The sequence below is a fragment of the Dendropsophus ebraccatus genome, chromosome 13 (assembly GCF_027789765.1).
Source record: "Dendropsophus ebraccatus isolate aDenEbr1 chromosome 13, aDenEbr1.pat, whole genome shotgun sequence".
NCBI lineage: Eukaryota > Metazoa > Chordata > Amphibia > Anura > Hylidae > Dendropsophus > Dendropsophus ebraccatus.
In genome coordinates this window covers 921,083-1,199,047 of record NC_091466.1, presented here as the reverse complement: position 1 = coordinate 1,199,047, position 277,965 = coordinate 921,083, and the positions used below count along the sequence as shown (strand labels likewise).

Below are 277,965 nucleotides of genomic sequence, written 5' to 3'. Positions count from 1 at the left end.
CCGCCCCCTGCCCAGTGATGTTGCCCCGCCCCCTGCCCAGTGATGTTGCCCCGCCCCCTGCCCAGTGATGTTGCCCTGCCCCCTGCCCAGTGATGTTGCCCTGCCCCCTGCCCAGTGATGTTGCCCTGCCCCCTGCCCAGTGATGTTGCCCCGCCCCCTGCCCAGTGATGTTGCCCCGCCCCCTGCCCAGTGATGTTGCCCCGCCCCCTGCCCAGTGATGTTGCCCCGCCCCCTGCCCAGTGATGTCATCTTTCTCTCTCTTGCAGCTCGTGACCTTCTCCTGATCCCCATGATTGGTGGCTTTGCCAGTGCTCTGGTGGTGGGCATCACCATCCTCTCTACAGTCACCTGCTGCTACATCCGACACCTGCGCAGCCGGAAGAGGTGAAGGGCTCCAGGACAATGGCCACAGGGCACTTATTACATAGAGCACAATGGACGCTGCACTGGCTGCTGGGCCCGCCATCTTTTAACTCTTTGTGTTTGTTGACTCCTTTAGCTCTTTGATTTGTTTGAGTCCCTACGAGGGGCGGGCAGGAGCACCATCCACATGACAGCCCACAGCCCTGCACTGATTGCATCGGATAAAGCCCCGCCTCCCCCTTCTTCCTGAACTCTGGGGCGGTGCTTATTTATTATCCCCTCCTTTCTGCTGCTTGTGATTGGTGGCAGTAAGTGTGGGGCGGAGCTCTGGGGACGGCTGTGATGTCATTGCTGTGGATCATCTACCACAACATCCAATAAAATGTGAATTGTCCAGTCTTCTCAGGACATTACATGTCAGAAAATGGGAGGAGTTATAGGTAGTAGTGGGAGGGGTCATTAACCACCAGTGCAGGGAGTCTAAAAATAACAAAGAGCGAACAGGAGCTGAAATCACGTATGTCACATGGAATATGGTCTGCTACACTCCAGACCCAAATTATACCCATGTATATATATATACTACCATTCAAAAGTGTGGGGTCACCCAAACAATTTAGTGTTTTCCATGTAGTCGCACTTCTTCACCCCCGGACGTTGTGAAATGGATAGAAAATAGAGACAAGACACTGACAAGGTTAGAAATACTGATTTGTAGGTGAAATAACATTGTTCTTCCATCACACTTTGCTTCCGTCCCAGAATCCTCCTCTTGCACCAATTCCAGCATTGCCCACCTTTGGCATTCTAGCTATTAATCTGTTGGGGTAAGCTGGAGAAATTGCCCCCCACGCTTCTAGAAGCAGCTCCCACAAGTTGGATTGGTTGGATGGGCACTTCTGGCGTACCATACGGTCCAGCTGCTCCCACAATGGGGTGGTGATCTGGTGACTGCGCTGGCCACTCCATTACCTATGATAGAATACCAGCTGCCGCTTCTGCTGGAAATAGTTCTTGCACAATTTGGAGGTGTTTAGGGTCATTGTCCTGTTGTAGGATGAAATTGGCTCCAACCAAGCGCTGCCCACTGGGTATGGCATGGCGGTGCAGAGTGATGGCCTTCCTTATTCACAATCCCTTTTACCCTGTACAAATCTCCCACCTTACCAGCACCAACCCCAGACCATCACATGACCTCCACCATGTATAACAGATGGCGTCAGGCATTCTTCCAGCATCTTCTCATTTCTTCTGCGTCTCACAAACGTTCTTCTTTGTCATCCAAACACCTCAAACTTGGATTCATCCATCGTCCACAACACTTTTTTCCAGTCTTCCTCTGTCCAATCTCTGTGTTCTTTTGCCCATCTTAATCTTTTTCTTTTATTGGCCAGTCTCAGATATGGCTTTTTCTTTGCCACTCTGCCCTGAAGGCCAGAATCCGGCAGCCGCCTCTTCACTGTAGATGGTGACACTGGTGTTTTGCGGGGACTATGTAATGAAGATGCCAGTTGGGGACCTGTGAGGCGTCTGTTTCTCAAACTAGAGACTCTAATGTGCTGATCTTCTTGCTTAGTTGTGCAACGCGGCCTCCCACTTCTTTTTCTACTCTGGTTAGAGCCTGTTTGTGCTGTCCTCTGAAGGGAGTAGTACACACTGTTGTAGGAAATCCTCAATTTCTTAGAAATGAAGGCTATTCCATGCCAGAAATTGCTAAGAACAAGAATAGACTGTCGAGTTTCAGATGAAAGTTCTCTTTTTCTGGCCATTTTGAGCGTTTAATTGACCCCACAAATGTGATGCTCCAGAAACACAAGCTGCTCAAAGGAAGGTCAGTTTTGTAGCTTCTGTAACCAGCTAGACTCTTTTCAGATGTGTGAACATGATTGCACAAGGGTTTTCTAATCATCAATTATCCTTCTGAGCCAATGAGCAAACACCTTGTACCATTAGAAGACTGGAGTGATAGCTGCTGGAAATGGGCCTCTATACACCTATGTAGATATTGCACCAAACACCAGACATTTGCAGCTAGAATAGTCACTTACCACATTAGCAATGTATAGAGGGGATTGGTTTAACGTTAGGACAAGTTTAAAGTTATCTTCATTGAAAAGTACAGTACTTTTCCTTCAAAAATAAGGAGATTTCAATGTGACCCCAAACTTTTGAACGGTAGTGTATATATATGGCTAACATGTAGTATGTGGTGTCCTCTCCCAATCTGAGCCTTGTGCTGCTGTCAGACAAGGGGAAGACACATTTACATGCTAAATGTTAGTGTCCCTGTTATTATAACTTTCAAAATATAAATCAGCAGTAGATGTATTTAAGCAAGTTGGCAATTTATATTCATTATTTTGTTTTTATGCTGTAAAACAAAGCTGAGCTTACCAGAAATCCAGGTCCAGTCTTCTGAAGGCAGCTTTATAACAGTTATACTTACCGTATCCAGGTCCAGTCTCCTTAAAGCCAGCTATTTAACAGCTATACTTACTGTATCCAGGTCCAGTCTCCAGCTATATAACAGCTATACTTACTGTGTCCAGGTCCAGTCTCCTGAAGGCAGCTATATAACAGCTATACTTACTGTATTCAGGTCCAGTCTCCTGAAGGCAGCTATATACCAGCTATACTTACTGTATTCAGGTCCAGTCTCCTGAAGGCTTCTATATAACAGCTATACTTACTGTATTCAGGTCCAGTCTCCTGAAGGCAGCTATATAACAGCTATACTTACTGTATTCAGGTCCAGTCTCCTGAAGGCTGCTATATAACAGCTTGTAACGCCTGGAGTCGTGGATCCACTGAACCTTCACTAGCGATGGCACAAACCTCACCAGGGAGCGGAGTCTAAGGGGCCGCTGGTTTTCACCAGAGCCCGCCGCAAGGCGGGATGGACTTGCTGCGGCAGGCGACCCCCAGGTCGCTACCCCTGGCTTGGTTGCTAGTGACAGCAGGCGTGGCAGGAGCAGTAGGCAGGAGATGGTGCAGGCAGAGGTCTGTAGGCGTAATCGCAGTTGGCAGACAGTACTCAGGAACAATTGCAAGGCAGCGGACAGGGACTAGGGACCGGGTCAGCGGACAGGAACAAGGACTGAGGTCAGGAACAACAGGGAGCTGGGCCAAACGCTATGGGAAGCATGTAGAGGCTCCAAAACGAGGGACAGAGCATGCGGGGATTTATAGGGAGTGATTCAGTGTAACTTCCAATTAGGGGCGGACTGGCCCTTTAAATCTCAGACAGCCGGCACGCGCGTGCCGGCCGGCACAGCGGGGGGCAGGAGGAAGGTGAGGCGCCCTTGAAAGTACCCCCCCGCCCCCCCCCCCCCGGCCTCCCTGTCTTTCTTGCCTGCAGGAATCTCTTGATAAGATCTTGGTCCAGGATGTTGGTCTCGGGTTCCCAGGATCTCTCCTTAGGACCAAAACCTCTCCAGTCCACTAGAAAAAAATCATTTTCTTCTGACCGTCTTCATAGCCAGGATATCTTTAACAACATAGGTTTCTTGGTAGAAGACGGCACTCTGTAACGGCGATGGTGCGCGTGGTAGGAGTTATCCCAAAGATAAGTAGAAGAGTTAATCCCGGCACACATCAGGTAGAATTCTGCTTACTTTATTGGCATAACAAGTGCCGTATGTACAGGAGGACACGTTTCGGCAATGTTGCCTGGGGAGACAGTCTTAGAGAAGAACCCACAGGTTCTGGTCTTGCATGAGAGAGGACGGCTCCAGTGCCCACAGAAGATGCGTCGACCTCAAGTGAAAACGGATTGGTGGCATCCGGGCGGACTAGAGCAGGAGCAGAGGCAAAGGCAGACTTTAAGCTCGTGAAGGCTTGCTCGGCCTCAGGTGGCCAATGCCTGGGATCCGCCTTCTTCTTAGTGAGAGCCACGATGGGTGCGACCAGGGTAGAGAAATGTGGTATGAACTGCCGATAGTAGTTGGCAAATCCTAGGAGGCGTTGGATAGCCCTGAGTCCCACGGGACGTGGCCACTGGAGAACAGCTGAGAGTTTGGCTGGATACATCTGTAGACCTCGATCGGAGACAATATACCCAAGAAACGGAAGGCTGCGCTGATGGAAAACGCATTTCTCCAGCTTGGCGTACAAATGATTGGCCCGTAGTCTTCGTAGGACCTGACGTACTTGGGTCACGTGAGTCTGCTGGTCAGGGGAGAAGACCAGAATGTCGTCGAGATAGACGATGACACAGACATAGAGGAGGTTACGGAATATGTCTTTGACGAATTTCTGGAAGACCTCTGGGGCATTGCATAGGCCGAATGGCATGACCAGGTATTCGTAGTGTCCATCTCTGGTGTTAAAAGCAGTCTTCCATTCGTCTCCTTCACGAATACGGATTAAATTGTACGCTCCCCTGAGATCCAGTTTGGAGAAAATCCTGGCTCCACGGAGGCGGTCGAATAGTTCGGGGATAAGCGGAAGAGGATATCGGTTCTTGACTGTCACCTTATTTAGGCCCCGGTAGTCTATGCATGGGTGGAGAGAAACGTCCTTCTTCTGCACAAAGAAGAATCCTGCGCCAGCAGGGGACGTGGATTTACAGATGAAACCCTTCTGTAAGTTTTCCCGGATGTAGGAGGACATGGCCTCAGTCTCGGGTACGGAGAGAGGGTACACCCGACCTCGTGGAGGAGAAGTTCCAGGAAGGAAGTCTATGGGACAATCGTACGTCCGGGTAGGGGGTAGAGAGTCCGCCTCCTTGGCAGAGAAGACATCAGCCAAATCTTGGTATTCTGCCGGTAGGCCGGGTAGAGGGTTGACGAAGTCAGGTGACGTCATAGAGCACTTGGGCTGAGGAGGCTTCAGACACCGGTTTGGACAGTCAAGGCCCCAACTGAGAACCTCCCTGGTTCTCCAGTCTAGCTTAGGGGCATGTAATTGCAGCCAAGGAAGGCCCAGGAGGATGTCGGAAGAGGACTGGCGCAAGACGTAGAAGGAGATCTCCTGATGTAAAGCGCCCACCTGGAGGACTAGAGGTGCAGTCTGGTAGTGTACAGCTTCGGTGAGAGTCTCGCCCGTGACCGAGGAGATAGACAGGGATCGGGCTAGCTGGTTCACGGGTAGCCGCCATCTTTGGACCAAAGTGGCTGCAATGAAACTGCCCGCAGACCCAGAGTCAATGAAGGCAGTAGTTTGTCCCGAGGGTGTCTGGATGGAAACGGGCATAGACAACCTTGGAGAGGTGGCATTCACACCTAGGGAGGCCTCTCCCACCGTAGGTGCGAGCGTTTCGAGGACGTTGGGGACATCTCTGACGGAAGTGATCAGAGCCACCGCAATAGAGGCAGAGATTCAGCTCCAGTCGGCGAGATCTCTCATCAGAGGTCAGGCGAGCTCGTTCTACCTGCATAGGAACTTCAGGAGTTAACTGGGGTACTGGCGTGACTGGATTCTGGAAAACCGGTGCCAGCCGTTGATGGCGGTAGGGCAAACTTAGTCGCCGTTCTTGCCGGACCTCCTCCTCTCTCTCGGAAAACCGATTGTCGACTGGTAGCCAGTAGAACGAGACCGTTCAAGGAGGTAGGAAGGTCTCGGGCAGAGAGCACGTCTTTCACCCGACAGGACAGGCCCTTCTTGAAGGTTGCTATTAGAGCGGCCTCATTCCAGTCTAATTCTGCAGCCAGGGTGCGGAACTGGATGGCGCAGTCGCCAACAGAGGAACTCCCTTGAGAGAGATTGAGAAGAGCAGTCTCAGCCGAATATGCACAGGCAGGTTCCTCAAAGACGGAGCGAAACTTGGCCAGGAAGGTTCTTAGATTGGCAGCAACAGGATCATCTCGGTCCCACAGCGGCGTGGCCCAAGCCAGAGCTCTACCCTCCAATAGGCTGATGATGAAAGCCACTTTAGAGCGCTCTGTGGGAAACTGACTACTTAAAAGTTCAATGTGCATGGTGCATTGAGTCAGGAATCCTCTGCACAACTTGGGATCGCCTCTGTATTTACACGGGAGAGCCAGTCAAAGACTCGAAGAGGTTGCAGGAGGTGATGAGCGCTGGGCTGAAGTATGCTGCTGTAAGGCGGCCGTCAGTTGCTGGATCTGCTGCGACTGTTGTTGGATTTGTTGAGCCTGTTGGGCGACCACTCTGGCTACGTCACGGATGTCAGGCACCTTGCCGGGATCCATGGTTGGAGCCTACTGGAACGCTTGGAGTCGTGGATCCACTGAACCGTTACTAGCGATGGCACTAACCTCACCAGGGAGCGGAGTCTAAGGGGCCGCTGGTTTTCACCAGAGCCCGCCGCAAGGCGGGATGGACTTGCTGTGGCAGGCGACCCCCAGGTTGCTACCCCTGGCTTGGTTGCTAGTGACGGCAGGGGAGGCGTGGCAGGAGCAGTAGGCAGGAGAGGTCTGTAGGCGTAATCGCAGTTGGCAGACAGTACTCAGGAACAATAGGAAGGCAGCGGACAGGAACAAGGACTGAGGTCAGGAACAACAGGGAGCTGGGCCAAACGCTATGGGAAGCATGTAGAGGCTCCAACACGAGGGACAGGGCATGCTGGGATTTATAGGGAGTGATTCAGTGTAACTTCCAATTAGGGACGGACTGGCCCTTTAAATCTGAGACTGCACAGCGGGAGACAGGAGCGGAGGAAGGTGAGGCGCCCCCAGGGGCCGAACCAGCAGCAGCTCCGGGTCCCGGTACTGGGACACCGGCGGCTGCCCGCGGGGGGGAAGAATTGCGGCGGCGGCCCGGTGCGCGGGACGCCGCCGCAGCCGTGACATAGCTATACTTACTGTATCCAGGTCCAGTCTCCTGAAGGCAGCTATATAACATCTATACTTACTGTATCCAGGTCCAGTCTCCTGATGGCAGATTTTCTGACTTGTGCTAGTCAAAAAAAAACAGACTAAACAGGAACTCCAGCCATAACAGAGAGCCAAGGCTCAATATGTCTGTCAATAACATGACTGCCTTCTTTCTGTAAGTGCCCAGATGACCTGGGAAACGCAGGACTTCCTGATTTCTGAGAAAAAAACAAGAAATGATTTATGAATGTAAATTGCAAACTTATAACTTTATATCACATCTACTGCTGATTTAGATTTGGAAAGTTAAAACGACAGTGACACGTTAACATTGCCCCACGTCCTCTGGGAGCTCAATGATGGGGAGTTAGCAAGCAGAAACCCCTTACTGGGATGGGCCCTCAAGCTTAGCAGAGTTTAATATGGACTTTGGTAAAGCCGTACTCGAAGCCAGGAAGGAGTCTACCCTATAGTGCTTAAAGGAAGTGGTCGGTGTGGACCAAGGGGCAGACTGGCATATGTGCCCCAACGGCATGCAACATTTTTCCGCCCAGGAGGTGGCCACTGAGCGGGTGGAGTGCGCCCTAGTAAATTTTGGAGACAGTCACAGGTCTATCGGGCGATGGAAGGTTCAGAAGCCTTGCATCCTTTCCTGGCACCAGAAAAAAGAATTAGTCGACTCTCCTTCCTGAAGGTAAGAGTCCTGGACAGGTAAACTCTGAGACACTGGGAGACATCTAGAAGACTGAAGTCTGTTTCGTCCTTTTCTGAAGGTTTAGGAAGGCAGACATGGAGGAGATCTGCACCTTTATGGAATTTGGGCTTAGCCCCTTCACCTATCCGTCCTGAAGGAACTTTAGCACTTGTGGAGTAGTAGGAGCACTGGGATCAATCTCTCTTGCTCATCACCAAGACTGAAAGGTCTTCTTTACTCTAGCATATGATTTGTTGGTTATTTCACTCTTTTTCGGCCAAAATGGAATGATTGCTATCATTGTGGCCTTATCCTGCTTGACCTGCATCAAATACCTGCATCAATACCACTGGACTGTAATGGCATCTATGGCCCAAGGCCTGTCTACTTGATAAAGGGAACAAAACCTACTTGTTCCTTGTTGCCACTAGATATATCTCTGACATCCCCCACATGGATGTTATATGTCTAAAGATCCCCCGGTTAAGGGACCACTTCCCCGAGATGGTCCTGTTGCAATTCAATCAATCTGCCAGGATATTGAGATATCCCCTTACGTGCGCTGCTGATAACCTGGGTATCCTTGTCTGGGCCCAACTGAAGATCTTCCTGATAGGAAGGTCTCTCATTTTGTGCCATCCTGCTTGTTGATGTAATACACACAAGCTAGGTTGTCTGTCTGGACTCGGATCGCCTTTCCCAAAAGTTGAGGGGTGAAGTGGCGGAGGGCCAGAAAAATGGCCCGAAGCTCCCTCTGAAAACTCTGTATGAGACAATATCCCAGCTACACTGAGGTCTCTAAGATGGGCACCCCGACTGGTGCCTGAAGCGTCCATCGTTAGGATGGTCCAACTGGGTTCCACCAAAGAGGCTCTATCTCTGATTACCTTTCACCACTTTAGAGATAGTCTGGCAATGCCATAGAGTGTGTGTTGAGAGTCCGAAAGATGACTGTTCCAAATCCTGAGGATCTCTGACTAAATGATCCTCTTTCTCCAAAGCAGATGTTGTGTTCTAGGAAATTCATTAGTGTTCTTATAGCTATGGGCCACAGAACTGTGAGAAATTTGTATATCTACCTTTCTTGCCTGAGGATTAATCTCATCACTTTATGATGAAGCCTAAAAACTTCTTGGTGGACTCTGGGGTCAGGCTCTGGGCTTCTCCCAATTGACTATCCAGCCTAAGGAATGGAGCAGTGTAAGGGTGGCATCCACATGTTGCCCAAGAAAAACTTGTTATTGTGCTAGAATGAGCCAATTTTCCAGGTACGGAATTATCCTGATCCCCCTGGACCCTGAAAACCACAGCCACTGCAGACACAATCAATCGCTGTTTCAGTTCCTCCCCTATGCAGACAGCAAACCTGAGAAAATTTCTGTCTCTCTAAGCAATGGGAACATGGACATCACTCAGGTTGAGAGATGCCATGTAATCTTCCTGAATGAGGATGGACTTGACCGATCTGATGGTCTCTATAAGAAATCTCTTCTTCAGAATAAAGTGGTCCAGGTATCTGAGGTCTATGATAAGCCTCCTATTGCCTGAGGGTTTGGGAACCAAAAACACAGGGGAATAAACTTCCTGCCCTATTTCCACTTGGGGAACAGGTTAGACAGCAGAAAGGTTGATGAGCTCCGATAGTGCAGCCTCCATGGTGGCTCTTTTTTGCTGGTAAGGGTCTGGATGAAGTCAGATACCTTCTTTATGGCTCTTCTCTTAAGGGTATAGAGTAACCCTCCCTGATTACCCTCAGAACTAGAGATGAGAGAGTAGGTATTCCATCAAGTAGTACACTATTTGAAATACTCGTTTTCGATTGTGTATTTGATAAAAAAAAAAAAAAAGCAGTAAAAATTCGATTTCCCTCTCACCTTCCCTTAAAGATAAGGTGTCCTTTTTTATTCCGATGGAGGAGAGGAGCAATCGATTGCAGGAATACCATAAAGAAATCTTGCAGAACATGATGGAAATATTCCCACCTACCATCACTGGTGGCAAAGAGGAGACTTCCTCTCAGAGCCTGACAACATCCATCAGGTCCACAGCCACCAGGGGAACAATCTCCAAGGTGTGGGACATGTTCATGGCACCCACCTCGCAGAACTTCCTTAACTGCGGGGCCTGTCGTGAGTAGGAGGGAGAAGTAACTCTGTCCTCCCCGATCCCTTGGTGCCCTACACTTACTGGGTCTCTAAGTTTGACACATGGCTCGGATTGTCCCTGTTCGCCTTGGAGGTGCTGGCCTGCCCTGCGGCATCATCATAGGTAAGCGCAGCCGCCTGTCAACTGACCGGCTGACGTTGATAAAAATGAACAGCCACTGGATTGACCCAGACTTCTCCGGTGGAAAACAGCCAAAGTGAAGTGCCATGTGTCTGCTCCAGCTCATTTCCTCCTCAACCACCGTAGAAATGGGCCATTTAAAAAAAACAGCATTGAGGCTCACCTGAAGGGCCATGCTCATAATTTTTTCGGGGGCTCTTTCAAGGGCCTCCATATAATTTTTTCAAGGTCTATGTATGAGGACGGGGAGGTAGGGACAAGATGAGACAGTGGGCCCTGAGCCTGAACCCACCCACTGTCCCTACCCACTTACCTCAATCTGCCCTAAGCAGCCACAGACAACTACAAAGGCGTTTCCTATACCGAATATGTGTGACACAGAACAAGACAGACAAACACAAAAAAGGGAAGTCAACAAGCCGTGTCATAACCAATCGGGCAATGCAGTACAAAATTGGGAGATCAAACGGATAATCAAAGGTCAGGCGGGAGGTCAGATAAGTCAAGCAAGCGGAGGAATTAGGAACGGGGATCGCAGGAGTAGACGGGGAGCTGGCATCGGGGTATTAACCTTAATAGCCAGCAATGAGAGACTGGCCACTACTTTCATTTATGAGGATCAAGAGCCCAGTCCAGATCCCCATTGAACCGGCACTCTGATCCTCAAGGTTCTGGACAGGCAGAAGCATGCGTCAATCAAACAGCACTGCTCAGCTGCAGTGATCAAGGCTAGCAGTGAGCAGGGTAACTCCTGCATTGCCAGGAGGCTGAAAGGCAAGCGGGTGTGTCAGACAAAAAGTAAAAACTGACCCAGTTCACACTATGCTCATAATTTTTTCAGGGGCTCTTTCAAGGGCCTCCATATCATTTTTTAGAGGGCTCACTTCAAGGGCCATCCATACAATTTTTCTGAGGGCTTGGGAAGGTGGCCATAAAGGTCATGTTACTTTTGGTAAAAACATTGTAATCCTTAAAATGGCTTTAGCTGGCAGCATGCCTAGGAGGAGAGCACCATGAACCTACATCGCAGCCACAATACAGACACAAGAACGAGACACTTTTATATAAACAATATATGGTAAACAAGATGTTGTGCCAGCTTGACTGCGCAGGACAGGATATTACTGACCATTTATGGACTGACCTATTAGAGTGTGATATCTATGTGTCCTGTGACTTGAAATCTCACATGTATTGAAAGTTAATATATTTCATGTGAAACCAAATAAAGCATTGAGTGCGCACTACTAACTCAAGCTGAGAGAGAAGGTTATACCGTCTTTTTGCCTGGTGTCATGTCCTCGTCGCTAGTGCTCAGCTTAATTAACTTGGACAGGGATAGTCACTTGGGAATAAGGCAGATAAAAAGCAAATCTTGCCTTATCAGGCTCACCTCAAGGGCTTAAAGCTAATTTTTGGAGGGCTTACCTCCGCTCAATTCCGCTTTAATAAGGCTCAACTCAAGGGCCTTGTGAGAAGGTACAAGGTGTCATAGTATATGACATATGTGTCACAGAGGTGCCGGACCTCGGTGAAGTAAATCGGTAGCTTTTGTCAGTAACCCTAGGTTACTGACACTTAAAAAATAATAATAATAATAATAATATGGCTGTTTGCACAGCTGGTCTGGTCTTTCACTGGAGCAGTCTTAGTGCTGGGTGGGATGACTGCTTCCACGAATTCCAGGCTGGATTTGCATTGCCTTATGAAATATTTGGCTAAACTGCATATGGAGAGAGACTTTTCTATTGCCATTTGAAATAATCCCCACACCTCTAACTCCGCTTTTAAAAGGCTCACCTCAAGTGCCTCAAGCTATTTTTTGAAGGGCTCACCTCAAGTGCCTGAAGCAAATTTTTCAGAGGTATCATCTCAAGGGCCATGTATAGAATTTTTTGGGGGGCAGCAACTGGGCGACAGTCCCTAGCTTAACTAGGGATACAGGGAGATAACAGAACACACAGACAGGAATATACAAACCGGTCAGGCAGTCCGAGTTGGCAACAGGAGGTAACGTCAAAATCCAAATCAGCAAACAAAGGGTTAACAGAGTCCAGTCCAAGGTCAAGCACAAGAGGTAACGCAGTACAGAGGATGAGGCAGAGGCGAAGTCCAAATCTAAATGTCAAATAGCAAGCAGAACAATAAAATATGGTGGTGTAGCTGGAGACCAAACATACACTGGCAACTACAGGGTGTAAATCACCAGCTTAAATGCTACAAGAGCTCCCGCCCCGGCCCCTGATAGGAGCAAGGAGTCTGACAGCAGTGATGGAGACCAATAGCAGCCAGGGAGCCCTCTCCTGTACTCAGAAAGTTCAAACAACCGGCACTCCGTTAACTTCTGCGACGCGGTGCTCGTGGCAATAAAGTCACAGAGTAATGGAATAAATCCCGGCACTCGCTAGTGTAAATTGCTTCAGTGGATGTTTATTACATCAACGCTGCACGCGTATCTACGTGTCTGTACTCAGACAGGAGCAAGCCTCAGGAGAATGCAACATCTGAAGGCTTAACCCACGAGCACCAGAGAGGAGTCAGGAGAAAGGCATGAGACTGGGTGTCGGCTCCCTGGCAGCAGAGCAAGAAGTGTGAATAGGTCAGAAAGAAATCGGGCGTTGGCTGATTCTTCCAGCCGAGTTCACACACACAGACTGAACTCTAACAGTACCCCCCTCCTATGGGGGTACACCGGACCCCTAAGGCTAGGAGCCGGTTTGTGAGGAAAGGCCCTGTGGAATAAACGGACTAAACGAGGAGCGTGAACATCCCTGGCAGGCGCCCACGTTCTCTCCTCAGGGCCAAACCCACGCCAATGTACCAGATACTGCAGCGAGCGTCTGACTCGCTTAGAGTCAACAATTTTCTGAATTTCATATTCAAGTTCCCCCTGCACCAACACAGGAGAGGGCGGGTCATGGGTGGGCAATACCGGAGCATATTTCTTGAGCAAACCTTTCTGAAACACATTATGAACTTATATGCAACTGGATTGATAACCTGTAAAACAGTAAACGGACCAACATACCGAGGAGCAAGTTTTAAACAAGGAACTTTTAATTTCAGATTTTTTGAGGAAAGTAAAACCTGATCCCCAACAACAAATGGTGCAGAGATGGTGCGTCTCTTATTGGTGTTCTGTATGAGCCTTTCCTTGGTATCCTGAAGGTTCTTCAGAACCCGGGCCCACACTGTGCACAGTTCATCAGTGGAAACGTTAGCCTGAGGTGTGTCAGATGCAGATGAAGAAAATGAAAACCGAGGGTGAAAACTATTTGCAAAAGAAAGGTGAGGTTTGAGAGGAGGAATTAACATGATTATTAATGGCAAATTCAGCGAGAGGCAAGTAAGTGGACCATTGGGATTGGTTATCAGAAACAAAAAGACGGAGATATTGAATTACTTCTTGATTCATACGCTCTGTTTGCCCATTAGACTCTGGGTGAAATGCGGAAGAAAATGATAAATTGACATTCAGATTTTTGCAAAAAGCTCGCCAAAAACGAGCTACGAATTGTACACCCCTATCAGATACAATATCTTCTGGAATACCATGTAATCAAACAATTTCCTTAATAAAAATTTCATACAACAACTTAGCATTTGGTAACTTACTCAACGGAACAAAAAGCCATCTTCGAAAACCTGTCTACTATAACCCAGATGATTGTGTTGCCATGAGACAGTGGCAAATCGGTTATAAAATCCATAGACAGGTGTGTCCAGGGTCTAGATGGAATGGGCAAGGGGAGAAGAGGACCTTCAGGACGTCTCCTGGGGTTTTTTCCCCTAGCACAGACCGGGCAGGCAGAAACAAATAATCTTACATCTCTGGCCATGCGTAGCCACCAATACACCCTGGACAGGAGCTCCTGAGTACCCCTAATACCTGGATGACCAGCTAGAACCGAGCAATGTGTCTCCTCCAAAACTTTCAACCTGAGAGACAGAGGTACAAAGTGTTTGCCTTCCGGAAGGGCTTTAGGAGCAGACTCTTGGGCTGCTTCAATAAGTGGAGAAAGATCGGAGGAGACAGCTGCTAGAAATACTCCTGGGGAGAGGATGTTCTCAGGTTCAGTATTCACTGGTTCAGGGGAGCCAAAACTTCTAGATAACATGTCAGCTTTGACATTCTTTGTACCAGGCCTGTAAGTGACCACAAAATTGAAACAAGAAAAAAATAATGCCCAACGGGCATGACGAGAGTTTAACCTTTTGGCAGAGTCTAAATAAAGAGATTCTTATGGTCGGTAATAACTGTAATCTGGTGAACTGCACCTTCCAAAAAATGCCTCCATTCCTCAAATGCCCACTTGATAACAAGTAACTCCCGATTTCCAATGTCATAATTGCGTTCAGTTTCTGAGAACTTTCTAGAGAAGAAGGCGCAGGGTCTGAGATGGGTCAGAGTGGATGGACCTTGTGACAATACTGCCCCCACTCCAAACTCGGAAGCATCAACTTCTACAATAAAAGGATGAGTCAGATCAGGCTGAATGAGGACCGGTGCAGAGGAAAATGAGGCCTTCAGAGTAGCAAATGCCGTTAGGGCAGATGTGGTCCAGGCACTGACATCTGCCCCCTTCCTGGTTAAATCCGTTAAGGGTTTTGCGATTACTGAAATTTTTTAGTTAATAATTAGAAAAACCAAGGAATCGTTTTAAGGCCTGTCACGAACACGCGCGCCAACCTGCGCCGGCCCTGACAAGGGGGAGGGGAATCCTAACCACACCAGGCGGAAAGGATCTAAAACAAGGACCAAAAGGGGGGGGAGAAGGACAAGACAAGGGAACCAAAGGAACTTGGGGCTCTGGACTCCCCTGGGTTGCTCTAGCCCTACAGGTCGATTCACCTCACGCACTCACGCTTTACGCCCTGCTCCCGGGCCGTAACTCGAGCATAAATCGCCACCTGCCACCTTCCGCACACCCCGACACCAGACACCCACTTGGCCACGAACACTGCCTGCTCGTTAGCCAACACAAACACGACACTTCACTGTATCTGGACTCACCAGTCGCTGTCATACACGTGACCCACTGACCGCAGCCAGACACACATCCACGAAGCACGCACACAGAACTTTGCTATGTTGGGACCCACCGGCTGTCGTCATACACGTAACCTTCCAGCCGCTGCCAGACACCCAGACACAACATACATACACAACTTTGCTGCCACCACCCTATCTATTACGTTACTGGGGAGACAGGGAACCCCAAGAGTGTTCCACCCGCAAGCAGACACACCCACACGGTAGAGTAAGCCACCCGGTCATACACTATACGGTCACACACCGCACTTGCACTCTTCCTGGAGCTAACTAGGTTCGTTTAGGCTACAAGACAAACCATCAAACTTTTAGGTTTAATGCATTAAAATGGACAGTACTTGGTTACAAAAAGATGGTTACAAAAAGACATACAGACACTGCAAACAATGAAAACAAAAGGGATAAAATAAGAAAGTTCTAATACTTAGAACAGGATGCGTCGTATAGGTTCTTCCTTCCCAGGGGATTTGGGCTTAGAAAGTGGTGCACAAACCAATTCGATTGGATCCCCAACTTTGTGACCATTACATGTTCCCTAGGTCTCACTTTTATGTAAGACCTGAAAGGGTTCTCATATGCAATGATCTTCCCGGCCAGACTGCGGGTAGTTGATGGACAGACCACCAGATTCTTCAACAACCCTGATGATGCTCTTGCTTGGGCACGGGCCGCAAGAGGGGGAAGAGTCGGGAGTCCGAGGCCTCTGAATCCGTGACCGTTACATGGGGCATAAATAATGCTATAACGAAATGTGCCTTTCTGTGTAGCTAGGGGTAAAGCTAGACTTAATAGTTAGGAGCTGTAGGAGCTAAGTATAAGTATATGTTTAGTTCAATATCTCCTTTTCATGTTAGCTGGTTGTGTTAGCTGACTCACTCTACTCTAGAGTTGTTGGGTATAGGTCTACACGAGTTGGGATTAGTGCTAGACAGGGTTCAGGATACCCCGTGGTATTCTATAGTTAGGAATGTTGTTGTTGTTTTGTGTTCCTCTATTAACGGTTGTTTTTTTCCTTTTCCTTTTTATACATGCATAGGTGGAAGTCCTTGTCTGTGTGTGACTGGTGTGTGTTTGGTCTGCGACCTCCTGCTCCTCCTCCCGGCTCCAGGTATTTTGGGGTGGCGCCGGTGGTGCTGCCTCCCTCCTTTGGACGTGTATCCTGATGGCGGTCATTAAGGTATTGGCCTGGAATGTCCGTGGCCTTAATTCCAAATTCAAGAGAGCCGCTGTGATGGATTTCGTGAAGAAGTACAGCCCCCATGTGGTCTGTCTTCAGGAGACCCATCTCACTGGACAGAAAGTGTTAGCCCTGAGGAGGGCATGGATAGCGCATGGCTACCATGCCTCCTATTCTAATTACTCCCGTGGGGTTTCGATCCTGGTGGCCAAGTCGCTCCCGTTTACCGCTTGTAGGGTGGAATGTGACCATTATGGCCGCTATGTGATACTGCACGGGACGGCGGCTGGCTTTACGTTCACGTTGGTAGCTGTGTACGTCCCTCCCCCATTCCAAATCTCACTCCTTGAATCTGTCACTTCTATAATCTCCACGTTCCCTTCAGCCCCCACACTAGTGATCGGGGATTTTAATGCAGTGCCCAATCCCTCCCTGGATCGTATGTCTGGATGTGATCCTGCTAGTGGGTCGTTGACTTCCTGGTGTGATTCATTCGGCCTACACGATATATGGAGGTTAAAAAATCCTTCTGCTAGAGTCTACTCCTGTTACTCGGCCTCACACAAATCTTTATCCAGGATTGATTTGGCTATGGGGTCTCCAGATCTCCTTCCGCTGGTCTCTGATATTATGTATACTCCGAGAGGTATATCTGACCATTCAGCTATAGTTGTGGTCCTTCGGACTCAGCCTGCACCTCAGTCTAGACTGTGGCGTCTCCATCCGGCCTGGCTGCAGACTCCAGAGGTGACTGACGCAGTTCAGAGGGCCCATACTAATTACTGGGAGATCAATTCCTCTCACCCTAACCCTCATGTTAGATGGGATGCGTATAAAGCGGTGATCCGGGGGGCGTTCACATTGGGAATTGCTACTTTCCGGAAAAGACTACGCGCCCGGGAGGAAAAATTGGAGGGGAGACTGGAGGAGGCCGAAACTCGGTTCACCTCGGATCCAACGGAGTCTCACAGACGCGCATGGCTCCAACTACAGAGGGAGCATGTTCTTTTGCAAACTGACAAAACCAAGCGTCGTGTATTGTCCACTCAGGCCTCTGTGTTTGCCTTTGGGGACAGGAATGGTAAGCTCCTGGCTTATTTAGCCCATGCTGAGAGCCCATGCGCGTCTGTGCCCTGTATCTCCACGGGGGCTGGTTCTTTAATCTCTCATCCAGTCGCGGTGAATACTATCTTTAGAGATTACTATGCTGACTTATATGATACTCGTCTCCATTCTGATGGGGAGCATATTAAGACCTTCTTGGACTCTCTCCCCCTGTGGAGGCTGTCCGTGGAACAGGCGGCCGCCTTGGAGGCCCCCATCTCTCTGGAGGAGGTGGCCTCAGCTATCGCCTCCCTCCCTCCGGGTAAGACCCCGGGGTTGGATGGACTGGTAAATGATTGGTATGGAAGCCAAATAGAACTTCTAAGTCCGCATCTCCTCTCACTATTCACCGAGGCTTTGGAGATGGGTTCTCTCCCTGCTAGTATGAGAGAGGCCTTAATTGTAGTACTCCTCAAACCGGGGAAAGATCCCTTACTCCCTGACTCATACCGCCCCATATCTCTTCTCAACACTGACATTAAGGTCCTTGCCAAGATACTCTCCAATAGGCTGCGTGGAGTCATCTCCTCCTTAGTACACCCTGACCAATCCGGTTTTATGCCCGGTAAGGCTACGGACATTAATGTCAGAAGGTTATTTCTTAACATAGATGCCTGTAGACTGGGGCGTCAGTCGGGGTTCGTTCTCTCACTGGACACAAAAAAGGCATTCGATTCAGTCGAATGGCCTTATCTTTGGGAGGTGTTGAGAAGGTGCAATGTGGGCCCGGTTTTCCTGTCCTATATCCAGTTATTATATTCTGACCCCATAGCCCGCGTTAGGACAAATCTGGATGTCTCTGCCCCCTTCCCCCTACGTAGGGGCACAAGGCAGGGCTGCCCGTTGTCCCCATTCCTGTTCGCACTGGCCATAGAGCCCCTGGCTGTAGCAGTTAGACAACTAGTCTCTATCAGAGGGATCCCTCGTGGCTCCTTGGTGGAGAAAATCTCCTTGTATGCGGACGATGTCCTCCTCTATCTGGCGGATGATGGTCCGTCCCTCACTGCATTGTTGTCTCTATTGCAGCAGTTCGGGGCTTGCTCTGGGTTGTGTGTGAACTGGGATAAATCGCTCCTCTTCCCCCTTCCAGGTTCAGTGTCGTCGCCTCGGGCTTACCCTGTCCCCATCACTGTTGTCCAACAATTTAAGTATTTGGGAGTGGTAGTCTCCCAAGACGTCTCGGATTATAAAAAGTTGAATTTAGATCCCCTGCTAGCCCATACCGAGACTAAGCTGAAGCTGTGGGCGCCTCTCCCCCTCTCGCTTCTCGGGCGAATCAATATTGTTAAAATGATCTACCTCCCTAAATTCACCTATCTATTTCATAATTGCCCCACCCCCCTGTTGCTCTCTTACTTCAAACAACTGGATAGTGTCTTGCGGGCCTTCTACTGGCAGGGACAGTCCCCCCGCTTCAGCCTCCTTACCCTACAGGCACCCAAGGAGTGCGGTGGACTGGCCGCTCCTAATTTCTATGCTTATTATCTTGCCTCCCAGTTGGTTTATGCCCATTGGTGGCTGGACTTGGACTATAGCAACGCAGCCACGTCACTGTATGGGGCTCTAGCGGGTTCATATGAAGGACTGGCGAATTCGCTGTACAGATATAAAAAGCTGGGTGATGCTCCCCTGCTTCCGGTGAGGGCGGTGGTGGTGGCGTGGGCTCAGTCCCAGAGGAAATTGACTGATGCTACCTCTTGGTTGTCACAAAAAACTCCTCTGTGGTTGAATCCCCATTTGCCGCGCTTTGCCGGACACCCGGCGATGAGATATTGGACAGATAGGGGATTAAAATATCTGGGACAACTATTCTCTGGGTCGTCTGGGCTCCTGTCGGCTCGGGATCTGCAAACATCGCTGAACTGCCCTTCAATCCATCCATTTAGATACTTGCAGTTGGGACAGTTGGTGCGGGCTGAGTTTGGGACAAGTACTGTCTCCCTAGCGGAGTCTACTCTGGAGACCTTGTTGCGAACGGAGGATCTGGATAAACCCCTGACTAATATCTACGCCCTTCTTCAGTCTGTGAGCCAGAAACCATATGATAAAGCATATACTAAATGGCTAGCGGATATCCCTGAACTCACGGCTGATGACTGGGAGGATGTTACGGATTACTTTTTGTCCTCTGTTGTGAGTGCCCGAGATATTCTGATACAGTTCAGATTTTTGCACCGGGTCTATTACACCCCGGCCCGCTTGAAACTGTTGGGAATGGCATCTGATGACAACTGTTTCCGTTGCCGGAGTGACACGGGAACTTTCTTACACTCTGTGTTTTCGTGCCCTAAGGTGCTACCTTTCTGGTCCTCGGTACTATTGTTTTTACACCAACATTTTGAGTTTCCTAGGATTCTATCTCCCCAGGTATGTTTACTGGGTGTTATAGATACCGTGGTTTTTGGTACGTACCGGCGTCTTTTTTTCCGGATTTTATTATTTTGTGCCAGGAAGGTGGTGATTATGGCATGGAAGTCTCCTGAAACCCCGTCGCTCTCGCAATGGAAAACGCTAGTGAATTCCTATGTTCCCTTATATAGGGTGCTGTATCAAAAGAGGAACTGCCCAAAAAAATTCGATAAGGTCTGGTTGCAGTGGCTGGCGGTACCTGATACTGCTTCCCCGGTGCAGGTTTGATTGGAGGGACCAGTTCCCCCGCGGGGGTTGGGATGGGGGGGGCGGGTAGGTTGCAGTGTGTGGATGATGAATGAATGTGTTTGTGAGGTGTGGTTTGTTCTGTTAGTAGTGAGGCTTAGGAGTTGGGTCGCTCCATTCCTGCTAAACTCAGCTGATTGGGCTGCTACGAAGGACAGAACTTAGTCCTGGCCTTGAATATCCTGTTATACATACGGACTGTCGGCTAACAGGTTACGTTTTCTCTTTCAATCTCGTACATACCATCTGTGCAAAGCTGTAATGCCTACATGTACAATGTGCGACCCCGGGTCTATGGACAGCCTCTAGTTGGTTGTGTGAAACGTGCTATGCTATTGGATTGTTATTCCTTAAAATTGTAAAAATAAAACCTTTTAAAAAAAAAAGACCTGAAAGGGTTGGGCTGAGGGCGTCACCTGACATCTGTAACTCCGCCCCTTTGGGCAGAGCTTCAGCTGCCCCCCTCAGCCCTCAAGGGAACACACTTGGACATATCAAAAAAGATACTTTCCCAGGCACCATATCAATGGTACGGGCCCCAACCCATCTTCATAATTCATATCTCGCCGTTCTGATTCCTGGCATATCAAACATCATATGCCTCGGACACTCAGAAGGTGAGATACCCCTTATGGCATGATGAGGACAGGTAGACCGGCCATGTTTGGACTCCCCGCGATGTCCTCATCATAACCGACGCTAGGAAATTGGTTCTGTGGCTCTATGTTTTATTTGAAGAAAGTTATGGGAGATTTCATATTCCTATTCCTTTCCTCAAAGAGAGTCCACCCCCTGCTGGCATGGAGTCAGTGAGCCCGCCTCAGAGGTGCTGGCATGGAGTCAGTGATCCCGCCTCAGAGGTGCCGGCATGGAGTCAGTGATCCCGCCTCAGAGGTGCCGGCATGGAGTCAGTGATCCCGCCTCAGAGGTGCCGGCATGGAGTCAGTGATCCCACCTCAGAGGTGCCGGCATGGAGTCAGTGATCCCGCCTCAGAGGTGCCGGCATGGAGTCAGTGATCCCGCCTCAGAGGTGCTGGCATGGAGTCAGTGATCCCGCCTCAGAGGTGCTGGCATGGAGTCAGTGATCCCGATTCAGAGGTGCCGGCATGGAGTCAGTGATTGCACCTCAGAGGTGCCGGCATGGAGTCAGTGATCCTGCCTCAGAGGTGCCGGCATGGAGTCAGTGATCCCGCCTCAGAGGTACTGGCATGGAGTCAGTGAGCCCGCCTCAGAGGTGCTGGCATGGAGTCAGTGATCCCGCCTCAGAGGTGCCGGCATGGAGTCAGTGATCCCGCCTCAGAGGTGCTGGCATGGAGTCAGTGAGCCCACCTCAGAGGTGCGAAGTCAACACTCTAGTCACAATCTACTCCACCATCTCCTTTGCAGCTCCATGCTTATTCCCCCATGCAGAGAGACTTTTGGTCTTTTACACAGGGTAGTCAGATGGCCTGACTCCAAGCTAATCAATAAGTCCATATGATTAACTTGCATCAGCTATGGGCTATTGCTATATGACTAAATCTATAAAATATCAATCACAATCTATAAAATATCCACTGCATGAATACATATAAACCACACCACACCTAAAACCACTTTACATATTCATGAATAAGGACAGGGCTGTCCATATTCCTTACAAGGCCTTTAAAGTGGTAGGTTGTGCCCATTTAGTAATCGCTTTCACCTTAGCTGGATCCATTTGCATAACCTGAGGTGTAATGATATACCCAAGAAAAGAAATTTTTTGTACCCCAAACAAACACTTTTCAAATTTTGCGAACAATTTATTAGCTCTGAGACGATATAATACTATACATAAATGAGAACAGTATGACTCCCAGTCAGGTGAAAAAACGAGAATATCATCAAGATATATAACCATACATGTACCAATTATATCCTGAAAGATCGAATTCATAAAGCCCTGAAACACTGCAGGGGCGTTACAGAGTCCAAAAGGCATCACCAGGTATTCAAAGTGACCGAGAGGTGTATTAAAAGCAGTCTTCCACTCATCCCCTTCCCGGATGCGAATAAGATTATATGCCCCCCGGAGATCCAGCTTGGAAAACCATTGGGCCCCTGCAACCTGGTTAAGAAGGTCAGGGATGAGAGGAAGTGCATACTGGTTCCTTACCGTAATTTTATTAAGCTCTCAGTAGTCTATGCAAGGTCTGAGTCCACCATCTTTCTTTTCCACGAAAAAGAACCCTGCCCCTGTAGGTGACTCAGATGGTCTAATATGCCCCTTCGCTAGACTATGGTGTATGTATTCTTTTAAAGACTCTCTCTCAGGTACCGTGAGGTTATAGATTCGCCCTTTTGGTAACTTAGCGTTGGGTAACAAATCAATCTTACAATCCCATTCACGATGTGGAGGTAAAATCTCAGATAACTGCTTAGAAAACACATCAGAGAAATCCGCAATGTATTCAGGTAATTGATCATTAACACAAACAGAGGTATTCAAACTAAGCTGTTTTATGTGACCGGCACACTGAGGACTCCACCTGACCAGGTCTAACGTCTCCCAATCAATAACAAGGTTGTGTTCCCTCATGGTAGGCCTAGTATTATGTCCACTGACAAATTCTTCATTACCAAGAACAAACAGGTTTCTGAGGGCAAAGCTCCGACCGTGAGGTGCAATTTCGGAGTAGCAAACATCACCTGACCTGCATGCAGAGGGTGGAGTCAACCCCAGAGAGCTGGATAGAAGGAGAAAGCGGTACAAAACAATTGACAATCTTAGTGGCAAAATCAAAATTTATGAAATTGACTGCAGCGCCAGAATCCACAAATGCCAGCCCTGCACAGGAGAGCGAGAGATACTCTAAAGCTAATAAGTTGTTGCTGCCCTGTAATTTAGAGACTACTTGAGCTTCCAGACTGTCTATGAGTTGGAGTCTCCCTGCTGTGGTACCTTTATTATTTGCAGGAAGCCGGGAACAGGTAGCAACCCAGTGATCTGAACCACCACAATACAGGCATAGTCTGTATCTAAAAGGGAAATCCCTCCGCTCCTGAGGAGTCATAGTATCCAGCTCCATGGGTTCAGCAGAAGGCTGAAACACAGTGCTGGCTAATGACGACGGAGGGGAGTGGACGGGACTAGACCTGTTGGAATACCTGGCCCTCAGGTGCCGATCCGCACGGATTGCCAAGGACATGGCCTCTTCAAGGGTTCTTGGCTCAGGATGGGCTATAAGTAAGTCTTTCAACGAGTCAGAGAGGCCAGCCAGAAACAGATCCTTTAGGGCCCGATCGTTCCACCCAGACTCAGTACAGTACTGACGAAACTGTGTGCAGTAGTCTTCTCCCAAGCTCTGGCCTTGTCGAAGTGACATCAATTGGGACACGGCATAAGCTGTAAGGTCTAGTTCATCATATGGCAGACCTAGGGCAGAAAAGAAAGCGTTCAAAGTCTGTCGGGTGGGGGAGTTAGAGGGTAGAGAAAACGCCCAGTTCTGGGGATCTCCTCTTAGTCTGGAAATGACAATCCCCACTCTCTGAGGCTCAGAGCCAGAAGAGTGGGGACGAAGGTCAAAGTATAATTTGCAACCTTCACGAAAAGCAAAAAACTGTCTCCTGTCTCCCGAAAAAAAATCAGCTAAGGTGGCATGTGGTTCAGAGACCATAACCGGGGGAACCTGAGACTGGGCGGATGCCACCCTCTGCTCCTGATGCTGTAAGCGAGCAGACAAGTCCTGCACCAGGGAGGTAAGGGTCTCTACCTGACCTGCCATAGCAGACATATTCTCCATAGGGAAAAAACAAAAGAACTAGCTGATCTTAATATATGTCTGAACTTTTTTTTTTGGGCCAGTGTATCTATCAGGGAATCCTGGGGCCCGGGAAGATGGCAGTCCCTTCTCTCGACCCGCAACCCCTGTCCCTACCTGCTTGCCCCCCTAGGCTAAACCCTAGGGCAGCAACTGGGCGACAGTCCCTAGCCTAACTAGGGATACAGGGAGGTAACAGAACACACGGACAGGTATATACAAACCGGTCAGGCAGTCCGAGTCGGCAACAGGAGGTCACGTCAAAGTCCAAATCAGCAAACAAAGGTTTAACAGAGTCCGGTCCAAGGTCGAGCACAGGAGGTAACGCAGTACAGAGGATGAGGCAGAGGCGAAGTCCAAGTCCAAATGTCAAATAGCAAGCAGAACAATAAGACACGCTGGTGTAGCTGGAGACCAAACATACACTGGCAACTACAAGGTGTAATTCACCAGCTTAAATGCTACCAGAGCTCCCCGCCCCGACCCCTGATAGGAGCAAGGAGTCTGACAGCAGTGATGGAGACCAATAGCAGCCAGGGAGCCGCCCCTGATAGGAGCAAGGAGTCTGACAGCAGTGATGGAGACCAATAGCAGCCAGGGAGCCGCCCCTGATAGGAGCAAGGAGTCTGACAGCAGTGATGGAGACCAATAGCAGCCAGGGAGCCGCCCCTGATAGGAGCAAGGAGTCTGACAGCAGCATGGAGACCAATAGCAGCCAGGGAGCCGCCCCTGATAGGAGCAAGGAGTCTGACAGCATGGAGACCAATAGCAGCCAGGGAGCCGCCCCTGATAGGAGGAAGGAGTCTGACAGCATGGAGACCAATAGCAGCCAGGGAGCCGCCCCTGATAGGAGCAAGGAGTCTGACAGCAGTGATGGAGACCAATAGCAGCCAGGGAGCCGCCCCTGATAGGAGCAAGGAGTCTGACAGCAGTGATGGAGACCAATAGCAGCCAGGGAGCCGCCCCTGATAGGAGCAAGGAGTCTGACAGCAGTGATGGAGACCAATAGCAGCCAGGGAGCCGCCCCTGATAGGAGCAAGGAGTCTGACAGCAGTGATGGAGACCAATAGCAGCCAGGGAGCCGCCCCTGATAGGAGCAAGGAGTCTGACAGCATGGATACCAATAGCAGCCAGGGAGCCGCCCCTGATAGGAACAAGGAGTCTGACAGCAGTGATGGAGACCAATAGCAGCCAGGGAGCCGCCCCTGATAGGAGCAAGGAGTCTGACAGCAGTGATGGAGACCAATAGCAGCCAGGGAGCCGCCCCTAAGAAGAGCAAGGAGTCTGACAGCAGTGATGGAGACCAATAGCAGCCAGGGAGCCGCCCCTGATAGGAGCAAGGAGTCTGACAGCATTGATGGAGACCAATAGCAGCCAGGGAGCCGCCCCTGATAGGAGCAAGGAGTCTGACAGCATGGAGACCAATAGCAGCCAGGGAGCCGCCCCTGATAGGAGCAAGGAGTCTGACAGCAGTGATGGAGACCAATAGCAGCCAGGGAGCTGCCCCTGATAGGAGCAAGGAGTCTGACAGCATGGAGACCAATAGCAGCCAGGGAGCCGCCCCTGATAGGAGCAAGGAGTCTGACAGCAGTGATGGAGACCAATAGCAGCCAGGGAGCCGCCCCTGATAGGAGCAAGGAGTCTGACAGCATGGAGACCAATAGCAGCCAGGGAGCCGCCCCTGATAGGAGCAAGGAGTCTGACAGCAGTGATGGAGACCAATAGCAGCCGGGGAGCCGCCCCTGATAGGAGCAAGGAGTCTGACAGCATGGAGACCAATAGCAGCCAGGGAGCCGCCCCTGATAGGAGCAAGGAGTCTGACAGCATGGAGACCAATAGCAGCCAGGGAGCCGCCCCTGATAGGAGCAAGGAGTCTGACAGCAGTGATGGAGACCAATAGCAGCCAGGGAGCCGCCCCTGATAGGAGCAAGGAGTCTGACAGCATGGAGACCAATAGCAGCCAGGGAGCCGTCCCTGATAGGAGCAAGGAGTCTGACAGCATGGAGACCAATAACAGCCAGGGAGCCGCCCCTGATAGGAGCAAGGAGTCTGACAGCAGTGATGGAGACCAATAGCAGCCAGGGAGCCGCCCCTGATAGGAGCAAGGAGTCTGACAGCAGCATGGAGACCAATAGCAGCCAGGGAGCCGTCCCTGATAGGAGCAAGGAGTCTGACAGCATGGAGACCAATAGCAGCCAGGGAGCCGCCCCTGATAGGAGCAAGGAGTCTGACAGCATGGAGACCAATAGCAGCCAGGGAGCCGCCCCTGATAGGAGCAAGGAGTCTGACAGCAGTGATGGAGACCAATAGCAGCCAGGGAGCCGCCCCTGATAGGAGCAAGGAGTCTGACAGCATGGAGACCAATAGCAGCCAGGGAGCCGTCCCTGATAGGAGCAAGGAGTCTGACAGCATGGAGACCAATAACAGCCAGGGAGCCGCCCCTGATAGGAGCAAGGAGTCTGACAGCAGTGATGGAGACCAATAGCAGCCAGGGAGCCGCCCCTGATAGGAGCAAGGAGTCTGACAGCAGCATGGAGACCAATAGCAGCCAGGGAGCCGCCCCTGATAGGAGCAAGGAGTCTGACAGCATGGAGACCAATAGCAGCCAGGGAGCCGCCCCTGATAGGAGCAAGGAGTCTGACAGCATGGAGACCAATAGCAGCCAGGGAACCGCCCCTGATAGGAGCAAGGAGTCTGACAGCAGTGATGGAGACCAATAGCAGCCAGGGAGCCGCCCCTGATAGGAGCAAGGAGTCTGACAGCATGGAGACCAATAGCAGCCAGGGAGCCGCCCCTGATAGGAGCAAGGAGTCTGACAGCATGGAGACCAATAGCAGCCAGGGAGCCGCCGCTGATAGGAGCAAGGAGTCTGACAGCATGGAGACCAATAGCAGCCAGGGAGCCGCCCCTGATAGGAGCAAGGAGTCTGACAGCATGGAGACCAATAGCAGCCGGGGAGCCGCCCTTGTACTCAGACAGGAGCAAGCCTCAGGAGAATGCAATACCTGAAGGCTTAACCCCACGAGCACCAGAGAGGAGTCAGGAGAAGCATGAAGCCGGGTGTCGGCTCCCTGGCAGCAGAGCAAGAAGTGTGAACAGGTCAGAAAGAAATCGAGCGTCGGCTGATTCTTCCAGCCGAGTTCACACACACAGACTGAACTCTAACACTAACTTGTCTTACTCCATTTTTGGAGGTCTCACCTCAAGGGCATCAAAATAACTTTATTAAAGGGCTCATCTCTAAGGCATCAAAATCTTTGAATTTTTTGAAAGTTTAACCCTTAGAGGACTGGGGCAATTTACATTTTTGCGTTTTTTCCTCCTTGTGTATATAAGGCCATAGCACTTGCATTTGTACTTTGCAGTGACGGCTGAATTTTTTCATAAAGGACACTGCAAAAGCAGAAAAAAGTTAAATGTGTGGTGAAATAAAAAAAAAACAAAGGGAGTGTTTTCGTTTTTACGCCGTTCGCCCTAGGGTACATCTGTATTTTTATTTATGTTCCTCACGTTGTTACGATTACAACGATATGTAACATGTATAACTTTTATTGTTTCTGATGGCTTTTAAAAAATTCAAACCATTGTTAACAAATATACGTTCCTTACAATCGCTCCATTCCCGGCTTATAGCGCTTTTATCCTTTGGTCTATGCGGCTGTGTGAGGTGTCAGTTTTTGCGCCATGATGTGTTCTTTCTATCGGTACCTTGATTGCGCATATACGACTTTTTGATCGCTTTTTATTACAATTTTTCTGAATTTGATGCGACCAAAAATGCGCAATTTAGCACTTTGGAATATTTTTGCGTTTACACCGTTTACCGTGCGAGATCAGGAATGTGATACATTAATATTTTGGACAATTACGCACGCGGCGATAGCAAACATGTTTATTTATTATTTAAGTATAAAATGGGAAAAGGGGGGTTATTCAAACTTTTATTAGGGGAGGGTTTTTATTATTAATAACACTTTTTTTTTTTTTTTTTTTTTTTTTTACACTAAGGCTGCATTCCCACGTTCCATGATCCTGACGAATCACATACATGGAATGCATGTACCGGAGTCCCCCCGCGCCCGGACAGCATCTGTAGTTAGATGCTGGGAGCGGGGGAGACTGTATTCATAAGCGCCGCGCTGTAATGAATCACTCGCGCCGTGCTGTTACTACAGCGCAGCGCTTATGAATACAGTCTCCCCCGAGATTTACGCTACTTGCAGCCGGCTACGTACTGACCGCGAACTTACGCCCGAAGTCTACTTACGCTTCCCGAGCGCCCTACGTAGCGATCTGACAGCGGTCTTTTACTTGGAAATCTTCGCCAAGCCCCGGACACCCCACAGAACCTTTTGGATCGGCACAAAAAGCTGCAAAAATGAAGAAAACTACGTACGGGACCGCATGTAACGCTACGGGCGTAAGTTACGGCATTTTCGTCCGCAAACAATGGTCTGGTTAATTTTTTACGCTGCCGCGTACGATCCGGGCGTAAGTTCATACGTAGTGTGAACTGTGCAGCCGTACTTCGTATACTTTCCATTATCTGCAAACTACGTAAGTCTCCGGCCGCTTATTCACGGAACGCGCTACGGCCGGAAACTTATGTAGTGTGAACATAGCCTTAGGCTGCGTTCACACTACATATATTTCAGTCAGTATTGCAACCAAAACCAGGAGTGGATTAAAAACACAGAAAGGCTCTGTTCATACAATGTTGTAATTGAGTGGATGGCCGTCATATAATGGGAAATATTTGTTGTTATTTTAGAACAACGGCTGTTATATTGAAATAATGGCCGTTATTTACTGTTATATGGCAGCCATCCACTCAATTTCACCAGTGTGTGAACAGATCCTTTCTGTGTTTTTAATCCACTCCTGGTTTTGGTTGCAATACTGACTGAAATATACGTAGTGTGAACGCAGCCTTATACTAGAAGTCCCCCTGAGGTTAGGGTTATTTCCCCTCCCCCCTGGGGTTAGGGTTATTTCCCCCCCCCCTGGGGTTAGGGTTATTTCCCCCCGCTGGGGTTCACTTTGATTATTCTTTCATATGTTCATTTTTGCAAAGATAAATAACTTTACAACTTTTCAGTATAAATCCCCCGTGCGCTTCCATTAGACTCGGACTTGGCGTCCTGCTTTGGGCGCTGCTGAAGTCCTCATCTCAGCGGTGCGGCAGAGACCCCCACGATGGGAAGGAGGCCAAGCAGTAGCGTCTTCACATAATCACGCCACGTTTCCCAGTAGTAATCTCCTTTCTCAAGCGTATCAAGTTCAGTGAAACCCTCCGCCATAAATAGTCCATATGACGTCATCAGTATTTCAAGGTAAATCAAATTCTCGACTAAAATATATTAAAATCAGGTTTCATTTAAGCTAGCACTTCATTTCCTATATTACATTATACATTTCTTTATAATACAATACACATTTCCTTATGGTGCATCTTATCCATTACTGCATATCGAAGTGTCTAAACATAACATGGCCACTAGATGGCACACTAGCATGCACTACCTTATAGGACAGCCTGGCATGTTTCATTTAACCCCGCGAGCATGCAGATCCAGAAAGTCTCATTTTGCAATAAGTTCTTTTTCATCTTATTTGATCCTTACACCGCACTTCCTCAAGGATGATCCATCTTAAATCACTTACTTTGTGTTTCCTTTCAGCAAAATGTTTGGCTAGCCCTGTTTCTCCAGAACTTTTCCTTTCTTCCCCCACACCTGTGTTTTCCTTCTGTAACAATCTCCTGATTGCCGACCTGTGCTCATTTAGCCTTACTGACCGCTCTACTTGTTTGTCCCTCGTATACACCCCGCATGGGCATCTAACCAGATATATTGCACGTATGCATTCCCCGCACTGGTATCTGGCGGCCCTTTCTGGGATATGCTGCCACCTTTTATTATACTAGAGCAATTCTGATATTGTAGGCATGGGAACGTCCCAACTTTCTCAGAGGCCAGAAGGGTTTGTCTAGATTCTTCACCATCTCTAATCCCTGCTCTCACCAGACTATTAGAGATGGATTTAGCCTTCCGATATATACATTTAGGTCTATCCTATCTGCCAAATTTGCCATCATGTGTAAGGATGGAGCAATGTTTCAGAATAGTATTTATAATCAAGCCTGCGTGTGAGTCGTATCTCCAAATAACCCTATTGTCTCATCTCTTTTTCCTTCCTCATAGCTCTTCTCTTCTCTCTCCTACCTCCTTTGCTGCCTTCTCCACTATTCCTCTCTTGTAGCCTCGACCTACAAACGTCTCCACCATCATTTTGCTGTGTTTAGTGTAGTCGTCCTCCCTACTGCAGATTCTTTTTACCCTCATTAGTTGTCCCTTAGGGATGCCTAGTGTTCAGAGCATGGAAACTGTTTCTGTGTAATAGATTGTTTCTATCCGTCGTCTTAGAAAAAAGTCTAGTAATAATGTCATGATGTATTTTTTCTAAGATGACGGATAGAAACAATCTATTACACAGAAACAGTTTCCATGCTCTGAACACTAGGCATCCCTAAGGGACAACTAATGAGGGTAAAAAGAATCTGCAGTAGGGAGGACGACTACACTAAAGAGAGCAAAATGATGGTGGAGAAGTTTGTAGGTCGAGGCTACAAGAGAGGAATAGTGGAGAAGGCAGCAAAGGAGGTAGGAGAGATCCCAAGAGAAGAGCTATGAGGAAGGAAAAAGAGATGAGACAATAGGGTTATTTGGAGATACGACTCACACGCAGGCTTGATTATAAATACTATTCTGAAACATTGCTCCATCCTTACACATGATGGCAAATTTGGCAGATAGGATAGACCTAAATGTATATATCGGAAGGCTAAATCCATCTCTAATAGTCTGGTGAGAGCAGGGATTAGAGATGGTGAAGAATCTAGACAAACCCTTCTGGCCTCTGAGAAAGTTGGGACGTTCCCATGCCTACAATGTCAGAATTGCTCTAGTATAATAAAAGGTGGCAGCATATCCCATCCCAGAAAGGGCCGCCAGATACCAGTGCGGGGAATGCATACGTGCAATATATCTGGTTAGATGCCCATGCGGGGTGTATACGAGGGACAAACAAGTAGAGCGGTCAGTAAGGCTAAATGAGCACAGGTCGGCAATCAGGAGATTGTTACAGAAGGAAAACACAGGTGTGGGGGAAGAAAGGAAAAGTTCTGGAGAAACAGGGCTAGCCAAACATTTTGCTGAAAGGAAACACAAAGTAAGTGATTTAAGATGGATCATCCTTGAGGAAGTGCGGTGTAAGGATCAAATAAGATGAAAAAGAACTTATTGCAAAAAGAGACTTTCTGGATCTGCATGCTCGCGGGGTTAAATGAAACATGCCAGGCTGTCCTATAAGGTAGTGCATGCTAGTGTGCCATCTAGTGGCCATGTTATGTTTAGACACTTCGATATGCAGTAATGGATAAGATGCACCATAAGGAAATGTGTATTGTATTATAAAGAAATGTATAATGTAATATAGGAAATGAAGTGCTAGCTTAAATGAAACCTGATTTTAATATATTTTAGTTGAGAATTTGATTTACCTTGAAATACTGATGACGTCATATGGACTATTTATGGCGGAGGGTTTCACTGAACTTGATACGCTTGAGAAAGGAGATTACTACTGGGAAACGTGGCGTGATTATGTGAAGACGCTACTTCTTGGCCTCCTTCCCATCGTGGGGGTCTCTGCCGCACCGCTGAGATGAGGACTTCAGCAGCGCCCAAAGCAGGACGCCAAGACCGAGTCTAATGGAAGCGCACGGGGGATTTATACTGAAAAGTTGTAAAGTTATTTATCTTTGCAAAAATGAACATATGAAAGAATAAGCAAAGTGAATGTGTCAGTATCGTTTCTTCTTATGGGTATGTAGGGGATGTAGGGGATGAAGACGACCCTTGAGTCTGACACAACTCACCCAGTGTGAATTAAGGTGTAAATTATCTATTTAGGGTTATTCCCCCTGGGGAACTTCTAGTATAAGTACACTGATCTCTCATTGAGATCTATGCAGTATAGTTATACTGCATAGATCAATGAGATTGGCACTCGCTTGTTTTCGGCTGCTGCAGCCAAAAGCATTCGAGTGCCGAGCCGGGATCAGAGCCATTACGGAGTAGACCCCGGCCGGGTGAGGACACGGGGATCGCTCCTCCGCAACTACGTCGCGGGTTGGTGATTCCCCTACTAGACACCAGGGAACAGGCAGCAAGTAGTATTCAGATGCAGCTGTCATCTGGTTACATAATTAGCGGGCACAGCAATCGGACCGTGCCTGCTAATAGCCGCGGTCCCGGGCTACATATAGCACACGCGACCCCGCTCTGAACTCCCCTAGGTGGCCCAGGACGTACCTGTACACCCAGGGTCAGCTAGGGGTTAATTATAACTTGTCTAACTCCATTTTTGGAGGGCTCAACTTATTTTTTACAATTGCATCAGGCTGTGGGGCAAAAACCTGGCATTTCAACTTTCAATCACAATCTTGTTATTTTAGTAGGATCCTTGTGTTGTCCATCCCATATGATTTTATGTCTGGGGGTGTCCTCTGCCTTTCTTTCATTTTGTAGCTGTTTCAAAGGCAGAAGCCAGCAGGTTGGTAAAGGACACTTTATCAGCTGTTTTTTTTCATCTTCAATTTCAAATGAACTTTCATTTAACTTTTTTTTTTTTTATTAAATCGAATGGAATGGGAATGTTGGAGGTCTCACCTCAAGAGCCACAAAATCAATTTTTGGAGGGCTTACTTCAAGGGTCTCCTAATTTTCTTTCTATAAGTTTTTAGGTGGAAGAAGTCACTGTTTAGCAGGCAGGATAAGGTTGGTAGAGGCCGTAGTAGTGGGTGGTTTTTCCATCAAACTCAATTTATATTTGACTTCGCTTAGATACTTTTTAAAGGATTTAAAGTGTGAACATTCAACTTCCAGGGTCTCTTTAAGAAGACTGTATTGTTATCAGTTCTCCTGTAAGTCCCAGGATTTTTTGGAGGGCTCACCTCACCGAAGGGCCTTAATTTCAGTTTTTACTTGGTTTCCATAAAAACCACACCCCTTTATGTGCGTGTGATGTGGTCAGACATTTTCTACACATAGCACCCACCGCTAACTGTCATTGTGTGTTTGTTTGATTTCCCCATTTCCTATGCCATCTGTGGTTGTCATAGACAACAGTATTTAAAGGGGTGCATGAAAATTTTTCTTTGGCTTACAATATGGCTTTCTGTCCATTGTCCATGATAATGTAGAGGAAAGAAGGTTTCTTGTCCAGGATCCATGATGGTCCCACAATGCAAGTCTAATGGGGTGGTGTCTCACGTAGACACAGAGCAGGTGGAGGTCAATGCTTACATTGTGCGGCAATCATGGATCCTGGAGACAACGTGGTAAGCATTGACCTCCACCTGCTCTGTGTCTACGTGAGACACCACCCTATTAGACTTACATTGTGCGGCCATCATGGATCGTTGAGACAAGGTGGTAAGTGTGGACCTCACCCCACTCTGTGTCTACATGAGACAGCCCCATGGACATACATTATGCGGATCTTGGAGACAAGGCGGTAAGCATTGACCTCCACCTGCTCTGTGTCTACGTGAGACACCACCCTATTAGACTTGCATTGTGCGACCATCATGGATCCTGGAGCCAACGTTGTATGTGTGGACCTCTCCCCACTCTGTGTCTACATGAGACAGCCCCATTGACATACCACCTTTCTCCAGGATCCATCATGGCAGCACAATGTATGTCCATGGGGCTGTCTCACGTAGACACAGAGTGAGGAGAGGTCCGCACATACAACGTTGGCTCCAGGATCCATGATGGTCACACAATGCAAGTCTAATAGGGTGGTGTCTCACGTAGACACAGAGCAGGTGGAGGTCAATGCTTACCACGTTGTCTCCAGGATCCATCATGGCCGCACAATGTATGTCCATGGGCTGTCTCACATAGAAGAAGAACGGGGAGAGCTCCACGATGGCCACACAATGTAAATGTGGACCTCCCCCCCGCTCTGTGTCTATGTGAGACAGCCCCATAGACTTACATTGTGCGGCCATCATGGATCGTTGAGACAAGGTGGTAAGTGTGGACCTCAACCCACTCTGTGTCTACATGAGACAGCCCCATGGACATACATTATGCGGATCTTGGAGACAAGGCGGTAAGTATGGACCTCCACCTGCTTGATCTTCACTCGGACCCAAAATGATGAAGATTTCTAATATGTCTCTGAAATGGGTGACAGTGCCGATCTACCAACCTATATGGGTGACCTGGGTTTCATACCTTTCCTGTGGTTGTGGGATTACTCTTTACCCTTCCTTCTCAGTGTGAGCGGGCACTAGAGGGGGCGCCTCTGGAGGGGGAGGATGTTAGTGGTGGTTCTCTTAACATTTCCTTTTGGTGTAAGAGATGCAGAATATACAAGATCTTGTTCCCGGCTCTGCCTGTAGCTCTGAACGTGGCTGACACTATATCCAGGGCAGCGGGTGGAGTCATCTTCTACCCCTCCCCAACCACACCACCAAGAATTACAGGTAGGACGCCATGCTGGTGAGCCCTCTCCAGCCTCCCGCTCAGTGTGAGGGGGCACAGGGTGCCAGTTATGGGACACATAGAAAGGAGTTAGTCTCTTTATTACACAGGAACAAGCAGAGAACGGTGACATTGTCTAAAGCAGCTCCGGAACCCGCCGCTCTGGATTCCTTGTGCTTCGTTCTGATTATGTCTGCTGTGGACGGGGTTAATGTGTGGTGGACAGGTGGGGCTCACAGGTGGCAATGTGCTGGGGGACTTTACAGGACTGAGAAGGGAGGATGGCGGGAAGGCTGGTTGGCACCTGTGTTGGGCACTGTGGAAATGGGGCAGATTGTGAGGTACAGCCGGCTGCACAACAATCACGGTCTCATGTGGAGGATTGGGAGGAGATCTGTTTCTATCGGGGTGCTCAGTACCTAACCTCACAAGTTATGGGGGGAAACAATCTCTGAGCTCCAGAGAAGGGACAAAGGAGCCAAGGCAATGAGTGAAACATGGGGGGAGAGTTGTTAATGGTCCCCCCCTGGGGTATGCTATGGAGAAGACTTGGCCTCCTCCTGGGACTGACCAATCAAGATCTACACCTGCTCCAGAACAGGTGTGTCAGTGCCGGCCAGCTGTACTAAAAGGTGTGCGCCTCTTAGTGACTCCGTCCAGGAAAAGGGGGCGGGGCTTTATCAAAGACTGGCGGGTATGGTGCTTAGATACTGAATGAGAGTTGTAGTATTAGGATGGTAGTGATCAGTGATATGGGTGACAGGTGTGTTGGGTGGGGACAGTGACAGGTGTAGGGTTGGGATAGGGACAGGTGTAGTGTTGGGTGGGGATTGGCAGTGACAGGTGCTGTATTTCAGTTGTGATGGTGGGTGACAGGTGTAATGATGGGTGGGGATTGTAACAGGTGTAATGATGGGTGGGGAAAGTGACAGGTGAGGTGTTGGGTAGGCATAGTCAGTGGCAGGTATAGTGTTAGATGGGGATTGTCAGTGACAGGTGCTGTATTTGGGTTGTGATGTGGGTGACAAGTGTAGTGATGGGTAGGGATAGTGACAGGTGTAGTGATGGGTGTGGATGGTCAGTTGCAGGTGTAGTGTTGGGTGGGAATAGTGACAAGTGTAATAATTATATTGTGATATGAGTGACAGATGTAGTGTTGGGTGGGGATAGTCAGTGACAGGTGTAGTGTTGAGTGGGGATAGTCAGTGACAGGTGTAGTGTTGAGTGGGGATAGTCAGTGACAGGTGTAGTATTTGGGTTTTGATAGGGGTTACAGGTGTTATGATGGGTGGGGATAGTGATAGGTGTAGTGTTGGGTGGGGAAAGGTACAGGTGTAGTGTTTGGGTTGTGATGTGGGTGACAGGTGTAATGATGGGTGGAGATAGTCACAGGTGTAGTGTTAGATGGGAATTGTCATAGACAGGTGATTGGGTTGTGACAGTGGGTGACAGCTGTAGTGCATGGATAGCAATGGTGGGTGACGGATCAAACAGGGCCCAGGACCTCCTGTAACGTGGAATGGCTGTGTGTTTACTCCACCAGAACTTGCTCACTCTCAGGGCTGCTCACACTGCCATTCCTCTGCTTGTCCATGTTTTCTTTTTCTGTGCCTTCTTCCACTTTCTCATCCAGCTGGCTGGGGATAGACCAGTAGAGATGGGCGTCCATTCTGGCAGCATTCTCAGCAAGCTCCCGGGCGCTGCAGGAAGGTGTAGACACCTCAAACGTTTGGTGAAATGTGTTGTAGTCCACCTCATAAAAGCCATCCTCCAGACTAAGTACTGACATGAAGCGGTGGCCCCACAGAACCTCGTCTACAAGGTAAGAGCTCCTCGCCTGGCATGTCATTCCTGCAAAAAGAAAGGCATTTACTACACCATCCATTTCAGAGACAAGCAAGAGCCCACCTCTACTCCAACCAATCCACAGGCCCGCAAGAGCCCACCCATATTCCAACCATCCAAAGACCAGCAAGAGCTCACCCCTACTCCAACCAATTCACATACCAGCAAGAGCCCACCACTACTTTCAACGAATCCAGACACCAGCAAGAGCCCACCCCTATTCCAACCAATTCACATACCAGCAACAGCCAACCCCTATTCCAACCATCCAAAGTCAACAGCCAACCCCTACTCCAACCAATTCACATACCAGCAAGAGCCCACCCCTACTCCAACAAATCTGGAGCCCAGAAAGCGCCTACCCTTACTCCAACAAATTCACATACCAGCAAAAGAACACTACTACTCCAACCAATCCAGAGACCAGCAAGAGCCCACAACTACAACCAATTCACATAACAGCAAGAGCCCACAACTACAACCAATTCACATAACAGCAAGAGCCCACCCCTACTCCAACAAATTTACATAACAGCAAGAGCCCACCACTACTCCAACCATCCAAAGACCAGCAAGAGCCCACCCCTACTCAAAGCAATCCACATACCAACAAGAGCCCACCCCTACTCCAACCAATCCATATACCAAGAGCCCACCCCTACTCCAACCAATCCACATACCAAGAGCCCACCCTGATGCCCCTATTCCACGAGTCGTTTGGAGGAGCAAACGAGCGCTATTAGCGCTCGTTTGCTCCTCATTCCCCGCTCGCTGCCGCCGCTATTCAACGCGGCGGCAGCGAGCGAGTGAGTGCGGGAGGGGGCGGCGGGGAGCTGCGGGGGGGCTGCCCGGGGGATCGCTGATCGTCTGGGCAGCCCATAGGATATAGCAGCATCTGCTGCCGATGCTCCTATTCAATGGAGCGACGGCAGCAGATCGCTGCTATATCAGTCGCTTGTTTTTCAACAAGCAACGATGCCGACATGAATGATGTCGGCTGATCGCTGCACTCTATTCCACGGGACGAATATCGTTCGTAGCGGCCGATATCGGCCGAATACGAACGATATTGCTCCTCTAAACGACCCGTGGAATAGGGCCTTTACCCTAACCAATCCAGAGACCAACAAGAGCCCACACCTACTCCAACTAATTCACATACCAGCAAGAGCCCACCACTACTTCAACCAATCCACATAACAGCAAGAGCCCTCCCCCAAATACATACGCCAGGCATTCAAGCACTTAGACCTGTAGCATGCAGGCATTGGCTGGTGACAGGTTCACCCCCCCTTACCTGCACTGTCTTATTTATAAAGATGGCCGGACCATAAGAACAATGAAGCACTTTGCCCCTCTGCCATTTTGTCTCGCCCCCCCTCCTGATAGTATGTAAGCTCATGCATGTGAGCAGGGACCTCACTCCTCGTGTATGGCTGATAATTATATGTACAGCTCTGTATTGTCTATTTTTGTCTATGTATGTACCCCAGAATTGTAAAGTGCTGCGGAATCTGTTGGCGCTATATAAATAAAAATTATTATTATTATTATTATTATTATTACTTCAGCCATCCAGAAGCCAGCAAGAGCCCACCCTTACTCCAACCAATCCATATACCAGCAAGAGCCCACCCCTACTCCAACCAATCCATATACCAGCAAGAGCTCACCCCTACTCCAACCAATCCATATACCAGCAAGAGCCCACCCCTACTCCAACCAATCCATATACCAGCAAGAGCCCACCCTTACTCCAACCAATCCATATACCAGCAAGAGCCCACCCTTACTCCAACCAATCCATATACCAGCAAGAGCCCACCCCTACTCCAACCAATCCATATACCAGCAAGAGCCCACCCCTACTCCAACCAATCCATATACTGTACCAGCAAGAGCCCACCCCTACTCCAACCAATCCATATACCAGCAAGAGCCCACCCCTACTCCAACCAATCCATATACCAGCAAGAGCCCACCCCTACTCCAACCAATCCATATACCAGCAAGATCCCACCCCTACTCCAACCAATCCATATACCAGCAAGAGCCCACCCCTACTCCAACCAATCCATATACCAGCAAGAGCCCACCCCTACTCCAACCAATCCATATACCAGCAAGAGCCCACCCCTACTCCAACCAATCCATATACCAGCAAGAGCCCACCCCTACTCCAACCAATCCATATACCAGCAAGAGCCCACCCCTACTCCAACCAATCCATATACTAGCAAAAGCCCACCCTTACTCCAACCAATCTATATACCAGCAAGAGCCCACCCCTACTCCAACCAATCCATATACCAGCAAGAGCCCACCCCTACTCCAACCAATCCATATACCAGCAAGAGCCCACCCCTACTCCAACCAATCCATATACCAGCAAGAGCCCACCCCTACTCCAACCAATCCATATACCAGCAAGAGCCCACCCCTACTCCAACCAATCCATATACCAGCAAGAGCCCACCCTTACTCCAACCAATCCATATACCAGCAAGAGCCCACCCCTACTCCAACCAATCCATATACCAGCAAGAGCCCACCCCTACTCCAACCAATCCATATACCAGCAAGAGCCCACCCCTACTCCAACCAATCCATATACCAGCAAAAGCCCACCTTTACTCCAACCAATCCATATACCAGCAAGAGCCCACCCCTACTCCAACCAATCCATATACCAGCAAGAGCCCACCCCTACTCCAACCAATCTATATACCAGCAAGAGCCCACCCCTACTCCAACCAATCCATATACCAGAAAGATCCCACCCCTACTCCAACCAATCCATATACCAGCAAGAGCCCACCCTTACTCCAACCAATCCATATACTGTACCAGCAAGAGCCCACCCCTACTCCAACCAATCCATATACCAGCAAGAGCCCACCCGTACTCCAACCAATCCATATACCAGCAAGAGCCCACCCCTACTCCAACCAATCCATATACCAGCAAGAGCCCACTCCTACTCCAACCAATCCATATACCAGCAAGAGCCCACCCCTACTCCAACCAATCCATATACCAGCAAGAGCCCACCCCTACTCCAACCAATCCATATACTGTACCAGCAAGAGCCCACCCCTACTCCAACCAATCCATATACCAGCAAGAGCTCACCCCTACTCCAACCAATCCATATACCAGCAAGAGCCCACCCCTACTCCAACCAATCCATATACCAGCAAGAGCCCACCCCTACTCCAACCAATCCATATACCAGCAAGAGCCCACCCTTACTCCAACCAATCCATATACCAGCAAGAGCCCATCCCTACTCCAACCAATCCATATACTGTACCAGCAAGAGCCCACCCCTACGCCAACCAATCCATATACTGTACCAGCAAGAGCCCACCCCTACTCCAACCAATCCATATACTGTACCAGCAAGAGCCCACCCCTACTCCAACCAATCCATATACCAGCAAGAGCCCACCCCTACTCCAACCAATCCATATACCAGCAAGAGCCCACCCCTACTCCAACCAATCAATATACTGTACCAGCAAGAGCCCACTCCTACTCCAACCAATCCATATACCAGCAAGAGCCCACCCCTACTCCAACCAATCCATATACCAGCAAGAGCCCACCCCTACTCCAACCAATCCATATACCAGCAAGAGCCCACCCCTACTCCAACCAATCCATATACCAGCAAAAGCCCACCCTTACTCCAACCAATCCATATACCAGCAAGAGCCCACCCCTACTCCAACCAATCCATATACCAGCAAGAGCCCACCCCTACTCCAACCAATCCATATACCAGCAAGAGCCCACCCCTACTCCAACCAATCCATATACCAGCAAGAGCCCACCCCTACTCCAACCAATCCATATACCAGCAAGAGCCCACCCTTACTCCAACCAATCCATATACCAGCAAGAGCCCATCCCTACTCCAACCAATCCATATACTGTACCAGCAAGAGCCCACCCCTACGCCAACCAATCCATATACTGTACCAGCAAGAGCCCACCCCTACTCCAACCAATCCATATACTGTACCAGCAAGAGCCCACCCCTACTCCAACCAATCCATATACCAGCAAGAGCCCACCCCTACTCCAACCAATCCATATACCAGCAAGAGCCCACCCCTACTCCAACCAATCAATATACTGTACCAGCAAGAGCCCACTCCTACTCCAACCAATCCATATACCAGCAAGAGCCCACCCCTACTCCAACCAATCCATATACCAGCAAGAGCCCACCCCTACTCCAACCAATCCATATACCAGCAAGAGCCCACCCCTACTCCAACCAATCCATATACCAGCAAAAGCCCACCCTTACTCCAACCAATCCATATACCAGCAAGAGCCCACCCCTACTCCAACCAATCCATATACCAGCAAGAGCCCACCCCTACTCCAACCAATCCATATACCAGCAAGAGCCCACCCCTACTCCAACCAATCCATATACCAGCAAGAGCCCACCCCTACTCCAACCAATCCATATACCAGCAAGAGCCCACCCTTACTCCAACCAATCCATATACCAGCAAGAGCCCATCCCTACTCCAACCAATCCATATACTGTACCAGCAAGAGCCCACCCCTACGCCAACCAATCCATATACTGTACCAGCAAGAGCCCACCCCTACTCCAACCAATCCATATACTGTACCAGCAAGAGCCCACCCCTACTCCAACCAATCCATATACCAGCAAGAGCCCACCCCTACTCCAACCAATCCATATACCAGCAAGAGCCCACCCCTACTCCAACCAATCAATATACTGTACCAGCAAGAGCCCACCCCTACTCCAACCAATCCATATACCAGCAAGAGCCCACCCCTACTCCAACCAATCCATATACCAGCAAGAGCCCACCCCTACTCCAACCAATCCATATACCAGCAAGAGCCCACCCCTACTCCAACCAATCCATATACCAGCAAGAGCCCACCCCTACTCCAACCAATCCATATACCAGCAAGAGCTCCAAGAACCCAACACTGTGCACACCAATTTACAACCCAACAAGAGCCCAACACTGCCCACATCTAGAGCTCCCCTGTATATTCCATCAGCTATAGTGCTCCCCTATATATTGTCAGCTATAGAGCTCCCCTATATATACTACTGGCTATAGAGCTCCCCTTTATATATACTGGCTCCCCTAGAGCTTCTCTCTATATACTTTCACCCCTAGAGCTCCCCTATATAGTGTCAGCTGTGGAGCCCCCCTATATATACTGTCAACTCTAGACATCGCTTATTTATACTGTCAGTGATAGAGCTCCCCTAAATATAGTCAGATATAGACAGGACCACACTGCCTGATCTGCACTGAGGTCGATGTCAGTCTATTGTAACCCATGAGGTCAGTGCGTCACTCTAGTGCAGTGTTTCTCAACTCCAGTCCTCAAGACCCACCAACCAGGCCCGCTTCTGCCATGAGGATGAATGAGCCTTCCGCCTTAAGTATCACTTAACAAAAATGACAGCGGCCACTCACCTGTCCAGTCGCCCGCGCTCTCCACATCCCGTCGGGTCCCGCAACGTCACCCTGCAGCTGTCACAGACCTCAAGGCTGTGGTGAGTGCCCGGAGTCGGTGGGCCCCGCACGACCCGATCACCCCACTCACTCACCACAGCCTGGAGGTCCGTGACAGCTGCAGGGTGACGTTGCGGGACCTGACGGGATGTGAAGACAGCGGAGAGCGCGGGCCAGCTGCGGCGTGGGACAGGTGAGCGGCTGGCTGGGGTGTGTGTGTGGAGGGGGGCGATGCCGGCCATCACTCGGGACGGCCGCCTGAGGTTTGGCTCAGGCGGCAGAGACCCCAGAATCGGCTCTGCCACCAACAGGTCATGTTTTGCGGATATCCCATTCAAGGAACAGCTGTGGCAATTACTGGTGCACTGACTATAATTCTATCACCTGTGAAATCCTCAGAACATGACCTGTTGGTGGGTCTTGAGGACTGGAGTTGAGAAACACTGCTCTAGTGTGACCCTGAGGTCGGTGCGTTAGCCAAGTGTAACCCTGAGGTCGGTGTGTCACTCTAGTGTAACCCTGAGGTCGGTGCGTTAGCCAAGTGTAACCCTGAGGTCGGTGCGTCAGTCTAGTGCGACCCTGAGGTCGGTGTGTCACTCTAGTGTAACCCTGAGGTCGGTGCGTCACTCTAGTGTAACCCTGAGGTCGGTGTGTCAGTCTAGTGCGACCCTGAGGTCGGTGTGTCACTCTAGTGTAACCCTGAGGTCGATGCGTCAGCCTAGTGCGACCCTGAGGTCGGTGCGTCACTCTAGTGTAACCCTGAGGTCGGTGAGTCACTCTAGTGTAACCCTGAGGTCGGTGCGTCACTCTAGTGTAACCCTGAGGTCGGTGAGTCACTCTAGTGTAACCCTGAGGTCGGTGAGTCACTCTAGTGTAACCCTGAGGTCGGTGAGTCACTCTAGTGTAACCCTGAGGTCGGTGAGTCACTCTAGTGTAACCCTGAGGTCGGTGAGTCACTCTTGTGTAACCCTGAGGTCGGTGAGTCACTCTAGTGTAACCCTGAGGTCGGTGTGTCACTCTAGTGTAACCCTGAGGTCGATGCGTCAGCCTAGTGCGACCCTGAGGTCGGTGCGTCACTCTAGTGTAACCCTGAGGTCGGTGAGTCACTCTAGTGTAACCCTGAGGTCGGTGCGTCACTCTAGTGTAACCCTGAGGTCGGTGCGTCACTCTAGTGTAACCCTGAGGTCGGTGCGTCACTCTAGTGTAACCCTGAGGTCGGTGAGTCACTCTAGTGTAACCCTGAGGTCGGTGCGTCAGCCTAGTGTAACCCTGAGGTCAGTGTGTCAGTCTAGTGCGACCCTGAGGTCGGTGCGTCAGTCTAGTGTAACCTCGAGGTCGGTGCGTCAGCCTAGTGTGACCCTGAGGTCGGTGCGTCAGTCTAGTGTGACCCTGAGGTCGGTGTGTCAGTCTAGTGTAACCTCGAGGTCGGTGCGTCAGCCTAGTGTAACCTCGAGGTCGGTGCGTCAGCCTAGTGTGACCCTGAGGTCGGTGTTCCTCCCAGGCTCCCCTCTGCCTCCCCTCCTCATAGGCCACTTACCGTCCTATGAATCTTGTGACTGCTGCTTGCGGTCACAAGATTGATAGAACAGTATGCCTATGGCTGATGCGCGCTCCCTGGGGATTCCCCAGCAGAGCACGCATCATTGACCTCAGCGGCAGCCGGCGGCCTTGTACTTCCGACACAGGGAGGAAGTACCAACCCCGGCGCACTGAGGTCACTGATGCGTGCGGTGGCGGGGACATGCCCAGAGAGCGCACATCGGCCGGGGCGATGCAGAAGACGAGAGCCGCGGCGCGGGAGCGAGATGTCGGGTGAGTTATGTGTTTGCTTTTTTTTTCAATCTGCACAAAGGGGGGCCAATCTATAAGGGGCAGACTATAAGGGGTCAGACAACATAAGGGGGGCAATCTGTAAAGGGGGGGACAGTACAAGGGGGCTATCTATAAGATGGGGCAATCTATAAGGGGGGCAACATAAGGGGGCCATCTGTAAGGGTGACAATACGGGGGCCAACTATGAGGAAATGGACAACATGGGGGCCATTTATAAGGGGGACAACCCAGGGGGGCCATTTGTGAGAGGGGCAGAAGAGACAACATGGTCGGCATCTGTAAGGGGGACAACAAAGAGGGGGCCATCTGTATGGGAATAGACAACATAGGGGCTATATACATATGGCTGTGTCCTATAGAATAATGGTACCATGTCACCTGTACTGTATATACATATGGCTGTGTCCTATAGAATAATGGTATAATGTCACCTGTACCGTATACACATATGGCTGTGTCCTATAGAATAATGGTATATCACCTGTACTGTATATACATATGGCTGTGTCCTATAGAATAATGGTATCATGTCACCTGTACCGTATATACATATGGCTGTGTCCTATAGAATAATGGTATCACCTGTACTGTATATACATATGGCTGTGTCCTATAGAATAATGGTACCATGTCACCTGTACTGTATATACATATGGCTGTGTCCTATAGAATAATGGTATATCACCTGTACCGTATATACATATGGCTGTGTCCTATAGAATAATGGTATATCACCTGTACCGTATATACATATGGCTGTGTCCTATAGAATAATGGTATATCACCTGTACCGTATATACATATGGCTGTGTCCTATAGAATAATGGTATATCACCTGTACCGTATATACATATGGCTGTGTCCTATAGTATAATGGTACCATGTCACCTATACCGTATATACATATGGCTGTGTCCTATAGAATAATGGTACCATGTCACCTGTACCGTATATACATATGGCTGTGTCCTATAGAATAATGGTATAATGTCACCTGTACTGTATATACATATGGCTGTGTCCTATAGAATAATGGTACCATGTCACCTGTACTGTATATACATATGGCTGTGTCCTATAGAATAATGGTACCATGTCACCTGTACTGTATATACATATGGCTGTGTCCTATAGAATAATGGTATATCACCTGTACCGTATATACATATGGCTGTGTCCTATAGAATAATGGTATATCACCTGTACTGTATATACATATGGCTGTGTCCTATAGAATAATGGTACCATGTCACCTGTACCGTATATACATATGGCTGTGTCCTATAGAATAATGGTATATCACCTGTACCGTATAGTGTATATGGCTGTGTCCTATAGAATAATGGTACCATGTCACCTGTACTGTATATACATATGGCTGTGTCCTATAGAATAATGGTATCACCTGTACCGTATATACATATGGCTGTGTCCTATAGAATAATGGCACCATGTCACCTGTACTGTATATACATATGGCTGTGTCCTATAGAATAATGGTATATCACCTGTACCGTATATACATATGGCTGTGTCCTATAGAATAATGGTATATCACCTGTACTGTATATACATATGGCGGTGTCCTATAGAATAATGGTATCATGTCACTTGTACCGTATATACATATGGCTGTGTCCTATAGAATAATGGTATCACCTGTACCGTATATACATATGGCTGTGTCCTATAGAATAATGGTATATCACCTGTACTGTATATACATATGTCTGTGTCCTATATAATAATGGTATCATGTCACCTGTACTGTATATACATATGGCTGTGTCCTATAGAATAATGGTATATCACCTGTACCGTATATACATATGGCTGTGTCCTATAGAATAATGGTACCATGTCACCTGTACTGTATATACATATGGCTGTGTCCTATAGAATAATGGTACCATGTCACCTGTACCGTATATACATATGGCTGTGTCCTATAGAATAATGGTACCATGTCACATGTACTGTAGATACATATGGCTGTGTCCTATAGAATAATGGTACCATGTCACATGTACTGTATATACATATGGCTGTGTCCTATAGAATAATGGTACCATGTCACATGTACTGTATATACATATGGCTGTGTCCTATAGAATAATGGTACCATGTCACCTGTACCGTATATACATATGGCTGTGTCCTATAGAATAATGGTATCACCTGTACCGTATATACATATGGCTGTGTCCTATAGAATAATGGTATCACCTGTACCGTATATACATATGGCTGTGTCCTATAGAATAATGGTATCACCTGTACCGTATATACATATGGCTGTGTCCTATAGAATAATGGTATCATGTCACCTGTACCGTATATACATATGGCTGTGTCCTATAGAATAATGGTATCACCTGTACCGTATATACATATGGCTGTGTCCTATAGAATAATGGTATCATATCACCTGTACTGTATATACATATGGCTGTGTCCTATAGAATAATGGTATATCACCTGTACCGTATATACATATGGCTGTGTCCTATAGAATAATGGTACCATGTCACCTGTACCGTATATACATATGGCTGTGTCCTATAGAATAATGGTACCATGTCACCTGTACCGTATATACATATGGCTGTGTCCTATAGAATAATGGTATCATGTCACCTGTACTGTATATACATATGGCTGTGTCCTATAGAATAATGGTATATCACCTGTACCGTATATACATATGGCTGTGTCCTATAGAATAATGGTACCATGTCACCTGTACTGTATATACATATGGCTGTGTCCTATAGAATAATGGTACCATGTCACCTGTACCGTATATACATATGGCTGTGTCCTATAGAATAATGGTATATCACCTGTACCGTATATACATATGGCTGTGTCCTATAGAATAATGGTATCATTTCACCTGTACCGTATATACATATGGCTGTGTCCTATAGAATAATGGTATCACCTGTACTGTATATACATATGGCTGTGTCCTATAGAATAATGGTACCATGTCACCTGTACTGTATATACATATGGCTGTGTCCTATAGAATAATGGTACCATGTCACCTGTACTGTATATACATATGGCTGTGTCCTATAGAATAATGGTACCATGTCACCTGTACTGTATAGTGTATATGGCTGTGTCCTATAGAATAATGGTATCATGTCACCTGTACTGTATATACATATGGCTGTGTCCTATAGAATAATGGTATCACCTGTACTGTATATACATATGGCTGTGTCCTATAGAATAATGGTACCATGTCACCTGTACCGTATATACATATGGCTGTATCCTATAGAATAATGGTATCATGTCACCTGTACTGTATATACATATGGCTGTGTCCTATAGAATAATGGTATCATGTCACCGGTACCGTATATACATATGGCTGTGTCCTATAGAATAATGGTACCATGTCACCTGTACCGTATATACATATGGCTGTGTCCTATAGAATAATGGTATCACCTGTACCGTATATACATATGGCTGTGTCCTATAGAATAATGGTACCATGTCACCTGTACCGTATATACATATGGCTTTGTCCTATAGAATAATGGTACCATGTCACCTGTACTGTATATACATATGGCTGTGTCCTATAGAATAATGGTATATCACCTGTACCGTATATACATATGGCTGTGTCCTATAGAATAATGGTATATCACCGGTACCGTATATACATATGGCTGTGTCCTATAGAATAATGGTACCATGTCACCTGTACCGTATATACATATGGCTGTGTCCTATAGAATAATGGTACCATGTCACCTGTACCGTATATACATATGGCTGTGTCCTATAGAATAATGGTATATCACCTGTACCGTATATACATATGGCTGTGTCCTATAGAATAATGGTACCATGTCACCTGTACCGTATAGTGTATATGGCTGTGTCCTATAGAATAATGGTATCACCTGTACTGTATATACATATGGCTGTGTCCTATAGAATAATGGTATCACCTGTACTGTATATACATATGGCTGTGTCCTATAGAATAATGGTATCACCTGTACTGTATATACATATGGCTGTGTCCTATAGAATAATGGTACCATGTCACCTGTACTGTATATACATATGGCTGTGTCCTATAGAATAATGGTATCATGTCACCTGTACCGTATATACATATGGCTGTGTCCTATAGAATAATGGTATCACCTGTACTGTATATACATATGGCTGTGTCCTATAGCATAATGGTATATCACCTGTACTGTATATACATATGGCTGTGTCCTATAGAATAATGGTACCATGTCACCTGTACTGTATATACATATGGCTGTGTCCTATAGAATAATGGTATATCACCTGTACTGTATATACATATGGCTGTGTCCTATAGAATAATGGTATCATGTCACCTGTACTGTATATACATATGGCTGTGTCCTATAGAATAATCGTACCATGTCACCTGTACTGTATATACATATGGCTGTGTCCTATAGAATAATGGTACCATGTCACCTGTACAGTATATACATATGGCTGTGTCCTATAGAATAATGGTACCATGTCACCTGCACCGTATATACATATGGCTGTGTCCTATAGAATAATGGTATCACCTGTACCGTATATACATATGGCTGTGTCCTATAGAATAATGCTATCACCTGTACCGTATATACATATGGCTGTGTCCTATAGAATAATGGTATGTCACCTGTACAGTATATACATATGGCTGTGTCCTATAGAATAATGGTACCATGTCACCTGTACTGTATATACATATGGCTGTGTCCTATAGAATAATGGTATCATGTCACCTGTACTGTATATACATATGGCTGTGTCCTATAGAATAATGGTACCATGTCACCTGTACAGTATATACATATGGCTGTGTCCTATAGAATAATGGTATCATGTCACCTGTACCGTATAGTGTATATGGCTGTGTCCTATAGAATAATGGTATATCACCTGTACCGTATATACATATGGCTGTGTCCTATAGAATAATGGTATATCACCTGTACTGTATATACATATGGCTGTGTCCTATAGAATAATGGTATCATGTCACCTGTACTGTATATACATATGGCTGTGTCCTATAGAATAATGGTACCATGTCACCTGTACTGTATATACATATGGCTGTGTCCTATAGAATAATGGTACCATGTCAGCTGTACTGTATATACATATGGCTGTGTCCTATAGAATAATGGTACCATGTCACCTGTACCGTATATACATATGGCTGTGTCCTATAGAATAATGGTACCATGTCACCTGTACCGTATATACATATGGCTGTGTCCTATAGAATAATGGTACCATGTCACCTGTACAGTATATACATATGGCTGTGTCCTATAGAATAATGGTATATCACCTGTACTGTATATACATATGGCTGTGTCCTATAGAATAATGGTACCATGTCACCTGTACCGTATATACATATGGCTGTGTCCTATAGAATAATGGTATCACCTGTACCGTATATACATATGGCTGTGTCCTATAGAATAATGGTATATCACCTGTACCGTATATACATATGGCTGTGTCCTATAGAATAATGGTATCACCTGTACTGTATATACATATGGCTGTGTCCTATAGAATAATGGTACCATGTCACCTGTACCGTATATACATATGGCTGTGTCCTATAGAATAATGGTACCATGTCACCTGTACCGTATATACATATGGCTGTGTCCTATAGAATAATGGTACCATGTCACCTGTACTGTATATACATATGGCTGTGTCCTATAGAATAATGGTATCATGTCACCTGTACCGTATATACATATGGCTGTGTCCTATAGAATAATGGTACCATGTCACCTGTACCGTATATACATATGACTGTGTCCTATAGAATAATGGTATCACCTGTACTGTATATACATATGGCTGTGTCCTATAGAATAATGGTACCATGTCACCTGTACCGTATATACATATGGCTGTGTCCTATAGAATAATGGTACCATGTCACCTGTACTGTATATACATATGGCTGTGTCCTATAGAATAATGGTACCATGTCACCTGTACCGTATATACATATGGCTGTGTCCTATAGAATAATGGTACCATGTCACCTGTACTGTATATACATATGGCTGTGTCCTATAGAATAATGGTACCATGTCACCTGTACAGTATATACATATGGCTGTGTCCTATAGAATAATGGTATATCACCTGTACTGTATATACATATGGCTGTGTCCTATAGAATAATGGTATCACCTGTACCGTATATACATATGGCTGTGTCCTATAGAATAATGGTATCATGTCACCTGTACTGTATATACATATGGCTGTGTCCTATAGAATAATGGTACCATGTCACCTGTACTGTATATACATATGGCTGTGTCCTATAGAATAATGGTATCATGTCACCTGTACTGTATATACATATGGCTGTGTCCTATAGAATAATGGTATCACCTGTACTGTATATACATATGGCTGTGTCCTATAGAATAATGGTACCATGTCACCTGTACTGTATATACATATGGCTGTGTCCTATAGAATAATGGTACCATGTCACCTGTACTGTATATACATATGGCTGTGTCCTATAGAATAATGGTACCATGTCAGCTGTACCGTATATACATATGGCTGTGTCCTATAGAATAATGGTACCATGTCACCTGTACCGTATATACATATGGCTGTGTCCTATAGAATAATGGTACCATGTCACCTGTACAGTATATACATATGGCTGTGTCCTATAGAATAATGGTACCATGTCACCTGTACCGTATATACATATGGCTGTGTCCTATAGAATAATGGTACCATGTCACCTGTACTGTATATACATATGGCTGTGTCCTATAGAATAATGGTACCATGTCAGCTGTACCGTATATACATATGGCTGTGTCCTATAGAATAATGGTACCATGTCACCTGTACCGTATATACATATGGCTGTGTCCTATAGAATAATGGTACCATGTCACCTGTACCGTATATACATATGTCTGTGTCCTATAGAATAATGGTACCATGTCACCTGTACCGTATATACATATGGCTGTGTCCTATAGAATAATGGTACCATGTCACCTGTACCGTATATACATATGGCTGTGTCCTATAGAATAATGGTACCATGTCACCTGTACCGTATATACATATGGCTGTGTCCTATAGAATAATGGTATCACCTGTACCGTATATACATATGGCTGTGTCCTATAGAATAATGGTATATCACCTGTACCGTATATATATATGGCTGTGTCCTATAGAATAATGGTATCACCTGTACTGTATATACATATGGCTGTGTCCTATAGAATAATGGTACCATGTCACCTGTACTGTATATACATATGGCTGTGTCCTATAGAATAATGGTACCATGTCACCTGTACCGTATATACATATGGCTGTGTCCTATAGAATAATGGTATCACCTGTACTGTATATACATATGGCTGTGTCCTATAGAATAATGGTACCATGTCACCTGTACCGTATATACATATGGCTGTGTCCTATAGAATAATGGTACCATGTCACCTGTACTGTATATACATATGGCTGTGTCCTATAGAATAATGGTACCATGTCACCTGTACCGTATATACATATGGCTGTGTCCTATAGAATAATGGTACCATGTCACCTGTACTGTATATACATATGGCTGTGTCCTATAGAATAATGGTATCATGTCACCTGTACAGTATATACATATGGCTGTGTCCTATAGAATAATGGTACCATGTCACCTGTACTGTATATACATATGGCTGTGTCCTATAGAATAATGGTACCATGTCACCTGTACTGTATATACATATGGCTGTGTCCTATAGAATAATGGTACCATGTCACCTGTACTGTATATACATATGGCTGTGTCCTATAGAATAATGGTATCATGTCACCTGTACTGTATATACATATGGCTGTGTCCTATAGAATAATGGTACCATGTCACCTGTACCGTATATACATATGGCTGTGTCCTATAGAATAATGGTATCACCTGTACTGTATATACATATGGCTGTGTCCTATAGAATAATGGTACCATGTCACCTGTACCGTATATACATATGGCTGTGTCCTATAGAATAATGGTACCATGTCACCTGTACTGTATATACATATGGCTGTGTCCTATAGAATAATGGTACCATGTCACCTGTACCGTATATACATATGGCTGTGTCCTATAGAATAATGGTACCATGTCACCTGTACTGTATATACATATGGCTGTGTCCTATAGAATAATGGTATCATGTCACCTGTACAGTATATACATATGGCTGTGTCCTATAGAATAATGGTACCATGTCACCTGTACCGTATATACATATGGCTCTGTCCTATAGAATAATGGTATCACCTGTACCGTATATACATATGGCTGTGTCCTATAGAATAATGGTACCATGTCACCTGTACTGTATAGTGTATATGGCTGTGTCCTATAGAATAATGGTACCATGTCACCTGTACTGTATATACATATGGCTGTGTCCTATAGAATAATGGTACCATGTCACCTGTACTGTATATACATATGGCTGTGTCTTATAGAATAATGGTATATCACCTGTACCGTATATACATATGGCTGTGTCCTATAGAATAATGGTATCATGTCACCTGTACCGTATATACATATGGCTGTGTCCTATAGAATAATGGTATAACCTGTACCGTATAGTGTATATACATATGGCTCTGTCCTATAGAATAATGGTACCATGTCACCTGTACTGTATATACATATGGCTGTGTCCTATAGAATAATGGTACCATGTCACCTGTACTGTATATACATATGGCTGTGTCCTATAGAATAATGGTATATCACCTGTACTGTATATACATATGGCTGTGTCCTATAGAATAATGGTACCATGTCACCTGTACCGTATATACATATGGCTGTGTCCTATAGAATAATGGTATCATGTCACCTGTACTGTATATACATATGGCTGTGTCCTATAGAATAATGGTACCATGTCACCTGTACCGTATATACATATGGCTGTGTCCTATAGAATAATGGTACCATGTCAGCTGTACTGTATATACATATGGCTGTGTCCTATAGAATAATGGTATCATGTCACCTGTACTGTATATACATATGGCTGTGTCCTATAGAATAATGGTATATCACCTGTACCGTATATATATATGGCTGTGTCCTATAGAATAATGGTATATCACCTGTACCGTATATACATATGGCTGTGTCCTATAGAATAATGGTATCATGTCACCTGTACTGTATATACATATGGCTGTGTCCTATAGAATAATGGTATCACCTGTACCGTATATACATATGGCTGTGTCCTATAGAATAATGGTATCATGTCACCTGTACCGTATATACATATGGCTGTGTCCTATAGAATAATGGTATATCACCTGTACTGTATATACATATGGCTGTGTCCTATAGAATAATGGTATCACCTGTACTGTATATACATATGGCTGTGTCCTATAGAATAATGGTACCATGTCACCTGTACCGTATATACATATGGCTGTGTACTATAGAATAATGGTATCACCTGTACCGTATATACATATGGCTGTGTCCTATAGAATAATGGTATATCACCTGTACCGTATATACATATGGCTGTGTCCTATAGAATAATGGTATATCACCTGTACCGTATATACATATGGCTGTGTCCTATAGAATAATGGTACCATGTCACCTGTACCGTATATACATATGGCTGTGTCCTATAGAATAATAGTACCATGTCACCTGTACTGTATATACATATGGCTGTGTCCTATAGAATAATGGTATCATGTCACCTGTACCGTATACACATATGGCTGTGTCCTATAGAATAATGGTATCACCTGTACTGTATATACATATGGCTGTGTCCTATAGAATAATGGTACCATGTCACCTGTACTGTATATACATATGGCTGTGTCCTATAGAATAATGGTATCACCTGTACTGTATATACATATGGCTGTGTCCTATAGAATAATGGTATCACCTGTACCGTATATACATATGGCTGTGTCCTATAGAATAATGGTATCACCTGTACCGTATATACATATGGCTGTGTCCTATAGAATAATGGTATCACCTGTACCGTATATACATATGGCTGTGTCCTATAGAATAATGGTACCATGTCACCTGTACTGTATATACATATGGCTGTGTCCTATAGAATAATGGTATATCACCTGTACTGTATATACATATGGCTGTGTCCTATAGAATAATGGTATCACCTGTACTGTATATACATATGGCTGTGTCCTATAGAATAATGGTATATCACCTGTACTGTATATACATATGGCTGTGTCCTATAGAATAATGGTATATCACCTGTACTGTATATACATATGGCTGTGTCCTATACAATAATGGTATCATGTCACCTGTACCGTATAGTGTATATGGCTGTGTCCTATAGAATAATGGTATATCACCTGTACTGTATATACATATGGCTGTGTCCTATAGAATAATGGTATCACCTGTACTGTATATACATATGGCTGTGTCCTATAGAATAATGGTACCATGTCACCTGTACCGTATATACATATGGCTGTGTACTATAGAATAATGGTATCACCTGTACCGTATATACATATGGCTGTGTCCTATAGAATAATGGTATATCACCTGTACCGTATATACATATGGCTGTGTCCTATAGAATAATGGTACCATGTCAGCTGTACCGTATATACATATGGCTGTGTCCTATAGAATAATAGTACCATGTCACCTGTACTGTATATACATATGGCTGTGTCCTATAGAATAATGGTATCACCTGTACTGTATATACATATGGCTGTGTCCTATAGAATAATGGTACCATGTCACCTGTACTGTATATACATATGGCTGTGTCCTATAGAATAATGGTATCACCTGTACTGTATATACATATGGCTGTGTCCTATAGAATAATGGTATCACCTGTACCGTATATACATATGGCTGTGTCCTATAGAATAATGGTATCACCTGTACCGTATATACATATGGCTGTGTCCTATAGAATAATGGTATCACCTGTACCGTATATACATATGGCTGTGTCCTATAGAATAATGGTACCATGTCACCTGTACTGTATATACATATGGCTGTGTCCTATAGAATAATGGTATATCACCTGTACTGTATATACATATGGCTGTGTCCTATAGAATAATGGTATCACCTGTACTGTATATACATATGGCTGTGTCCTATAGAATAATGGTATATCACCTGTACTGTATATACATATGGCTGTGTCCTATAGAATAATGGTATATCACCTGTACTGTATATACATATGGCTGTGTCCTATAGAATAATGGTATCATGTCACCTGTACCGTATAGTGTATATGGCTGTGTCCTATAGAATAATGGTATATCACCTGTACTGTATATACATATGGCTGTGTCCTATAGAATAATGGTATCACCTGTACTGTATATACATATGGCTGTGTCCTATAGAATAATGGTACCATGTCACCTGTACCGTATATACATATGGCTGTGTACTATAGAATAATGGTATCACCTGTACCGTATATACATATGGCTGTGTCCTATAGAATAATGGTATATCACCTGTACCGTATATACATATGGCTGTGTCCTATAGAATAATGGTACCATGTCAGCTGTACCGTATATACATATGGCTGTGTCCTATAGAATAATAGTACCATGTCACCTGTACTGTATATACATATGGCTGTGTCCTATAGAATAATGGTATCATGTCACCTGTACCGTATACACATATGGCTGTGTCCTATAGAATAATGGTATCACCTGTACTGTATATACATATGGCTGTGTCCTATAGAATAATGGTATCACCTGTACCGTATATACATATGGCTGTGTCCTATAGAATAATGGTATCACCTGTACCGTATATACATATGGCTGTGTCCTATAGAATAATGGTATCACCTGTACCGTATATACATATGGCTGTGTCCTATAGAATAATGGTACCATGTCACCTGTACTGTATATACATATGGCTGTGTCCTATAGAATAATGGTATATCACCTGTACTGTATATACATATGGCTGTGTCCTATAGAATAATGGTATATCACCTGTACCGTATATACATATGGCTGTGTCCTATAGAATAATGGTATCATGTCACCTGTACCGTATATACATATGGCTGTGTCCTATAGAATAATGGTATATCACCTGTACTGTATATACATATGGCTGTGTCCTATAGAATAATGGTATATCACCTGTACTGTATATACATATGGCTGTGTCCTATAGAATAATGGTACCATGTCACCTGTACCGTATATACATATGGCTGTGTCCTATAGAATAATGGTATCATGTCACCTGTACTGTATATACATATGGCTGTGTCCTATAGAATAATGGTATCATGTCACCTGTACTGTATATACATATGGCTGTGTCCTATAGAATAATGGTACCATGTAACCTGTACTGTATATACATATGGCTGTGTCCTATAGAATAATGGTACCATGTCACCTGTACCGTATATACATATGGCTGTGTCCTATAGAATAATGGTATATCACCTGTACCGTATATACATATGGCTGTGTCCTATAGAATAATGGTATATCACCTGTACCGTATATACATATGGCTGTGTCCTATAGAATAATGGTACCATGTCACCTGTACTGTATATACATATGGCTGTGTCCTATAGAATAATGGTATCATGTCACCTGTACTGTATATATATATGGCTGTGTCCTATAGAATAATGGTACCATGTCACCTGTACTGTATATACATATGGCTGTGTCCTATAGAATAATGGTATCACCTGTACCGTATATACATATGGCTGTGTCCTATAGAATAATGGTATATCACCTGTACCGTATAGTGTATATGGCTGTGTCCTATAGAATAATGGTATATCACCTGTACCGTATAGTGTATATGGCTGTGTCCTATAGAATAATGGTACCATGTCACCTGTACTGTATATACATATGGCTGTGTCCTGTAGAATAATGGTACCATGTCACCTGTACCGTATATACATATGGCTGTGTCCTATAGAATAATGGTACCATGTCACCTGTACCGTATATACATATGGCTGTGTCCTATAGAATAATGGTACCATGTCACCTGTACCGTATATACATATGGCTGTGTCCTATAGAATAATGGTACCATGTCACCTGTACCGTATATACATATGGCTGTGTCCTATAGAATAATGGTATATCACCTGTACCGTATATACATATGGCTGTGTCCTATAGAATAATGGTATATCACCTGTACCGTATATACATATGGCTGTGTCCTATAGAATAATGGTACCATGTCACCTGTACCGTATATACATATGGCTGTGTCCTATAGAATAATGGTATATCACCTGTACCGTATATACATATGGCTGTGTCCTATAGAATAATGGTATATCACCTGTACCGTATATACATATGGCTGTGTCCTATAGAATAATGGTACCATGTCACCTGTACTGTATATACATATGGCTGTGTCCTATAGAATAATGGTATATCACCTGTACTGTATATACATATGGCTGTGTCCTATAGAATAATGGTATATCACCTGTACCGTATATACATATGGCTGTGTCCTATAGAATAATGGTATATCACCTGTACCGTATATACATATGGCTGTGTCCTATAGAATAATGGTATATCACCTGTACCGTATATACATATGGCTGTGTCCTATAGAATAATGGTACCATGTCACCTGTACTGTATATACATATGGCTGTATCCTATAGAATAATGGTATATCACCTGTACCGTATATACATATGGCTGTGTCCTATAGAATAATGGAATCATGTCACCTGTACTGTATATACATATGGCTGTGTCCTATAGAATAATGGTACCATGTCACCTGTACCGTATATACATATGGCTGTGTCCTATAGAATAATGGTACCATGTCACCTGTACCGTATAGTGTATATGGCTGTGTCCTATAGAATAATGGTACCATGTCACCTGTACTGTATATACATATGGCTGTGTCCTATAGAATAATGGTATCACCTGTACCGTATATACATATGGCTGTATCCTATAGAATAATGGTACCATGTCACCTGTACTGTATATACATATGGCTGTGTCCTATAGAATAATGGTATCACCTGTACCGTATATACATATGTCTGTGTCCTATAGAATAATGGTACCATGTCACCGGTACCGTATATACATATGGCTGTGTCCTATAGAATAATGGTACCATGTCACCTGTACTGTATATACATATGGCTGTGTCCTATAGAATAATGGTATCATGTCACCTGTACTGTATATATATATGGCTGTGTCCTATAGAATAATGGTATATCACCTGTACTGTATATACATATGGCTGTGTCCTATATATTAATGGTATATCACCTGTACCGTATATACATATGGCTGTGTCCTATAGAATAATGGTATATCACCTGTACCGTATAGTGTATATGGCTGTGTCCTATAGAATAATGGTATATCACCTGTACCGTATAGTGTATATGGCTGTGTCCTATAGAATAATGGTACCATGTCACCTGTACTGTATATACATATGGCTGTGTCCTGTAGAATAATGGTACCATGTCACCTGTACCGTATATACATATGGCTGTGTCCTATAGAATAATGGTACCATGTCACCTGTACCGTATATACATATGGCTGTGTCCTATAGAATAATGGTACCATGTCACCTGTACCGTATATACATATGGCTGTGTCCTATAGAATAATGGTACCATGTCACCTGTACCGTATATACATATGGCTGTGTCCTATAGAATAATGGTATATCACCTGTACCGTATATACATATGGCTGTGTCCTATAGAATAATGGTATATCACCTGTACCGTATATACATATGGCTGTGTCCTATAGAATAATGGTACCATGTCACCTGTACCGTATATACATATGGCTGTGTCCTATAGAATAATGGTATATCACCTGTACCGTATATACATATGGCTGTGTCCTATAGAATAATGGTATATCACCTGTACCGTATATACATATGGCTGTGTCCTATAGAATAATGGTACCATGTCACCTGTACTGTATATACATATGGCTGTGTCCTATAGAATAATGGTATATCACCTGTACTGTATATACATATGGCTGTGTCCTATAGAATAATGGTATATCACCTGTACCGTATATACATATGGCTGTGTCCTATAGAATAATGGTATATCACCTGTACCGTATATACATATGGCTGTGTCCTATAGAATAATGGTATATCACCTGTACCGTATATACATATGGCTGTGTCCTATAGAATAATGGTACCATGTCACCTGTACTGTATATACATATGGCTGTATCCTATAGAATAATGGTATATCACCTGTACCGTATATACATATGGCTGTGTCCTATAGAATAATGGTACCATGTCACCTGTACTGTATATACATATGGCTGTGTCCTATAGAATAATGGTACCATGTCACCTGTACCGTATATACATATGGCTGTGTCCTATAGAATAATGGTACCATGTCACCTGTACCGTATAGTGTATATGGCTGTGTCCTATAGAATAATGGTACCATGTCACCTGTACTGTATATACATATGGCTGTGTCCTATAGAATAATGGTATCACCTGTACCGTATATACATATGGCTGTATCCTATAGAATAATGGTACCATGTCACCTGTACTGTATATACATATGGCTGTGTCCTATAGAATAATGGTATCACCTGTACCGTATATACATATGTCTGTGTCCTATAGAATAATGGTACCATGTCACCGGTACCGTATATACATATGGCTGTGTCCTATAGAATAATGGTATCATGTCACCTGTACTGTATATACATATGGCTGTGTCCTATAGAATAATGGTACCATGTCACCTGTACCGTATATACATATGGCTGTGTCCTATAGAATAATGGTATCATGTCACCTGTACCGTATATACATATGGCTGTGTCCTATAGAATAATGGTACCATGTCACCTGTACCGTATATACATATGGCTGTGTCCTATAGAATAATGGTATCACCTGTACTGTATATACATATGGCTGTGTCCTATAGAATAATGGTACCATGTCACCTGTACCGTATATACATATGGCTGTGTCCTATAGAATAATGGTATCACCTGTACCGTATATACATATGGCTGTGTCCTATAGAATAATGGTACCATGTCACCTGTACAGTATATACATATGGCTGTGTCCTATAGAATAATGGTATCATGTCACCTGTACCGTATATACATATGGCTGTGTCCTATAGAATAATGGTATCACCTGTACCGTATATACATATGGCTGTGTCCTATAGAATAATGGTACCATGTCACCTGTACTGTATATACATATGGCTGTGTCCTATAGAATAATGGTAACATGTCACCTGTACCGTATATACATATGGCTGTGTCCTATAGAATAATGGTATATCACCTGTACTGTATATACATATGGCTGTGTCCTATAGAATAATGGTACCATGTCACCTGTACCGTATATACATATGGCTGTGTCCTATAGAATAATGGTACCATGTCAACTGTACTGTATATACATATGGCTGTGTCCTATAGAATAATGGTACCATGTCACCTGTACTGTATATACATATGGCTGTGTCCTATAGAATAATGGTACCATGTCACCTGTACTGTATATACATATGGCTGTATCCTATAGAATAATGGTATATCACCTGTACTGTATATACATATGGCTGTGTCCTATAGAATAATGGTACCATGTCACCTGTACCGTATAGTGTATATGGCTGTGTCCTATAGAATAATGGTATCACCTGTACCGTATATACATATGGCTGTGTCCTATAGAATAATGGTACCATGTCACCTGTACCGTATATACATATGGCTGTGTCCTATAGAATAATGGTACCATGTCACCTGTACCGTATATACATATGGCTGTGTCCTATAGAATAATGGTATCACCTGTACTGTATATACATATGGCTGTGTCCTATAGAATAATGGTATATCACCTGTACTGTATAGTGTATATGGCTGTGTCCTATAGAATAATGGTACCATGTCACCTGTACCGTATAGTGTATATGGCTGTGTCCTATAGAATAATGGTACCATGTCACCTGTACTGTATATACATATGGCTGTGTCCTATAGAATAATGGTACCATGTCACCTGTACCGTATATACATATGGCTGTGTCCTATAGAATAATGGTACCATGTCACCTGTACCGTATATACATATGGCTATGTCCTATAGAATAATGGTATCATGTCACCTGTAACGTATATACATATGGCTGTGTCCTATAGAATAATGGTACCATGTCACCTGTACTGTATATACATATGGCTGTGTCCTATAGAATAATGGTACCATGTCACCTGTACCGTATATACATATGGCTGTGTCCTATAGAATAATGGTATCACCTGTACTGTATATACATATGGCTGTGTCCTATAGAATAATGGTATATCACCTGTACTGTATAGTGTATATGGCTGTGTCCTATAGAATAATGGTACCATGTCACCTGTACTGTATATACATATGGCTCTGTCCTATAGAATAATGGTATATCACCTGTACCGTATATACATATGGCTGTGTCCTATAGAATAATGGTATCACCTGTACCGTATAGTGTATATGGCTGTGTCCTATAGAATAATGGTATATCACCTGTACTGTATATACATATGGCTGTGTCCTATAGAATAATGGTATCATGTCACCTGTACCGTATATACATATGGCTGTGTCCTATAGAATAATGGTATATCACCTGTACCGTATATACATATGGCTGTGTCCTATAGAATAATGGTATCACCTGTACCGTATAGTGTATATGGCTGTGTCCTATAGAATAATGGTACCATGTCACCTGTACTGTATATACATATGGCTGTGTCCTATAGAATAATGGTATCACCTGTACCGTATATACATATGGCTGTGTCCTATAGAATAATGGTATCATGTCACCTGTACCGTATATACATATGGCTGTGTCCTATAGAATAATGGTATCACCTGTACAGTATATACATATGGCTGTGTCCTATAGAATAATGGTACCATGTCACCTGTACTGTATATACATATGGCTGTGTCCTATAGAATAATGGTACCATGTCACCTGTACTGTATATACATATGGCTGTGTCCTATAGAATAATGGTACCATGTCACCTGTACTGTATATACATATGGCTGTGTCCTATAGAATAATGGTACCATGTCACCTGTACCGTATATACATATGGCTGTGTCCTATAGAATAATGGTATATCACCTGTACTGTATATACATATGGCTGTGTCCTATAGAATAATGGTATCATGTCACCTGTACTGTATATACATATGGCTGTGTCCTATAGAATAATGGTATCACCTGTACTGTATATACATATGGCTGTGTCCTATAGAATAATGGTACCATGTCACCTGTACTGTATATACATATGGCTGTGTCCTATAGAATAATGGTACCATGTCACCTGTACCGTATATACATATGGCTGTGTCCTATAGAATAATGGTATATCACCTGTACTGTATATACATATGGCTGTGTCCTATAGAATAATGGTATATCACCTGTACTGTATATACATATGGCTGTGTCCTATAGAATAATGGTACCATGTCACCTGTACCGTATAGTGTATATGGCTGTGTCCTATAGAATAATGGTATATCACCTGTACTGTATATACATGTGGCTGTGTCCTATAGAATAATGGGATCATGTCACCTGTACTGTATATACATATGGCTGTGTCCTATAGAATAATGGTACCATGTCACCTGTACTGTATATACATATGGCTGTGTCCTATAGAATAATGGTATCACCTGTACCGTATATACATATGGCTGTGTCCTATAGAATAATGGTACCATGTCACCTGTACTGTATATACATATGGCTGTGTCCTATAGAATAATGGTATCACCTGTACCGTATATACATATGGCTGTGTCCTATAGAATAATGGTATCATGTCACCTGTACTGTATATACATATGGCTGTGTCCTATAGAATAATGGTACCATGTCACCTGTACCGTATATACATATGGCTGTGTCCTATAGAATAATGGTATCACCTGTACCGTATATACATATGGCTGTGTCCTATAGAATAATGGTATCACCTGTACCGTATATACATATGGCTGTGTCCTATAGAATAATGGTACCACCTGTACCGTATATACATATGGCTGTGTCCTATAGAATAATGGTATCATGTCACCTGTACTGTATATACATATGGCTGTGTCCTATAGAATAATGGTACCATGTCACCTGTACAGTATATACATATGGCTGTGTCCTATAGAATAATGGTACCATGTCACCTGCACCGTATATACATATGGCTGTGTCCTATAGAATAATGGTATCACCTGTACCGTATATACATATGGCTGTGTCCTATAGAATAATGCTATCACCTGTACCGTATATACATATGGCTGTGTCCTATAGAATAATGGTATGTCACCTGTACAGTATATACATATGGCTGTGTCCTATAGAATAATGGTACCATGTCACCTGTACTGTATATACATATGGCTGTGTCCTATAGAATAATGGTATCATGTCACCTGTACTGTATATACATATGGCTGTGTCCTATAGAATAATGGTACCATGTCACCTGTACAGTATATACATATGGCTGTGTCCTATAGAATAATGGTATATCACCTGTACTGTATATACATATGGCTGTGTCCTATAGAATAATGGTATATCACCTGTACTGTATATACATATGGCTGTGTCCTATAGAATAATGGTATATCACCTGTACTGTATATACATATGGCTGTGTCCTATAGAATAATGGTACCATGTCACCTGTACTGTATATACATATGGCTGTGTCCTATAGAATAATGGTACCATGTCAGCTGTACCGTATATACATATGGCTGTGTCCTATAGAATAATGGTACCATGTCACCTGTACCGTATATACATATGGCTGTGTCCTATAGAATAATGGTACCATGTCACCTGTACAGTATATACATATGGCTGTGTCCTATAGAATAATGGTACCATGTCACCTGTACCGTATAGTGTATATGGCTGTGTCCTATAGAATAATGGTATCATGTCACCTGTACCGTATATACATATGGCTGTGTCCTATAGAATAATGGTACCATATCACCTGTACCGTATATACATATGGCTGTGTCCTATAGTATAATGGTATCATGTCACCTGTACTGTATATACATATGGCTGTGTCCTATAGAATAATGGTATCATGTCACCTGTACTGTATATACATATGGCTGTGTCCTATAGAATAATGGTACCATGTCACCTGTACTGTATATACATATGGCTGTGTCCTATAGAATAATGGTACCATGTCAGCTGTACCGTATATACATATGGCTGTGTCCTATAGAATAATGGTACCATGTCACCTGTACCGTATATACATATGGCTGTGTCCTATAGAATAATGGTACCATGTCACCTGTACAGTATATACATATGGCTGTGTCCTATAGAATAATGGTACCATGTCACCTGTACCGTATATACATATGGCTGTGTCCTATAGAATAATGGTACCATGTCACCTGTACCGTATATACATATGGCTGTGTCCTATAGAATAATGGTATCACCTGTACCGTATATACATATGGCTGTGTCCTATAGAATAATGGTATATCACCTGTACCGTATATACATATGGCTGTGTCCTATAGAATAATGGTATCACCTGTACTGTATATACATATGGCTGTGTCCTATAGAATAATGGTTCCATGTCACCTGTACCGTATATACATATGGCTGTGTCCTATAGAATAATGGTACCATGTCACCTGTACCGTATATACATATGGCTGTGTCCTATAGAATAATGGTATATCACCTGTACTGTATATATATATGGCTGTGTCCTATAGAATAATGGTATCATGTCACCTGTACTGTATATACATATGGCTGTGTTCTATAGAATAATGGTATCACCTGTACTGTATATACATATGGCTGTGTCCTATAGAATAATGGTACCATGTCACCTGTACCGTATATACATATGGCTGTGTCCTATAGAATAATGGTATATCACCTGTACCGTATATACATATGGCTGTGTCCTATAGAATAATGGTACCATGTCACCTGTACCGTATATACATATGGCTGTGTCCTATAGAATAATGGTACCATGTCACCTGTACCGTATATACATATGGCTGTGTTCTATAGAATAATGGTATCACCTGTACTGTATATACATATGGCTGTGTCCTATAGAATAATGGTACCATGTCACCTGTACCGTATATACATATGGCTGTGTCCTATAGAATAATGGTATCACCTGTACTGTATATACATATGGCTGTGTTCTATAGAATAATGGTATCACCTGTACTGTATATACATATGGCTGTGTCCTATAGAATAATGGTATCATGTCACCTGTACTGTATATACATATGGCTGTGTCCTATAGAATAATGGTACCATGTCACCTGTACTGTATATACATATGGCTGTGTCCTATAGAATAATGGTACCATGTCACCTGTACTGTATATACATATGGCTGTGTCCTATAGAATAATAGTACCATGTCACCTGTACCGTATATACATATGGCTGTGTCCTATAGAATAATGGTACCATGTCACCTGTACCGTATATACATATGGCTGTGTTCTATAGAATAATGGTATCACCTGTACTGTATATACATATGGCTGTGTCCTATAGAATAATGGTACCATGTCACCTGTACCGTATATACATATGGCTGTGTCCTATAGAATAATGGTATCACCTGTACTGTATATACATATGGCTGTGTTCTATAGAATAATGGTATCACCTGTACTGTATATACATATGGCTGTGTCCTATAGAATAATGGTATCATGTCACCTGTACTGTATATACATATGGCTGTGTCCTATAGAATAATGGTACCATGTCACCTGTACTGTATATACATATGGCTGTGTCCTATAGAATAATGGTACCATGTCACCTGTACTGTATATACATATGGCTGTGTCCTATAGAATAATGGTATATCACCTGTACCGTATATACATATGGCTGTGTCCTATAGAATAATGGTACCATGTCACCTGTACTGTATATACATATGGCTGTGTCCTATAGAATAATGGTATCACCTGTACTGTATATACATATGGCTGTGTCCTATAGAATAATGGTACCATGTCACCTGTACAGTATATACATATGGCTGTGTCCTATAGAATAATGGTATATCACCTGTACTGTATATACATATGGCTGTGTCCTATAGAATAATGGTATCACCTGTACCGTATATACATATGGCTGTGTCCTATAGAATAATGGTATCATGTCACCTGTACTGTATATACATATGGCTGTGTCCTATAGAATAATGGTACCATGTCACCTGTACAGTATATACATATGGCTGTGTCCTATAGAATAATGGTACCATGTCACCTGCACCGTATATACATATGGCTGTGTCCTATAGAATAATGGTATCACCTGTACCGTATATACATATGGCTGTGTCCTATAGAATAATGCTATCACCTGTACCGTATATACATATGGCTGTGTCCTATAGAATAATGGTACCATGTCACCTGTACTGTATATACATATGGCTGTGTCCTATAGAATAATGGTATCATGTCACCTGTACTGTATATACAGATAGCTGTGTCCTATAGAATAATGGTACCATGTCACCTGTACTGTATATACATATGGCTGTGTCCTATAGAATAATGGTATCATGTCACCTGTACTGTATATACATATGGCTGTGTCCTATAGAATAATGGTACCATGTCACCTGTACCGTATATACATATGGCTGTGTCCTATAGAATAATGGTACCATGTCACCTGTACCGTATAGTGTATATGGCTGTGTCCTATAGAATAATGGTACCATGTCACCTGTACTGTATATACATATGGCTGTGTCCTATAGAATAATGGTACCATGTCAGCTGTACCGTATATACATATGGCTGTGTCCTATAGAATAATGGTACCATGTCACCTGTACAGTATATACATATGGCTGTGTCCTATAGAATAATGGTACCATGTCACCTGTACCGTATATACATATGGCTGTGTCCTATAGAATAATGGTACCATGTCACCTGTACTGTATATACATATGGCTGTGTCCTATAGAATAATGGTACCATGTCAGCTGTACCGTATATACATATGACTGTGTCCTATAGAATAATGGTACCATGTCACCTGTACCGTATATACATATGGCTGTGTCCTATAGAATAATGGTACCATGTCACCTGTACCGTATATACATATGTCTGTGTCCTATAGAATAATGGTACCATGTCACCTGTACCGTATATACATATGGCTGTGTCCTATAGAATAATGGTACCATGTCACCTGTACCGTATATACATATGGCTGTGTCCTATAGAATAATGGTACCATGTCACCTGTACCGTATATACATATGGCTGTGTCCTATAGAATAATGGTATCACCTGTACCGTATATACATATGGCTGTGTCCTATAGAATAATGGTATATCACCTGTACCGTATATACATATGGCTGTGTCCTATAGAATAATGGTATCACCTGTACTGTATATACATATGGCTGTGTCCTATAGAATAATGGTACCATGTCACCTGTACCGTATATACATATGGCTGTGTCCTATAGAATAATGGTACCATGTCACCTGTACCGTATATACATATGGCTGTGTCCTATAGAATAATGGTACCATGTCACCTTTACTGTATATACATATGGCTGTGTACTATAGAATAATGGTATCACCTGTACCGTATATACATATGGCTGTGTCCTATAGAATAATGGTATCACCTGTACTGTATATACATATGGCTGTGTCCTATAGAATAATGGTACCATGTCACCTGTACCGTATATACATATGGCTGTGTCCTATAGAATAATGGTACCATGTCACCTGTACTGTATATACATATGGCTGTGTCCTATAGAATAATGGTACCATGTCACCTGTACCGTATATACATATGGCTGTGTCCTATAGAATAATGGTATCACCTGTACTGTATATACATATGGCTGTGTCCTATAGAATAATGGTACCATGTCACCTGTACCGTATATACATATGGCTGTGTCCTATAGAATAATGGTACCATGTCACCTGTACTGTATATACATATGGCTGTGTCCTATAGAATAATGGTACCATGTCACCTGTACCGTATATACATATGGCTGTGTCCTATAGAATAATGGTACCATGTCACCTGTACTGTATATACATATGGCTGTGTCCTATAGAATAATGGTACCATGTCACCTGTACCGTATATACATATGGCTCTGTCCTATAGAATAATGGTATCACCTGTACCGTATATACATATGGCTGTGTCCTATAGAATAATGGTACCATGTCACCTGTACTGTATAGTGTATATGGCTGTGTCCTATAGAATAATGGTACCATGTCACCTGTACTGTATATACATATGGCTGTGTCTTATAGAATAATGGTATATCACCTGTACCGTATATACATATGGCTGTGTCCTATAGAATAATGGTATCATGTCACCTGTACCGTATATACATATGGCTGTGTCCTATAGAATAATGGTATAACCTGTACCGTATAGTGTATATACATATGGCTCTGTCCTATAGAATAATGGTACCATGTCACCTGTACTGTATATACATATGGCTGTGTCCTATAGAATAATGGTACCATGTCACCTGTACTGTATATACATATGGCTGTGTCCTATAGAATAATGGTATATCACCTGTACCGTATATATATATGGCTGTGTCCTATAGAATAATGGTACCATATCACCTGTACTGTATATACATATGACTGTGTCCTATAGAATAATGGTACCATGTCACCTGTACCGTATATACATATGGCTGTGTCCTATAGAATAATGGTACCATGTCAGCTGTACTGTATATACATATGGCTGTGTCCTATAGAATAATGGTATCATGTCACCTGTACCGTATACACATATGGCTGTGTCCTATAGAATAATGGTATCACCTGTACCGTATATACATATGGCTGTGTCCTATAGAATAATGGTATATCACCTGTACCGTATATACATATGGCTGTGTCCTATAGAATAATGGTATCATGTCACCTGTACTGTATATACATATGGCTGTGTCCTATAGAATAATGGTATCATGTCACCTGTACCGTATATACATATGGCTGTGTCCTATAGAATAATGGTATATCACCTGTACTGTATATACATATGGCTGTGTCCTATAGAATAATGGTACCATGTCACCTGTACTGTATATACATATGGCTGTGTCCTATAGAATAATGGTATCACCTGTACTGTATATACATATGGCTGTGTCCTATAGAATAATGGTATATCACCTGTACTGTATATACATATGGCTGTGTCCTATAGAATAATGGTATATCACCTGTACTGTATATACATATGGCTGTGTCCTATAGAATAATGGTATCACCTGTACTGTATATACATATGGCTGTGTCCTATAGAATAATGGTACCATGTCACCTGTACTGTATATACATATGGCTGTGTCCTATAGAATAATGGTATCACCTGTACCGTATATACATATGGCTGTGTCCTATAGAATAATGGTACCATGTCACCTGTACTGTATATACATATGGCTGTGTCCTATAGAATAATGGTATCACCTGTACCGTATATACATATGGCTGTGTCCTATAGAATAATGGTATCATGTCACCTGTAATGTATATACATATGGCTGTGTACTATAGAATAATGGTATCACCTGTACCGTATATACATATGGCTGTGTCCTATAGAATAATGGTATATCACCTGTACCGTATATACATATGGCTGTGTCCTATAGAATAATGGTACCATGTCAGCTGTACCGTATATACATATGGCTGTGTCCTATAGAATAATAGTACCATGTCACCTGTACTGTATATACATATGGCTGTGTCCTATAGAATAATGGTATCATGTCACCTGTACCGTATACACATATGGCTGTGTCCTATAGAATAATGGTATCACCTGTACTGTATATACATATGGCTGTGTCCTATAGAATAATGGTACCATGTCACCTGTACTGTATATACATATGGCTGTGTCCTATAGAATAATGGTATCACCTGTACTGTATATACATATGGCTGTGTCCTATAGAATAATGGTACCATGTCACCTGTACTGTATATACATATGGCTGTGTCCTATAGAATAATGGTACCATGTCACCTGTACCGTATAGTGTATATGGCTGTGTCCTATAGAATAATGGTACCATGTCACCTGTACCGTATATACATATGGCTGTGTCCTATAGAATAATGGTATCACCTGTACCGTATATACATATGGCTGTGTCCTATAGAATAATGGTATCACCTGTACCGTATATACATATGGCTGTGTCCTATAGAATAATGGTACCATGTCACCTGTACTGTATATACATATGGCTGTGTCCTATAGAATAATGGTATATCACCTGTACTGTATATACATATGGCTGTGTCCTATAGAATAATGGTATATCACCTGTACTGTATATACATATGGCTGTGTCCTATAGAATAATGGTATCACCTGTACCGTATATACATATGGCTGTGTCCTATAGAATAATGGTATCATGTCACCTGTACAGTATATACATATGGCTGTGTCCTATAGAATAATGGTATCATGTCACCTGTACCGTATATACATATGGCTGTGTCCTATAGAATAATGGTATATCACCTGTACTGTATATACATATGGCTGTGTCCTATAGAATAATGGTATATCACCTGTACCGTATATACATATGGCTGTGTCCTATAGAATAATGGTATCATGTCACCTGTACTGTATATACATATGGCTGTGTCCTATAGAATAATGGTATATCACCTGTACTGTATATACATATGGCTGTGTCCTATAGAATAATGGTACCATGTCACCTGTACCGTATATACATATGGCTGTGTCCTATAGAATAATGGTACCATGTCACCTGTACTGTATATACATATGGCTGTGTCCTATAGAATAATGGTATCATGTCACCTGTACTGTATATATATATGGCTGTGTCCTATAGAATAATGGTATATCACCTGTACTGTATATACATATGGCTGTGTCCTATATATTAATGGTATATCACCTGTACCGTATATACATATGGCTGTGTCCTATAGAATAATGGTATATCACCTGTACCGTATAGTGTATATGGCTGTGTCCTATAGAATAATGGTATATCACCTGTACCGTATAGTGTATATGGCTGTGTCCTATAGAATAATGGTACCATGTCACCTGTACCGTATATACATATGGCTGTGTCCTATAGAATAATGGTACCATGTCACCTGTACCGTATATACATATGGCTGTGTCCTATAGAATAATGGTATATCACCTGTACTGTATATACATATGGCTGTGTCCTATAGAATAATGGAATCATGTCACCTGTACTGTATATACATATGGCTGTGTCCTATAGAATAATGGTACCATGTCACCTGTACCGTATAGTGTATATGGCTGTGTCCTATAGAATAATGGTACCATGTCACCTGTACTGTATATACATATGGCTGTATCCTATAGAATAATGGTACCATGTCACCTGTACTGTATATACATATGGCTGTGTCCTATAGAATAATGGTATCATGTCACCTGTACCGTATATACATATGGCTGTGTCCTATAGAATAATGGTACCATGTCACCTGTACCGTATATACATATGGCTGTGTCCTATAGAATAATGGTATCACCTGTACTGTATATACATATGGCTGTGTCCTATAGAATAATGGTACCATGTCACCTGTACCGTATATACATATGGCTGTGTCCTATAGAATAATGGTATCACCTGTACCGTATATACATATGGCTGTGTCCTATAGAATAATGGTACCATGTCACCTGTACAGTATATACATATGGCTGTGTCCTATAGAATAATGGTATCATGTCACCTGTACCGTATATACATATGGCTGTGTCCTATAGAATAATGGTACCATGTCACCTTTACTGTATATACATATGGCTGTGTCCTATAGAATAATGGTACCATGTCACCTGTACCGTATATACATATGGCTGTGTCCTATAGAATAATGGTACCATGTCACCTGTACCGTATATACATATGGCTGTGTCCTATAGAATAATGGTACCATGTCACCTTTACTGTATATACATATGGCTGTGTACTATAGAATAATGGTATCACCTGTACCGTATATACATATGGCTGTGTCCTATAGAATAATGGTATCACCTGTACTGTATATACATATGGCTGTGTCCTATAGAATAATGGTACCATGTCACCTGTACCGTATATACATATGGCTGTGTCCTATAGAATAATGGTACCATGTCACCTGTACTGTATATACATATGGCTGTGTCCTATAGAATAATGGTACCATGTCACCTGTACCGTATATACATATGGCTGTGTCCTATAGAATAATGGTATCACCTGTACTGTATATACATATGGCTGTGTCCTATAGAATAATGGTACCATGTCACCTGTACCGTATATACATATGGCTGTGTCCTATAGAATAATGGTACCATGTCACCTGTACTGTATATACATATGGCTGTGTCCTATAGAATAATGGTACCATGTCACCTGTACCGTATATACATATGGCTGTGTCCTATAGAATAATGGTACCATGTCACCTGTACTGTATATACATATGGCTGTGTCCTATAGAATAATGGTACCATGTCACCTGTACCGTATATACATATGGCTCTGTCCTATAGAATAATGGTATCACCTGTACCGTATATACATATGGCTGTGTCCTATAGAATAATGGTACCATGTCACCTGTACTGTATAGTGTATATGGCTGTGTCCTATAGAATAATGGTATATCACCTGTACCGTATATACATATGGCTGTGTCCTATAGAATAATGGTATCATGTCACCTGTACCGTATATACATATGGCTGTGTCCTATAGAATAATGGTATAACCTGTACCGTATAGTGTATATACATATGGCTCTGTCCTATAGAATAATGGTACCATGTCACCTGTACTGTATATACATATGGCTGTGTCCTATAGAATAATGGTACCATGTCACCTGTACTGTATATACATATGGCTGTGTCCTATAGAATAATGGTATATCACCTGTACTGTATATACATATGGCTGTGTCCTATAGAATAATGGTACCATGTCACCTGTACTGTATATACATATGGCTGTGTCCTATAGAATAATGGTATATCACCTGTACCGTATATATATATGGCTGTGTCCTATAGAATAATGGTACCATATCACCTGTACTGTATATACATATGACTGTGTCCTATAGAATAATGGTACCATGTCACCTGTACCGTATATACATATGGCTGTGTCCTATAGAATAATGGTACCATGTCAGCTGTACTGTATATACATATGGCTGTGTCCTATAGAATAATGGTATCATGTCACCTGTACCGTATACACATATGGCTGTGTCCTATAGAATAATGGTATCACCTGTACCGTATATACATATGGCTGTGTCCTATAGAATAATGGTATATCACCTGTACCGTATATACATATGGCTGTGTCCTATAGAATAATGGTATCATGTCACCTGTACTGTATATACATATGGCTGTGTCCTATAGAATAATGGTATCATGTCACCTGTACCGTATATACATATGGCTGTGTCCTATAGAATAATGGTATATCACCTGTACTGTATATACATATGGCTGTGTCCTATAGAATAATGGTACCATGTCACCTGTACTGTATATACATATGGCTGTGTCCTATAGAATAATGGTATCACCTGTACTGTATATACATATGGCTGTGTCCTATAGAATAATGGTATATCACCTGTACTGTATATACATATGGCTGTGTCCTATAGAATAATGGTATATCACCTGTACTGTATATACATATGGCTGTGTCCTATAGAATAATGGTATCACCTGTACTGTATATACATATGGCTGTGTCCTATAGAATAATGGTACCATGTCACCTGTACTGTATATACATATGGCTGTGTCCTATAGAATAATGGTACCATGTCACCTGTACAGTATATACATATGGCTGTGTCCTATAGAATAATGGTATCACCTGTACCGTATATACATATGGCTGTGTCCTATAGAATAATGGTATCATGTCACCTGTAATGTATATACATATGGCTGTGTACTATAGAATAATGGTATCACCTGTACCGTATATACATATGGCTGTGTCCTATAGAATAATGGTATATCACCTGTACCGTATATACATATGGCTGTGTCCTATAGAATAATGGTACCATGTCAGCTGTACCGTATATACATATGGCTGTGTCCTATAGAATAATAGTACCATGTCACCTGTACTGTATATACATATGGCTGTGTCCTATAGAATAATGGTATCATGTCACCTGTACCGTATATACATATGGCTGTGTCCTATAGAATAATGGTATCACCTGTACTGTATATACATATGGCTGTGTCCTATAGAATAATGGTACCATGTCACCTGTACTGTATATACATATGGCTGTGTCCTATAGAATAATGGTATCACCTGTACTGTATATACATATGGCTGTGTCCTATAGAATAATGGTACCATGTCACCTGTACTGTATATACATATGGCTGTGTCCTATAGAATAATGGTACCATGTCACCTGTACCGTATAGTGTATATGGCTGTGTCCTATAGAATAATGGTACCATGTCACCTGTACCGTATATACATATGGCTGTGTCCTATAGAATAATGGTATCACCTGTACCGTATATACATATGTCTGTGTCCTATAGAATAATGGTACCATGTCACCTGTACTGTATATACATATGGCTGTGTCCTATAGAATAATGGAATATCACCTGTACTGTATATACATATGGCTGTGTCCTATAGAATAATGGTATATCACCTGTACTGTATATACATATGGCTGTGTCCTATAGAATAATGGTATCATGTCACCTGTACAGTATATACATATGGCTGTGTCCTATAGAATAATGGTATCATGTCACCTGTACCGTATATACATATGGCTGTGTCCTATAGAATAATGGTATATCACCTGTACTGTATATACATATGGCTGTGTCCTATAGAATAATGGTATATCACCTGTACCGTATATACATATGGCTGTGTCCTATAGAATAATGGTATCATGTCACCTGTACTGTATATACATATGGCTGTGTCCTATAGAATAATGGTATATCACCTGTACTGTATATACATATGGCTGTGTCCTATAGAATAATGGTACCATGTCACCTGTACCGTATATACATATGGCTGTGTCCTATAGAATAATGGTACCATGTCACCTGTACTGTATATACATATGGCTGTGTCCTATAGAATAATGGTATCATGTCACCTGTACTGTATATATATATGGCTGTGTCCTATAGAATAATGGTATATCACCTGTACTGTATATACATATGGCTGTGTCCTATATATTAATGGTATATCACCTGTACCGTATATACATATGGCTGTGTCCTATAGAATAATGGTATATCACCTGTACCGTATAGTGTATATGGCTGTGTCCTATAGAATAATGGTATATCACCTGTACCGTATAGTGTATATGGCTGTGTCCTATAGAATAATGGTACCATGTCACCTGTACCGTATATACATATGGCTGTGTCCTATAGAATAATGGTACCATGTCACCTGTACCGTATATACATATGGCTGTGTCCTATAGAATAATGGTATATCACCTGTACTGTATATACATATGGCTGTGTCCTATAGAATAATGGAATCATGTCACCTGTACTGTATATACATATGGCTGTGTCCTATAGAATAATGGTACCATGTCACCTGTACCGTATAGTGTATATGGCTGTGTCCTATAGAATAATGGTACCATGTCACCTGTACTGTATATACATATGGCTGTATCCTATAGAATAATGGTACCATGTCACCTGTACTGTATATACATATGGCTGTGTCCTATAGAATAATGGTATCATGTCACCTGTACCGTATATACATATGGCTGTGTCCTATAGAATAATGGTACCATGTCACCTGTACCGTATATACATATGGCTGTGTCCTATAGAATAATGGTATCACCTGTACTGTATATACATATGGCTGTGTCCTATAGAATAATGGTACCATGTCACCTGTACCGTATATACATATGGCTGTGTCCTATAGAATAATGGTATCACCTGTACCGTATATACATATGGCTGTGTCCTATAGAATAATGGTACCATGTCACCTGTACAGTATATACATATGGCTGTGTCCTATAGAATAATGGTATCATGTCACCTGTACCGTATATACATATGGCTGTGTCCTATAGAATAATGGTATCACCTGTACCGTATATACATATGGCTGTGTCCTATAGAATAATGGTACCATGTCACCTGTACTGTATATACATATGGCTGTGTCCTATAGAATAATGGTATATCACCTGTACTGTATATACATATGGCTGTGTCCTATAGAATAATGGTACCATGTCACCTGTACCGTATATACATATGGCTGTGTCCTATAGAATAATAGTACCATGTCAACTGTACTGTATATACATATGGCTGTGTCCTATAGAATAATGGTACCATGTCACCTGTACTGTATATACATATGGCTGTATCCTATAGAATAATGGTATATCACCTGTACTGTATATACATATGGCTGTGTCCTATAGAATAATGGTACCATGTCACCTGTACAGTATATACATATTGCTGTGTCCTATAGAATAATGGTACCATATCACCTGTACCGTATATACATATGGCTGTGTCCTATAGAATAATGGTATCATGTCACCTGTACTGTATATACATATGGCTGTGTCCTATAGAATAATGGTACCATGTCACCTGTACCGTATAGTGTATATGGCTGTGTCCTATAGAATAATGGTATCACCTGTACTGTATATACATATGGCTGTGTCCTATAGAATAATGGTATCATGTCACCTGTACCGTATATACATATGGCTGTGTCCTATAGAATAATGGTATCACCTGTACCGTATATACATATGGCTGTGTCCTATAGAATAATGGTACCATGTCACCTGTACCGTATATACATATGGCTGTGTCCTATAGAATAATGGTACCATGTCACCTGTACCGTATATACATATGGCTGTGTCCTATAGAATAATGGTATCACCTGTACTGTATATACATATGGCTGTGTCCTATAGAATAATGGTATATCACCTGTACTGTATAGTGTATATGGCTGTGTCCTATAGAATAATGGTACCATGTCACCTGTACCGTATATACATATGGCTGTGTCCTATAGAATAATGGTACCATGTCACCTGTACCGTATATACATATGGCTATGTCCTATAGAATAATGGTATCATGTCACCTGTAACGTATATACATATGGCTGTGTCCTATAGAATAATGGTACCATGTCACCTGTACTGTATATACATATGGCTGTGTCCTATAGAATAATGGTACCATGTCACCTGTACCGTATATACATATGGCTGTGTCCTATAGAATAATGGTACCATGTCACCTGTACCGTATATACATATGGCTGTGTCCTATAGAATAATGGTATCACCTGTACTGTATATACATATGGCTGTGTCCTATAGAATAATGGTATATCACCTGTACTGTATAGTGTATATGGCTGTGTCCTATAGAATAATGGTACCATGTCACCTGTACTGTATATACATATGGCTGTGTCCTATAGAATAATGGTACCATGTCACCTGTACTGTATATACATATGGCTGTGTCCTATAGAATAATGGTATCACCTGTACCGTATATACATATGGCTGTGTCCTATAGAATAATGGTATCACCTGTACTGTATATACATATGGCTGTGTCCTATAGAATAATGGTATCATGTCACCTGTACTGTATATACATATGGCTGTGTCCTATAGAATAATGGTACCATGTCACCTGTACTGTATATACATATGGCTGTGTCCTATAGAATAATGGTACCATGTCACCTGTACCGTATATACATATGGCTGTGTCCTATAGAATAATGGTACCATGTCACCTGTACTGTATATACATATGGCTGTGTCCTATAGAATAATGGTACCATGTCACTTGTACCGTATATACATATGGCTGTGTCCTATAGAATAATGGTACCATGTCACCTGTACCGTATATACATATGGCTGTGTCCTATAGAATAATGGTACCATGTCACCTGTACTGTATATACATATGGCTGTGTCCTATAGAATAATGGTATCACCTGTACAGTATATACATATGGCTGTGTCCTATAGAATAATGGTACCATGTCACCTGTACCGTATATACATATGGCTGTGTCCTATAGAATAATGGTATCACCTGTACCGTATATACATATGGCTGTGTCCTATAGAATAATGGTATCACCTGTACCGTATATACATATGGCTGTGTCCTATAGAATAATAGTACCATGTCACCTGTACTGTATATACATATGGCTGTGTCCTATAGAATAATGGTACCATGTCACCTGTACCGTATATACATATGGCTGTGTCCTATAGAATAATGGTATATCACCTGTACCGTATATACATATGGCTGTGTCCTATAGAATAATGGTATCATGTCACCTGTACCGTATATACATATGGCTGTGTCCTATAGAATAATAGTACCATGTCACCTGTACTGTATATACATATGGCTGTGTCCTATAGAATAATGGTATCACCTGTACCGTATATACATATGGCTGTGTCCTATAGAATAATGGTATATCACCTGTACCGTATATACATATGGCTGTGTCCTATAGAATAATGGTACCATGTCAGCTGTACCGTATATACATATGGCTGTGTCCTATAGAATAATAGTACCATGTCACCTGTACTGTATATACATATGGCTGTGTCCTATAGAATAATGGTATCACCTGTACCGTATATACATATGGCTGTGTCCTATAGAATAATGGTACCATGTCACCTGTACTGTATATACATATGGCTGTATCCTATAGAATAATGGTATATCACCTGTACCGTATATACATATGGCTGTGTCCTATAGAATAATGGTATATCACCTGTACTGTATATACATATGGCTGTGTCCTATAGAATAATGGTATCATGTCACCTGTACCGTATATACATATGGCTGTGTCCTATAGAATAATGGCACCATGTCACCTGTACTGTATATACATATGGCTGTGTCCTATAGAATAATGGTACCATGTCACCTGTACTGTATATACATATGGCTGTGTCCTATAGAATAATGGTATCACCTGTACTGTATATACATATGGCTGTGTCCTATAGAATAATGGTACCATGTCACCTGTACCGTATATACATATGGCTGTGTCCTATAGAATAATGGTATCACCTGTACTGTATATACATATGGCTGTGTCCTATAGAATAATGGTACCATGTCACCTGTACTGTATATACATATGGCTGTGTCCTATAGAATAATGGTACCATGTCACCTGTACTGTATATACATATGGCTGTGTCCTATAGAATAATGGTATCACCTGTACTGTATATACATATGGCTGTGTCCTATAGAATAATGGTATAATGTCACCTGTACTGTATATACATATGGCTGTGTCCTATAGAATAATGGTACCATGTCACCTGTACCGTATATACATATGGCTGTGTCCTATAGAATAATGGTATAATGTCACCTGTACTGTATATACATATGGCTGTGTCCTATAGAATAATGGTACCATGTCACCTGTACCGTATATACATATGGCTGTGTCCTATAGAATAATGGTATATCACCTGTACTGTATATACATATGGCTGTGTCCTATAGAATAATGGTACCATGTCACCTGTACCGTATATACATATGGCTGTGTCCTATAGAATAATGGTATCACCTGTACTGTATATACATATGGCTGTGTCCTATAGAATAATGGTACGATGTCACCTGTACTGTATATACATATGGCTGTGTCCTATAGAATAATGGTACCATGTCACCTGTACTGTATATACATATGGCTGTGTCCTATAGAATAATGGTATATCACCTGTACTGTATATACATATGGCTGTGTCCTATAGAATAATGGTACCATGTCACCTGTACCGTATATACATATGGCTGTGTCCTATAGAATAATAGTACCATGTCACCTGTACCGTATATACATATGGCTGTGTCCTATAGAATAATGGTACCATGTCACCTGTACCGTATATACATATGGCTGTGTCCTATAGAATAATGGTATCACCTGTACTGTATATACATATGGCTGTGTCCTATAGAATAATGGTATATCACCTGTACAGTATAGTGTATATGGCTGTGTCCTATAGAATAATGGTACCATGTCACCTGTACCGTATATACATATGGCTGTGTCCTATAGAATAATGGTATCACCTGTACTGTATATACATATGGCTGTGTCCTATAGAATAATGGTATATCACCTGTACCGTATAGTGTATATGGCTGTGTCCTATAGAATAATGGTATATCACCTGTACCGTATATACATATGGCTGTGTCCTATAGAATAATGGTATCATGTCACCTGTACTGTATATACATATGGCTGTGTCCTATAGAATAATGGTACCATGTCAGCTGTACTGTATATACATATGGCTGTGTCCTATAGAATAATGGTACCATGTCACCTGTACCGTATATACATATGGCTGTGTCCTATAGAATAATGGTATCACCTGTACTGTATATACATATGGCTGTGTCCTATAGAATAATGGTACCATGTCACCTGTACCGTATAGTGTATATGGCTGTGTCCTATAGAATAATGGTACCATGTCACCTGTACCGTATATACATATGGCTGTGTCCTATAGAATAATGGTACCATGTCACCTGTACTGTATATACATATGGCTGTGTCCTATAGAATAATGGTACCATGTCACCTGTACCGTATATACATATGGCTGTGTCCTATAGAATAATGGTATATCACCTGTACTGTATATACATATGGCTGTGTCCTATAGAATAATGGTACCATGTCACCTGTACCGTATAGTGTATATGGCTGTGTCCTATAGAATAATGGTACCATGTCACCTGTACTGTATATACATATGGCTGTGTCCTATAGAATAATGGTACCATGTCACCTGTACTGTATAGTGTATATGGCTGTGTCCTATAGAATAATGGTATCACCTGTACTGTATATACATATGGCTGTGTCCTATAGAATAATGGTACCATGTCACCTGTACCGTATATACATATGGCTGTGTCCTATAGAATAATGGTACCATGTCACCTGTACCGTATATACATATGGCTGTGTCCTATAGAATAATGGTACCATGTCACCTGTACCGTATATACATATGGCTGTGTCCTATAGAATAATGGTATCACCTGTACCGTATATACATATGGCTGTGTCCTATAGAATAATGGTATCATGTCACCTGTACTGTATATACATATGGCTGTGTCCTATAGAATAATGGTATCACCTGTACTGTATATACATATGGCTGTGTCCTATAGAATAATGGTACCATGTCACCTGTACCATATATACATATGGCTGTGTCCTATAGAATAATGGTACCATGTCACCTGTACTGTACATACATATGGCTGTATCCTATAGAATAATGGTATCATGTCACCTGTACTGTATATACATATGGCTGTGTCCTATAGAATAATGGTATCACCTGTACTGTATATACATATGGCTGTGTCCTATAGAATAATGGTACCATGTCACCTGTACTGTATATACATATGGCTGTGTCCTATAGAATAATGGTATCACCTGTACTGTATATACATATGGCTGTGTCCTATAGAATAATGGTATATCACCTGTACCGTATATACATATGGCTGTGTCCTATAGAATAATGGTATCATGTCACCTGTACTGTATATACATATGGCTGTGTCCTATAGAATAATGGTATATCACCTGTACCGTATATACATATGGCTGTGTCCTATAGAATAATGGTACCATGTCACCTGTACCGTATATACATATGGCTGTGTCCTATAGAATAATGGTATCATGTCACCTGTACTGTATATACATATGGCTGTGTCCTATAGAATAATGGTACCATATCACCTGTACTGTATATACATATGGCTGTGTCCTATAGAATAATGGTATCACCTGTACTGTATATACATATGGCTGTGTCCTATAGAATAATGGTACCATGTCACCTGTACCGTATATACATATGGCTGTGTCCTATAGAATAATGGTACCATATCACCTGTACCGTATATACATATGGCTGTGTCCTATAGAATAATGGTACCATGTCACCTGTACCGTATATACATATGGCTGTGTCCTATAGAATAATGGTATCACCTGTACCGTATATACATATGGCTGTGTCCTATAGAATAATGGTACCATGTCACCTGTACTGTATATACATATGGCTGTGTCCTATAGAATAATGGTACCATGTCACCTGTACTGTATATACATATGGCTGTGTCCTATAGAATAATGGTATCATGTCACCTGTACTGTATATACATATGGCTGTGTCCTATAGAATAATGGTATCACCTGTACTGTATATACATATGGCTGTGTCCTATAGAATAATGGTACCATGTCACCTGTACTGTATATACATATGGCTGTGTCCTATAGAATAATGGTACCATGTCACCTGTACTGTATATACATATGGCTGTGTCCTATAGAATAATGGTACCATGTCACCTGTACTGTATATACATATGGCTGTGTCCTATAGAATAATGCAATCATGTCACCTGTACTGTATATACATATGGCTGTGTCCTATAGAATAATGGTACCATGTCACCTGTACCGTATATACATATGGCTGTGTCCTATAGAATAATGGTACCATGTCACCTGTACTGTATATACATATGGCTGTGTCCTATAGAATAATGGTATCATGTCACCTGTACCGTATATACATATGGCTGTGTCCTATAGAATAATGGTACCATGTCACCTGTACTGTATATACATATGGCTGTGTCCTATAGAATAATGGTACCATGTCACCTGTACTGTATATACATATGGCTGTGTCCTATAGAATAATGGTATCATGTCACCTGTACTGTATATACATATGGCTGTGTCCTATAGAATAATGGTATATCACCTGTACTGTATATACATATGGCTGTGTCCTATAGAATAATGGTACCATGTCACCTGTACCGTATATACATATGGCTGTGTCCTATAGAATAATGGTACCATGTCACCTGTACTGTATATACATATGGCTGTGTCCTATAGAATAATGGTATCATGTCACCTGTACTGTATATACATATGGCTCTGTCCTATAGAATAATGGTATCACCTGTACCGTATATACATATGGCTGTGTCCTATAGAATAATGGTATCATGTCACCTGTACCGTATATACATATGGCTGTGTCCTATAGAATAATGGTACCATGTCACCTGTACTGTATATACATATGGCTGTGTCCTATAGAATAATGGTACCATGTCACCTGTACTGTATATACATATGGCTGTGTCCTATAGAATAATGGTATCATGTCACCTGTACCGTATATACATATGGCTGTGTCCTATAGAATAATGGTACCATGTCACCTGTACTGTATATACATATGGCTGTGTCCTATAGAATAATGGTATCATGTCACCTGTACTGTATATACATATGGCTCTGTCCTATAGAATAATGGTATCACCTGTACCGTATATACATATGGCTGTGTCCTATAGAATAATGGTATCACCTGTACCGTATATACATATGGCTGTGTCCTATAGAATAATGGTACCATGTCAGCTGTACCGTATATACATATGGCTGTGTCCTATAGAATAATGGTACCATGTCACCTGTACCGTATATACATATGGCTGTGTCCTATAGAATAATGGTACCATGTCACCTGTACTGTATATACATATGGCTGTGTCCTATAGAATAATGGTACCATGTCACCTGTACCGTATATACATATGGCTGTGTCCTATAGAATAATGGTACCATGTCACCTGTACTGTATATACATATGGCTGTGTCCTATAGAATAATGGTATCATGTCACCTGTACTGTATATACATATGGCTGTGTCCTATAGAATAATGGTACCATGTCACCTGTACCGTATATACATATGGCTGTGTCCTATAGAATAATGGTATATCACCTGTACTGTATATACATATGGCTGTGTCCTATAGAATAATGGTATCATGTCACCTGTACTGTATATACATATGGCTGTGTCCTATAGAATAATGGTACCATGTCACCTGTACCGTATATACATATGGCTGTGTCCTATAGAATAATGGTACCATGTCACCTGTACTGTATATACATATGGCTGTGTCCTATACAATAATGGTACCATGTCACCTGTACCGTATATACATATGGCTGTGTCCTATAGAATAATGGTACCATGTCACCTCTGCCGTATATACATATGGCTGTGTCCTATAGAATAATGTTATCATGTCACCTGTACCGTATATACATATGGCTGTGTCCTATAGAATAATGGTATCATGTCACCTGTACCGTATATACATATGGCTGTGTCCTATAGAATAATGGTACCATGTCACCTGTACTGTATATACATATGGCTGTGTCCTATAGAATAATGGTATATCACCTGTACAGTATATACATATGGCTGTGTCCTATAGAATAATGGTACCATGTCACCTGTACTGTATAGTGTATATGGCTGTGTCCTATAGAATAATGTTATCATGTCACCTGTACTGTATATATACATATGGCTGTGTCCTATAGAATAATGTTATCATGTCACCTGTACTGTATATACATATGGCTGTGTCCTATAGAATAATGGTATCACCTGTACCGTATATACATATGGCTGTGTCCTATAGAATAATGGTACCATGTCACCTGTACCGTATATACATATGGCTGTGTCCTATAGAATAATGGTACCATGTCACCTGTACTGTATATACATATGGCTGTGTCCTATAGAATAATGGTACCATGTCACCTGTACTGTATATACATATAGCTGTGTCCTATAGAATAATGGTACCATGTCACCTGTACCGTATATACATATGGCTGTGTCCTATAGAATAATGGTATCACCTGTACTGTATATACATATGGCTGTGTCCTATAGAATAATGGTATCATGTCACCTGTACCGTATATACATATGGCTGTGTCCTATAGAATAATGGTATCACCTGTACCGTATATACATATGGCTGTGTCCTATAGAATAATGGTATCACCTGTACTGTATAGTGTATATGGCTGTGTCCTATAGAATAATGGTATATCACCTGTACTGTATATACATATGGCTGTGTCCTATAGAATAATGGTACCATGTCACCTGTACTGTATATACATATAGCTGTGTCCTATAGAATAATGGTACCATGTCACCTGTACCGTATATACATATGGCTGTGTCCTATAGAATAATGGTATCACCTGTACTGTATATACATATGGCTGTGTCCTATAGAATAATGGTATCATGTCACCTGTACCGTATATACATATGGCTGTATCCTATAGAATAATGGTACCATGTCACCTGTACTGTATATACATATGGCTGTGTCCTATAGAATAATGGTATATCACCTGTACTGTATATACATATGGCTGTGTCCTATAGAATAATGGTATCACCTGTACCGTATATACATATGGCTGTGTCCTATAGAATAATGGTATCACCTGTACCGTATATACATATGGCTGTGTCCTATAGAATAATGGTACCATGTCACCTGTACTGTATATACATATGGCTGTGTCCTATAGAATAATGGTACTATGTCACCTGTACTGTATATACATATGGCTGTGTCCTATAGAATAATAGTACCATGTCACCTGTACTGTATATACATATGGCTGTGTCCTATAGAATAATGGTATCACCTGTACCGTATATACATATGGCTGTGTCCTATAGAATAATGGTATATCACCTGTACTGTATATACATATGGCTGTGTCCTATAGAATAATGGTACCATGTCACTGTACTGTATATACATATGGCTGTGTCCTATAGAATAATGGTATATCACCTGTACTGTATATACATATGGCTGTGTCCTATAGAATAATGGTATCACCTGTACCGTATATACATATGGCTGTGTCCTATAGAATAATGGTATCACCTGTACTGTATATACATATGGCTGTGTCCTATAGAATAATGGTATATCACCTGTACTGTATATACATATGGCTGTGTCCTATAGAATAATGGTATCATGTCACCTGTACCGTATATACATATGGCTGTGTCCTATAGAATAATGGTACCATGTCACCTGTACTGTATATACATATGGCTGTGTCCTATAGAATAATGATATCACCTGTACCGTATATACATATGGCTGTGTCCTATAGAATAATGGTATATCACCTGTACCGTATATACATATGGCTGTGTCCTATAGAATAATGGTATCATGTCACCTGTACTGTATATACATATGGCTGTGTCCTATAGAATAATGGTATATCACCTGTACTGTATATACATATGGCTGTGTCCTATAGAATAATGGTATATCACCTGTACCGTATATACATATGGCTGTGTCCTATAGAATAATGGTATATCACCTGTACCGTATATACATATGGCTGTGTCCTATAGAATAATGGTATATCACCTGTACCGTATATACATATGGCTGTGTCCTATAGAATAATGGTATCATGTCACCTGTACAGTATATACATATGGCTGTGTCCTATAGAATAATGGTATCACCTGTACCGTATATACATATGGCTGTGTCCTATAGAATAATGGTATCATGTCACCTGTACTGTATATACATATGGCTGTGTCCTATAGAATAATGGTATATCACCTGTACTGTATATACATATGGCTGTGTCCTATAGAATAATGGTATATCACCTGTACCGTATATACATATGGCTGTGTCCTATAGAATAATGGTATCATGTCACCTGTACTGTATATACATATGGCTGTGTCCTATAGAATAATGGTACCATGTCACCTGTACTGTATATACATATGGCTGTGTCCTATAGAATAATGGTATCATGTCACCTGTACTGTATATACAGATAGCTGTGTCCTATAGAATAATGGTACCATGTCACCTGTACTGTATATACATATGGCTGTGTCCTATAGAATAATGGTATCACCTGTACCGTATATACATATGGCTGTGTCCTATAGAATAATGGTACCATGTCACCTGTGCCGTATATACATATGGCTGTGTCCTATAGAATAATGGTATCATGTCACCTGTACCGTATATACATATGGCTGTGTCCTATAGAATAATGGTACCATGTCACCTGTACCGTATATACATATGGCTGTGTCCTATAGAATAATGGTATCACCTGTACCGTATATACATATGGCTGTGTCCTATAGAATAATGGTATATCACCTGTACCGTATATACATATGGCTGTGTCCTATAGAATAATAGGATCATGTCACCTGTACCGTATATACATATGGCTGTGTCCTATAGAATAATAGGATCATGTCACCTGTACCGTATATACATATGGCTGTGTCCTATAGAATAATGGTATCATGTCACCTGTACCGTATATACATATGGCTGTGTCTTATAGAATAATGGTATCATGTCACCTGTACTGTATATACATATGGCTGTGTCCTATAGAATAATGGTATATCACCTGTACCGTATATACATATGGCTGTGTCCTATAGAATAATGGTATATCACCTGTACTGTATATACATATGGCTGTGTCCTATAGAATAATGGTACCATGTCACCTGTACTGTATATACATATGGCTGTGTCCTATAGAATAATAGGATCATGTCACCTGTACCGTATATACATATGGCTGTGTCCTATAGAATAATGGTATCATGTCACCTGTACCGTATATACATATGGCTGTGTCTTATAGAATAATGGTATCATGTCACCTGTACTGTATATACATATGGCTGTGTCCTATAGAATAATGGTATATCACCTGTACCATATATACATATGGCTGTGTCCTATAGAATAATGGTACCATGTCACCTGTACCGTATATACATATGGCTGTGTTCTATAGAATAATAGTATATCACCTGTACCGTATATACATATGGCTGTGTCCTATAGAATAATGGTATATCACCTGTACCGTATATACATATGGCTGTGTCCTATAGAATAATGGTATATCACCTGTACCGTATATACATATGGCTGTGTCCTATAGAATAATGGTACCATGTCACCTGTACCGTATATACATATGGCTGTGTCCTATAGAATAATGGTACCATGTCACCTGTACCGTATATACATATGGCTGTGTCCTATAGAATAATGGTACCATGTCACCTGTACTGTATATACATATGGCTGTGTCCTATAGAATAATGGTACCATGTCACCTGTACCGTATAGTGTATATGGCTGTGTCCTATAGAATAATGGTATATCACCTGTACCGTATATACATATGGCTGTGTCCTATAGAATAATGGTATATCACCTGTACCGTATATACATATGGCTGTGTCCTATAGAATAATGGTACCATGTCACCTGTACTGTATATACATATGGCTGTGTCCTATAGAATAATGGTACCATGTCACCTGTACTGTATATACATATGGCTGTGTCCTATAGAATAATGGTATCATGTCACCTGTACCGTATAGTGTATATGGCTGTGTCCTATAGAATAATGGTACCATGTCACCTGTACTGTATATACATATGGCTGTGTCCTATAGAATAATGGTACCATGTCACCTGTACTGTATATACATATGGCTGTGTCCTATAGAATAATGGTATCATGTCACCTGTACTGTATATACATATGGCTGTGTCCTATAGAATAATGGTATCACCTGTACCGTATATACATATGGCTGTGTCCTATAGAATAATGGTATATCACCTGTACTGTATATACATATGGCTGTGTCCTATAGAATAATGGTATCACCTGTACCGTATATACATATGGCTGTGTCCTATAGAATAATGGTACCATGTCACCTGTACTGTATATACATATGGCTGTGTCCTATAGAATAATGGTACCATGTCACCTGTACTGTATATACATATGGCTGTGTCCTATAGAATAATGGTATCATGTCACCTGTACCGTATATACATATGGCTGTGTCCTATAGAATAATGGTATCATGTCACCTGTACTGTATATACATATGGCTGTGTCCTATAGAATAATGGTATCATGTCACCTGTACTGTATATACATATGGCTGTGTCCTATAGAATAATGGTACCATGTCACCTGTACTGTATATACATATGGCTGTGTCCTATAGAATAATGGTACCATGTCACCTGTACCGTATATACATATGGCTGTGTCCTATAGAATAATGGTACCATGTCACCTGTACTGTATATACATATGGCTGTGTCCTATAGAATAATGGTATATCACCTGTACCGTATATACATATGGCTGTGTCCTATAGAATAATGGTACCATGTCACCTATACCGTATATACATATGGCTGTGTCCTATAGAATAATGGTACCATGTCACCTGTACCGTATATACATATGGCTGTGTCCTATAGAATAATGGTACCATGTCACCTGTACTGTTTATACATATGGCTGTGTCCTATAGAATAATGGTATCATGTCACCTGTACCGTATATACATATGGCTGTGTCCTATAGAATAATGGTACCATGTCACCTGTACTGTATAGTGTATATGGCTGTGTCCTATAGAATAATGGTATCACCTGTACCGTATATACATATGGCTGTGTCCTATAGAATAATGGTACCATGTCACCTGTACTGTATATACATATGGCTGTATCCTATAGAATAATGGTATATCACCTGTACCGTATATACATATGGCTGTGTCCTATAGAATAATGGTATATCACCTGTACTGTATATACATATGGCTGTGTCCTATAGAATAATGGTACCATGTCACCTGTACTGTATAGTGTATATGGCTGTGTCCTATAGAATAATGGTATCACCTGTACCGTATATACATATGGCTGTGTCCTATAGAATAATGGTACCATGTCACCTGTACTGTATATACATATGGCTGTGTCCTATAGAATAATGGTACCATGTCACCTGTACCGTATATACATATGGCTGTGTCCTATAGAATAATGGTACCATGTCACCTGTACTGTATATACATATGGCTGTGTCCTATAGAATAATGGTACCATGTCACCTGTACTGTATATACATGTGGCTGTGTCCTATAGAATAATGGTACCATGTCACCTGTACTGTATATACATATGGCTGTGTCCTATAGAATAATGGTACCATGTCACCTGTACTGTATATACATATGGCTGTGTCCTATAGAATAATGGTATCACCTGTACCGTATATACATATGGCTGTGTCCTATAGAATAATGGTACCATGTCACCTGTACTGTATATACATATGGCTGTGTCCTATAGAATAATGGTACCATGTCACCTGTACTGTATATACATATGGCTGTGTCCTATAGAATAATGGTATCACCTGTACCGTATATACATATGGCTGTGTCCTATAGAATAATGGTACCATGTCACCTGTACTGTATATACATATGGCTGTGTCCTATAGAATAATGGTATCACCTGTACTGTATATACATATGGCTGTGTCCTATAGAATAATGGTATCACCTGTACCGTATATACATATGGCTGTGTCCTATAGAATAATGGTACCATGTCACCTGTACCGTATATACATATGGCTGTGTCCTATAGAATAATGGTACCATGTCACCTGTACTGTATATACATATGGCTGTGTCCTATAGAATAATGGTATCACCTGTACTGTATATACATATGGCTGTGTCCTATAGAATAATGGTACCATGTCACCTGTACTGTATATACATATGGCTGTGTCCTATAGAATAATGGTACCATGTCACCTCTGCCGTATATACATATGGCTGTGTCCTATAGAATAATGGTACCATGTCACCTGTACTGTATATACATATGGCTGTGTCCTATAGAATAATGGTACCATGTCACCTGTACTGTATATACATATGGCTGTGTCCTATAGAATAATGGTATCATGTCACCTGTACCGTATATACATATGGCTGTGTCCTATAGAATAATGGTATCATGTCACCTGTACCGCATATACATATGGCTGTGTCCTATAGAATAATGGTACCATGTCACCTGTACTGTATATACATATGGCTGTGTCCTATAGAATAATGGTACCATGTCACCTGTACTGTATATACATATGGCTGTGTCCTATAGAATAATGGTACCATGTCACCTGTACTGTATATACATATGGCTGTGTCCTATAGAATAATGGTATATCACCTGTACCGTATATACATATGGCTGTGTCCTATAGAATAATGGTACCATGTCACCTGTACCGTATATACATATGGCTGTGTCCTATAGAATAATGGTATCATGTCACCTGTATTGTATATACATATGGCTGTGTCCTATAGAATAATGGTATCATGTCACCTGTACTGTATATACATATGGCTGTGTTCTATAGAATAATGGTATATCACCTGTACCGTATATACATATGGCTGTGTCCTATGGAATAATGGTATCATGTCACCTGTACCGTATATACATATGGCTGTGTCCTATAGAATAATGGTACCATGTCACCTGTACTGTATATACATATGGCTGTGTCCTATAGAATAATGGTATCATGTCACCTGTACCGTATATACATATGGCTGTGTCCTATAGAATAATGGTACCATGTCACCTGTACAGTATATACATATGGCTGTGTCCTATAGAATAATGGTATATCACCTGTACTGTATATACATATGGCTGTGTCCTATAGAATAATGGTATCATGTCACCTGTACTGTATATACATATGGCTGTGTCCTATAGAATAATGGTACCATGTCACCTGTACCGTATATACATATGGCTGTGTCCTATAGAATAATGGTACCATGTCACCTGTACCGTATATACATATGGCTGTGTCCTATAGAATAATGGTATCATGTCACCTGTACCGTATATACATATGGCTGTGTCCTATAGAATAATGGTATCATGTCACCTGTACCGTATATACATATGGCTGTGTCCTATAGAATAATGGTATCTCCTGTACTGTATATACATATGGCTGTGTCCTATAGAATAATGGTACCATGTCACCTGTACCGTATATACATATGGCTGTGTCCTATAGAATAATGGTACCATGTCACCTGTACCGTATAGTGTATATGGCTGTGTCCTATAGAATAATGGTATATCACCTGTACTGTATATACATATGGCTGTGTCCTATAGAATAATGGTATCTCCTGTACTGTATATACATATGGCTGTGTCCTATAGAATAATGGTACCATGTCACCTGTACTGTATATACATATGGCTGTGTCCTATAGAATAATGGTATATCACCTGTACTGTATATACATATGGCTGTGTCCTATAGAATAATGGTATCATGTCACCTGTACTGTATATACATATGGCTGTGTCCTATAGAATAATGGTATCACCTGTACTGTATATACATATAGCTGTGTCCTATAGAATAATGGTATCACCTGTACTGTATATACATATGGCTGTGTCCTATAGAATAATGGTACCATGTCACCTGTACTGTATAGTGTATATGGCTGTGTCCTATAGAATAATGGTATCATGTCACCTGTACAGTATATACATATGGCTGTGTCCTATAGAATAATGGTATCACCTGTACCGTATATACATATGGCTGTGTCCTATAGAATAATGGTACCATGTCACCTGTACTGTATATACATATGGCTGTGTCCTATAGAATAATGGTATCATGTCACCTGTACTGTATATACATATGGCTGTGTCCTATAGAATAATGGTATCACCTGTACCGTATATACATATGGCTGTGTCCTATAGAATAATGGTACCATGTCACCTGTACTGTATATACATATGGCTGTGTCCTATAGAATAATGGTATCATGTCACCTGTACTGTATATACATATGGCTGTGTCCTATAGAATAATGGTACCATGTCACCTGTACCGTATAGTGTATATGGCTGTGTCCTATAGAATAATGGTATCATGTCACCTGTACTGTATATACATATGGCTGTGTCCTATAGAATAATGGTATATCACCTGTACCGTATATACATATGGCTGTGTCCTATAGAATAATGGTACCATATCACCTGTACTGTATATACATATGGCTGTGTTCTATAGAATAATGGTATCATGTCACCTGTACTGTATATACATATGGCTGTGTCCTATAGAATAATGGTATATCACCTGTACTGTATATACATATGGCTGTGTCCTATAGAATAATGGTATCACCTGTACTGTATATACATATGGCTGTGTCCTATAGAATAATGGTATATCACCTGTACCGTATATACATATGGCTGTGTCCTATAGAATAATGGTACCATGTCACCTGTACCGTATATACATATGGCTGTGTCCTATAGAATAATGGTATGTCACCTGTACCGTATATACATATGGCTGTGTCCTATAGAATAATGGTACCATGTCACCTGTACTGTATATACATGTGGCTGTGTCCTATAGAATAATGGTACCATGTCACCTGTACCGTATAGTGTATATGGCTGTGTCCTATAGAATAATGGTATCATGTCACCTGTACTGTATATACATATGGCTGTGTCCTATAGAATAATGGTACCATGTCACCTGTACTGTATAGTGTATATGGCTGTGTCCTATAGAATAATGGTACCATGTCACCTGTACTGTATATACATATGGCTGTGTCCTATAGAATAATGGTACCATGTCACCTGTACCGTATATACATATGGCTGTGTCCTATAGAATAATGGTACCATGTCACCTGTACTGTATATACATATGGCTGTGTCATATAGAATAATGGTATCATGTCACCTGTACCGTATATACATATGGCTGTGTCCTATAGAATAATGGTACCATGTCACCTGTACCGTATATACATATGGCTGTGTCCTATAGAATAATGGTATCATGTCACCTGTACTGTATATACATATGGCTGTGTCCTATAGAATAATGGTATCATGTCACCTGTACCGTATATACATATGGCTGTGTCCTATAGAATAATGGTATATCACCTGTACCGTATATACATATGGCTGTGTCCTATAGAATAATGGTACCATGTCACCTGTACTGTATATACATATGGCTGTGTCCTATAGAATAATGGTATCATGTCACCTGTACCGTATATACATATGGCTGTGTCCTATAGAATAATGGTATATCACCTGTACCGTATATACATATGGCTGTGTCCTATAGAATAATGGTACCATGTCACCTGTACCGTATATACATATGGCTGTGTCCTATAGAATAATGGTACCATGTCACCTGTACTGTATATACATATGGCTGTGTCCTATAGAATAATGGTATCATGTCACCTGTATTGTATATACATATGGCTGTGTCCTATAGAATAATGGTATCATGTCACCTGTACTGTATATACATATGGCTGTGTCCTATAGAATAATGGTATATCACCTGTACCGTATATACATATGGCTGTGTCCTATAGAATAATGGTATCATGTCACCTGTACCGTATATACATATGGCTGTGTCCTATAGAATAATGGTACCATGTCACCTGTACTGTATATACATATGGCTGTGTCCTATAGAATAATGGTATCACCTGTACTGTATATACATATGGCTGTGTCCTATAGAATAATGGTATCATGTCACCTGTACCGTATATACATATGGCTGTGTCCTATAGAATAATGGTATCATGTCACCTGTACCGTATATACATATGGCTGTGTCCTATAGAATAATGGTATATCACCTGTACTGTATATACATATGGCTGTGTCCTATAGAATAATGGTATATCACCTGTACCGTATATACATATGGCTGTGTCCTATAGAATAATGGTATCATGTCACCTGTACTGTATATACATATGGCTGTGTCCTATAGAATAATGGTACCATGTCACCTGTACCGTATATACATATGGCTGTGTCCTATAGAATAATGGTACCATGTCACCTGTACCGTATATACATATGGCTGTGTCCTATAGAATAATGGTATCATGTCACCTGTACCGTATATACATATGGCTGTGTCCTATAGAATAATGGTACCATGTCACCTGTACCGTATATACATATGGCTGTGTCCTATAGAATAATGGTACCATGTCACCTGTACCGTATATACATATGGCTGTGTCCTATAGAATAATGGTATCATGTCACCTGTACTGTATATACATATGGCTGTGTCCTATAGAATAATGGTATCATGTCACCTGTACCGTATATACATATGGCTGTGTCCTATAGAATAATGGTATCATGTCACCTGTACCGTATATACATATGGCTGTGTCCTATAGAATAATGGTATATCACCTGTACCGTATATACATATGGCTGTGTCCTATAGAATAATGGTATCATGTCACCTGTACTGTATATACATATGGCTGTGTCCTATAGAATAATGGTACCATGTCACCTGTACCGTATATACATATGGCTGTGTCCTATAGAATAATGGTATCACCTGTACCGTATATACATATGGCTGTGTCCTATAGAATAATGGTACCATGTCACCTGTACCGTATATACATATGGCTGTGTCCTATAGAATAATGGTATCATGTCACCTGTACCGTATATACATATGGCTGTGTCCTATAGAATAATGGTATCATGTCACCTGTACCGTATATACATATGGCTGTGTCCTATAGAATAATGGTACCATGTCACCTGTACCGTATATACATATGGCTGTGTCCTATAGAATAATGGTATCATGTCACCTGTACCGTATATACATATGGCTGTGTCCTATAGAATAATGGTACCATGTCACCTGTACCGTATATACATATGGCTGTGTCCTATAGAATAATGGTATTATGTCACCTGTACCGTATATACATATGGCTGTGTCCTATAGAATAATGGTACCATGTCACCTGTACCGTATATACATATGGCTGTGTCCTATAGAATAATGGTATCATGTCACCTGTACCGTATATACATATGGCTGTGTCCTATAGAATAATGGTACCATGTCACCTGTACTGTATATACATATGGCTGTGTCCTATAGAATAATGGTATCACCTGTACTGTATATACATATGGCTGTGTCCTATAGAATAATGGTACCATGTCACCTGTACCGTATATACATATGGCTGTGTCCTATAGAATAATGGTATATCACCTGTACTGTATATACATATGGCTGTGTCCTATAGAATAATGGTATCTCCTGTACTGTATATACATATGGCTGTGTCCTATAGAATAATGGTATCACCTGTACTGTATATACATATGGCTGTGTCCTATAGAATAATGGTACCATGTCACCTGTACTGTATAGTGTATATGGCTGTGTCCTATAGAATAATGGTATCATGTCACCTGTACAGTATATACATATGGCTGTGTCCTATAGAATAATGGTATCATGTCACCTGTACAGTATATACATATGGCTGTGTCCTATAGAATAATGGTACCATGTCACCTGTACCGTATAGTGTATATGGCTGTGTCCTATAGAATAATGGTATCATGTCACCTGTACTGTATATACATATGGCTGTGTCCTATAGAATAATGGTACCATGTCACCTGTACCGTATAGTGTATATGGCTGTGTCCTATAGAATAATGGTATCATGTCACCTGTACTGTATATACATATGGCTGTGTCCTATAGAATAATGGTACCATGTCACCTGTACCGCATATACATATGGCTGTGTCCTATAGAATAATGGTATCACCTGTACTGTATATACATATGGCTGTGTCCTATAGAATAATGGTACCATGTCACCTGTACTGTATATACATATGGCTGTGTCCTATAGAATAATGGTATCATGTCACCTGTACCGTATATACATATGGCTGTGTCCTATAGAATAATGGTACCATGTCACCTGTACCGTATATACATATGGCTGTGTCCTATAGAATAATGGTACCATGTCACCTGTACTGTATATACATATGGCTGTGTCCTATAGAATAATGGTACCATGTCACCTGTACCGTATAGTGTATATGGCTGTGTCCTATAGAATAATGGTATCATGTCACCTGTACTGTATATACATATGGCTGTGTCCTATAGAATAATGGTACCATGTCACCTGTACCGTATAGTGTATATGGCTGTGTCCTATAGAATAATGGTATCATGTCACCTGTACTGTATATACATATGGCTGTGTCCTATAGAATAATGGTATCATGTCACCTGTACTGTATATACATATGGCTGTGTCCTATAGAATAATGGTACCATGTCACCTGTACTGTATATACATATGGCTGTGTCCTATAGAATAATGTTATCATGTCACCTGTACTGTATATACATATGGCTGTGTCCTATAGAATAATGGTATCATGTCACCTGTACTGTATATACATATGGCTGTGTCCTATAGAATAATGGTATCATGTCACCTGTACCGTATATACATATGGCTGTGTCCTATAGAATAATGGTACCATGTCACCTGTACCGTATATACATATGGCTGTGTCCTATAGAATAATGGTACCATGTCACCTGTACTGTATATACATATGGCTGTGTCCTATAGAATAATGGTACCATGTCACCTGTACCGTATATACATATGGCTGTGTCCTATAGAATAATGGTACCATGTCACCTGTACTGTATATACATATGGCTGTGTCCTATAGAATAATGGTACCATGTCACCTGTACCGTATATACATATGGCTGTGTCCTATAGAATAATGGTACCATGTCACCTGTACTGTATATACATATGGCTGTGTCCTATAGAATAATGGTATATCACCTGTACCGTATATACATATGGCTGTGTCCTATAGAATAATGGTACCATGTCACCTGTACCGTATATACATATGGCTGTGTCCTATAGAATAATGGTACCATGTCACCTGTACTGTATATACATATGGCTGTGTCCTATAGAATAATGGTACCATGTCACCTGTACCGTATATACATATGGCTGTGTCCTATAGAATAATGGTACCATGTCACCTGTACTGTATATACATATGGCTGTGTCCTATAGAATAATGGTACCATGTCACCTGTACCGTATATACATATGGCTGTGTCCTATAGAATAATGGTACCATGTCACCTGTACTGTATATACATATGGCTGTGTCCTATAGAATAATGGTATCATGTCACCTGTACCGTATATACATATGGCTGTGTCCTATAGAATAATGGTACCATGTCACCTGTACTGTATATACATATGGCTGTGTCCTATAGAATAATGGTATATCACCTGTACCGTATATACATATGGCTGTGTCCTATAGAATAATGGTACCATGTCACCTGTACTGTATATACATATGGCTGTGTCCTATAGAATAATGGTATCACCTGTACTGTATATACATATGGCTGTGTCCTATAGAATAATGGTATATCACCTGTACTGTATATACATATGGCTGTGTCCTATAGAATAATGGTACCATGTCACCTGTACTGTATATACATATGGCTGTGTCCTATAGAATAATGGTACCATGTCACCTGTACAGTATATACATATGGCTGTGTCCTATAGAATAATGGTACCATGTCACCTGTACTGTATATACATATGGCTGTGTCCTATAGAATAATGGTACCATGTCACCTGTACTGTATATACATATGGCTGTGTCCTATAGAATAATGGTACCATGTCACCTGTACCGTATATACATATGGCTGTGTCCTATAGAATAATGGTATATCACCTGTACCGTATATACATATGGCTGTGTCCTATAGAATAATGGTATATCACCTGTACTGTATATACATATGGCTGTGTCCTATAGAATAATGGTACCATGTCACCTGTACAGTATATACATATGGCTGTGTCCTATAGAATAATGGTACCATGTCACCTGTACCGTATATACATATGGCTGTGTCCTATAGAATAATGGTATCATGTCACCTGTACTGTATATACATATGGCTGTGTCCTATAGAATAATGGTATCACCTGTACTGTATATACATATGGCTGTGTCCTATAGAATAATGGTATCATGTCACCTGTACTGTATATACATATGGCTGTGTCCTATAGAATAATGGTATCACCTGTACTGTATATACATATGGCTGTGTCCTGTAGAATAATGGTACCATGTCACCTGTACTGTATATACATATGGCTGTGTCCTATAGAATAATGGTATCACCTGTACTGTATATACATATGGCTGTGTCCTATAGAATAATGGTACCATGTCACCTGTACCGTATATACATATGGCTGTGTCCTATAGAATAATGGTACCATGTCACCTGTACCGTATATACATATGGCTGTGTTCTATAGAATAATGGTATCACCTGTACCGTATATACATATGGCTGTGTCCTATAGAATAATGGTACCATGTCACCTGTACCGTATATACATATGGCTGTGTCCTATAGAATAATGGTACCATGTCACCTGTACTGTATATACATATGGCTGTGTCCTATAGAATAATGGTATCATGTCACCTGTACCGTATATACATATGGCTGTGTCCTATAGAATAATGGTAACATGTCACCTGTACCGTATAGTGTATATGGCTGTGTCCTATAGAATAATGGTACCATGTCACCTGTACTGTATATACATATGGCTGTGTCCTATAGAATAATGGTATATCACCTGTACCGTATATACATATGGCTGTGTCCTATAGAATAATGGTAACATGTCACCTGTACCGTATAGTGTATATGGCTGTGTCCTATAGAATAATGGTACCATGTCACCTGTACTGTATATACATATGGCTGTGTCCTATAGAATAATGGTATATCACCTGTACCGTATATACATATGGCTGTGTCCTATAGAATAATGGTATATCACCTGTACTGTATATACATATGGCTGTGTCCTATAGAATAATGGTACCATGTCACCTGTACCGTATATACATATGGCTGTGTCCTATAGAATAATGGTACCATGTCACCTGTACCGTATATACATATGGCTGTGTCCTATAGAATAATGGTACCATGTCACCTGTACCGTATATACATATGGCTGTGTCCTATAGAATAATGGTATCATGTCACCTGTACCGTATATACATATGGCTGTGTCCTATAGAATAATGGTATCATGTCACCTGTACCGTATATACATATGGCTGTGTCCTATAGAATAATGGTATCACCTGTACTGTATATACATATGGCTGTGTCCTATAGAATAATGGTATCACCTGTACTGTATATACATATGGCTGTGTCCTATAGAATAATGGTACCATGTCACCTGTACCGTATATACATATGGCTGTATCCTATAGAATAATGGTATCACCTGTACTGTATATACATATGGCTGTGTCCTATAGAATAATGGTATCATATCACCTGTACTGTATATACATATGGCTGTGTCCTATAGAATAATGGTACCATGTCACCTGTACCGTATATACATATGGCTGTGTCCTATAGAATAATGGTACCATGTCACCTGTACCGTATATACATATGGCTGTGTCCTATAGAATAATGGTAACATGTCACCTGTACCGTATAGTGTATATGGCTGTGTCCTATAGAATAATGGTACCATGTCACCTGTACTGTATATACATATGGCTGTGTCCTATAGAATAATGGTATATCACCTGTACCGTATATACATATGGCTGTGTCCTATAGAATAATGGTATATCACCTGTACTGTATATACATATGGCTGTGTCCTATAGAATAATGGTACCATGTCACCTGTACCGTATATACATATGGCTGTGTCCTATAGAATAATGGTACCATGTCACCTGTACCGTATATACATATGGCTGTGTCCTATAGAATAATGGTACCATGTCACCTGTACCGTATATACATATGGCTGTGTCCTATAGAATAATGGTATCATGTCACCTGTACCGTATATACATATGGCTGTGTCCTATAGAATAATGGTATCATGTCACCTGTACCGTATATACATATGGCTGTGTCCTATAGAATAATGGTATCACCTGTACTGTATATACATATGGCTGTGTCCTATAGAATAATGGTATATCACCTGTACTGTATATACATATGGCTGTGTCCTATAGAATAATGGTATATCACCTGTACTGTATATACATATGGCTGTGTCCTATAGAATAATGGTATCACCTGTACTGTATATACATATGGCTGTGTCCTATAGAATAATGGTACCATGTCACCTGTACCGTATATACATATGGCTGTATCCTATAGAATAATGGTATCACCTGTACTGTATATACATATGGCTGTGTCCTATAGAATAATGGTATCATATCACCTGTACTGTATATACATATGGCTGTGTCCTATAGAATAATGGTACCATGTCACCTGTGCCGTATATACATATGGCTGTATCCTATAGAATAATGGTACCATGTATGATGGAACCCCAAAATATTATGGTAGAATGACAGACGCCATTACACAGTACACCTACTCCTGTAGAAAACAACAACCCCCCACACGACCCTGTAAATGAAAGTGCTGGAGCTCTTCCAAGGGGAGAAGGATAAAACGAAAGCACAAAGATTAAAATTTGCACGGTCCACTGGGTCATTTTGGGCCTGGTCCTCAGAGGGTTAAATACGTGTGAGATTGTATTTGTGTGTACTATATAATGTGTATTCAATGTGTAGGTGTGCATATGTGTGTATTGGATACTACTTTCCCCTCCAGCCACTGGACTACATGGCTGGGGGAGGTAGTAGTTGTGTGTATGGCTGGAGGGGGAGGTAGTAGTTGTGTGTATGGCTGGAGGGGGAGGTAGTAGTTGTGTGTATGGCTGGAGGGGGAGGTAGTAGTTGTGTGTATGGCGAGGGGAGGTAGTAGTTGTGTGTATGGCGAGGGGAGGTAGTAGTTGTGTGAATGGCGAGGGGAGGTAGTAGTTGTGTGTATGACTGGGGGAGGTAGTAGTTGTGTGTATGGCTGGAGGGGGAGGTAGTAGTTGTGTGTATGGCGAGGGGAGGTAGTAGTTGTGTGTATGGCGAGGGGAGGTAGTAGTTGTGTGAATGGCTGGGGGAGGTAGTAGTTGTGTGTATGACTGGGGGAGGTAGTAGTTGTGTGTATGACTGGGGGAGTAGTAGTTGTGTATGGCTGCAGGGGGGGGGGTAGGTAGTAGTAATGTGTATGGCTGGGAGGGTCAGATGATAGGTGTTGGATGTCGTCTGGAGGAGTGTGAGGCTGTAGGAGCTTTATGTCACCTTGAGGCGGTGGTCTCAGCGGGGATGGGGTGGGGGTGAGGGGCGAAAAAAGCCATTTACCTTAAGGCCAGCCCTGCCTGAGGTCGGTGTGTCACTCTAGTGTAAACTCTGAGGTCGGTGTGTCACTCTAGTGTAAACTCTGAGGTCGGTGTGTCACTCTAGTGTAAACTCTGAGGTCGGTGTGTCACTCTAGTGTAAGGGTACTATTACACAGAATGATAATCGGCCCTATCCGGTGGATTATCGTTCCGTGTAATAAATACAACAATCATCCGATGATCGTTGTCATAGGTTCTGACCTATAATTGTCGGCCTCTGACTGCGCATCGCTACATGTAATAGCTGTGCACGCCCAGCGGCTGACGATTTGCAAAATAAATACATTACCTATCCATGGTCCAGGGTTCCTCTTGCTCCTCTTCTCCCCCGATCCCGCACGCTGCAGCTTCAGAGAGGCCTGTCTTAGCTGACAGGCCGCTCAGCCAATCACAGGCCGAGACAACCGCGGGCAGTGATTGGCTGAGCGGCCTGTCAGTTAAGACAGGCCGCTCTGAAGCTGCAGCGCGCGGGACCGGGGGAGAAGAGGAGCAAGAGGAGCCCTTGACCCAGGATAGGTAAAGTATGCCAGTTTAGCAAGGGCTGCAAGGACATTGCTAACGATGTCCATGCAGCCTTTATTAAACGATTATCGGGCCGTGTAATAATAACAGTAAACGAGATCTACCAGATCGGCGCTTGTTTACTGGGCCTATCGGGCCCCCATCGGCCCGTGTAATAGGACCCTAAACCATGAAGTCTGTGTGTAAACCCTGTGGTAGTCAGTCTAGTGTAGAACTTGAGGGCTGCAGATACATCCTAAGTACCTTAGAGGATGCCTGGGTCACTTGCCCCTATGTCTACCCTGCAGTGTGCCCACAGTTACCCTCTCTGGGGATATATCTCTCAATAAGAAGCCCTGCCCCTGAGGTGATGGGCCCGGAGGTGGATCACTATCTATCTTGGAGAACCAAGACCAGTGTCACATAACATGCACAGCACGCAAGTCTTGTGCGGCGCTGTGGTCTATGTCAGTGACCATTCTACAGTGCAGGAGTCGTGAGAGTGGAACCAAGAAGGACTGGGCCCCCTTTCTCCACAGACCTCTAGGCAGCTGTATGGCCTGCTTCCATTGTTTGTAAGATGAGGCAAATGACACGAGAAGGAAGGCAAGTTCTTCACCCTGGCAGGAGTGGTCTTGTGTGTGGCTCGTGTATTCACGTACCTGTGGCTTCCACCATCCCCTCCAGGATTACAACAATCTCAAACTCATCCTTCTCCAGCTGCCTCTTGGACACCTCCCAGAAGGGGCTATGCTCATTTATTTCATGGCTGATAATGAGGGGGGAGACCAGGAAGAGTCGGTCGTCTCCCGTCTCGAAGCCGACATTGATGTCCGTCTGGTTGAGAGGGATAAATTCTCCTTCCTGTGTTTGCTTGGATTTAATGAGCTTGGCCCGTATGGAGGCCTCCACGATGTGTGACTGACGAAGGTCTCCTACTCGAAACATGAGGCACAGTTTGTCGTCCCGTAAGGAGATGACCGCATGGGAGGAGAAGACCAGTGTCTCTGCTCTCTTGTTGGGTTGTGAGATTTTTACAAACATGCATCCCACCATGAAGGCGTTCACCATGGAGCCGAGAATGGCCTGAAGGAGGAGCAGGATAATCCCCTCAGGACACTTGTCCGTGATCACGCGGTGTCCATAACCAATGGTTGTCTCTGTCTCTATAGAGAAGAGAAAAGCAGAGACAAAGCCATTGAGGTTCTTGATGCAGGGCGTCCATTCTGAATCCTCCAAGTGCTCTAAATCCCCACGGCAATAAGCAATGAACCACCAAATCACCCCAAAGAACAGCCACGTGATGGCATAGGCCAGTATGAAGACCAGGAGACTGACTCGCCACTTTAAGTCCACCAAGGTGGTGAAGATGTCCGTCAGGTATCGATAGGTCTCCCGAACGTTTCCATGCTGCACATTACATCTCCCGTCCTTCTCCACGTATCGCTGGCGGCGGCGTAGCTTCCGGTCTGCCTTCTCTAACTTCTCGGCCAGTTTAGAAGCATGTGAGAAGGCCGGCTTGTTGTTAGTGATGGTGGAGCCGGGGATAGACGTGAAGGCATTGTTGTCTTTGGCCATGGCGATCAGAACCACATGGGGTTAATACCTGGACAAAGAGGAGAATGAGAGTATTACAAAGGGAAAGGGGCCCCCACGTATCCCTCTAAGGTGAGCACCACCTGTGTTGACCTTACTCCAGGTGATGATCCCTATGGGGCAATGGCCATGATGGTATGAGCCACCAGAGGTGTAGCTCCTGGGCCCCAGGACAATAACTGTAGGGCCAACGCTTACTGTATGCCATTTTTAACAGAGCAGGACCCCTCAGGTATTAGGATATGGGTGTGCCCCTTTATTGGTATACCCTATACCCATAGTACAGTGGGGCCCCTCAGTTATTAGGGCCAAAGTACCCCCTATAGGTATACCCTATACCCCTCATGTGTCCTGTAGTGACATCACAGACCCCCCAGTGGGACACTCGCTCACTTACCCTCAGATTGGTGCTGCTGGGGATCCTGCCGCTATATAATGGGGTAGGTGCCCCCCCCCATACCTGGTCAGTGACTACAGGAGTCGTCCCCAGTCCTATAATTAGCCTGATGGTCCCGGATCTATACGTGTCATCCCTCTCCGCCGGCAGCCCTGCTTCAGCTGTTGCCATGGAAACCCCTCCCAGCCTGCTCTATAGCGACCTGACAGCTCCTCGGCTCACGATTAACCCTTGCCGTACTGAGTGTAGTCCTTCATGCACTCCATCTCATGTGACCTGGCAGCGGGAGAGGCAGGTAGCCGGCCGCACATGTATAATGTACACACGACCGTTATATAACATGGAGGAGCATGACGCAGGCAATACTCTGAGCGCTGCCATGTCCCCCCCCATAATGAGAGCTGCCGGAGACCCCCACAACATGGCACAATATCTTATACCAGCCGGAGACCCCCCCCCCCCAACATGGTACGATGGTCTGTAATCAGCTGGAGACCCCCACAACATGGCATAATGGTCTATCATCAGCCGGAGACCCCCACAATATCTTATACCAGCCGGAGACCCCACAATATCTTATACCAGCCGGAGACCCCACAATATCTTATACCAGCCGGAGACCCCACAACATGGCATAATGGTCTATCATCAGCCAGAGACCCCCACAATATCTTATACCAGCCGGAGACCCCCACAATATCTTATACCAGCCGGAGACCCCACAATATCTTATACCAGCCGGAGACCCCACAACATGGCATAATGGTCTATCATCAGCCGGAGACCCCCACAATATCTTATACCAGCCGGAGACCCCACAACATGGCATAATGGTCTATCATCAGCCGGAGACCCCCACAATATCTTATACCAGCCGGAAACCCCACAATATCTTATACCAGCCGGAGACCCTCACAATCTGGTATGGGGCCCCCCGCCGGGCTACATACCTCAGGGACGGTGGCACTCCGGCTCCTGGCGATGGCTTCCCGGCATCTTCGCCTCCACCAGCTCTTGTATCCTCCTGCTGCAGGAGAATGGAGGAAGCCGCTGCCGGAGAGGGAGATGATCAGTCCCTGCCCCTCACGTCGTGTCTGAGGAAGGAGGATCAGCGAGGAGGCTGCAGGTGGGGGTCTCCACATGAGTGACAGGTGAGGATGGGACGACGACCAAGAGCAGCTCTGAGGGCAACATGCCAGATACATACAACATGGAGCAGATCATACAGGACCCCCATCTGCTGTATCCAGCACCGCTATCCAAGGGGGGGGACACATATATATATACAACATGGAGCAGATCATACAGGACCCCCATCTGCTGTATCCAGCACCGCTATCCCAGGGGGGAGGGGGACATATATATATATACAACATGGAGCAGATCATACAGGACCCCCATCTGCTGTATCCAGCACCGCTATCCCGGGGGGGAGGGGGACATATATATATATACAACATGGAGCAGATCATACAGGACCCCCATCTGCTGTATCCAGCACCGCTATCCAAGGGGGGGGACACATATATATATACAACATGGAGCAGATCATACAGGACCCCCCATCTGCTGGATCCAGCACCGCTATCCAAGGGGGGGGACATATATATATATACACAACATGGAGCAGATCATACAGGACCCCCATCTGCTGTATCCAGCACCGCTATCCCAGGGGGGGGACATATATATATATATACAACATGGAGCAGATCATACAGGACCCCCCATCTGCTGTATCCAGCACCGCTATCCTCCCGGGGGGGGGGGGACATATATATATATATACAACATGGAGCAGATCATACAGGACCCCCCATCTGCTGTATCCAGCACCGCTATCCCAGGGGGGGGGGGGGGGGACATATATATATATACACAACATGGAGCAGATCATACAGGACCCCCATCTGCTGTATCCAGCACCGCTATCCCGGGGGGGGGGGGACATATATATATATATACACAACATGGAGCAGATCATACAGGACCCCCCATCTGCTGTATCCAGCACCGCTATCCCAGGGGGGGGGACATATATATATATACACAACATGGAGCAGATCATACAGGACCCCCATCTGCTGTATCCAGCACCGCTATCCTCCCGGGGGGGGACATATATATATATACAACATGGAGCAGATCATACAGGACCCCCCATCTGCTGTATCCAGCACCGCTATCCTGGGGGGGGACATATATATATATATATATATATATATATACAACATGGAGCAGATCATACAGGACCCCCATCTGCTGGATCCAGCACCGCTATCCCGGGGGGGGGGACATATATATATATATATATACACAACATGGAGCAGATCATACAGGACCCCCCATCTGCTGGATCCAGCACCGCTATCCCGGGGGGGGGGGACATATATATATATACAACATGGAGCAGATCATACAGGACCCCCCATCTGCTGGAACCAGCACCGCTATCCCGGGGGGGGGGGGGGGGGGGGGTGGAATATATATACAACATGGAGCAGATCATACAGGACCCCCATCTGCTGGATCCAGCACCGCTATCCCGGGGGGGAGGGGGACATATATATATACAACATGGAGCAGATCATACAGGACCACCATCTGCTGGATCCAGCACCGCTATCCCGGGGGGGAGGGGGACATATATATATATACACAACATGGAGCAGATCATACAGGACCCCCCATCTGCTGGGTCCAGCACCGCTATCCCGGGGGGGGACATATATATATATACAACATGGAGCAGATCATACAGGACCCCCCATCTGCTGGAACCAGCACCGCTATCCCGGGGGGGGAGGTGGAATATATATATACAACATGGAGCAGATCATACAGGACCACCCATCTGCTGTATCCAGCACCGCTATCCCAGGGGGGGGGGACATATATATATATACAACATGGAGCAGATCATACAGGACCCCCCATCTGCTGGAACCAGCACCGCTATCCCGGGGGGGGAGGTGGAATATATATATACAACATGGAGCAGATCATACAGGACCCCCCATCTGCTGGATCCAGCACCGCTATCCCGGGGGGGGGACATATATATATACAACATGGAGCAGATCATACAGGACCCCCATCTGCTGGATCCAGCACCGCTATCCCGGGGGGGGGGGGGGGACATATAAATATATAGTGTCCCAGAACAGCCATTCTTATGCTCACACTTTCATTATAACCAGATCTGTTCTGGAAAGCTATGGTCCACTGCAAACTGCGTGTATTGTGTCACCCTTCTCAGTGTTTAGGTCTGCCATTTCAGTCATTTATTGCATGTGTATTCAGGTATCAGTGTCTAAAGGTATTATGTCGCCTCCTAGTGTTCAAGGATGGTACTTCTCATGTATATTTCTCTGTATATGCCTAATGGTGTGATGATGCAATGGCTGGATTTCACGTGACTGTGCCCTGCTTCCATGGTAACTCCAATGGTCATCGAGCTTTTGGCTGGGGTTACCATGTGACTTCCTGTGCTACCTCAGTCTTGTCCTCCACCTTCAGGAGACAAGTTGTGTCCGTTCTCTCTCCCTGCTAAGAGAGAGACCTGCGTGTGCTCTGCTGCTCCAGTCCACTGGCTGTGTTCCTGTCTCAAGTCTCAGGATTCTCATCTGGGTGTCGATTCTTCAGTCATTCTTCAGTTCCTCTCATCATCATCTCCTCAAATCATCAACAGCAAGTATTTCATTCAAGTCTCATTCCACCCAGCATCTCAGCTTCAGTTTCACTACTACTCCCATCATTCAGCACGCTACTCTCACAGCCTATTGCAGCATCACCCATTACTCTGCCTTATTCCCGGTTGCATCCGGAGAGACTGTTGCTACTAGTTACCACTGTTACAATAAATATACAACTACCGATGTTTCTGAACCTTGGCATTGGTGTGATCATTGGTGCCCTGACTAAGGACAACGAAGAATCGCACGCCCAGTATTCCCGCATGGTCAGGAGCCCGGTTTCCAGCTGTATCACCCTCGTGCCTACACCGTGACCACATTATCCTACAGCTGCCCCGGTTCCTGCCTGTTAGCACCATCTATACTGCGGAGTGGCCCCTAGGGGTCAGGGCATTGCATTTGGCGTCACGAACAGGAAAACGATCACATTGTGTGCCCCCCAAGACTGTGCCGCAACCCCAAAGAGACTTTGTAACTGTCACGGTGGCCCAGGAAGGGGTTAAGGCCGCACTTCCCAGGTTCCCGCGCGCGCCGCTCAAGCTCCCCCCCCGGCCCTTCAGCCATTGCCTCTGTTGCCGGGGGAAGAAGATTCCTGCTGCGCCTGCCGGAAGTCGCCGGCCCCAGCTTCCGCCTGCTTCACCGCTGTCTCCTGCTGCTCCTGCCGCGGTCATCTCAGCTCACCGCCAGTCGTCCGGACCACTCGTGCAGCTCATCCAGGGATCCCGTCTGCTGCGCTGGGACAGCCAGATAAGTGAAAGTTCCCCATCACGTCCAGCTCGGATGATGATGCCGGCAGCGGGTCAAATAGTCCACCCTCCTCACCCGCTGGCGCACCTGCTCCTCCAGCTGCCCCCCCTGCATCTGCTAGTGCCGCTGGAGTGCCGTTCTTCATTGGGCCCAACCACCTGCCCAGCTATAACGGGGAGCCCCACACCTTGGCTGCTTTTAAAGAGAAAATTTCACATACTCTAGAACTGGTTTCTCTCTCCCCTACTCAGCAGGTACAGCTCCTACTCGGACAACTAGAAGGTCCTGCTGCAGAGGAGGTCCGGACATGGCCTGCCACAGAAAAAGCCGGGGTGCAGCAGATTCTTGATCGCCTCCGGAGGGAATTTGAGGTACAGTCCCCCACAGAAGTTCGCCTCCAGTTCTATGATCGGCGCCAGAAACCAGGTGAGACCCTGAGAGACTATGCCCTTGCCCTCCAGTCTGCCTATCGGGCCCTACAACAGGTGGATGTCATTGACCCCTCTGCAGCAGAGAACATAATCACAGACCGCTTCATAGAGGGCATAGACTCTAGGCTCATCCAAAGCCAGCTGCGCATGTTGGCTCCGCAGAACCCTGGTATGTCCTTCCTAGATTTCAAAACTCTGGCTCTGAGGGTAATCGGAACTGACTCTCCCTGCCATAACTGCCCCCCGACCTCGAGTCAGCCAGCACTGACAGGTGTGACCTCTGGGCATGTCACCACGCCTGCCATCTCATCTGTTCCCGCTGTCCAGGCCGTGCAAGCTTCTCTCACCAGCCCCCTGGTTACTCCTGACCTCCTTACTCACGTAGTCAGCTCTCTTTGTCAAGCCATTCAAGAGCTAAAAGGGACCTCATCCATCTCCTCCTCCCACTCTACCTCCAGTCAGAAACCTGTCCCTAGAGTCACCTCCCAGGCACCCACGCTCTGCCCTAGCCATACCCCACAGGGCCACACCACGAGAGCAGCCCTACTGTGACTATTGTCGGCGACATGGACACTACCAATCCCAGTGCTTTCAGTTAGACGGGCCACCCCCGGGTCCGAGGGCCAACACCCGGGAGGTAGAATCTCAGGCCCGCAGGAGTCACAATGGCTCTCAAAGTTCCTATCGCAATGCCCGCATGTGACTCTATGGATAGACTGTGTGCCTCTCGAGGCCTTGGTGGACACTGGGTCCCAGGTTACTACCATCCCCAGACATGTTTTTGAAGTACATTGGGACCGCAGGGTGTTGTGTCCAGTGGAGAAGGCCAGGTTAAAACTGATTGCTAGTAATGGTCGGCCTATCTCGCAACTAGGGTATTGGGAACCCACTATATGCATTGGTAACCGGAGGTTAGCCCAACAGGGTGTTATAGTCACTGAGGCTCAAGGGGACAGTGGTGTTACAGTCTTGGGCATGAATGTCATTCGCTATGTATTCTCTGAATTAGTAGCTGCACTGCATAACTCTCTGTCTCAAGCTTCTTCCCCCTACAGACAAGCCATCCAGAAGACTATCAAGGCGCTCAACGCTCAGCAGAGGTTTGTCAATCACCGTGGGGAGATTTGTCGTGTCCGTACTAAAGATGCTCGCCCCATCACTATCCCAGCTAACAGCGAGACCCTTATCTGGTGCAGGGCTTGACCGGGCCTAGACAACGCTGACTACGAGGCTCTACTAGATTCCATCGAGATTGAGAGGCAACCCCTTGTCATGGCTGCCCGAAGTCTGGTGACCGTCTCCAATGGTCAGGTTCCGGTCCGGCTGGTCAACCTCAGTACATCTTCAGTCGACTTACCTAAATTTACTACGGTTGCCATGCTCCACCAACTCGACCCTGAGGATCTCATATGTGAAGAGACTATCGCCCATCAGAGGTCGATTAGGACATCATCAGGAGAATCCCAACAGTCCCACGCTCCTTGGTGGGATGCCCTCAACATCGGGGATGCCAACACCCCAATCGAGCATATTCAGGGGGTACTCAAAGTTGCCAAGCGCCATCACGAGGCCTTTAGCAAACATTCACTTGACTTTGGTAAAACTGGGCTGGTCCAGCATCGAATCAATACCAAAGATCATCCTCCTATCAAGGAGAAGCACCGGCCTATTCCGCCTGCCAGCTATCAGCAGGTAAAGAAACTGCTCCAGGAAATGAAGGACACCAACGTCATCCAGGAGAGCCAAAGTCCGTGGGCTGCCCCTATTGTCCTCGTTAAAGAGAAGGACGGCAACATCAGATTCTGTGTTGACTACCGGAAACTGAACACCATTACTCACAAGGATGCCTATCCGCTGCCTCGTATAGAGGAATCTATTGCTGCTCTGGGTTCAGCTGCCTACTTCTCCACGTTGGATCTCACCAGCGGGTATTAGCAAGTGCCCATGGCTCCGGAAGACCGGGAGAAGACGGCCTTTACTACCCCCATGGGACTCTGAGTTCACCAGTATGCCGTTTGGGCTCTGCAACGCCCCCTCCACATTTCAGCGGTTAATGGAGAGGTGCCTCGGTCACGTCAACTTCCAAAGTGTATTGCTCTACCTGGACGACGTCATTGTCTACTCTCGCACTTATGAGGACCATATTCATCACTTAGCCGAAGTGTTTCAAGTCCTTATTGACCATGGCCTCAAGATCAAACCGTCGAAGTGCCATCTCCTCAAACCGCAGGTGAACTATTTGGGGCATGTCGTCAGTGCCGCGGGGATACAACCTGACCCCGAGAAGATTTCGGCTGTGGAAAGCTGGGGCATTCCTAAGACGGTGAAAGAGGTGAGAAGCTTCCTTGGATTTGCGGGCTACTAACGCTGCTTCATACCCCACTTCGCCCAGGTGGCTGAACCACTCAATGAGCTACTCCGTGGCTGTCCTCGAGAGAACTACAATCGACGGCTACCCATAGAGTGGTCTGAACGTCAGGAGAATGGCGTTTCAAACCCTGAAGGCCCTCTTGATCTCGCCTCCCATCCAGGCTTACCCTGACTATAGTCGGCCCTTCCGCCTCTACACAGATGCCAGCTTTCAAGGCCTAGGGGCTGTCCTGTCTCAAGTCCAGGGTAATCAAGAAAGAGTTATCGCCTATGCCAGCCGAAGTTTAAGAGGTGCTGAAAAGAATGATAGTAACTACAGCTCGTTCAAATTGGAGTTGCTTGCGCTGGTGTGGGCCGTTACGGAAAAGTTCAAAGATTACCTTGCGGCTACACCGTTCACTGTCTATACAGATAACAACCCGCTAGCTCACCTCAATACCGCGCGACTGGGCGCTCTGGAACAGCTTTGGGCCTCTAGGTTGGCCAACTTCAACTTCGAGATCAAGTATCAAAGCGGCAAGGCCAATGTGAATGCTGACCTGCTGTCTCGACTGCCTAGAGGGGAGGAAGCCCCGGAGGATGACGACTGGGAAGATGTAGAGATGCCCCCTTTCTATCAGAGATTCGCTACCCAGAGTACTACCACGGCGGTCAAAGCGGCGTGGCGTCCCATGACCCAGGGCCTTATCAAGATTTGTCCCGATGGCAGACCATCCAGAATGAGTCCACAGTCTTGGGGGAAATCTATGACTACTTGTCTACTGAGAGAGTCCCCATGAGGATCAAGAGGCCCTATCCAGACGTTGAATTGAGACGCCTCTGGAGACAGAAGAATCGGCTCTTCCTCCATAAGGGCCTACTTCTGAGGAATTCGTTGGACCCCGTCTCTGGAGAATGATGCCATCAGATCTTGATTCCCCGGCGAGACGCCAAATTGGTGTTGGATGCCTACCACGACCGTTCCGGCCATTTCGGGGTCCATAAGACTGAGGCGACCATCCGTCAACGGTTCTATTGGATCGGGATGCGGGCTGACATTGAGAACTGGTGTGCTGAATGCCCCGCCTGTAACATCTCCAAGGCGGGAGGAAGAGAGGCTCGAGCTTCCTTGCATTCCATTGTGTCTCACCGGCCAAATCAGCTTGTTGCCTTAGACCATGTGAAGTTGGCCCCAACGAGATGTGGATACACCTATGCCCTGACCATGGTCGATCACTACTCCAAGTGGGTAGTCGTGGTACCCGTCCGAGACTTGACTGCAAGGACCACAGCCATCACTTTCTACAAAGAGTATGTGAAACACTACGGCTGTCCTGAGTCCCTGCTCACAGACCGAGGCCCGGCTTTCGAATCTCAACTCTTCCATGAGCTGTGCACTTATCACGAGTGCAAAAAGCTTCGCACCACGGCCTATCACCCGCAAGGAAATGGTCTCTGCGAGAAAATCAACCAGGTCTTCATCAATATGCTAAGAACAGCTTCGGTGGCAAAGCGGGTGGAATGGCCTCAACTGTTGGATGAGCTGGTGGAGATCTACAACAACACCACCCATTGCTCTACAGGTTACTCCCCTTTCTATCTGATGTTTGGGCGCCAAGGTCAGCTTCCTCAAGACCGCGCGCTTGGAGTTCAAGTAACTGACACTGTCAACCCTCTGCCTGATACCGACTGGGTCCAAGAGCATCAGAGGAGGATTCAAGACGCCCGAGAGATTGTCGACCAGAAGATGGGAGAGGCCCACCAGCGTCAGGAAGATGCTTATAATCAAGGGGCGCATGCCACACCACTAAGAGTGGGGGACAGAGTCTGGCTAAAAAAATATCACCGCACTCACAAGTTGGAGAGTTTATGGGAGCCTGAGCCCTACGTCATTTCTGCTATTCCCTATCCAGAGACTGACGTGTATGAGGTCAAGAAGCCAGGTCTGGCCCCTCAAACTGTACACCGGAATAGGATAAAGCGCTGTGTGAGGGAGGATCTGCAAGGCCTCACAGCATTCTGTCCAGCACCTGTACAGGCACTTCTGCCAGTCTCAGAGGCTCCATCTAAACCGGTCTCTCTTGAAGATATGCTCCAAACTGAACCATTCCTCATGGCTGTTGGCTATCAGGGGATTCCGGTGAACACCCCAGTTGTCCCGCCTCCTGCGGTTCCTCCTCCGCAACCAGCTGCTGTCAATGACCCCCAATCTGTTCCAGAGCAAGCTACTCATGAAGCCAACCTCATGCTGAGACGGTCTGAGTGCTCAACTCGGGGAACACTACCAAAGTCCTTAAACTGTTTTCCTTCTAGTTTTGTTTGCTGTGTGAAGTTTGCAACGTTCAAGGTTCGTGCCTGGTCCTCCTGACCAAGTTTCCTTATTATCACCCAGCTATGTGCTGATGGACACTCCTTGACCAAACAGTTCTCAGTGCCAGAGCCTTTACATGGACGATGTTCTATATTGCCTAAAGAGACTCTACCACACAGAGACACTAATCCATTCCTTCCCAAAGCATTTTCCAGATTATGTGATTGTCAGAGGTTTATTATTGTATTTCATGATTGCACTTCAGTAGTCAAAAGTCTATTTTCTTGTCAGAGTCTTATATATATATATATATATATTTTTTTTTTTTTTATTTTTTTTTTTTTTTTTCCTACCTCTGAGTAAGCAGAAAAGTCATTTAGATGGTCTCAGAGTAAAGCGTGTCTTTTGAAAAAGTATTTCTTCTCACAGTGTATGTTCTCATGTCAGAGTCAGACAGTTTCCTCCTCCTCTGAGTAAAGAAGTCAGCTTACATATTTATATCTATAGCCTCAGAGAAAGTCTATTTTCTAAAGAGTGTATTTTTCAGAAGGATCTTCTATTTTCTCCATGCATAATCTCATTGTGTATTATTATCATATCTACAGCTGGAAAGATTATTTGAGCCAGTTTTCTTCAGATGTCTTCAGAGTTATGTGAGCCAATCCTCCTCCAGACCTCGCAGTATTTGTTGTCTTTTGTGTTTCCCTTCCTTTTGTCTCCAGTGTTTGTTCACCTCTGTCTTGTCCCAACACAGTAGTTGCTACACATAGTCTTACCTAACATTCACACTGGTCCATACATATTGCACCTTGGATATCTTTTCGTGTGTTTGGCCTATTGGATAATTGTGTTGTATGATGGACCGGTATGTAAGGGGCCCCCATGTATGACCGGTATGTAAGGGGCCCCCATGTATGACCGGTATGTAAGGGGCCCCCATGTATGACCGGTATGTAAGGGGCCCCCATGTATGACCGGTATGTAAGGGGCCCCCATGTATGTTTGCGTTTATTATTTTGTTCTTTTCTCTTTCAGGTGTCCAAGTCACTTCACACAGACACCCAAGGTAGTACACAGGTCTTCACAGTTTTCTTTCCAGTAGGGTAACTCATTTCATTGGATACCTACTGTCAAACTAACTGGAATATTGAGGGTCGCCCGCCAGCAGTTAAGTTGTCCTGGCTTCCATGTCAGATGGTCCACGCACTAACTACCTGTAACCAGAGTACGTTAGGCACCCCTAGGTGAAGTCCTGCCACTAGGGTTTTCTCTCTCATTCTCTCTCTTGTCACCTGTGCCTTGAGCGTGGGAAACACACATCTACATATTCACTCACACTAACATTCTTTCCTCTTGTCATCAACAGCAAGTATTTCATTCAAGTCTCATTCCACCCAGCATCTTATCTTCAGTAGTACTACTACTCCCATCATTCAGCACGCTACTCTCACAGCCTATTGCAGCATCACCCATTACTCTGCCTTATTCCCGGTTGCATCCGGAGAGACTGTTGCTACTAGTTACCACCGTTACAATAAATATACAACTACCGTTGTTTCTGAACCTTGGCATTGGTGTGATCATTGGTGCCCTGACTAAGGACAACGAGGAATCCCATGCCCAGTATTCCCGCAGGGTCAGGGGCCCGGTTTCCAGCGGTATCACCCTCGTGCCTACACCGTGACCACATTATCCTACAGCTGCACCGGTTCCTGCCTGTTAGCACCATCTATACTGCGGAGTGGCCCCCAGGGGTCAGGGCATCGCATATATATACAACATGGAGCAGATCATAAAGGACCCCCCATCTGCTGGAACCAGCACCGCTATCCCGGGACAAGGAGTTTTGGTCCCCTAGGCAGAGAAGGCAAATATACTGATCCTGCCACATACACCTCCCCTATACCATGACAGCACAGTCACATATACACATCATATACTGATCCTACCACATACACCTCCCCTATACCATGACAGCACAGTCACATATACACATCATATACTGATCCTACCACATACACCTCCCCTATACCATGACAGCACAGTCACATATACACATCATATACTGATCCTACCACATACACCTCCCCTATACCATGACAGCACAGTCACATATACACATCATATACTGATCCTACCACATACACCTCCCCTATACCATGACAGCACAGTCACATATACACATCATATACTGATCCTACCACATACACCTCCCCTATACCATGACAGCACAGTCACATATACACATCATATACTGATCCTGCCACATACACCTCCCCTATACCATGACAGCACAGCGCCATATACACATCATATACTGATCCTACCACATACACCTCCCCTATACCATGACAGCACAGTCACATATACACATCATATACTGATCCTACCACATACACCTCCCCTATACCATGACAGCACAGTCACATATACACATCATATACTGATCCTGCCACATACACCTCCCCTATACCATGACAGCACAGCGCCATATACACATCATATACTGATCCTGCCACATACACCTCCCCTATACCATGACAGCACAGCGCCATATACACATCATATACTGATCCTACCACATACACCTCCCCTATACCATGACAGCACAGCGCCATATACACATCATATACTGATCCTGCCACATACACCTCCCCTATACCATGACAGCACAGTCACATATACACATCATATACTGATCCTGCCACATACACCTCCCCTATACCATGACAGCACAGTCACAGCGCCATATACACATCATATACTGATCCTACCACATACACCTCCCCTATACCATGACAGCACAGTCACATATACACATCATATACTGATCCTACCACATACACCTCCCCTATACCATGACAGCACAGCGCCATATACACATCATATACTGATCCTACCACATACACCTCCCCTATACCATGACCGCACAGTCACATATACACATCATATACTGATCCTGCCACATACACCTCCCCTATACCATGACAGCACAGCGCCATATACACATCATATACTGATCCTACCACATACACCTCCCCTATACCATGACAGCACAGTCACATATACACATCATATACTGATCCTACCACATACACCTCCCCTATACCATGACAGCACAGCGCCATATACACATCATATACTGATCCTGCCACATACACCTCCCCTATACCATGACAGCACAGCGCCATATACACATCATATACTGATCCTACCACATACACCTCCCCTATACCATGACAGCACAGCGCCATATACACATCATATACTGATCCTACCACATACACCTCCCCTATACCATGACAGCACAGCGCCATATACACATCATATACTGATCCTACCACATACACCTCCCCTATACCATGACAGCACAGCGCCATATACACATCATATACTGATCCTACCACATACACCTCCCCTATACCATGACAGCACAGTCACATATACACATCATATACTGATCCTACCACATACACCTCCCCTATACCATGACAGCACAGTCACATATACACATCATATACTGATCCTACCACATACACCTCCCCTATACCATGACAGCACAGTCACATATACACATCATATACTGATCCTACCACATACACCTCCCCTATACCATGACAGCACAGTCACATATACACATCATATACTGATCCTGCCACATACACCTCCCCTATACCATGACAGCACAGTCACATATACACATCATATACTGATCCTACCACATACACCTCCCCTATACCATGACAGCACAGTCACATATACACATCATATACTGATCCTGCCACATACACCTCCCCTATACCATGACAGCACAGCGCCATATACACATCATATACTGATCCTACCACATACACCTCCCCTATACCATGACAGCACAGCGCCATATACACATCATATACTGATCCTACCACATACACCTCCCCTATACCATGACAGCACAGTCACATATACACATCATATACTGATCCTACCACATACACCTCCCTATACCATGACAGCACAGTCACATATACACATCATATACTGATCCTACCACATACACCTCCCCTATACCATGACAGCACAGCGCCATATACACATCATATACTGATCCTACCACATACACCTCCCCTATACCATGACAGCACAGTCACATATACACATTATATACTGATCCCGCCACATACACCTCCCCTATACCATGACAGCACAGTCACATATACACATCATATACTGATCCTACCACATACACCTCCCTATACCATGACAGCACAGCGCCATATACACATCATATACTGATCCTACCACATACACCTCCCCTATACCATGACAGCACAGCGCCATATACACATCATATACTGATCCTACCACATACACCTCCCCTATACCATGACAGCACAGTCACATATACACATTATATACTGATCCCGCCACATACACCTCCCCTATACCATGACAGCACAGTCACATATACACATCATATACTGATCCTACCACATACACCTCCCCTATACCATGACAGCACAGTCACATATACACATCATATACTGATCCTACCACATACACCTCCCCTATACCATGACAGCACAGTCACATATACACATCATATACTGATCCTACCACATACACCTCCCCTATACCATGACAGCACAGCGCCATATACACATCATATACTGATCCTACCACATACACCTCCCCTATACCATGACAGCACAGTCACATATACACATCATATACTGATCCTACCACATACACCTCCCCTATACCATGACAGCACAGTCACATATACACATCATATACTGATCCTACCACATACACCTCCCCCTATACCATGACAGCACAGCGCCATATACACATCATATACTGATCCTGCCACATACACCTCCCCTATACCATGACAGCACAGTCACATATACACATCATATACTGATCCTACCACATACACCTCCCCTATACCATGACAGCACAGTCACATATACACATCATATACTGATCCTACCACATACACCTCCCCTATACCATGACAGCACAGTCACATATACACATCATATACTGATCCTACCACATACACCTCCCCTATACCATGACAGCACAGTCACATATACACATCATATACTGATCCCGCCACATACACCTCCCTATACCATGACAGCACAGCGCCATATACACATCATATACTGATCCTACCACATACACCTCCCCTATACCATGACAGCACAGTCACATATACACATCATATACTGATCCTACCACATACACCTCCCCTATACCATGACAGCACAGTCACATATACACATCATATACTGATCCTACCACATACACCTCCCCTATACCATGACAGCACAGTCACATATACACATCATATACTGATCCTACCACATACACCTCCCCTATACCATGACAGCACAGTCACATATACACATCATATACTGATCCTACCACATACACCTCCCCTATACCATGACAGCACAGCGCCATATACACATCATATACTGATCCTACCACATACACCTCCCCTATACCATGACAGCACAGTCACATATACACATTATATACTGATCCCGCCACATACACCTCCCCTATACCATGACAGCACAGTCACATATACACATCATATACTGATCCTACCACATACACCTCCCCTATACCATGACAGCACAGTCACATATACACATTATATACTGATCCCGCCACATACACCTCCCCTATACCATGACAGCACAGTCACATATACACATCATATACTGATCCTACCACATACACCTCCCCTATACCATGACAGCACAGTCACATATACACATTATATACTGATCCCGCCACATACACCTCCCCTATACCATGACAGCACAGTCACATATACACATCATATACTGATCCTACCACATACACCTCCCCTATACCATGACAGCACAGCGCCATATACACATCATATACTGATCCTACCACATACACCTCCCCTATACCATGACAGCACAGTCACATATACACATCATATACTGATCCTGCCACATACACCTCCCCTATACCATGACAGCACAGTCACATATACACATCATATACTGATCCTGCCACATACACCTCCCCTATACCATGACAGCACAGTCACATATACACATCATATACTGATCCTACCACATACACCTCCCCTATACCATGACCGCACAGTCACATATACACATCATATACTGATCCTACCACATACACCTCCCCTATACCATGACAGCACAGTCACATATACACATCATATACTGATCCTACCACATACACCTCCCCTATACCATGACAGCACAGTCACATATACACATCATATACTGATCCTACCACATACACCTCCCCTATACCATGACAGCACAGTCACATATACACATCATATACTGATCCTGCCACATACACCTCCCCTATACCATGACAGCACAGCGCCATATACACATCATATACTGATCCCGCCACGTACACCTCCCCTATACCATGACAGCACAGTCACAGCTCCATATACACATCATATACTGATCCTGCCACATACACCTCCCCTATACCATGACAGCACAGCGCCATATACACATCATATACTGATCCTACCACATACACCTCCCCTATACCATGACAGCACAGCGCCATATACACATCATATACTGATCCTACCACATACACCTCCCCTATACCATGACAGCACAGTCACATATACACATCATATACTGATCCTGCCACATACACCTCCCCTATACCATGACAGCACAGTCACATATACACATCATATACTGATCCTGCCACATACACCTCCCCTATACCATGACAGCACAGTCACATATACACATCATATACTGATCCTGCCACATACACCTCCCCTATACCATGACAGCACAGTCACATATACACATCATATACTGATCCTGCCACATACACCTCCCCTATACCATGACAGCACAGTCACATATACACATCATATACTGATCCTGCCACATACACCTCCCCTATACCATGACAGCACAGCGCCATATACACATCATATACTGATCCTGCCACATACACCTCCCCTATACCATGACCGCACAGTCACATATACACATCATATACTGATCCTACCACATACACCTCCCCTATACCATGACAGCACAGTCACATATACATATCATATACTGATCCTACCACATACACCTCCCCTATACCATGACAGCACAGTCACATATACACATCATATACTGATCCTGCCACATACACCTCCCCTATACCATGACAGCACAGTCACATATACACATCATATACTGATCCTACCACATACACCTCCCCTATACCATGACAGCACAGTCACATATACATATCATATACTGATCCTACCACATACACCTCCCCTATACCATGACAGCACAGTCACATATACACATCATATACTGATCCTGCCACATACACCTCCCCTATACCATGACAGCACAGTCACATATACACATCATATACTGATCCTACCACATACACCTCCCCTATACCATGACAGCACAGCGCCATATACACATCATATACTGATCCTACCACATACACCTCCCCTATACCATGACAGCACAGTCACATATACACATCATATACTGATCCTACCACATACACCTCCTCTATACCATGACAGCACAGCGCCATATACACATCATATACTGATCCTACCACATACACCTCCCCTATACCATGACAGCACAGCGCCATATACACATCATATACTGATCCTACCACATACACCTCCCCTATACCATGACAGCACAGTCACATATACACATCATATACTGATCCTGCCACATACACCTCCCCTATACCATGACAGCACAGCGCCATATACACATCATATACTGATCCTACCACATACACCTCCCCTATACCATGACAGCACAGTCACATATACACATCATATACTGATCCTACCACATACACCTCCCCTATACCATGACAGCACAGTCACATATACACATCATATACTGATCCTACCACATACACCTCCCCTATACCATGACAGCACAGCGCCATATACACATCATATACTGATCCTACCACATACACCTCCCCTATACCATGACAGCACAGTCACATATACACATCATATACTGATCCTACCACATACACCTCCCCTATACCATGACAGCACAGTCACATATACACATCATATACTGATCCTACCACATACACCTCCCCTATACCATGACAGCACAGTCACATATACACATTATATACTGATCCTGCCACATACACCTCCCCTATACCATGACAGCACAGTCACATATACACATCATATACTGATCCTACCACATACACCTCCCCTATACCATGACAGCACAGCGCCATATACACATCATATACTGATCCTAGCACATACACCTCCCCTATACCATGACAGCACAGTCACATATACACATCATATACTGATCCTACCACATACACCTCCCCTATACCATGACAGCACAGTCACATATACACATCATATACTGATCCTGCCACATACACCTCCCCTATACCATGACAGCACAGCGCCATATACACATCATATACTGATCCTACCACATACACCTCCCCTATACCATGACAGCACAGTCACATATACACATCATATACTGATCCCGCCAGATACACCTCCCCTATACCATGACAGCACAGTCACATATACACATCATATACTGATCCTGCCACATACACCTCCCCTATACCATGACAGCACAGCGCCATATACACATCATATACTGATCCTACCACATACACCTCCCCTATACCATGACAGCACAGTCACATATACACATCATATACTGATCCTGCCACATACACCTCCCCTATACCATGACAGCACAGCGCCATATACACATCATATACTGATCCTACCACATACACCTCCCCTATACCATGACAGCACAGTCACATATACACATCATATACTGATCCCACCACATACACCTCCCTATACCATGACAGCACAGTCACATATACACATCATATACTGATCCTGCCACATACACCTCCCCTATACCATGACAGCACAGTCACATATACACATCATATACTGATCCTACCACATACACCTCCCCTATACCATGACAGCACAGCGCCATATACACATCATATACTGATCCCGCCACATACACCTCCCCTATACCATGACAGCACAGTCACATATACACATCATATACTGATCCTACCACATACAACTCCCCTATACCATGACAGCACAGTCACATATACACATCATATACTGATCCTGCCACATACACCTCCCCTATACCATGACAGCACAGTCACATATACACATCATATACTGATCCTACCACATACACCCCCCCTATACCATTACAGCACAGCGCCATATACACATCATATACTGATCCTACCACATACACCTCCCTATACCATGACAGCACAGTCACATATACACATCATATACTGATCCTACCACATACACCTCCCCTATACCATGACAGCACAGCGCCATATACACATCATATACTGATCCTACCACATACACCTCCCCTATACCATGACAGCACAGTCACATATACACATCATATACTGATCCTGCCACATACACCTCCCCTATACCATGACAGCACAGTCACATATACACATCATATACTGATCCTACCACATACACCTCCCTATACCATGACAGCACAGTCACATATACACATCATATACTGATCCCACCACATACACCTCCCTATACCATGACAGCACAGTCACATATACACATCATATACTGATCCTGCCACATACACCTCCCCTATACCATGACAGCACAGTCACATATACACATCATATACTGATCCTACCACATACACCTCCCCTATACCATGACAGCACAGCGCCATATACACATCATATACTGATCCCGCCACATACACCTCCCCTATACCATGACAGCACAGTCACATATACACATCATATACTGATCCTACCACATACAACTCCCCTATACCATGACAGCACAGTCACATATACACATCATATACTGATCCTGCCACATACACCTCCCCTATACCATGACAGCACAGTCACATATACACATCATATACTGATCCTACCACATACACCCCCCCTATACCATTACAGCACAGCGCCATATACACATCATATACTGATCCTACCACATACACCTCCCCTATACCATGACAGCACAGTCACATATACACATCATATACTGATCCTACCACATACACCTCCCCTATACCATGACAGCACAGCGCCATATACACATCATATACTGATCCCGCCACATACACCTCCCTATACCATGACAGCACAGTCACATATACACATCATATACTGATCCTACCACATACACCTCCCCTATACCATGACAGCACAGCGCCATATACACATCATATACTGATCCTACCACATACACCTCCCCTATACCATGACAGCACAGTCACATATACACATCATATACTGATCCTGCCACATACACCTCCCCTATACCATGACAGCACAGTCACATATACACATCATATACTGATCCTACCACATACACCTCCCCTATACCATGACAGCACAGTCACATATACACATCATATACTGATCCTACCACATACACCTCCCCTATACCATGACAGCACAGCGCCATATACACATCATATACTGATCCTACCACATACACCTCCCTATACCATGACAGCACAGTCACATATACACATCATATACTGATCCCACCACATACACCTCCCTATACCATGACAGCACAGTCACATATACACATCATATACTGATCCTACCACATACACCTCCCTATACCATGACAGCACAGTCACATATACACATCATATACTGATCCCACCACATACACCTCCCTATACCATGACAGCACAGCGCCATATACACATCATATACTGATCCCACCACATACACCTCCCTATACCATGACAGCACAGTCACATATACACATCATATACTGATCCTACCACATACACCTCCCCTATACCATGACAGCACAGTCACATATACACATCATATACTGATCCCGCCACATACACCTCCCCTATACCATGACAGCACAGTCACATATACACATCATATACTGATCCTGCCACATACACCTCCCCTATACCATGACAGCACAGCGCCATATACACATCATATACTGATCCTACCACATACACCTCCCCTATACCATGACAGCACAGTCACATATACACATCATATACTGATCCTACCACATACACCTCCCCTATACCATGACAGCACAGTCACATATACACATCATATACTGATCCTGCCACATACACCTCCCCTATACCATGACAGCACAGCGCCATATACACATCATATACTGATCCTACCACATACACCTCCCCTATACCATGACAGCACAGTCACATATACACATCATATACTGATCCTACCACATACACCTCCCCTATACCATGACAGCACAGTCACATATACACATCATATACTGATCCTGCCACATACACCTCCCCTATACCATGACAGCACAGTCACATATACACATCATATACTGATCCTGCCACATACACCTCCCCTATACCATGACAGCACAGCGCCATATACACATCATATACTGATCCTGCCACATACACCTCCCCTATACCATGACAGCACAGTCACATATACACATCATATACTGATCCTACCACATACACCTCCCTATACCATGACCGCACAGTCACATATACACATCATATACTGATCCTACCACATACACCTCCCCTATACCATGACAGCACAGTCACATATACACATCATATACTGATCCTCCCACATACACCTCCCCTATACCATGACAGCACAGCGCCATATACACATCATATACTGATCCTACCACATACACCTCCCCTATACCATGACAGCACAGTCACATATACACATCATATACTGATCCCGCCACATACACCTCCCCTATACCATGATAGCACAGTGCCATATACACATCATATACTGATCCTACCACATACACCTCCCCTATACCATGACAGCACAGCGCCATATACACATCATATACTGATCCTGCCACATACACCTCCCCTATACCATGACAGCACAGTCACATATACACATCATATACTGATCCTGCCACATACACCTCCCCTATACCATGACAGCACAGCGCCATATACACATCATATACTGATCCTACCACATACACCTCCCCTATACCATGACAGCACAGTCACATATACACATCATATACTGATCCTACCACATACACCTCCCCTATACCATGACAGCACAGTCACATATACACATCATATACTGATCCTACCACATACACCTCCCCTATACCATGACAGCACAGCGCCATATACACATCATATACTGATCCTACCACATACACCTCCCCTATACCATGACAGCACAGTCACATATACACATCATATACTGATCCTGCCACATACACCTCCCCTATACCATGACAGCACAGCGCCATATACACATCATATACTGATCCTACCACATACACCTCCCCTATACCATGACAGCACAGTCACATATACACATCATATACTGATCCTACCACATACACCTCCCTATACCATGACAGCACAGTCACATATACACATCATATACTGATCCTACCACATACACCTCCCCTATACCATGACAGCACAGTCACATATACACATCATATACTGATCCTGCCACATACACCTCCCCTATACCATGACAGCACAGTCACATATACACATCATATACTGATCCTACCACATACACCTCCCCTATACCATGACAGCACAGTCACATATACACATCATATACTGATCCCACCACATACACCTCCCCTATACCATGACAGCACAGTCACATATACACATCATATACTGATCCTACTACATACACCTCCCTATACCATGACAGCACAGTCACATATACACATCATATACTGATCCTACCACATACACCTCCCTATACCATGACAGCACAGTCACATATACACATCATATACTGATCCTACCACATACACCTCCCCTATACCATGACAGCACAGCACCATATACACATCATATACTGAACCTACCACATACACCTCCCCTATACCATGACAGCACAGTCACATATACACATCATATACTGATCCTACCACATACACCTCCCCTATACCATGACAGCACAGTCACATATACACATCATATACTGATCCTACCACATACACCTCCCCTATACCATGACAGCACAGTCACATATACACATCATATACTGATCCTACCACATACACCTCCCCTATACCATGACAGCACAGCGCCATATACACATCATATACTGATCCTACCACATACACCTCCCCTATACCATGACAGCACAGTCACATATACACATCATATACTGATCCTGCCACATACACCTCCCCTATACCATGACAGCACAGTCACATATACACATCATATACTGATCCTACCACATACACCTCCCCTATACCATGACAGCACAGTCACATATACACATCATATACTGATCCTACCACATACACCTCCCCTATACCATGACAGCACAGCGCCATATACACATCATATACTGATCCTACCACATACACCTCCCCTATACCATGACAGCACAGTCACATATACACATCATATACTGATCCTGCCACATACACCTCCCCTATACCATGACAGCACAGTCACATATACACATCATATACTGATCCTACCACATACACCTCCCCTATACCATGACAGCACAGTCACATATACACATCATATACTGATCCTACCACATACACCTCCCCTATACCATGACAGCACAGTCACATATACACATCATATACTGATCCTGCCACATACACCTCCCCTATACCATGACAGCACAGCGCCATATACACATCATATACTGATCCCGCCACATACACCTCCCCTATACCATGACAGCACAGTCACATATACACATCATATACTGATCCTGCCACATACACCTCCCCTATACCATGACAGCACAGTCACATATACACATCATATACTGATCCTACCACATACACCTCCCCTATACCATGACAGCACAGCGCCATATACACATCATATACTGATCCTACCACATACACCTCCCCTATACCATGACAGCACAGCGCCATATACACATCATATACTGATCCTACCACATACACCTCCCCTATACCATGACAGCACAGTCACATATACACATCATATACTGATCCTACCACATACACCTCCCCTATACCATGACAGCACAGTCACATATACACATCATATACTGATCCTACCACATACACCTCCCCTATACCATGACAGCACAGCGCCATATACACATCATATACTGATCCTACCACATACACCTCCCCTATACCATGACAGCACAGCGCCATATACACATCATATACTGATCCTACCACATACACCTCCCCTATACCATGACAGCACAGTCACATATACACATCATATACTGATCCTGCCACATACACCTCCCCTATACCATGACAGCACAGCGCCATATACACATCATATACTGATCCTACCACATACACCTCCCCTATACCATGACAGCACAGTCACATATACACATCATATACTGATCCTACCACATACACCTCCCTATACCATGACAGCACAGTCACATATACACATCATATACTGATCCTGCCACATACACCTCCCCTATACCATGACAGCACAGCGCCATATACACATCATATACTGATCCTGCCACATACACTTCCCCTATACCATGACAGCACAGCGCCATATACACATCATATACTGATCCTACCACATACACCTCCCCTATACCATGACAGCACAGTCACATATACACATCATATACTGATCCTACCACATACACCTCCCCTATACCATGACCGCACAGTCACATATACACATCATATACTGATCCTACCACATACACCTCCCCTATACCATGACAGCACAGCACCATATACACATCATATACTGATCCTACCACATACACCTCCCCTATACCATGACAGCACAGCACCATATACACATCATATACTGATCCTACCACATACACCTCCCCTATACCATGACAGCACAGCACCATATACACATCATATACTGATCCTACCACATACACCTCCCCTATACCATGACAGCACAGTCACATATACACATCATATACTGATCCTACCACATACACCTCCCCTATACCATGACAGCACAGCACCATATACACATCATATACTGAACCTACCACATACACCTCCCCTATACCATGATAGCACAGTCACATATACACATCATATACTGATCCCACCACATACACCTCCCCTATACCATGACAGCACAGCGCCATATACACATCATATACTGATCCTACCACATACACCTCCCCTATACCATGACAGCACAGTCACATATACACATCATATACTGATCCTACCACATACACCTCCCCTATACCATGACAGCACAGTCACATATACACATCATATACTGATCCCACCACATACACCTCCCCTATACCATGACAGCACAGTCACATATACACATCATATACTGATCCTACTACATACACCTCCCTATACCATGACAGCACAGTCACATATACACATCATATACTGATCCTACCACATACACCTCCCTATACCATGACAGCACAGTCACATATACACATCATATACTGATCCTACCACATACACCTCCCCTATACCATGACAGCACAGTCACATATACACATTATATACTGATCCCGCCACATACACCTCCCCTATACCATGACAGCACAGCGCCATATACACATCATATACTGATCCTACCACATACACCTCCCCTATACCATGACAGCACAGCGCCATATACACATCATATACTGATCCTACCACATACACCTCCCCTATACCATGACAGCACAGTCACATATACACATCATATACTGATCCTGCCACATACACCTCCCCTATACCATGACAGCACAGTCACATATACACATCATATACTGATCCTACCACATACACCTCCCCTATACCATGACAGCACAGTCACATATACACATCATATACTGATCCTGCCACATACACCTCCCCTATACCATGACAGCACAGCGCCATATACACATCATATACTGATCCCGCCACATACACCTCCCCTATACCATGACAGCACAGTCACATATACACATCATATACTGATCCTACCACATACACCTCCCCTATACCATGACAGCACAGTCACATATACACATCATATACTGATCCTGCCACATACACCTCCCCTATACCATGACAGCACAGTCACATATACACATCATATACTGATCCTACCACATACACCTCCCCTATACCATGACAGCACAGCGCCATATACACATCATATACTGATCCTACCACATACACCTCCCCTATACCATGACAGCACAGTCACATATACACATCATATACTGATCCTGCCACATACACCTCCCCTATACCATGACAGCACAGTCACATATACACATCATATACTGATCCTACCACATACACCTCCCCTATACCATGACAGCACAGCGCCATATACACATCATATACTGATCCTACCACATACACCTCCCCTATACCATGACAGCACAGCGCCATATACACATCATATACTGATCCTACCACATACACCTCCCCTATACCATGACAGCACAGCGCCATATACACATCATATACTGATCCTACCACATACACCTCCCTATACCATGACAGCACAGTCACATATACACATCATATACTGATCCTACCACATACACCTCCCCTATACCATGACAGCACAGCGCCATATACACATCATATACTGATCCTGCCACATACACCTCCCCTATACCATGACAGCACAGTCACATATACACATCATATACTGATCCTACCACATACACCTCCCCTATACCATGACAGCACAGTCACATATACACATCATATACTGATCCTACCACATACACCTCCCCTATACCATGACAGCACAGTCACATATACACATCATATACTGATCCTACCACATACACCTCCCCTATACCATGACAGCACAGTCACATATACACATCATATACTGATCCTACCACATACACCTCCCCTATACCATGACAGCACAGTCACATATACACATCATATACTGATCCTGCCACATACACCTCCCTATACCATGACAGCACAGTCACATATACACATCATATACTGATCCTACCACATACACCTCCCCTATACCATGACAGCACAGTCACATATACACATCATATACTGATCCTACCACATACACCTCCCCTATACCATGACAGCACAGCGCCATATACACATCATATACTGATCCTACCACATACACCTCCCCTATACCATGACAGCACAGCGCCATATACACATCATATACTGATCCTACCACATACACCTCCCCTATACCATGACAGCACAGTCACATATACACATCATATACTGATCCTACCACATACACCTCCCCTATACCATGACAGCACAGCGCCATATACACACCATATACTGATCCTACCACATACACCTCCCCTATACCATGACAGCACAGCGCCATATACACATCATATACTGATCCTACCACATACACCTCCCCTATACCATGACAGCACAGTCACATATACACATCATATACTGATCCTACCACATACACCTCCCCTATACCATGACAGCACAGTCACATATACACATCATATACTGATCCTACCACATACACCTCCCCTATACCATGACAGCACAGCGCCATATACACATCATATACTGATCCTGCCACATACACCTCCCCTATACCATGACAGCACAGTCACATATACACATCATATACTGATCCTACCACATACACCTCCCCTATACCATGACAGCACAGTCACATATACACATCATATACTGATCCTGCCACATACACCTCCCCTATACCATGACAGCACAGCGCCATATACACATCATATACTGATCCTGCCACATACACCTCCCCTATACCATGACAGCACAGTCACATATACACATCATATACTGATCCTACCACATACACCTCCCCTATACCATGACAGCACAGTCACATATACACATCATATACTGATCCTACCACATACACCTCCCCTATACCATGACAGCACAGTCACATATACACATCATATACTGATCCTACCACATACACCTCCCCTATACCATGACAGCACAGTCACATATACACATCATATACTGATCCTACCACATACACCTCCCCTATACCATGACAGCACAGTCACATATACACATCATATACTGATCCTACCACATACACCTCCCCTATACCATGACAGCACAGTCACATATACACATCATATACTGATCCTGCCACATACACCTCCCCTATACCATGACAGCACAGTCACATATACACATCATATACTGATCCTAGCACATACACCTCCCCTATACCATGACAGCACAGTCACATATACACATCATATACTGATCCTACCACATACACCTCCCCTATACCATGACAGCACAGTCACATATACACATCATATACTGATCCTACCACATACACCTCCCCTATACCATGACAGCACAGCGCCATATACACATCATATACTGATCCTACCACATACACCTCCCTATACCATGACAGCACAGTCACATATACACATCATATACTGATCCTGCCACATACACCTCCCCTATACCATGACAGCACAGTCACATATACACATCATATACTGATCCTGCCACATACACCTCCCCTATACCATGACAGCACAGTCACATATACACATCATATACTGATCCTACCACATACACCTCCCCTATACCATGACAGCACAGCGCCATATACACATCATATACTGATCCTGCCACATACACCTCCCCTATACCATGACAGCACAGCGCCATATACACATCATATACTGATCCTACCACATACACCTCCCCTATACCATGACAGCACAGCGCCATATACACATCATATACTGATCCTACCACATACACCTCCCTATACCATGACAGCACAGTCACATATACACATCATATACTGATCCTACCACATACACCTCCCCTATACCATGACAGCACAGCGCCATATACACATCATATACTGATCCTGCCACATACACCTCCCCTATACCATGACAGCACAGTCACATATACACATCATATACTGATCCTACCACATACACCTCCCCTATACCATGACAGCACAGTCACATATACACATCATATACTGATCCTACCACATACACCTCCCCTATACCATGACAGCACAGTCACATATACACATCATATACTGATCCTACCACATACACCTCCCCTATACCATGATAGCACAGTCACATATACACATCATATACTGATCCTACCACATACACCTCCCCTATACCATGACAGCACAGTCACATATACACATCATATACTGATCCTACCACATACACCCCCCCTATACCATGACAGCACAGTCACATATACACATCATATACTGATCCTACCACATACACCTCCCCTATACCATGACAGCACAGCGCCATATACACATCATATACTGATCCTACCACATACACCTCCCCTATACCATGACAGCACAGCGCCATATACACATCATATACTGATCCTACCACATACACCTCCCCTATTCCATGACAGCACAGTCACATATACACATCATATACTGATCCTACCACATACACCTCCCCTATACCATGACAGCACAGCGCCATATACACATCATATACTGATCCTACCACATACACCTCCCCTATACCATGACAGCACAGTCACATATACACATCATATACTGATCCTACCACATACACCTCCCCTATACCATGACAGCACAGTCACATATACACATCATATACTGATCCTACCACATACACCTCCCCTATACCATGACAGCACAGTCACATATACACATCATATACTGATCTTACCACATACACCTCCCCTATACCATGACAGCACAGCGCCATATACACATCATATACTGATCCTGCCACATACACCTCCCCTATACCATGACAGCACAGCGCCATATACACATCATATACTGATCCTGCCACATACACCTCCCCTATACCATGACAGCACAGTCACATATACACATCATATACTGATCCTACCACATACACCTCCCCTATACCATGACAGCACAGTCACATATACACATCATATACTGATCCTGCCACATACACCTCCCCTATACCATGACAGCACAGCGCCATATACACATCATATACTGATCCTGCCACATACACCTCCCCTATACCATGACAGCACAGTCACATATACACATCATATACTGATCCTACCACATACACCTCCCCTATACCATGACAGCACAGTCACATATACACATCATATACTGATCCTACCACATACACCTCCCCTATACCATGACAGCACAGTCACATATACACATCATATACTGATCCTACCACATACACCTCCCCTATACCATGACAGCACAGGCACATATACACATCATATACTGATCCTACCACATACACCTCCCCTATACCATGACAGCACAGTCACATATACACATCATATACTGATCCTACCACATACACCTCCCCTATACCATGACAGCACAGTCACATATACACATCATATACTGATCCTGCCACATACACCTCCCCTATACCATGACAGCACAGTCACATATACACATCATATACTGATCCTAGCACATACACCTCCCCTATACCATGACAGCACAGTCACATATACACATCATATACTGATCCTACCACATACACCTCCCCTATACCATGACAGCACAGTCACATATACACATCATATACTGATCCTACCACATACACCTCCCCTATACCATGACAGCACAGCGCCATATACACATCATATACTGATCCTACCACATACACCTCCCTATACCATGACAGCACAGTCACATATACACATCATATACTGATCCTGCCACATACACCTCCCCTATACCATGACAGCACAGTCACATATACACATCATATACTGATCCCACCACATACACCTCCCTATACCATGACAGCACAGTCACATATACACATCATATACTGATCCTACCACATACACCTCCCCTATACCATGACAGCACAGCGCCATATACACATCATATACTGATCCTAGCACATACACCTCCCCTATACCATGACAGCACAGTCACATATACACATCATATACTGATCCTACCACATACACCTCCCCTATACCATGACAGCACAGTCACATATACACATCATATACTGATCCTACCACATACACCTCCCCTATACCATGACAGCACAGTCACATATACACATCATATACTGATCCCACCACATACACCTCCCCTATACCATGACAGCACAGTCACATATACACATCATATACTGATCCTACCACATACACCTCCCCTATACCATGACAGCACAGTCACATATACACATCATATACTGATCCTACCACATACACCTCCCCTATACCATGACAGCACAGCGCCATATACACATCATATACTGATCCTGCCACATACACCTCCCCTATACCATGACAGCACAGCGCCATATACACATCATATACTGATCCTACCACATACACCTCCCCTATACCATGACAGCACAGTCACATATACACATCATATACTGATCCTCCCACATACACCTCCCTATACCATGACAGCACAGTCACATATACACATCATATACTGATCCTACCACATACACCTCCCTATACCATGACAGCACAGCGCCATATACACATCATATACTGATCCTGCCACATACACCTCCCTATACCATGACAGCACAGTCACATATACACATCATATACTGATCCTACCACATACACCTCCCCTATACCATGACAGCACAGTCACATATACACATCATATACTGATCCTACCACATACACCTCCCCTATACCATGACAGCACAGTCACATATACACATCATATACTGATCCTACCACATACACCTCCCCTATACCATGACAGCACAGCGCCATATACACATCATATACTGATCCTACCACATACACCTCCCCTATACCATGACAGCACAGTCACATATACACATCATATACTGATCCTCCCACATACACCTCCCCTATACCATGACAGTACAGTCACATATACACATCATATACTGATCCTACCACATACACCTCCCCTATACCATGACAGCACAGTCACATATACACATCATATACTGATCCTGCCACATACACCTCCCCTATACCATGACAGCACAGTCACATATACACATCATATACTGATCCTACCACATACACCTCCCCTATACCATGACAGCACAGCGCCATATACACATCATATACTGATCCTACCACATACACCTCCCTATACCATGACAGCACAGTCACATATACACATCATATACTGATCCTACCACATACACCTCCCCTATACCATGACCGCACAGTCACATATACACATCATATACTGATCCTACCACATACACCTCCCCTATACCATGACAGCAGTCACATATACACATCATATACTGATCCCGCCAGATACACCTCCCCTATACCATGACAGCACAGTCACATATACACATCATATACTGATCCTACCACATACACCTCCCCTATACCATGACAGCACAGTCACATATACACATCATATACTGATCCTACCACATACACCTCCCCTATACCATGACAGCAGTCACAGCGCCATATACACATCATATACTGATCCTGCCACATACACCTCCCCTATACCATGACAGCACAGCGCCATATACACATCATATACTGATTCTACCACATACACCTCCCTATACCATGACAGCACAGTCACATATACACATCATATACTGATCCTACCACATACACCTCCCCTATACCATGACCGCACAGTCACATATACACATCATATACTGATCCTACCACATACACCTCCCCTATACCATGACAGCACAGTCACATATACACATCATATACTGATCCTACCACATACACCTCCCCTATACCATGACAGCAGTCACAGCGCCATATACACATCATATACTGATCCTACCACATACACCTCCCCTATACCATGACAGCACAGTCACATATACACATCATATACTGATCCTACCACATACACCTCCCCTATACCATGACAGCACAGTCACATATACACATCATATACTGATCCTACCACATACACCTCCCTATACCATGACAGCACAGTCACATATACACATCATATACTGATCCTACCACATACACCCCCCCTATACCATGACAGCACAGTCACATATACACATCATATACTGATCCTACCACATACACCTCCCCTATACCATGACAGCACAGTCACATATACACATCATATACTGATCCTACCACATACACCTCCCCTATACCATGACAGCACAGCGCCATATACACATCATATACTGATCCTACCACATACACCTCCCCTATACCATGACAGCACAGTCACATATACACATCATATACTGATCCTACCACATACACCTCCCTATACCATGACAGCACAGCGCCATATACACATCATATACTGATCCTGCCACATACACCTCCCTATACCATGACAGCACAGCGCCATATACACATCATATACTGATCCTACCACATACACCTCCCCTATACCATGACAGCACAGTCACATATACACATCATATACTGATCCTACCACATACACCTCCCCTATACCATGACAGCACAGCGCCATATACACATCATATACTGATTCTACCACATACACCTCCCCTATACCATGACAGCACAGTCACATATACACATCATATACTGATCCTACCACATACACCTCCCCTATACCATGACAGCACAGCGCCATATACACATCATATACTGATCCTACCACATACACCTCCCCTATACCATGACAGCACAGTCACATATACACATCATATACTGATCCTACCACATACACCTCCCCTATACCATGACAGCACAGTCACAGCGCCATATACACATCATATACTGATCCTACCACATACACCTCCCCTATACCATGACAGCACAGTCACATATACACATCATATACTGATCCTACCACATACACCTCCCCTATACCATGACAGCACAGTCACATATACACATCATATACTGATCCTACCACATACACCTCCCCTATACCATGACAGCACAGTCACATATACACATCATATACTGATCCTACCACATACACCTCCCCTATACCATGACAGCACAGCGCCATATACACATCATATACTGATCCCACCACATACACCTCCCCTATACCATGACAGCACAGTCACATATACACATCATATACTGATCCCGCCACATACACCTCCCTATACCATGACAGCACAGTCACATATACACATCATATACTGATCCTACCACATACACCTCCCCTATACCATGACAGCACAGTCACATATACACATCATATACTGATCCTACCACATACACCTCCCCTATACCATGACAGCACAGTCACATATACACATCATATACTGATCCTACCACATACACCTCCCCTATACCATGACAGCACAGTCACATATACACATCATATACTGATCCTACCACATACACCTCCCCTATACCATGACAGTACAGCGCCATATACACATCATATACTGATCCCGCCACATACACCTCCCCTATACCATGACAGCACAGCGCCATATACACATCATATACTGATCCTGCCACATACACCTCCCCTATACCATGACAGCACAGCGCCATATACACATCATATACTGATCCTACCACATACACCTCCCCTATACCATGACAGCACAGTCACATATACACATCATATACTGATCCTACCACATACACCTCCCCTATACCATGACAGCACAGTCACATATACACATCATATACTGATCCTACCACATACACCTCCCTATACCATGACAGCACAGCGCCATATACACATCATATACTGATCCTACCACATACACCTCCCCTATACCATGACAGCACAGTCACATATACACATCATATACTGATCCTACCACATACACCTCCCCTATACCATGACAGCACAGTCACATATACACATCATATACTGATCCTGCCACATACACCTCCCCTATACCATGACAGCACAGTCACATATACACATCATATACTGATCCTACCACATACACCTCCCCTATACCATGACAGCACAGTCACATATACACATCATATACTGATCCTACCACATACACCTCCCCTATACCATGATAGCACAGTCACATATACACATCATATACTGATCCTACCACATACACCTCCCCTATACCATGACAGCACAGTCACATATACACATCATATACTGATCCTGCCACATACACCTCCCCTATACCATGACAGCACAGCGCCATATACACATCATATACTGATCCTACCACATACACCTCCCCTATACCATGACAGCACAGCGCCATATACACATCATATACTGATCCTACCACATACACCTCCCCTATACCATGACAGCACAGTCACATATACACATCATATACTGATCCTCCCACATACACCTCCCCTATACCATGACAGCACAGTCACATATACACATCATATACTGATCCTACCACATACACATCCCCTATACCATGACAGCACAGTCACATATACACATCATATACTGATCCTACCACATACACCTCCCCTATACCATGACAGCACAGTCACATATACACATCATATACTGATCCTACCACATACACCTCCCCTATACCATGACAGCACAGCGCCATATACACATCATATACTGATCCTACCACATACACCTCCCCTATACCATGACAGCACAGTCACATATACACATCATATACTGATCCTACCACATACACCTCCCCTATACCATGACAGCACAGTCACATATACACATCATATACTGATCCTACCATATACACCTCCCCTATACCATGACAGCACAGCTCCATATACACATCATATACTGATCCTACCACATACACCTCCCCTATACCATGACAGCACAGTCACATATACACATCATATACTGATCCTACCACATACACCTCCCCTATACCATGACAGCACAGCGCCATATACACATCATATACTGATCCTGCCACATACACCTCCCCTATACCATGACAGCACAGTCACATATACACATCATATACTGATCCTACCACATACACCTCCCCTATACCATGACAGCACAGTCACATATACACATCATATACTGATCCTACCACATACACCTCCCCTATACCATGACAGCACAGTCACATATACACATCATATACTGATCCTACCACATACACCCCCCCTATACCATTACAGCACAGCGCCATATACACATCATATACTGATCCTGCCACATACACCTCCCCTATACCATGACAGCACAGTCACATATACACATCATATACTGATCCTGCCACATACACCTCCCCTATACCATGACAGCACAGTCACATATACACATCATATACTGATCCTGCCACATACACCTCCCCTATACCATGACAGCACAGTCACATATACACATCATATACTGATCCTGCCACATACACCTCCCCTATACCATGACAGCACAGTCACATATACACATCATATACTGATCCTACCACATACACCTCCCCTATACCATGACAGCACAGCGCCATATACACATCATATACTGATCCTACCACATACACCTCCCCTATACCATGACAGCACAGTCACATATACACATCATATACTGATCCTGCCACATACACCTCCCCTATACCATGACAGCACAGTCACATATACACATCATATACTGATCCTACCACATACACCTCCCCTATACCATGACAGCACAGCTCCATATACACATCATATACTGATCCTACCACATACACCTCCCCTATACCATGACAGCACAGTCACATATACACATCATATACTGATCCTGCCACATACACCTCCCCTATACCATGACAGCACAGTCACATATACACATCATATACTGATCCTGCCACATACACCTCCCCTATACCATGACAGCACAGTCACATATACACATCATATACTGATCCTGCCACATACACCTCCCCTATACCATGACAGCACAGCGCCATATACACATCATATACTGATCCTACCACATACACCTCCCCTATACCATGACAGCACAGTCACATATACACATCATATACTGATCCTGCCACATACACCTCCCCTATACCATGACAGCACAGTCACATATACACATCATATACTGATCCTACCACATACACCTCCCCTATACCATGACAGCACAGCGCCATATACACATCATATACTGATCCTACCACATACACCTCCCCTATACCATGACAGCACAGTCACATATACACATCATATACTGATCCTGCCACATACACCTCCCCTATACCATGACAGCACAGTCACATATACACATCATATACTGATCCTACCACATACACCTCCCCTATACCATGACAGCACAGTCACATATACACATCATATACTGATCCTGCCACATACACCTCCCCTATACCATGACAGCACAGTCACATATACACATCATATACTGATCCTGCCACATACACCTCCCCTATACCATGACAGCACAGTCACATATACACATCATATACTGATCCTACCACATACACCTCCCCTATACCATGACAGCACAGTCACATATACACATCATATACTGATCCTACCACATACACCTCCCCTATACCATGACAGCACAGCGCCATATACACATCATATACTGATCCTACCACATACACCTCCCCTATACCATGACAGCACAGTCACATATACACATCATATACTGATCCTACCACATACACCTCCCCTATACCATGACAGCACAGTCACATATACACATCATATACTGATCCTAGCACATACACCTCCCCTATACCATGACAGCACAGCGCCATATACACATCATATACTGATCCCACCACATACACCTCCCCTATACCATGACAGCACAGTCACATATACACATCATATACTGATCCTACCACATACACCTCCCCTATACCATGACAGCACAGTCACATATACACATCATATACTGATCCTACCACATACACCTCCCCTATACCATGACAGCACAGCGCCATATACACATCATATACTGATCCTACCACATACACCTCCCCTATACCATGACAGCACAGTCACATATACACATCATATACTGATCCTACCACATACACCTCCCCTATACCATGACAGCACAGTCACATATACACATCATATACTGATCCTACCACATACACCTCCCCTATACCATGACAGCACAGTCACATATACACATCATATACTGATCCCGCCACATACACCTCCCCTATACCATGACAGCACAGTCACATATACACATCATATACTGATCCCGCCACATACACCTCCCCTATACCATGACAGCACAGCGCCATATACACATCATATACTGATCCTGCCACATACACCTCACCTATACCATGACAGCACAGTCACATATACACATCATATACTGATCCTACCACATACACCTCCCCTATACCATGACAGCACAGTCACATATACACATCATATACTGATCCCGCCACATACACCTCCCCTATACCATGACAGCACAGTCACATATACACATCATATACTGATCCTACCACATACACCTCCCCTATACCATGACAGCACAGTCACATATACACATCATATACTGATCCCGCCACATACACCTCCCCTATACCATGACAGCACAGTCACATATACACATCATATACTGATCCTACCACATACACCTCCCCTATACCATGACAGCACAGCGCCATATACACATCATATACTGATCCTACCACATACACCTCCCCTATACCATGACAGCACAGTCACATATACACATCATATACTGATCCTACCACATACATCTCCCCTATACCATGACAGCACAGTCACATATACACATCATATACTGATCCTACCACATACACCTCCCCTATACCATGACAGCACAGTCACATATACACATCATATACTGATCCTACCACATACACCTCTCCTATACCATGACAGCACAGCACCATATACACATCATATACTGATCCTACCACATACACCTCCCCTATACCATGACAGCACAGTCACATATACACATCATATACTGATCCTACCACATACACCTCCCCTATACCATGACAGCACAGTCACATATACACATCATATACTGATCCTACCACATACACCTCCCCTATACCATGACAGCACAGCGCCATATACACATCATATACTGATCCTACCACATACACCTCCCCTATACCATGACAGCACAGTCACATATACACATCATATACTGATCCTACCACATACACCTCCCCTATACCATGACAGCACAGCGCCATATACACATCATATACTGATCCTACCACATACACCTCCCCTATACCATGACAGCACAGTCACATATACACATCATATACTGATCCTACCACATACACCTCCCCTATACCATGACAGCACAGTCACATATACACATCATATACTGATCCTACCACATACACCTCCCCTATACCATGACAGCACAGCGCCATATACACATCATATACTGATCCTGCCACATACACCTCCCCTATACCATGACAGCACAGTCACATATACACATCATATACTGATCCTACCACATACACCTCCCCTATACCATGACAGCACAGTCACATATACACATCATATACTGATCCTACCACATACACCTCCCCTATACCATGACAGCACAGTCACATATACACATCATATACTGATCCTACCACATACACCTCCCCTATACCATGACAGCACAGTCACATATACACATCATATACTGATCCTACCACATACACCTCCCCTATACCATGACAGCACAGCGCCATATACACATCATATACTGATCCTGCCACATACACCTCCCCTATACCATGACAGCACAGTCACATATACACATCATATACTGATCCTACCACATACACCTCCCCTATACCATGACAGCACAGTCACATATACACATCATATACTGATCCTACCACATACACCTCCCCTATACCATGACAGCACAGTCACATATACACATCATATACTGATCCTGCCACATACACCTCCCCTATACCATGACAGCACAGCGCCATATACACATCATATACTGATCCTGCCACATACACCTCCCCTATACCATGACCGCAGTCACATATACACATCATATACTGATCCTACCACATACACCTCCCCTATACCATGACAGCACAGTCACATATACACATCATATACTGATCCTACCACATACACCTCCCCTATACCATGACCGCACAGTCACATATACACATCATATACTGATCCTGCCACATACACCTCCCCTATACCATGACAGCACAGCGCCATATACACATCATATACTGATCCTACCACATACACCCCCCCTATACCATGACAGCACAGTCACATATACACATCATATACTGATCCTGCCACATACACCTCCCCTATACCATGACAGCACAGTCACATATACACATCATATACTGATCCTACCACATACACCTCCCCTATACCATGACAGCACAGTCACATATACACATCATATACTGATCCTACCACATACACCTCCCCTATACCATGACAGCACAGTCACATATACACATCATATACTGATCCCACCACATACACCTCCCTATACCATGACAGCACAGTCACATATACACATCATATACTGATCCTACCACATACACCTCCCCTATACCATGACAGCACAGTCACATATACACATCATATACTGATCCTGCCACATACACCTCCCCTATACCATGACAGCACAGTCACATATACACATCATATACTGATCCCGCCACATACACCTCCCCTATACCATGTCAGCACAGCGCCATATACACATCATATACTGATCCTACCACATACACCTCCCCTATACCATGACAGCACAGTCACATATACACATCATATACTGATCCCGCCACATACACCTCCCCTATACCATGACAGCACAGCGCCATATACACATCATATACTGATCCTACCACATACACCCCCCCTATACCATGACAGCACAGCGCCATATACACATCATATACTGATCCTACCACATACACCTCCCCTATACCATGACCGCACAGTCACATATACACATCATATACTGATCCTACCACATACACCTCCCCTATACCATGACAGCACAGTCACATATACACATCATATACTGATCCTACCACATACACCTCCCCTATACCATGACAGCACAGTCACATATACACATCATATACTGATCCTACCACATACACCTCCCCTATACCATGACAGCACAGTCACATATACACATCATATACTGATCCTGCCACATACACCTCCCCTATACCATGACCGCACAGTCACATATACACATCATATACTGATCCTACCACATACACCTCCCCTATACCATGACCGCACAGTCACATATACACATCATATACTGATCCTACCACATACACCTCCCCTATACCATGACAGCACAGTCACATATACACATCATATACTGATCCTACCACATACACCTCCCCTATACCATGACAGCACAGCGCCATATACACATCATATACTGATCCTGCCACATACACCTCCCCTATACCATGACAGCACAGTCACATATACACATCATATACTGATCCTGCCACATACACCTCCCCTATACCATGACAGCACAGTCACATATACACATCATATACTGATCCTGCCACATACACCTCCCCTATACCATGACAGCACAGTCACATATACACATCATATACTGATCCTACCACATACACCTCCCCTATACCATGACAGCACAGTCACATATACACATCATATACTGATCCTACCACATACACCTCCCCTATACCATGACAGCACAGTCACATATACACATCATATACTGATCTTACCACATACACCTCCCCTATACCATGACAGCACAGTCACATATACACATCATATACTGATCCTACCACATACACCTCTCCTATACCATGACAGCACAGTCACATATACACATCATATACTGATCCTACCACATACACCTCCCCTATACCATGACAGCACAGTCACATATACACATCATATACTGATCCTACCACATACACCTCCCCTATACCATGACAGCACAGCGCCATATACACATCATATACTGATCCTGCCACATACACCTCCCCTATACCATGACAGCACAGTCACATATACACATCATATACTGATCCTACCACATACACCTCCCCTATACCATGACAGCACAGTCACATATACACATCATATACTGATCCTACCACATACACCTCCCCTATACCATGACAGCACAGTCACATATACACATCATATACTGATCCTACCACATACACCTCCCCTATACCATGACAGCACAGTCACATATACACATCATATACTGATCCTGCCACATACACCTCCCCTATACCATGACAGCACAGTCACATATACACATCATATACTGATCCTACCACATACACCTCTCCTATACCATGACAGCACAGCGCCATATACACATCATATACTGATCCTACCACATACACCTCCCCTATACCATGACAGCACAGTCACATATACACATCATACACTGATCCTACCACATACACCTCCCCTATACCATGACAGCACAGTCACATATACACATCATATACTGATCCCGCCACATACACCTCCCCTATACCATGACAGCACAGCGCCATATACACATCATATACTGATCCTACCACATACACCTCCCCTATACCATGACAGCACAGTCACATATACACATCATATACTGATCCTACCACATACACCTCCCCTATACCATGACAGCACAGTCACATATACACATCATATACTGATCCTACCACATACACCTCCCCTATACCATGACAGCACAGTCACATATACACATCATATACTGATCCTGCCACATACACCTCCCCTATACCATGACAGCACAGTCACATATACACATCATATACTGATCCTACCACATACACCTCCCCTATACCATGACAGCACAGTCACATATACACATCATATACTGATCCTACCACATACAACTCCCCTATACCATGACAGCACAGTCACATATACACATCATATACTGATCCTACCACATACACCTCCCCTATACCATGACAGCACAGTCACATATACACATCATATACTGATCCTGCCACATACACCTCCCCTATACCATGACAGCACAGTCACATATACACATCATATACTGATCCTACCACATACACCTCCCCTATACCATGACAGCACAGTCACATATACACATCATATACTGATCCTGCCACATACACCTCCCCTATACCATGACAGCACAGCGCCATATACACATCATATACTGATCCTACCACATACACCTCCCCCTATACCATGACAGCACAGTCACATATACACATCATATACTGATCCTACCACATACACCTCCCCTATACCATGACAGCACAGCGCCATATACACATCATATACTGATCCTACCACATACACCTCCCCTATACCATGACAGCACAGCGCCATATACACATCATATACTGATCCTACCACATACACCTCCCCTATACCATGACAGTACAGCGCCATATACACATCATATACTGATCCTACCACATACACCTCCCCTATACCATGACCGCACAGTCACATATACACATCATATACTGATCCTACCACATACACCTCCCCTATACCATGACCGCACAGTCACATATACACATCATATACTGATCCTGCCACATACACCTCCCCTATACCATGACAGCACAGCGCCATATACACATCATATACTGATCCTACCACATACACCTCCCCTATACCATGACAGTACAGCGCCATATACACATCATATACTGATCCTACCACATACACCTCCCCCTATACCATGACAGCACAGTCACATATACACATCATATACTGATCCTACCACATACACCTCCCCTATACCATGACAGCACAGCGCCATATACACATTATATACTGATCCTGCCACATACACCTCCCCTATACCATGACAGCACAGTCACATATACACATCATATACTGATCCTACCACATACACCTCCCCTATACCATGACAGCACAGCACCATATACACATCATATACTGATCCTACCACATACACCTCCCCTATACCATGACAGCACAGTCACATATACACATCATATACTGATCCTGCCACATACACCTCCCCTATACCATGACAGTACAGCGCCATATACACATCATATACTGATCCTACCACATACACCTCCCCTATACCATGACAGCACAGCGCCATATACACATCATATACTGATCCTGCCACATACACCTCCCCTATACCATGACAGCACAGTCACATATACACATCATATACTGATCCTACCACATACACCTCCCCTATACCATGACAGCACAGCGCCATATACACATCATATACTGATCCTACCACATACACCTCCCCTATACCATGACAGCACAGCGCCATATACACATCATACACTGATCCTACCACATACACCTCCCCTATACCATGACAGCACAGTCACATATACACATCATATACTGATCCTGCCACATACACCTCCCCTATACCATGACAGCACAGTCACATATACACATCATATACTGATCCTGCCACATACACCTCCCCTATACCATGACAGCACAGTCACATATACACATCATATACTGATCCTACCACATACACCTCCCCTATACCATGACAGCACAGTCACATATACACATCATATACTGATCTTACCACATACACCTCCCCTATACCATGACAGCACAGTCACATATACACATCATATACTGATCCTACCACATACACCTCTCCTATACCATGACAGCACAGCACCATATACACATCATATACTGATCCTACCACATACACCTCCCCTATACCATGACAGCACAGTCACATATACACATCATATACTGATCCTACCACATACACCTCCCCTATACCATGACAGCACAGCGCCATATACACATCATATACTGATCCTGCCACATACACCTCTCCTATACCATGACAGCACAGTCACATATACACATCATATACTGATCCTACCACATACACCTCCCCTATACCATGACAGCACAGTCACATATACACATCATATACTGATCCTGCCACATACACCTCCCCTATACCATGACAGCACAGCGCCATATACACATCATATACTGATCCTGCCACATACACCTCCCCTATACCATGACAGCACAGCGCCATATACACATCATATACTGATCCTGCCACATACACCTCCCCTATACCATGACAGCACAGTCACATATACACATCATATACTGATCCTACCACATACACCTCCCCTATACCATGACCGCACAGTCACATATACACATCATATACTGATCCTGCCACATACACCTCCCCTATACCATGACAGCACAGTCACATATACACATCATATACTGATCCCGCCACATACACCTCCCCTATACCATGACAGCACAGTCACATATACACATCATACACTGATCCTACCACATACACCTCCCCTATACCATGACAGCACAGTCACATATACACATCATATACTGATCCCGCCACATACACCTCCCCTATACCATGACAGCACAGTCACATATACACATCATACACTGATCCTACCACATACACCTCCCCTATACCATGACAGCACAGTCACATATACACATCATATACTGATCCCGCCACATACACCTCCCCTATACCATGACAGCACAGCGCCATATACACATCATATACTGATCCTACCACATACACCTCCCCTATACCATGACAGCACAGTCACATATACACATCATATACTGATCCTACCACATACACCTCCCCTATACCATGACAGCACAGTCACATATACACATCATATACTGATCCTACCACATACAACTCCCCTATACCATGACAGCACAGTCACATATACACATCATATACTGATCCTACCACATACACCTCCCCTATACCATGACAGCACAGTCACATATACACATCATATACTGATCCTGCCACATACACCTCCCCTATACCATGACAGCACAGTCACATATACACATCATATACTGATCCTACCACATACACCTCCCCTATACCATGACAGCACAGTCACATATACACATCATATACTGATCCTGCCACATACACCTCCCCTATACCATGACAGCACAGCGCCATATACACATCATATACTGATCCTACCACATACACCTCCCCCTATACCATGACAGCACAGTCACATATACACATCATATACTGATCCTACCACATACACCTCCCCTATACCATGACAGCACAGCGCCATATACACATCATATACTGATCCTACCACATACACCTCCCCTATACCATGACAGCACAGCACCATATACACATCATATACTGATCCTACCACATACACCTCCCCTATACCATGACCACACAGTCACATATACACATCATATACTGATCCTGCCACATACACCTCCCCTATACCATGACAGCACAGTCACATATACACATCATATACTGATCCTGCCACATACACCTCCCCTATACCATGACAGTACAGCGCCATATACACATCATATACTGATCCTACCACATACACCTCCCCTATACCATGACAGCACAGCGCCATATACACATCATATACTGATCCTGCCACATACACCTCCCCTATACCATGACAGCACAGTCACATATACACATCATATACTGATCCTACCACATACACCTCCCCTATACCATGACAGCACAGCGCCATATACACATCATATACTGATCCTACCACATACACCTCCCCTATACCATGACAGCACAGCGCCATATACACATCATACACTGATCCTACCACATACACCTCCCCTATACCATGACAGCACAGTCACATATACACATCATATACTGATCCTGCCACATACACCTCCCCTATACCATGACAGCACAGTCACATATACACATCATATACTGATCCTGCCACATACACCTCCCCTATACCATGACAGCACAGTCACATATACACATCATATACTGATCCTACCACATACACCTCCCCTATACCATGACAGCACAGTCACATATACACATCATATACTGATCTTACCACATACACCTCCCCTATACCATGACAGCACAGTCACATATACACATCATATACTGATCCTACCACATACACCTCTCCTATACCATGACAGCACAGCACCATATACACATCATATACTGATCCTACCACATACACCTCCCCTATACCATGACAGCACAGTCACATATACACATCATATACTGATCCTACCACATACACCTCCCCTATACCATGACAGCACAGCGCCATATACACATCATATACTGATCCTGCCACATACACCTCTCCTATACCATGACAGCACAGTCACATATACACATCATATACTGATCCTACCACATACACCTCCCCTATACCATGACAGCACAGTCACATATACACATCATATACTGATCCTGCCACATACACCTCCCCTATACCATGACAGCACAGCGCCATATACACATCATATACTGATCCTGCCACATACACCTCCCCTATACCATGACAGCACAGCGCCATATACACATCATATACTGATCCTGCCACATACACCTCCCCTATACCATGACAGCACAGTCACATATACACATCATATACTGATCCTACCACATACACCTCCCCTATACCATGACCGCACAGTCACATATACACATCATATACTGATCCTGCCACATACACCTCCCCTATACCATGACAGCACAGTCACATATACACATCATATACTGATCCCGCCACATACACCTCCCCTATACCATGACAGCACAGTCACATATACACATCATATACTGATCCTACCACATACACCTCCCCTATACCATGACAGCACAGTCACATATACACATCATATACTGATCCTACCACATACACCTCCCCTATACCATGACAGCACAGTCACATATACACATCATATACTGATCCTACCACATACACCTCCCCTATACCATGACAGCACAGTCACATATACACATCATATACTGATCCTACCACATACACCTCCCCTATACCATGACAGCACAGTCACATATACACATCATATACTGATCCTGCCACATACACCTCCCCTATACCATGACAGCACAGTCACATATACACATCATATACTGATCCTGCCACATACACCTCCCCTATACCATGACAGCACAGTCACATATACACATCATATACTGATCCCGCCAGATACACCTCCCCTATACCATGACAGCACAGCGCCATATACACATCATATACTGATCCTACCACATACACCTCCTCTATACCATGACAGCACAGTCACATATACACATCATATACTGATCCTACCACATACACCTCCCCTATACCATGACAGCACAGTCACATATACACATCATATACTGATCCTACCACATACACCTCCCCTATACCATGACAGCACAGTCACATATACACATCATATACTGATCCTACCACATACACCTCCCCTATACCATGACAGCACAGTCACATATACACATCATATACTGATCCTACCACATACACCTCCCCTATACCATGACAGCACAGCGCCATATACACATCATATACTGATCCTGCCACATACACCTCCCCTATACCATGACAGCACAGTCACATATACACATCATATACTGATCCTACCACATACACCTCCCCTATACCATGACAGCACAGCGCCATATACACATCATATACTGATCCTGCCACATACACCTCCCCTATACCATGACAGCACAGTCACATATACACATCATATACTGATCCCGCCAGATACACCTCCCCTATACCATGACAGCACAGCGCCATATACACATCATATACTGATCCTACCACATACACCTCCCCTATACCATGACAGCACAGTCACATATACACATCATATACTGATCCTGACCCAGTACAAGGACCCAATACAATAAGGATATAAAGCACCAGTGTCAGGAGAATTAGCCTGTACATAATAAACACGTGTTCACCAACCTGTGGGTCCCAAGCTGTGGCAGGACTACAACTCCTATCATGCTGTGACTGTTGTAGTTTTGGAGCAGCTGGTGACCCACAGGTTGGGGAACAATATGGATATGGGGCAGTGTTATATGGGGCAGCCCTGTGACCTAGGTGACCTCCCTCTCCCAGCACTCCCAGCCTCCCTACACCTACAGGATGATGAGAGTCAGTCAGTGAACTCACCAGACAGCAGCCCCAGCAGTCGGCACGGCCTCCAGCAGTCAGATAGTGAGGAGGTCACATGGTGAGGAGGGGGCGGAGCCTCTAGTCCGAGTGAAAGGTCCTAGCAGGTCATTTTAGTAGGTCCTAGCAGGTCCTTGCAGGTCATCTTCAGGGCAGAGCAATGATCCTGCTCGGGGTGAGAGGATATTCACACTGTCTGCCCAGGAGTGGGAGCACATGAGGATGCTGAAGGTGAGCAGGGAGGGGCAGCACTCTGAGGCCACCAGGAGTACAGGAGTCTGGAGTAAATTTTTTTTTGGAGATTGAAATTGCGCCCTGTGTAACTCACCACTAGATGGCGCCCTAGGCCATTGCCTACCCTGGCCTACCCTTTGTCCCGGCCCTGAGCACCGCTATCCCGGGGGGGCAAATCATACAGGACCCCCCCCCCATCTGCTGGATCCAGCACCACTATCACGGGGGGGGGCAGATCATACAGGACCCCCCCCCCCCCATCTGCTGGATCCAGCACCGCTATCGGGGGGGGGGTGGGCAGATCATACAGGACCCCCCCCCCCCCATCTGCTGGATCCAGCACCACTATCGGGGGGGGGGTGGGCAGATCATACAGGACCCCCCCCCCCATCTGCTGGATCCAGCACCGCTATCACGGGGGGGGGGGGGCAGATCATACAGGCCCCCCCCCCCCCCATCTGCTGGATCCAGCACCACTATCGGGGGGGGGGTGGGCAGATCATACAGGACCCCCCCCCATCTGCTGGATCCAGCACCACTATCACAGGGGGGGGCAGATCATACAGGACCCCCCCCCCCCCCATCTGCTGGATCTAGCACCACTATCCGGGGGGGGGGGGGGGGGGGGCAGATCATACAGGACCCCCCCCATCTGCTGGATCCAGCACCACTATCCGGGGGGGGGGGGGCAGATCATACAGGACCCCCCCCCCCCTATCTGCTGGATCCAGCACCGCTATCACGGGGGGGGGGGGCAGATCATACAGGACCCTCCCCCCCATCTGCTGGATCCAGCATCGCTATCACGGGGGGGGGCAGATCATACAGGACCCCCCCCATCTGCTGGATCCAGCATCTCCATCCCGGGGGGGGGCAGATCATACAGGACCCCCCCCATCTGCTGGATCCAGCACCACTATCCCGGGGGGGGGGGCAGATCATACAGGACCCCCCCCCCCCATCTGCTGGATCCAGCACCGCTATCGGGGGGGGGGTGGGCAGATCATACAGGACCCCCCCCCCCCCCATCTGCTGGATCCAGCACCACTATCGGGGGGGGGGTGGGCAGATCATACAGGACCCCCCCCCCCCATCTGCTGGATCCAGCACCGCTATCACGGGGGGGGGGGGCAGATCATACAGGACCCCCCCCCCCCCATCTGCTGGATCCAGCACCACTATCGGGGGGGGGGGTGGGCAGATCATACAGGACCCCCCCCCATCTGCTGGATCCAGCACCACTATCACCGGGGGGGGCAGATCATACAGGACCCCCCCCCCCCCCATCTGCTGGATCTAGCACCACTATCCGGGGGGGGGGGGGGGGGGGCAGATCATACAGGACCCCCCCCATCTGCTGGATCCAGCACCACTATCCGGGGGGGGGGGGGCAGATCATACAGGACCCCCCCCCCCCTATCTGCTGGATCCAGCACCGCTATCACGGGGGGGGGGGGCAGATCATACAGGACCCTCCCCCCCATCTGCTGGATCCAGCATCGCTATCACGGGGGGGGGCAGATCATACAGGACCCCCCCCCATCTGCTGGATCCAGCATCTCCATCCCGGGGGGGGGCAGATCATACAGGACCCCCCCCATCTGCTGGATCCAGCACCACTATCCGGGGGGGGGGGCAGATCATACAGGACCCCCCCCCCCCCTATCTGCTGGATCCAGCACCGCTATCACGGGGGGGGGGGGGGCAGATCATACAGGACCCTCCCCCCCATCTGCTGGATCCAGCATCGCTATCACGGGGGGGGGCAGATCATACAGGACCCCCCCCATCTGCTGGATCCAGCATCTCCATCCCGGGGGGGGGCAGATCATACAGGACCCCCCCCCATCTGCTGGATCCAGCATCGCTATCACGGGGGGGGGGCAGATCATACAGGACCCCCCCCCCCATCTGCTGGATCCAGCACCACTATCACGGGGGGGGGGGGGGGGCAGATCATACAGGACCCCCCCCCATCTGCTGGATCCAGCACCACTATCCGGGGGGGGGGGGGGGGGTTTGGGCAGATCATACAGGACCCCCCCCCACATCTGCTGGATCCAGCACCGCTATCACGGGGGGGGGGGCAGATCATACAGGACCCCCCCCCATCTGCTGGATCCAGCACCGCTATCACGCGGGGGGGGGGGGAGATCATACAGGACCCCCCCCCATCTGCTGGGTCCAGCACCGCTATCACGGGGGTCTGTACCTTTTGTGGTCCTATTTCAGCCAAAGTATTACTAAAGATGTCTTAGTCAGTGCCCCGCATGGGTAGCACGCAGGACAGTGCCCTCTTACAAACTTCTTTCTTGAAGTTCCTGTATCCTGCATGATGCAGTGTTAAACCCTTCAGGAGAGGACTAGCCAACAGATCATCACAGCCCACGCTGAGGAGTAGGAGTAACCACAGAGCAGGACAGTATCCACTAAAGAGCCAGAGAGCTAGGAACTGATCCGGGTGGAGCAAAGTTACTGGAAAGTCTATGAACTCCATCTCGCAGCGTTAGTGTCAGCAGGAAACACTCTGCTCTTCCCAGGTAACAAGGTCTGGGGCCTGTGTCACCCATTAGTACGGTTCAGCAGTGGCGTCGCTAGGCTGTTTTATTCGGGGCTCATGCCCCGAATAAAATGCCTGCTGCCCCGGATCTCTTCTGCCCCGCTCTTGCGAGCCAGATGCGGCTCTTTTGATGGCCGCATCTGGCTCGCAGATTGCAGCTGCTGCTGTCCTCCTTACCTGCTGGCCGCCCGCAGCGCCCGGACACGCTCCTCCATCCAATCAGTGGAAACCGGGAGTGTGGGGCCGCTACGGTGGGCCGTGGTGCACGCATCCAATTAACGCGTGCGCCACGGCCCGCCGCAGCGGCCCCACGCTCCCGCTCCGATTGAGTTGTAGGAGCACCTCCGGCCGCTACGGTAGGTGAGGCGGACAGCAGCAGCCGCGATCTAGAAGGAGGTGAGCAGGCACGGGGGGAGAGAAACGGGCGAGAAGCACAGGGGGAAAGAAGCAAGGGGGGGAGAGAAACGGGAGAAAAGCATGGGGGAAAGAAACGGGAGAAAAGCATGGGGGAGAGAAACGGGAGAAAAGCATGGGGGAGAGAAAGAGGGGAGAAAAGCATGGGGGAGAGAAACAGGAGAGAAAGAATGGGGAGAGAAACAGGGGAGAAAGCATGTGGGAGAGAAACAGGGGAGAAAGCATGTGGGAGAGAAACAGGGAGAAAAGCATGGGGGAGAGAAACAGGGGAGAGAAACGGGAGAAAAGCATGTGGGAGAGAAACAGGGGAGAAAGCATGGGGGAGAGAAAAATGGGGGAGAGAAACGGGAGAAAAGCATGTGGGAGAGAAACAGGGGAGAAAAGCATGGGGGAGAGAAACAGGGGAGAAAAGCATGGGGGAGAGAAAGAGGGAGAAAGCATGGGGGAGAGAAACAGGGGAGAAAGCATGGGGGAGAGAAAGAGGGGAGAAAGCATGGGGAAGAGAAACAGGGGAGAAAAGCATGGGGGAGAGAAACAGGGGAGAAAAGCATGGGGGAGAGAAAGAGGGGAGAAAGCATGTGGGAGAGAAACAGGGGAGAAAAGCATGGGGGAGAGAAACAGGGGAGAAAAGCATGGGGGAGAGAAAGAGGGGAGAAAGCATGTGGGAGAGAAACAGGGGAGAAAAGCATGGGGGAGAGAAACAGGGGAGAAAAGCATGGGGGAGAGAAACAGGGGAGAAAAGCATGGGGGAGAGAAACAGGGGAGAAAAGCATGGGGGAGAGAAAGAGGGGAGAAAAGCATGGGGGAGAGAAAGAGGGGAGAAAGCATGTGGGAGAGAAACAGGGGAGAAAAGCATGGAGGAGAGGAACAGGGGAGAAAAGCATGGGGGGAGAGAAAGAGGGGAGAAAAGCATGGGGGAGAGAAAGAGGGGAGAAAAGCATGGAGGAGAGGAACAGGGGAGAAAAGCATGGGGGAGAGGAACAGGGGAGAGAAATGGGGGAGAGAAACTCAGAGGGCCCGGGCCCCGGATGTTTTAGGACCCTAGCAACGCCCCTGCGGTTCAGCCAAAGCTATTGGGCATGAGGTGGTGTGAAGACTATAGGAGAGTCAATACACAGGCCCAGGTTTTCTTCTTCTGCAAGTATTCTTCTGTACACTTATCTCACAGATCTGGTGGTTTTACGTCTCAGTATTTATTGGATCTGTATCAGTGTATATCTAAGCACTTCTGTATTACCTGTTGTAGATTTGCCGATCGTAAACCAAGTCAACGTCATCCACTGAGTCTGTGATTACTGACTACCACCTGCACAGCATATACACCGCAACCTTGGGGCATCTCCCCTATCTGTGGGTGGGGGGTCCTACTATCCGGGAGGGTCATTACCGCTCTGCCCGCCTGTGACTACACTGACCCAAGGGACCCTGCAGCAGCCCGACAGGACACCGACCACAGGGGAGAAGGGTACAACCGACCTTACTCCTTAAGGCTATGTTCACACTACGTATATTTCAGTCAGTATTGTGGTCCTCATATTGCAACCAAACCAGGAGTGGATTAAAAACACAGAAAGGATCTGTTCACACAATGCTGTAATTGAGTGGATGGCCGCCATTTAATGGCAAATATTTGCTGTTATTTTAGAACAACGGCTGTTATATTGTAATAATGGCCGTTATTTACTGTTATATGGCGGCCGTCCACTCAATTTCACCATCCACTCAATTTCACCATCCTGGTTTTGGTTGCAATATGAGGACCACAATACTGACTGAAATATACGTAGTGTGAACGCAGCCTAAAAGCAGGTGTGCCATTACATCTGTGTGCCCACCTGGCACTGGCGTAACGTGACAAGCCTCTAAGGTCCGGCTGTTTCTCGGCCATAGAGGAGGGCTCGCATCTGCTGTGAGGTGCGGCACCCTCTGCTGGTCTCTCTGAGGTGCGGCACCCTCTGCTGGTCTCTGTGAGGTGCGGCACCCTCTGCTGGTCTGTGTGAGGTGCGGCACCCTCTGCTGGTCTGTGTGAGGTGCGGCACCCTCTGCTGGTCTGTGTGAGGTGCGGCACCCTCTGCTGGTCTGTGTGAAGTGCGGCACCCTCTGCTGGTCTGTGTGAGGTGCGGCACCCTCTGCTGGTCTCTGTGAGGTGCGGCACCCTCTGCTGGTCTGTGTGAGGTGCGGCACCCTCTGCTGGTCTCTGTGAGGTGCGGCACCCTCTGCTGGTCTGTGTGAGGTGCGGCACCCTCTGCTGGTCTGTGTGAGGTGCGGCACCCTCTGCTGGTCTGTGTGAGGTGCGGCACCCTCTGCTGGTCTGTGTGAAGTGCGGCACCCTCTGCTGGTCTGGGTGAGGTGCGGCACCCTCTGCTGGTCTCTGTGAGGTGCGGCACCCTCTGCTGGTCTGTGTGAGGTGCGGCACCCTCTGCTGGTCTCTGTGAGGTGGCGGCACCCTCTGCTGGTCTGTGTGAGGTGCGGCACCCTCTGCTGGTCTGTGTGAGGTGCGGCACCCTCTGCTGGTCTGTGTGAGGTGCGGCACCCTCTGCTGGTCTGTGTGAGGTGCGGCACCCTCTGCTGGTCTCTGTGAGGTGCGGCACCCTCTGCTGGTCTGTGTGAGGTGCGGCACCCTCTGCTGGTCTCTGTGAGGTGCGGCACCCTCTGCTGGTCTCTGTGAGGTGCGGCACCCTCTGCTGGTCTGTGTGAGGTGCGGCACCCTCTGCTGGTCTGTGTGAGGAGCGGCACCCTCTGCTGGTCTGTGTGAGGTGCGGCACCCTCTGCTGGTCTCTGTGAGGTGCGGCACCCTCTGCTGGTCTCTCTGAGGTGCGGCACCCTCTGCTGGTCTCTGTGAGGTGCGGCACCCTCTGCTGGTCTGTGTGAGGTGCGGCACCCTCTTCTGGTCTGTGTGAGGTGCGGCACCCTCTGCTGGTCTGTGTGAGGTGCGGCACCCTCTGCTGGTCTGTGTGAGGTGCGGCACCCTCTGCTGGTCTCTGTGAGGTGCGGCACCCTCTGCTGGTCTGTGTGAGGTGCGGCACCCTCTGCTGGTCTCTGTGAGGTGCGGCACCCTCTGCTGGTCTGTGTGAGGTGCGGCACCCTCTGCTGGTCTGTGTGAGGAGCGCACCCCTCTGCTGGTCTGTGTGAGGTGCGGCACCCTCTGCTGGTCTCTGTGAGGTGCGGCACCCTCTGCTGGTCTCTCTGAGGTGCGGCACCCTCTGCTGGTCTCTGTGAGGTGCGGCACCCTCTGCTGGTCTGTGTGAGGTGCGGGCACCCTCTTCTGGTCTGTGTGAGGTGCGGCACCCTCTGCTGGTCTGTGTGAGGTGCGGCACCCTCTGCTGGTCTGTGTGAGGTGCGGCACCCTCTGCTGGTCTGTGTGAGGTGCGGCACCCTCTGCTGGTCTGTGTGAGGTGCGGCACCCTCTGCTGGTCTGTGTGAGGTGCGGCACCCTCTGCTGGTCTGTGTGAGGTGCGGCACCCTCTGCTGGTCTCTGTGAGGTGCGGCACCCTCTGCTGGTCTGTGTGAGGTGCGGCACCCTCTGCTGGTCTGTGTGAGGTGCGGCACCCTCTGCTGGTCTCTGTGAGGTGCGGCACCCTCTGCTGGTCTCTGTGAGGTGCGGCACCCTCTGCTGGTCTCTTTGAGGTGCGGCACCCTCTGCTGGTCTCTGTGAGGTGCGGCACCCTCTGCTGGTCTCTGTGAGGTGCTGCACCCTCTGCTCGTCTCTTTGAGGTGCGGCACCCTCTGCTGGTCTGTGTGAGGTGCGGCACCCTCTGCTGGTCTGTGTGAGGTGCGGCACCCTCTGCTGGTCTCTGTGAGGTGCGGCACCCTCTGCTGGTCTGGGTGAGGTGCGGCACCCTCTGCTGGTCTGGGTGAGGTGCGGCACCCTCTGCTGGTCTGGGTGAGGTGCGGCACCCTCTGCTGGTCTGTGTGAGGTGCGGCACCCTCTGCTGGTCTGTGTGAGGTGCGGCACCCTCTGCTGGTCTGTGTGAGGTGCGGCACCCTCTGCTGGTCTGTTGTGAGGTGCGGCACCCTCTGCTGGTCTGGGTGAGGTGCGGCACCCTCTGCTGGTCTGTGTGAGGTGCGGCACCCTCTGCTGGTCTGTGTGAGGTGCGGCACCCTCTGCTGGTCTGTGTGAGGTGCGGCACCCTCTGCTGGTCTGTGTGAGGTGCGGCACCCTCTGCTGGTCTGTGTGAGGTGCGGCACCCTCTGCTGGTCTGTGTGAGGTGCGGCACCCTCTGCTGGTCTCTGTGAGGTGCGGCACCCTCTGCTGGTCTGGTGAGGTGCGGCACCCTCTGCTGGTCTGGGTGAGGTGCGGCACCCTCTGCTGGTCTGTGTGAGGTGCGGCACCCTCTGCTGGTCTGTGTGAGGTGCGGCACCCTCTGCTGGTCTGTGTGAGGTGCGGCACCCTCTGCTGGTCTGTGTGAGGTGCGGCACCCTCTGCTGGTCTGTGTGAGGTGCGGCACCCTCTGCTGGTCTGTGTGAGGTGCGGCACCCTCTGCTGGTCTGTGTGAGGTGCGGCACCCTCTGCTGGTCTCTGTGAGGTGCGGCACCCTCTGCTGGTCTCTGTGAGGTGCGGCACCCTCTGCTGGTCTCTGTGAGGTGCGGCACCCTCTGCTGGTCTCTGTGAGGTGCGGCACCCTCTGCTGGTCTGTGTGAGGTGCGGCACCCTCTGCTGGTCTGTGTGAGGTGCGGCACCCTCTGCTGGTCTCTGTGAGGTGCGGCACCCTCTGCTGGTCTGTGTGAGGTGCGGCACCCTCTGCTGGTCTGTGTGAGGTGCGGCACCCTCTGATAAGGGATGTACTTCCCCTTTAAGGCCTGCTCTGTCTTCTGGGGCTCCGAGGAGGGGGGCACTAACAATAAGCGTCTTATATATGATAAATGTGCCCTGTGTGTCTGTGCCCCCTCCCCCTGCGCCCACTGCAACTATTACTGCGCCCACTGCATAAACATTCACTATAGTAAACGGCGAGACGCCCGACATGTGACCAACCCCCCCCCCTGAGAAAACAAAACACAACCCTGCTGCCCCGTTCCATATTCTGTAGTATCAGGACCAGTGACCCTCCCCTCTATAGGAATACACCTGGTCATGTGACCCTCCCCTCTATGGGAATACACCTGGTCATGTGACCCTCCCCTCTATAGGAATACACCTGGTCATGTGACCCTCCCCTCTATGGGAATACACCTGGTCATGTGACCCTCCCCTCTATGGGAATACACCTGGTCATGTGACCCTCCCCTCTATAGGAATACACCTGGTCATGTGACCCTCCCCTCTATGGGAATACACCTGGTCATGTGACCCTCCCCTCTATAGGAATACACCTGGTCATGTGACCCTCCCCTCTATGGGAATACACCTGGTCATGTGACCCTCCCCTCTATAGGAATACACCTGGTCATGTGACCCTCCCCTCTATGGGAATACACCTGGTCATGTGACCCTCCCCTCTATAGGAATACACCTGGTCATGTGACCCTCCCCTCTATGGGAATACACCTGGTCATGTGACCCTCCCCTCTATAGGAATACACCTGGTCATGTGACCCTCCCCTCTATGGGAATACACCTGGTCATGTGACCCTCCCCTCTATGGGAATACACCTGGTCATGTGACCCTCCCCTCTATGGGAATACACCTGGTCATGTGACCCTCCCCTCTATAGGAATACAGCTGGTCATGTGACCTTCCCCTCTATGAGAATACAGCTGGTCATGTGACCTTCCCCTCTATGAGAATACACCTGGTCATGTGACCCTCCCCTCTATAGGAATACAGCTGGTCATGTGACCCTCCCCTCTATGGGAATACACCTGGTCATGTGACCCTCCCCTCTATAGGATTACACCTGGTCATGTGACCCTCCCCTCTATGAGAATACACCTGGTCATGTGACCCTCCCCTCTATAGGAATACAGCTGGTCATGTGACCCTCCCCTCTATGAGAATACACCTGGTCATGTGACCTTCCCCTCTATGAGAATACACCTGGTCATGTGACCCTCCCCTCTATAGGAATACAGCTGGTCATGTGACCCTCCCCTCTATGGGAATACACCTGGTCATGTGACCCTCCCCTCTATAGGAATACACCTGGTCATGTGACCCTCCCCTCTATGAGAATACACCTGGTCATGTGACCTTCCCCTCTATGAGAATACACCTGGTCATGTGACCCTCCCTCTATAGGAATACAGCTGGTCATGTGACCCTCCCCTCTATGGGAATACACCTGGTCATGTGACCCTCCCCTCTATAGGAATACACCTGGTCATGTGACCCTCCCCTCTATGAGAATACACCTGGTCATGTGACCCTCCCCTCTATAGGAATACAGCTGGTCATGTGACCCTCCCCTCTATGAGAATACACCTGGTCATGTGACCTTCCCCTCTATGAGAATACACCTGGTCATGTGACCCTCCCCTCTATAGGAATACAGCTGGTCATGTGACCCTCCCCTCTATGGGAATACACCTGGTCATGTGACCCTCCCCTCTATGGGAATACACCTGGTCATGTGACCCTCCCCTCTATGGGAATACACCTGGTCATGTGACCCTCCCCTCTATGGGAATACAGCTGGTCATGTGACCCTCCCCTCTATGGGAATACACCTGGTCATGTGACCCTCCCCTCTATAGGAATACACCTGGTCATGTGACTGTGGGATGGATGTGCAGGCTCTGTGCACCTGATAGTCCTTATCTCCCATCTAATCGCTCCACTTTCCTGACCTCATTCCTCCATTATCTCCTGGATCCTGAATCCGCTATTAATGCGCCATTGTGGAGAGTGTCTGAGAGGAGCCCCTGGCTGCTTCCTTTAAGGTTTTTCTGGAGGTTATGTGCACTCTGTCAGTAATCTGTGGGGTCCCTGTCAGTATTCTGTGAGGTCCCTGTCAGTCATCTGTGAGGCCCCTGTCAGCATTCTATGGGGTCCCTGTCAGTCATCTGTGAGGTCCCTGTAAGTATTCTGTGGGGTCCCTTTCAGTAATCTGTAAGTCCCCTGTCAGTATTCTGTGAGGTCCCTGTCAGTAATCTGTGAGTCCCTGTCAGTATTCTCTGGGGTCCCTGTTATTATTCTGTGGGGTCCCTGTCAGGGTCCTCACAGATTACTGACAGGGACCCCATAGAATACTGACATAGTATGCTATGATGTCCCTGTCAGTATTCTGTGGGGTCCCTGTCAGTATTCTGCGAGGTCCCTGTTAGTGTGGTGTCAGATCACAGGTGTTTCTTGTACAACACATGTCACAGCACCTATACACACAGCACCAGCATCTCTACACAGCACCAGCACCTATACACACAGCACCAGCATCTCTACACACAGCACCAGCACCTATACACACAGCACCAGCATCTCTACACACAGCACCAGCACCTATACACACAGCACCAGCATCTCTACACACAGCACCAGCACCTATACACACAGCACCAGCACCTATACACACAGCACCAGCATCTCTACACACAGCACCAGCACATATACACACAGCACCAGCACCTATACACACAGCACCTATACACACAGCACCAGCACATATACACACAGCACCAGCACATATACACACAGCACCAGCACCTATACACACAGCACATATACACACAGCACCAGCACCTATACACACAGCACCAGCACCTATACACACAGCACCAGTACCTATACACACAGCACCAGCACCTATACACACAGTACCAGCATCTCTACACAGCACCTATACACACAGCACCTATACACACAGCACCAGCACCTATACACACAGCACCAGCATCTCTACACAGCACCAGCACCTATACACACAGCACCAGCACCTATACACACAGCACCTATACACACAGCAACAGCACCTATACACACAGCACCAGCAGCTATACACACCGCACCTATACACACAGTACCAGCACCTATACACACAGCACCAGCACCTATACACACAGCACCTATACACACAGTACCAGCATCTCTACACACACAGCACCTATACACACAGTACCAGCACCTATAGACACAGCACCAGCACCTATACACACAGCACCTATACACACAGCACCAGCACCTATACACACAGCACCAGCATCTCTACACACAGCACCAGCACATATACACACAGCACCAGCATCTCTACACAGCACCAGCACCTATACACACAGCACCAGCACCTATACACACAGCACCTATACACACAGCAACAGCACCTATACACACAGCACCAGCACCTATACACACAGCACCTATACACACAGCACCAGCACCTATACACACAGCACCTATACACACAGCACCAGCACCTATACATACAGCACCTATACACACAGCACCAGCACCTATACACACAGCACCTATACACACAGCACCAGCATCTGTACACACAGCACCAGCACCTATACACACAGCACTGCACACCTATACACACAGCACCTATACACACAGCACCTATACACACAGCATCTCTACACACAGCACCAGCATCTCTACACACAGCACCAGCATCTCTACACACAGCACCAGCATCTCTACACACAGCACCAGCATCTATACACACAGCACCAGCACCTATACACACAGCACCAGCACCTATACACACAGTACCTATACACACAGCATCAGCATCTCTACACACAGCACCTATACACACACAGCACCAGCATCTCTACACACAGCACCTATACACACACAGCACCAGCACCTATACACACAGCACCAGCACCTATACACACAGCACCAGCACCTATACACACAGCACCAGCACCTATACACACAGCACCAGCATCTCTAAACACAGCACCAGCACATATACACACAGCACCAGCATCTCTACACAGCACCAGCACCTATACACACAGCACCAGCATCTATACACACAGCACCTATACACACAGCACCTATACACACAGCACCAGCACCTATACACACAGCACATATACACACAGCACCAGCACATATACACACAGCACCAGCACCTATACACACAGCACCAGCACCTATACACACAGTACCAGCATCTCTACACAGCACCTATACACACAGCACCTATACACACAGCACCAGCACCTATACACACAGCACCAGCATCTCTACACAGCACCAGCACCTATACACACAGCACCAGCACCTATACACACAGCACCTATACACACAGCACCAGCACCTATACACACAGCACCAGCATCTCTACACACACAGCACCTATACACACAGTACCAGCACCTATAGACACAGCACCAGCACCTATACACACAGCACCAGCACCTATACACACAGCACCAGCATCTCTACACACAGCACCAGCACATATACACACAGCACCAGCATCTCTACACAGCACCAGCACCTATACACACAGCACCAGCACCTATACACACAGCACCTATACACACAGCAACAGCACCTATACACACAGCACCTATACACACAGTACCAGCATCTCTACACACACAGCACCTATACACACAGTACCAGCACCTATACACACAGCACCTATACACACAGCACCAGCACCTATACACACAGCACCAGCATCTCTACACACAGCACCAGCACATATACACACAGCACCAGCATCTCTACACAGCACCAGCACCTATACACACAGCACCAGCACCTATACACACAGCACCTATACACACAGCAACAGCACCTATACACACAGCACCAGCACCTATACACACAGCACCTATACACACAGCACCAGCATCTGTACACACAGCACCAGCACCTATACACACAGCACTGCACACCTATACACACAGCACCTATACACACAGCACCTATACACACAGCACCAGCACCTATACACACAGCACCTATACACACAGCACCAGCATCTCTACACACAGCACCAGCATCTCTACACACAGCACCAGCACCTATACACACAGCACCTATACACACAGCACCAGCACCTATACACACAGTACCTATACACACACAGCATCAGCATCTCTACACACAGCACCTATACACACACAGCACCAGCATCTCTACACACAGCACCTATATACACACAGCACCAGCACCTATATACACACAGCACCTATACACACAGTACCAGCATCTCTACACACAGCACCAGCACCTATACACACAGTACCAGCATCTCTACACACAGCACCAGCACCTATACACACAGTACCAGCATCTCTACACACAGCACCAGCACCTATACACACAGCACCAGCACATATACACACAGCACCTATACACACACAGCACCAGCACCTATACACACAGCACCTATACACACAGTACCAGCATCTCTACACACAGTACCAGCACATATACACACAGCACCAGCACCTATACACACAGCACCAGCATCTCTACACAGCACCAGCACCTATACACACAGCACCAGCATCTCTACACAGCACCAGCATCTCTACACAGCACCAGCACCTATACACACAGTACCAGGACCTATACACACAGCACCAGCACCTATACACACAGCACCTATACACACAGCACCAGCATCTCTACACAGTACCAGCACCTATACACACAGCACCAGCACCTATACACACAGTACCAGCATCTCTACACAGCACCAGCACCTATACACACAGCACCGCACACCTATACACACAGCACCAGCACCTATACACACAGCACCAGCATCTCTACACACAGCACCTATACACACAGTACCAGCACCTCTACACACAGCACCTATACACACAGTACCAGCACCTATACACACAGCACCAGCACCTATACACACAGCACCTATACACACAGTACCAGCATCTCTACACAGCACCAGCACCTATACACACAGCACCTATACACACAGCACCTATACACACAGTACCAGCACCTATACACACAGCACCAGCACCTATACACACAGCACCTATACACACAGTACCAGCATCTCTACACAGTACCAGCACCTATACACACAGTACCAGCATCTCTACACAGTACCAGCACCTATACACACAGCACCAGCATCTCTACACACAGCACCTATACACACAGCACCTATACACACAGTACCAGCATCTCTACACAGCACCAGCACCTATACACACAGCACCAGCACCTATACACACAGCACCAGCACCTATACACACAGCACCAGCACCTATACACACAGTACCAGCATCTCTACACACAGCACCAGCACCTATACACACAGCACCAGCATCTCTACAAAGCACCAGCACCTATACACACAGCACCTATACACACAGTACCAGCACCTATACACACAGCACCAGCATCTCTACACACAGCACCAGCATTTATACACACAGCACCTATACACACAGTACCAGCACCTATACACAACACCTATACACACAGCACCTATACACACAGCACCAGCATCTCTACACAGTACCAGCACCTATACACACAGCACCAGCACCTATACACACAGCACCAGCACCAATACACACAGCACCAGCACCTATACACACAGCACCAGCACCAATACACACAGCACCGCACACCTATACACACAGCACCAGCAGCTATACACACAGCACCAGCACCTATACACACCGCACCTATACACACAGTACCAGCACCTATACACACAGCACCAGCACCTATACACACAGCACCTATACACACAGTACCAGCATCTCTACACACACAGCACCTATACACACAGTACCAGCACTATAGACACAGCACCAGCACCTATACACACAGCACCTATACACACAGCACCAGCATCTCTACACACGAACCAGCACATATACCACAGCACCAGCATCTCTACACAGCACCAGCACCTATACACACAGCACCAGCACCTATACACACAGCACCTATACACACAGCAACAGCACCTATACACACAGCACCAGCAGCTATACACACAGCACCAGCACATATACACACAGCACCTATACACACAGCACCAGCACCTATACACACAGCACCAGCATCTCTACACAGCACCTATACACACAGCACCAGCATCTGTACACACAGCACCAGCACCTATACACACAGCACTGCACACCTATACACACAGCACCTATACACACAGCACCTATACACACAGCACCAGCACCTATACACACAGCACCTATACACACAGCACCAGCATCTCTACACACAGCACCAGCATCTTTACACACAGCACCAGCATCTCTACACACAGCACCAGCATCTATACACACAGCACCAGCATCTCTACACAGCACCAGCACCTATACACACACAGCACCTATACACACAGCACCTATACACACACAGCACCAGCATCTCTACACACAGCACCAGCACCTATATACACACAGCACCAGCACCTATACACACAGCACCTATACACACAGTACCAGCATCTCTACACACAGCACCAGCACCTATACACACAGTACCAGCATCTCTACACACAGCACCTATACACACACAGCACCAGCACCTATACACACAGCACCTATACACACAGTACCAGCATCTCTACACACAGTACCAGCACATATACACACAGCACCAGCACCTATACACACAGCACCAGCATCTCTACACAGCACCAGCACCTATACACACACAGCACCTATACACACAGCACCTATACACACAGTACCAGCACCTATACACACAGCACCAGGACCTATACACACAGCACCAGCACCTATACACACAGCACCTATACACACAGCACCAGCACCTATACACACAGTACCAGCATCTCTACACAGTACCAGCACCTATACACACAGTACCAGCACCTATACACACAGCACCAGCATCTCTACACAGTACCAGCACCTATACACACAGTACCAGCATCTCTACACAGCACCAGCACCTATACACACAGCACCAGCACCTATACACACAGCACCGCACACCTATACACACAGCACCAGCACCTATACACACAGCACCAGCATCTCTACACACAGCACCTATACACACAGTACCAGCACCTCTACACACAGCACCTATACACACAGTACCAGCACCTATACACACAGCACCAGCACCTATACACACAGCACCTATACACACAGAACCAGCATCTCTACACAGCACCAGCACCTATACACACACAGCACCTATACACACAGCACCTATACACACAGCACCAGCATCTCTACACACAGCACCTATACACACAGCACCTATACACACAGTACCAGCATCTCTACACAGCACCAGCACCTATACACACAGCACCAGCACCTATACACAGCACCAGCATCTCTACACAGCGCCAGCACCTATACACACAGCACCAGCACCTATACACACAGCACCAGCACCTATACACACAGTACCAGCATCTCTACACACAGCACCAGCACATATACACACAGCACCAGCATCTCTACACAGTACCAGCACCTATACACACAGTACCAGCACCTATACACACAGCACCTATACACACAGCACCTATACACACAGTACCAGCACCTATACACACAGTACCAGCATCTCTACACACAGCACCAGCACCTATACACACAGCACCAGCACCTATACACACAGCACCAGCATCTCTACAAAGCACCAGCACCTATACACACAGCGCCAGCACCTATACACACAGCACCGCGCACCTATACACACAGCACCGCACACCTATACACACAGCACCAGCACCTATACACACAGCACCAGCACCTATACACACAGCACCGCACACCTATACACACAGCACCAGCATCTCTACACACAGCACCTATACACACAGTACCAGCACCTATACACACCGCACCTATACACACAGCACCAGCACCTATACACACAGCACCTATACACACAGTACCAGCATCTCTACACACAGCACCAGCACATATACACACAGCACCAGCATCTCTACACAGTATAAGCACCTATACACACAGTACCAGCACCTATACACACAGCACCAGCATCTCTACAAAGCACCAGCACCTATACACACAGCACCAGCACCTATACACATAGCACCGCACACCTATACACACAGCACCAGCATCTCTACACACAGCACCAGCACATATACACACAGCACCAGCATCTCTACACAGCACCAGCAGCTATACACACAGCACCAGCACCTATACACACAGCACCTATACACACAGCACCTATACACACAGCACCAGCATCTCTACACACAGCACCTATACACACAGTACCAGCACCTATACACACAGCACCAGCATCTCTACACAGCACCTATACACACACAGCACCTATACACACAGCACCTATACACACAGTACCAGCATCTCTACACACAGCACCAGCACTTATACACACAGTACCAGCATCTCTACACAGCACCAGCAACTATACACACAGCACCGCACACCTATACACACAGCACCAGCACCTATACACACACAGCACCGCACACCTATACACACAGCACCGCACACCTATACACACAGCACCAGCACCTATACACAGCACCTATACACACAGTACCAACATCTCTACACAGCACCAGCACCTATACACACAGTACCAGCACCTATACACACAGCACCAGCACCTATACACAAAGCACCTATACACACACAGCACCAGCATCTCTACACACAGCACCAGCATCTCTACAAAGCACCAGCAACTATACACACAGCACCTATACACACAGTACCAGCACCTATACACACAGCACCTCTACACACAGCACCAGCACCTTTACACACAGCACCTATACACACACAGCACCAGCACCTATACACACAGCACCAGCATCTCTACAAAGCACCAGCACCTATACACACAGTACCAGCGCCTATACACACAGCACCAGCATCTCTACACACAGCACCAGCATTTATACACACAGCACCTAAACACACAGTACCAGCACCTATACACAACACCTATACACACAGCACCTATACACACAGCACCAGCACCTATACACACAGCACCAGCACCAATACACACAGCACCGCACACCTATACACACAGCACCAGCAGCTATACACACAGCACCAGCACCTATACACACAGTACCAGCACCTATACACACAGCACCAGCACCTATACACACAGCACCTATACACACAGCACCAGCATCTCTACAAAGCACCAGCACCTATACACACAGCACCAGCACCTATACACACAGCACCAGCACCTATACACACAACACCAGCACCTATACACACAGCACCAGCACCTATACACACAGCACCAGCACCTATAGTCACAGTACCAGCATCTCTACACAGCACCTATACACACAGCACCAGCACCTATACACACAGTACCAGCACCTATACACACAGTACCAGCACCTATACACACAGCACCAGCACCTATACACACAGCACCAGCATCTATACACACAGCACCTATACACACAGCACCAGCACCTATACACACAGTACCAGCATCTCTACAAAGCACCAGCACTTATACACACAGCACCAGCACCTATACACCCAGCACCTATACACACAGCACCAGCACCTATACACACAGCACCAGCACCTATACACACAGTACCAGCACCTATACACACAGCACCAGCACCTATACACACAGCACCAGCACCTATACACACAGCACCTATACACACAGCACCAGCACCTATACACACAGCACCAGCATCTCTACAAAGCACCAGCACCTATACACACAGCACCAGCACCTATACACACAACACCAGAACCTATACACACAGTACCAGCACCTATACACAGCACCTATACACAGTAGCAGCATCTCTACACACAGCACCAGCACCTATACACACAGTACCAGCATCTCTACACACAGCACCAGCATTTATACATACAGCACCTATACACACAGTACCAGCACCTATACACACAGCACCTATACACACAGCACCAGCACCTATACACACATCATCGCACACCTATACACACAGCACCGCACACCTATACACACACACAGCACCTATACACACAGCACCAGCACCTATACACACAGCACCAGCATTTATACACACAGCACTGCAAATCTATACACACAGCACCAGCACCTATATACACAGCACCGCACACCTATACACACAGCACCAGCAGCTTTATACACAGCACCAGCACCTATACACACAGCACCTATACACACAGTACCAGCATCTCTACACAGTACCAGCACCTATACACACAGCACCAGCACCTATACACACAGCACCAGCACCTATACACACAGCACCAGCACCTATACACACAGTACCAGCACCTATACACACAGCACCAGCATCTCTACAAAGCACCAGCACCTATACACACAGCACCAGCACCTATACACACAGCACCTATACACACAGCACCAGCACCTATACACACAGCACCTATACACACAGCACCAGCATCTCTACACAGCACCAGCACCTATACACACAGTACCAGCACCTCTACACAGCACCAGCACCTATACACACAGCACCAGCACCTATACACACAGCACCAGCATCTATACACAGCACCAGCATCTATACACAGCACCAGCACCTATACACACAGTACCAGCATCTCTATACAGCACCAGCATCTATACACAGCACCAGCACCTATACACACAGCACCAGCACCTATACACAAAGCACCAGCACCTATACACACAGCACCAGCACCTATACACACAGCACCTATACACACAGCACCAGCATCTCTACAAAGCACCAGCACCTATACACACAGCACACCTATACACACAGCACCAGCACCTATACAAACAGCACCAGCATCTCTACAAAGCACCAGCACCTATACACACAGCACCTATACACACAGCACCAGCACCTATACACACAGCACCAGCACCTATACACACAGCACCAGCACCTATACACACAGCACCAGTACCTATACACACAGCACCTATACACACAGTACCAGCACCTATACACACAGCACCAGCACCTATACACACAGCACCTATACACACAGTACCAGCATCTTTACACAGCACCAGCACCTATACACACAGCACCTATACACACAGCACCTATACACACAGTACCATCATCTCTACACAGCACCAGCACCTATACACATAGCACCTATACACATAGCACCAGCACCTATACACACAGCACCAGCATCTCTACACAGCACCAGCATCTATACACACAGTACCAGCACCTATACACACAGTACCAGCATCTCTACACAGCACCAGCACCTATACACACAGTACCAGCATCTCTACACAGCACCAGCACCTATACACACAGCACCAGCACCTATACACACAGCACCAGCACCTATACACACAGTACCAGTATCTCTATACACACAGCATCTCTACACAGCACCAGTACCTATACACACAGCACCAGTACCTATACACACAGCACCTATACACACAGCACCAGCACCTATACACACAGCACTGCACATCTATACACACAGCACCAGCACCTATACACAGCATCTATACACACAGCACCTATACACACAGCACCAGCACCTATACACACAGCACCAGTACCTATACACACAGCACCAGTACCTATACACACAGCACCAGCACCTATACACACAGCACCAGCACCTATACACACAGTACCAGCACCTATACACAGTACCAGCACCTATACACAGTACCAGCACCTATACACAGTACCAGCACCTATACACACACAGCACCTATACACACAGCACCAGCACCTATACACACAGCACCAGCATCTCTACACAGCACCAGCACCTATACACACAGCACCAGCACCTATACACACAGCACCTATACACACAGCACCAGCACCTATACACACAGCACCAGCATCTATACACACAGCACCAGCACCTATACACACAGCATCAGCACCTATACACACAGCACCAGCACCCATACACACAGTACCAGCATCTCTACACAGCACCAGCACCTATACAAACACAGCACCTATACACACAGCACCAGCATCTCTACACAGTACCAGCACCTATACACACAGTACCAGCACCTATACACACAGTACCTATACACACAGTACCTATACACACAGCACCAGCATCTCTACACACAGCACCAGCATCTCTACACAGCACCAGCATCTCTACACACAGCACCTATACACACAGCACCAGCGCCTATACACACAGCACCTATACACACAGCACCTATACACACAGTACCAGCATCTCTACACAGCACCAGCACCTATACACACAGCACCTATACACACAGCACCAGCACCTATACACACAGCACCAGCACCTATACACACAGCACCAGCATCTATACACACAGCACCAGCACCTATACACACAGTACCAGCACCTATACACAGTACCAGCACCTATACACAGTACCAGCACCTATACACAGTACCAGCACCTATACACACAGCACCAGCACCTATACACACAGCACCAGCACCTATACACACAGCACCAGCACCTATACACACAGCACCAGCACCTATACACACAGCACCAGCATCTCTACAAACACCAGCACCTATACACACAGCACCTATACACACAGCACCAGCATCTTTACACAGCACCAGCACCTATACACACACAGCACCTATATACACACACAGCACCAGCACCTATACACACAGCACCAGTACCTATACACACAGCACCAGCACCTATACACACAGCACCAGCACCTATACACACAGCACCTATACACACAGCACCAGCACCTATACACACAGCACCTATACACACAGCACCAGCACCTATACACACAGCACCAGTACCTATACACACAGCACCAGCACCTATACACACAGCACCAGTACCTATACACACAGCACCAGCACCTATACACACAGCACCTATACACACAGCACCAGCATCTGTACACACACAGCACCTATACACACAGCACCAGCACCTATACACACAGCACCGCACACCTATACACACAGCACACAGTCAATAGTCGGTGTGGTCCCGGTCAGAAGTCGGTGTGGTCCCAGTCAGTAGTCGGTGTGGTCCCTGTAAGTATTCTGTGCGGTCCCTCTTAGTATGTGGTGGAGCTGGCTCGGGCAGCGGAGTGCCTCCCCCACTCCCAGTAATGTGATGCGGGGTCCCGGTCAGTAGTCGGTGTGGTCCCTGTCAGTAGTCGGTGTGGTCCCGGTCAGTAGTCGGTGCGGTCCCGGTCAGTAGTCGGTGCGGTCCCGGTCAGTAGTCGGTGCGGTCCCGGTCAGTAGTCGGTGCGGTCCCGGTCAGTAGTCGGAGCGGTCCCGGTCAGTAGTCGGTGTGGTCCCTGTCAGTAGTCGGTGTGGTCCCTGTCAGTAGTCGGTGTGGTCCCGGTCAGTAGTCGGTGTGGTCCCGGTCAGTAGTCGGTGTGGTCCCGGTCAGTAGTCGGTGTGGTCCCGGTCAGTAGTCGGTGCGGTCCCGGTCAGTAGTCGGAGCGGTCCCGGTCAGTAGTCGGTGCGGTCCCGGTCAGTAGTCGGTGTGGTCCCTGTCAGTAGTCGGTGTGGTCCCGGTCAGTAGTCGGTGTGGTCCCGGTCAGTAGTCGGTGTGGTCCCGGTCAGTAGTCGGTGTGGTCCCGGTCAGTAGTCGGTGTGGTCCCGGTCAGTAGTCGGTGCGGTCCCGGTCAGTAGTCGGAGCGGTCCCGGTCAGTAGTCGGTGCGGTCCCGGTCAGTAGTCGGTGTGGTCCCGGTCAGTAGTCGGAGCGGTCCCGGTCAGTAGTCGGTGTGGTCCCGGTCAGTAGTCGGTGTGGTCCCGGTCAGTAGTCGGTGCGGTCCCGGTCAGTAGTCGGTGTGGTCCCGGTCAGTATTCTGTGCGGTCCCGGTCAGTAGTCGGTGCGGTCCCGGTCAGTAGTCGGTGCGGTCCCGGTCAGTAGTCGGTGTGGTCCCGGTCAGTATTCTGTGCGGTCCCGGTCAGTAGTCGGTGCGGTCCCGGTCAGTAGTCGGTGTGGTCCCGGTCAGTATTCTGTGCGGTCCCGGTCAGTAGTCGGTGCGGTCCCGGTCAGTAGTCGGTGTGGTCCCGGTCAGTAGTCGGTGTGGTCCCGGTCAGTAGTCGGTGTGGTCCCGGTCAGTATTCTGTGCGGTCCCTCTTAGTATGCAGCGGAGTGCCTCCCCCACCCCCAGTAATGTGATGCGGGGTCTCCATTCATTTCCAGCTGATTAGATCCCTGTAGAAAGTTTCTGCCCCCCCCCCCCCCCCCCCCCCCCTCTGTCCTCTCCACCAATCACAGCCCCCGCCCCGCTCTCCCAGCTTCTGCAGATGATCTCAGCCAAACAGTGTCCGTCCCTGCAGACTGTCACACTCCGGGATCCAGTACGGTGAGTACACACTACAAGTCCCAGCCAGCCCCATGCTGTGCTGATATGTGTGCTGTATATAGTATACAGGGTTATTAGGTGTATATACAGAGGTGCACTATAAGTGACTGTATCTGTAGTTATATATATATGTGTGTATGTGCGGCATATGTCCAGGTGCTGTATATAGTATACAGGGTTATTAGGTGTATATACAGAGGTGCACTATAAGTGACTGTATCTGTAGTTATATATATATATGTGTATGTGTATGTGCGGCATATGTCCAGGTGCTGTATATAGTATACAGGGTTATTAGGTGTATACAGAGGTGCACTATAAGTGACTGTATCTGTAGTTATATATATATATATATATATATATATGTGTATGTGCGGCATATGTCCAGGTGCTGTATATAGTATACAGGGTTATTAGGTGTATATACAGAGGTGCACTATAAGTGACTGTATCTGTAGTTATATATATATATATATATATGTGTATGTGCGGCATATGTCCAGGTGCTGTATATAGTATACAGGGTTATTAGGTGTATACAGAGGTGCACTATAAGTGACTGTATCTGTAGTTATATATATATATATATATGTGCGGCATATGTCCAGGTGCTGTATATAGTATACAGGGTTATTAGGTGTATATACAGAGGTGCACTATAAGTGACTGTATCTGTAGTTATATATATATGTGTATGTGCGGCATATGTCCAGGTGCTGTATATAGTATACAGGGTTATTAGGTGTATATACAGAGGTGCACTATAAGTGACTGTATCTGTAGTTATATATATATATATATATATATATATGTGTATGTGCGGCATATGTCCAGGTGCTGTATATAGTATACAGGGTTATTAGGTGTATATACAGAGGTGCACTATAAGTGACTGTATCTGTAGTTATATATATATATATGTGTATGTGCGGCATATGTCCAGGTGCTGTATATAGTATACAGGGTTATTAGGTGTATACAGAGGTGCACTATAAGTGACTGTATCTGTAGTTATATATATATATGTATGTGCGGCATATGTCCAGGTGCTGTATATAGTATACAGGGTTATTAGGTGTATATACAGAGGTGCACTATAAGTGACTGTATCTGTAGTTATATATATATATGTGTATGTGCGGCATATGTCCAGGTGCTGTATATAGTATACAGGGTTATTAGGTGTATACAGAGGTGCACTATAAGTGACTGTATCTGTAGTTATATATATATATGTGTGTGTATGTGCGGCATATGTCCAGGTGCTGTATATAGTATACAGGGTTATTAGGTGTATATACAGAGGTGCACTATAAGTGACTGTATCTGTAGATATATATATATATATATATATATGTGTGTATGTGCGGCATATGTCCAGGTGCTGTATATAGTATACAGGGTTATTAGGTGTATATACAGAGGTGCACTATAAGTGACTGTATCTGTAGTTATATATATATGTGTATGTGCGGCATATGTCCAGGTGCTGTATATAGTATACAGGGTTATTAGGTGTATACAGAGGTGCACTATAAGTGACTGTATCTGTAGTTATATATATATATATGTGTATGTGCGGCATATGTCCAGGTGCTGTATATAGTATACAGGGTTATTAGGTGTATATACAGAGGTGCACTATAAGTGACTGTATCTGTAGTTATATATATATATGTGTATGTGTGGCATATGTCCAGGTGCTGTATATAGTATACAGGGTTATTAGGTGTATATACAGAGGTGCACTATAAGTGACTGTATCTGTAGTTATATATATATATGTGTATGTGCGGCATATGTCCAGGTGCTGTATATAGTATACAGGGTTATTAGGTGTATACAGAGGTGCACTATAAGTGACTGTATCTGTAGTTATATATATATATATATGTGTATGTGCGGCATATGTCCAGGTGCTGTATATAGTATACAGGGTTATTAGGTGTATATACAGAGGTGCACTATAAGTGACTGTATCTGTAGTTATATATATATATATATATATGTGCGGCATATGTCCAGGTGCTGTATATAGTATACAGGGTTATTAGGTGTATATACAGAGGTGCACTATAAGTGACTGTATCTGTAGTTATATATATATATATATATGTGTATGTGCGGCATATGTCCAGGTGCTGTATATAGTATACAGGGTTATTAGGTGTATACAGAGGTGCACTATAAGTGACTGTATCTGTAGTTATATATATATATGTGTATGTGCGGCATATGTCCAGGTGCTGTATATAGTATACAGGGTTATTAGGTGTATATACAGAGGTGCACTATAAGTGACTGTATCTGTAGTTATATATATATATGTGTATGTGCGGCATATGTCCAGGTGCTGTATATAGTATACAGGGTTATTAGGTGTATATACAGAGGTGCACTATAAGTGACTGTATCTGTAGTTATATATATATATGTGTATGTGCGGCATATGTCCAGGTGCTGTATATAGTATACAGGGTTATTAGGTGTATACAGAGGTGCACTATAAGTGACTGTATCTGTAGTTATATATATATATGTGTATGTGCGGCATATGTCCAGGTGCTGTATATAGTATACAGGGTTATTAGGTGTATACAGAGGTGCACTATAAGTGACTGTATCTGTAGTTATATATATATATGTGTATGTGCGGCATATGTCCAGGTGCTGTATATAGTATACAGGGTTATTAGGTATATATACAGAGGTGCACTATAAGTGACTGTATCTGTAGTTATATATATATATATGTGTATGTGCGGCATATGTCCAGGTGCTGTATATAGTATACAGGGTTATTAGGTGTATACAGAGGTGCACTATAAGTGACTGTATCTGTAGTTATATATATATATATATATGTGTATGTGCGGCATATGTCCAGGTGCTGTATATAGTATACAGGGTTATTAGGTGTATACAGAGGTGCACTATAAGTGACTGTATCTGTAGTTATATATATATATGTGTATGTGCGGCATATGTCCAGGTGCTGTATATAGTATACAGGGTTATTAGGTGTATACAGAGGTGCACTATAAGTGACTGTATCTGTAGTTATATATATATATATATATATGTGTATGTGCGGCATATGTCCAGGTGCTGTATATAGTATACAGGGTTATTAGGTGTATATACAGAGGTGCACTATAAGTGACTGTATCTGTAGTTATATATATATATGTGTATGTGCGGCATATGTCCAGGTGCTGTATATAGTATACAGGGTTATTAGGTGTATACAGAGGTGCACTATAAGTGACTGTATCTGTAGTTATATATATATATATATATGTGTGTATGTGCGGCATATGTCCAGGTGCTGTATATAGTATACAGGGTTATTAGGTGTATACAGAGGTGCACTATAAGTGACTGTATCTGTAGTTATATATATATATATATATGTGTGTATGTGCGGCATATGTCCAGGTGCTGTATATAGTATACAGGGTTATTAGGTGTATACAGAGGTGCACTATAAGTGACTGTATCTGTAGTTATATATATATATGTGTATGTGCGGCATATGTCCAGGTGCTGTATATAGTATACAGGGTTATTAGGTGTATACAGAGGTGCACTATAAGTGACTGTATCTGTAGTTATATATATATATGTGTATGTGTGGCATATGTCCAGGTGCTGTATATAGTATACAGGGTTATTAGGTGTATATACAGAGGTGCACTATAAGTGACTGTATCTGTAGTTATATATATATATGTGTGTATGTGCGGCATATGTCCAGGTGCTGTATATAGTATACAGGGTTATTAGGTGTATACAGAGGTGCACTATAAGTGACTGTATCTGTAGTTATATATATATATATGTGTGTATGTGCGGCATATATCCAGGTGCTGTATATAGTATACAGGGTTATTAGGTGTATACAGAGGTGCACTATAAGTGACTGTATCTGTAGTTATATATATATATATATATATGTGCGGCATATGTCCAGGTGCTGTATATAGTATACAGGGTTATTAGGTGTATACAGAGGTGCACTATAAGTGACTGTATCTGTAGTTATATATATATGTATGTGCGGCATATGTCCAGGTGCTGTATATAGTATACAGGGTTATTAGGTGTATATACAGAGGTGCACTATAAGTGACTGTATCTGTAGTTATATATATATATGTGTATGTGCGGCATATGTCCAGGTGCTGTATATAGTATACAGGGTTATTAGGTGTATACAGAGGTGCACTATAAGTGACTGTATCTGTAGTTATATATATATATGTGTATGTGCGGCATATGTCCAGGTGCTGTATATAGTATACAGGGTTATTAGGTATATATACAGAGGTGCACTATAAGTGACTGTATCTGTAGTTATATATATATATGTGTATGTGCGGCATATGTCCAGGTGCTGTATATAGTATACAGGGTTATTAGGTGTATACAGAGGTGCACTATAAGTGACTGTATCTGTAGTTATATATATATATGTGTATGTGCGGCATATGTCCAGGTGCTGTATATAGTATACAGGGTTATTAGGTGTATATACAGAGGTGCACTATAAGTGACTGTATCTGTAGTTATATATATATATATGTGTATGTGCGGCATATGTCCAGGTGCTGTATATAGTATACAGGGTTATTAGGTGTATATACAGAGGTGCACTATAAGTGACTGTATCTGTAGTTATATATATATATGTGTATGTGCGGCATATGTCCAGGTGCTGTATATAGTATACAGGGTTATTAGGTGTATATACAGAGGTGCACTATAAGTGACTGTATCTGTAGTTATATATATATGTATGTGCGGCATATGTCCAGGTGCTGTATATAGTATACAGGGTTATTAGGTGTATATACAGAGGTGCACTATAAGTGACTGTATCTGTAGTTATATATATATATATGTGTATGTGCGGCATATGTCCAGGTGCTGTATATAGTATACAGGGTTATTAGGTGTATATACAGAGGTGCACTATAAGTGACTGTATCTGTAGTTATATATATATATATATATATATATGTATGTGCGGCATATGTCCAGGTGCTGTATATAGTATACAGGGTTATTAGGTGTATATACAGAGGTGCACTATAAGTGACTGTATCTGTAGTTATATATATATATGTGTATGTGCGGCATATGTCCAGGTGCTGTATATAGTATACAGGGTTATTAGGTGTATATACAGAGGTGCACTATAAGTGACTGTATCTGTAGTTATATATATATATATGTGTGTATGTGCGGCATATGTCCAGGTGCTGTATATAGTATACAGGGTTATTAGGTGTATACAGAGGTGCACTATAAGTGACTGTATCTGTAGTTATATATATATGTGTGTATGTGCGGCATATGTCCAGGTGCTGTATATAGTATACAGGGTTATTAGGTGTATATACAGAGGTGCACTATAAGTGACTGTATCTGTAGTTATATATATATATATATATATATATGTATGTGCGGCATATGTCCAGGTGCTGTATATAGTATACAGGGTTATTAGGTGTATATACAGAGGTGCACTATAAGTGACTGTATCTGTAGTTATATATATATATATATATATATATATATGTGTATGTGCGGCATATGTCCAGGTGCTGTATATAGTATACAGGGTTATTAGGTGTATACAGAGGTGCACTATAAGTGACTGTATCTGTAGTTATATATATATATATATATGTGTATGTGCGGCATATGTCCAGGTGCTGTATATAGTATACAGGGTTATTAGGTGTATATACAGAGGTGCACTATAAGTGACTGTATCTGTAGTTATATATATATGTGTATGTGCGGCATATGTCCAGGTGCTGTATATAGTATACAGGGTTATTAGGTGTATATACAGAGGTGCACTATAAGTGACTGTATCTGTAGTTATATATATATATATATGTGTGTGTATGTGCGGCATATGTCCAGGTGCTGTATATAGTATACAGGGTTATTAGGTGTATACAGAGGTGCACTATAAGTGACTGTATCTGTAGTTATATATATATGTGTATGTGCGGCATATGTCCAGGTGCTGTATATAGTATACAGGGTTATTAGGTGTATATACAGAGGTGCACTATAAGTGACTGTATCTGTAGTTATATATATATGTGTATGTGCGGCATATGTCCAGGTGCTGTATATAGTATACAGGGTTATTAGGTGTATATACAGAGGTGCACTATAAGTGACTGTATCTGTAGTTATATATATATATATATGTGTGTATGTATGCAGTATTTGTGTATATATTTATATTCTTACGTGTGCAGTTATATATATATATATATATATACCACACCTATACACCATATATATATATATATATACCACACCTATACACTATATATATATACCACACCTATACACTATATATATATACCACACCTATACACTATATATATATACCACACCTATACACTATATATATATACCACACCTATACACTATATATACCACACCTATACACTATATATATATATATATACCACACCTATACACTATATATATATACCACACCTATACACTATATATATATACCACACCTATACACTATATATACCACACCTATACACTATATATATATACCACACCTATACACTATATATATACCACACCTATACACTATATATATACCACACCTATACACTATATATATATATATACCACACCTATACACCATATATATATACCACACCTATACACTATATATATATATATACCACACCTATACACTATATATATACCACACCTATACACTATATATATATATATACCACACCTATACACCATATATATATACCACACCTATACACTATATATATATATATATATATACCACACCTATACACTATATATATACCACACCTATACACTATATATATATACCACACCTATACACTATATATATATATATATATATATATATATACCACACCTATACACTATATATATACCACACCTATACACTATATATATATATATATAACACACCTATACACTATATATATATACCACACCTATACACTATATATATATACCACACCTATACACTATATATATACCACACCTATACACTATATATATACACCACACCTATACACCATATATATATACCACACCTATACACCATATATATATACCACACCTATACACTATATATATATATACCACACCTATACACTATATATACCACACCTATACACTATATATATACCACACCTATACACTATATATATATATACCACACCTATACACCATATATATATACCACACCTATACACTATATATATATATATACCACACCTATACACTATATATATATACCACACCTATACACTATATATATACCACACCTATACACCATATATATATACCACACCTATACACTATATATATACCACACCTATACACTATATATATACCACACCTATACACCATATATATATACCACACCTATACACCATATATATATACCACACCTATACACTATATATATATATATACCACACCTATACACCATATATATATATATATACCACACCTATACACCATATATATATATATACCACACCTATACACCATATATATATACCACACCTATACACCATATATATATATATATACCACACCTATACACCATATATATATATACCACACCTATACACCATATATATATACCACACCTATACACTATATATATATACCACACCTATACACCATATATATATACCACACCTATACACTATATATATATATATATACCACACCTATACACCATATATATATATATATATATACCACACCTATACACCATATATATATACCACACCTATACACCATATATATATACCACACCTATACACTATATATATATATATACCACACCTATACACCATATATATATATATACCACACCTATACACCATATATATATACCACACCTATACACCATATATATATACCACACCTATACACCATATATATATACCACACCTATACACTATATATATATATACCACACCTATACACTATATATATATATATATATATACCACACCTATACACTATATATATACCACACCTATACACTATATATATATATATACCACACCTATACACTATATATATATACCACACCTATACACTATATATATATATACCACACCTATACACTATATATATATACCACACCTATACACTATATATATACCACACCTATACACCATATATATATACCACACCTATACACTATATATATATATATATATATATACCACACCTATACACTATATATATACCACACCTATACACCATATATATATATATATATACCACACCTATACACCATATATATATATATATATACCACACCTATACACTATATATATATACCACACCTATACACTATATATATACCACACCTATACACCATATATATATACCACACCTATACACTATATATATATACCACACCTATACACTATATATATATATATATACCACACCTATACACTATATATATATATATATATACCACACCTATACACTATATATATACCACACCTATACACCATATATATATATATATATACCACACCTATACACTATATATATATACCACACCTATACACTATATATATACCACACCTATACACTATATATATATATATATATATACCACACCTATACACCATATATATATACCACACCTATACACCATATATATATACCACACCTATACACTATATATATATATACCACACCTATACACCATATATATATACCACACCTATACACTATATATATATATATATATACCACACCTATACACTATATATATATATATATATATATATATACCACACCTATACACTATATATATATATATACCACACCTATACACTATATATATATACCACACCTATACACTATATATATATACCACACCTATACACCATATATATATATATATACCACACCTATACACTATATATATATATATACCACACCTATACACTATATATATATACCACACCTATACACTATATATATATATACCACACCTATACACTATATATATATACCACACCTATACACTATATATATACCACACCTATACACCATATATATATACCACACCTATACACTATATATATATATATATATATATATATACCACACCTATACACTATATATATACCACACCTATACACTATATATATATATACCACACCTATACACTATATATATATACCACACCTATACACTATATATATATATACCACACCTATACACTATATATATACCACACCTATACACTATTTATATACCACACCTATACACTATATATACCACACCTATACACTATATATACCACACCTATACACTATATATATATACCACACCTATACACTATATATATGTATACCACACCTATACACTATATATATATACCACACCTATACACTATATATATATACCACACCTATACACTATATATATATACCACACCTATACACTATATATATACCACACCTATACACTATATATACCACACCTATACACTATATATACCACACCTATACACTATATATATACCACACCTATACACTATATATATACCACACCTATACACTATATATATATATACCACACCTATACACTATATATATATACCACACCTATACACTATATATATATACCACACCTATACACCATATATATATACCACACCTATACACTATATATATATATATATACCACACCTATACACTATATATATATATACCACACCTATACACTATATATATATATATATATATATACCACACCTATACACTATATATATATATATATATATATATATATATACCACACCTATACACTATATATATACCACACCTATACACTATATATATACCACACCTATACACTATATATATACCACACCTATACACTATATATATATATATATATACCACACCTATACACTATATATATATATACCACACCTATACACTATATATATACCACACCTATACACTATATATATATATATATATATATATATACCACACCTATACACTATATATATACCACACCTATACACTATATATATACCACACCTATACACTATATATATATATACCACACCTATACACTATATATATATACCACACCTATACACTATATATATACCACACCTATACACCATATATATATACCACACCTATACACTATATATATATACCACACCTATACACTATATATATATATATATATACCACACCTATACACCATATATATATACCACACCTATACACTATATATATATACCACACCTATACACTATATATATATATACCACACCTATACACCATATATATATACCACACCTATACACTATATATATACCACACCTATACACTATATATACCACACCTATACACTATATATATATATACCACACCTATACACTATATATATGTATACCACACCTATACACTATATATATATACCACACCTATACACTATATATATATACCACACCTATACACTATATATATATACCACACCTATACACTATATATATATACCACACCTATACACCATATATATATACCACACCTATACACTATATATATACCACACCTATACACTATATATACCACACCTATACACCATATATATATATATATATACCACACCTATACACTATATATACCACACCTATACACTATATATATATATATATATATATATATATATATATATATATATATACCACACCTATACACTATAATATATATATACCACACCTATACACTATATATATACCACACCTATACACTATATATATACCACACCTATACACTATATATATACCACACCTATACACTATATATATACCACACCTATACACTATATATATACCACACCTATACACTATATATATACCACACCTATACACCATATATATATACCACACCTATACACTATATATATATATATATACCACACCTATACACTATATATATATATATATATATATACCACACCTATACACTATATATATACCACACCTATACACTATATATATATATATATATATATATATACCACACCTATACACCATATATATATACCACACCTATACACCATATATATATACCACACCTATACACTATATATATATATATATATATATATATATATATATACCACACCTATACACCATATATATATACCACACCTATACACCATATATATATACCACACCTATACACTATATATATATACCACACCTATACACCATATATATATACCACACCTATACACTATATATATATATATATACCACACCTATACACTATATATATACCACACCTATACACTATATATATATACCACACCTATACACTATATATATACCACACCTATACACTATATATACCACACCTATACACTATATATATACCACACCTATACACTATATATATATATACCACACCTATACACCATATATATATACCACACCTATACACTATATATATATATATATATATACCACACCTATACACTATATATATATATATATATATATATATATATACCACACCTATACACCATATATATATACCACACCTATACACCATATATATATACCACACCTATACACTATATATATATACCACACCTATACACCATATATATATACCACACCTATACACTATATATATATATATATATACCACACCTATACACTATATATATACCACACCTATACACTATATATATATACCACACCTATACACTATATATATACCACACCTATACACTATATATACCACACCTATACACTATATATATACCACACCTATACACTATATATATATATATACCACACCTATACACTATATATATATACCACACCTATACACTATATATATACCACACCTATACACCATATATACCACACCTATACACTATATATATATACCACACCTATACACTATATATATACCACACCTATACACTATATATATATATACCACACCTATACACTATATATATATATATATATATATACCACACCTATACACTATATATATACCACACCTATACACTATATATATACCACACCTATACACTATATATATATATACCACACCTATACACCATATATATATACCACACCTATACACTATATATATACCACACCTATACACCATATATACCACACCTATACACTATATATATACCACACCTATACACTATATATATACCACACCTATACACTATATATATACCACACCTATACACTATATATATACCACACCTATACACTATATATATACCACACCTATACACTATATATATATATACCACACCTATACACCATATATATATACCACACCTATACACTATATATATACCACACCTATACACCATATATACCACACCTATACACTATATATATATACCACACCTATACACTATATATATATACCACACCTATACACTATATATATACCACACCTATACACTATATATATACCACACCTATACACTATATATATATATACCACACCTATACACTATATATATACCACACCTATACACTATATATACCACACCTATACACTATATATATACCACACCTATACACTATATATATACCACACCTATACACTATATATATATATACCACACCTATACACTATATATATACCACACCTATACACTATATATATACCACACCTATACACCATATATATATACCACACCTATACACCATATATATATACCACACCTATACACTATATATATACCACACATATACACTATATATATACCACACCTATACACCATATATATATACCACACCTATACACTATATATATATATATATACCACACCTATACACTATATATATACCACACCTATACACTATATATATACCACACCTATACACCATATATATATACCACACCTATACACTATATATATATATATACCACACCTATACACCATATATATATACCACACCTATACACTATATATATATATACCACACCTATACACTATATATACCACACCTATACACTATATATAAATATATATATACACCACACCTATACACTATATATATATATATATATATATATATATATATATATACCACACCTATACACTATATATATATATATATATATATATACCACACCTATACACTATATATATATACCACACCTATACACTATATATACCACACCTATACACTATATATATATATATATATATATATATATATATATATACCACACCTATACACTATATATACCACACCTATACACTATATATATACCACACCTATACACCATATATATATACCACACCTATACACTATATATATACCACACCTATACACCATATATATATACCACACCTATACACCATATATATATACCACACCTATACACCATATATATATACCACACCTATACACTATATATATACCACACCTATACACTATATATATACCACACCTATACACTATATATATACCACACCTATACACTATATATATATACCACACCTATACACTATATATACCACACCTATACACTATATATATATATATATATATATATATATATATATATATATATACCACACCTATACACTATATATACCACACCTATACACTATATATATACCACACCTATACACCATATATATATACCACACCTATACACCATATATATATACCACACCTATACACCATATATATATACCACACCTATACACCATATATATATACCACACCTATACACTATATATATACCACACCTATACACTATATATATATACCACACCTATACACTATATATATACCACACCTATACACTATATATATACCACACCTATACACTTTATATATACCACACCTATACACTATATATATATATATACCACACCTATACACTATATATATATATACCACACCTATACACTATATATATATATATATAACACACCTATACACTATATATATACCACACCTATACACTATATATATATATATATAACACACCTATACACTATATATATATATATATATATATATATATATATATATACCACACCTATACACTATATATATACCACACCTATACACTATATATATACCACACCTATACACTATATATATATATATACCACACCTATACACCATATATATATACCACACCTATACACCATATATATATACCACACCTATACACCATATATATATACCACACCTATACACTATATATATATACCACACCTATACACCATATATATATACCACACCTATACACCATATATATATATACCACACCTATACACTATATATATATATATACCACACCTATACACTATATATATATATATATATATATATATATATATATATATATACCACACCTATACACTATATATATACCACATCTATACACTATATATATATATATATATACCACACCTATACACTATATATATATACCACACATATACACTACATATATACCACATCTATACACTATATATATATACCACACCTATACTCCATATATATATATATATATACCACACCTATACTCCATATATATATATACCACACCTATACACTATATATATATATATATACCACACCTATACACTATATATATATATATATATACCACACCTATACACTATATATATATATATATATACCACACCTATACACTATATATATATATATATATATATATATATATATATATATATATATATATATATATATTCCACACCTATACACTATATATAGTGTATAGGTGTGGTATATATATATATATATATATATATATATATATATATATATATATATATATATATATATATATAGTGTATAGGTGTGGTATATATATATATATAGTGTATAGGTGTGGTGTATATATATATTTATATATATAGTGTATAGGTGTGGTATATATAGTGTATAGGTGTGGTATATATATATATATATAGTGTATAGGTGTGGTATATATATATAGTGTATAGGTGTGGTATATATATATATAGTGTATAGGTGTGGTATATATATATATATATATATATATATATATAGTGTATAGGTGTGGTATATATAGTGTATAGGTGTGGTATATATATATATATAGTGTATAGGTGTGGTATATATAGTGTATAGGTGTGGTATATATATATATAGTGTATAGGTGTGGTATATATATATATAGTGTATAGGTGTGGTATATATATATAGTGTATAGGTGTGGTATATATATATATATAGTGTATAGGTGTGGTATATATATAGTGTATAGGTGTGGTATATATATATATATAGTGTATAGGTGTGGTGTATATATATATTTATATATATAGTGTATAGGTGTGGTATATATAGTGTATAGGTGTGGTATATATATATATATAGTGTATAGGTGTGGTATATATAGTGTATAGGTGTGGTATATATATATATAGTGTATAGGTGTGGTATATATATAGTGTATAGGTGTGGTATATATATAGTGTATAGGTGTGGTATATATATATATAGTGTATAGGTGTGGTATATATATAGTGTATAGGTGTGGTATATATATATATATAGTGTATAGGTGTGGTATGTATATATATATATATATATAGTGTATAGGTGTGGTATATATATAGTGTATAGGTGTGGTATATATATATATATAGTGTATAGGTGTGGTATATATATATAGTGTATAGGTGTGGTATATATATATATATAGTGTATAGGTGTGGTATATATATATATATATATAGTGTATAGGTGTGGTATATATATAGTGTATAGGTGTGGTATATATATATATATATAGTGTATAGGTGTGGTATATATATATAGTGTATAGGTGTGGTATATATATAGTGTATAGGTGTGGTATATATATAGTGTATAGGTGTGGTATATATATATAGTGTATAGGTGTGGTATATATATATAGTGTATAGGTGTGGTATATATATATATATATAGTGTATAGGTGTGGTATATATATAGTGTATAGGTGTGGTATATATATATATATATAGTGTATAGGTGTGGTATATATATATAGTGTATAGGTGTGGTATATATATATATATAGTGTATAGGTGTGGTATATATATATAGTGTATAGATGTGGTATATATGTAGTGTATATGTGTGGTATATATATATAGTGTATAGGTGTGGTATATATATATATATATATAGTGTATAGGTGTGGTATATATATATAGTGTATAGGTGTGGTATATATATATATAGTGTATAGGTGTGGTATATATATAGTGTATAGGTGTGGTATATATATATATATATATATATATATATATATATATATATATATATAGTGTATAGGTGTGGTATATATATATATATGAATTGCATAAGTGTGTGTGTGTGAATGTGCATGTGTGTATTATACAGTAGATATATGGTGAGGTGGGTATGCAGTGTTTCTAGGTGGTTACTGTGGGGGGTGACTGGTATTAGGGGTCTTTGCTGAGGGAGGGGTATGGGTATCTTCTATTAGGATCACCAACGAGTAAGCTGTTTGGGGGTATTAGGTGATGTCCACCATCACAGGGGGCACCAGGCGTTATAGGTCACCTCCCCTGATCATCTGCTGTAATCCTCTACTGGGCACTGGGAGGTGACTTATACAGCATGGTGAGGGTGCAGCCACTATGCGGATCCCAGGCTTTATAGTTCATCATCATCTCTCCATCTCATTCATTGAATACCGACCGCAGAGAACCTGTTAGTTCACACAATGGAGTGTGTGGCTCCGGCCGTACGCTCCATTGTGTGCAGCGGTGAATTCGGATGTGGACGCACATGGGTGGGCCTGGGTGGGTCCGCACCCAAATTCAGAAGGAATGAACATCATCCAGCCCGTACTGCAGTGACTTGATGATCTTCAGTAACACCAGCCGCTCTGTGATCCGGCTGGGTCACAGAACGGCCGGTGTTATACATAGTGTGCACATGGCCTAAGGCACAGAGACAGGGGGAGTGATGGTAACTGGTCACACAGCTGCTACATGTGTTTGCATGCAGTATACGCACCGCTGGTACCTACTATGCAGTACATACACTGCCGGCATATATGTTTGTGTGTCATACAGTGACTGCTAGTATATTTTTATGTGTGTGGTATATTTATAGCTAATATATACCTATATGTGTGGTATAATTGCTGCTAGTATATATATGTATGTGTGCAGTTGATCACTAATTATTGGGGGAGGGGGGGCGGCGCCATTTTAATTTTCGCCTCAGGCAGCAGAAAGGCTAGAATCAGCCCTGCCGGCTGGGGGTTTCCTCCTTAGTTGTCCCGGCTGTGAATTCTCCTCTTTAGTTGTCCCGGCTGGGGGTCTCCTCCTTAGTTGTCCCGGCTCGGGGTTTCCTCCTTAGTTGTCCCGGCTGTGTGTCTCCTCCTTAGTTGTCCCGGCTGTGGGTTTTCTCCTTAGTTGTCCCGGCTGGGGGTCTCCTCCTTAGTTTTCCCGGCTGGGGGTTTTCTCCTTAGTTGTCCCGGCTGTGGGTTTCCTCCTTAGTTGTCCCGGCTGGGGGTCTCCTCCTTAGTTGTCCCGGCTGGGGTTCTCCTCCTTAGTTGTCCCGGCTGGGGGTCTCCTCCTTAGTTGTCCCGGCTGTGGGTTTTCTCCTTAGTTGTCCCGGCTGGGGGTCTCCTCCTTAGTTTTCCCGGCTGGGGGTTTTCTCCTTAGTTGTCCCGGCTGGGGGTCTCCTCCTTAGTTGTCCCAGCTGGGGGTTTTCTCCTTAGTTGTCCCGGCTGGGGGTTTTCTCCTTAGTTGTCCCGGCTGGGGGTCTCCTCCTTAGTTGTCCCGGCTGGGGGTTTTCTACTTAGTTGTCCCGGCTGTGGGTTTCCTCCTTAGTTGTCCCGGCTGGGGGTTTCCTCCTTAGTTGTCCCGGCTGTGGGTCTCCTCCTTAGTTGTCCCGGCTGGGGGTTTCCTCCTTAGTTGTCCCGGCTGGGGGTTTCCTCCTTAGTTGTCCCGGCTGTGGGTCTCCTCCTTAGTTGTCCCGGCTGGGGGTTTCCTCCTTAGTTGTCCCGGCTGGGGGTCTCCTCCTTAGTTGTCCCGGCTATGGGTCTCCTCCTTAGTTGTCCCGGCTTTGGGTTCTCCTCCTTAGTTGTCCCGGCTGGGGTTTTCTACTTAGTTGTCCCGGCTGTGGGTTTCCTCCTTAGTTGTCCCGGCTGGGGGTCTCCTCCTTAGTTGTCCCGGCTGTGGGTCTCCTCCTTAGTTGTCCCGGCTGGGGGTCTCCTCCTTAGTTGTCCCGGCTGGGGGTCTCCTCCTTAGTTGTCCCGGCTGGGGGTCTCCTCCTTAGTTGTCCCGGCTGGGGGTCTCCTCCTTAGTTGTCCCGGCTGGGGGTCTCCTCCTTAGTTGTCCCGGCTGGGGGTCTCCTCCTTAGTTGTCGCGGCTGGGGGTTTCCTTCTTAGTTGTCCCGGCTGGGGGTCTCCTCCTTAGTTGTCCCGGCTGGGGGTCTCCTCCTTAGTTGTCCCGGCTGTGGGTCTCCTCCTTAGTTGTCCCGGCTGGGGGTCTCCTCCTTAGTTGTCCCGGCTGGGGGTCTCCTCCTTAGTTGTCCCGGCTGGGGGTCTCCTCCTTAGTTGTCCCGGCTGGGGGTTTCCTCCTTAGTTGTCCTGGCTGTGGGTCTCCTCCTTAGTTGTCCCGGCTGGGGGTTTCCTCCTTAGTTGTCCCGGCTGTGGGTCTCCTCCTTAGTTGTCCCGGCTGGGGGTTTCCTCCTTAGTTGTTCCGGCTGGGGGTCTCCTCCTTAGTTGTCCTGGCTGGGGGTCTCCTCCTTAGTTGTCCCGGCTGGGGGTTTCCTCCTTAGTTGTCCTGGCTGGGGGTCTCCTCCTTAGTTGTCCCGGCTGGGGGTTTCCTCCTTAGTTGTCCCGGCTGTGTGTCTCCTCCTTAGTTGTCCCGGCTGGGGGTCTCCTCCTTAGTTGTCCCGGCTGGGGGTTTCCTCCTTAGTTGTCCCGGCTGGGGGTCTCCTTCTTAGTTCTTCCAGCTGGGGGTTTCCTCCTTAGTTGTCCTGGCTGGGGGTTTCCTCCTTAGTTGTCCCGGCTGTGGGTCTCCTCCTTAGTTGTCCCGGCTGGGGTCTCCTCCTTAGTTGTCCCGGCTCTGGGTCTCCTCCTTAGTTGTCCTGGCTGTGTGTTTCCTTCTTAGTTGTCCCGGCTGGGGGTCTCCTCCTTAGTTGTCCCGGCTGGGGGTCTCCTCCTTAGTTGTCCCGGCTGGGGGTCTCCTCCTTAGTTGTCCCGGCTGGGGGTCTCCTCCTTAGTTGTCCCGGCTGGGGGTCTCCTCCTTAGTTGTCCCGGCTGGGGGTCTCCTCCTTAGTTGTCCCGGCTGGGGGTCTCCTCCTTAGTTGTCCCGGCTGGGGGTCTCCTCCTTAGTTGTCCCGGCTGGGGGTTTCCTCCTTAGTTGTCCCGGCTGGGGTCTCCTCCTTAGTTGTCCCGGCTGGGGGTCTCCTCCTTAGTTGTCCCGGCTTTGGGTTCTCCTCCTTAGTTGTCCCGGCTGTGGGTCTCCTCCTTAGTTGTCCCGGCTGGGGGTCTCCTCCTTAGTTGTCCCGGCTGGGGGTCTCCTCCTTAGTTGTCCCGGCTGGGGGTCTCCTCCTTAGTTGTCCCGGCTGGGGGTTTCCTCCTTAGTTGTCCCGGCTGGGGGTCTCCTCCTTAGTTGTCCCGGCTGTGGGTCTCCTCCTTAGTTGTCCTGGCTGGGGGTCTCCTCCTTAGTTGTCGCGGCTGGGGGTTTCCTCCTTAGTTGTCCCGGCTGGGGTCTCCTCCTTAGTTGTCGCGGCTGGGGGTTTCCTCCTTAGTTGTCCCGGCTGGGGGTCTCCTCCTTAGTTGTCCCGGCTGGGGGTCTCCTCCTTAGTTGTCCCGGCTGGGGGTTTCCTCCTTAGTTGTCCCGGCTGGGGGTCTCCTCCTTAGTTGTCCCGGCTGGGGGTTTCCTCCTTAGTTGTCCCGGCTGGGGGTCTCCTCCTTAGTTGTCCCGGCTGGGGGTCTCCTCCTTAGTTGTCCCGGCTGGGGGTCTCCTCCTTAGTTGTCCCGGCTGGGGGTCTCCTCCTTAGTTGTCCCGGCTGGGGGTTTCCTCCTTAGTTGTCCCGGCTGGGGGTCTCCTCCTTAGTTGTCCCGGCTTTGGGTTCTCCTCCTTAGTTGTCCCGGCTGTGGGTTTCCTCCTTAGTTGTTCCGGCTGTGTGTTTCCTCCTTAGTTGTCCCGGCTGGGGGTCTCCTCCTTAGTTCTTCCAGCTGGGGGTCTCCTTCTTAGTTGTCCTGGCTCTGGGTCTCCTCCTTAGTTGTCCCGGCTGGGGGTTTCCTCCTTAGTTGTCCCGGCTGGGGGTCTCCTCCTTAGTTGTCCCGGCTGGGGGTCTCATCCTTAGTTGTCCCGGCTGTGTGTTTCCTCCTTAGTTGTCCCGGCTGGGGGTCTCCTCCTTAGTTGTCCCGGCTGGGGGTCTCCTCCTTAGTTGTCCCTGCTGGGGGTCTCCTCCTTAGTTGTCCCGGCTGGGGGTCTCCTCCTTAGTTGTCCCGGCTGGGGGTCTCCTCCTTAGTTGTCCCGGCTGTCGGTCTCCTCCTTAGTTGTCCCGGCTGGGGGTCTCCTCCTTAGTTGTCCTGGCTGGGGGTCTCCTCCTTAGTTGTCCCGGCTGGGGGTCTCCTCCTTAGTTGTCCCGGCTGGGGGTCTCCTCCTTAGTTGTCCCGGCTCTGTGTCTCCTCCTTAGTTGTCCCGGCTGGGGGTCTCCTCCTTAGTTGTCCTGGCTGGGGGTCTCCTCCTTAGTTGTCCCGGCTCTGTGTCTCCTCCTTAGTTGTCCCGGCTGGGGGTCTCCTCCTTAGTTGTCCCGGCTCTGTGTCTCCTCCTTAGTTGTCCCGGCTGGGGGTCTCCTCCTTAGTTGTCCCGGCTGTCGGTCTCCTCCTTAGTTGTCCCGGCTGGGGGTCTCCTCCTTAGTTGTCCTGGCTGGGGGTCTCCTCCTTAGTTGTCCCGGCTGGGGGTCTCCTCCTTAGTTGTCCCGGCTGGGGGTCTCCTCCTTAGTTGTCCCGGCTCTGTGTCTCCTCCTTAGTTGTCCCGGCTGGGGGTCTCCTCCTTAGTTGTCCCGGCTCTGTGTCTCCTCCTTAGTTGTCCCGGCTGGGGGTCTCCTTCTTAGTTCTTCCAGCTGGGGGTTTCCTCCTTAGTTGTCCTGGCTGGGGGTTTCCTCCTTAGTTGTCCCGGCTGTGGGTCTCCTCCTTAGTTGTCCCGGCTGGGGGTCTCCTCCTTAGTTGTCCCGGCTCTGGGTCTCCTCCTTAGTTGTCCCGGCTGTCGGTCTCCTCCTTAGTTGTCCCGGCTGGGGGTCTCCTCCTTAGTTGTCCTGGCTGGGGGTCTCCTCCTTAGTTGTCCCGGCTGGGGGTCTCCTCCTTAGTTGTCCCGGCTGGGGGTCTCCTCCTTAGTTGTCCCGGCTCTGTGTCTCCTCCTTAGTTGTCCCGGCTGGGGGTCTCCTCCTTAGTTGTCCCGGCTCTGTGTCTCCTCCTTAGTTGTCCCGGCTGGGGGTCTCCTTCTTAGTTCTTCCAGCTGGGGGTTTCCTCCTTAGTTGTCCTGGCTGGGGGTTTCCTCCTTAGTTGTCCCGGCTGTGGGTCTCCTCCTTAGTTGTCCCGGCTGGGGGTCTCCTCCTTAGTTGTCCCGGCTCTGGGTCTCCTCCTTAGTTGTCCTGGCTGTGTGTTTCCTTCTTAGTTGTCCCGGCTGGGGGTCTCCTCCTTAGTTGTCCCGGCTGGGGGTCTCCTCCTTAGTTGTCCCGGCTGGGGGTCTCCTCCTTAGTTGTCCCGGCTGGGGGTCTCCTCCTTAGTTGTCCCGGCTGGGGGTCTCCTCCTTAGTTGTCCCGGCTGGGGGTCTCCTCCTTAGTTGTCCCGGGTGGGGGTCTCCTCCTTAGTTGTCCTGGCTGTGGGTTTCCTCCTTAGTTGTCCCGGCTGTGGGTCTCCTCCTTAGTTGTCCCGGCTGGGGGTCTCCTCCTTAGTTGTCCCGGCTGGGGGTCTCCTCCTTAGTTGTCCCGGCTCTGGGTCTCCTCCTTAGTTGTCCTGGCTGTGTGTTTCCTTCTTAGTTGTCCCGGCTGTGGGTCTCCTCCTTAGTTGTCCTGGCTGGGGGTCTCCTCCTTAGTTGTCCTGGCTGTGTGTTTCCTCCTTAGTTGTCCCGGCCATATAGTTGTATTATGGGCTGGAGGATAAGAAATATCATAGTAACTGCAGGAAGGAGGAGATGCAGGCTATCCTCGGCCTCGAGAGGGACGAGTCCATCACCATAAAGCCCTCCGATAAAGGGGGCAATGTGGTGGTGATGGACTCGTCTCTCTATACCCACATGTGCATGAATCTGTTAAATGACACAGAATGTTATAGGGTTTTGAGATCTGACCCTACAAATGGATTCTTGACTGAATTAAAAAACATTGTTGACATGGCCCATGCAGAGGGAATAGTGGATGAACATGAACGGGCCTATCTGATCCCTAGGTTCCCAGTTAAGGCCACATTTTACTCATTGCCCAAACTTGACAAGGGCACACAGCCTTTGAAGGGTCGCCCGATAGCTTCGGGAATAAACAGCATCTCACAGAATGCTGGAGTGTACATTGATAAGGTGCTGAGATCCTTCGTGACCGGGCTGGGATCATATACTCGGGACACGATGGATTTGCTGTGTAAACTCGATGGGATAGTACTGGAGAAAGATGCATGGTTGGCTTCGATTGACGTGGAGGCATTATACTCCTCGATCCCCCACGATTTAGGCCTGGAGGCCATTAAGTTTTTTCTTAGATCTAGGGGCTGCCAATACGAGCGGCATAATAACTTTATTTGTGATTTGACGCGTTTTGTCCTCACCCGTAATTTTTTCCTCTACGACCGTAAAATCTTCCACCAGCTCAGAGGGGTGGCAATGGGGAGTCCCTGTGCCCCCACTTTTGCTAACCTCTATCTGGGCTGGTGGGAGGAAACGGTCGTATTTGGTGAGGAGATGTCATCCCATACCCAGCACATAGCCCTATGGACGCGATATATTGATGACGTCCTCGTCATATGGAACGGACGTAAGGAGGACTTTGTGATGTTTGTAGGGGCCCTTAACCAAAATCATCTGGGGTTAAGGTTCACTTATGAAATTGATCAATACAAATTGGCTTTTTTGGACATACTGATACAGAGGTCGCCAAAGGAAGGGATAGAAACTACTATCTATCGTAAACCTACGGCCACGAACTCCTTACTAGCATGGGATAGCCATCACCTGAGGTCACTTAAGGCAGGGATACCGAGGGGCCAATATTTGTGAGTTAAACGCAATTGCTCTGATCCATCTGAGTATCACAAGCAGACTGCCATCATGCGTGAGAGGTTCTTACAAAGAGGCTATCCGGACGGTGTTCTTAGAACGGCCTATCAATCAGTAAGAACTAAGAAAAGGGAGGACCTTCTGATCCCTAAAGCAAAGGGGGATGAGTCCCCTACAGAAATAACCAGATTAGTGGGCACCTATGATGTGGCCTCAAGCGATGTAAGAAAAATCCTGGAGAAGCATTGGGATGTTTTACGGCTGGACTCTGATATACAGCGCTATATTGGTGACAGACCTCAGATCACATTTAGAAAGGGTCGTAGCCTACGTGACAGGTTGGTGAAAAGTCACTTTATTGCCCCAACACCACAAGATACTTGGCTGAGCAGAAAGATCTGTGGCACGTTTAGATGTGGTGGTTGCATAGCATGCCCATACATAAATGTCAGTAAGAAAGTGGTAAGCAATGTAACTGAACAGGAATATGATATGAGAGATGTCATGAATTGCAGAACCAAGGGACTGGTATATAAAGTGACGTGAATACATAGGCAAGACCATTAGAGAGTTCCGCCGGAGAATTGGGGAACACCTAAGAGACATTCAGGTTAAAGCGGACAAACCTATAGCACGGCATGTAAGTATGATGCATGGTGGACAAGCGTCGTGCTTGCGGTTCCAAGGTGTTGAACTTGTAAAGCCTCCAATACGAGGAGGTAACTGGGACAGGTTAATTCTACAACGGGAAAGTGGATTTTCCGCATGAAAACCGTGTCCGCGCAAGGATTAAATGAGCAGCTCACATATTCATGTTACCTATGATTATGCCCCCCGTTGTACTCCTCCCCTGCCTCTGCCCATTGTGGGTGTATATATGTATATATTGTTTGCTTTAATAATCCTCACGGTTACGCATTGTCTAGTGATCGTGTTTTGCTCAAGTGTTCTATATCTAACGTTTTTTACCTGCCAATACAACTCCTTAGTATGTTTAACTTGGTGACTGTTGGATGATGGTCACGGATTGGCGCCTGCGCGGTATCTCTTGACCTCTTTCGGTGTGCCGGATGAGTGGAGCGCATATTGCGTTCCACTTACCGGAAGTGGGGAGGTGCTTAGACGGAGCGCGGTTGAAGCCGGATCTTTAAATCTCCACGAGAAACAGGGCAAGTTGCAAGCCATACGCTTTAGCCCTGCATGCAATGGACCACCCGAGGTCCACGTGAGTGAGCATCTCTGAGCACTCTCAGGACGCCATTGTTTTCAGTACCGCCGCTATATTTTTATGTGATTAGCGGTACATGGTAGTTTTGTTCCCTACCCTTTTGAGATGTTGTACTCCCCTGATGATTATCTGTATGAAACACGGTGTCGGGAGCTTAGGTAGGGGTAGTATAGGGATAGTGGTGTAGTATTAGTACGGGGCAGGGGCCGCCCTTTCTAGGGCGATAACTCCGACAGTCCCTGAGCGAGTAGGGCTGGTTGTGGTGCACCCAACAGGGACCCTTAGGGTCAGGTGCTCCCTAATTTAGACGGTCTCAGTATCTATACCGTGATCTGTAGCCCTACAGGTGGATACACACTACACACTTCGGTTGTACTGTTTATATGGTTGTGTGTATTCATGTATGTATTTATATGTGGCATGTATTAATACGGATATGGGGCTCTTTATGCCTGGTTTTTATAAGGTGGAGGTTTTCTCACAAGGTTTAAGTTTGGATTTTCTTTGTGCTTTTTAGTATATCAGTAAAAGTTATGTTTTAGAATTATTAGGGACCTATCTGTGCTTATTATGGTTGTATTATGGTCTAATTTGACCACATGACCTTCTACCATGCCTCCCCTGGATCATCTAGGTCAGGGGTACTCAACAACTTTTAGGGAAGGTCACTTACCGGGGTCTATAGTCAGGTGACGCTCCACTTACCGGGGTCTATTGTCAGGTGACTCTCCACTTACTGGGGTCTATTGTCAGGTGACGCTCCACTTACTGGGGTCTATTGTCAGGTGACGCTCCACTTACCGGGGTCTATTGTCAGGTGACGCTCCACTTACTGGGGTCTATTGTCAGGTGACGCTCCACTTACTGGGGTCTATTGTCAGGTGACGCTCCACTTACCGGGGTCTATTGTCAGGTGACGCTCCACTTACTGGGGTCTATTGTCAGGTGACGCTCCACTTACTGGGGTCTATTGTCAGGTGACGCTCCACTTACTGGGGTCTATTGTCAGGTGACGCTCCACTTACCGGGGTCTATTGTCAGGTGACGCTCCACTTACTGGGGTCTATTGTCAGGTGACGCTCCACTTACCGGGGTCTATTGTCAGGTGAAGGTCCGAGCTGAACATCAGTAGGAAACGGGTTTTGTTACTTTGTCACAAACGTTCAACTATTTACATACAGAATTGCTGCTTATTAGCGGGAAAACTGGCATTTTTTTCTCTCTCACCAGGCCTTTGATATTGGGTACAAAGGGGGTGACTGCCCTGGTAGTATATAGCCCCCCTGTGCGCTCTCCCCCTGTAGTATATAGCCCCCTGTGAGCTCCCCCCAGTAGTATATAGCCTCCCCGTGCGCTCTCCCCCTGTAGAATATAGCCCCCTGTGAGCTCCCCCCAGTAGTATATAGCCCCCCTGTGCGTTCTCCCCCTGTAGTATATAGCCCCCCTGTGCGTTCTCCCCCTGTAGTATATAGCCCCCTGTATGCTGCCCCCCAGTAGTATATAGCCCCCTGTGAGCTCCCCCCAGTAGTATATAGCCCCCCTGTGCTCTCCCCCTGTAGTATATAGCCCCCTGTGAGCTCCCCCCAGTAGTATATAGCCCCCGTGAGCTCCCCCCAAGTAGTATATAGCCCCCCTGTGAGCTCCCCGCTGTAGTATATAGCCCCCTGTGAGCTCCCCCTGTAGTATATAGCCCCCCCATGCGCTGTCCCCCTGTAGTATATAGCCCCCTTTGAGCTCCCCCCAGTAGTATATAGCGCCCCTGTGCTCTCCCCCCAGTAGTATATAGCCCCCCTTGTGCTTTCCCCATGTAGTATATAGCCCCTGTGCTCTCCCCCCAGTAGTATATAGCCCCCCTTGTGCTTTCCCCATGTAGTATATAGCCCCTGTGAGGTCCCCCTTGTAGTATATAACCCCCTGTGCGCTCCCCCCAGTAGTATATAGCCCCCTCAGTAGTATATAGCCCCCTGTGAGGTCCCCCCTGTAGTATATAGCCCCCTGTGCGCTCCCCCCAGTAGTATATAGCCCCCTCAGTAGTATATAGCCCCCTGTGAGGTCCCCCCTGTAGTATATAGCCCCCTGTGAGCTCCCCCTGTAGTATATAGCCCCCCCCATGCGCTGTCCCCCTGTAGTATATAGCCCCCTTTGAGCTCCCCCCAGTAGTATATAGCGCCCCTGTGCTCTCCCCCCAGTAGTATATAGCCCCCCTTGTGCTTTCCCCCTGTAGTATATAGCCCCTGTGAGGTCCCCCCTGTAGTATATAACCCCCTGTGCGCTCCCCCCAGTAGTATATAGCCCCCTCAGTAGTATATAGCCCCCTGTGAGGACCCCCCTGTAGTATATAGCCCCCTGTGCGCTCCCCCCAGTAGTATATAGCCCCCTCAGTAGTATATAGCCCCCTGTGCGCTCCCCCCAGTAGTATATAGCCCCCTCAGTAGTATATAGCCCCCTGTGAGGTCCCCCCTGTAGTATATAGCCCCCTGTGCGCTCCCCCCAGTAGTATATAGCCCCCTCAGTAGTATATAGCCCCCTGTGAGGTCCCCCCTGTAGTATATAGTCCACCTGTGAGGTCCCCTTGTAGATGCCCCCCAGACAGAAAAAAAAAATAACAAAAACAACTCACCTAGCACCTCGTTCCCCGCTGCGGCTGTCTTCGTCTCTTCCCGTCGGTCCGGCCCCCGGCTGATACGCGCTCTGTAGGGATGTCCCGGGGATTCCCCAGCAGAGCGCGCATCAGTGACCTCAGCGTACGCTGCCGGCCTGCACTTCCGGGAAGGACAGGCCGGCAGCGTACACTGAGGTCTGTGGTGCGCGCTCTGCTGGGGAATCTCCGGGACATCCCTACAGAGCGCGTATCAGCCGGGGGCCGGACCGACACTGCCCCCAGCCCCACAGGCGGACTGACATCTAAGGACAGGACGCCTATGGGGCGGGAGGCAGTGCGGTGGGGAGCGGGACGGACCGGATCCGGGGCGGTTAGGAGGTCTGACCAGGGGTCCGGACAGCTGGCCTCCGCAGTCCGGGTTCGGACCGCGGTCCGCCAGTTGAGGACCCCTGATCTAGATGGTCATTGGTAACATCACCCGGGCCTGGCCATGTGCCGGTGTGAGCAGGGGGGCCTTGTGTGCCCTACAGGATTATACTCCATGACTGTGTACTGTTAGTAATGGGAATCTATGAGACTGGGGTCGCGGCTCTCTTCAGGTCAGTGACCAGGTCGTACCGTGCAGTTCTGGGCTTATTCCTGACCTTTCTCACAATCATCATTACCCCAAAGGGCGAGATCCTGTATGGAGCCGCAGACTAAGGAAGATTGAGTCATCTTGTGTTTCTTCCAAATAATAATTGCACCAATAGTTATAATAGTTTCCTTCTCACCAACCTTCCTCCCTATTGTTCTGTAGCCCATCTCAGCCTTGTGCAGGTAGACAGCTATTTGGTCTTGGCCATGGTGGAGAGGTTGGTGTGTGATGTCGGTGTGGACAGGTGATTATTAGAGCTGAGCGAATAGGGAAATATTAAAATTTTCGAATATCAAGTCAAGTAGACCCCGATACTCAACTATTCGATTGACTATCGAATACCATTAAAGTCTATGGGAGAAAAATGCTTGACTCCTGGAAAATAAAATCCGACCACTTGGAGGTCACCAAGTCCACAATGACACCTGTGGAAATGATGCCAACACCTCTGGATGCAGCTGGGACAGCAGGGGAAGCATGTCTGGGTACATATAGGACAGCAGGGGAAGCATGCCTGGGTACATATAGGACAGCAGGGGAAGCATGTCTGGGTACATATAGGACAGCAGGGGAAGCATGCCTGGGTGTATATAGGACAGCAGGGGAAGCATGCCTGGGTACATATAGGACAGCAGGGGAAGCATGCCTGGGTACATATAGGACAGCAGGGGAAGCATGCCTGGGTACATATAGGACAGCAGGGGAAGCATGCCTGGGTACATATAGGACAGCAGGGGAAGCATGCCTGGGTACATATAGGAGAGCAGGGGAAGCATGCCTGGGTACATATAGGACAGCAGGGGAAGCATGCCTGGGTACATATAGGACAGCAGGGGAAGCATGCCTGGGTACATATAGGACAGCAGGGGAAGCATGCCTAGGTACATATGGGACAGCAGGGGAAGCATGCCTGGGTGTATATAGGACAGCAGGGGAAGCATGCCTGGGTGTATATAGGACAGCAGGGGAAGCATGCCTGGGTACATATAGGACAGCAGGGGAAGCATGCCTAGGTACATATGGGACAGCAGGGGAAGCATGCCTGGGTGTATATAGGACAGCAGGGGAAGCATGCCTGGGTGTATATAGGACAGCAGGGGAAGCATGCCTGGGTACATATAGGACAGCAGGGGAAGCATGCCTGGGTACATATAGGACAGCAGGGGAAGCATGCCTGGGTGTATATAGGACAGCAGGGGAAGCATGCCTGGGTACATATAGGACAGCAGGGGAAGCATGCCTGGGTACATATAGGACAGCAGGGGAAGCATGCCTGGGTGTATATAGGACAGCAGGGGAAGCATGCCTGGGTACATATAGGACAGCAGGGGAAGCATGCCTGGGTGTATATAGGACAGCAGGGGAAGCATGCCTGGGTGTATATAGGACAGCAGGGGAAGCATGCCTGGGTACATATAGGACAGCAGGGGAAGCATGCCTGGGTGTATATAGGACAGCAGGGGAAGCATGCCTGGGTACATATAGGACAGCAGGGGAAGCATGCCTGGGTGTATATAGGACAGCAGGGGAAGCATGCCTGGGTGTATATAGGACAGCAGGGGAAGCATGCCTGGGTACATATAGGACAGCAGGAGAAGCATGCCTGGGTACATATAGGACAGCAGGGGAAGCATGCCTGGGTGTATATAGGACAGCAGGGGAAGCATGCCTGGGTACATATAGGACAGCAGGGGAAGCATGCCTGGGTGTATATAGGACAGCAGGGGAAGCATGCCTGGGTGTATATAGGACAGCAGGGGAAGCATGCCTGGGTGTATATAGGACAGCAGGGGAAGCATGCCTGGGTGTATATAGGACAGCAGGGGAAGCATGCCTGGGTGTATATAGGACAGCAGGGGAGGCATGCCTGGGTGTATATAGGACAGCAGGGGAAGCATGCCTGGGTACATATAGGACAGCAGGGGAAGCATGCCTGGGTACATATAGGACAGCGGGGGAAGCATGCCTGGGTGTATATAGGACAGCAGGGGAAGCATGCCTGGGTGTATATAGGACAGCAGGGGAAGCATGCCTGGGTACATATAGGACAGCAGGGGAAGCATGCCTGGGTGTATATAGGACAGCAGGGGAGGCATGCCTGGGTGTATATAGGACAGCAGGGGAAGCATGCCTGGGTACATATAGGACAGCAGGGGAAGCATGCCTGGGTACATATAGGACAGCAGGGGAAGCATGCCTGGGTGTATATAGGACAGCAGGGGAAGCATGCCTGGGTACATATAGGACAGCGGGGGAAGCATGCCTGGGTACATATAGGACAGCAGGGGAAGCATGCCTGGGTACATATAGGACAGCGGGGGAAGCATGCCTGGGTACATATAGGACAGCAGGGGAAGCATGCCTGGGTACATATAGGACAGCAGGGGAAGCATGTCTGGGTGTATATAGGACAGCAGGGGAAGCATGTCTGGGTGTATATAGGACAGCAGGGGAAGCATGCCTGGGTACATATAGGACAGCAGGGGAAGCATGCCTGGGTACATATAGGACAGCAGGGGAAGCATGCCTGGGTGAATATAGGACAGCAGGGGAAGCATGCCTGGGTACATATAGGACAGCAGGGGAAGCATGCCTGGGTGTATATAGGACAGCAGGGGAAGCATGCCTGGGTACATATAGGACAGCAGGGGAAGCATGCCTGGGTGTATATAGGACAGCAGGGGAAGCACGCCTGGGTGTATATAGGACAGCAGGGGAAGCATGCCTGTTTACATATAGGACAGCAGGGGAAGCATGCCTGGGTACATATAGGACAGCAGGGGAAGCATGCCTGGGTGTATATAGGACAGCAGGGGAAGCATGCCTGGGTGTATATAGGACAGCAGGGGAAGCATGCCTGGGTACATATAGGACAGCAGGGGAAGCATGCCTGGGTGTATATAGGACAGCAGGGGAAGCATGCCTGGGTACATATAGGACAGCAGGGGAAGCATGCCTGGGTGTATATAGGACAGCAGGGGAAGCATGCCTGGGTACATATAGGACAGCAGGGGAAGCATGCCTGGGTACATATAGGACAGCAGGGGAAGCATGCCTGGGTACATATAGGACAGCAGGGGAAGCATGCCTGGGTACATATAGGACAGCAGGGGAAGCATGTCTGGGTGTATATAGGACAGCAGGGGAAGCATGCCTGGGTACATATAGGACAGCAGGGGAAGCATGCCTGGGTGTATATAGGACAGCAGGGGAAGCATGCCTGGGTACATATAGGACAGCAGGGGAAGCATGCCTGGGTACATATAGGACAGCAGGGGAAGCATGCCTGGGTGTATATAGGACAGCAGGGGAAGCATGCCTGGGTACATATAGGGCAGCAGGGGAAGCATGCCTGGGTACATATAGGACAGCAGGGGAAGCATGCCTGGGTACATATAGGACAGCAGGGGAAGCATGCCTGGGTGTATATAGGAGAGCAGGGGAAGCATGCCTGGGTGTATATAGGACAGCAGGGGAAGCATGCCTGGGTACATATAGGACAGCAGGGGAAGCATGCCTGGGTGTATATAGGACAGCAGGGGAAGCATGCCTGGGTACATATAGGACAGCAGGGGAAGCATGCCTGGGTACATATAGGACAGCAGGGGAAGCATGCCTGGGTGTATATAGGACAGCAGGGGAAGCATGCCTGGGTACATATAGGACAGCAGGGGAAGCATGCCTGGGTGTATATAGGACAGCAGGAGAAGCATGCCTGTGTGTATATAGGACAGCAGGGGAAGCATGCCTGGGTGTATATAGGACAGCAGGGGAAGCATGCCTGGGTGTATATAGGACAGCAGGGGAAGCATGCCTGGGTGTATATAGGACAGCAGGGGAAGCATGCCTGGGTACATATAGGACAGCAGGGGAAGCATGCCTGGGTACATATAGGACAGCAGGGGAAGCATGCCTGGGTACATATAGGACAGCAGGGGAAGCATGCCTGGGTACATATAGGACAGCAGGGGAAGCATGCCTGGGTGTATATAGGACAGCAGGGGAAGCATGCCTGGGTACATATAGGACAGCAGGGGAGGCATGCCTGGGTGTATATAGGACAGCAGGGGAAGCATGCCTGGGTGTATATAGGACAGCAGGGGAAGCATGCCTGGGTACATATAGGACAGTAGGGGAAGCATGCCTGGGTACATATAGGACAGCAGGGGAAGCATGCCTGGGTACATATAGGACAGCAGGGGAAGCATGCCTGGGTGTATATAGGACAGCAGGGGAAGCATGCCTGGGTACATATAGGACAGCAGGGGAAGCATGCCTGGGTGTATATAGGACAGCAGGGGAAGCATGCCTGGGTTCATATAGGACAGCAGGGGAAGCATGCCTGGGTGTATATAGGACAGCAGGGGAAGCATGCCTGGGTACATATAGGACAGCAGGGGAAGCATGCCTGGGTGTATATAGGACAGCAGGGGAAGCATGCCTGGGTACATATAGGACAGCAGGGGAAGCATGCCAGGGTACATATAGGACAGCAGGGGAAGCATGCCTGGGTGTATATAGGACAGCAGGGGAAGCATGCCTGGGTGTATATAGGACAGCAGGGGAAGCACGCCTGGGTGTATATAGGACAGCAGGGGAAGCATGCCTGTTTACATATAGGACAGCAGGGGAAGCATGCCTGGGTACATATAGGACAGCAGGGGAAGCATGCCTGGGTACATATAGGACAGCAGGGGAAGCATGCCTGGGTACATATAGGACAGCGGGGGAAGCATGCCTGGGTGTATATAGGACAGCAGGGGAAGCATGCCTGGGTACATATAGGACAGCAGGGGAAGCATGCCTGGGTGTATATAGGACAGCAGGGGAAGCATGCCTGGGTACATATAGGACAGCAGGGGAAGCATGCCTGGGTGTATATAGGACAGCAGGGGAAGCATGCCTGGGTACATATAGGACAGCAGGGGAAGCATGCTTGGGTGTATATAGGACAGCAGGGGAAGCATGCCTGGGTACATATAGGACAGCAGGGGAAGCATGCCTGGGTACATATAGGACAGCAGGGGAAGCATGCCTGGGTGTATATAGGAGAGCAGGGGAAGCATGCCTGGGTGTATATAGGACAGCAGGGGAAGCATGCCTGGGTACATATAGGACAGCAGGGGAAGCATGCCTGGGTACATATAGGACAGCAGGGAAAGCATGCCTGGGTGTATATAGGACAGCAGGGGAAGCATGCCTGGGTACATATAGGACAGCAGGGGAAGCATGCCTGGGTGTATATAGGACAGCAGGGGAAGCATGCCTGGGTGTATATAGGACAGCAGGGGAAGCATGCCTGGGTACATATAGGACAGCAGGGGAAGCATGCCTGGGTGTATATAGGACAGCAGGGGAAGCATGCCTGGGTACATATAGGACAGCAGGGGAAGCATGCCTGGGTGTATATAGGACAGCAGGGGAAGCATGCCTGGGTGTATATAGGACAGCAGGGGAAGCATGCCTGGGTACATATAGGACAGCAGGAGAAGCATGCCTGGGTACATATAGGACAGCAGGGGAAGCATGCCTGGGTGTATATAGGACAGCAGGGGAAGCATGCCTGGGTGTATATAGGACAGCAGGGGAAGCATGCCTGGGTACATATAGGACAGCAGGGGAAGCATGCCTGGGTACATATAGGACAGCAGGGGAAGCATGCCTGGGTACATATAGGACAGCAGGGGAAGCATGCCTGGGTACATATAGGACAGCAGGGGAAGCATGCCTGGGTACATATAGGACAGCAGGGGAAGCATGCCTGGGTACATATAGGACAGCAGGGGAAGCATGCCTGGGTACATATAGGACAGCAGGGGAAGCATGCCTGGGTGTATATAGGACAGCAGGGGAAGCATGCCTGGGTACATATAGGACAGCAGGGGAAGCATGCCTGGGTGTATATAGGACAGAAGGGGAAGCATGCCTGGGTACATATAGGACAGCAGGGGAAGCATGCCTGGGTGTATATAGGACAGCAGGGGAAGCATGCCTGGGTGTATATAGGACAGCAGGGGAAGCATGCCTGGGTACATATAGGACAGCAGGGGAAGCATGCCTGGGTACATATAGGACAGCGGGGGAAGCATGCCTGGGTGTATATAGGACAGCAGGGGAAGCATGCCTGGGTGTATATAGGACAGCAGGGGAAGCATGCCTGGGTACATATAGGACAGCAGGGGAAGCATGCCTGGGTGTATATAGGACAGCAGGGGAGGCATGCCTGGGTGTATATAGGACAGCAGGGGAAGCATGCCTGGGTACATATAGGACAGCAGGGGAAGCATGCCTGGGTACATATAGGACAGCAGGGGAAGCATGCCTGGGTACATATAGGACAGCAGGGGAAGCATGCCTGGGTGTATATAGGACAGCAGGGGAAGCATGCCTGGGTGTATATAGGACAGCAGGGGAAGCATGCCTGGGTACATATAGGACAGCAGGGGAAGCATGCCTGGGTGTATATAGGACAGCAGGGGAAGCATGCCTGGGTGTATATAGGACAGCAGGGGAAGCATGCCTGTTTACATATAGGACAGCAGGGGAAGCATGCCTGGGTACATATAGGACAGCAGGGAAGCATGCCTGGGTACATATAGGACAGCAGGGAAGCATGCCTGGGTACATATAGGACAGCAGGGGAAGCATGCCTGGGTGTATATAGGACAGCAGGGGAAGCATGCCTGGGTGTATATAGGACAGCAGGGGAAGCATGCCTGGGTGTATATAGGACAGCAGGGGAAGCATACCCGGGTACATCTAACACGCCAAAGTCGCAGCATTACGCCACTATCACAGCCTCTCCTACATTATCATGGAGAAGAAAGAGACATTGTAAGATATATTTTCTTCACCCCTTTATATCACATTGCCTATGCCAACCGCAGATGGCGTATACCCTCTCTGACATAGTAGAATGGTATACAGCAGGCGTTAGACTTTATGCGGCGCACAGCGTGCAGAACAGTAGCACCACGCTTAGATTTGTGGCTCACATAGGAGGAGATTTATCTGACATGGTGTACAGTGAGACTGGCTCTGTGGCCCCCGGCAACCAATCAGATTCCTCCTTTCACCCGTCACAGACTCTTTGGAAAATGAAAAGTGGAATCTGATTGGTTGACGGGGGCCACTGAGCCAGTCTCACTGTACACCATGTTTGATAAATCTTCCCCAAGGAGTATACAGCCGTATACAGACAGATACACTGCAGCCTATTCCTCACAGTAAATACACTCCAGCTGCCTCTCTGATCACACTGATGTGCTGCTAGCCGGTGTAATAGCTGTGTATATGTGTGATGAAGCTCTGCTATCTATAATTTTACCCCTAACAAGGGCTTTTGGGGGTCCCTCCCGCCTAATATCACCTAACACCTGACTGTCCCTGCTACACACTGTCTCCCTATCTAACATCTGACTGTCCCTGCTACACACTGTCTCCCTAACACTTGACTGTCTCTGCTACACACTGTCCCTCTGTATAATACCTGACTGTCCCCCTATCTAACATCTGACTGTCCCTGCTACACACTGTCTCCCTATCTAACATCTGACTGTCCCTGCTACACACTGTCTCCCTAACACTTGACTGTCTCTGCTACACACTGTCCCTCTGTATAAGGATGGTATTACATGGGCCGAGCAGGGCCTGATAATACCTGTAAACGAGCAGCGATCTGCTAGATCGCCGCTCGTTTACTGGGCCCATTACACGGCCCAATAATCCTTAAACAAGGGCTGCAAAGACATTGTTACCGATGTCCTTGCAGCCCTTGCATAACTATATACATTACCCATCCACGTTCCAGGGCTGCTGCTGCAGGTCTTCTTCTCCCCGGGTCCCGTGCGCTGTAACGTCAGAGTGGCCTGTCAGCTGAAAGGCCACTCAGCCAATCACAGGCCGGGACTGCTGCGGCCTGTGATTGGCCGGGCGGCCTGTCAGCTGACAGGCCACTCTGACGTTACAGCGCACGGGACCCGGGGAGAAGAAGACCGCAGCCCTGGAACGTGGATGGGTAATGTATATCGTATATCGTTAGTCGCCGTCCGCGCACCGCTATTACACGTAGCGGTGCGCGGTCGGCGCCTGACAAAAATAGGTCTAAACCTATATCAACGATCAGCCAATGATTCTTGTCATCGGCTGATCGTTGTATTTATTACATGGAGCGATGATCGGCCGAATCGGTCCGATTCGGCCGATAATCGTTCCATGTAATAGTACCCTAACACCTGACTGTCCCTGCTACACACTGTCCCTCTGTATAACACCTGACTGTCCCTGCTACACACTGTCTCCCTAACACCTGACTGTCCCTGCTACACACTGTCCCTCTGTATAACTCCTGACTGTCCCTGCTACACACTGTCACCCTAACACCTGACTGTCCCTGCTACACACTGTCCCTCTGTATAACTCCTGACTGTCCCTGCTACACACTGTCACCCTAACACCTGACTGTCCCTGCTACACACTGTCTCCCTAACACCTGACTGTCCCTGCTACACACTGTCCCTCTGTATAACTCCTGACTGTCCCTGCTACACACTGTCCCTCTGTATAACTCCTGACTGTCCCTGCTACACACTGTCACCCTAACACCTGACTGTCCCTGCTACACACTGTCTCCCTAACACCTGACTGTCCCTGCTACACACTGTCCCTCTGTATAACTCCTGACTGTCCCTGCTACACACTGTCTCCCTAACACCTGACTGTCCCTGCTACACACTGTCCCTCTGTATAACACCTGACTGTCCCTGCTACACACTGTCTCCCTATCTAACACCTGACTGTCCCTGCTACACACTGTCTCCCTAACACCTGACTGTCCCTGCTACACACTGTCTCCCTGTGTAGCTCCCTGATAATGAATCTCACATCCACTATTCTATTACTGTGAAGGTCACATGGTTTAGCCAGCCAAAGAATGCAGATGTTTTTCTCTCACTTCCTGTGCGCTCCTAGTCCCCTCCCCCCTGCATAGTTATTGGTTAAAAAAAACAAACAAACCCTGGGAAGGTGGGAGTGGAATCACATTTTTAGTGGAATTGAAAATGAGTATTTTGAATAGTGTATTACTGGCTCATCTCTAGTGACTAATATACAGGTATGGAGATGAAACAGGTGAGGGTAATCCAGGTAATGAGGGCAGAGGGGGAGGAGCTTCTTATAGGGACACTGGCAGCTCTGTGAGTTCTTGCTGGCCGGTCAGTGACCAAATCCTTATTTCATGGAATAAAATGAATTATAGAACCTTCCAGATAATCACATTGTAGGATTTATATATAGATTCTCTCTCTCCCAGGTGACGTTACCGACCAGAAAGATTACCCCCCCCCCTCAGTGTTTGTGATCAGCTGTGTATTATATACTTAGTATATGATGGGGTATATACAGTGGGGATAATGTCACTGGAGCCAGAACTTTATGTTTTCTATAAATTTCACCCACAATCCAAATGATCTGACCTTTTTATCAGTAGTGCGTGTGTAGAGAGTGTGTATATTATATGTGCAGGGTTTGTGTATGTTTGGTGTGTGTGTGTATATATATATATATATATATATATATATATATATATATATATATATACACACACACATAATGTACATACACAGTGTGCAGGGATTGTGTGTGTGTGTGTGTGTGGTATATATATATGTACATACACGGTGTGCAGGGATTGTGTGTGTGTGTATATATATATATATATATATATATATATATATATGTACATACATGGTGTGCAGGGATTGTGTGTGTGTGTGTATATATATATATATGTACATACATGGTGTGCAGGGATTGTGTGTGTGTGTGTGTGTGTATATATATATAATACATACATACACGGTGTGCAGGGATTGTGTGTGTGTGTATATATATATATATATATATATATAATATATATATATATATGTACATGGTGTGCAGGGATTGTGTGTGTGTGTGTATATATATATATATATATATATGTACATACATGGTGTGCAGGGATTGTGTGTGTGTGTATATATATATATATATATATATATATATATATATATATATGTACATACATGGTGTGCAGGGATTGTGTGTGTGTGTATATATATATATATATATATATATATATATATATATATATATATGTACATACATGGTGTGCAGGGATTGTGTGTGTGTGTATATATATATATATATATATGTACATACATGGTGTGCAGGGATTGTGTGTGTGTGTATATATATATATATATATATATATATGTACATACATGGTGTGCAGGGATTGTGTGTCTGTGTGTATATATATATATATATATATATGTACATACATGGTGTGCAGGGATTGTGTGTGTGTGTATATATATATATATATATATATATGTACATACATGGTGTGCAGGGATTGTGTGTGTGTGTATATATATATATATATATATATAATATATATATATGTACATACACGGTGTGCAGGGATTGTGTATGTGTGTATATATATATATATATATATATATATATATATGTATATGTACATACACGGTGTGCAGGGATTGTGTGTATATGTACATACATGGTTTGTGTTGGCAGTCTATATACAGCGAGTATATACTGGGGTGCTGGCAGAGCTGGCACCATCCCTTTGGCTTCCCCAGGCTGGGGCTTTTCATGTCAGCCACATGAAGGGGAGCTGATGACAGAGGGTAAATGAGCGGAGGCGCGGGAGGCAGGGGGTTTGCAGCGGCCCACCCCTCTCTGTGCATCCTAATGAGGACTCCATTGTAAGATGTTCTTTGTGCGGCCACAGATCCATTCAGACCCTCTCCTCGGGAATGTACAATGGTGCCAGTGTCTGCTCCACAGTCAGGGCCTTTCACTACCTTCCTCCTCCTCCTCCTCCTCTCAGCCGGCAGCTCAGGAAGCAGGACACAGGTGCAGCACATGCCTTCTGCCTGGCATGGGACCTGGCCTACGGGGTAAAAGCACCACTGGGGCCCCTCAGTCACGGACGTTGGTTCCAGTGGATCAGACCTATGGTGGTTGGCAGTCATGGACAGGGATGCAGACTGCTCTCCAGCTTCCCATAGGGGTAAAAAATGACCAATATTGTAATTGTCAGTGGAGAATGAGATCCCCTCCATACTTGGGACCTATCCGATCTCCCTCTACTAAAGAGTAACTGGATCCATCACATCCTACCCAACCACTATCAAAAACACAGAGGATCCCGAGGCAATAAGTGTTCATGGAACACACGGAGCAGAACCAACCTGTCCTAATGAATCAATGAGATCCCAGAGACAGGATCTACTGCCCCACTACATAGAGGAGATCCCAAACTCTGAAGTCTCCTGTATGTAGTGGGGCAGTAAAACTTCACTCTGGGATCTGTGGTGTGCCCCGGGTGATCCAGTGCTTAACCGCCGGGATGATGTTATGTCGGTGGTTGGGATATAGCTCAGCCAGTAGGATGTAGTCGTGAGGCCAGTGCTAACTCAGCACACAGGTGTGATGGTATACCTGCTTTGTTTATTGGCTGACTATATTAATCCCCAATGGTCGGTGACCTGCCGGGCTGTGATGGGTCCCTTGGGCAGAGATGACCCACCCAGGCTGTCAGTATTGCCACACACAGAAAGGCGGTGTAGCCTGTGGATGGTGGAGTCCCAGTAGAATAAATAAGCAGATCTTTACTGACAAGTCTCTTGCAATACAGGGTAATAAGGTTACGACTCGCGAGATACAGATTTGCGTTCACTGAATCTTTGCTGAAAGATACTGACTTGCTGAGGCAGAATAGATAAGTTCAGGTTTGGTTGAGTGCTGAGTAGAAGAGAAGAGTTCAGAAGAGTGGAGAGGAGTTTGTCGGGAGAGCCCCAACCCAGTTTAGTAATGTGTACTGCCGGTAGAAATACTTGAAAGAAGAATACTAATACCCATGTGTCCACCTTAGTGTCGCTAAACCACCTTCTGCCCTGCAATGTTAGATAACCAAGACTGGGGCTTGTGTCACCCTTGCAGGACAGGTAACCTGAGTTGTGTCCGAGCGTGTCCCGTTGTAACCTGTGCTGCGAGATAGAGTACGTAGGCCTTGGATACGGTTCCTCTGCTCTAGATAACTGCCCTGCACTGTATAGAGAGGGAAAAGATGTCCACTTACCTCCCTGCTTCCAGCGGCGGGTCCCGCATTGCGGCGCTCCGGTGCCCGGCCGCTTCATGGTGTCTGATGCGTGACTTCTCAGGTCCGCTCAGCCAGTCAGTCAGTGAAGGAGGCGGGATCCGTTTCAAGTCCGATCAGATCCCGTCTCTGTCACTGACTGGCTGAGCAGACCTGAGACGTCACGTCTTGGGCCAGCGTCAGACACCAGGAAGCGGCCGGGAACTGGGCACCGGAGCGCCGCGATGCGGGAACCCGCTGCTGTAACCGGGGAGGTGAGTGGACGTCTTTTTCCTCAGCCACCTCATCTCTGATCCCAGCTCTGCCCCCCACTGGAGTACCCCTTTAAGTGTTGAGCACTGCATCTTGACTCTAAGTTTAGCTTGTAGAAAGAAAGTGGGCACACGTAGGGAGAACGCAAAGACTATAACAGCAAGACTACACTGTACTGTCCCCTAGGGGTTTGTGTAGAAGGTGCAGGAATAGGTAGAAAAAGAACAGCATCTCTCATTGGCTGGCACAGACCATGGGGTACAAAAAACAGCAATCCTCTAATAACTACAGCTGTGCAACATATAACAACGCTTAAATATAACTCCGACACCATGTGGTAAAACTAGAAAATGAACTGCAGGGATAACTTTGCAACAGGTGCCTAAAGCACTCAATGGTGGGACACCACAGATCTGCTGTGTAGAGGAGCAGTAGATCCTGACTCTGGGATCTCCTCTATGTAGATGGGCAGTAGATCCTGACTCTGGGATCTCCTCTATGTAGATGGGCAGTAGATCCTGACTCTGGGATCTCCTATATGTAGATGGGCAGTAGATCCTGACTCTGGGGTCTCTATGTATTGGGGCAGTAGATCCTGACTCTGGGGTCTCTATGTATTGGGGCAGTAGATCCTGACTCTGGGATCTCCTATATGTAGATGGGCAGTAGATCCTGACTCTGGGGTCTCTATGTATTGGGGCAGTAGATCCTGACTCTGGGGTCTCTATGTATTGGGGCAGTAGATCCTGACTCTGGGGTCTCTATGTATTGGGGCAGTAGATCCTGACTCTGGGGTCTCTATGTATTGGGGCAGTTGATCCTGACTCTGGGGTCTCTATGTATTGGGGCAGTAGATCCTGACTCTGGGGTCTCTATGTATTGGGGCAGTAGATCCTGACTCTGGGGTCTCTATGTATTGGGGCAGTAGATCCTGACTCTGGGGTCTCTATGTATTGGGGCAGTAGATCCTGACTCTGGGGTCTCTATGTATTGGGGCAGTAGATCCTGACTCTGGGGTCTCTATGTATTGGGGCAGTAGATCCTGACTCTGGGGTCTCTATGTATTGGGGCAGTAGATCCACGTATTACAGGAAGTTGGTTTTGACTGTAGGATCTGTTCTAATACATGGTGCAGATGCCAGAGTAAGGATCTATTGCCTTACTACATAGAAGAGATTACAGAGTAAAACCCAACTGCACCAGCACACAGACCAGATCCTAGAGTCAAAGCCAACCTCACCTAATACATGGGGCAGATCCCCAGAGTAAGGATCTACTACCCTGCTGTGCAAAATAGATAAAAGATTAAGAACCAATTGCACCAATACACAAAGCAGATCTAATTGTCACTACAACCATCACATCACCACTATGTATCCTCCACTACAGCCGCCACATCACCACTATGTATCCTCCACTACAGCCGCCACATCACCACTATGTATCCTCCACTACAACCACATCACCACTATGTATCCTCCACTACAGCCGCCACATCACCACTATGTATCCTCCACTACATCACCACATCACCACTATGTATCCTCCACTACAGCCGCCACATCACCACTATGTATCCTCCACTACAGCCACCACATCACCACTATGTATCCTCCACTACAGCCGCCACATCACCACTATGTATCCTCCACTACAGCCACATCACCTCTATGTATCCTCCACTACAGCCGCCACATCACCACTATGTATCCTCCACTACATCACCACTATGTATCCTCCACTACAGCCGCCACATCACCACTATGTATCCTCCACTACAGCCGCCACATCACCACTATGTATCCTCCACTATAGCCACATCACCACTATGTATCCTCCACTACATCACCACTATGTATCCTCCACTACAACCATCACATCACCACTATGTATCCTCCACTACAGCCGCCACATCACCACTATGTATCCTCCACTACAGCCACCACATCACCACTATGTATCCTCCACTACAGCCGCCACATCACCACTATGTATCCTCCACTACAGCCACATCACCACTATGTATCCTCCACTACAGCCACATCATCACTATGTATCCTCCACTACATCACCACTATGTATCCTCCACTACAACCATCATATCACCACTATGTATCCTCCACTACAGCCGCCACATCACCACTATGTATCCTCCACTACAACCACCACATCACCACTATGTATCCTCCACTACAGCCGCCACATCACCACTATGTATCCTCCACTACAGCCACATCATCACTATGTATCCTCCACTACAGCCGCCACATCAATCCTATGTATCCTCCACTACAGCCATCATATCACCACTATGTATCCTCCACTACAGCCATCATATCACCACTATGTATCCTCCACTACAGCCGCCACATCACCACTATGTATCCTCCACTACAACCACCACATCACCACTATGTATCCTCCACTACAGCCGCCACATCACCACTATGTATCCTCTACTACAGCCACATCACCACTATGTATCCTCCACTACAGCCGCCACATCAACACTATGTATCCTCCACTACAGCCACATCACCACTATGTATCCTCCACTACAACCATCATATCACCACTATGTATCCTCCACTACAGCCACATCACCACTATGTATCCTCCACTACAGCCACATCACCACTATGTATCCTCCACTACAACCACCACATCACCACTATGTATCCTCCACTACAGCCGCCACATCACCACTATGTATCCTCCACTACAGCCACATCACCACTATGTATCCTCCACTACAGCCACATCATCACTATGTATCCTCCACTACGTCACCACTATGTATCCTCCACTACAACCATCACATCACCACTATGTATCCTCCACTAGAGCCGCCACATCACCACTATGTATCCTCCACTACAACCACCACATCACCACTATGTATCCTCCACTACAGCCGCCACATCACCACTATGTATCCTCCACTACAGCCGCCACATCACCACTATGTATCCTCCACTACAGCCACATCATCACTATGTATCCTCCACTACAGCCGCCACATCAATCCTATGTATCCTCCACTACAGCCATCATATCACCACTATGTATCCTCCACTACAGCCATCATATCACCACTATGTATCCTCCACTACAGCTGCCACATCACCACTATGTATCCTCCACTACAACCACCACATCACCACTATGTATCCTCCACTACAGCCGCCACATCACCACTATGTATCCTCCACTACAGCCACATCACCACTATGTATCCTCCACTACAGCCGCCACATCAACACTATGTATCCTCCACTACAGCCACATCACCACTATGTATCCTCCACTACAGCCGCCACATCACCACTATGTATCCTCCACTACATCACCACTATGTATCCTCCACTACAGCCACATCACCACTATGTATCCTCCACTACAGCCGCCACATCAACACTATGTATCCTCCACTACAGCCACATCACCACTATGTATCCTCCACTACAGCCGCCACATCACCACTATGTATCCTCCACTACATCACCACTATGTATCCTCCACTACAGCCACATCACCACTATGTATCCTCCACTACAGCCACCACATCACCACTATGTATCCTCCACTACAGCCACATCACCACTATGTATCCTCCACTACATCACCACTATGTATCCTCCACTACAACCATCACATCACCACTATGTATCCTCCACTACAGCCGCATCACCACTATGTATCCTCCACTACAGCCGCCACATCACCACTATGTATCCTCCACTACAGCCGCCACATCACCACTATGTATCCTCCACTACAGCCGCCACATCACCTCTATGTATCCTCCACTACAGCCATCATATCACCACTATGTATCCTCCACTACAGCCACCACATCACCACTATGTATCCTCCACTACAACCATCACATCACCACTATGTATCCTCCACTACAACCACATCACCACTATGTATCCTCCACTACAACCATCATATCACCACTATGTATCCTCCACTACAACTATCACATCACCACTATGTATCCTCCACTACAGCTGCCACATCACAACTATGTATCCTCCACTACAGCCACATCACCACTATGTATCCTCCACTACAACCATCATATCACCACTATGTATCCTCCACTACAGCCGCCACATCACCACTATGTATCCTCCACTACAACCATCACATCTCCACTACAACCACATCACCACTATGTATCCTCCACTACAACCACATCACCACTATGTATCCTCCACTACAACCACCACATCACCACTATGTATCCTCCACTACAGCCGCCACATCACCACTATGTATCCTCCACTACAGCCGCCACATCACCACTATGTATCCTCCACTACAGCCGCCACATCACCACTATGTATCCTCCACTACAGCCGCCACATCACCACTATGTATCCTCCACTACATCACCACTATGTATCCTCCACTACAGCCACATCACCACTATGTATCCTCCACTACAGCCGCCACATCACCACTATGTATCCTCCACCACATCACCACTATGTATCCTCCACTACATCACCACTATGTATCCTCCACTACAGCCACCATATCACCACTATGTATCCTCCACTACATCACCACTATGTATCCTCCACTACATCACCACTATGTATCCTCCACTACAACCATCACATCACCACTATGTATCCTCCACTACAACCATCACATCACCACTATGTATCCTCCACTACAGCCACATCACCACTATGTATCCTCCACTACAGCCACCACATCACCACTATGTATCCTCCACTACAGCCGCCACATCAACACTATGTATCCTCCACTACAGCCACATCACCACTATGTATCCTCCACTACAGCCACCACATCACCACTATGTATCCTCCACTACAGCCGCCACATCACCACTATGTATCCTCCACTACAGCCACATCACCACTATGTATCCTCCACTACAGCCACCACATCACCACTATGTATCCTCCACTACAGCCGCCACATCACCACTATGTATCCTCCACTACAGCCACATCACCATTATGTATCCTCCACTACAGCCACATCACCACTATGTATCCTCCACTACAGCCACATCACCACTATGTATTCTCCACTACAGCCGCCACATCACCACTATGTATCCTCCACTACAGCCGCCACATCACCACTATGTATTCTCCACTACAGCCGCCACATCACCACTATGTATCCTCCACTACAGCCACCACATCACCACTATGTATCCTCCACTACAGCCGCCACATCACCACTATGTATCCTCCACTACAGCCGCCACATCACCACTATGTATCCTCCACTACAGCCACATCACCACTATGTATCCTCCACTACAGCCGCCACATCACCACTATGTATCCTCCACTACAGCCACATCACCACTATGTATCCTCCACTACATCACCACTATGTATCCTCCACTACATCACCACTATGTATCCTCCACTACATCACCACTATGTATCCTCCCCTACAGCCACATCATCACTATGTATCCTCCACTACAGCCGCCACATCACCACTATGTATCCTCCACTACAGCCGCCACATCACCACTATGTATCCTCCACTACAACCATCACATCACCACTATGTATCCTCCACTACAACCACATCACCACTATGTATCCTCCACTACAGCCGCCACATCACCACTATGTATCCTCCACTACAGCCGCCACATCACCACTATGTATCCTCCACTACAGCCGCCACATCACCACTATGTATCCTCCACTACAACCATCACATCACCACTATGTATCCTCCACTACAACCACATCACCACTATGTATCCTCCACTACAGCCGCCACATCACCACTATGTATCCTCCACTACAACCATCACATCACCACTATGTATCCTTCACTACAGCCACCACATCACCACTATGTATCCTCCACTACAGCCACATCATCACTATGTATCCTCCACTACAGCCGCCACATCACCACTATGTATCCTTCACTACAGCCGCCACATCACCACTATGTATCCTCCACTACAGCCGCCACATCACCACTATGTATCCTCCACTACAGCCGCCACATCACCACTATGTATCCTCCACTACATCACCACTATGTATCCTCCACTACAGCCGCCACATCACCACTATGTATCCTCCACTACAACCATCATATCACCACTATGTATCCTCCACTACAACCATCACATCACCACTATGTATCCTCCACTACAGCCGCCACATCACCACTATGTATCCTCCACTACAGCCACCACATCACCACTATGTATCCTCCACTACAGCCACCACATCACCACTATGTATCCTCCACTACAGCTGCCACATCACAACTATGTATCCTCCACTACAGCCACATCACCACTATGTATCCTCCACTACATCACCACTATGTATCCTCCACTACAACCATCATATCACCACTATGTATCCTCCACTACAGCCGCCACATCACCACTATGTATCCTCCCCTACAGCCACATCACCACTATGTATCCTCCACTACAGCCACCACATCACCACTATGTATCCTCCACTACAGCCACATCATCACTATGTATCCTCCACTATAGCCGCCACATCACCACTATGTATCCTCCACTACATCACCACTATGTATCCTCCACTACAACCACCACATCACCACTATGTATCCTCCACTACAGCCGCCACATCACCACTATGTATCCTCCACTACAGCCGCCACATCACCACTATGTATCCTCCACTACAGCCACCACATCACCACTATGTATCCTCCACTACAGCCACATCAACACTATGTATCCTCCACTACAACCATCATATCACCACTATGTATCCTCCACTACAGCCACCATATCACCACTATGTATCCTCCACTACAACCACCATATCACCACTATGTATCCTCCACTACAGCCATCACATTACCACTATGTATCCTCCACTACAACCATCACATCACCACTATGTATCCTCCACTACAACCACATCACCACTATGTATCCTCCACTACAGCCACCACATCACCACTATGTATCCTCCACTACAGCCGCCACATCATCACTATGTATCCTCCACTACAGCCATCACATCACCACTATGTATCCTCCACTACAGCCGCCACATCACCACTATGTATCCTCCACTATAGCCGCCACATCACCACTATGTATCCTCCACTACCGCCATCACATCACCACTATGTATCCTCCACTACAGCCACATCACATCACCACTATGTATCCTCCACTACAGCCACATCATCACTATGTATCCTCCACTACAGCCGCCACATCACCACTATGTATCCTCCACTACAGCCACCACATCACCACTATGTATCCTCCACTACAGCCGCCACATCACCACTATGTATCCTCCACTACAGCCGCCACATCACCACTATGTATCCTCCACTACAACCACATCACCACTATGTATCCTCCACTACAGCCGCCACATCACCACTATGTATCCTCCACTACATCACCACTATGTATCCTCCACTACAGCCGCCACATCACCACTATGTATCCTCCACTACATCACCACTAGGTATCCTCCACTACAGCCGCCACATCACCACTATGTATCCTCCACTACAGCCGCCACATCACCACTATGTATCCTCCACTACAACCACATCACCACTATGTATCCTCCACTACAACCACATCACCACTATGTATCCTCCACTACATCACCACTATGTATCCTCCACTACAGCCACATCACCACTATGTATCCTCCACTACAGCCATCATATCACCACTATGTATCCTCCACTACAACCATCATATCACCACTGTGTATCCTCCACTACAACCATCACATCACCACTATGTATCCTCCACTACAACCACATCACCACTATGTATCCTCCACTACAGCCACCACATCACCACTATGTATCCTCCACTACAGCCGCCACATCATCACTATGTATCCTCCACTACAGCCATCACATCACCACTATGTATCCTCCACTACAGCCGCCACATCACCACTATGTATCCTCCACTATAGCCGCCACATCACCACTATGTATCCTCCACTACCGCCATCACATCACCACTATGTATCCTCCACTACAGCCACATCACATCACCACTATGTATCCTCCACTACAGCCACATCATCACTATGTATCCTCCACTACAGCCGCCACATCACCACTATGTATCCTCCACTACAGCCATCATATCACCACTATGTATCCTCCACTACAGCCGCCACATCACCACTATGTATCCTCCACTACAGCCACCACATCACCACTATGTATCCTCCACTACAACCATCATATCACCACTATGTATCCTCCACTACAGCCACATCACCACTATGTATCCTCCACTACAACCACATCACCACTATGTATCCTCCACTACAGCCGCCACATCACCACTATGTATCCTCCACTACAGCCACATCACCACTATGTATCCTCCACTACAGCCGCCACATCACCACTATGTATCCTCCACTACAGCCACATCACCACTATGTATCCTCCACTACAGCCACCACATCACCACTATGTATCCTCCACTACAACCATCACATCACCACTATGTATCCTCCACTACAGCCACCACATCACCACTATGTATCCTCCACTACAGCCACATCATCACTATGTATCCTCCACTACAACCGCCACATCACCACTATGTATCCTCCACTACAGCCGCCACATCACCACTATGTATCCTCCACTACAGCCGCCACATCACCACTATGTATCCTCCACTACAGCCGCCACATCACCACTATGTATCCTCCACTACAGCCGCCACATCACCACTATGTATCCTCCACTACAGCCGCCACATCACCACTATGTATCCTCCACTACAGCCACATCACCACTATGTATCCTCCACTACAGCCACATCACCACTATGTATCCTCCACTACAACCACCACATCACAACTATGTATCCTCCACTACAACCATCACATCACCACTATGTATCCTCCACTACAACCACCACATCACAACTATGTATCCTCCACTACAGCCGCCACATCACCACTATGTATCCTCCACTACAACCATCACATCACCACTATGTATCCTCCACTACAGCCGCCACATCACCACTATGTATCCTCCACTACAACCACCACATCACCACTATGTATCCTCCACTACAGCCACCACATCACCACTATGTATCCTCCACTACAGCCGCCACATCACCACTATGTATCCTCCACTACAACCATCACATCACCACTATGTATCCTCCACTACAGCCGCCACATCACCACTATGTATCCTCCACTACAACCACCACATCACCACTATGTATCCTCCACTACAACCATCATATCATCACTATGTATCCTCCACTACAGCCACCACATCACCACTATGTATCCTCCACTACAGCTGCCACATCACAACTATGTATCCTCCACTACAGCCACATCACCACTATGTATCCTCCACTACATCACCACTATGTATCCTCCACTACAACCATCATATCACCACTATGTATCCTCCACTACAACCATCACATCACCACTATGTATCCTCCACTACAGCCGCCACATCACCACTATGTATCCTCCACTACAGCCGCCACATCACCACTATGTATCCTCCACTACAACCATCACATCACCACTATGTATCCTCCACTACAGCCGCCACATCACCACTATGTATCCTCCACTACAGCCATCACATCACCACTATGTATCCTCCACTACATCATCACTATGTATCCTCCACTACAGCCACATTACCACTATGTATCCTCCACTACAGCCGCCACATCACCACTATGTATCCTCCACTACAACCACCATATCACCACTATGTATCCTCCACTACAGCCACCACATCACCACTATGTATCCTCCACTACATCATCACTATGTATCCTCCACTACAACCATCACATCACCACTATGTATCCTCCACCACATCACCACTATGTATCCTCCACTACAGCCACATCACCACTATGTATCCTCCACTACAGCCGCCACATCAACACTATGTATCCTCCACTACAGCCACATCACCACTATGTATCCTCCACTACAACCATCACATCACCACTATGTATCCTCCACTACAGCCACCACATCACCACTATGTATCCTCCACTATAGCCACATCATCACTATGTATTCTCCACTACATTACCACTATGTATCCTCCACTACAACCATCACATCACCACAATGTATCCTCCACTACAGCCGCCACATCACCACTATGTATCCTCCACTACATCACCACTATGTATCCTCCACTACAGCCACATCACCTCTATGTATCCTCCACTACAGCCATCACATCACCACTATGTATCCTCCACTACATCACCACTATGTATCCTCCACTACAGCCACCATATCACCACTATGTATCCTCAACTACAGCCGCCACATCACCACTATGTATCCTCCACTACAGCCGCCACATCACCACTATGTATCCTCCACTACAGCCATCACATCACCACTATGTATCCTCCACTACAACCATCACATCACCACTATGTATCCTCCACTACAACCACATCACCACTATGTATCCTCCACTACATCACCACTATGTATCCTCCACTACAACCATCATATCACCACTATGTATCCTCCACTACAACCATCACATCACCACTATGTATCCTCCACTACAGCTGCCACATCACCACTATGTATCCTCCACTACAACATCACATCACCATTATGTATCCTCCACTACAACCATCATATCACCACTATGTATCCTCCACTACAACCATCACATCACCACTATGTATCCTCCACTACAGCTGCCACATCACCACTATGTATCCTCCACTACAACCGCCACATCACCACTATGTATCCTCCACTACAGCCGCCACATCACCTCTATGTATCCTCCACTACAGCCACATCACCACTATGTATCCTTCACTACATCACCACTATGTATCCTCCACTACAACCGCCACATCACCACTATGTATCCTCCACTACAGCCGCCACATCACCACTATGTATCCTCCACTACAGCCATCACATCACCACTATGTATCCTCCACTACAGCCGCCACATCACCACTATGTATCCTCCACTACAGCCACCATATCACCACTATGTATCCTCCACTACAGCCGCCACATCACCACTATGTATCCTCCACTACAACCATCACATCACCACTATGTATCCTCCACTACAACCATCATATTCTCACATCTCTGTATAGTCCACTACAAGCACCATCTTGTGTGTGCGACTGCTGCTGAGCTGGTCCCTTGCCTGTGGGTGGGTTGGGGGTCATTCTCTGTTGCTGGGCTTCTCTATACACTCCCCTGGCTACCCTCAGCTCTGGACAGGGTGGATAAAAATCAATGATTTTTAAAAAAAAATCAAAAAAATCGGATTTTTTTGATTTAAATCGGATTTTTTTGATTTAAATCGGATTTTTTTTAATAAACTGCTTTTTGAGGAAAATATTTTACCATCCAAAGGTTCTTCCATCATGAGATAAAGCGGAGTTGTTTAACTCAGTAGAATAAAGGCTGTATATGTTCTCAAATGTTACAACATGAACAGAGTTGAGAAAAAGACCTTAATCCTATTGTTCTACAAACCTATGAATACAGAATCAACCCCTTCAGTACCAAGTCCAAGAAGTTAGACAATATGTTTCTGATTGTTTGGACTATTTTTATTTTTTTTTTTTTTTTGGTTTAGCCAAATTAGTTAACATGGATGTTTGTTTAAGCAAATAACGTATGCTGTAATGTTGTTATTGTTTCAGTTGAATAAATCCATTTAAATTGTTATTAAGTTCAGGATTATTTTTCTCCTTCCTAAGTACAACAGAACAGTGGTGTCCAAATATGAATGATTAACCCATTAAACTGGGGAGAAAAAAGTAATCTAAAAAGTGATTCTAAAAATCTTCATCTACTTGCATGTTAAAGTAGCAAGAACTAGTTTAGGTAGAAACTTTGATTTAAATCACTGATTTAAATCAAGCCTTCCGGACTAGTGATTTAAATCGTGATTTAAATCGTGATTTAAATCAGTTTGATTTAAAACAAATCCACCCTGGCTCTGGACGCTGTAGTCTTGTGATCCCAGCTGTGACAATGAACGGCCATAAATCAGCGTCTTCCAGTCATTCATCCTCCAACAACGGGAGATTGAGCCCCCCCTCCTCACGTTCCCACAAATCACTGCACATGGTTTAACCTCTGACCCAATGTCGCCTGTTGTCTTTGGAGAGAGGGTTCTGCCCAGTGTCCACAGGCTGTGAAGTGCCAGCCTGGTGACCATGGCTACAGGGCGGGCAGCGAGGACAGGGCCTCACACAGTAATAAGTCATCATGCTGCACATACAAGGGAATCTGGGGCCCCATGAAGGGATATGTGTGACCCAGAGACCCCCAGCAATACAGATCCCTCGGTCATCCCATTATAGAGTGGCCGCTCTTACAGTAAAGACTCCCTCCGTATTCCTGGCATAAGGGACTGTCATAGGTTAGCATGGCCTCCTGAAGATCAGGCCTCAAAGGACCACAGAGAGATCTTTGACAGAAAGGGATCAGGAAATCATCAATGAAGTGAAAAAGTCAATGACCAGAGGTGAGAGGTTAAGGGGAACACCGCAGTCCTCCTCACCCCTCGGCCCTCCACATCCCCCCTTACCCCTCCACATCCCCCCTTACCCCTCCACATCCCCCCTTACCCCTCCACATCCTGCCTCACCCCTCCACATCCCTCCTTACCCCTCGGCCCTCCACATCCCCCCCTCAACCCTCCACATCCCCCCCCCCCTCAACCCTCCACATCCCCCCCCCCCTCAACCCTCCACATCCCCCCCCTCCGTCCTCCACATCACCCCTCAGTCCTCCACATCCCCCCTCACCCCTCTCCACATCCCTCCTCACCCCTCGGTCCTCCACATCCCCCCTCACCCCTCTCCACATCCCTCCTCACCCCTCCACATCCCTCCTTACCCCTCGGCCCTCCACATCCACCCCCCCTCAACCCTCCACATCCCCCCCCCCTCAACCCTCCACATCCCCCCCTCGGCACTCCACATCCCCCCCTCACCCCTCCACATCCCCCCTCACCCCTCGGTCCTCCACATCCCCCCTCACCCCTCGGTCCTCCACATCCCCCCTCACCCCTCGGTCCTCCACATCCCCCCTCACCCCTCTCCACATCCCCCCTCACCCATCTCCACATCCCCCCTCTCCACATCCCCCCTCACCCATCTCCACATCCCCCCTCGGTCCTCCACATCCCCCCTCTTCACATCACCCCTCTCCACATCCCCCCTCACCCCTCTCCACATCCCCCCCCCTCACCCCTCTCCACATCCCCCCCCTCACCCCTCTCCACATCCCCCCCCTCACCCCTCTCCACATCCCCCCTCACCCCTCCACACCCCCCTCACCCCTCGGTCCTCCACATCCCCCCTCACCCCTCCACCCCTCGGCACTCCACATCCCCCCCTCACCCCTCTCCACATCCCCCCTCACCCCTCTGCACATCCCCCCCCTCACCCCTCTCCACATCCCCCCCTCACCCCTCTCCACATCCCCCCCTCACCCCTCTCCACATCCCCCCCTCACCCCTCTCCACATCCCCCCCTCACCCCTCTCCACATCCCCCCCTCACCCCTCTCCACATCCCCCCCTCACCCCTCTCCACATCCCCCCCCTCACCCCTCTCCACATCCCCCCCCCTCACCCCTCTCCACATCCCCCCCTCACCCCTCTCCACATCCCCCCCTCACCCCTCTCCACATCCCCCCCTCACCCCTCTCCACATCCCCCCCTCACCCCTCTCCACATCCCCCCCCTCACCCCTCTCCACATCCCCCCCTCCCCCCTCTCCACATCCCCCCCCCCTCACCCCTCTCCACATCCCCCCCTCACCCCTCTCCACATCCCCCCCCTCACCCCTCTCCACATCCCCCCCCTCACCCCTCTCCACATCCCCCCCCTCACCCCTCTCCACATCCCCCCCCTCACCCCTCTCCACATCCCCCCCTCACCCCCCTCCACATCTCCTCTCCCCTCACACAGGTCAGTTCCCTCCAGGTAGCAGGAGGATGATGGGAGTAGTTGTGACGGATGGCTTCTCCTGACTCTGCGCTCTCTCTAGTGTCTGGACTAGAAGGTTCAGATGGGGCCGGACATGGAGGAGCTGGTCTGTTCTCTATATAAAATGATAGATTCCTCTCATTATGTGACCACAAACTGTGTACAAGGGCTCCCCAACGTCCACGCGTCTGCTAGAGGGAGCGGACTCCAGGCCCGACTCCTCTAGTCATGTCAGCCCAATCCAGGCCCGACTCCTCCAGTCATCTGTCAGCCCAATCCAGGCCCGACTCCTCTAGTCATGTCAGCCCAATCCAGGCCCGACTCCTCTAGTCATCTGTCAGCCCAATCCAGGCCCGACTCCTCTAGTCATCTGTCAGCCCAATCCAGGCCCGACTCCTCCAGTCATCTGTCAGCCCAATCCAGGCCCGACTCCTCCAGTCATCTGTCAGCCCAATCCAGGCCCGACTCCTCTAGTCATGTCAGCCCAATCCAGGCCCGACTCCTCTAGTCATCTGTCAGCCCAATCCAGGCCCGACTCCTCTAGTCATCTGTCAGCCCAATCCAGGCCCGACTCCTCTAGTCATCCGTCAGCCCAATCCAGGCCCGACTCCTCTAGTCATCCGTCAGCCTGATCTCCCTTAGTTATCCGCGTGCCTAATGCAGTCAGCTCTCCTCGTTTGTCACAAGCCGATACCAGATTTGATGCCTCTAATTTTTTACACTCCCACTTCAGTGCTCTCTGCTGCCACCTCTGGTCGAGACAGGAACGCTCTAGACAAAGAGAGGTTTTCCATGGGAATCCCCTCTGAAAACTTCTCCTGCTCTGGACAGTTCCTGACACGGACAGAGGTGGCAGCAGAGAGCACTGTGTCACACTGGAGAGAATACACCACTTCCTGTAGGACATACAGCAGCTGACAGGTATGGGAAGACTTTTAATGTGTAATTTACTTCTATTAAAACATCTCAATAACTTTCCGACACCAGTTGATGTGAAAGAAAAAGATTTTCGCTGGACAACCCCTTTAATTTTTCCACACTCCATCTCCTGCCTTGACTCCTCTAGTGTTCCAATATTCGGACTTAGGTCCCAACAACACAAATTATTCAGCTTCAAACATCTGCGCAAACGCCACATGATGCCAGCTTTAACCGTTCTCGTTTGGCACACTTATGATTCACTTATAATTATCATTTTCCACACGCTGACACCAGTCTCTACTCCTCTGGGTTTCCACACGCTGACACCAGTCTCTACTCCTCTGGCGTTTCCACACGCTGACACCAGTCTCTACTCCTCTGGGGTTTCCACACGCTGACACCAGTCTCTACTCCTCTGGGGTTTCCACACGCTGACACCAGTCTCTACTCCTCTGGGGTTTCCACACGCCGACTCCAGCCCCAAGTGTTCTAGGTTTCCACACGCTGACACCAGTCTCTACTCCTCTGGGTTTCCACACGCTGACACCAGTCTCTACTCCTCTGGGGTTTCCACACGCTGACACCAGTCTCTACTCCTCTGGGGTTTCCACACGCTGACACCAGTCTCTACTCCTCTGGGGTTTCCACACGCTGACACCAGTCTCTACTCCTCTGGGGTTTCCACACGCTGACACCAGTCTCTACTCCTCTGGGTTTCCAGACGCCGACACCAGTCTCTACTCCTGTGGGGTTTCCACACGCTGACACCAGTCTCTACTCCTGTGGGGTTTCCACACGCTGACACCAGTCTCTACTCCTCTGGGGTTTCCACACGCTGACACCAGTCTCTACTCCTCTGGGGTTTCCATACGCCGACTCCAGCCCCAAGTGTTCTAGGTTTCCACACGCTGACTCCAGCCCCAAGTGTTCTAGGTTTCCACACGCTGACACCAGTCTCTACTCCTCTGGGGTTTCCACACGCCGACACCAGTCTCTACTCCTCTGGGGTTTCCACACGCTGACACCAGTCTCTACTCCTCTGGTGTTTCCACACGCCGACACCAGTCTCTACTCCTCTGGTGTTTCCACACGCCGACACCAGTCTCTACTCCTCTGGGGTTTCCACACGCCGACTCCAGCCCCAAGTGTTCTAGGTTTCCACACGCTGACACCAGTCTCTACTCCTCTGGGGTTTCCATACGCCGACTCCAGCCCCAAGTGTTCTAGGTTTCCACACGCTGACACCAGTCTCTACTCCTCTGGGGTTTCCACACGCCGACACCAGTCTCTACTCCTCTGGGGTTTCCACACGCTGACACCAGTCTCTACTCCTCTGGGGTTTCCACACGCCAACACCAGTCTCTACTCCTCTGGGGTTTCCATACGCCGACTACAGCCCCAAGTGTTCTAGGTTTCCACACGCTGACACCAGTCTCTACTCCTCTGGGTTTCCAGACGCCGACACCAGTCTCTACTCCTGTGGGGTTTCCACACGCTGACACCAGTCTCTACTCCTCTGGGGTTTCCACACGCTGACACCAGTCTCTACTCCTCTGGGGTTTCCACATGCCGACTCCAGCCCCAAGTGTTCTAGGTTTCCACACGCCGACACCAGTCTCTACTCCTCTGGGGTTTCCACACGCTGACACCAGTCTCTACTCCTCTGGGGTTTCCATACGCCGACTCCAGCCCCAAGTGTTCTAGGTTTCCACACGCTGACTCCAGCCCCTAGTGTTCTAGGTTTCCACACGCTGACACCAGTCTCTACTCCTCTGGGTTTCCACACGCTGACACCAGTCTCTACTCCTCTGGCGTTTCCACACGCCGACACCAGTCTCTACTCCTCTGGGGTTTCCCACGCCGACACCAGTCTCTACTCCTCTGGGGTTTCCACACGCTGACACCAGTCTCTACTCCTCTGGTGTTTCCACACGCCGACACCAGTCTCTACTCCTCTGGTGTTTCCACACGCCGACACCAGTCTCTACTCCTCTGGGGTTTCCACACGCTGACACCAGTCTCTACTCCTCTGGGGTTTCCACACGCTGACACCAGTCTCTACTCCTCTGGGGTTTCCACACGCTGACACCAGTCTCTACTCCTCTGGGGTTTCCACACGCTGACACCAGTCTCTACTCCTCTGGGGTTTCCACATGCCGACTCCAGCCCCAAGTGTTCTAGGTTTCCACACGCCGACACCAGTCTCTACTCCTCTGGGGTTTCCACACGCTGACACCAGTCTCTACTCCTCTGGGGTTTCCACACGCCGACTCCAGCCCCAAGTGTTCTAGGTTTTCACACGCTGACACCAGTCTCTACTCCTCTGGGGTTTCCATACGCCGACTCCAGCCCCAAGTGTTCTAGGTTTCCACACGCTGACACCAGTCTCTACTCCTCTGGGGTTTCCATACGCTGACACCAGTCTCTACTCCTCTGGTGTTTCCACACGCCGACTCCAGCCCCAAGTGTTCTAGGTTTCCACACGCTGACTCCAGCCCCAAGTGCTCTGGGGTTTCCATACGCCGACTCCAGCCCCAAGTGTTCTAGGTTTCCACACGCTGACACCAGTCTCTACTCCTCTGGGGTTTCCATACGCTGACACCAGTCTCTACTCCTCTGGTGTTTCCACACGCCGACTCCAGCCCCAAGTGTTCTAGGTTTCCACACGCTGACTCCAGCCCCAAGTGTTCTAGGTTTCCACACGCTGACACCAGTCTCTACTCCTCTGGGTTTCCACACTCTGACACCAGTCTCTACTCCTCTGGGGTTTCCACACGCTGACACCAGTCTCTACTCCTCTGGGGTTTCCACACGCTGACACCAGTCTCTACTCCTCTGGGTTTCCACATGCCGACTCCAGCCCCAAGTGTTCTAGGTTTCCACACGCTGACTCCAGCCCCAAGTGCTCTGGGGTTTCCATACGCCGACTCCAGCCCCAAGTGTTCTAGGTTTCCACACGCTGACACCAGTCTCTACTCCTCTGGGGTTTCCATACGCTGACACCAGTCTCTACTCCTCTGGTGTTTCCACACGCCGACTCCAGCCCCAAGTGTTCTAGGTTTCCACACGCTGACTCCAGCCCCAAGTGTTCTAGGTTTCCACACGCTGACACCAGTCTCTACTCCTCTGGGTTTCCACACGCCGACACCAGTCTCTACTCCTCTGGGTTTCCACATGCCGACACCAGTCTCTACTCCTCTGGGTTTCCACATGCCGACACCAGTCTCTACTCCTCTGGGGTTTCCACACGCCGACACCAGTCTCTACTCCTCTGGGTTTCCACATGCCGACACCAGTCTCTACTCCTCTGGGTTTCCACACGCTGACACCAGTCTCTACTCCTCTGGGTTTCCACACGCTGACTCCAGCCCCGACTAGTTTTCTAATTTTCCATGAGCTTACTCCAACCCCAAGTCCTCTAGTTTTCCACATGTTGACCTCAGTCTCTACTTGTCTCCTAATGCCCGCACCATCCTTGGCTTCAATTTCAGCCCATTCTGCTCTAGTTTTCCAGACCCAAATCTCTATTGGTTTCCTCACAGAGGACTGTCCACAATGCACCAAATCCTTATGATGATAGGGTTGGTAGTTGCTGCTGCAGGGGTTGCAGACTTATCATTTAAGGCGGGGATGGGGAACCTTCTGGAGCTGTAAGTCGCACTTTGTCCTGAAATTAGTTGGTTAAAACCTGCAACTTTCCCGACACATCTATTAGAGTGGACTCATCTGCGAGGCTGCAGTGACCCCAGCTGCTCACTACCGCTTACTACAGACACATCTTTCCCGATCACTGGCATCTCAGCTGGCTTTTCTTGCTTCTCTATTGCCTTAGCTCAGGGGTCCCCAAACTACGTCCTGCGGGCCGCATGCGGCCCCCCGAGGCCTTTTATCCGGCCCCCGCCGCACTTCCGGAAGGGACAACTCTTTCATTGGTGGTCAGTGAGAAGACTGCTCTCACTGAGCACCAATAAAAGAGTTCCCCCTTCCGGATCACACCAGCCCCTGCCCCGCATCCACACTGCTGCCGACATCCCCGTCGAAGGGATCCCCCAGCAGGTACAGCAATGTCATCACTGCCCCTGCCGGAGGATCCCTCAGAGATCATGTCCAGGTTACATCCCAGGCGGGGGGGTTGGTGGTCCGTGCGGCGCGGAGGAGGCTGGCGGCAGGGCTGACACACTGCTCCGAGATCTGCGATCTGGGGGACATTATAACTATATGGGGGACATTATAACTATATGGGGGACATTGCAGGGGACAATATAACTATATGGGGGACATTGCAGGGGGACAATATAACTATATGGGGGACATTGCAGGGGGACATTATTACTATATGGGGGACATTGCAGGGGACAATATAACTATATGGGGGACATTGCAGGGGGACAATATAACTATATGGGGGACATTGCAGGGGGACAATATAACTATATGGGGGACATTGCAGGGGGACATTATAACTATATGGGGGACATCATTACTATATGGGGGACATTGCAGTGGGTCATTATAACTATATGGGGGACATTGCAGGGACAATATAACTATATGGGGGACATTGCAGGGGGACAATATAACTATATGGGGGACATTGCAGGGGGACATTATAACTATATGGGGGACATCATTACTATATGGGGGACATTGCAGTGGGTCATTATAACTATATGGGGGACATTGCAGGGGACAATATAACTATATGGGGGACATTGCAGGGGGACAATATAACTATATGGGGGACATTGCAGGGGGACATTATTACTATATGGGGGACATTGCAGGGGACAATATAACTATATGGGGGACATTGCAGGGGGACAATATAACTATATGGGGGACATCATTACTATATGGGGGACATTGCAGTGGGTCATTATAACTATATGGAGGACATTATAACTATATGGGGGACATTGCAGGGGACAATATAACTATATGGGGGACATTGCAGGGGGACAATATAACTATATGGGGGACATTGCAGGGGGACATTATTACTATATGGGGGACATTGCAGGGGGACAATATAACTATATGGGGGACATTGCAGGGGACAATATAACTATATGGGGGACATTGCAGGGGGACAATATAACTATATGGGGGACATTGCAGGGGGACAATATAACTATATGGGGGACATTGCAGGGGGACAATATAAGTACATGGGGGACAATGCAGGGGGACAATATAACTATATGGGGGACATTGCAGGGGGACAATATAACTATATGGGGGACATTGCAGGGGGACATTATTACTATATGGGGGACATTGCAGGGGACAATATAACTATATGGGGGACATTGCAGGGGGACAATATAACTATATGGGGGACATTGCAGGGGGACAATATAACTATATGGGGGACATTGCAGGGGGACATTATAACTATATGGGGGACATCATTACTATATGGGGGACATTGCAGTGGGTCATTATAACTATATGGGGGACATTGCAGGGGACAATATAACTATATGGGGGACATTGCAGGGGGACAATATAACTATATGGGGGACATTGCAGGGGGACATTATAACTATATGGGGGACATCATTACTATATGGGGGACATTGCAGTGGGTCATTATAACTATATGGGGGACATTGCAGGGGACAATATAACTATATGGGGGACATTGCAGGGGGACAATATAACTATATGGGGGACATTGCAGGGGGACATTATTACTATATGGGGGACATTGCAGGGGACAATATAACTATATGGGGGACATTGCAGGGGGACAATATAACTATATGGGGGACATCATTACTATATGGGGGGACATTGCAGTGGGTCATTATAACTATATGGAGGACATTATAACTATATGGGGGACATTGCAGGGGACAATATAACTATATGGGGGACATTGCAGGGGGACAATATAACTATATGGGGGACATTGCAGGGGGACATTATTACTATATGGGGGACATTGCAGGGGGACAATATAACTATATGGGGGACATTGCAGGGGACAATATAACTATATGGGGGACATTGCAGGGGGACAATATAACTATATGGGGGACATTGCAGGGGGACAATATAACTATATGGGGGACATTGCAGGGGGACAATATAAGTACATGGGGGACAATGCAGGGGGACAATATAACTATATGGGGGACATTGCAGGGGGACAATATAACTATATGGGGGACATTGCAGGGGGACAATATAACTATATGGGGGACATTGCAGGGGGTCATTATAACTATATGGGGGACATTGCAGGGGACAATATAAGTACATGGGGGACAATGCAGGGGGACAATATAACTATATGGGGGACATTGCAGGGGGACAATATAACTATATGGGGGACATTGCAGGGGGACATTATTACTATATGGGGGACATTGCAGGGGACAATATAACTATATGGGGGACATTGCAGGGGGACAATATAACTATATGGGGGACATTGCAGGGGGACAATATAACTATATGGGGGACATTGCAGGGGGACATTATAACTATATGGGGGACATCATTACTATATGGGGGACATTGCAGTGGGTCATTATAACTATATGGGGGACATTGCAGGGGACAATATAACTATATGGGGGACATTGCAGGGGGACAATATAACTATATGGGGGACATTGCAGGGGGACATTATAACTATATGGGGGACATCATTACTATATGGGGGACATTGCAGTGGGTCATTATAACTATATGGGGGACATTGCAGGGGACAATATAACTATATGGGGGACATTGCAGGGGGACAATATAACTATATGGGGGACATTGCAGGGGGACATTATTACTATATGGGGGACATTGCAGGGGACAATATAACTATATGGGGGACATTGCAGGGGGACAATATAACTATATGGGGGACATCATTACTATATGGGGGACATTGCAGTGGGTCATTATAACTATATGGAGGACATTATAACTATATGGGGGACATTGCAGGGGACAATATAACTATATGGGGGACATTGCAGGGGGACAATATAACTATATGGGGGACATTGCAGGGGGACATTATTACTATATGGGGGACATTGCAGGGGGACAATATAACTATATGGGGGACATTGCAGGGGACAATATAACTATATGGGGGACATTGCAGGGGGACAATATAACTATATGGGGGACATTGCAGGGGGACAATATAACTATATGGGGGACATTGCAGGGGGACAATATAAGTACATGGGGGACAATGCAGGGGGACAATATAACTATATGGGGGACATTGCAGGGGGACAATATAACTATATGGGGGACATTGCAGGGGGACAATATAACTATATGGGGGACATTGCAGGGGGTCATTATAACTATATGGGGGACATTGCAGGGGACAATATAACTATATGGGAAACATTGCAGTGGGACAACATAACTATATGGGGGACATTGCAGGGGACATTATAACTATATGGGGGACATTGCAGGGGGACAACATAACTATATGGGGGACATTGCAGGGGGACAACATAACTATATGGGGGACATTGCAGGGGGACAATAACTATATGGGGGACATTATAACTATGGGGGACATTGCAGGGGACAAAATAACTATATGGGGGACATTGCAGGGGGGCAATATAACTATATGGGAAACATTGCAGGGGGTTATTATAAGTATATGGGGGTCATTATAACTATATGGGGGACATTGCAGGGGGGCAATATAACTATATGGGGGTCATTATAACTATATGGGAAACATTGCAGGGGGTTAATATAAGTATATGGGGGTCATTATAACTATATGGGGGACATTGCAGGGGGGCAATATAACTATATGGGGGACAATGCAGGGATACATTATTAGCATATGGGGTGAGGGGGCTGGTTGAGGGTGTGAAGGGGGAGTTAGGGGAGGCTGGTTGAGGGGGGAGTGAGGGGTTGAGTGTGGGCTGGATGAGGGGTGGAAAGAGGGATGCTTTTACTTTTTTGGGGGGCGTTGTGGCATTTTGCACTGGGATTTGGTTATAGTTTTTTTTTTTTTTTTTTTTTTTTTTTTTTTTTTTTATAGTCCGGCCCTCCGACGGTCTTAGGGACAGTAAACTGGCCCCTGTGTGAAATATTTGGGGACCACTGCCTTAGATGATCATCACACAAACAGCCGGCTACATTTGGGACAATGTTGTGAACAGATCAGAACCAGAGAATTGATTACATTTCATTGTCCCCTATTGGCCAAACCTTGGCAGGACAGAGTAGTTACGGTGGGAGGCCTTGCTCCATGGATTGGTGGAACTGTACCACCTCTGTGGAAGGCAATATCAATCTGCATCTCCTCTCCACCAGCCACCATAGATAGATGTATATTAGGAAGGTTAACCCTTCACTCCCTGTAGCAATAATGTTAGTGTTCACAAACACTTTTTGGTTTTACCATCACAGATATGTAAATGCCACAAAGACTTCCCCTTGTTCCCATGAGCAGACATTACCAGAATGTTACCATCTTACATTGCTCTTGGAGTTGCAGAGGATGATGTTTGTGACCTATAGACAGTTATAAGGCATCATCCTTTACTCCAGCAATTCTACCCAGAGAGCATGACCAGGAGGGGGTGCTGTTTCTGGCCTCAGCTTCCTGTTAACACTTGTTTTCTGTTATTCGTAGATGACTTCTCCGGTGAAGGTCTACTACAGTCAGACCACGCAGACAGACAGCCGGCCTCTCATAGGTTCAAGCCTGAGGAGAAGACGAGTGATGACTAAGGATGGACGAAGCAATGTGCGAATGGACCACATCACTGACAAAAGCTTCCTCTACCTCAAGGACTTGTGGACTACCTTCATTGACATGCAGTGGAGGTACAAGCTGCTTTTATTCTCTGCCACGTTTGCAGGAACCTGGTTTATTTTTGGGGTCATCTGGTACTTGGTGGCTTTAGTCCATGGAGATCTGTTGGAATTTAATGCCCCTGCTAACCATACCCCTTGTGTGATGCAGGTGCACACACTGACCGGAGCCTTCCTCTTCTCCCTAGAGTCACAGACCACCATTGGTTATGGCTTTCGATACATCAGTGAGGAGTGCCCCTTGGCCATTGTGCTGCTCATTTCTCAGCTGGTTCTCACTACAATCCTAGAAATTTTCATTACCGGAACCTTCTTAGCAAAAATTGCTCGTCCAAAGAAAAGGGCAGAAACCATCAAATTCAGTCAGAACGCTGTGGTGGCACAACATGATGGCAAACTCCGTCTAATGATCCGAGTGGCCAACATGCGCAGAAGCCTTCTTATTGGATGCCAAGTAACTGGGAAGCTGCTCCAGACACAGGTCACCAAGGAGGGCGAGAACGTTCATCTCAATCAGATCAATGTTGACTTCCAGGTGGACACCTCCTCAGACAGTCCCTTCTTAATCCTACCACTCACCTTCTACCATGTAGTGGATGAGTCAAGTCCGTTGAGAGATGTCGCTATCCGCTCTGGAGAAGGGGACTTTGAGCTGGTGGTCATTCTCAGTGGAACCGTGGAGCCTACGAGTGCCACATGCCAAGTGCGCACGTCTTACCTTCCCGAGGAAATCCTCTGGGGGTATGAGTTCAGCCCCATCATTTCACTGTCCTCCAGTGGAAAGTATGTGGCTGATTTCAGCGTGTTTGATCATGTTCTCAAAGTATCTCCACCATGTTGTTTCCATGAGACTGTCCGCTTTGGAGACCCAGAGAAACTCAAACTGGAGGAATCATTCAGGGATAAATCTGAGAAGGATGGGAGTCCGCTAAGTGTCCGCATCAGCAATGTCTGACACCAAGAAGATAGGAGGAACACTGTAGCATTCTATAGTAGAGACTTGGTGCCATGCACCTCCTTACATCTTAATACCTTCTAGGAACTGATAGAAAACCCACCAGGTGAATGTTTCTGCAGGTACCAGACAATGACCAGACAAGAACTTGTCCTGGAGTCCAGGAGCTGGAACAGAGATGTAATGTTAGCAGGAGCTCCCACGTTATGTGTGTGTGTGGGGGGGGGGGAGGGGGGCTCTCCACTGTGTATCAGTCTTCAGTAAATCATTGTCTCGCAATCAGTCCTTGCTCCTATCAAGGCAGGAGAGTGCCGACATGAGTGTCACTGCTTCACTCCACCTCAATCACATCCTAGTGGAGATGTCCTGACGACGAGATGAAGTCCTGATCCGCTATCCAACAAAAGAACCCATAGACTTGTAAACAAACAAGAGATGGAAGACATAAGGGAACCTATAGACAGACGGGAAATGGAGATCAGTGGAGCTATAGCCAGACAGGACATAAAGGACCTATAGACTGACAAGACATGGAGGACCCAGAGACAGACAGGAGATAGAGGACTTCACTAGTGGACTTATAGACTTATGGAGGGGTGAAGGATGACATCAGAGGTCAGCCTCAAGGAGAACACTGGTGGGCCTATAGACTTGTAGAAGGGTGGAGGATGACAGAGGGCAGCCTCCGGGAGGACACTAGTGGACCTATAGACCTGTGGAGGATGACATCAGGGGACAGCCTCCGGGAGGACACTAGTGGACCTATAGACCTGTGGAGGATGACATCAGGGGACAGCCTCCAGGAGGACACTAGTGGACTTATAGACTTGTGGAGGATGACATCAGGGGACAGCCTCCAGGAGGACACTAGTGGACTTATAGACTTGTGGAGGATGACATCAGGGGACAGCCTCCGGGAGGACACTAGTGGACCTATAGACCTGTGGAGGATGACATCAGGGGACAGCCTCCAGGAGGACACTAGTGGACCTATAGACCTGTGGAGGATGACATCAGGGGACAGCCTCCGGGAGGACACTAGTGGACCTATAGACCTGTGGAGGATGACATCAGGGGACAGCCTCCGGGAGGACACTAGTGGACCTATAGACCTGTGGAGGATGACATCAGGGGACAGCCTCCAGGAGGACACTAGTGGACCTATAGACCTGTGGAGGATGACATCAGGGGACAGCCTCCAGGAGGACACTAGAGCTGCTAGAGATGAGGAGTGGAATGATTCTACCTGTGTGTACTAACCAGCACTTTATCTATGAATGTAAGTGTCACCACTGATGAGAGGGACACAACTACAATTAGGAGATTAAACCTATTAATGCAGGACCCTCCCGTGGCTGTGACTTTTCTGTAGCCTCTGATGTCTCTGACCCCTTACACCCCCCTAGAGTTACACCACTGAGCATTATCGGAGCCACCAAAGGAATACAGCATAAACAACCTCACACAATCCATTCCCCAGCATCAAACTGCTTATCTTTTCACACACGAGACCACCAGGGACCATTACCAATACTACACACTAGACCATCAGGGATTGTTACCAATACTACACACTAGATTAATTATATGCAATTAGATTCTCTGTCCTCTAGAGTTAGTCTTGTATCGTATATGAGATTCCAACGATCAAAGGTTCCACAGCTCCTTGTAGTAGTATCAAAACGGATGAGATTCTATATCCGGCTTGTATCATACAGCCATGGCCAAAAGTTGAGAATGATACAAATATTAACCCCTTAAGGACCGGGCCTGAAATGGCCTTAAGGACCGGAGCAAATTTTATGAATTTGACCAGTGTCACTTTATTCATTAATAACTTCGGGATGCTTTTACCTATCCGGCTGATTCTGAGATTGTTTTCTCGTGACATATTGTACTTCACATTTCTTGTAAATTGGAGTCGATACTTATAACGAATCTTTATGAAAAAAAACAAAATAGCGTGAAAAATTGTGAAAAAATGCATTTTTCCAACTTTAAAACTTTTCTGCTTATACAGAAAATGGTTATACCACATAAATTATATATTAAATAGCATTAGCAACATGTCTACTTTATGTTGGCGGCATTTATTAAACTATATTTCATTATTTTTAGACAATAGGAAGCTTAAAACATTAGCAGCAAATTTCCAAATTTTCAGTAAAATTTCAAAATCAGATATTTTTAGGGAACTGTTCAGGTTTAAAGTGTATTTGAGGGGACTGTGTGTTAGAAAGCCTCACGAAGCACCCCATTTCAGAAACTGCACCCCCTAAACTCTGCAAAAGCAGATCCAGAAAGTTTTTTAACCCTTTAGGGGAGTCACAGAAATAAAAGCTAAGTGTGTAAGGAATTTGAAAATGTTAATTTTCTGTGCAGAGATTTTATTGTAATCCAATATTTTTCATAATTATAAGCTTATTACCAGAGAAATGCACCCCAATAATTATTGCCCCGTTTCTGCAGTTTATAGAAATACCCCATATGTGGCCCTATTGCGCTATTTGACGCAACCACAAGCCTCAGATATAAGGGAGCGCCTAGTGAATTTCAATGGCTCCGTTATTTTTGGTCATTTTTGACTGTACCACTTCAGGTTGGCAGAGGCTCTGGGGTGCCAAAACCTAAAAAACACCCCTAAAGGGACACCATTTAGAAAACTACACCCCTCAAGGAATGTAACAAGGGGTGCGGTGAGCATCTGGACCCCACAGGTGCTTCACAGATTTTCCAAACAATATGGCTTGAAAAAAGACTAAAGTATTTTTTACACTAAAATGTTGTTCTAGCCTTCAATTTTTCATTTTCACAAAGGGATAAAAGGAAAAAAAAAACACAAAATGTGTAGCGCAGTTTCTCCCGAGTACAGAAATACCCCACATGTGGACATAAAGTGCCAAGCGGGCGCAGGACGAGCCTCCAAAGGGAAGGAGCGCCAATTGGCTTTTGGAAGCTGGATTTCACTGGAATGGATTTCAAGGGCCATGTCGCATTTACAGAGCCCTCGTGCTGCCAAAACACTGGAAATCCCCCACAAGTGACCCCATTCTGGAAACTGCACCCCTCAAGGAATCTAACAAGGGGTGCAGTGAGCATATGGACCCCACTGGTGACGGGCACAAATGTGGAAAAATGTGACGTGAAAGTGAAAATTTTCATTTTTTCACTTTCATGGCACAAATGTGCCCGTCATCCAGGGGTACATATCCTCATTGCACCCCTTGTTAGATTCCTTGAGGGGTGTAGTTTCCAGAATGGGGTCACTTGTGGGGGGTTTCCAGTGTTTTGGCAGCACAAGGGCTCTGTAAATGCGACATGGCGTTCATCATCCATTCTAGCCAAATCCAACCTCTAAAATCCAAATGGCTCTCCTTCCCTTCGGAGGCTTGCCCTGCACCCACATGGCGCTTTATGTCCACATGTGGGGTATTTACGGACTCGGGGGAAATTGCTCTACACATTTTGTGTTTTTTTTTCTCTTTTAACCCCTTGTGAAAATGATAAATTCAAGGCTAGACCAACATTATAGTGTAAAAAATTTAATATTTCATTTTCACGCCACATTGTTCCACATTTGTGCCCGTCACCAGTGGGGTCCATATGCTCACTACACCCCTTGTTACATTCCTTGAGGGGTGTAGTTTCCATAATAGGGTCACTTGTGGGGGGTTTAACTGTCTTGGCAACACAGGGGCCTTTTGAATGCAACATGGCCCCTCGAAATCCATTCCATCCAAATCCAGCCTTCAAATGGCGCACCTTCCCTTCGGAGGCTTACCCTGCACCCGCATGGCGCTTTATGTCCACATGTGGGGTATTTCCGTACTCAGGGGAAATTGCTCTACACATTGTGTTTTTTTTTTATCTTTTAACCCCTTGTGAAAATGAAAAAATCAAGACAAGATCAATGATTTAGAGTAAAAATTAAAAAAAAATTACACTAAATGTTGGTCTAGCCTTGATTTTTTTCCATTTCCACAAGGGGTTAAAAAAGAAAATGAACACAAAACGTGTAGGGTAGTTTCCCCTGAGTACGAAAATACCCCACATGTGGACATAATTTGCCATATGGGCACAGGGCAAGTCACCAAAAGGACAGAGCGCCATTTAGAGGCTGGAATGGGGGATGGAGGCCATGTCGCAATTACAAAGCTCCTGTGCTGCCAGAACAGTAGAAACCCCCGACAAGTGACCCAATTCTGGAAACTACACCCCATAAGGAATCTAACAAGGGGTGCAGTGAGCATATGGACCCCACTAGTGATGGGCACATGTGTAGAACATGTGCCGTGAAAATAAAAAATAAAATTTTTTTCATTTTCACGTCCCAAATGTGGCCGTCACCAGGGGGCCATATACCCGCTGCCCCACTTGTTAGATTCCTTATGGGGTGTAGTTTCCAGAATGGGGTCACTTGTGGGGGGTTTCTACTGTCCTGGCCGCACAGAGGCTTTGTAATTGCATCATGGCATCCTCTAATGGGAATGGCGGCCATACCTATTTAGCAGGGGAAGAGGGACAATTCTAATTTATTTGGGGGTATTAGGCCAATTATTAGTTTATAAGGTTGAAAATGACAGGTGTCCATCAAACTCAACCTGTGTTGATCCAGAGGAAGGCAAAAACCCCTCGTGAGGCAGACGACAGTAGCCTCATCACTGGGGAAAATTCCTTCCCGACTCCATAATGGCGATCAGAATAATCCCTGGATCAACGTGACCCCTGAAATAGGAATAAGGGACAGAATTTAGATAATGTAGAACCCCAGTGACGTGTGGTGCGCCTTGGAGCGATCCAGTATACAGAGGCCGGGGGGATCAGGACAGGTGTCACACTGGAAAATGGTGTCCTTCCTGATCCCCCTGTTACCCCACACTCTGTACTTCTTCTGGGGTCTCCCTTTCTCCAGTGTGGGGGACGTCACCTGGAAAATGTTGTCCTGGTGCGATACGGGGTCCTTCATATCCAGAAGCGCTGGGTCCGCTCCATGGCTGCTAAATATTAGGACTCTATTACTACTTCTGATATGTTCGGATCGTGCCGCAAGCTACAGTAGCTCGGGCAGCGAGGGACCGGAAGAGGGGGTGCTGGTATAAAAGTTATCCCCGTACAGGTGGTAACCTTTATCCAGCAGTGGGAAGATCAGTTCCCGGACGATGTCCCCACTAACTCCGAGGATGGGGGGGGAGGGGGCATCTGGGGGCTGGATTCGAGTGTCCCTTCCTTCATACACTCTAAGGGTACGTGCACACTGCGGAATCGCGAAGGATAACTTTTTGTGCATTCCGCAGTTGGCACCCGCCGGCGGACTGATGCAGGCGCACGTCTCCGTCCGTGTCGTAGACTCCATTCTATGCAGGGGCGGATTCCGCTCTGCGTCCAACGTGTTGATGGAATGACGGATGATGGAATCCGCCCATGCATAGGATAGAGTCTATGACACGGGCGGAGACGCGCCCCTGCATCAGTCCGCCGGCGGGTGCCAGCTGCGGAATGCACGAAGGGTTATCCTTCGCCATTCCGCAGTGTGCACGTACCCTAAATCTGTAAGTGTACCCTGAGGTACTCTCACAGAGTTTGTAGAATTTCACGCCATACCGTCATCTCTTATTGGGACGGTACTGGCGGAAAAGACGTGTCTGGGGGGCAGCGTACGCTACGCTACTCCCAGACACGTCACTGGATGATGAGGAGGATGAGGATGAATGGAGGAACGAAGGATCCCCCCCATTCATCCTCACTGGCTGTTTCGGTGTCGGAGGCAATAATAATGTATGCGTCCGACACCGAAAACACCCTGGGGGCCATCTTTATATGGGGATTGGTATATGGGGTATGTAGTGGTGTAGTGTAAAACTTTATTAAATGTAGTGTGGTGTAATGTAGTGTTTTTTTACGTGTTTTTTACAGTAAGTATACAAAAAAAACCTACGCCAAAAATGGTGTTGCTGATGAATGCCGCACTTATGTTCGGCACTTATCAGCAGACCGTGGCAGTAGGATATAAAAAAAAACACCCTACGCCAAAAAGGAGGAGTTGCTGATTAGCAGCGCACTTTCGTGCGATGCTGATCAGCACTCAGCGGCGATAGGGTGCGGAAAATAGAAATATAAAAAAATTGGGAAAAAAAAATTTTTTTTTACTACATTCTGAACATCCCTGTAGTGGCTGATACGTGTATTACACTTATCAGCCGCTAGGGGGCAGCAGAGAGCAAGATCCGAAAATAGACGACGCTGGAGCCGGAAAAATACGAAAAAAGACGACGCTGGAGCCGGAAACAGACGATCGGGACTCACGGAAGAAGCCGAAGTCCCGACAAGATGAAGAGGACGCCGGGAACCCGGAAGACGCCGATCAGGACCCCGGGACAGGTGAGTAATGTACAAATACCTGCTCCGGACCCCTCAGCTACCTAGCTGAGGGGTCCGGAGCAGGTATTTATTACTTGTGGGGACTTTGATCGCCGTGAACGGCCGGCCGGCTGGCCGGCCGTTCACGGCGATCGGGACGGTGGTACCGTGACCACCATTACTTTTTACAGTAATGGCGGTCGGTGCTGTCCGAGGACGGCACCGACCGCCATTTTTTTCCGGGTCATCGGGCCACCGATGGCCCGGAAAGGTTCCGATCGCCGCTATGGGCTTATCAGCCAATAGCGGCGATCGTCGGCATGGGGGGGGTTAACAACCCTCCATGCCGACAGGGAGAGATGGCCTGCTATGTATTATAGCAGGCTATCTCCCCCGATCGGGACCCGGCCGGCCGCGGCGCCCGTTTAAAGGGCTGACGTACCGGTACGTCATGGGTCCTTAAGTGACAGTGATCCATGACGTGCCGGTACGTCATGGGTCCTTAAGAGGTTAATTTTGACAACGTCTACTGCTTCTCTCTAAAGAAACACGTGCAGTCATCATTGCACTGCACAAAAATGGCCTAACAGGGAAGAGTATCGCAGCTAGAAAGATTGCACCTCAGTCACCAATCCATCGCATCATCAAGAACTTCAAGGAGAGAGGTTCCATTGTTGCCAAAAAGGCTCCAGGGCGCCCAAGAAAGACCAGCAAGCACCAGGACTGTCTCTTATAAGTGTGGTCAGCTGCGGGATGGGGCTACCAGCAGTGCAGAGCTTGCTCAGTAATGGCAGCAGGCAGGTGTGAGGGCATCTGCACTGTGCACTGTGAGACTGCGGAGACTCTTGGAGCAAGGCCTGGTCTCATGGAGGGCAGCAAAGAAGCCACTTCTCTCCAGAAAAACATCAGGGACAGACTGATAGTCTGCAAAAGGTCCAGGGAGTGGACTGCTGAGGACTGGGGGAAAGGTCCAGGGAGTGGACTGCTGAGGACTGGGGGAAAGGTCCAGGGAGTGGACTGCTGAGGACTGGGGGAAAGGTCCAGGGAGTGGACTGCTGAGGACTGGGGGAAAGGTCCAGGGAGTGGACTGCTGAGGACTGGGGGAAAGGTCCAGGGAGTAGACTGCTGAGGACTGGGGGAAAGTCATCCCCTTTCCGATTGTTTGGGACATCTGGAAAACAGCTTATTGGGAGAAGACGAGGTGAGCGCTACCACCAGTCTTGTCTCATGCCACCTGTAACCGGCGTCCTGAAATCATTCATGTGTGGGGTTGTTTCTCAGCCAAGGGAATCGTCTCTCTCACAGTCTTGCCTAAAAACACGGCCATGAATAAAGAATGGGACCAGAATGTCCTCCAAGAGCAACTTCTCCCAACCGTCCAAGAGCAGTTTGGCCACCAACAATGCCTTTTCAGCATGATGGAGCACCTTGCCATAAAGCAAAGGTGATAACTAAATGGCTCAGGGAACAAAACATAGGGGGACATGTATCATGTGGCGTATCTTCTTTTGTTTGGCGGAAAGAGCAGATTTGCGAATATTTTATCCGCAAATCAGCAGTTTTGCGAATAAAATATTCGCAAATCAGCTCTTTCCAGCAGGTACGCCAGGGGGGCGGGGAGCCGAACTTATAGTCCGTGTGATTCAGTATTTTTTTCACTTAAAGATACGCCGAAAACCTACTCCAGCCCTTAGCACCAGATTTATGTAGAGACAGTCCGCCTCTACATAAATCTCCGTAGCGCCGGAGATGCGGGGACATTTATTAAGTCCGACGTTTTTTACGCCGGACTTAAAAATGTCCCCCATAGAGATTTTGGGTCCATGGCCTGGAAACTCCCCAGATCTTAATCCCATTGAGAACTTGTGGTCAATCATCAAGAGACGGATGGACAAACAAAAACCAACAAATTTTGACAAAATGCAAGCATTGATTGTGCAAGAATGGACGGCTATCAGTCAGGATTTGGTCCAGAAGTTGTATGAGAGCAGCCGGGGAGAACTGCAGAGGTCCTGAAGAAGAAGCCGCAACACTGCAATACTATAGACTTGCTGCAGTAACTCATCTATCTGTCAGTATAAGCTTTTTTTACTCATAATATGATTGCAATTATATCTCTATGTGTGATAAAAACATCTGACAAACACACATAAAAACCAGAGGGTGGCAGATCATGGGAAAATAGAAGATTTGTGTCACTCAAAACATTTGGCCATGACTGTATACGAGATTCTATATCCAGCAAGAATCGTCCTATTATTGGCTTTCGGCTGCTGTGGCACAGCTGATCTGGTCTTCTGGATCAGTCATGAGTGCTCAGGCCGGGGCTGGTCTGGCCTCTCTGATGGGTTTGTGTCTCTCTTCCTGTATGGTATATAGCAGACATGTCAAACTCAGGCCCTCCAGCTGTTTTAAAACTACAATTTCCATCATGCCTGGACAGCCAAAGCTAAAGCTTTGGCTGTCCAGGCGTGATGGAACGTGTAATTTTGCAACAGTTGGAGGGCCTGAGTTTGACATCCCTGGTGTATAGTATACACTTTGAGCCTCTGTCCTTCCTTGTGTTTTCTTATCGTTCTCTTCCAGTTTGCTCTTTGTTCTCTGGATGCTGCCACCTAGAAGGGGAGATTTCCAAAACTTTCCATCTATAAAAAACTGTATTAGTCTTACCGGTAAGACTGTTTCTCCGAAATCTTCACGACGGCACCACAGGAGTTAACGCATCCCCTAGGGACAGGAAAAGCACAAACATGAGAGGTTCAAAGCCCCTCCCCTTCCCACTATCCCCAGTGTATTATAACAACCTCTGGCACCATGTGAGTGTGTATATATATATATATATATATATATATATATATATATATATATACACACACAACATACAATATAGGGAGGGATGTTGGTGCCGTTGTGAAGATTTTGGAGAAACCGTCTTACCGGTAAGACTTATACAGTTTTCTCTCCTCATCTTCACAATGGCACAACAGGAGAATGCCAACCATTTACCTTAGGGTGGGACAACAGCCTGAAGAACCTTCCTTCCAAACATGAGGTCTTCATTTTTCTGAAGCTGTAGTCTGTAAATGCTTTGTAAAGTTATGCGGAGGAGACCAAGTGGCTGCCCGACAGATCTGGTCAATTGTAGGGCAAGCCCTCTCTGCACAGGAAGTCAAACAGTTCTGGTGGAGTGGGCTTTGATTTGCAGTGGAGATGTCAGGTTTTGTAGACTGTACGCTTGTTCTATTGCATTACGAATCCAGTATGCTAGAACACTCTTAGAAACCTTCCCTTTATTTTTACCTTGGAACTGTATAAATAGGGATTGATCCTTCCTACAAGGACTACAAACCTCTAGGTATCGGAGAATTGTTCTCTTCACATCTAAAAGGTATGCAACTTCTTTTTCAAGTCTTATTCTGGAGAAGAGCAAAATGATGGTAAGATGATGTCTTGAGATCGATGGATGGAAGGTCTTCATTACAATTCTATCATCCTGTATGAAAAAATAAGGTTTTCGGATAGTAAGAGCCTGGATTTCTCCCGCTCTTCTAGTGGACATTATGGCTACTAAAAAAAAAGCAGTTTTGTAAGAAAGCAGTTTTATATTGGTTTCTTCAATAGGTTCAAAAGAAGCACGAGTAAGTCCTTCTAGTACAGTGTTGAGATCCCAAGGTGGGTGTAGATTATTTTTTACAGTAGGAGACTGCCTCTGTGCACTTCTCATGAACTTGACCCACCTATGGTCTGAAATGGAATAATCATAGACAGGGCAGCCACCTGAACATTTAGCGTGGCTGAAGAAAGTCAAGGATTAATGCAATATTAGGTTCTGCCGGAAAAGGTGGCCTACAAGAACACCTTCCAGATCTTAAATAAATTGTTAGTTGTAATTTCTACTATTCAGAAAAGCAGAACGCTTATTTCTTCAGAAAGTCCTTTACTTCGGCGCATGCACCTTTCAGGATCCAGTCTGATAATTCTGAGAGTCCGAAGATCTGCGTGAAAGAGAGGGCCCTGAAATAGAAGGTCCAGTTCCTCTGAAAGGTGAATTGGGGGTTCTACTGCCAGACTCTGAAGCAGCCCAAACCATGCTCTAATTGGCCAGAACGGAACAATGAGGATTACAGAGGCCTCCTCCTTCTGAAGGGTTCTTAGGATCAGTAGAATTGGTGGGAAAGCATAAGCTAGATTGAAATTCCATGGTTGGCATAGCGCATCTATCCCCATTGCTCCGCCTCTTGGATCTAATGAGAAAATAGGATTAGTCCTTACCGGTAAGCCGGTTTCTTCGAACCTTCACGACGGCACCATAGGAGGATGGGTTGTACCCTAGGGACAGGAAAAAGCACGAGAGGTTAAAAGCCCCTCCCCTTCCCTCCAGCACCAGTGTCTTTATAACAGTACCTTAGCACCACGTGAGTATCATACATTATATATATAATACTAGGGAGGGTAACTGGTGCCGTCGTGAAGGTTCGAAGAAACCGGCTTACCGGTAAGGACTAATCCTATTTTCTCTCCTCACCTTCACGACGGCACCATAGGAGTAATACCAACAATTACCTTAGGGAGGGACTACAGCCTGAAGAACCCTGCGTCCGAAGGACAGGTCTTCGTTACTTTGTAGTTGTAGCCGGTAGTGTCTCATAAATGTGTGGGGAGACGACCATGTCGCTGCTCTGCAGATCTGTTCTATAGAGACAGATGCTCTTTCAGCCCAGGTGGTTGATACTGATCTTGTAGAATGGGCTCGTATATTAATAGGAGATGGAAGATTCTGCGATTGGTATGCCTGTATAATGGCGCTCCTTATCCATCTTGCAATGGTACTTTTGGATGACTTCTTCCCCTTATTTCTCCCCTGAAATTGTAGGAAGAGATTTTCGTCTATCCGCCATGGGGCGGTTGTCTCAATATATTTCAGGACTATTCTTCTGACATCTAATGTCTGAAATTTCCTCTCTAAGTGATTTTTGGGGTTTGGACAAAAAGAGGAGAGTATGACGTCCTGGGACTTGTGGAAGTTGGAAACCACTTTAGGTAGAAAAGAGGGATCGGTCTTCAGAACTATCCGATCCTCTGAGATCGTACAATAAGGTTGTCGTGTAGTCAAAGCCTGTATTTCGCCTATTCTTCTAGCTGAACAGATAGCTACGAGGAAGACGGTTTTGTAGGAGAGGAACTTCAGATTTGTCTCATCTAAGGGTTCAAATGGGGTTCCTGTAAGTCCTTCCAATACGACGTTTAGATCCCAAGGTGGATGTATGTTTTGCACTGTTGGATTTATTCTCGAGGCAGCGCGAATAAATCTTTTTATCCAGCGGTGATTCGCTAAATCTATATCGTAGATCGCTGAGAGCGCAGAGACCTGGACCTTTAGTGTAGCGGGTTTGAGGCCCTTTGATAGCCCTGATTGCAAAAAGTCTAGTATTTGAGAAATATTGGGCTCTGCTGGAAAAGGAGGAGGGGTTTGACACCAGGAGGAAAAGACCTTCCATACCTTAAGGTAGATAGCTGCTGTTACCCTTTTCCTGCTTTTCATCAGAGTAGAGATTACGGTCTCTGATAATCCTTTGCTCCTTAACATTGACTCTTCAGGATCCAGGCAGATAGATGGAATTTCTGAGGTTCCGGGTGTACTATTGGGCCCTGGAACAGCAAGTCTGGAGACTGAGGGAGAAGGATTGGTTCTTCCAAGGTAGGGATTTTAGAAGTCCAAACCAACCTCTTCTGGGCCAATACGGGACGATCAGTATTATTTTTAGGTTCCCTTCCCGTATCTTCTGGAGCACCCTGGGAATTAGTGGGATTGGTGGAAATCCGTAAGCCATCTTGAAGCACCATCTCTGTGTTAGTGCGTCTATTCCGGTAGGGTGATCTTCAGGATTCAGAGAGAAAAACTTTTCTGCTTTGCGATTCTGCCTGGTGCCAAACAGATCTATCTGTGGTTTGCCCCAGCGTTCCACCAGTTGAAGGAAGAGTTGGTTGTTTAGGCACCATTCGCCCGGGTGGATTTTGTTCCTGCTGAGAAAATCTGCCTGTATGTTGTCTATTCCTCTCAGGTGTGTAGCTGAAAGGGATAACAGATGAATCTCGGCCCAGGAGAATATTTGCTGAGAGATTTTCCATAACCTGTTGTTTTTTGCGCTGCCTTGATGTCGAAGGTGGGCTACCGTTGTCATATTGTCTGACAGGATATGCACGTGAGTCCCCTTTAAGATATCTAGAGCAGATCTCAAGGATATCTGAACTGCTTTTAGTTCCTTCACATTTGAAGATTGTTTCAGGGTTTCTAGGTCCCATACTCCCTGAAAGATTTTCGTTCCTACCCGAGCACCCCAACCCGACTGACTTGCGTCTGTCCTCATTACTTGTTTCGTTTGGGGGTTCCACTCTGTTCCTTTTTCCAGGTTTCGTCTTGTAAGCCACCAGCTCAGTGAAGACCTGACCTGGGGAGTAAGAGCAAAGGTCCTTTCGAGGCCCGTGGGTCTTTTGTCCCAAATTTTTAGTATCTGAGCCTGTAGGGATCTGGAGTGAGCTTGACTCCAGGGGACTGCCAGGATGCAAGCTGTCATAGACCCCAGTACAGACATTGCTTCCCTGACCGAAGGAAGTGTCCTTGTTTTGAATTTCTGAATTTTCTCCCTTAGTTTTACTATTTTTTCCTCTGGGAGAAACGACATTTGCAGGTCGGAATCCAGGAGGATCCCCAAAAAAACTTTCCGGGGGGATGGTATAAAATCCGACTTTTTTATATTTATGATCCACCCTAGGGACTGGAGTAGATTTTGGGTGGTCTGTAGATCTTGTAAGATCCTCTCTTGCGACTCTGCTATTATTAGCAGATCGTCCAGATATGCCACCATGTTTATGCCTTGTATGTGTAGGTGTGACACTACCTCTGACATGATGTTGCTGAAAATCCTGGGCGCCGATGATATCCCGAAGGGAAGGGCCCTGAACTGAAAGTGGCATATCTTTGTGTTTATTGTCAGTGCGAATCTCAGAAGCTTCTGAGATTGTGGGTGAATCGGCACATGATAATATGCGTCTTGGAGATCCAGAGAGATCATCCAGGCGTTCTTGGCTATGAGGGGAGTAGTAGATTTTATCGATTCCATCTTGAACTTTATATATTTTACATGTTTGTTCAGCGGTTTGAGATTTATTATCAGCCGGTATGTACCGTTTGGCTTTTTTACTAAAAAAAGGCTTGAGTAATGGCCTGATCCCCTTTCTTCTCGGGGAACAGGGGAAACAACCTTCATGCGGTGGAGATTGAGTACACTCGCCACCATCTCTGTTTGTAGGGGACCTGGAGACTGTCGGGAGATGACAAATCTTTCTGGGGGAGGGTAAGTTAGTTCTATTTGATACCCTTCTTTGATAATATTTAAGGTCCAGCTGTTGTCTGTGATATTGTTCCAGGCTTGTGAATATTCCGACAGTCTCCCCCCTACAGGACAAGCGTCATTGCTTATCCTGGGAGGCCTTGGGGCTGTAAAAAATATTTTTACCTTTGCCCCCTTTAGGATAACTCCAGCGACCCCCTTTACCTTTGCCCCTATAGGAGTCTTGGTATCTGGGTTTCTTAAATTGCTCTTTTCTCTGGGGAGTCTTACTCTCTGGAATGGCCTTCTTTTTATCTGCACTTTTCTCAATAATTGTATCTAAGGCAGAACCAAACACGTATTTCCCTTTAAAGGGGATCCCACATAGTTTAGCTTTGGATGTGGAGTCACCCGTCCAGTTCTTTAGCCAGAGGGCTCTACGTGCAGCGTTTGTCAAGGCCCCGTCTTTTGCAGCGAATCTTACCGATTCTGCCGTGGCGTCTGAAAGGAAAGCGGTTGCATCTTTTAGTAGTGGTAGAGAGCTAATGATTCTCTCCCTAGAGCAATCACTGTTTAGGTGTTCCTCTAGTTGTCCTATCCATTGGTGCAGGGCTCTTGCTACACATGTGGATGCGATATTGTTTTTAATAGAGTATGCCGCTGTCTCCCAGGATCTCCTGAGCAAACTCTCGGCTTTACGATCCATTGGGTCTTTAAGCTGTGAGGAATCCTCAAATGCCAGGAGGGTCTTTTTTGTCACCTTGGCCATTTGGGCATCAATTAATGGGATTTCTCCCCAACTCTCTGTATCTGTCTCACTAAATGGGAGACGTCTTTTGATCTCACCCGGGATCTGTAATCTTTTCTCTGGGTCAGACCATTCATCCATAATTAGGGCCTGGAGTGTGTCATGTACAGGGAAGACCAATCTTTTCTTTGGTCTAAGCCCCTGACACATTTGGTCCTTTGCCGGTATTTCCTCTTGAATCTCCTCGAATCCAAGAGCACTCCTAACTGCTCTGAGAAGTGGCAGGGTATGATCAGAGGAAAACATATATTTTTTATGCTCCTCTTTATACTCGGTCTCATCTGACATCAGATCCAGGGACTCAGGGATCTGACCAGATTCACAGGATGAGTCTGAAGAGAGTCTCTTACTTTTAGAAGAGGAAACCACAGACATAGGTGACTCTGATTCAATGGAAGCCGGTGCTAGGGATACAGATTCCCTGGGCTGGGGAATAGCCGGGGAAGTATCCCTGATAATAGGTTCCACTGGCAGAGATGCCGGAGGAGCAATGGGCTGAGGCGCAGTAGAAGGTATCTCCTGAGCGGGTATAGTTGGCTCTCTGGCCAAGGACGCAGCTATTTCGTCCTTCATCATTTTCCTGATGTCTTCCAAGAAGGAAGATCTATCTTTAATAATGTCTCCAATACATCCTGCGCAGATGTTCTTTTTGTAGTTAGATGGGATCCTGCAGTTGCAGGATACACATAACTTTGCAGGTGTTTTACTTTTTATTTCTTTTTTCCCTGCAGAAGTAGATGCAGTAGATTCTTTAGACTCCTAAAATAAATGTGAGAGCCAAGAATCTATGTGAGTAGGATCTCATTATAAATCTCTCTATACACTCAGATATACGTGTCATAGCGTTATCCCCTGGTGACTATGTGTAAACAGAAGTGAACCAGGTGATGTGTAGACCAGAACCCGAGTAGGCCCCATATGCAGAGTTGGCATTGGAAGCGTACTGGTATTGCAGAGATCGGCACACGGAAGCGTGACTGTAATATAGTTACTCACGGTTACCGCCGAGGTAGTCTTTTCTGAAGCGGAGGAATCCATCTTCATGCAGACGATTCGGTCCGCTCGCGCTGTCTTTTTAAAGATGGCGCCGGACCGGAAGTGCTATGACGCGCTTCCGGTGTGCGCACGGAATGTCGTCCAGCTGACGTATTTCCGGTTGAAGGCCGAGATTGCGGCCTACATCCGGAAGTCGCCGGACCTGCCTAGCAGTAGGAGAGTAGCCCGCCGGACCCCTCGCACTGCCGAATGCTGCTGCAGGCCGCCGCGCACCATACCTGATTTCGGGAGCGAGGTCTCTGAAGACGCCGGACCCTCAGGTAAAGGACGGGGGAGGAAGGAGACCGAAGGCCCCGATCGACCCCTCGCCTCTAACTCTTTCTTCTTGGGGGATCTCTCCTCATCATCACGCGGATCCCCCCCTCTCGTGTCTGCCCTAGCAGGACAGGAAAAAGCACTGGTGCTGGAGGGAAGGGGAGGGGCTTTTACCTTTCGTGCTTTTTCCTGTCCCTAGGGTACAACCCATCCTCCTATGGTGCCGTCGTGAAGGTGAGGAGAGAAAAAGTTCTGAATCTTCCTGTTCTGTTGACAAATAGGTCCACCTGTGGGTGATCCCATTTGCTGGATAGTTGCTGGAAGATTTTGTCCTTGATTTTCCCCTGGATGAACCACGTCTGCTCAAGTAGTCTGCACTGGCGTTTTCTGAACCATTGAGATGCGTGGCACTGAGCGACAGAATGTTCCTTTCTGAAAGATCTTGGCTGAGATATCCTGAAGGGCACTCCTCTTTGCACTGCCCTGATGGCGTAAATGAGCAACTGTAGGGATATTGTCTGATAAGAACTGAACATGACAATGCTTTAGCGTAGTTTCTGCTTGTTTCAAGGACATCCAGACTGCCAACAGCTCTCTGTAGTTGGAAGATTTAGGGGCCTATTCCACAGAGCCATAATCGGCCCGATTCGGCCGATAATAGCTCGGTGGAATAGAGAATACAATCAGCCGATGATCGTCTAATAAGCTGATCATTTATTTAGGCCCAAACGTAAAATCGGTCTCCACCCGCGCATCGTCGCGTGGAATAGCGCTGCAGGCGACGATTTGAGAAGCAGCATACATTACTTAGCAGGGCTTCTCCTCCGCTCAATCTTCCTTCCGGAGTCCTGCGGCACAGCATCAGCTTCATTGCTGTCAGACCGCTCAGCCAATCACAGGCCAGGACCGTCGTGGCCAGTGATTGGCTGAGCGGTCTGACAGCTCAGTCAGGCCGCAACAAAGCTGATGCTGCGAGCGGGACCCGCGGAGGAGAAGCTCTGCTAGGTATGTATGCTGCAAGGACATCGGTAACAATGTCCCTGCAGCCCTCGGTAAATGATCATCGGGCCGTGGAATAGGCCCAGTAAATAAGCGCCGATCTAGCAGACACACTAGGATACACTGTTGATCGGGCCTGTGGAATAGGACCCCTTAGTCTTTGTTTCCTGAGACCAGAGTCCCTGAAGGAGAAGATGTCCTACTTGGGCTCCCCATCCCGACAGGCTTGCGTATGTGGTCATCATAATCCTGGGTGGTGGATTCCAATGAACTCCCTTTCATAGGTTCTCTGGACACCGCCACCATCTTAGGGATTGGAGAACCTGTGGAGAAACAGACATGAATTTGTCCAGACCTGATTGGTGACGATTCCAGACAAAAAGTATGTGTCCTTGTAAGATTCTGGAATGGGCCTGGCTCCAAGGCACAGCTGTAATACATGCTGTCAAGGATCCCAACAAAGACATGGCTTCACGGATCCTACACGATTTCTTCTTCCTGAAGTTGTTCATCTTTCCTATTAGGGTACAAACACACACAGCAGATATGCAGCAAATACGCAGCAGATTTGATGGTGCAGATTTGATGCTGTGTTCAGTTATTTAGATCGTATCTGCTGCGTATTTGCTGCGTATCGCAGCAGTAAATACGCAGCGTATATGCCGTATGTGTTTGTACCCTTAAAGATTATTTCTTATCTGTAGGAAGAAAAGACATTTATTAGGAAGAATCCAAAAGGATTCCAAGAAATAACTTCTGGGTGCTTAGAACTAAATCAGATTTTTGTTCGTTTATCAGCCATCCCAGGTTCTTTAGAAGGTCTGATGCCACTTCTAGGTTTTGAAGAAGCCTCTGAGGAGTATCTGCAATTAAAAGAAGATCATCCAGATAATCAATGCTTATCCCTTTCAAGTGAACATAGGCGGCCACCTCTCCCATTACACTTATGAAAATTCTGGGAGCTGAAGAAATGCCAAAGGGAAGAGCTTTAAATTGGGAATGTTGAACTTTACCATCCATCCGAAGCGTGAATCTCAGGAAGCTTGGAGATGCTGCTTGAATAGGTATATGGTAGTATGCATCTGTCAGATCAATAGATGCCATGACTGCATTTTCTGAAATAAGAGTAGTAGATCTTATGAACTCCATCTTGAATCTTTTGTATTTCACAACCTTGTTCAGAGGCAAAGTCTGAATGACCCGTTTGGTTTCTTCACCAGGAACAGGTTTGAGTAATGTCCCTTTCCCAGTTCCGTCACTGAGATGGAATTGATAAACGACGTAAAAAAAGCTGATTCTTTCAGAAGTAGTGTCACCTGTCCCAAAGTGTGGAGATGATTGGCGGGAGACTGAGTGAATTCTATCTTGTATCCCAGATCCAAATGTCCAGAATCCATGAGTTCCGAGTAATGTCCTGGTAGGCCTCCCAATGCCTAGACAGTCTCCCCCCAACTGGAATAGGGTCATTGTTTGTCCTGGGAACTTTTGGGGTTGTAAAAAATATTCTTACTTTTACCCCCCTTCTGATAGCTCCAACGACCTCCGGTTTTACCTTTCCCTCTAGTCTGGTCCTGGTATCACAGTCTCTTTCTTCTTTGGCATGTTGCCCTTTGGCAGAGCTTTCTTTTTATGAGGATTTTATCAAGAGCAACACCAAAGACATAGTTGCCCTCAAAGGGGACACCACAAAATTTAGATTTAGATATGTTATGCCCTGACTCATCTTTTAACCATAATGCCCGCCAGGCTACAGTAGTAAGGGCTCAACCTCTGGTGGCAGCCCTAACATACTCTGCAGATGAATCAGCCAAGAAGGCCGCTGCATCTTTCAGGAGTAAGGGTATGTGCACACTGCTTAAAATAGACGGAAACTCTGTTGTGTAATACGTCACTCACGGACAGTGGCGGGCGTGTCTCCGCCCATCTCAGACTCCATTCTATGCACAGGCGGATTCCTTCCTCCGTCCAAAGAATGATCACGTTCATTCTTTGGATGGCGGAAGAAATCTGCCCGTGTATAGAATTGAGTCTATGACACGGGTGATGACACGTGCGCCCGTCGCTGTCTGCGAGCGACGGATCATGCGACGGAGTTTCCATCTGCACATACCTTTATATAGATATCTTCCTTGGACGATTTTCTCTTTAGGTTATCGTTTAATTGTTCAATCCAGACATGCATAGCACTAGCTATACTGCAATATTATTATTGATGGAAAATGAAATGGTGTCCCATGATTTCTTTAACAGGCTCTCAGCCTTACGATCCATGGGATCCTTTGATTGAGAAGAATCCTCAAAAGGGAGCATGGTGTTTTTTTGTGACCTTTGCGACGTGAGCATCAATTTTTGGTGCTTCATATGTCCTCATTCTTAAATGGTAATCTTCTCCTAATCTCCCCAGGGATAAGAAGCCTCCTCTCTGGCTCCTTCCATTCCTCCAGAACTAGGGATTGAAGGGTTTCATGAAAGGGAACAACAAGTTTAGTTTTAAGCCCTGCAAAGAGTTTATTTTTAGGTGAAATTTCCTCTTGAACCTCTTCCATACCAAGGGCATGTGACTGCTCCCACAAAGGGAAGAGGTATCTTTTAATTTGTTCCTTCACCTCACCTTCTCACTTATAACCACAAAGTCGGAGAGCTGGCCGACGAATCGGAAGGCAATGACCTGCATCTTTTAGAGCTAACAGAATCCCAGGACACACTAGCGGGGCGGGGGATCTAGGTTTAAGGAGGTAGGATTCTGAAGAGATGCCACAACTGGAGGTACTATAGGATTAGCAGGAGGGTCTGGTACACGTGGGACCACCAAGGAGCTGTTAGTCTGTGACACTTTAATTTCATCCTTCATCATCTGCCTTATTACTGCCAGAAAGGATGATCTATCCTCCTTCACTCGATCTCCAATACACATAGAGCATATGTTCTTTCTGTAAGAAGAGGAAAGTCGTCCGCCACAAGTAACACATTTCCTTCAGGGGGGGGTACGCTTTTGTTTTCTCCTTCTGAGAGATATCCTTGTCCTGGAAAAAGCATAAGGATGTTATAATATAAAAGGGCCCAGAACACCCAGTGCATCAAGGACCAAGGAGAAGCAGGAGGGTGTGAAAAGAACTAGCTTCTGTACCCCCCAAAAGAGTAGTCAGAAATACAGAAGCATGTATAAATATATATATCAGCACTCACCGCATGGGAAACTTCTCAGTCGCAGCAGCTACTGCAGAGGAAGATGCAGAGTCCATTATGCCCAATCAGACCTCACCAGATGGACAACCCGCTCGGTCCTCTTATGCTGTTCCAGTGTTTCAAATTAGCACCCGGAAGTTGTGGTAACTTCTGGTGTGTGAGGTCAGTACATCCCCACGCAGCGTGATGACATCACTGTGACCAGCCGCCCCACTTCCAGCGCACCGCCACCACCAGAAGTAGGCCCCAGCCCGCCTCACGCGTCTCCTGACGATCCGCCTACCTGGGCAGCCGGTCAATAGACCTACAAGTGCCCAGAGAGCCGACCGAACCAGGGTCAGTACCACACAGGCAGGCCTCGCACACCGGGGATGGAACGGACCAGGCCATCCCCCACCAAGGATCCAGGATCCGCAGATGCTCCCAGGGAGGAAGCAGGTCAGAACCTCGATCGACCGTAAGAAATCTTCAACTGAAAGACAGGGGGTCTCCTCTTCTTCACAACGGATCCCGCACCTCTTGTGCCTTCCCTGAAGGGACAGGAAAAGCACTGGTGATAGTGGGGAGGGGAGGGCTTTTAACCTCTTGTGTTTGTGCTTTTCCTGTCCCTAGTGCAGCGATGGCTAACCTTGACACTCCAGCTGTTGAGTTAACTCCTGTGGTGCCGCTGTGAAGATGAGGAACCCCCTCAAGACCATGTGATCCCGCAGCACCCTCTGCTCCAAACCAGGACCATGTGATGCGGCCGCACCCTCTGCCCCAACCCAGGACCATGTGATGTGGCTGCACCCCCTGCCCCAACCCAGGACCATGTGATGTGGCCGCACCCCCTGCCCCAACCCAGGACCATGTGATCCCACCGCACTCTCTGCCCCAACCCAGGACCATGTGATCCCACCGCACCCTCTGCCCCAACCCAGGACCATGTGATGTGGCCGCACCCCCTGCCCCAACCCAGGACCATGTGATCCCACCGCACTCTCTGCCCCAACCCAGGACCATGTGATCCCACCGCACCCTCTGCCCCAACCCAGGACCATGTGATCCCACCGCACTCTCTGCCCCAACCCAGGACCATGTGATGTGGACGCACCCCCTGTCCCAACCCAGGACCATGTGATGTGGACGCACCCCCTGTCCCAACCCAGGACCATGTGATGTGGACGCACCCCCTGTCCCAACCCAGGACCATGTGATGTGGACGCACCCCCTGTCCCAACCCAGGACCATGTGATGTGGACGCACCCCCTGTCCCAACCCAGGACCATGTGATGTGGCCGCACCCTCTGCCCTAACCCAGGACCATGTGAAACAGACAGCGGCCAGGTTCTGGGTTTGACATTTATTCCAAAGAATGATTTAAAAAAAAAATTGCATAAAAGATAGAAAAACACGAGTTAAAAACATTTCAGACAGAAGACAATGTAAAATGTCCCCCCCCCCCCCCCGTATGTGCCCCCCCCCCTACCCGGCTGTATGTGCCCCCTCCCCCCCGGCTGCTGTACAGGGCCCTCTAGTGGTCGCTCTGGAGTCTTCCTATAGTTCATGCTGGAGGTGCACACTACAATATAGTGCAAATATCAGCCGAGGACCCCCGAAGCACCCCGACCTGACGGGGGGCAGGGTGATAAATAAAATGCTAAGACCGGTCAAACTGCAGGAGGCGCTCCGCTCACACCACAAATGACGAGGTCTGCTGGAAGTTCTTCTAAAAAGAATAAAAATAAGAGTCAGTCCTGTGTAGATGCGGCCGTCCACCAGGCCAAAGTGGTAGGAGGGCGCAACAGACACTGTACAAGACATCCGAACAGCAACACTTGTCCCATCCTCCCCTCCACACCACGCCACACATCCGTCACATGACCGCCCCGTTCTCCCCTCCACACCACACATCCGTCACATGACCGCCCTGTCCTCCACACCACACATCCGTCACATGACCGCCCCGTCCTCCCCTCCACACCACACAGCTGTCACATGACCGCCCCGTCCTCCTCTCCACACCACACAGCCGTCACATGACCGCCCCGTCCTCCCCTCCACACAGCCGTCACATGACCACCCTGTCCTCCCCACCACACAGCTGTCACATGACCGCCCCGTCCTCCTCTCCACACCACCCAGCCGTCACATGACCGCCCCGTCCTCCCCTCCACACCGCCGTCACATGACCGCCCCGTCCTCTTCTCCACACACCACAGCCATCACGTAACCGCCCCGTCCTCCTCTCCACACAGCCGTCACATGACCGCCCCCGTGCTCCCCTCCACACCACACAGCCGTCACATGACCGCCCCATCGTCCTCTCCACACACCACAGCCATCACGTAACCGCCCCGTCCTCTCCACACAGCCGTCACATGACTGCCCCGTCCTCCCCTCCACACAGCCGTCACATGACCACCCCGTCCTCCCCTCCACACAGCCGTCACATGACCGCCCCGTCCTCCTCTCCACACCACACAGCCGTCACATGACCGCCCCGTCCTCCCCTCCACACAGCCGTCACATGACCGCCCCGTCCTCCCCTCCACACATCCGTCACATGACCGCCCCGTCCTCCCCTCCACACCACACAGCTGTCACATGACCGCCCCGTCCTCCTCTCCACACCACACAGCTGTCACATGACCGCCCCGTCCTCCTCTCCACACCACACAGCTGTCACATGACCGCCCCGTCCTCCTCTCCACACCACACAGCCGTCACATGACCGCCCCGTCCTCCTCTCCACACAGCCGTCACATGACCGCCCCGTCCTCCCCTCCACACAGCCGTCACATGACCGCCCCGTCCTCCCCTCCACACAGCCGTCACATGACCGCCCCGTCCTCCCCTCCACACAGCCGTCACATGACCACCCTGTCCTCCCCACCACACCACACAGCTGTCACATGACCGCCCCGTCCTCCCCACCACACCACACAGCCGTCACATGACCACCCTGTCCTCCCCACCACACCACACAGCTGTCACATGACCGCCCCGTCCTCCTCTCCACACACCACAGCTGTCACATGACCGTCCCGTCCTCCTCTCCACACCACACAGCTGTCACATGACCGCCCCGTCCTCCTCTCCACACCACACAGCTGTCACATGACCGCCCCGTCCTCCCCTCCACACAGCCGTCACATGACCGCCCCGTCCTCCTCTCCACACCACACAGCTGTCACATGACCGCCCCGTCCTCCTCTCCACACCACACAGCTGTCACATGACCGCCCCGTCCTCCCCTTCACACAGCCGTCACATGACCACCCCGTCCTCCCCACCACACCACACAGCTGTCACACCACCCCGTCCTCCCCACCACACCACCGTCACATGACCGCCCCGTCGTCCTCTCCACACCGCCATCAGGTAACCGCCCCGTCCTCTCCACACAGCAGTCACATGACTGCCCCGGTCCTCCTCTCCAGACAGCCGTCACATGACTGCCCGGTCCTCTCCATACACCAGAGCCATCACGTAACCGCCCAGTCTTCTCCACACAGCCGTCACATGACCGCCCCATCCTCCCCTCCTCACCACACCACACAGCCGTCGTATGACCGCCCCCGTCCTCCCCTCCACACATCCGTCACATGACCCCCCCCCCCCGTTGTCCTCTCCGCACATCCGTCACATGACCCCCCCCCAGTCGTCCTCTCCGCACATCCGTCACGACTGCCCCGTCCTCTTCTCCGTACATCCATCACACGACCGCCCCGACCTCCTCTCTGCACATCGTCACATGACCGCCCCCCCCCCCCCAATCCTCCTCTCCACACATCCATCACACAACCGCCCCGTCTTCTGCACCATCCGTCACATGATCGCCCTATCCCTCTCCACACCACACAGCAGTCACGTGACCGCCCCCATCCTCCTCTCTACATCGCACATCCATCACATAGGCTTACGGTGCTCTGTGTATTTATTCTAGTTGTGAGACGAAATCTCATACTCACATCGCTGCGGGTCTCTGATGGTTGGCTGTAAATTACTTTTTTGCTGGGGGAAAAAAAAAAAAAAAAAAGGGAAAGTAGTCAGATGCTTTGAATAGCAGCCATGACACCTCCCAAACCAATAGTATCCCAAGGCTGTGCCTCATCTTAGAGCCATGTCCTGGGACGGGACACCCTCCGGGGCGGCACAGGCACGGTTACTTATGGTATCCCGAGGCTGTGCCTCATCTTAGAGCCATGTCCTGGGACGGGACACCCTCCGGGGCGGCACAGGCACGGTTACTTATGGTATCCCGAGGCTGTGCCTCATCTTAGAGCCATGTCCTGGGGCGGGACACCCTCCGGGGGCGGCACAGGCACAGTTACTTATGGCATCCCAAGGCTGTGCCTTATCTTAGAGCCATGTCCTGGGGCGGGATACCCTCCGGGGGCGGCACAGGCACGGTTACTTATGGTATCCCGAGGCTGTGCCTCATCTTAGAGCCATGTCCTGGGGCGGGACACCCTCCGGGGCGGCACAGGCACGGTTACTTATGGTATCCCGAGGCTGTGCCTCATCTTAGAGCCATGTCCTGGGGCGGGACACCCTCCGGGGCGGCACAGGCACGGTTACTTATGGTATCCCAAGGCTGTGCCTTATCTTAGAGCCATGTCCTGGGGCGGGATACCCTCCGGGGCGGCACAGGCACGGTTACTTATGGTATCCCGAGGCTGTGCCTCATGTTAGAGCCATGTCCTGGGGCGGGACACCCTCCGGGGCGGCACAGGCACGGCTACTTATGGTATCCCGAGGCTGTGCCTCATCTTAGAGCCATGTCCTGGGGCGGGATACCCTCCGGGGGCAGGACACGCTCGGCTATTGCTCTTCACTTACTTGGCTTTCTCTGAAAAAGAGGGAAACAGAAGCCATTAGACAAGGTCCCCTGCATAACTCCCCCCCACAGATATCCCAGTCAGATACTCACTCCCAATGTAACCACGGCTGTACGCAAACCACAGACCAAATCCAATAAGGGCCAGAATGAGGAGGACAATGATGACCGCGGCCACAATCCCACCAACATTCTTCTCATCTGTAAAAAAAGATCACACATAAACCTCCGACCTGAGCGGAGTGCTATCCGCACTACTGAACGCCTACTCACATGCCTCCATGGTCACCGCTGCAGATCTCTGCTGGCCCTGGCTATTGGTGGCCACGCAGTAATACTCCCCAGAGTCTGCCGGCGTCACAGGGTTAAAGGTCTAAGGGATAAAGGAAAGACGTCAAGTCTGCAGCTGATCCATAGGGGAGAAGAGAGCAGTAAGAAGCGAGAGGACCCAGTAGGGGACCCAAGACAGAGGAGGATCACCGAAAGCCATATAGTGCGTACAGAGGACCACCACAGAGCGAGCGACACCGGCAGACAGAGCGAGCGACACCGGCAGACAGAGCGAGCGACACCGGCAGACAGAGCGAGCGACACCGGCAGACAGAGCGAGCGACACCGGCAGACAGAGCGAGCGACACCGGCAGACAGAGCGAGCGACACAGGCAGACAGAGCGAGCGACGGGGGAAGAGAGGAGAGAACCACCGAGCATTGTCATGTAGAGAGCGAGAGAAGGACCATAGAGAGCAGGATGGGACCAGGTATAGAGAGGAAAATCCCAGAGAGAAGGGGACCCAGTATAGAGAGAGGAGGATCCCTGAGAGCAGAAGAGGACCCAGTATAGAGAGGCAGATCCCTGAGAGCAGAAGAGGACCCAGTATAGAGAGAGGAGGATCCCTGAGAGCAGAAGAGGACCCAGTATAGAGAGGCAGATCCCTGAGAGCAGAAGAGGACCCAGTATAGAGAGAGGAGGATCCCTGAGAGCAGAAGAGGACCCAGTATAGAGAGAGGAGGATCCCTGAGAGCAGAAGAGGACCCAGTATAGAGAGAGGAGGATCCCTGAGAGCAGAAGAGGACCCAGTATAGAGAGGCAGATCCCTGAGAGCAGAAGAGGACCCAGTATAGAGAGAGGAGGATCCCTGAGAGCAGAAGAGGACCCAGTATAGAGAGGCAGATCCCTGAGAGCAGAAGAGGACCCAGTATAGAGAGAGGAGGATCCCTGAGAGCAGAAGAGGACCCAGTATAGAGAGAGGAGGATCCCTGAGAGCAGAAGAGGACCCAGTATAGAGAGAGGAGGATCCCTGAGAGCAGAAGAGGACCCAGTATAGAGAGAGGAGGATCCCTGAGAGCAGAAGAGGACCCAGTATAGAGAGAGGAGGATCCCTGAGAGCAGAAGAGGACCCAGTATAGAGAGAGGAGGATCCCTGAGAGCAGAAGAGGACCCAGTATAGAGAGAGGAGGATCCCTGAGAGCAGAAGAGGACCCAGTATAGAGAGAGGAGGATCCCTGAGAGCAGAAGAGGACCCAGTATAGAGAGAGGAGGATCCCTGAGAGCAGAAGAGGACCCAGTATAGAGAGAGGAGGATCCCTGAGAGCAGAAGAGGACCCAGTATAGAGAGAGGAGGATCCCTGAGAGCAGAAGAGGACCCAGTATAGAGAGAGGCGGATCCAGTATAGAGAGAGGAGGATCCCTGAGAGCAGAAGAGGACCCAGTATAGAAAGAGGAGGATCCCTGAGAGCAGAAGAGGACCCAGTATAGAGAGAGGAGGATCCCTGAGAGCAGAAGAGGACCCAGTATAGAGAGATGCAGATCCCTGAGAGCAGAAGAGGACCCAGTATAGAGAGAGGCGGATCCCTGAGAGCAGAAGAGGACCCAGTATAGAGAGAGGAGGATCCCTGAGAGCAGAAGAGGACCCAGTATAGAGAGAGGCGGATCCCTGAGAGCAGAAGAGGACCCAGTATAGAGAGAGGCAGATCCCTGAGAGCAGAAGAGGACCCAGTATAGAGAGAGGCGGATCCAGTATAGAGAGAGGAGGATCCCTGAGAGCAGAAGAGGACCCAGTATAGAGAGAGGAGGATCCCTGAGAGCAGAAGAGGACCCAGTATAGAGAGAGGCAGATCCCTGAGAGCAGAAGAGGACCCAGTATAGAGAGAGGAGGATCCCTGAGAGCAGAAGAGGACCCAGTATAGAGAGAGGCGGATCCCTGAGAGCAGAAGAGGACCCAGTATAGAGAGAGGAGGATCCCTGAGAGCAGAAGAGGACCCAGTATAGAGAGAGGAGGATCCCTGAGAGCAGAAGAGGACCCAGTATAGAGAGATGCAGATCCCTGAGAGCAGAAGAGGACCCAGTATAGAGAGAGGCGGATCCCTGAGAGCAGAAGAGGACCCAGTATAGAGAGGCAGATCCCTGAGAGCAGAAGAGGACCCAGTATAGAGAGAGGCGGATCCCTGAGAGCAGAAGAGGACCCAGTATTGAGTAAAGGGTATCAGTGATTGGTGGATCCATAAGCGATCAGTCAGAGGTGACTACGAGGAGGGTCTGCAGTTACCAGGCCTCCAGTTGTAGGGTCTATGATGTAGGTGAAGTTCTTGAAGGCTGGGACACTCTTAGGGTCCAGGGGCAGTTGGACCTGGTTCCTGTACCAGGTGATGGTGGGACGAGGGGAGCCGTCGTTCTCCACACAGTGCATAGTGGTGGTGCTCCCGATGGTCACAGACGTGGGGACTTGGGCGACAGGCACAGATGGTGGAACTGAAGAAAAACCAAAGACATGAGACAAGAGCGGAGAGAAGCGGCACTGGAACTGTGTTGGGTGAAGCCCCCCACCTAAGACCACCAGCTGCGTCTTGATCTCGGAGTAGTTGGGCTTTCCCCCGGTGGGGTTGTCAGTCACCTCGCAAACGTATTCGCCCGTGTCTTTCCGGGTCACACTCTTCAGCTGCAGGCCTTGTGGGTAATATATGGCTCGGTCCTTATAGGAGGCTAGAAGAAGATAGACCATAACTCAAAGGTTCCCGGGAGGGTCCATCAGTGACCCCTGAGAATCCAGCCATACTATCCCCCTCCCCCCAGTCTGCCCCCATGTGGTCACAGCACACACCAGTCAGGGCTCCATTGTAGTAGATGAAACCAGAGTCATCTCCATTGCTGAACTTCCACTCGATACGCGGATCCGAAAAAGCAGCTTTATAATTACAGGACAACTCCACATCTGCCGAGAGAGAATCACATGATCAACACGGAGGCGGAGTCACCAGGCGGCTGGCACCACATGACACGGACACTTACCCTGTCCTTCCTTCACCTCCTTTATGGTGTCACCAAGCACCGCGGCACCTGAGCGAGAGAGAAGACAAGATGGTGAGAAGAGGCAGAAAAGCCCGCAGCTGCTTCACCCTGAGGAGAAGACCAGAGGCTGCTGGGTAATAACGGAGCTCAGAGCCTCGCCAGGAAGGAGGATGGAGTGATAATACATGGTGTGTGATAGGAGATTAGAGTGTCAGCTCCTGGGGTCAAGGATGACGTATGGAGGTAGGTTTCCTGTTATTACATGTGAGCTGCAAGGGGTGACAGTGACAGGTGCCGTCAGACTGGTTGGGTGACATTCCCGTCTTGGCCGTTCATTGTGCCAACCCAACCCCCAACCACCACAACAGCCTGGACACAATAAGGGACGCCTACAAGGGATTCTCACCCAGAAAATGTACATGTTCTATTCTCACAGGACCCCGAGTATACATAGTGCCCCTATACTCACACAGGGACAGGACCCCAGTATACATAGTGCCCCTATACTCACACAGGACCCCCAGTATACATAGTGCCCCTATACCCACAGGACCCCCAGTATACATAGTGCCCCTATACTCACACAGGACCCCCAGTATACATAGTGCCCCTATACTCACACAGGACCCCAGTATACATAGTGCCCCTATACTCACACAGGACCCCAGTATACATAGTGCCCCTATACTCACACAGGACCCCCAGTATATATAGTGCCCCTATACTCACACAGGACCCCCAGTATACATAGTGCCCCTATACTCACACAGGGACAGGACCCCCAGTATACATAGTGCCCCTATACTCACACAGGACCCCAGTATACATAGTGCCCCTATACTCACACAGGACCCCCAGTATACATAGTGCCCCTATACTCACACAGGACCCCAGTATACATAGTGCCCCTATACTCACACAGGACCCCCAGTATACATAGTGCCCCTATACCCACAGGACCCCCAGTATACATAGTGCCCCTATACTCACACAGGACCCCCAGTATACATAGTGCCCCTATACTCACACAGGACCCCCAGTATACATAGTGCCCCTATACTCACACAGGACCCCCAGTATACATAGTGCCCCTATACTCACACAGGACCCCCGGTATACATAGTGCCTCTATACTCACACAGGACCCCAGTATACATAGTGCCCCTATACTCACACAGGACCCCCAGTATACATCATATACTCACACAGGACCCCCAGTATACATAGTGCCCCTATACTCACACAGGGACAGGACCCCCAGTATACATAGTGCCCCTATACTCACACAGGACCCCCGGTATACATAGTGCCCCTATACTCACACAGGACCCCCAGTATACATAGTGCCCCTATACTCACACAGGACCCCCGGTATACATAGTGCCCCTATACTCACACAGGACCCCCAGTATACATAGTGCCCCTATACTCACACAGGACCCCCAGTATACATAGTGCCCCTATACTCACACAGGGACAGGACCCCCAGTATACATAGTGCCCCTATACTCACACAGGACCCCCAGTATACATAGTGCCCCTATACTCACACAGGACCCCCAGTATACATAGTGCCCCTATACTCACACAGGACCCCCAGTATACATAGTGCTCCTATACTCACACAGGGACAGGACCCCCAGTATACATAGTGCCCCTATACTCACACAGGACCCCAGTATACATAGTGCCCCTATACTCACACAGGGACAGGACCCCCAGTATACATAGTGCCTCTATACTCACACAGGGACAGGACCCCAGTATACATAGTGCTCCTATACTTACACAGGACCCCCCCCCCCAGTATACATAGTGCCCCTATACTCACACAGGACCCCCGGTATACATAGTGCCCCTATACTCACACAGGACCCCCAGTATACATAGTGCCCCTATACTCACACAGGACCCCCAGTATACATAGTGCCCCTATACTCACACAGGACCCCCAGTATACATAGTGCCCCTATACTCACAACAGGACCCCCAGTATACATAGTGCCCCTATACTCACACAGGGACAGGACCCCCAGTATACATAGTGCCCCTATACTCACACAGGACCCCCAGTATACATAGTGCTCCTATACTCACACAGGGACAGGACCCCCAGTATACATAGTGCCCCTATACTCACACAGGACCCACCAGTATACATAGTGCCCCTATACTCACACAGGACCCCCAGTATACATAGTGCCCCTTATACTCACACAGGACCCCCAGTATACATAGTGCCCCTATACTCACCACAGGGACAGGACCCCCAGTATACATAGTTGCCCCTATACTCACAGGGATCAGGAACCCCAGTATACATAGTGCCCCTATACTCACACAGGACCCCAGTATACATAGTGCCCCTATACTCACAGGGACAGGACCCCCAGTATACATAGTGCCCCTATACTCACAGGGACAGGACCCCAGTATACATAGTGCCCCTATACTCACACAGGACCCCCAGTATACATAGTGCCCCTATACTCACACAGGACCCCCAGTATACATAGTGCCCCTATACTCACACAGGACCCCCAGTATACATAGTTGCCCCTATACTCACACAGGACCCCCAGTATACATAGGCCCCTATACTCACACAGGACCCCCCGGTATACACAGTGCCCCTATACTCACACAGGACCCCCGGTATACATAGGGCCCATATACTCACACAGGACCCCAGTATACATAGTGCCCCTATACTCACACAGGGACAGGACCCCCAGTATACATAGTGCCCCTATACTCACACAGGACCCCCAGTATACATAGTGCCCCTATACTCACACAGGACCACCCAGTATACAATAGTGCTCCTATACTCACACAGGGACAGGACCCCCAGTATACATAGTGCCCCCTATACTCACACAGGACCCCCAGTATACATAGTGCCCCTATACTCACACAGGACCCCCAGTATACATAAGTGCCCCTATACGCACACAGGTCACAGGGACCCCCAGTACATAGTGCCCCTATACTTCAACAGGACAGGACCCCAGTATACATAGTGCCCCTACTCACCCAGGGACACATAGTGCCCCTATACTCACACAGGACCCCCGGTATACATAGTGCCCCTATACTCACACAGGACCCCCAGTATACATAGTGCCCCTATACTCACACAGGACCCCCAGTATACATAGTGCCCCTATACTCACACAGGACCCCCAGGATACATAGTGCCCCTATACTCACACAGGACCCCCAGTATACATAGTGCCCCTATACTCACACAGGACCCCCAGTATACATAGTGCCCCTATACTCACACAGGGACAGGACCCCCAGTATACATAGTGCCCCTATACTCACACAGGACCCCCAGTATACATAGTGCTCCTATACTCACACAGGGACAGGACCCCCAGTATACATAGTGCCCCTATACTCACACAGGACCCCCAGTATACATAGTGCCCCTATACTCACACAGGACCCCCAGTATACATAGTGCCCCTATACTCACACAGGACCCCCAGTATACATAGTGCCCCTATACTCACACAGGGACAGGACCCCCAGTATACATAGTGCCCCTATACTCACAGGGACAGGACCCCAGTATACATAGTGCCCCTATACTCACACAGGACCCCAGTATACATAGTGCCCCTATACTCACAGGGACAGGACCCCCAGTATACATAGTGCCCCTATACTCACAGGGACAGGACCCCAGTATACATAGTGCCCCTATACTCACACAGGACCCCCAGTATACATAGTGCCCCTATACTCACACAGGACCCCCAGTATACATAGTGCCCCTATACTCACACAGGACCCCCAGTATACATAGTGCCCCTATACTCACACAGGACCCCCAGTATACATAGTGCCCCTATACTCACACAGGACCCCCGGTATACATAGTGCCCCTATACTCACACAGGACCCCCGGTATACATAGTGCCCCTATACTCACACAGGACCCCAGTATACATAGTGCCCCTATACTCACACAGGGACAGGACCCCCAGTATACATAGTGCCCCTATACTCACACAGGACCCCCAGTATACATAGTGCCCCTATACTCACACAGGACCCCCAGTATACATAGTGCTCCTATACTCACACAGGGACAGGACCCCCAGTATACATAGTGCCCCTATACTCACACAGGACCCCCAGTATACATAGTGCCCCTATACTCACACAGGACCCCCAGTATACATAGTGCCCCTATACTCACACAGGGACAGGACCCCCAGTATACATAGTGCCCCTATACTCACAGGGACAGGACCCCAGTATACATAGTGCCCCTATACTCACACAGGACCCCCAGTATACATAGTGCCCCTATACTCACACAGGACCCCCAGTATACATAGTGCCCCTATACTCACACAGGACCCCCAGTATACATAGTGCCCCTATACTCACACAGGACCCCCAGTATACATAGTGCCCCTATACTCACACAGGACCCCCGGTATACATAGTGCCCCTATAATCACACAGGACCCCAGTATACATAGTGCCCCTATACTCACACAGGACCCCCAGTATACATAGTGCCCCTATACTCACACAGGGACAGGACCCCCAGTATACATAGTGCCCCTATACTCACAGGACCCCCAGTATACATAGTGCCCCTATACTCACACAGGGACAGGACCCCCAGTATACATAGTGCCCCTATACTCACAGGACCCCCAGTATACATAGTGCCCCTATACTCACACAGGGACAGGACCCCCAGTATACATAGTGCCCCTATACTCACAGGACCCCCAGTATACATAGTGCCCCTATACTCACACAGGACCCCAGTATACATAGTGCCCCTATAATCACACAGGACCCCCAGTATACATAGTGCCCCTATACTCACACAGGACCCCCAGTATACATAGTGCCCCTATACTCACACAGGACCCCCAGTATACATAGTGCCCCTATAATCACACAGAGACAGGACCCCCAGTATACATAGTGCCCCTATACTCACACAGGACCCCAGTATACATAGTGCCCCTATACTCACACAGAGACAGGACCCCCAGTATACATAGTGCCCCTATACTCACACAGGACCCCAGTATACATAGTGCCCCTATACTCACACAGGGACAGGACCCCAGTATACATAGTGCCCCTATACTCACACAGGGACAGGACCCCCAGTATACATAGTGCCCCTATACTCACACAGGGACAGGACCCCCAGTATACATAGTGCCCCTATACTCACACAGGACCCCCAGTATACATAGTGCCCCTATACTCACACAGGGACAGGACCCCCAGTATACATAGTGCCCCTATACTCACACAGGGACAGGACCCCAGTATACATAGTGCCCCTATACTCACACAGGACCCCCAGTATACATAGTGCCCCTATACTCACACAGGACCCCCAGTATACATAGTGCCCCTATACTCACACAGGACCCCCCCCCCCAGTATACATAGTGCCCCTATACTCACACAGGACCCCCAGTATACATAGTGCCCCTATACTCACACAGGGACAGGACCCCCAGTATACATAGTGCCCCTATACTCACACAGGGACAGGACCCCCAGTATACATAGTGCCCCTATACTCACACAGGACCCCCAGTATACATAGTGCCCCTATACTCACACAGGACCCCCAGTATACATAGTGCCCCTATACTCACACAGGGACAGGACCCCCGGTATACATAGTGCCCCTATACTCACACAGGACCCCCAGTATACATAGTGCCCCTATACTCACACAGGACCCTAGTATACATAGTGCCCCTATACTCACACAGGGACAGGACCCCCAGTATACATAGTGCCCCTATACTCACACAGGACCCCCGGTATACATAGTGCCCCTATACTCACACAGGGACAGGACCCCCAGTATACATAGTGCCCCTATACTCACACAGGACCCCCAGTATACATAGTGCCCCTATACTCACACAGGACCCCCAGTATACATAGTGCCCCTATACTCACACAGGACCCCCAGTATACATAGTGCCCCTATACTCACACAGGACCCCCAGTATACATAGTGCCCCTATACTCACACAGGACCCCAGTATACATAGTGCCCCTATACTCACACAGGACCCCCGGTATACATAGTGCCCCTATACTCACACAGGACCCCAGTATACATAGTGCCCCTATACTCACACAGGACCCCCAGTATACATAGTGCCCCTATACTCACACAGGACCCCAGTATACATAGTGCCCCTATACTCACACAGGACCCCCCCCCCCCAGTATACATAGTGCCCCTATACTCACACAGGACCCCCAGTATACATAGTGCCCCTATACTCACACAGGGACCCCCAGTATACATAGTGCCCCTATACTCACACAGGACCCCCAGTATACATAGTGCCCCTATACTCACACAGGACCCCCGGTATACATAGTGCCCCTATACTCACACAGGACCCCCTGTATACATAGTGCCCCTATACTCACACAGGACCCCCAGTATACATAGTGCCCCTATACTCACACAGGACCCCCAGTATACATAGTGCCCCTATACTCACACAGGACCCCAGTATACATAGTGCCCCTATACTCACACAGGACCCCCGGTATACATAGTGCCCCTATACTCACACAGGACCCCAGTATACATAGTGCCCCTATACTCACACAGGACCCCCAGTATACATAGTGCCCCTATACTCACACAGGACCCCAGTATACATAGTGCCCCTATACTCCCACCGGACCCCCCCCCCCCCCCCAGTATACATAGTGCCCCTATACTCACACAGGACCCCCAGTATACATAGTGCCCCTATACTCACACAGGGACCCCCAGTATACATAGTGCCCCTATACTCACACAGGGACAGGACCCCCAGTATACATAGTGCCCCTATACTCACACAGGGACAGGACCCCCAGTATACATAGTGCCCCTATACTCACACAGGACCCCCAGTATACATAGTGCCCCTATACTCACACAGGGACAGGACCCCCAGTATACATAGTGCCCCTATACTCACACAGGACCCCCGGTATACATAGTGCCCCTATACTCACACAGGGACAGGACCCCAGTATACATAGTGCCCCTATACTCACACAGGGACAGGACCCCCAGTATACATAGTGCCCCTATACTCACACAGGACCCCCGGTATACATAGTGCCCCTATACTCACACAGGGACAGGACCCCCAGTATACATAGTGCCCCTATACTCACACAGGACCCCCAGTATACATAGTGCCCCTATACTCACACAGGGACAGGACCCCCAGTATACATAGTGCCCCTATACTCACACAGGACCCCCAGTATACATAGTGCCCCTATACTCACACAGGACCCCCAGTATACATAGTGCCCCTATACTCACACAGGACCCCCAGTATACATAGTGCCCCTATACTCACACAGGACCCCCAGTATACATAGTGCCCCTATACTCACACAGGACCCCCAGTATACATAGTGCCCCTATACTCACACAGGACCCCAGTATACATAGTGCCCCTATACTCACACAGGGACAGGACCCCCGGTATACATAGTGCCCCTATACTCACACAGGACCCCCAGTATACATAGTGCCCCTATACTCACACAGGACCCCCAGTATACATAGTGCCCCTATACTCACACAGGACCCCCAGTATACATAGTGCCCCTATACTCACACAGGACCCCCAGTATACATAGTGCCCCTATACTCACACAGGACCCCCGGTATACATAGTGCCCCTATACTCACACAGGGACAGGACCCCAGTATACATAGTGCCCCTATACTCACACAGGGACAGGACCCCCAGTATACATAGTGCCCCTATACTCACAGGGACAGGACCCCCAGTATACATAGTGCCCCTATACTCACACAGGACCCCCAGTATACATAGTGCCCCTATACTCACACAGGGACAGGACCCCCAGTATACATAGTGCCCCTATACTCACACAGGACCCCCAGTATACATAGTGCCCCTATACTCACACAGGACCCCCAGTATACATAGTGCCCCTATACTCACACAGGACCCCCAGTATACATAGTGCCCCTATACTCACACAG

At 46.0% G+C, this 277,965-nt stretch overlaps 4 protein-coding genes across 9 annotated transcripts in view; 2 read left to right on the top strand and 2 right to left on the bottom strand.

Moving 5' to 3' along the window:
- IGSF8 (immunoglobulin superfamily member 8) overlaps positions 1-759 on the top strand; it is a 35,585-nt gene extending 34,826 nt beyond the window's left edge. The window contains exon 6 of one of the 2 annotated variants that reach the window (XM_069949479.1): positions 267-759. In XM_069949479.1, coding sequence (XP_069805580.1) covers positions 267-388 — 122 coding nt within the window. In that variant the 3' untranslated portion in view covers positions 389-759. The remainder of the gene's footprint in view (positions 1-266) is intronic. The other variant, XM_069949480.1, reaches the window with a different exon arrangement.
- A 33,777-nt stretch (positions 760-34,536) lies between these two features.
- KCNJ9 (potassium inwardly rectifying channel subfamily J member 9) lies at positions 34,537-106,090 on the bottom strand. 3 transcript variants are annotated; one of them, XM_069951029.1, is made up of 3 exons: positions 105,928-106,090; positions 103,647-104,590; positions 34,537-36,303 (listed from the first exon to the last, which is right to left on the bottom strand). In XM_069951029.1, the coding sequence occupies exons 2-3, from the start codon at positions 104,560-104,562 to the stop codon at positions 35,984-35,986; spliced, it is 1,236 nt and encodes a 411-aa protein (XP_069807130.1). In that variant the 5' UTR covers positions 104,563-104,590; positions 105,928-106,090; the 3' UTR covers positions 34,537-35,983. The 3 variants fall into 3 exon arrangements, with proteins under 3 accessions (XP_069807130.1, XP_069807129.1, XP_069807128.1); XM_069951028.1 differs by lacking the exon at positions 105,928-106,090 and adding an exon at positions 104,978-105,213; XM_069951027.1 differs by lacking the exon at positions 105,928-106,090 and adding an exon at positions 105,041-105,212.
- Positions 106,016-243,031, top strand: KCNJ10 (potassium inwardly rectifying channel subfamily J member 10). Of its 3 annotated transcripts, XM_069951030.1 has the most exons (3): positions 106,016-106,128; positions 115,546-115,576; positions 240,675-243,031. In XM_069951030.1, the coding sequence occupies exons 1-3, from the start codon at positions 106,118-106,120 to the stop codon at positions 241,809-241,811; spliced, it is 1,179 nt and encodes a 392-aa protein (XP_069807131.1). In that variant the 5' UTR covers positions 106,016-106,117; the 3' UTR covers positions 241,812-243,031. The 3 variants fall into 3 exon arrangements, with proteins under 3 accessions (XP_069807131.1, XP_069807133.1, XP_069807132.1); XM_069951032.1 differs by lacking the exon at positions 115,546-115,576; XM_069951031.1 differs by lacking the exons at positions 106,016-106,128; positions 115,546-115,576 and adding an exon at positions 153,625-153,705.
- A 20,239-nt stretch (positions 243,032-263,270) lies between these two features.
- F11R (F11 receptor) overlaps positions 263,271-277,965 on the bottom strand; it is a 16,372-nt gene continuing 1,677 nt past the window's right edge. Inside the window, exons 2-9 of the mRNA XM_069951033.1 lie at positions 269,913-269,960; positions 269,725-269,835; positions 269,451-269,606; positions 269,173-269,375; positions 266,899-266,998; positions 266,719-266,826; positions 265,757-266,637; positions 263,271-263,511 (exon numbers count right to left, since the gene is read on the bottom strand). Of these exons, the coding sequence (XP_069807134.1) occupies positions 266,624-266,637; positions 266,719-266,826; positions 266,899-266,998; positions 269,173-269,375; positions 269,451-269,606; positions 269,725-269,835; positions 269,913-269,960 (740 nt within the window). The 3' untranslated portion in view covers positions 263,271-263,511; positions 265,757-266,623. The remainder of the gene's footprint in view (positions 263,512-265,756; positions 266,638-266,718; positions 266,827-266,898; positions 266,999-269,172; positions 269,376-269,450; positions 269,607-269,724; positions 269,836-269,912; positions 269,961-277,965) is intronic.

What these genes read in the sequence shown, in the direction of transcription:
- KCNJ10 (XM_069951030.1), top strand. An exon ending in ACTTCACACAGACACCCAAG is followed by an intron (nt 115,577 to 240,674) that starts GTAGTACACAGG and finishes TGTTATTCGTAG; the next exon opens with ATGACTTCTCCGGTGAAGGT.
- KCNJ9 (XM_069951029.1), bottom strand. Translation starts at nt 104,562, where the DNA reads ATGGCCAAAGACAACAATGCCTTCACGTCTATCCCCGGCTCCACCATC. An exon ending in GGGGATGGTGGAAGCCACAG is followed by an intron (nt 36,304 to 103,646) that starts GTACGTGAATAC and finishes TTCTTTTTGCAG; the next exon opens with GAATGACATGCCAGGCGAGG.